Raw genomic sequence first — 288,358 nt, forward strand, 5'->3', positions numbered from 1 at the left:
GCAACCACACAGCCGGGTCGGTAGCCTTCCTTGTCCTCACCCTTTCTGGACCATCAGAGCTGCCCCAGGGACTGAGTCTGGTGGCCTGGCTGGAGGACCAGCTGTGCTGTGCGCCCCAGAGCAGCCACGGCCACAAGGCGGCGCTGCTCCCTCGGCCCTCCTCTCCAGTGGCCTGGGCTCACTGGCATCCAAAGCACCAGGTCCCGCAGTGTTCCCTGGACTGGGACTGAATTTCCATCTGTCTTCAGCTGCCAAGTGTTGTTCAGACTCAGGAATTCAGCTGTGGAAAATGGGCCTCTCTGAGTGCATACTGATAAATAAAAATAAGGCAGGTTGTAGACTCATGGACAATCCACCCCTACAAAACTGCCCCATACCCAGAGGCCCTCGTGTTTGCCCAGCGCTCTCAGTAGGGTGATCCTGTGTCAACAAAGAAGGCTAGAGTCAGAGGGACATGGGGTTGTGGTGAGGGTTTTATTTTCTTCTTCTTTTTTTAATTTAGAAAACATAAACAAGAAAACCTTATTCAGAAGCACATAGGAAGCCTGCAGGGCAGTGTGTTAAGCATTTGACTGTTAACTTAAGGCTGCAAGTTCAAACCCACCAACTGCTCTGGGCGAGGATGATGGAGCAGTTTGCTATAGATTCAGTAACTGGATGAATGGTCAGTCTATAGATTCAGTAACTGGATGAATGGTTTATTGGGGGTATGGGGCGGGGAAGGTTGGGGCGCTAGTAACAAGGAGTGCAAAAAGAAGAAAATTCCTGAAATAGATTGTGATGATTGTACACCTCTTCTGAATCGGACTGAACTCTTGGACTGCATGCGGTGTGAATGATGTGCAGACAAAGCTTTTAAAAAGACTTCCAGCTTCGGAGGGCTGGGGGAACTACGGCTGGTCAGATTATGAACACGACGAACCAAAGAAGGTAGTTACCTTCTGTCACTAAAGAGCCACCCGCCTGGTCCTAGTGCACTGTGGCATGTCCCAGGACAGTCAGCTGAGATCCAGAGAGGAGGAGCGACGTCTTGAGGACACACAGCTTCTTTCAATGGTTTTAAACCTCGAGGTCCCCCAAAGCGGGTTTCTCCACTGAGAATGAAAGGTCCCATTTCTCTACAAGACGTCCCCTGTCTTCTCCGACGGTGGTGGCAAGCTCAGGGCTGCTTGGAGCCCTTGGGGGATCTTTCCATCTTTCTTCCTTACATGTTGGGGACTGGGCATAAAAGCTGACATGCTGTAGCCCACTGAATAGGCAAATAAATGACTATAATGTAGACACCTTAGCAGCCACACTGTGTTCCTGAGATAAGCAACTAAAGTCCTGCACATGCTGATGCCATTTCCGTGACCCCCGAGGAGACCCTTGAGAGATGTCTTGAGAGGACGTAATAAGGTTTGTGGCACACAGGGATCACCTAGGGGGCTGGGGACATGCCAGCATCCTGGACAGCCATCCTCGGGGAAGAGGCCATCTGGAAACAGGGTGGGTTGTGTGCAGCATCCTCACTGTGCGGAATGACTCCTTTGGAGAATATTTTCTGTTTGCCTGCTAAGGGTGTCACTGCACGAGGTCCCCAGGGTGGGTGGGATATTTGGCCATGCGGTAGCATATTTACTGATAGACTCTTCTGGACTTTGGTAAAGCAAGCAGAGGGACCGCGAGATCTTGAACAGGGCTGGTTCATAATCTGGGTACAGACTAAGGGAGACGACAATTAGCAATTCAATCAGCAATGATACACTAAACCCTGATGAGCCCTGAATCCCCTCCTGGAGGAAGGGCTGTGTGCTGGTAAGGATTTACAAAACCTGAGGAAATCTTTATTATTATTAAAAGATCATTGTATTGGGGGCTCTTACAGCTCCTATAACAATCCACACATCCATTGTATCAGGCATATTTGTACATATGTTGCCATAATTCTTTTCTAAATATTTGCTTTCCATTTGAGCCCTTGGTATCAGCTCCTCCTTTTTCCCTCCCTCCTCCCACCCAGGTGACCCCTTGATAAGTAATAAATTATTATTTTCATACCTTACACCCACCGCTGTCTTCCTTCCCAAGCAGTTTCTGTTGTTTGTCCCCCATGGCTGGTGGGGGTGGGGGTGGCTTATGTGTAGATCATTGTGATCAGTTCCCCTTTCCTCCCTACCTTCCCCCTACCTTCCTGGTATCACGATCAGCTTGCTGAGAGTCGGACTCGGCTTGGGGGCAGTGGGTTTGGCTTGTGAGTTGAATGTGTCCTGGGGTTTTGCATTGTGGAGAGAGAGAGAGCGAGCTGGCCCTGGTGGCACCTTTTCTCTGTCGGGCAAGTGACGGGTGGACTGCTACCTGCATTGCTGCAAAGGCACCAGCGGTTCCAAGGGAGAATGGGGAGACTGCTCTCCTAAAGGTGTATCACCCAAGAACCATCCATAGGAGTTGACTCGCTGACAGTGAGTAATGGACAGAGATGGACTCCTGGTGGCTCCAGGGTCACTAAGCAATGATCAGGGTTGAAACCACTAAACTGCTCCCTGGGAGAAAGACCGTGGGAGCCTGGACAAAGCTACCAGACAGGTTTGCCGCTGTGGCGCCTGGGGTCACTGTGAGTCAGGCGCCTCACGGTGACTGTCGGCGGAGAGCAGCAGGTGCTGGGGCATAGCGAGGTCGGTATGTCTGGCTCCAGAAACTATGGAATGGCGTATAGTTGCCAGCAGCTTCTGCTCAGAGACAGGAGTCTGGGGTGAGAGGGGGGGCTAAGGCAGAGGCACAGAACCTGGGGTCTGGCATCTATCTCCTTCCCAGGTACCAGGAGCCCAGACCCACCACCTCAGCTTCCCTGCCCTCCCACCGAGTTTCCACCAAGCCTGTCTGACTTCTCTGCCACCTGAACTCTGCCCAAGGCGCCCTTATCTGCTGCTCTCACTCCTCGGGCACATCCTGGAATCCAGGGCTGTCCGATGGAAACAGCAAGCAAACTAGGGGTCACACCACTCTGCCCCATTGTTAGCTGCCTTTGCATGATTCCAAGTTACCACTTCACACTGCAGAATAGAACTGCTTCGGGGGGTTCCAAGAATTTGATTTTTCACAACCAGATCCCCAGGCCTTGTCTCCAAGGTGCCTGTGGGTGAATTTGAACCACCCAGCTCCCGATTAACATTCAGGCCCTGAATCATTGGCAGCAAAATGTTCTGGTAGTCCTGTTTGAAAACGAGCAAGAAGGCCCCGTCAATACACTTTAATGACATATTTTATTCGACCCAAACAGCAAGAACAGGCTTCCTGCCATTGGGTTGGCTCTACAGGACAGGTCAGAACTGGCCTTGCGGGTTTCTAAGCGTATATCTCTGCAGGAGTAGACTGTCTGGACGTCCAGAATATTAACGTTTTCGTGTGCGACAATAGAAGGTTACTGTGATCTAGTTTAAGATACTAGGCCATGGGAAATCGGTGTGTCTTTTATGCTCGCCGCACAACTCAGCACAGACTGACCCCACGGTCAGGACACACTTCCCACGAGAGCACAGCGCGCAAACGCAGCTGCAGGTCCCTGCCACCCGGCCAGCTCCAATTCAGGCGGGGTTCTCAGGCTGGAAGTAAGTCCTTCCCGCCGAGCAGCCAGTGGGTGAGAATGACCAAGCTTGCTGTCACCAGCCCGACGCTTACCCAACAGTCCCACCAAGGCTGAAAAAAACGATCTTTCCACAGCGCACCACGTCTTTTTATTCCCCCTCTTATCTCACTTCCATATGGCATTTAAAAACAGGCATTTGTATATCTCTTGAACACAGAGGGCTCTCCAGACAGGAGGAACAGGGAAAGAATTCATCATTAAGCTCCATGGTTCTCAACCTATGGGTCACGACCCCTTTGGGGGTCAAATGACCCTTTCACAGGGGTCGCCTAAGACCATATTTCCGATGGTCTTAGGAACCGAGACACTGCTCCTCTATCTGTCTCTAGGCGGGCCTGCCCACATGCAGATAAGCCCACGTACGGGGTCACCACAACAGGAGGAACTGTATTAAAGGGTCACGGCATTAGGAAGGTTGAGAACCGCTGATTTCAACTGGTTGAAGATGACTCCCCATGGAATGGCAGCTAACGACCTCAGGGGGGAGCTAGAGAAACATTTAGGGAACTAGCCTGATGTCAAAGAGAAGCTCACTTGAAGGACACTTCCTTTGGTGCCGGGCTGACAGTACATCACAGTGTCCCTGGCCTGGGAATGCTAACTGCCACTAAATGTTTGAACACACACGCACATTTCCCAGGCCTCGGGGTGGCCAGGAGACCAGGAAAGGCGTCCCCTGCCCTGTCAGTGACTGTGGACAGTTCACACCGTCTCTGGTGTTAAAAAGCGACAGAAACGATGGCGACGTGACCACACAGCCGTTCTCAATAGGCTGGAACTTGATTGCAAGATACGTTCATTCCAGAACTGCCACCACCACCACACCCCACCGCTCCCAGTCTCCCAGCTGACCTCTGAGATGGGCTAGAACTGACCCTGGGGGTTTCCAAGACGGTAGCTCTCTCTGGGAGTAGAAAACCTCATCTTTCTCCCAAGGAGCAGCTGGTGGTATTGGAACTGCTGACCTTGTTGTTAGCAGCCCAACGTGCAGCCCCGTGTGTCACCAGGGTTCCTGTTACAGCTCAGCCACATTAGAAACCCGTGCTAAAGATGTTTGTACTCATACCCCAACACAGACTATGGGAAGTCTAAGATCATTGCTTTTATTTGGGGGAGGCACTGGGGGGTGCCATGAAGATTTTAGGGGTAGCCTGAAGCTCACCTCTCCGAGCTTACTCTCCCAACCTACCTGCCTCGTGACATCCCCACTCCTGGCGAGGGTCTCACTCCAGGGGAGAGGCAGGAGCAGGGGGGAGGCTGGAGCCCACATGCCTGTGTTCCGCTGAGCCAAGATGGAACACGAGCTCAATTGACTCATTTATTCCACACCAACGGGGTGCCAGGCCTTCTGCTAAGTGCCACCCTGGAGGAGATTAATTAGGTGCTCCAGACCAGCATACTTTCACATACCTGAGTCTGAACGACCTGCAGTAACCTGCCTCAGGGACCACATCCAGCCCGTTTGCTTTCTATTACCGTCCTATTTCAGACCTCCCCTCGCCTCGGACTGGAGCTCAGCACTGTTTCCCAGCTCCGCCCTTGAGCATATGCTGTTCTCTGTACGCATCCTGCCTCCTTTATCTGGTTTCTGGGACCCTCTACAATGGTCTATTGCTTTGATTTGTCACCAGTTCTCCCCGCACCCCTCAATTGGCCCAGGCACCGGAACCGATCCAGGACCTTTTGTGGTCGCTGCTGGCAGAAAGGAAGCTCAGAAAATGCCTCGGGTCTCTTTTTCCTTTTACTCAGTCACGCCTCTCTCACTTGGGCTAGGCTACACCTAGCCCTCCCCTCTCCTCACCAGGTCGAACTTACAACACTCTCCATACTCCCCCCCCCGCCCCCCGCTAGCCACGCCACACCACTGGCCACCCCAGCAGTCAGGGGAATAGTTTCCAGAGGCCCTGGACCAATAGTTTGTCTGGGGGGGTGACAAGAGCTGTGTTTCACAGCTCCCCTCTGCAAGAGATGCTCATGCTGCAAGACGCTAAGGCCTGAGGCCCCCTGGCCAGGAAGATGCTGCTGCTGGTTTCTGCTGCAGCCTGTGCCGCCCAGGCAGGCCCAGAGGGGCCTCTGCCTATTGCATTTTCAAAGCCAGATCTTGCACAGGGATTAAGCAAAGAGATCCCTCTCCCCTGCCAAGTCCTTGCCACAGGTCTGTGGGGAGAAAGTGAGAGGTTAACCAGTTGCCCTCATGTGGATTCTGACTCAGGAGGACCTCGCATGTATCAAAGCAGAACTCTTTGCTGCAGGCTGGTCATGGCTGATTTTGCTAAAGAGGGTCACCAGGACGTGCTTCTGAGGTGCCTCTGCATGGGTTCAAACTGCCAGCCTTTCTGTTCGTGAGTGACTGCACACTTCATCATTTGCATCACCAAACTCAAAACCAAACTCACGGCCATCGAGTCAATTCAAACTCATAGCAACCCTGTCAGGCAGAGTAGAACAGCCCTTGTCAGTTTCTGAGACTACAATTTTTACAGCAGTAGAAAACCTTCTTTCTGCCAGGGAGCGGCTGGTGGTTTTGAACTGCTGGCCTTGTGGTCAGCAACCCAACTCGTAGCCACTACTCCACCGGGGCTCCGTTTGCATCACCAGGGACCCCATAAAAGTGACACCCACCGCTGTTGGGTCCATGTTGGCAGCCATGTCAGACCGAGCGGAACGGCTCTTTAGAGTTTATGAGCCTGTGGACCTTATACGTGAACAGGCAGCCTCATCTTCCTCCCTAGGAGTGCCTGGTGGGTCAGAACTGCCCACCTTGTGGTTTGCAACTCCGCTCAATGCCCACAGTGCCACCAGGGCTCCAGAGAAAGTGGTGGAGGGACACCATGCTCATGGTTCCCTACCGTTCTGCCAGTCCTGGGAGTCTTCTGCTCAGAACAAGAATCATGTGCACATTCCATCGGGATTCCGATGCGAGTCCTGTCGCAGGAAGCGAACTAGTGAGAGGCAGGAGACTCTCAGGGGTGGGACTGAAGAACAGATGAGCACGGCCACGGTCGGGTTTGTTCTGTGAACTTGCCATGACCCAGCTGTGCTGGCAGCATTGTGCAGATCAAAGGTTTGCCTTTGTAAGCAGAAAGAGCTGCCTGTCCCAAGACTCTTGGTGAGCCTCCGTGGGCTAGGCAAAACACTGACCCTGCCTTCCCGGGAGCCCCAGCTGAGCTTACACAAAGAAGCTCTGTTCCCTGCAACTCCACCAGAGCTTTGTTGGCTGGGCCTACTAATGATGTTGATGGTGATACTATTATAATCGCTGGTGCTCGTTGATGCTCACTGCCCGCCAGGCAGTTTGCTGCGGGCTTTGAGGAACTCTTTCTTGTAAGACTTAGACAGTCCCACGGGATGGATGAAGTGACCGTCTCGCTTTCAGAGCTGAGGGGAATGGGGCCAGAGGAGGGGAGCTGGGAGTGCAGCAATGCTAGAAGCGGACACATGTCTTGCTGGCCCCAGGGCCCTCCATCTTCCCCGGGGAAGGGCTCAGCTTCCCCGCCGGGATTTGCTTTTGGAAAGGCAGGTTTTCATTTTTTAAACCAAGAAAGAATTATTTTTTTCAATGAGAAAATGAAGCTTTAGAGTGATAGATTGGCTTCTCCACAACTCGAGTGTAGAGTGTCGGGAAACCAGGATTGGGGCACAGTGCGCTGGAGAACGAGGCGGCTTCGTATTCCCCTAAAGAGTTACAGTCTCAGAGCCCCACAGGGGCATTCCCCCTGCTGTCCCATTGGGCCCTGTGGGTCGCATCGGCTCAGAGGAGTGACTTTGAGGACATCGTAGGCGGGATTCCGCTCTCAGGTGGCCCATTGTCCCAGGTGCACACACACAGCCCTTCAGGGCCCTCCAGAGGACCTTTTGAGTAACTGTCCTTTGGACATTATTGTGCACTTATATGGAAAGTCTTGATATGCTGGCCATGACGGTTAGAATCAGAATCATAACTCAAATGCAGACATGTCTAGCCTTTAGGCAAACCTTCTTCCTCCTCCTCCATCAGCTCCCAACCATATCCCAGGGGAAGCAAGGGTTTCGGACTCTGCTGCTATTATTTTGTAGACTGGGAAGAGGATAGTGGATCAGGAACCAGGCTTTTTGCTGAGGCTGAATGATGATCACATCCTTGGCAGGTAGCTACCTTGGCAGGTAGTTGTCCTGGAGGACCTGGGTCACAGCTTTGCCGGGGCCCCATGTCCTACCTCCTGGATCAGCATTACCAATGGTGGGACCTAGGGCGACTGTGTGATCGAGCTTCACAGGTGAGGCTATGATGAAGTCACTGAAAGCTGCTTGGAAGAAGAAAGAAACACAGCCTTCTTCCCTAAACCAAAAGACCAAGCTCACTGCCATCGAGTTGACCCTGACTTACATGCTGTGTTAGTCTGGGTAGACTAGAGAAACAAATTCATAAACATGCATAAGAATGAGGTTTATATTCAAGAGCAGTTGAATATTGAGAAAATATCCCAGCCCAGTCCAGATCAAGTCCATAAGTCCAATATTAGCTCATATATCCAATACCAGTCTATACATTCCTCTTCAGACTCACAAAACACATGCAATGGCACCGAATGCAGGAAGATCACCGGCCAGTGGGTGTGAAGTCTTGTGGATCCAGTGATGATGTAAGCACCCGATGCTGGCAGGGCTCTCCACGTGGCTTCTCCAGCTCCAGAGGTCAAGGTCTAATAGCACTATGTGTCTTGTCAGTAGAGCGTCTCTCAGGCAATGAGCAGAGAGAGTTTTCCGCCTCCAAGGAATTCCCAGAATCTTCAGAGGAAGGCCACGCCCACACAGAGGATTTATTGGCTATACAATGCTTGACAGGCTAGACTCCACCCCTTCACTCATAATCCTCTCAAATTGACAACTGATTATATAGCTACCACACACGCTTGGGTAGAAACACATCTTCACCTAGTCTTCCTCCAGACTTACCTAAAGACACCGGGTCTTTGCTTCTCCTCGTTTGGCCCAGCTGCCACCACTATGTTCTCTTCTGGAACTGCCCTCCGTTTCAGACACATGTGTCAGAGTGCACAAAGCACATGGGCCCATCTGCTAAAAAGAACCAAGACAGCCAGGCGTGTGGCTCGGCACGCCTGCACTGTGCTCCAGGGGTGAGGGCCAGGAATATGGTCCGCTGGGTCTCTTTTGTTCTTCCGCCCACGGAAACTTGGCACATTCAGCGTATGTTTTGGATATTCGGTGGCTGTTGGACATGGAAACCCTGGACCCATGTGAACACTCTTTCCGAAGGCAGATGGAGTTTCCATTCAGAACAATCTTGGCTCCCATCTCTTTGGAACAAGTGCGAGTTATAGGCAGGACCGGAGAAGACACAATGAAGAGGGTGGCGGACACTGTGGACCTGGAGCGGGTTGACCCAGGGTGAATGGAGCTCCTGCTTGACTGCTCTCTGCTACACATGACCTGGACCCTCTGGCTCGAACTCACGGTCTCAGAGAGGGGAAAGCTCCTCTCACGCAAACTGCGTTGCAGAGAGACGGTGTCCAAGTTGAAGCTGTCTGATAGCCAATATCCAAAAGCCTCGTTCATGCCAAAAGGGAACCACAGGAGAAGAATGTACACTAACAGCTCCCAAGGTTAAGGGAGGTGGGGGAGGGGGCGGTGTTGCAGCTGGGTCTCAGGAAGTGTCACGATAAGGCCAGAGCCAAGAACCAGAAAGACATCATGAAATGAAGTAGCTACTGTCTTCCCGCCACTCCTTCTCTCAATCCCACGGCTCTCACCTCTCGGAGCGTCTGTTCGCTCCTTGTGTTAGTCCAGGTGGACTAGAGAAACATATCCAGGGAGACTAATATGTGTATAAGAAAGAGCTTTATAACCCAGTCTAGTCCAGATCAAGTCCATAAATCTGATATTAGCACATATGTCCAATACCAATCTATAAAGTCCTCTTCAGACTCACAAAGCACATGCAATGGCGCCGAATGCAGGAAGATCACCGGCCAGTGGGTGGAAAGTCTTGTGGACCCAGTGGCAGAAGTATTTCTGTGCTGGCAGGGTGCTCCCAGGCTCTAGTGTCGCTCCATGTGTCTTGTCCACAGCAATGTCTCGCAGGGAGTGAGTCTGTGTCCCGCCTCCAACAAGCTAGCTACATCCTGAGAGCCTCCAGATGAGGTCATCAAGCTGCGACATGATGGGCAGGATAAACTCCACCCCTTTACTCGTAAGTCTCAAACTGACAACAGATTATGTAACTACCACACTCCTTTTCTCCCCCTGCTCTTCCTCTTCTTTCTGTCTCTGTCGCTTTGCTGGCTTTTGTCCTCAAGCCGCCGAATGTTACTTCCAGCCTCAAACTCCCAGGACAAGCCTGCCAGGCCCAGGGCTCGTCAGGGGTCTACATGTGGCTCTTCTCTTGGGAAAGGAGAGGGGATCGGGCGCCTAGTGCTGCATGGCCTCCCTCACCTACCACCGCCATTGGGCCAACGGTCGACACTCTCCATATGCCTTCAGAGAAGACTCTTGCAATTATGTTTGTCACCCTCTCTTCCCATAGTGACCAGTTTCTCTTGATCTTGTCCTTCATCTTGTCCATTTGCCTCTACTGCTTCGTGGCACGGTGAACTCTTCGAGGGCGGGAACTCCAGCCCCAGCACACCTGACCCACTCAGCAAGTCCTTACTGAGCGCAGCTCTATCCCACTGCAAGTGGCTTGTATTTCAGCAGGGAGGGCAGAGTCTAGCCAACCTTGCACACGCGTTACCTCTGATCCCAACACTCCACAGTCTTTTCCCAAGTGAGGTCTGTTTTCGACGAAAGGGAGAAGGAAATGGGCAACAAGCCCTCCTGTGGCTAATTAAAGACCTGCAGTGGCACACTGGGGCCATCGCTGGACTGTAATTGCAGGGTGGGCGGTTCAAAGCCACCTTGTGGGTTTTCTCTGTGAGAGCAAAATGAGATGCGGCCTTCAACTCCCATCAAGGCTGTGGGGGGATCAGAGAGTTGGTAGGCAGGCAGGTGGCTGCCTGTGGTCATCATATCATTCTATGTCAACTTGACGAAGAATGGAAGTGTAGGGGTGGTGTCCACCCTGTTGATCATGACTCCTTGATGGTGGACAGGTCTGAGACCCTGGGGACTACTCTCCCTCTCCCTGGCCACCCTGAGAGCTGCTGGAGCGCAGCCACGTGGCCACTGACCCTGGATCCACAGGACTCTGCACCCACCAGCCTGTGATCTCCCTGCATTCTGCACCGTGGCGTGCGGCTGTGTGAGTCTGAGGAGGGACTCCGGGACTGGTGTTCTGGGCGTGTGGACTTAAGCTGGACAGGGCTGCCACCCTTTCTTGGTACATAACTACTTCGTGATCTGAAGGAAGCTCTTTCCCTCACAGCTGTGAGTGTCGCTGGATTTGTTTCTCTAGTCGGCCCAGCCTACCACACGGCCCTCATGACCAGTTTAAGTTTAAAAATACACATACCAAAACGCAATGTATTATTTCATCTAGTTCGTACTTACATCAGAATAATAAAAGAAGTACACAAACTAGATCATGTTATAAGAAAGGGTTTTTGAGTCTTAATGAAAAAATATTAAAGAATACCTGACAAAAAACAATCAAACTTGTATTTAAGAGATTTTCGTATTGCTTCTTGATTGGGGTCCTCATTTGCAGTATTCTCCTCTTTCATCTGAGCCTCGTGGGCGGTGTGATTTATCCTTCACCGTCTTTCCACTGTGGGGCCAGGATCCCGGTCCTCTGCAGGTAGGCCAGGTAGACAACACTCAGAGTGTTTCTAGCGGGCAACGTCTCTTCTCTGAACATCCTGTGTTCATCTTTGAAAAACCCCTTTCTGCTTCTGCTGAACTGACAGCAATGGTTCTGGCAACATTTTTAGCTCTTTGAACACTTTCAGGGATTACATAATTCACGCATGGGAATTTGGGGCATAACATAAAGCTGAGGAAAAATCCCCTCCTGCTTGTTTGACACCTTGTCTCTTTATGTGCTATGTTTGCTTACTGAGGTGACAGAGGCACGGGAATAAAAATGTAGCATTTCATCAAAAATATAATGGGCTTTATGAAATGAATAAATATGTAAAGCCTAATTCCAGCTAACATTTTATACTCGTGGATGGAAAGGACATTACTACAGGTACTTAGACTTCGCTGGTGTGCAGGTGAATGTAAATAAAACAGTAAGGAAGGTAAATTTGTGGTTTCCATATTGGGCTGCTTCCAGAGAATCCTGGTTACAAGCACCGTTTAACAAGTGGTTCGCCAGATTCAACAAAAATTAGGTTATCGGTTCTACCAAATGGGTGGGAACTGGCTATCTAGCTATCATTAGGGCCCTGGTGGTGTAGTGGTTATGCGTTGGGCTGTAATCCACATGGTCACCAGTTCGAAACCACCAGCAGCTCTGAGTGAGAAAGACGGTGGTACTGGTTACACTCTCTAGTTCTGCATTAGTTTCTTCCTAGTGGCAAGATGGGGTACCTGGGACCCTGTTCTAGTTAGTCCTTGCATGGATGGGCTCAACTGCTCTATGATGTCACCAAACATGTGGGGACCAGAGCAGGAAATGTTGGGTGTTGGGGACTTCCCCTGGAGTCTGAGAGTTGAATAAACGTGACTAGCCTCACATCTTGGTGGTGAGTCGGAGAGTTCTGCAGAGAAAGGCATTTGTGAAGAGGCGATTTAAGAGGCTGAGCTTTTAAGCTGCCGCACCCAGAGTGCTTCCAGATGGACCATGTTCTTGCTTGCTGGATTGAAGCTGATTGCCTAACTTCTCAGGGTCTGCCGACCTTCCCTTAGAAATGGGGCAGTGACCCCTCTGTGTCAGCCTGGATTAACAAGAGAAACAAATTCATGGAGACTCATATGTGTAAGAGAGAACTATATATCAAAAAGCAATTGTACATTAGGAAAACATTCCAGCCCAGTCCAGATCAAGTCTATAAGTCTGATATTACCCCATATATTAATACTAGTCCATAAATTCCTCTTTAGACTCACGCAGCCATGCAATGACGCTGAATTCAGGAAGATCACAGGGTAGTGGGTGGGAAGTCTTGTGGATCCAGTGGTGGCGGAAGCATCGCAGCGCTGGGATGGGTCTCCACATGGCTCCTGCAGCTCCAGGGCTCTGGCTCCATCAGTGTAGCTCCATGTGGTTTGTCATCAGGAATATGAAGCAGAGAGTCTAACAGAGAATGTGGGTCTGGTCTCCAGTGAGTTATTTATCTCTGCAGCACATCCAAATGAGGCTATCAAGCTGCAACATTATTGACAGGCTAAACTCCACCGCTTCACTCTTAATAGTCTCAAGTTGACACCAGATTATGTAACTACCACACCCTCCTTTGTAGAGTTGTTTTGAATACCGTTTCTCCCTGATTGACATGCTGCCATGGGCTAAGGCTGTGAACACATCAAGGTGGCCGGCGTCTTCAAACACATCTCCCAGGTGACCATCAGCAGTTGCGGCACAGGAGTCACACATCTCCCACTCCCTTGTCTGTTCTGGTACCTCCCAGACAGGGCGGCAGCAGCCCAGCGTGGCTGTTACAGGTGAAGGCCCTAGAACCAGGTACCTGCGTAGCCCAGTACAGCTGTGTGGCCTTGAGAGCCGTTCCTCGTTTGTAAAATGAACATTAAGGTACTAGTATGAACTTTAGAGGATTGTTTGAGGATCAAGTGAGCCCGTCTGGGCCCAGCCACACAAAGTAAGTGCTGAGTCATGCTAGCTATTGATAGTTAAGTTTAGTGTGGCAGTTAGATGGTTTTATGTCAACTTGAAGCTGTATGAAAGCAGAGGTGGAATCCAACCTGCCAGTCAGACCACATCCAGAGGATGGCCTTCTGATCAGGAGGAGCCTGGGAACCTCCCACTCCCTTTGCCCTTTTGACTTCCTGCTTGCTGGGACTCTGCCTCTGACCTGGGGGCTGCCAGTGCCTTGCCATGTTTCCACCAACCTTGGAGCCACAGGGCTCTGCACCCACTGCCTGTGGCTTTCCTGCATTTTATGTCAGTGCATGTGGCTTCATGAGTCTGAAGAGGGATTTATGGACGAGTTTGGACTTATGGGCTTGAGTTGGATTGGGCTGGGATGCCTTCTTCATATGTAATTACTTCTTTATTTAAAGTTCTTTCTTATACATAGATGAGTGTCACTGGATTTATTTCTCTAGGAAACCTGTCCCAACACAATTAGTATAGCCATTTCTCAGGAAACAAGTGTAGATAGCTAAGCATTGGACTGCTAAACGCAAGGTCAGTAGTTCAAACCCACCCACCACTCCATGGGAGAGTGATGAGGCTGTCTGCTCCTGTAAAGTTTTACCATCTTACAAACACCAGGTAGGGTGACTATGGGCCGCAGCGGGCACCGTGGCGGCAGTTTGAAGTGCACATCATGCATAGCTGAGGCCCTGGGGGGACGCGGTGAGGAAACTCATCTGTGCCTTGCAGGAGCTCCTAAGCATCTGGAGAGAATGGGAGTCAGGACTGAGACATGGGAGGGCATGAGAGGGCTGAGACTCAGTCCTGAAAGGCAGGGAGGAGTTAGCCCAGCTAAGGAGAGGAAGACAGTAGATAAGAGGAGGAAGAACCATCAGAAAACACTCATTTATTTAGAAAACCGATGTGAATCAATTCTGCCTTAATTAGATTGTTGAAACACTATATGAGTGTCCTTGTTCTAAGAATTGGGGGGACCGATGTAAACGCAACCAAGTCCCTGCTGTCGTCATGTTGCTAGTATTAGCTGCGGTGGCCCAGAGGAGTAGATCACCAGGTCTCTCTTCTTCTTCTGTCTTAAGTCTGGCAGCTCCATGGAAACACACAGAAGCATCCACGGACAGAGTTGTGCACAAAGCACATTGCCAGGAAGGTCAAGAATCTTACCATGGAACCACCAACGCCTCTCTCCGCACGATGACAGCTAACGCTTTGTAATATGCCACCTATTACGACTGGTCCCACATCTGGGGAAACCGGCACACAAGCAAAGCTGGTGATGAGCAGGTTGGGCAAAGCAGTAGTGCGAAGCCCCAAAGCAGTTGATCTGGCTGCTGGTGTGGCCCTAAGCACTGTGTCTGCCATGCCACCTTCATGCCACGGTCAGGGAGCTTGGGGCATCCTCCTCATCCCCTCAGTGAGCTAGCTACCCGTGGGTCGTCTGGGCTGGCCCAAAAGAACTGAGTGGCCCATGGAGACAATTCATTCGGGCCAGGTTGAAGCGCGGGATTGCATCCCGCAGGGCTGCACTCTGGGGAAGGGCCGAGACAGTAAGGGACAGACGAGGCCCCTCAGTGGCTGTTACCAGAACGGAGTCCAGCGACGCCGGTGACCTGGGATGCTGCGGGTCGGCCGCGGTGGGGGTGGGGTGCGGATGGGGGGGGGGGGGGTTGGCAGAGAAAGGGACTGCTTCCTGTAGAGTTTATCTCGGAGGCAGAAGAGGCCGGCTCCCGCCAGGAGGTCCCCGGCGCCGGCTGGCCAATGACGGCGCCCTGGGCCGGGTCCCCGCCCATGGGGCGGAGACCGAGCAGGCCAGCGGGCGAGGCACGAGCTCCCCGGGTACCAGCGCCGCCGCATCAGCGCCCGGCTCTCCCCACGCACGGCCCCGCGCGACTCCTCACCCGCCCATCACTGCGTCCCAGCTCCCTCAGCTCGGCGGGGGCGGCCTCCCGGCGAGGGCACGACAGGTCCGGCCTGGCACGCAGCAGGGTCCAGCCGGGGTGGGTGGGTGAGGGGCGCAGCTGGGGTGGCGATAGCTCAGCTCGGTCTGGCCTGGGTGGGTGAGGGGCGGGCGCTGGACTCGGCTCAGGTTCGGGGACAGAGTGGGGGGTGTAGGTTAGGAAGGGGGGAAGGGAGGCAGCCCTATGAAGGGCCTGGGGCAGAACTGAGGTGCGTGTGGGAGCCCGAGCTCTAGATCGGGGCTCTAGAGTAGACTAGGCTTGAACCTGGAACGGAACAGGGGGTGCGCAGGGCCTGTTAGCCAGAGAGCTGAGCTGTGTTCTTGGGGTCAGGGAGCCCGCAACATTGGGGTCAGGGAGCAGAGCAGGATAGGGGTGCAGGGCATGGGGGTGCGGGACTGGAGTGGGCGGAGGGCTGGAATGTGTCTGGGCAGGGACTTGATCTTTCCGGCTTGGGGGTGGGTGCTGGGTGAGGGGGCCTGAGGGACGGGCCGAGGTGGCTGGGCACGTGCTAACGGCACCTGGGGACACGCAGGAGACACCCGGGGACACCCAGGCGACGTGCGGAGCAGCGATGTCCAGCCTCGGAGGCACCCTGCTGTGTCTGCTGCTGGCTGCGGTGGTTCCCACAGCTCCCGCGCCAGCTTCCACGACTGCGACTGTGACCGCTGCCCCTGGTGAATCCCGCCCAGCGCTCAGCTACCCGCAGGAGGAGGCCACCCTCAACGAGATGTTCCGTGAGGTGGAGGAGCTGATGGAGGACACCCAGCACAAGCTGCGCAGCGCCGTGGAAGAGGTAGGTGCACCCTGGACAGCGCAGGTCTGGGGGAGGAGGCACTGGAAGGTGGTAGTGCTGCCCACCCCACCAGGAGCCAACCCTAGGGGAATCCCAGGTCCAGTCACATTCTGCCTTCCTACCAAAGGATTGGATCTGAGCCTGTCCCCCCTGTGTCTCTCCACCCGCACTTTCTCATGGACAGCCAAGGACATCACCTGCCTACAGACTCCCACCGTCTCTGCAGTTGTGTGCCAATTCCTGCCAGGGATTGGTTGCCCCTTTTGCAAGTGGGTGCTTGCCAAGCCCTTGGTATTCCAGCACTGTGGCTCAGCGAGAGAGGCTGAAGAAGTGCCCAAGTCTGCAAGTTCTAGCTTGTCCCTTAGGCTTTGGGTTAGTGGCACCTTCCCAAGATGCAGTGCCCATGTCGTTCACTGGCAGTGAGATGCACAACCTTACGCTTGGCTGGATGTCTCCTCTGTGGTGGAGCTTTTCTCACAAAGGATGGAAGTGAAATCCTTCATCCCAGCAGGAAATACAGCAAGGAAGCAAGGAGGAGGGGCTCCTATAGGGTCATCCCTACACCAAGTGGACTTTGGAGTGCCACCTGGGTTTAAGGCCCTCCTCTGTGCCATCTTGGCACAAGTGTAGGCGTCTGGCATGTGATAGGTGTGAAATACATCCAGGGTCAGAAACATCACTCTATGGAGCCGTCTCTCATGTCAGAGCAGGCTGCTCACCATTGTCACCTTTGTGGAAGCAGACTGCCAGACCTTTCCGCAGCGGTGCTGTTGGGTGGGTGGGTTGAAGTTCCAACCTGTTCAACATACAGCAGGCATTCTGAACATGTAAGGAACATGTACTGGGTTACGCATCCGACTGCTGACGGCAGGGTCGGCTGTAGGAAACCACCAGCTGCTCCTCTGGGAAAAGATGAATGTTTGCTCCCAGAAAGATTTACAGCCTGGGAAACCCACAGTGGGCTGCTTTACTCTGCCCTAGAGGGCTGCTATGAGTCAGAATCAACTCAATGGCAGTGAATTCGGTGTGGACTTTATCGTTGGATCTTTCTATCATCTCTCACCAAGGATGTGGGGGCAGGCGGTACCACTGGCCCAGGCCTCCCACCTTGGTGTGGGAGCGGTCCCTGGTGCCTGGGTGAGTGGGCTCAGTCCCTCTGGAGAGGCGCTAGTCATTCCAGGGAAGTCAGGCTTCTCCACAGCGCTGCAGCTTCCAGCCTGGGAGCCCGTTTGGCCAAGAGTGCCTTGGGCAAAGCCTTAAATGCTGGCTTCTGTCCACCAAGGGAAGGTAGCTCGCTCCTGCCAACCCTTTGCAGTTTTAGGCTATCTGCTCCCCACACGCCAGCCCCCAAGAATCAACCTGATGGAATTTTCAGTGAAGTGGACACTAGATTAGGAATGCAGGGACACAGACAGTGTGCCTTAGACACTGGGCAGCCTCCTGGGCTTTGTGTCCTGGGATAGGAAAGAGTTATGGCCTTGAACAATCCAGGAGTAAGAGGCGTCAGATAGTCCCCAATATCCCTTCATCCTGCAGCTTCAAATGAAGTTGAGCTCGGGACACCTCTGCTTCTGGGGAAGATCATCTCCTTTCCTGTCTGGCATCCTGAACCTGCCCTCCTGCCTGTGGATTCCCAGGGAGACTAACCAGGTCACCACCTGGTGTTTGCACCCTGGGAAAGTGGGCCTCGGTGTGCAGAAAGCTCGCAGGGTGGTCCTCTGATGCTGGCTCCTGACTCCAGGAGGTGAGGCCCTCAAGGGCCTTGTCAGTTTATGGCTGAGAGCAGTCTGGGCTCCAGTGAGACCTTGGAGGTGTGCTTTCTCCACGACCTCATGTCAGTGGGTAACAGCCTCCAACACCCTGCTTCCAAGCTCCCATTGACAGGAAACGAGGTGCTTAACCAATCTTTTGGGGGGATGCCATTTAATCCACTGCAGGGACCAGTCTTCATTTCACTTCAGCTCGGCCACCTATGAACAGTAGGACTTGAGGCCTGAGACAGAGAAAATGTCTCTCTTTGGGTCAAAGGGAAAATTTAACAAGAGGTGCAGGGTAAGCAAGGTACTTGACTGTAGAACCTGGAGTTAAATGGGTCTCCTACCAGGAGATCCCTCCTAAGAGGGTAAGGCTTCTGGGAGATGGTTGGTTTTCCAGAAAGAAAAGCGATCGCTACCATCTTGCTCATACTTGGAGTATGAGCACTGTGTTCCTCCAGTGTCTGGCAGCGAGCAGAGTCACAGTAGAGACCGTCATCCCACAGAAGAGACATGGTTTGCAAAGAGCTGGGCCAGATGCATTCATTGTTGACCTCGTTGCATCATGCTTCTTCTCAAGCTGCTTCCTGGCATTTTAAATATTCCAGCTGACTCAAGTTGGTGATGTCTCTTAAGGGAAAGGCAGACGGACTTGGAGGGCCATTGCTGGGAGAAGCAAATCTTCGGATGGCTTCAAGACAAGGTCTTCCCGTTTTCCTGCTTGATTCTTCTTCCCGCGACAGATGAACGTGTTTGCAGGGCTCGATCTCCCCATGTCTCCTGCCCTTGCAGCCACATCTGTAACCGACCGATTTTCGAATGTTCTCGATGCTTCCCCAATTTCCAACAACCCCAAAACCAAGCTTGGTTTTCTCTCCAATTTTTAAAAATTTTTTATTATTATGACCCCTTCCACTGCAGAGAGATCCAACCAAGCACCCTACTGTTTTCAGCAGTGTTCCCTCTCCCCCCTCCCCTAGGAGCGACTCAGACTGCTCCGGGCTTCAGTTTGTCTTGCTTGTGGCAGTAATCGGTGTGGTTGAAGTTTCCATTGCCAACTGCCGTTTGCCGTTGCGGTGCCATTAAAGAACGCTGAGCTCATTCTGCTGAAGTAGCCACGCGCTGAGCCAGGGTGGGGGAAGTCGTGGAAAAGCAGCCTCTCCCCAGCACACAGCATCCTCCAGCTTCGCTAACTTTTCATTTACAGCATTGGAAAGTCAAATGGGAGGGTTTGAAGGCCAGTTAGAATTTTAAAAGATATTAAAACTGTCCCTTCTCCTCCAGGGCCCATCCTCTCTCCTCTCTTCCCACTGGAGCTTTTCCGTCACTGACGATGCCAGAAACTCTTCCCTTACAAAGAAAAGCTCTTGTCTCCTTTCTGAATTCTGCTCCATTTGATTGGCCCTTTGTTGGCTGGCTGTTCTTTCCACTACCCCTCACTCACTCTGGCAAGTGCACTTCCATTTCCCTCCCCATTGCGGCTGGCGCCATCCAGTCGATTTCAACTCTTGGTGACTGAGTCCTGTGACAGTAGAGCACATCCTTCCCTACCCCCCCCCCCCCCCCCGCTGCCGCAGCCCTGCCCCCAGGTTCTCTGGGCTGTCATCTCCATGGGAACAGACCACTGGATCTTTCTCCCATGCAGCTGCTGGGTGTGGGGGTGGGAGGGCAAGCCACCAACCTGTGGGCAGCCGCTGAGCACTTAACTGTGTGCCACCAGGACTCCTTGCTTTTCAAAAGAGCAATGTTGTGAAAACAACCATGTGTCACGGCCCACCCTCACTTGTGGATTCCGTATTTGCAAGTGTGCTGAAATTTATGTGTGACCCCCCAATTAATACTTCTGTGCTCCTTAGTGGGTGTGCCAAAGCGGTATCGATATGTGGGACCCCATGTTTGAGAAATTCATTTTGATAGTTCTGGGAATGGACCCAGGCATTTATCAATTTAAAAAAAATGTGGAAGGCTAACTCCGATCATGCCTTCCTGGTTGAGAACCAGGCTTTCAGAGCCCCTGGTTTATTAGATCTGCCCATTGGCCCCTCTCCCCTCTTCACCATCCATCACGCTGCCCTCTGCCCATCACGGACCCTTCCCTGGAGCCCAGCAGATGCCCACAGGACACACCAGTCTTGTCTAAGCCACCACAGCTCTGCTTGTCCTACCTGAAATAACTTCTGCACACCCCGCTGCTGCCCAAATCCCAGCATCCTTTGAGACTAGCCGAGCCATGCCTCCACGTCCTCCCACCGTTCTTGCTCCGTGGAACCTCTGACTTATTTCTAGAGACTGTACCACAAGGCAGCTCATAATCACATGATAACTCGCTTCTCCGTGCCTTTCATGATGAAAAACTTCAATTGCTTAGGGACGGAGTCATCTTTGGGAAGGGCCTGTGATTTGGAGTCAGACTGACCTGAAATCTAATCCAAGCAGTGTGATAGGAGGGATCCCTGGTGGCATAGCAGGTTACGTGTTGGGCTGCTAACCACAAGGCCAGGAGTTCAGAACCACTAGCCACTCTGCTGGAGAAAGATGAGGTTTTGTACTCCCTTAAAGAATTCCAGTCTGCGTTGTACAACACTACTGCCCTGTGTTGTGGGTGGATATGAGTCAGAATTGACTCCATGGCAGTCAGGTGTGTGTGTGTGTGTGTGTGTGTGTGTGCTTCATTTGCACAGTATGATGGCCTTAGAATCCTCTACTTCTCTCTGCTTCATGTTCTTCATATGAAAAATGAGAATCAGGAACCTTCCTCCCAGAGTTACTATGAATATTCAAGAGCCCAATGTCCTAGTTCAGCAGATGCTCCAAACCCGGAGGGGGGGGAGGGTGTTATATTATTATTGTAAAATCACCGATGACCTTCCAAGCATCCCACCATTCACCTCAGAGTCACACATGCAAGTGGGCCGACAGCAGTCCCTGGCAAGTTTCGGGTGATTTGGCTTTGTGTTGGTGATGGCCACCGCTTCCTGAGCCACTGCCCCTGCGAGACTAGAGCAGCGCTTCTGTGCTGCACACACTCATGAGAGCTCTTTCTCTCTGTCCACTCAGGCTGCCAGATCCGGTTGGGGAGAACAGGAGAGAGGGGCCCATATGGGGAAGAGAGTCCAATGGATTTGTTTCATGGGAAATTTTTTTTTGAGGATTTAGGACTAAAAATAGCTCTGAGTCAAAGATAACCAGAGATGGCAGTATTGAAAAATCGCCAGCTACCAACTGGAACATGGATGGGTTGTGTTGTCTAATGCCTGGCCTTCAGGGCTGGGGCAATGAATCCAGACCAGGATGTTGGGTTCAATAAGGAAAGGGACTGATATACAAGGGGGCATCAAAGAGTTGTTTGTGGGGAAATACCATGGCCTTTTAATTCCAATTATCTGTGAACTTTTCGAAGCCCCCTCACTTCTGGTATAGAGTTGTGGAGGTTCATAGGACTGGACTTGAGGACAGTAATTTCAGAAACCTGATGCCTGAGAAGGACATGTGGCCCTGGGAACCAGTCTGCTGATGGCTCCAGGGGCCCCTCAGCAGGGCGTGAGGGGGTAAAAGAGATACTTCTGGGGCCCTAACTACAAGGGGCAAGAGGTTATCTTAGTTTGGGCTCTCAAGTCTCACCAGGCCCCGAAATGGAGATCTAAGACCAAATTGTTTATTTGACCGATGCTCCCAGGAAACACTAGGAAAATGAGATGGGCTACAAGGAGAAAGGCAACCAGAGGCCTGAAAATTAGCCAACAAGCTGCCAAACCCACTGGCACCCGGACAGTCTTACTCATCGTGACCCTCTCCAGGGTTCCCGAGACTGTCGATCTTTACAGGGGCAGACAGCCTCGCCTTTCTCCCTTGGGAACAACTGGTGGCCTGAACTGGAAACTTTTCTGTCGGCTGTCAATGCTTTCCTGACAGTGCCACCTACCACTCACGTACCCCAGGGACTAGGTAATACCATTGGGCTGCTAACTGCAAGCCTCCTTCATTAGTGGGCAATTTAGGGCTTGATTAGGAGCTTTGGGGGCACTGCAGGTTAAGGACTGTGCTGCTAGGTGTCAGCTTGGCGGTTCAAACTCACCAGCCACTGCACAGAAGAACGTTGAGGCTGTCTGCTTCCATGAGGATTTACCATCTTGGAAAACCACACTAGCAGTTCTGTCGAGTTTTTTATGTTGGGATCAACTCTGTGGCAGTGGGCTTGATTTTTGGCTTTAGGACTTAATTCCACTGGGGCCCTTGGAAAGAAGCTGCAGGTCCTGTCTGCCCTAGACCTGTCCTGCTGAGAGCAGAGGATGATGGGGTGGCCTGCCCCAGCTCCCCACCCCCCATGGTTGAGGATCATTCCCAGGTGGGTCACTCTCCATCACAGGTGGAGCACGCATCAGAGAAGGTGTTCAGAGAGGCCAAGCAGGCTTTTTTCACGTAAGGGAAGGGAATGCAGGTAGGCTGCAGAACAGAGGTCAAGTACTTTGCTGACTGAAAGGTAGGCCGTTCAAACCACCAGCTGCTTCTGGGGAAAACAGTGTAGTCTAGTACAGATCAAACGAAACCAAACGAAAAACCAACTCACTACCATTGAGTCAATGCCCTCTTGACTCATAGAGACCCTGCAAGGACAGGGTAGAACTGCCCCGTGGATTTCCAGAACTATAGCTCTTGACGGGAATAGAAAGCCTCATCTTTCTCCCAAGGAATGGCTGGTGGTTTCAAACTGCTGACCTTACAGTGAGTAGCTTAATGCACAACCACTATGCCACCAGGACCCCTCCGTACAGATAACAGGCTAAGAAATCCCATGGGACAGCTATAGTGTCTCCTGTGGAGTCTATTTGAGTTGGGTATTCTGAATATATGTAAGAACAGTTAGTGCAATGTCTTAGTCATATCCCCTCTCTAGCACACACCCCCAAATAAGCTGCGGTTGGGTCAATTATGACTCATAGTGACCCTGCGTAGGGTTTTTGAAGCTGTAAATATTCCTGGGAGCAGACAGCCTCATCTTTCTCCCTTGGAGTGATTGGTGGGTTTGAACTCCGGTTAGCCGTCCAACGCTTCCCCAGCAGCAGCACCAGGAAGCCTTATTCCTAGCAAGTACGTCATTACCAGTAGTCCACGTTATTCGTGATTGCAGAAGAGGAAAAGAAAGGTTGTTGGGTTTGTGGCTCTTGTTGATTTTCTAATGGACCCTGGTCTGTAATGACACAGCAGTGTTTGACTCATCGCATCGTTGATCTAACAGATGGAGGCAGAAGAAGCTGCTTCTAAGATGTCATCAGAGGCGAACCTGGAACACTTACCTCCCAGCTACCACAACGTGAGCAACACAGACACCAGGGTGGGAAACACCACTGTCCACGTGCACCGGGAAATCCACAAGGTGAGGGCAGGCTCAGCCAGCTGCCTCTGCTTTCTCTGGCTTCCTTCCGGTCCCCGTTGAGAACTCAGGCTGTGTTTGTCTGCTTGGTCTGTCAGACAAATGCACAAAGGAGGTTGGTCAAGCACAAACTAAAAGCCAGAGTGAGCTAAGGGAAGAGCTATGTATCAGGCACCTAAGTGGCTTTTGCATTTAAGCAACATCTTGAACTCCAGGCTTCTTGCCGGTTCAAGTGCAGGGGGCTGTTCGGGTGGGGAGTTATGTGACTGGAATGAAGGCGTGTGAGCAAGCGAGTGTCTAGAGCAGCGGTTCTCAACCTGTGGGCCGCGACCCTTTGGAAGTTGAACGACCTTTTCCACAGTAACTGAGACACCGCTCCTCCAGGCAGGTCCACCCATATGAAGATACGCCCACTTACGAGTACCTGGCGTGAAGACTGTTACCCATGCTACACCATGCTTCAAGACAAAATTTCATTTATTTATCATTAGAAATAAATATTTCACAATCTACAATGACATATTGTTTTTGTGGTTAATCATGTTTTCATGATGCTCAATTTGTAGCAATGGAAATACATCTTGCATATCAGATATTTACGTGACAATTCATAACAGTAGCAAAATGACAGTGATGAAGTAGCAATGAAAATAATGTTCTGGTTGGAGGTCAGCACCACATGGGGAACTGTATGAAAGGGTTTCGGCATTAGGAAGGTTGAGAACCGCTGGTCTGGAGGGGGAGACGTTTCCAGGATTGAATCTGAGGCCGACTCTGTCTCCTGGTTGTTTGTGTGTCTTTCGGTGGGGATTGAAGGAGTGGGGACATGGGTGAACAGGTCTCGCTGTTTTCTTCAGGAGAAGCTCACGCGTGGTTTGCCCTGTCCTCAGAAAGGGAAACTGCTCTGGCTGCCAGTCAACCCTCATTGGTTTGCTGGTTAGCTGTTCCCCGTTCGATAGAAGAGTCTCTTTTCACCTACCACACGTCTTTGTCTGAGTCCAACACATCGCATGAGTGGGTCTCCTCCTAATCTGACTTCCCAAAGAAAGTCAAGAAGGATGGAGTGTTTGTGCCACCCCACCCCCTGCTGCCCTGGAGGTGGGGGGCAGGGACTTGAGTCACTAGATGTTGGGAGGACTCTGAGAGCAAGCACACTGTGCACACTTGGCCTTCTGAGAGACAAGCTCCCTGGAGGAGGTGGGGTCACTGTCAGCAGCTGCAGAGTTGACTCTCTCGGGGAAACAGCAGGGAATCGACCTTTGATCTCGGCTCCTCTTCTCTGTGAGACTCACAGCAGCTTGCACAAAAGCGCCCAGGTCGTTATTGGGTTGCTAGGTGTCAGGCACTGGGCTGCTGCTCGCCACCAGCCTGCGAGGAAGGCTCTGGGAGCATGTCTTATCACCGCACTGAGGGATAGCTGCTCAGAAACGGGGGTGGGGGGGGTGGGGGGGAATGACGGGCGGGGGGGGGGGGGAGGGACAGATGTTCCTCAGAAATGGGGCTGGGGGGCAGATGTTCCCGGCTCAGGAATTGAAAAGGACTGAAGTTGCTCAGGGGAAATGCCCAGCATCCCTCTGTTTCACCTCTCCTATCCCTTTTCTACGATAGGTAACCAACAACCGGACAGGACAGGCAGTCTTCTCAGAGACCGTCATTACATCCGTGGGCAATGAAGAAGGCAAGAGGAACCACGTGAGTCATGACACGGCCCCATGCCCCTACCCTCCTGGCCCAGGACACACACACACACACACACACACACACACACACACACACACGTTCAGCCTGCTGAAGGTGACCCAAACTGCAAACTGTGGGCAGGAGGTGGCTGGCTCTGAAGCGTCTCTTCTGCCTTGTTTCTACCATAACGTCCCACATTTCTGACCAGACTGGTAATAGCTAGACCTCCATGCTCTTCTGCCTTGGAGACAACCGAAAAATCCAGTTGTTATTTCCATGACCCCAGCATAGTTTTGGAAGGAGAACAAATAAATACCAGGTGTGTGGCTAGAGATGAGACCCCCTGCTCACGTGGCCCCCACAGCCTCTCTGCCCAGGCCTGGTCCGGCAGTGTGGAAGCAAGATCATGCTCAGGAGCCCAGTAATTGAAAAGGAGGGCGGTGTCCCTCCCACATAGGGCTGTTCTTCCTTCTTCTGGCCACCGGTTCTCTGCTGTTTGGTCCAAAGGCAGGAAGGTTTGTGTCGAGCCAGCGAGGCCTGCAGGTGGAAGGGGCACTGCCTTAGAGGAAGCCAATCCATGGAACAAGCGAGGGGATGAGTCCCTTGCTGAGGCTCTCGGAGCCCTGGGCTGGGGCCGCCTTTATTCAGACAGGAGCCCCCTTTCAGAGCAGCCAGCGTACAAAGGCTGGCTTGCCTTCAGAGGTCTATGAAGGGTGGGATTTTGTCACCACAACCCCATGTCATCACTGTCATTTAAACAATTTGTACAGTTGGATCTGAGCTATGTCCCATAGGGTGGAAAGCACATAGAGGGGGACTTGCCATGCAAAAGGACAACAAGCCGTAAAATCCCACCAACAGTGGCTGCATTTTCAGGATTTGAGATTCCCAGGTGAATGCAATTAAAAACAACCACCCAGCACCCCATAGTTTTCTTTCTTCAAATGCTGGTATGTGGATTAATATGCATGGTAACCCAAGAAGGCTCGGGGGAATTCACAGACAGTAACACTATATGCCTGTCTAGAACTGTTAGTGTAGTCTGTGCCAGGGCTTGGTCTGTTTTTACATTCAAATGGGAGACGGGGAAAGGACTGGGCGGGGAAAGGACTGGGCGGCTTGCTCTTCCCCCTAAGCTTGTCACCCATAAGGATGTGGCCTGATGTCTCAGTGGGAAGGCTTTTGTGCTGGGGGTTGGGGGGTGCCTCAGCCTGCCCCCCTTCACAGTCCATGGGCAAGCTGACTGATGTGTTGCTTTTGTGCGGGAGGGGAGGGAGAGAGGGAGAGCCATTATGTGTGCATGGACAATGTTCCCTTTTGAGCTCTGTCCCCAACAGGACAGCTCTGGCCCAATTAGCCAAGGCACCCTTTGGAAGGGACACATCCGCTCCTTCGTGGCCCCCATCCATGAAGCTGAGCGCTCCCCGCTGGTGTGGTCTTTCTACTTTGACCCTAGAGCAGGGCAGGGGAGAGTGGGTCCCTGTTTCCCCCAGCACTGACCGCATTTGGACTGACGAGTCCAGTCACTCCTCTACAGGCTCAGTCTACAGATGTCACCACCCCAAATGTCCAGGTAGCAGAGATTGGAGTAACCCAGCAACTTCCCTGCCCTCCTAAAAAGAATGATCCCAGTGGGCCGTGCCCTTAGACTGTGCCATTCTTCTCAAGTGTGAGATCCAGCGCCTTTGCAGTGGTGAGAAGGCTTGCCTTTTGTTTGTGGGGGAGCCTGGAGGAGGGGGATGCCAGACTCTGGCTGAGCCTCTGAAAGGTTGTTCTTGTCCTGGGGAGCAGTCTGCCTCTGGTCAACTCAACCCCAGAGAGGTCAAACCGAGAATCTGAGAGGAGGAAGTGGACTGAAGGACCTCTTTTTCCATTAGGGCCTCAAGTTCTATACACACACACACTTAATCCAGCACAGACTAAAGACAGGCAGGTGTGGACACACACACACACACACACACACACTTAATCCATCACAGACTAAAGACAGGCAGGTGTGGTCTGTGTTTTCTTCCCGAGTGCTGCCTTCTTATGTTAAACAAAAACAAAGGAACGCCACAAAACAAAACCCACCGCAATCAAGTCCATTCACGCCCACAGCGGACCGGACAGGACAGAGTCCATCTGCTCCCTAGGGTTTCTGTGAAGCTGGACAGCCTCGCCTTTCTTCGGTATAGTGTCCGGTGACTTCGAACTTCTGAGTTTATTTGCAGTCCATTGTGCAGCCCACCACCCCACCTGGGTTCCCTGTTGCTGATGTTGGCGCCTGTCTGGTTCATGGAATTTCAGAAGGAACTGTGATAAAGAGGCATTCAGGGATTATTTTCATGGATGCGCCCCAGGGGCAGGGGTACTGTCCCTCCCCGATGCCCTTCTTCCTGGGGGTCTTGCAGGCTTGAGGGCAGCTGCAGGGGCCTTGGAGCCCTAGCCCTTCTGTGGCCCCTGTGGAGCTGGAGCAAGTCTGAACCAGAAGGGAAGCCAGCATGGGTTCCCCCGCCCTGCCCCTTGCAAACTCCATCCTCAGTGATCCGTTGTCCTCATTTATCAACTGAGGCCACCATCCCTGTTTCCCACAATTGGATGGGACTCCGTTACAGCAAAGTTTATTAAGATCCTTTATTATCAGAGTCATTATTGTTGAAAAGTGATTGTGCTGGTTTCTAATTAGATATCCTCCCCCTCCCCCCCACTGGCATCCAGCAAAGAGAAAGGAATTTCACTGGGAGCTTAACACCCTTCCCTCCCCCCTCTCCTCCCCCACACACCCAGCCTTCTTCCCCAAAAGTTTTTCTGCCTTGGACTCATTTTGTGCTCCACACCCTGCCAACCCCCCTGAGTGTTTTGCCAGAAGGTATGCATTCCGACAGTCAAGGTTGACTCATCCTGCTGTTTTGGGGCTCCTGTGTCTGGGTGTGACAGGTTGGGTGTTGAGCTATAGACAGAGAACGGGATGAACCGTAATGAACCTCAAGGGGAGTGGGTGGTGACCAGGTGTTGACAGGTTCCAGACTGGAACCCCAGGGTGTACACAGGCTTAACAGAAAAGAACCTGGAGCTCCATAGGCCACGGGGTAGGCTTGTGCCATGAAGAAGATCCATTGCTGAAGAAGTCTTCCAGCCAGCCCTGGTGGCACAATGATTAAAGTGACCTTCCTGGAATATATCGAGGGGGGGACAACCTGGGGGAAAACCTTTGAGTCCCACAGTCTAGCAAGGTGGGTAGGTATATGATGTAACAAATGCAAACCAAGAAAAGCCTTGGGTCAGGGTCACTCCTCGTGACCGTGTGGGTCGGAGCAGAACTGACCCATGGAATCCCCAAACCTGTCATCTTTACTGAAGCAGAGGCGACATCTTTCTCCCACGGGTGCCTGGTGGATTTGAACTGCAGACCTTTGGGTTAGCAAAGGTTACCAGCCATGTGCGTCAGCATTGCACCACCGGGGATCCTTGTAGTCAATATAAATAGCTTAGCCCTTAAATTGAGCTCATCCGTTTCCCATTCCAGAGATGAGCACCAGCTGTCCCCAAGCAGATTAGGAAGGTGTGAAGTTCTTGCAGGATCGGTGAGCTCACAGTGTTAATGTGAGACTCTTGCTGAGCTGTGAGTCACAGGGGAATAGGTGATGGTGACATGCCTCCCCCTCTCCCTTCCCCTTCTCCCCCTCCATCACCAACCCCCCCCTCCCCGCCACGGTCTCCATCAACACCCAAGCCAATGTCAGTATACCTGCTGGTAGGGGCATGTTGGTTCAAATTGTAGCTCCGAGTGGCAGGTTCAATTTTTTTTGCCTTTTGGACACGTTCTTTAACTGTTCTGAGCCTGGGCTTCCCTGTATGTAAAACGGGATTAATGAAAGAACCTGCCACATTGGGCGGTGAGGCGAATGTTAAATAAAATCACCCAGGTGAAGTCAGCTCTGTGGAGCCTGGAACATGAGAGCAGGCCGTCCGTAACGTCAGACGTTCTTGCTTGCCCTCAGTCCAGAGCGACCAGAATCCCCAGGCTTACCAACTTCCCTCCTTGATTCGCACATTCAGTCAGTACTTGCAGTCTGCCAGAGAGATGCCCATGGAAACAGGCCCTAAAACCAAAGTCAGGTGAATAGCAAAAAAAAAAAATAATAATAGTAACCCCACCCCACAAAAGCCCTTCAGACCCACTGCCATGGAATTGGTGCTGACTCGTGAAGTTCTTCGGTGTTACAGAGCGGGACTGCTGGGTAGAGCTTTCTTGGCTGTAATCCTTATGGAAAGGGATGGCCAGGCCTTTCTTCTGTGGCATGACAGGGTAGGCTCAGCCAGCCTTTCAGGGTAGTAGCCAAGAGCAAGCTGTTAGTACCACCCGAGGTAGTACTGAGCCCCCAAATAAGCAAACAGAATAAGGTTCCACAATTCCTAAGACAGAGACTGAGCCCCCAAATAAGCAAACAGAATAAGGTTCCACAATTCCTAAGACAGAGGCTGTACCGGGCAAGTGTTATGTTGGTGGAGATCTGGGGGCCAGGGAAGCCTAGGGTGAGAGATGATGTGTCACGTGGCTCTCACGTTCCCACTTATTTTATAAGCAGCCCAGGCTCTAATTGCCCTTTTGTGCCAGCCTATGTTTCAAGGACAGCCTGAAAGGGAGAGTAGCTCCCTCCATCCGCCCTCCCCGCCGCAATTTGCTTGCAATCCCTTATCAAAGATCTGAGTTCTCTAAGCTTAAGCTCCCCAGCTGTGCCCAAGCCCACTGCACATGCAGCGTCTACCTGGACCCCTGGCACTACCCCCGTGGGGTTTGGGAGGGGCCATCCAGTCAATGTTGACTTCTAGGGAGCCCATAGGACAGGGAGAACTGCCCCCATAGGTTTCCGGGGCTGTAACTCTTTTCGGGAGCAGAAAACATCATCTGTATCCCTCAGAGTCATTGGTGGTTTCAAACTGCTGACCTTGTGGGCAGCAGCCCAACTCGTAACCCACTATGCCACCAGGGTTCCCTTAATTGGCACTTAGGCTTTTAAAATGTCATTACAAACCTATCTGTGACCAAATCCGATGGCAATCAATGGCTGGATGGTATTTGATGATTGGAGTATGAAGGAAAAACACTCTTTCAGTAAACTGATGAGTTCTGTTTACTGAGCGACAATAAAGTAAATATGCCACAATCAATCCTGAGGCTCGAATAAAGTTGTATTTCGTAGTTAAAATCTGTTTCGAAAAAATGTGCACTGTTCGCTTTCTCTCTCAGGTTACATACACCTCATTGTGTTTTCAGAAGCCCGAGTGTTGGCTGGTGTAACAGCCGGGTCAATGAATTATCTTGGGGGCAATTTCATGGGCTCTTACCAGGTCATGGTCACATTATCTGAGTACCACAAGTCTGTTTTGGGAATTGATTTTCTTCCCCCCTATAAAAACTTAAATAGATGAAAGAGAGAGCGAGAGAGCATGTGTGTCCATTGCCCTTCCTTGCCCTTTCTCATCAGTTGAAAAACTCAGCAAAGCTCCTCAGTCCTTTTGTTTTTAAATTATATCTAGAACCACACAGTATTTCCAGTTTTCCCTTACTTAGTCACCAGGGCTCACATCCTTCCAAGTCTGCCTGCGTCAGATACAGTATTCCAGATGCAAGCTATAGAGCTAACTGAGCATGGACCAGGAGCCTTCAAAAACCATACGATTGAACTATCGGATACAAAAGTCGGTGGTCTGAAATGTAAACCCTCACCTAATTTACAATCTTTTTAAAAGGTTTTTTTTTTCAAAGTGCATGGGAAAATCCCATTATCTCTTAATTCCAGTTTGCCTGCACTCTTTGTGATGCCTGTTTGCCTACTTGACCCCGTGGCTTGGCATACAAAGCCCATCCCGATCCCCCAGGTATCTCTTGGGGGTGCCTCCATCAGAGCATCGCCCATTGGTGCCTGATGAATGCTCGGGAATAATGAATAACCATGTGACAATAATAGGAATGACGAAGATGAAGGTCTCACGGCCACTGAGTCGATTCCAACTCGTAGTTAGCACTGAAGGACAGGACAGAAATGCTCATTGGGGTTTCCAAGGCGGTAAATCTTTGTAGGGAAGAAAGCCTCATCTTTCTCCCTCGGAATGACTGGTAGGTTTGAACTGCTAACTTTGTGATAACCTTCTTCTACATTATCAGGGCTCCTTGTCGATTAAGCTGAGGTGGCATTTATGAGGTCCACGTGGTGTGGCAGCTCTGTGCTCAGACCAGACCGAATCCCCTCACACAATCCACATAACCACCATTCAAGGAAGTGACCTGTGTCTACCCGAACTTACAAATAAAAGGGGAGGAGTCTCTGTGTGCACAAATGGTTTAGCACTGACCTGACTATACATGGAAAGGTGGTTCAGACCCACCCAGAGGTGCCTAGAAAATAAGGCCTGGCTACCTGTTTCTGAAAGGGTACATTCTTGGAAGAGATGATATCTTTATTCCTGGCAGAGGGCAGGCTTGCTTGTAGTCTGTGATAAAGATGTGGGTTCTCTAACTCGGAGTTCCCCCGTTGTGCCCAAGCCCACTGCACATGCGGCATTGGCCTGGACCAGCCCCCTCGTTGCCTTGTGGGATTGGGGTGGAAGCGAGGCAAGGGGGACTGACATAAGCATGGCCTGTGCTACTCTGAACATGTAGGGCCACCCTGAGTCACAATCAACAGCAACTCCTATTAACAAGTGAAGATCAGTGTTTCCCAAAGTGTTTCCCACGACTGCCCCCGGGGGACTCTTAGACAATCCAGGGGCAAGGGCTGCACAAGCAGATACCTACACTTTATCCTGGATCATGGGCTATAGTACAAAAGTCTTCCTTTGCCAGGGGGACGCTGAGTAATTTGTTTCTCTCTTTTTCTCTGAAAAGGGGCAGTGGGTCAAATAAGTTTCTAGAAGAAGTAATAGAAACTCAGAGAAGTTACCCAACTGAGCTGATAGGTGATTGAGTCTGTTCAAAAGGGAATTAAAAAAATGACTCGGGTCAGATGGATTCCAAAATTCCTGTTCTTCTTCTTCTTCTTTTTTTTAACTTTCACAGCAGTTACTATTTATTATGTGTTATTATTAGCAGCAGCATGTGGTGACATTTTAGGCTCCAAATCCACAGAACTATATCCTAGATCATGGGTATTCCAAATGGTAGGAGAGAGAAAAGAGAAATGCTGCTGTCTGGTGTCACATGAGAGTGTTAAACAATATAAAATGAGAAATTTGACAATTTTGTTCTAGATAATGAATATTTACTCAGCCCTTTCCCTCGGGTTACAGCATTGACCCTGGGACTTTTCTACAGATGTAGTGATCTGCCACCAAGAATATTGCTAGGACATGCGGAAGAATCAATCTGACTCTTTAAGCTGTGTGAAATCTGCGCATTTTTATAGGCTCAATGGCAGAATGTCATATTTCATGGATTTCATCGGTGTGGACCCTATGAAACCCGACTGAGCGAAGTCAATACTTAATATGATGTGGCTTTAGTCCCAACCAGAAGTGCCTCTGTACATATAAATTAACTTCTGGGTTTTCTTTCTTTTTTAAAAAATCTTTTTATTGGGGCTCATAAGGCTCTTATCACAGTCTGCACATACATCAATTGAGCAAAGCACCCTTATACATTCATTGCACTCGTCATTCTCATAATTCACCTTCCGCTTGGGTTCCTGGAATCAGCTCGGTTTCCCATTTTTCCCCCTTCCCCCTCCCTCCCCGATCCCACCCCTGGTCCCTTGATAGTTTATAAATAATTATTATATCTTATCTTACACTCCCCGGCATCTCCCCTCACCTGCCTCCCCATTTCCCATCTCCCAGAGAGAAGGTTACACATAGATCTCTGAGATCGGTTCTCCCTTTCTACACCCCCTTCCCTCCTGGTGTCACCACTCCCACCGCTGGTGTTGAGGGGTTCATCTGTCCTAGATTCCCTGTGCCTCCAGATCCCCACTGCACCGCTGTACATCCTCTGGTATAACCAGGTCCGCAAGGCAAGGTAGAATTGGGGTCATGATGATTGGGAGGGGAGGAAGTGTTCAGGAACTAGAGGAAGGTTTTGAGTTTCATTGTTGCTACACTGAACCCTGAGTGGCCCATCTCCTCCACACTACCCCTCTGGAAGGGGTGTCCAGCTGTCTACAGATGGGCATTGGGTCCCCATCACGCACTCCCCCTCTTTCACGGTGATGTGATTCTCACCACCACCCCACCTTTGTTGTTGGAGACCTGGTCTCCTCTGCCCTTCACGGTCACCTATGTTGGTGTGCTGCTTCCGTGTGGGCTTGGTTGCTTCTGGGCTAGATGGCCGCTTGTTTGCTTTCAAGCCTTTTAGTCCCCAGACGCTATATCTCTCAGTAGCCGGGCATCATCAGCCTTCTTCACCACACTTGCTTATGCACACTTTCGTCTTCAGCGATTATGTGAGGAAGGTGATCACACAATGATTGTTTTTGTTCCTTTGTGTCTGCTACATGGTCCATTCAACACCTTGTATTCACTTAGGCCATGTGCTTCTTCTCTGTGGGCTTATTTGCTTCTGAGCTGGATGGCCGCTTATTTGCCTTCAAGCCTTTAAGACCCCAGACGCTATATATTTTTGATAGCCGGGCACCATCAGCTTTCTTCACCACGTTTGCTTACACACACGTCTGTCTTCAGTGTTCATGTCGGGAAGATGGGTATCCTGCAATGACTGTTTAGCAGGGCGAGGTGCTATTGTATTGGGGGATTATGCATGAGGAGGCCCAATGTCCATCTGCTACCCTACTACTGAACCTATAAATATATGCATATAAGTCTATTGCCCCCTTAATCATAAATATATTTACACATGTACATGTCTGTATTTAGGCTTCTCTGTATGCACTTTGCCTCCTACTCTTTTCCTCTATTTCCTTTCGCTTTCCTCCCGTCCATCACCATGTTTAGCCTTCATTCTGGTTTCAGTAGTTCCTCTCAGTTACCTTGCTCTTGGTCACTCCCTACCAGTCCTTCCCTCCCCTGTCCCTTTGGGTCTCCCTCCTCTGGTTTTGAACCACTCGCTGTTCCCCTGTCCCTGTGTTGGACGACACCTCCTCCCTTCCCCTACCTCCCACGCTCTCATGTCCCTCCAGGACTGTTGGTCCTGTTGTTTTCTTCTCTCATTATTTGTCCAGCCTATCTTGTCTAGGTGGACCTGCTGACATAGTAATATGTGCATACAAATGCATATGACTTTGACTGCGCCCAAGTGGCACATAAGAACATGGCTTTGACAGAAGCAACATCGACACGCTGATAAGCAGAAAAGCCACTAACATACAAAATTTACAAGGTAAAAAACAAAACAAATTAAAAAAGACAAAACAAAAAGATAGCAAATATTAAAAGAAAAATTGCTAGTAGTTCAAGGTCAGTTCGTTGGCCTTTAGGAGTGTTTTCTAGGTGTAGCTTGTGAGGCGCCACGTCCTGGCCCGGAAGACCATCCTTTATACTCCCTCAGGATCCCTTTGCTCTGCTTCCTCCTCTGCTCCATTGCACGCCCCCAGTGTTTGCCTCAGTGTGGCGGGGTCAGCTCAGTCGCACATCCCCCACTGTGTCTCAGGTGCTGTCCCGTGTAGGGCCATGTGTTGGTGCAGGATGTCACATCTCATAGTGTGGCCAGCTGAATGGTCCTCTCTGTATGAAGGGCCCTTCTAGCTGGTCTATCGACCTTGGGCTTGGTGGACCCAGGTGTACTCCACTATGTCCTTTCTCCTTCTTTTGTTTCAGCTTCCTTCTGGATGTGGTGTGGTGGGTCAGTTCCTTTCCCACTCCAGATGATCTATTTTTGTTTTCTGTGGTATTCCCTTCGAGTGTGGGAGTCGGCCTAATTCTGGTTTGGGTCAGTGTGTCGTCCAGCCTCTTTGCGTAGACCTCTGTACTTTGCGTTGCCCTCCTTGTTTGGTGTGTCGTGTTGGGGTCCGTATGCATGTTCCAGATCGGTGGGGACACAACCGATACTCTCCCCGGGTGGGTTAGTACCCTGTTCACCCCCCACCATACCATCCATTCGGATTCTCCCCCTCACGGTTCTCCCTCTCCCTGCCCCACTACTCCTTCTTTATGCTGGGCTCTCATGTACCTCCCTAAGTGTGGCCTGCCCTCCCTCCAATTATCTGTGCTTCCTCCTGTTTATTGTGGGATGGATGTTTATTCTTCTATTTCTGTCATGCTGATTGTACTTACCTCAGGGGACTCATGTTGTACCTGTCCCTTTGGGTCTGGCTTACCTCGCTTAACATAATTCCTTCCAGCTCTTCCCATGAAAAAACTTGTTTCATGTGCTCATCGGTGCTTTTCAGTGCTGCATAATACTCCATTGTGTGTATGTGCCAAAGTTTGCTAATCCACTCATCTATCGATGGAAACTTAGGCTGTTTCCAAGTCTTTGCTATTGTGAATTGTGCCGGAATAAACATTGGAGTGCATATGACTGGTTGTGTTTTATTTGCTGCTTCAACCGGGTATATGCCCAGGAGAGGGATGGCTGGGTCATAAGGTAGATCAATTTCCATTTTCTTTAGGTATCGCCAGATTGCTTTCCACAGTGGCTGTACAAATCTGCACGACCACCAGCAGTGGAGGAGGGTTCCTACTTCACCACAGCCCCTCCAACACTTGTTGCTCTCTGATTTACTGATCTGGGCTAGCCTCAGGGGTGTTAGGTGGTATCTCATGGTTGTTTTGATTTGCATTTCTCTTATGGCAAGGGACTTCGAGCACTTTCTCATATGTTTATTGGCCATATTGATCTCCTCTCTAGTGAAAGTTCTTCTCAATTCTTTTGCCCACTTCCTTAGGGGGTTAACTGTTTTCCTCTTTTTGCAGGTCACGATGGTGTTGTAGATTTTAGTAATGAGCCCTTTGTCTGATGTGTCATTACTAAAAATCTTCTCCCAGTCTGTGGGTTGCCTTGTCACCCTCTTGGCGAAGTCTTTCGAGGTGCACAGGTGTTTTATTCTTAGTAGATCCCATTTGTCGATTTCCAGTTCACCTGTGTGTGCCAAAACTCCTGTTCTTAATGCCACCTGATTTGGGAACTAGGGGACTCAAAGGTCCAGGCTGAGGCGGTGGAAGACCTGGTCCCAGCTGCCCATGGGCCAGGCAGCACCCTTCTTGACCACAGCTTCTGTATTTTCTTGTGGGCCAGCTTCTCTGTGGGTGCCTCTGAGGTACGACAGACACCCTGACAGGAAGTCCGCCTCCCTAGCGTTTGACCAACACGCTGCAACCCCCGAGGTGTGGGCACATAAAGGCTCAGGCAGAAGCTTCGAGATCTCATCTCTAGGATCCAAGGAGTGATTTTCCTGACCCTCCATTGTCAGGATGGCCATCCCACCCCACCTGTCTGCCATGGTCTCCTCAAGAATTCCCTGAGCTCGCAGGGCCTGCTCCCTTTCCTGCCAGACTCTCCAGGCTCCTGAGGGGCCCAGGTGGGGCCTCCCACTCGGTCTGGGCAGATGTTGAGTGGTGCTTTTGAAAAAATTCTCACCAGTGGGGAGGGTGGCTGGGGGACCATGCCACCAGAGGTCTTGTTTGTGCCCTCTCCTTTGACTGACCAGCTCTAGATCAGGGTCAGAGGCAGGGGAGGTGGAAGAGAACCGGGTCAGGACTGTGTGTGTGTGTAGAAAACCAGACTAAACTCTTGGTGTCACATCACTGCCAACTCCTGGTGACAGAGTAGATCTCTCTGCGGAGAGTATGCCATGAAGCAGGTTGCCAGGCCTCTCTTGTGAGGCACCTGCAGATGAATTTGAACTGCTGGCCTTTTGGTAGATTCAGAGCTGAACTGCTGCCCCCACCCCACCCCACCCACCCAAGGACTCGGGGAAGGCGGGGCAGGGTAGAGAGAGCCGTGTGGATGCTCACAGAATTCACCATCACATACCAGACCCGGTGGTGGGGCTGACCTTCCCAACTTGGCAGGAAACCGATTCTCTTGATTGTATCCCCAGGAGGAGAAGCGGTGGATGGGGACTGAGTCATCTAAATGTTTATCCAGATCCGCATTGTCCGTCTAGACCCGCTGCCGGGTGTGGCTCTCTCCTCCACCTCTCAGAGGAGAGAGAAAGAATCAGTTAAGCTCTAAGGGCCTCCTTTCTAGTGGGGAGCGGCCCTGTGGCAAGTGAGCTCCTGTCCACTGCCAGCCACCTCGCGCGTGCAGGACAGGACGGCTCTGTGGGGCGTTCATGGCTGTGACCTCTGCAGAGCCCATCACCAGGCCTCACTTCTAAGCCCCAGGAGCCTTCTGGTCCAGTGCTTCCCCGCCAGCACCGCTCATAGGAGGGACACGGGCAGGTGGAAGAGCACCAGGCACAGAAGTAGCCCAGGGGGACCTGCTGTGCCGGGAACAGATTGCCTCCCGGGCCTGTGTCTGCCTACCTCTGAGGGGAGGATTGGTGAGACCCGGAAGGGTGCGTCTGAAGCAGGAGACCAGGGATGCAAAGCACATGGCACTGACGGGCCCCCCAGAGAGGCCCCACCGGCCATTCATGCTCAGTCCATGTAACGTCCCTGGTCTGGACGTTAAAGCCCTGGACCCCTTGGGGCTCGGAAGTGGAAATCTCCCGCAGTGGGCTGAGATCAACCCATCACCATGCTTATCTGGAGGGACTCCAGTGATGTAGTGGTGATGCCTTGGCCTTATCACTGCAGGGTCAGCAGTTCAAGACTGCCAGGCGCCACTAGGGAGAAAGACGGGGCTTGGGAATCCCCAAAAGAGTCGCCATTTCAGAAACCCCCAGGCAGTTCTAGCCTGTCCCATCGGGTCGCTATGAACCGGCCTTGACTGGATGACTGTGGGTTTGGTTTTGGAATGCTTCTTTTGTCGTAAGGTTGCTGTCACTTTAAGCTGGACTGAGGTCGTCCCTGAAAGGTGATGTGGCTCAGGGGTTAGACTCCACCGCTGAAAAACTGCCGCCTCCCTGCATAAGGATGACACACCGATTTGTGAGGCGTTCCATATTTTTCATTTAGTTGCCCAATAATTTTTCTCATATTAAAAATGTAGAGAAAAACCATTATCTGTAAAGTCAGGTCTTGTGTGGAAGACTGAGCCAAAGCAGTATTTCCGCGCCACACACTTACCAATGGCAGAAGTCCCCGGGCCTGCAGAGCAGTGGCTGGCGCGCGGGCTGCTGAGCCACGCTGCACAGGAGAGATGCCGGGCTCTGCGCCATGAAGATGCCCAGCTTCAGAAACCACAGGGGGCAGTCCGCCTTGTCCCACGGAGCCACCGTGCGGCAGAGTGGACTGGCTTGATGGCTGGGAGCTTTTGCATTGTAGAGACACTCCCAGGAGCCCATGGCACTGTGGGTGAGCACCCCACGGCCAACAGAAAGTAGTGGTTCAGACCCGCTGGGTGCTCAATAGAAGAACGACACAGCACCTTACTTGCATAAAGATTTACAGCCTGGAAACCCTGGGGGTGCAGTTCTTCTCTGATCAGCAACAAGAATGCCGCACAGTGGTTACTGACCATTCCTTCTGTGTGTTCCACCTGGCTGTGGGAGGGAAGGTGACAGGTTCAAGTTCACCCCAAGGTGCCTCAGAAGCAAGGCCTGGTGAACTACTTGTGGAAAATGCACCCTTGGGATCCCTGTGCGGCACACTCTCCCACTGCATTGCCCTGAGTCTGGGGCAATGCCAAGGCAAACTATGCCACATGAGACAGAGGCTTGGCACCAGACAGTGGTCATTAGTTGGGAAGGGACTGTCTTCCAAACCCATCTGCTCCAGGCCAACCTTCTCGTGTGACAGATGAGAAAATAAAGTCAGGGCAGGGGGTGGGGAGGTGGCGACTTCACTCCAAATGGCACTCCTGTTGAGAGCTGAGAGCCCCTTTCCCGGTCAATCAGGTAGACACAGAGTGTCTTGGTCCCTGCTTGCAGGAGAGACTGCTCCTTCTTTGTGTGACCTCTTTGGAGATTCATGACAGGAAGCACGAGCTGTCTGATTCTGAACCTTCCTGTGGAGAGCACGTGTCCAACCCAGGGAGCAAGTCAAAGTCCGTGAAGCGCAGCGGGAAGGAGCAGTGAGCTGAAGACAAGACCGAGGGAGGGGGGCGCTTGGTCTGCGGTGGGTCGCCTTTGCACCCCTGGGGCCTCGTGTGTACATGCTTGGTGCGCAGGGTGGGTGAATGGGTGCAATGGTTGAAAGCTGGGTGACCAAGGAGTAAGTGGGGGAACAGAAGCAGAAATAAAAGCCCTTATAGTCTAGACTCAGCAAAGAGTTACACGTGTGTAGATGGGGTTATTTGCTTGGGCAATGGTCCTTTTCTCAGCTCTTTCATTCATCTCTGTTACCGAACACCTACTGCTGGTCAGGCTACAGAACAAGGGTTTTTATCTGGTTTATATGCTCATCCTTACAAGCAAATGGTGGCAGGAGTCCTGGTGGCACAGTGGTGAAGCATTCAGGTGCTGACCGGAAGGTTTGTGGCTCCGACCCACCAGCCACTCCGCAGGACGGAGATGTGGCAGTGGGCTTTTGCCAACACTCACGGCCTTGGCAGTCCTGTGGGCATATCGGCTCTGTCCCATAGCACCCCTGTGAGTTGGGATTGGCTCAGTGGCCAAGGGCGTGGTTTCTTAGGTTTTTGTTTTTCCTCGTTTTGGTCATTTGTTTGGAGAATTCCATGAAGTTGTTATTATTTTGCAGACGAGAACACTGGGGTTTGGAGAAGTTAAAATATGGGAATTGGAATAGGAACCAGATGGTAAATGTTGTCCATTTCAATGAAAGGATCTAGATTGCTGACCGATTAAGAAAGTCATGGAAGTTTACAGCTAACCAGGGAGTCAGGGTTCAGACTCCCGCCCCCCAGCTGCTCCCCAGGAGAAAGAGGAGGCTGACCGCTGCTGTAAAGATCCAGACCCAGGAACCCACCGGGCAGTTCTACTCTGTCCTTCGGGGTCTCTGGGTTGGCATGGACTCGATGGCATTGAGCTTGGTTTGGGATCCTGGGGAAATAGCTTGTCATTTATGTCGAGTCACTGCCCAAAAAGCCTCCCCATCCACCTGCCTCATGTACAACATGAAAAACCAGAACTCACAAAAGTACAACTCTGTGGACATCAGCATGGGGCTCTTCCCCTCCTGGGGCTGGCAGAGTCCCTTAGGTGGCTGGGGCTGGGGGCGGTGTTAGAGGAGAGGGTTAGGGAAAGGCAGGCTCTCACACCCACTTTCCCTTTGCGCTGGCTGTTGACGGGGTGGGCTCCCATTAAGAACTAGCCATGGGCTTGGGACCCAAAGGCCAGCTCCACCTTGCCCTCTAGGGAGGATCACGAGGAGTAGGCATCGCCTTGATGGCAGTGGGTTTGGTGTTGCTTTGGTTGACTGGGTACCAGTGTCTGCCACTGAAGAGGGACATTCTGAACCAGCGTTCTAAGTGGGGAACACACCCCTGTGTCTGCGGAGGTTGGTCATTGGCATCCTAAAGTGATGTGGACAATACAGTAACAGCACCAGCAGCCTGCATGTTCCATGTCCTCACCCTTGGCCTCCCAGAAAAGGAAGCAGGTACAAAGGCCCCCTGCCTCCTGAGCTGCAGCCGGGGAGGAAGGCTGCCTGGGTTTGCAGGGGGGAGGAAGCCTGCTTTTGAGGTCAGTGGCTGCCAGGCGGCTAGAGGGGGACAGAGGCAGGCTCCACCTGTCTCAGGCAGGGGAGAAGCAGGGCTTGGGCTCAGCCCCACAAGCACTTGGGTCCCGCCCCAGCACTCTTCCTTTTCCCGATGCTAACAAACAAGCAAATCAAACTCGCTACCATGGAGTCAATTCTGACTTACCACCATCCTATAGGACCAAGTAGATGTGTCCCTCTCGGTTTTCCAGGCCATAATCTTTACTGAAGCAGAGAGCCTCCTCTTTCTCCCATAGAGCATCTGGTGGATTTGAACTGTTGATCTTGTAGTTAGCAGCCCAACTCATAATGCACTCCCCTACCAGGGCACCTGATTGTTTCCAGGGCCCTGGCTCTAACCCTTCTCCCCACTGCAGTGTCCGCAGGAACCTCCTTCCCTTTGGAACCGAAAGGCGGAATCAAAGGCTAGTTGTGTTGGTCTCTGGCAGGGCTGTTCCTCCCCTCTCCCCCGCCCCCTCCTTCCGGGCGATTTGGGGTGTGAAAGGCAACTAACCCTCACTGTGCTGCAGGCACTATTTGGGACCTGTTTCCTATCAGCTAATTAACCTTTACCAAACTCTCCCAAAACGCTAGCCCACTTTAACCCCTTCACGGCCCAAGTATGTTCCTCTTTGCCTCTTGTTGATACTGCCCGTGTCCATTCATGAACGGCATGCTGAATCAAGGGGCTTTTCTGAATTTTTGTTCTGGATCCTGGACGTTGCTTCCTGCTATATCGGCCTCTTGGGGAGGGCAGGAAAGGTGGGCTAGACTTGTGAGAGGCTCTGGACTCGGGGTCAGCATCATGTGGATTTGGTAGCTACAGACAATATGGTGCCTGCAAATGTGGCCTTGGCATGACTACGGCATCGCTCTGTGAAAGGCAACTTCCAAATAATGCCCCAACCCCTGCCGTCGGGACCCTGCAGGATGGAGGAGAGCAGCCCCAAGGTTTCTGAGGCTGCACATCCTTATGGAAGCGGACCGTCTCTTGCTCACCCTCCCGTGGAGAAGCTGAACTTCACACCTCCCGGGTGACAGCTCGACTCCCAGCCCACTGCCCGCCTGGGTTCCTGACCCAATGTCCAGGAATGCTGCAATATACTTAGGGGACTTTGCTCCCCATAAAAAAATAAATCCAAAAGAAGACAAACATTTTTCAAAAAAAAGAATCCCGCCTGCAGGCCACATCACTTCATCCAAGACCCTGTGATTTGCAGCAGCACCAACAGCAATACAGGTGCCTGCCGACAGCTGCAGGCAGAGGGGGAGGGGGAGGGGGGCGGACACAGCTTCCCAGTAACCACAGAGGAGAGCACTCAGGTCCTGCAGGTCATGAAGGGGTTAAAGCACAGAGGGTAAGGGATTTGTGAAGCCACACAGCTAGCATGTGGCAGAGTTGAGATTTGGGAGCAAGTCTACCACCGGCCCCCACCCCAAAGTCTCTACAACACTACCTTGAAAAAGGGCAAATAGGAAGACCACTAATTGTTATTGGGCACCTGATACATGCCATTATATGTGGGTCCTCTTCCCACCCTTAGCCTTCCATAGCAGCGTCATCCATTAGGTTTATTGCTCCCATTTTACAGATGAGAACATTGAGACCCAACAACGCTGAATGACTCACCCAAGCTTCGACAGCAGGAATTGAGAGAGGAAGCCCGCAGTGGAGGGTGTGGTTCTTTCTGTGGTCCTTGGCCTGGCGAGCTAGTGCAGTCCCTCCAGAGCAAGGGAGCTGTGGGAGCCCTTGGTGCCAAGGCACACAGCCGTCCACGAGGATGATGGCCCCAGGGCTTCTGTGACAGGAGACCAGCGTGTGCCTAGACCACCTTCCCTTAGACCGAAGCTTTCCCTGTCCCCGTCATCATCCCGTAAAGGAGAAGCAAAGTAAGACGGGCCTCTAGCAAGCAAAATGAGGCCAAGCCCTCTGTTTTTCCACGGCTGAAACCTATTACAGCTTTCCCAAGGCTTGGTAACGTAACTGGTTCAACTTGAGAAATTTAAAAATTCCAGAAGCTCCCTTTGGAGGCCTTTCACTGTGGAAGAATGTTGTGGCTGGCGTGGGGGTTCTGGTGGTGAACAAATGCCAGGGCAGGAAAGGGGCCAGGCTGAAGGGTTTGGAAGAAGCTCACTAGAGGTCCAGGGTGAAGGCCTGGGGAAGCGTCTTCACCGAGGACAACAGTTTTGTTTTGCTTTGTGTTGCTCTCTTCGTCTCTCTGTTTGGTTTTATTTGGGGAAGAAAGTGTTTTATTATGGCAAATCCGTTTTCCATCCAAGAATCCATACGCATTTTGTTTCACGTCACTGACTGCAATCCACACAAGGTAACAGCACTCACTCATCCCACTTCCTCCCTGGGCTTCTTGTCTCCATTGATTCTTCTTGTCTTGTCCCTTCTGCCTTCTGGACTTTATCTCCGGGCAAATGCTGTTCTTGTTCCAGTAGCCATCATTGGAAAAGTGGTTTTTAGAAGGGGTGACAGACTGCACGATTCTTCCTGCATCACGATTCTCACAAAGTTACCTCGGGCCCTCCCTCCCGTCTCAAAGATAGGCAACAGAGCCCAGGGCTCTCAGCGGTACCTGACTGACAGTGACCACAGTCATCCTGCCCCAAGTGCTTCGTCAAGTCTGACTGGGGGGGGGGGGGGGGAATCAGAGCAGGTCCACACAGTCCTTATGTAGACTCAGAGCAAGCAAAGCCTGGAAGCCTGACCATGTAGCAAGCGAAAGGGATTGTCATGACTTTGTTGGGAGCAGGGCTTGGTTTGAGCCTGTCCGTAATGCTGTCCGCGGCTACTTCCTTCAAGCAGCGCAGCCTATTCCTTCTTGGTCGTTTGCTCTGGGTCTGGAAGCTCCAGGGAAACTTGTCACTCTGGGTGCTCCTGTAGGCGTTTGAGATACGGGTGACACAGCTTCCAGCCTCCCAGCAACACACAAGCCACGCCGGTGCGGCAAAGTGACAGACAACTCAAATCCTCACCACTGGACCAGTAGGGAACCTCATGGTAAATGGAGAAGTGACTGGAATTGCAAGACTTTCATCATTCAGACCCACCATCAGTGCTCACGGAGCAGCAGTCAAGAGAGCGAAGGCCGCATTGCCTTGGATAAATCTGCTGCAAAGCATTGGAAAGCAAGGAGGTCGCTCTGAGGACTGAGGAGTGCCTGGCCTGAGCCGTAGTACTTTCAAGGGCCTCGTCTGCACGTGGAGAAGTCGAAGCCTCTGTATCGTGGTGCTGGCGAAGAACATGGGAAGCGCCACGCACCGCCAAAAGCGCCAACCAACCCATCTGTCTCGGCAGAAGTGTTCCTTAGAGCCAAGGATGGAGACCTCGTCTCACCTACTTTGGACTTATTGTCAGGAGAGCCCAGCCTGGACAAGGCCATCCTGCTTGGTGAACGAGAGGAGCCATGGGGAAGAAGAGGGCCCTTGACAAGGTGGCTGGACACAGTGGCTGCAACAATGGGCTCGAACGTGTGAACAAGTGGGAGGCTGGCGCAGGACCAGGTGGTGTGTCGGTCACTTGTACAGAGGATTGCAACAAGTCAGAATGGACTTAATGGCACATAACAGCAACAAGGGTTGGTTCCGTCATTTCAAAGTAAGGGCAAGTTGACGTAGCATTAAAGGGCAAGTATGCATAGTCTGTAAGTCAGACGTGCCTTTTGCGGGGACTGCCTGTGTTTTCTTACCGGTGCAGCAGGTACCTCCAAACAGCGTTCATGCCATTGGATCCTACTCTTCCGTGTGTTCCCCAGGAATCACATACAATGCTGCGTCTCACAATATTTTGACAACTGTGCTGCAGGGCAATGGTTTTCCTTTGTAACCACGTGCATGTTACTCTCTGCCTCTGAGAGCGGTATTCTGAGAGGGAAGCCACACATTTCCCCAACTGCTAACGGCATCCAGAGGAGACACGCACACACACACACACATACACACACACACACACACACCATCAAAGCAATGCTGGGCCCCCTGGAGCAAGCCAAAGAGCCTCTAGCCCTAACCACCATGCCCGAATGCCACCCCTGGAGATGGAGGCACAGGGCCTGAACTGGCCAGGAGGCTGCAGGGTCCCGAGACAGGTTCCCACCTCCCAAGCGTGGCCCCAGAGGTGGAAGCTGACTCCAGTCCATCTAAGTGGGCATCGTGGAGTCTGGGGCCATGACCCAGTGGCTGCAAGCTTGCTTTACCTTCAGCCGCCCTGCTGGGAGAAGTCCCCATCCCCTGGGACGGATTTTCCAGGCATCCCAGGGGTTCCGTTGACATCTTCACAGCCGTGAGTTGAGCTCAGACCACTGGGAAGCCAAAGAACAGTGTCCTTCTAGATCATGTCACCAAGGTCTCCGGAGGCCACCCTCTGAGCTCTGGGCTTCAGAGCTGAGTCCCTTCCATGCGGGGGGTGGGCGTAGGGAGGCTCTGCACCTGCATGAGGCCCCGAGGACACCTCCGCGTGCCCCTCTCTGCACTCAGTGGGGTTCTCAGCCAGCCCCCACCTGAGCTGGGCCCTCTGCATGGGGAGACAGGGGCAGCAAAATGGGCCCACCATGCCCACGGCCACTTTGTGTGGACTGGTTATGCGCCTGCGAAGCCAGACTGGCAGAGGCAGGCACCCCTGGATTAGGTCTCACTGGGGGCTGTGAGAGTTTCAGGGCACACTCTGCGGGTTCAGCCACTTTGCCAGCCCCAAGTCCCTGGGGCTTCAGTCCGGATGCCTGGGCTCCGCCTACCACCCTGGCATTTGGAAGGGCGTGGGCCTGCAGCTAGCACCACTGGCAGTATGGCGTGCCGGGAGCCAGACATGTGGAGCCCCAGCTCTCTGACTGCTTGTTCTGGAACCCCCAATCACTCCATCTCAGAAACCTCCACCAGCTCAGGGCCTCTCAGGCCCGCAGGTGCCGCCCCAGCCTGGCAGGCAGAGGTGAGCTGGCTGGAGCGATGTCTTGGTTGCAATTCCACGTATTACAGAGAAGAGCGGCTCTATGGGGCGGGGAGCAGATGGAGGGACTCTCGGGGTGCTTGGTAGCAGGGTGGTTGAGGACACTGGCTATAAGCAAAAGGTCACGCGCACACACACACGCACATGCACATACACCAGCCCTGGTGGCGCAGTGGTGACACGCTAGGCTGTGATCTGCATGGTCGGTCGGTCGACGGGCTTGGTTTTTACTCCTGGAAATAGTTACCGTCTCCGAGACCCACAGGGGGCGGGGGTGTCATGATGAGTCGGTCTTGGCGCCATGGTGTGAGTCTGGTGTGTTTTGAGAGCTGCTCTCTCCGGGAGAGAGAGAGAGCGAGAGAGCGACAGCAGCCTGCTTTTGTTATGATTTCTTGCTGTTATGGGTTGTGAGGTGCCGGGGAGTCCGATCTGACCCGTCCCTGGACAGGCCACTGCCCAGCCCTCACACTCGCTCTTAGGATTGAGCCCCCCAATGCCCTGGGCCCCGAGGGGCAGCTCTACTGTCCTCCCGGCTCAGCATGTGTGTGAGTGGGCCCTGCGACTTCGGCCTGCATTGGGCTTACTCTTCATGCGGGCCGGTCCCCAATCCTTGGTTTTTGGGTGTTGCTGGGTTGAGTCCCCATCGCCAACCCTTTAGGTTTGGGAACCAGTCCAAACCCATTTGTGCCAAAGAAGATAAGACTGAGGGCCTGGTCGTCAGCCTCTCTGCAGCCAAATGATTGCTGTTGTGTGAGAAACCAGCTCCTCAAAGACGCTATCTCCGGAGCCTGTGGACATCGAGGGTACTTGGGGAAAGTCCAGGCATAGTGTCATGGAAACGATTGTGGAAATTCCCCACAAGCTTTTAAAGCCCCCAGTACGTAGAGGCATGCCTCGCACATTCATGACCTTCCTCCGGAGGCAAAGTGAAAACAATCGTCAGGGATTTAGACTGACTCAGCTCTCTGACTCATGGGAAGAGTAAACAAGAAACCAAGGGAGTAAACATGGAGAAACCCTACTCCCCCCCTCCCCCATCCCACACACGCACCAGCAGCAGACGCATCCTGGACTTGCGATCCATTCAGCTGTGTCATTGCTCTAAAGTTCTAGCAGAACTCCCACCCTACCTCTGACCCTCCTCTTCACCGCACCCATTGTTCTTGGCTTTGAATGAATGAAGGGGCCCTAAGGTTACTCATGTGGCTAGTCCCAGGCTTAGCCAGGCGCCAGGGGGTACTGTGACTAATCTTGTTCAGCTCTTGGTCTGAAAGAAGACAATTTCTCCCGGGCTGTATCAGCCACAGGGCGCCTTAGGGGAGCGGTACAAAGGGGTGGCTATCCCAGGAGGCCCTCCTGGGGAGAGGGGCATGCCGTCCTTTCAGCTTCCTCCTACCCTTGGTGGAGACGAGGCCCACAATTGGGCACACAAGGCTCTGGCCTGAAGCACCAGTGAGCATGGGTTACCCTGGCTGCTGACTGGACGGGGCGCACCTCAAAGAGACAATCTGGTTGTAGACACTTGCAGTCCTCTCGACCTAAGTCATGGTTCCCAGTGTGAGGCTCGGCAAGTCTCACGGATGCCTATAGGTCCTCAGAGCCCCAAAGTATCAATCCAACCATCCCTACTGTTGGGGGGGTGGGGGGGTGTTTGTCCTGAGGGCACCGTACCACCAAGGAGAGGCACTAGGCCTCATCTCGGAGGAGACAGGGCCCTTAATGGTGGTTGAGTTGTTGCCGGCAGACAAGGGAGGTACGGGCATTCTACAAGCGCCGACCACGTTCTGGGACTTGGGGTTCCTGGAGAGGGCAGTCTGGAAGTCGTGTAGGCAAGCAGGTGGGCACCGACCACTGTGCCCTGTAGTGTGGGGTCCCAGGGCCTAGCAAGCAAAGAAGGTGGAAAGGCCAGTGCCCAGTGGCATGGCCTCAGCGTGACAGTCTCACAGGGACTCACGACCTTGGTGATTCTTCTAGAATCAAGGGCCCCCGAGCCCTGCCGATCCAGCCTGCTGTCAACTAAACCCAGACCCTCCTGGGGTGTAAACCCCGATCCTACTGGGGTGTAAACCCCAAGCCGGGCTCTTCATTTGCATGGGTGGGAGCGCCGTTTCCTGGTCACAGGACCGTTGAGACCCATTCTGGGATGCCTCTTGCTGGCACGTATGGTTGAGGGCTGTTCCCTGGGTGTCCTACCACTGCCTGGTGGAGCCAGAGCCAAGAGTTCTCCGCTGACAGGACCTCAAGTCCCCTCTCCTGCCCCTGGTCACTGGGGACACCCCTGCACTCTTGCCACAAGATTTCACTATGCTAGTGCCCGGATGCAGTCCGACCCTCCCCAGGGCCTGGCAGGCCGCCTGTCTGCTCCCGTTATCGTGGACTGACCCAGTGCAGCCTGCATTGTTCCAGAAGGCCCTGCGGCTGGAGCGGTTTTCCAAGCACGGATCATCCAGGACTTGCATAATCAGATGTGTGTCTTGGAAAACAATGCGGGCTGCAGTGTGGAAGGTGGTGGAGGGGGAGAGGGGCCCAGGCTCGGGACCAGCCTCTTGGCTCCCACATGATTGAGGGGTGACCTCAGCAGGCATGAGGTGTGTGGGGGGGGAGGAGGCTTTGTGTGGCCAACAGTCCCTTCTGGCTCTCATGTCAGATTCTGACAGTAAGTCCTAAACCACGGGGCGGGCATGTCCCCAGCTCCCCACCCTGAGTAGGAGGGAAGACCAACCTCTCAAGAGGGCAGATTTTCAAGGAGTGACGCCGCCCTGCTCCTCGTGGGGCCTCGGCATCTTCTCCTGGGATTCAGTTCCTGGGAACCAGGTGCTTCTCTTCCTGAGCCACTTGTGGGGAACACAGAGCATCCTGGCGTGGGCCCAGGACAGGCACCGGCAGAGAGGCTGCTCCTGAGAAGGCCTCCATTTTCCTCACGGAGGGGCGACAGCCAGAGCTTGTGAGAATGGGCTGTCTGGGGCCTCTCACTTTCACCATTTCAGTGGGAAGTTACAGCTTTTGTCGTGTTGGGGTTCTGCTCGCCTCCCCTTCTATCGTTATGTTACCTGCTCCGCAAGGCTCCCCCTCAGAGGATAGGATGGGCCCAGAACAAGGCCAGGTGCAAGGTAGCCCTGGAACAGGCTGTTGACTCCCCGTTCAGTCTCACCTGGGCTAAGAACTGGCACAGACTCCCTCGGAGTCACTGGCGGGTTTGAACCACCAACCTGCGGTTAAGAGTCCAACGTTTATCCACCTGAGCAGCCATGTGGTGGGGAGGGGTGGAGACTGGGTCCCCTCCTCTCTTTGTCAGGCGCCCCTGCCAGGCTCATGCTGGCTTGCATGGCAGGTGCTTCCTGCACAGGGCACATTACCTGTGGATGAGGCGGCTCTGAAGGACAGACCCAGGCACGGCCCTGGGACTGCACCCCTGATATCTGTCTGTGGAGTGGGGAGTGGGGGCTGTGCAGAGCCAGGGACCCTAAAGGGAAGGGTGGGAGGGGCGCTCCCTTGGCTCCTGCCTCAGGCTGGGTGACAGGCATCCTATTGGGTTGGTTAGCCATGGCTCAGGAACATGAAGTTTCCTTTGGAATTCAATGCGGGTTGGCGCTCTCCAGAGGACAGCAGCTCAGGCTAAAATAATGTGTTGGACATTTCTGTAAGCTGGGGCTGGCCGTCTCTGTGGGTTGGCAGCCGGATGAGATCTCTGGAACGGGAGCAATCTTGTCTCTGGAACACACCCTGTGGGGTACAGAGGGCTTCCCAGAAAGAGGGGCGTGCCTGAGCCTGGAGGACATGGAGTGGGGAGTTCTCCTTTTCCTGCCCCCGTGCTGAGTCCAGCCAGGGGCATTCCCCTTTCCTGGGGTACAGGCTCCTAGGAGACCGGGCAGCTGCAGCGCCTGCCCCTGGAAGCCTGCCCCTGGAAATGGCAGTTCTGCAGAGTGATGGTAGTCAACATGGAAACCAGAGCTTCTGGCTCCTGCCTGGCTTTTTCCACAGGGCCATGTCAGCATTGGGGGTGGGGCCAGAACTCTGGGTGAGGTTGGGGGCCTGCCCCCTATGGAGTCAGCTGGAAGTTTCCAGTGAGGCATCCAGGAGGGGGCAGGGGCTGCCGCGCGTGGCACGTGTGCATTTGACAGGATCCTGTAACTCGCTTGATTTAAAAAAGTCACAAGAGGGCAAGTCTGACTTGGAAATCCCATTGCATCAGGGGAGGCTGCCTGCTCTGCCCCCTGTGGACCATCGGTTCCAACTCCCACTCCCAACCCCCAGGGTTGGTGGACGTTGCTCTCATGCACAGCTGAAGGGGGCAGTCTCCGATCTCCCAGTAACCCCGAGCCCCCTCCTGCTGGTCCGAGGCTCAGGCCCTGCCCACCACTCAGGCGTGCAGGGACTGGCCCCGCAGTCCACTGCTGGAGCCGGGAATGCCTGCCCACCCAATCGTGCCCTACCCCCACCCATACACACAGGTGACCATCCATAGACAACCCACTGTACCAAACCCCAACTAGACAGAGCTAAGGGTGACATAATGAGCCTCGACTCCGTCTGGAATCTTTCTTGGAACCTTTTGGATCAACACCCCGAAGGCTTGTCCCGCCCCCTGCTTCACCTCCAGCCCCCTTGTCACCACCCAGCAGGGTCATGCTTCAGGCTCAGAAGTAGACATGACCTTTGATAGCAAGTCCCCAGATAGAAGAGCTGTGAGCCCCCTGCTTGTTGTTGGTGGTGGTGGGGTGTTTGAGGCGATGGGGTGCAGGGAAGAGTGCTTGCGGGGAGGGCCTGACAGATGAAGGATTAAGTCTTGGCTGTTTGTCCATCAGTGCAACCGTGGGCTCTGAGCCTCGGTTTTCTCCTCTGCAGAGTGGGGATTGGTTGAGGGTTCGACTGGTCCCCCTTTTCTTCTGTGATACCTGTGTGTGCATGGGGGGAATGTGCAGTTGGTGGCAGTACACCATGCTGGGGGGACGTGCAGTTGGTGGCTGTACACCCTGCTGGGGGGACGTGCAGTTGGTGGCAGTACACCATGCTGGGGGGACGTGCAGTTGGTGGCTGTATACCCTGCTGGGGGGACGTGCAGTTAGTGGCTGTACACCCTGCTGGGGGATGTGCAGTTGGTGGCTGTACACCCTGCTGGGGGGATGTGCAGTTGGTGGCTGTACACCCTGCTGGGGGGATGTGCAGTTGGTGGCTGTACACCCTGCTGGGGGGACGTGCAGTTAGTGGCTGTACACCCTGCTGGGGGATGTGCAGTTGGTGGCTGTACACCCTGCTGGGGGGATGTGCAATTGGTGGCTGTACAGCCATGCTGGGGGGATGTGCAGTTGGTGGCTGTACACCCTGCTGGGGGGATGTGCAGTTGGTGGCTGTACACCATGCTGGGGGACGTGCAGTTGGTGGCTGTGCACCCTGCTGGGGGAATGTGCAGTTGGTGGCTGTACACCCTGCTGGGGGGATATGCAGTTGATGGCTGTACACCCTGCTGGGGGGATGTGCAGTTGGTGGCTGTACACCATGCTGGGGGACGTGCAGTTGGTGGCTGTGCACCCTGCTGGGGGAATGTGCAGTTGGTGGCTGTACAGCCATGCTGGGGGGATGTGCAGTTGGTGGCTGTACACCCTGCTGGGGGGACGTGCAGTTGGTGGCTGCAGGGGCCAGAGAGAACCCTAGGGTATGTGGTGGACGCAGCAGGCTCTTGTGTCCACTCGGCCCTCTGCTCCCAGGTGCAGTGTGCAAAGTCCTCACAGGGAAGGCCCAGGAGAGACCCCCAGCCTCGGAGAGGTGGTCTGTTCCCTTGGGCCTCATGGGAATGCCCAGGATGACTTTGGGGTGTGGGACCCTGAGGTGCGGAGAGCTGAGGCTCACGAAGGAGCCCGGCCTGGAGGTGTCTGGGAAGGCCTCGCAGGGCTGTGTGTCGGCTTTTCCCCGCAGAGCCTCCTTGCTCTGAGCAACTGGGGTCTGAAAAGCAGGGTCAGAGGACAGGATGGAGCCGCAGCCATTTTCCACAAGTCCTGATGGCATCTGAGCACCAGGGGCGTTTCCAGGCCCAGCACCTCTGCCAAATCTGTTCCTTGTCAGCCCCACCTCTGCTGGCATGTGAGCCCGAGGGCTGAGAGACAGTCCTGCCGCCCTGCTCCCTGGCCAGCTCGCTAAATATAGCTCCCTCTCCCAGACTGCCAGGAGGCCTGCTCGGAATGGCCTCAGTTCCCCTTGCCAAGAGCCAGATGCTCGTCAGACTCCACCATCAGCATGGGACAGCCGGGAGTGGCTGGGACTGAGAGGAGCCCAGTGAGCCCAGGCAGTTGGCTTCTGTCATTGGACCGGAGTGACGATTCCATGTGGGGGAAGGCTAGCCCCCCACAACTGATCGCAGGTTCAATAGGCGCAATTGTGCGGTTAAATATATATATATATATATATATATGTAATAAAGTCATAGAAAATAAGGAGAGATAGAAAAGTGATTGAAACAATGGAGTCATATTTCATAGTAGCATGCTCACCTTAGCCCCACTTGGTGGTCCACGTGGAGATGGGAGACAAGAGGGCAGGAGAGAGGGGAGGGGAAGGAGGGCAAGGGGAGAAGGGACAGGGGAGCGAGGACCGGACCGGTGGGAGTGGGAGGAGGAGAGAGGACAGGGGAATGAGAGAGCTCTTTATTTCTAACCAAGGCTTGTATACCTTTTGGGGGTGTACAAGCCCCTAATTACAGGTAAGGACATAAGTCACAGGAAGGGGTTGTATTATAGGTAATATAGTAATGGGAGGGGGATGATCTAGGGGTGTACATGCAATAAGAAGGGCAGGGATTGGGAGACACACATGTGACAAGATGGGTCATCTTAGATTCAGAATGGCAGGCTAACTTTGGGTGTCACTGAGCAGGTTTGACCTGTTCTCTGGCTTTCCACTGAAACTGTATCAGTAGGGTGTGAACCCCACCTACAGTGGACCAGACAGATGACTGAAAGTCTTCAGGGAGAAGTAATCCATGGTCCTGAACAGCAGAGAGTGGCCGCAGGTAGGGCCAGACAGTAAGTAGTCTGAAGGTTGAATGCATCTGACCCCCCACCATGTGCTGGCAAATGGCCTCTAATGTTTGGCATATCTTTGGGGGAGACAAAGCTGGGGAAAAGTCTTTTTATATCCCACAGTCCCAGATGCCTGGGCCCATGAATTTCTGCCTCCTGGCCCTAAGGATGGGAGGCGGGCCCTGCCAAGCCAGGACTGAGGGAATGGAGCCTGGTCGGTGCTCAGAAGGAGAGGCATGGTGGCCGCCCTAGCACCATCTGGAAAGTCCAACCCACTGACCTGGAGTCTCAACTCTACTGTGGACCATCTGGGTGTGGCTGGGCAGGTCCTTTGCCCTAAGTCTCAGCCTCCACCCTCACTGTGTTGAGGACAGTAAGGAGTTACAGTCTTGGAAACCCACAGAGCCAGTCCTGTCCTGTCCTGCGGGGGTGCTGAGCTTCAGAATGGACTCAAGGGCAGGGAGTGAGGTCTCAGTGCCCACACACTAATAGGCAGCAGGCCGGGTACTGGGATCAGGGCTGGCCATGCAGCAGGGCCATGCAGAGGACACCTTGAACCAAGCAACAGGTTCTTTGGCCCTGCAGGGTTAGTCCGGGAACACCCAGACCTGGACCAGTGACAATAGCCACTTCCTAGTGATGCCTGCGCCACCCTCCCCCCCCTTCCCTGCAGACTCCTAGCTTTCCACAGCACATGTGGGATCCAGTGTTTCTCAGTTCACAAGGCAGAAGGGGTGCAGCCCTGCCCACCCAGGCCTTTGGGGCGGGGCTTTGAACTGGTTCTGTCATGGGTGACGAAAAGAAACTTGAATTGGTCAAAGGTGGGCTGGTCGACAGGGGAGAGACTACTCAACATCCTGCTAGAAACTTAATCTCCCTCTTAGAGACCAAGTGCGCGTGTGGTTGCATAGCAACCAGATCTCTTGCCTGACCACAGGGACATAGCTGCCCGGCTTGGAGACAGCAGCTGACCACACTGCCTTGAAGGCGTGTCTCACTCCATAGACCTGGTCTTCTCAGGCTCTGGGTCCCTGAAACACCTCCTGTGAATATCCCATTCTGGGGCTATTGTGCTAAGTGACCTAGATCTTTTTCAAATTATTATTATTGTTAAAAGATCATTTTATTGGGGGCCCTTTCAACTCTTAACAATCCACACATCAATTGTGTTTTTTTTTGTTTGTGTTTTTAGAATAAACACCTTTAATACACGTGCTAGGATGGGAAGATTTATTTCCCTTTTCGAGCATTGATTTTCCTCAGGTAAAACCCCAGCTCCTTCCCCTCTAGCATGTAGCTGTCTGCTCGGCCACCCGGACCTGGCCGTGAAGCGATACAGGCCAGCAGCTTGCCCTGCTGAACTGCTCCTCCAGAAGACTGCTGATGTTTGCGTTCATCGTATTTCTTCCAAATTTTCTTTGATCACTTCTTTTTTAGTATCTCCTCCTCTTCAGGAGCCAGCTTAGCCCCCTTTTTCCGGCCCAGGGGCAGTGCAGAGTGGGACTCGTACCACTGGCAGGTACCGTGTGCTGTCCATGAGCAGGATGCAGTGCGTCTTGGTGCGGACCAGCTCATTGTTGGGTGCGTTGTAGACAGCATTAATGATTCTTGTTTTGTGGGTACAACACTGGAGCCCCGGGAGAAGTTCCCCACGTCCAGGGCCCTGTACTTCTTGTTGCCTCCTCTCACACAAACCGTGTGGATGCGGTGGGGGCCGATCTTAGTGTTGGCAGCCGGGCGCCCCAGTTCATACTTCGGCTTCTTGTGGTAGGGCTTTCTCTTGCCCCTGGTTTTGCGGCGCTTGTGCCAGCTGTCCCGAGAGATGCCCCTGTGTCATGGCTGCAGCCCTAAGAGAAACTCACCCATCGCTCGGCGCTGGCTGGAAAGAGGCCCAGACATCAATCATATTAAGCATGTTTGTACATATGTTGCCATCATTCTTCTCTAGACGTTTTCTTGCTATTGAGCCCTTGGTATGGGCTCCTCTTTTTTCTCCCCTCCCCCTCCCACCCTCGTGACCCCTTGATAGACTATAAATGATTATTATCTTCATCTCTCACACTGACCGCTGTCTCCCTTCCCCTATGATTTCTGTTGTTCTGCCCTCTGGAGCGGGGTGTGTGGTTGGTTATGTGTTGATCATTGCACTCAGTCCCCCTTCCCCCTACCCTCCTGGTCTTGCTGCTCCCATACCTGTTCCTGGATTTCATGAGCCTCCAGCTCTTATCTCTTATCTGTACCTGTGTACACAGGTGACCTCCATCTTAAACATCTGGGCCTGTTCCCGTTTGGCCGCATCAGCCATGATGGGACCAGCTCGAACCTGCTTGAAGCCCCACTTGCTGGGCCTCGATCCCCATGGTACTCAGGATGGAGCGCTCCCGCCATTCCACCCCCAACCCCCCCCCCCCCCCCCGCAGGACCTGCACTGGGACACACTGCAGTGCCTGAGAGGAGACATTCTCAGTGCCTGGCTAAGGCGCAGCTCCAGAGCCCACTGCGCTCATGGGCACATGAGGTTGGGGGAGAGTCCACTCTACCCTGCACCAGCCAGAGTATCTGTGGGAGCCACTAAGCCTCTCTGAGCCTGTGTCCAGGTGGCAGCACCCACGGTCCTCAAGGACAGAGGAGACGTGCCCCCTGGGTTTGGGTTTCCGGGGCTCTAACTCTAAATGAGAGTAGAAAGCCTGGTCTTTCTCTCACAGGATGGTGTGTGGGATATAAAGGGGCTTTTACCCCCAGGTTGTCTATCCCAAATATCTGCCAAAACTAAGACGCTGCTTGCTACACATGGTAAAGGACTGTACACTTGCCAGGAATGTGAAGTTGAGAAAGATTTTATTGAGGCAGGGAAAGAACTCCCAGGAGCAAAGGAAGAGAAGGGATAGGGACGGGGGCATCTTGAGCCCCCCAGGTGGGTTCCGAGACCCAATGAGTTAGGTCAGGGAAATTGTGCCTGGCAGTGAGGCAGTGGGACACATATAGGACTTGAGCCCAGGACGTATGTGCTGGTGAGGGAAAGAAAGATCTTCTGGTGCTGCATTTGCAGGGTCTGAGTCACGATGTGGTCTGTGAGTTAATCCTCCCGAACACTGAGGGAAGGGCTGTACAGACCCAGCCCGGAGAGATAAGATCCATGGGATACTGGAGGCAGGGACTGCACAGTCCAGTTCTGGCCTTGAGAGGTAATGGGGGTGGGGTCGGAAAGAGGCCACACAATCCAGCAGGCTATCTTTTGGAAGAGCTGGGGGAAGCGGCTGCATGGCCCCTACCTGACCCGAACACATAGACCCAGTGAAAGTGGTTTTTGATCCCAGCTGTGGGATACAAAAGGGTTTTCCCCAGGTTGTCTCCCCGAAATATCTGCCAAACCTAAGATGCTGCTTGCTACACATGGTAAAGGACTGCACACTTGGAGGTCAAGGTCAGCGGTTATTCTCCCTGGGGGTTCTCAGCCCACTAGAGCCATCAGACTGTATAGTCTGCCCCACCCTAAGTAGGGCCCACTCCCTTCTGATAAGGATAGTAGATTGTTTCCCTGAAGGAGAGCCCAGAGAGAAGGTCTAGCCCACTCAAGGATGATCAAGATAGGCTGCCATCTTGAGTCTAGGGCCCACCCATCTTGTCACATGTGTACCCATAGCCCCTCCCCTTCCTGTTACGTGCACACCCCTAGCTCATCCCCTTCCTGTGACGCATTTATGCCTATTGTACAACCCCTTCCCGTGACTTGTGGTTACCTGGTAACGGGGCTTGCACGCCACTAAGTATATCTTGGCCTTGGTCAGAAAGAGCATATGCTCTCTCCTCCCCGCCTTTCTGCGAGGACCTGGCTGCTGAAATCATGGCTGTCCCATATCTGACTCCTTTATTTCACTCTTCCTATCTTCCATGACTTTACTATGACTTCTATATTTTATAACTGTACAATTGCTCCTACAGACCCCCATGGAGGTTAGAAACTGGTCTACTCTAACACCCAAACGTTTGCTAACTGCAAGGTTGGTGGGTCAAATCCACCAGCCGATCCAGGAGAAAGAAGGGAACAAGCGCGGAGGCCTGGCATAGTGTTTCAACAAGTCAAATCCTGGATGGCACGCGTGTGGGTTTTGGGGTTTGCTGCTTGGGGAGTCAGTGAAACCTCTACCACCCGTCAGGGTAGGGAGTGGCTGCTCCTTCATCTTCTGCCCTGGCTCCCCTGCCTTAAAGCTGCTGCCCTGGGCCTGCTGACTTGAAGCTCCTCTGGCCTCAGGGATGGGCAGATAACTTCACTTCTCCTTCCCTGCCTCCTGCGTCCCCTCCTGTGGGCAGAGCTGGAAGCCAGGAGGAGATACCTAGGCTGGCATGGGCTGGACTCCTTATGTCAAAGCTGGCCACTGCCTTTACTTCATGGCCAGGATAAAGGAAGCCTGCCTGGGCCGCGACCCCAGGCTGTCTATGCTAACTTAACAGGCTGACGGCCCTGCCCGGCAGTGGATACCTGCTGGGCACAGACTCCAGCCTTTCCTGGGCAGCCTGGGCACCGCATTAGCACTTTGAGTTAAATCTAGTCCACGCAGACTAGCTCTTGAGTAAGTCTACATATTCCTGGCCTGGATGTGTACAACGTGTGGACCTGGGAGAGTTTGATGGCGTGGAAGCCAGGCCTTGCTCTGGGCCCCAGTAAGATGTGCTAGCAGTGAGTCTGTCTTTGAGGATGGTGTCTATGCAGGACTCAGCAGCGAGGGGTGTCTGTCCCTGAGCCTGTGGGGTCAAAGAGAGGGGCGGGTAAGGACAGGCACTTCCCTGCCAGGGCATCCCATGATCACCTATAGACCTAAGGGTCTACCCTTGGGATGGAAGCAGGGGCCTGAAGTCACCCAGCCTCTCCTCCCACCCCCAGGAATGCATCATTGATGAGGACTGTGGGCTGGGCAAGTACTGCCAGTTTGCCAGCTTCCAGTACACCTGCCAGCCGTGCCGGGACCAGCAGGCAGTGAGTATGCCCAGGGGCCCGGAAAGGGAAGGGGTGCTCAGCCTTGTAGCCTGCTATGGGTGTCACCAGGTCCACTGTGGGGAGAGCCTCTTGGTGAGGGTGAGCCCCTGATGGAACTGGAGGGCTGAGTCACTTCAGAGTTTGGGCCCACGGGACCATCTGGAGGCTGTCTGCCACCCTGCCCGCTGGCAATCCATGATCAAGTGCCCAGCAGATTGGGGAGGGGGATGGAGTAGAGAGCAGAGGTCTCCTGCCCATTTCTCTTAGAGAGACCCTTCTAAGTGATAATAGCTAGAGACACCTGGGCAGCCAGAGTCAAGGGGCCAGCCCTTCTCCAATTTCTGCCTTCCCCAGCTCCCAAGTCCACCCAATACCTGCAACTTTTCGAAAAGGTATGTTACGTGGCCAAGCTCCAGTCAACCCTCATAGCTTCCACAATGACTGGGAGCTTTGTAGGATCTGCTTCCTCCTCTTCGGGCTGGGCAGAAGACGCACTGGTAGGGCAGTGGGTTAAACATTGAGCTGCTTACTGCAAGGTCGGTGGTTCAAAGCCGCCTTGAGAAAAGATGGGGATATAGGCTCTTGTAAAGACTTACTGCCTTAGAAACCCGAGAGAGCACTTTCGCTCTGTCCTGTAAGGTTGCCAAGGAGCCTGATGAGTTGGGCTGTGATCCAAATGGTTGGCAGTTCAAAGCCACCAGCCTCTCCCGGGGAGAAAGATGGGCTTTCTATTCCTGTAAACAGTTACAGTCTCAGAAACCCACAGGGGCAGTTCTACTCTGCCCTCTAGGGTCACCATGAGTCGGAATTGACTCTGGCAGTGAGTATGGTTTGGGTCTACAGGGCTGCTAGCAGGTCCTAATGGGTTACACACTGGGCTGCTCACCGCAAGGTGAGCAGTTCTAAACCACCAGCAGGAGCAAGGCAAGGCTTTCCACTCTGGTATGGGAAAACACAGGGGCAGTTCTGCTCTGTCCAGTGAGTTTGGGTTGGAATTTTTGGGATGCTGAGTCAGCTGACTTGGTGGAGGCGGGTGGGACCCTGGGAGGACATGGGCTAGACCACTTAATGGGAAAGAGGGCCCTGGGCCGTCAGCCAGTCCCCCACCCCCTCACCCCCTTCTGCTTCTCCCCTCTGCGCAGCTCTGCACCCGGGACAGCGAGTGCTGTGGAAGCCAGCTGTGCGTCTGGGGTCACTGCTCCACAGCGGCCACCAGAGGTGGCAATGGGACCATCTGCGACAACCAGAGGGACTGCCAGTCTGGACTGTGCTGCGCCTTCCACAGAGGTGGGTAGGTGCCCTGTCCCAAGACATGGGCTCCTGTCTGCAAACCCCCTCCTGGGTGGAGGTGGGGAGGGAGTGAGGGAGGGAGGGCGACAAGGTCACTGTTTTTGCCATTGCATTGAACCCATCTCAGCGACCTATGGTGTAGAGATACCTGCAGCACACCTGAGCCCAGGGCAGGCAGGAACGCCCCTTGGTGGGAAGGTGGGGGCTGTGGGGGAGTGGGGGCGCTGTGCTCCTTTTCCTGTGCTGCTCGCTTACTGTTCCGCCCACCTTCCCAGGTGAGGGCTGGCCAGGCTCTCTCCCCCTTCCTCCTGTGTTTCTGAAGACTTCCTGGGTTCCCTCAATATCTCCCCAGTCCTGCCCACCCCTCAGCTTCCTCCAGGAAGATGAGTGGGGCTGGAGCTGCCCTGCAGGAACCCCTGTATCTTCCACTTTAGTCAATCTGTCGGAGGCCTCTCATGAGCCCTCAGGGTCCCATCTTTTCCTACCTTCCCACCGCTTCTCTGTTCACACCACCACCATGGTCCCTCAAGCAGACCACCCCCCCAGACCTTGAGTACCTGGGTTCCTCACCTTACCTTTTTCAGTCTTCTGTGGCCTCACAGCCCGCCCCCGCCCCTCCTCTTCCAGGCAGCCCTCCCTGACTGCTCTGGCCTCCCAGCTGGCTCCCTCGGGAGCTGCTGCTGCTCCTATGTCCTCATGTCCCACCTCTACGAGCCCAGTCCTCAGGGTGGCAGTGGGGCGTGGAGGGTTCACCCCATCCCTGCCCCTCCCCTTGGTGCTGGCTCATGGAGAGCCATCCTGGTCCCAGGCCTGTTATTTCCTGTGTGCACACCGCTGACCGTGGAGGGCGAGCTGTGTCATGACCCCACCAGCCGGATGCTGGACCTCATCAGCTGGGAGCTGGAGCCCTATGGAGCGCTGGACAGATGCCCGTGTGCCACGGGGCTGCTCTGCCAGCCCCACAGGTGAGGCCCCACCCGCCGCCCTTCTCTAGGTGGCACCAGCACCCCTGAGGTGGCTTCTTGTGGGCTCAGGGGCTAAAGCAGGATTTGCCTGGGGAAGTGCATGTGTTCGGAGCAAGTTGAATTCAGGTGTCGCTGGGGTTAGCAGGCTGGAGTGTAGGACTGGGCAGGAAGGCGTGAGACACACCTAGCCCGTGGCTCAAGCTGAGAGGGGACTGTGGATGGCCCATGGCGAGTCAAAGGGGGAAAGAGCCCAGGCCATCCGCTTTGAAGGCCAAGCAGAGGCTGGAGCAGGCAGAGGGTTCCGAGGAGAGGGGGGAGGGAAACCAGCACAAGGGCTTCAATCACACTCACAGGGACCAAGAGAAGGTCCAGCGGTGAGCGCACAGCCCACTGGTCCCCCAGGAGCTCTCCCCACCATTCTATCATAGCAGAACCCAGAAGGCTGGGCAGGGACCTCCTCCCAACCCTGCTCCCTGTCCAGCGGCCCCTGTGGCAGGCAGGGCCCCTCCCTGCTGTTGGGGCTGCCTCCTGCTCAGAGGCCTAGATGGGCCAGGAGCTCCAAGGGGCATGGGGATGCTGCAAACCCTCCGACCCCAGGGTCCCCAGGGCCTGCTTCTGGCACGGGAGTCCGACATAGTCCATTGCAGGGAGCCAGGTCCACAGCCACAGGGTGAGGGCGCCTTCTTCAGCCAGCCCTTTTTGAGGTCAGGTATTGACGGATGTCACAATTGTTCCTGGGACATGCCAGAGGCGGCCCTGTGGGAGGAGCCCCAGGAGCCCTGCAGGCAAAGGACTCCAGGCCTGGGCCTCCTGCCCCGCTTGGTCCCTGTGGGAAGCTGTGGCCTTCCCATGAACTACAGCTGTCTCTACCCAGCCACAGCCTCGTGTACACGTGTAAGCCAGAGTTTGGTGAGAGCAGCGAGGAAAGCGAGGAGAGCCTGCTGCTCAAAGAGGCCCTGGTTGGGGACGCCGCCGACGAGGGCTTCATCCAGGAGGTGCGCAGGGAGCTTGAGAGCCTCGTGGAGGACCTGTCCGAGGAGCTGGAGGCCGTGGGGCTCGAGCCCAAGGATGGAGACGAGATCTAGAGCCAGCTCTGTCCCGGGAGCCCATGTGCAATAGAAATAGCTAACTTATTTCTCCCAGCTGTGTCTTCTCGGGTGGACCGACAGGCTTCTTCCCGTTTCCTCTTTGCCAATTATTTTCTGTCTGGCTTGGGATGTTTGCCTAGGTCCCATGGGATGCTGTACATATGTCACCCACCCGCACCCCGATGATGCCACCATTGCCACTGTCCTGCTAGAGGGCAGGGTGGGAGGACTGGGCTTCTACAGTGGCTGCCAGATGGTTGGCACCTGCTCTTGTGTGCCTACCGAAAGCCGCGGGAGGGAGGACGCGGTGGACTCTCCCCACACCGGGTTGTTGAGGACGTGCTGACTCCTGCATGGGTGCCTTGCTTTGTGAACACAAACCTGGCAGAAATGCAGCAGGTGGCATGTTCCTGCTGTGCTTTGTTCGGGCATCACCACTGCTGCTCCGCTTCCTCTGCGCTCCATGCCCCCATCCAGTTAAGACAGCTCCCTGGGCTCCTACACCATGGCCCAATGCGTTCTCCTGTCCGTGGTCGAGGTCTGGGGATAGGGCGCCATCCTCATTGGCCAGGGGTCTGGGAGGCTCAGACACCTTGTCTCTTGTCCACAACCCACAGCTTGTGGAGACCAGGGCAGGGTCTCCCAGGGTGTGACCCCAAGTCCAGGACTCCCCTCCTGCACGCCAGCCTCTGTGGCAACGCCAGTTCACCCTAAATGAGGCAGGAGGGAAGTTTTGAGGCTTATCTGGATGATACACAAGGTGACCCATTCCTGTGAGATTGGATGCCTACGACGCCCATCGGGAAACCCTGTCCTGAAGAGTCCCTAGGAATTGGCACCGACTTGGTGGCAGTGAGCTTGCTTGGCTTCTTGGTTAGACACAGACAGCAGTGTTCTCAGCAGTGGGAGCGGCGGGCCCTCGTTGTAGATGAATGGTGCTGGCAGCCCCGGTGGCTGTTGTGCTTCTTAGGTTATTCACGTGGGAGGAGCAAGATTGGAGAACCTGCATTGGCTACCTTGTCAGGAGCCAGTGGAAAGTTAGGATGACAAATGTGCAGAACTGCTTAGCCACCAACCCCCAGGAGGCCAGCCACGCCGTGCGACTCCCTGCAACCTGCAACCCGGCTGCACTGTCCGACCGCCGCCCCACCACCGGCCTCACGCCTCCGTACAGAGCTTGACGTTACAGTGTCACACGGCTGTCTAAGCATGCTTTCTTTTGAGCTTTAACTTATGTACAAGCACATGTGTTGCACTTAGAAGTCAAGCATAAATCACTTCAACTGCTCCTGTGGTTCTTGGACTTTTTATTTTGACTTTGAGTAAACATAAAACCTTTGCAAACAGGAAAAAGAGAATGACCGGCATTGGGGGGAGGGGGGCAACACCATTTTTTCCCTCTTTTCTCCAAATAAGTAAAATTTCCAGATGGAAACACACTGTTTTTAGAGTTCAATGATCCTGAAAGGATGAACTTTTTTTTTTTTTTGGGAGGGGGGAGCCTTCTTTAATCAAATGCATGCCCAGGAAGACCGTAAAGGGCAATAATCCCACAGCCATGCTAAACTCCACTGCCATGGTGCTCAGCCTTCCTGACGCCGCGATCCTTTCATACAGTTCATGTGATCCCCCAACCATAAAATTATTTTCACTGTTACTTCATAACCAATTTTGCTACTGTTATGAATTGGGCGACCTGTGTGAAAGAGTCATTCGACCCCCAAGGGGGTCGCGACCCACAGATTGAGAACCACTCCTCTGCTGGCTTTTACTTGGCATGAGGCTCCCTGAGCAGTTTCTCCTTTTACCCGAGAAGACATGGGGTCCAGGAGGAGGATGGGCAAGAGCTGGAAGGCTGACCAGCGGCATCTGGTCAGTGCATGAAAGATGGACAACTTTGAAAAGTTCCTTCTTGTCACTGAGCCTGAACACAGAACATCCACCAATCCCAGGGTCTCCATGTGCAAGAAGTGCTTCTCCTGAGATCTTCAAGCTGTGCAGCCATCCCACCCCTTTCCTAAGCTAAGCGCCCCTCCCTCTGTGCCCACGCACTCACTGCCCCCCGACTTTCTGCCTGAACTTGCTCCTTGCTGGGAGCAGTTGGAGCCCGGCAGATGTGACAAGAGCTGTAAGGCCGCAGACATGCCCTGCCAGTTACCAAAAGGCCGCTTGATTTTTCAGACGTTGGGTTAATTTTTGCTTCAGGTTTAAAGATGGTCATGCGGCAATCGTTGCAGGGGTCCATCCAGGCTCCACAGCTCCAGAAGACCTAGATTTCATGGGAATTTGGAATCCGGTCCTGATTGTCTCCCCCTTAATCAGGAATCTTTAGAATTCCCATCGACACATTCCGTACTGGCGGCAGGGCACCCTCTGGTCCTTCTGTTCTCAGGCGGTTGTTCCTGGAGGTCTCCATTGCCCCCCCCCCCCAATCCTGACTCTCCTCTGCTGCCATAAAATGCTGAAGCGATGGGGTCAGTTAACTGGGGTTTCTGCTTATCAAATGAAACTTTACACCACCCCAAATCCAAACACCTGGGCCAAGCCACCTCCCTGTTTTTTTCATTCACTTAACAAGGATTTATAGCGGGCCTGTTCAGAGCCAGGCATTGGCATCCGCTCTGGCCATGAGAACCTTTCTCAGAAACACCCCTGCCCTCAGAGCACTCCCGGTCACACGGTGCAGGCGCAGTCATGCCAAGCCAACCCAGTACAAACAGAATGCAGTGTGTGTGTGGGGGGGATGGTCTCAAAGGAACACAGGGCTACGGGGTGCTGGCATGGTAACTGGCTCTTGGAGGACAGGAGTTTATCAGGAGACCAGGGGTACAGGGAAAGGCATTCTGGGTCCTAAAGGGAAGGAGAGAGGGAATCGGGAGAGAACATAGGGGAGAAAGGGCAGTTGGTTTGTCAAGATTTACAGCCTTAGAGACTCGATGGGGCGGGCTTACATTGCCCAATAGGGCCACTGAGTCAGAATCGACCTAATGACAGTGCTCTTCCGGTTTGGGGAGGCACATTCAGTTGAGGGAAGTGTTCAGAGAAGAGGCTAACAATGACTTCATCCAGTAAAAATGTGGCGAGCGCCTAACTGTGGTGTCCGGCTAAGTACCCGGCAGGCAATGGTGAGGAACAAAGCTAGGTCCTTCCCGCAGAGAACTTACCTTACCCAGGTTCAATCTTAGCCCCTAGCCAGAGACAAAGGAACATCGGAGAGGCACTGCAGAACACGTGGCTGAAGTCCACATGGAGCAGCTGCTTCCTACCTCTTTGCTCTCCACTCCGAAGAACTGCGTTGAGTTACGCTTCGAAGTGGAGTCTGGTATTTCACCTTGCTGGGCTGTTTCCCTTCTCCAGACCCAGAATTCCACAGCACCTCCTCTCCCACTACAGGCTGGGAAGGCCAGACACTTGCTTCCCCAGCCTGCCTCCCAGCCCCGAGGGCTACATGACCCAGTTCTGGCTGGGAAGTAAGGGGAAGACTGCCAAGAAGTCTCTGGAAACTTTCTCCGCCTGAAAGAGGCAGACACGAAGGAAGCCCCTTCCCTGCGGCCCGGCCCTTGTTTTTGCCTTCGAGGACAGGAATCTTACAAGGTGCGGGGCAGGTACAGCCTGTCAAGTTGGCAACAGGAAGATGTATTGGTTTCCTATAGCTGCTGTCACCAGAAACGTGGAAATAGAAAAGCTTAACCCCTTGCTACTGGATTGCAATTCCGTAGGTTGGAAGTCAAACAAGGATTCCATCAGACTAAAATCAAGAGTCAGCAGGGGTAGGTTCCTGTCTGGATACTCCAGGGAGAATCCATGTCCTTCCTTCTAGTTTTGAGATTCAGATTCACTGCCTGGTGCAATTGTGTGCCACCTCCCCCACCCCCCCAAACTAGGCACCCCCTTCTCAGGCTGGCATCTGTCCCTTTACAGCTGGGACGGGTTCAGAGTTTAACGGCCCACTGGTGGTTAATCGGCCCACTGGTGGTTAATTGGGATCCCTTTCCCATGTCCAGGTCCTTAGTATACCTGCAAGGACCCTTTTGTAAAGTCAATAGTCATGGATCTGGGAATTAGGATGGCCACCTTTGGAGGGCCATTGTTCTGCCTACATGGAAGGATAAGAATCTAGGTCCTTGATGACTTCGAAGAGGAAAACAATCCTGGTATCAACCCTATCTCGGCTCCTTTTCAAAAGAAACCCACCATGACCATAAAGCCACCATGTCTTTCTGTCTTTGGAGCTAAACATTCCTAACCGGTTCAGAAGCAATCTGTGAGAGGACCAGCCCAAGGGAGAACAGTGCACAGCTCTATCCAGCCCAGTCCACCAAGATTCCCATCCTCCAACGGAGCGGGCTGCAAAGGGACCGTCCATGTGTGTAGCACAGGCTCCAAGTTGGTTCCTAAACCCCGTGCACAGCCTGCCATTGAATGCACAGAAAGAGGCCCGCACTGGGTCCCAAATGATTCCTGCTGAGTTTCCCAGCCTTCCCTATGCCTGCTGCTAAGTTCTGTACTGGACATCAACACTTCCCACCCCGCCCCAGCCAGGCCAGGGAGGATCCTGCCCTATTCAATGGGCTCTTTAGACTTAGACCACAAGTTGGAAGGGAAGCAGGACACAAGGGTGAGTGGGCGAGGAGTGCAGGGGCTGATGTGGGGTGAGGAGTGTGGGGAAAGGGGTATTAAATCTTGCTATGGCATTTAGACCCCCTTCCACATAGCTAAGAAAATGCTACTGAAACCACCTCTCCATCACTGGACCAGGGTTCCAAGGGTACCGTGCGATTACTCCCCCTGAAAGCAGCATCAGCGCTGCCACCTCACACAGAAAAACCAGGAGGTGGGATGGGGTGCTGGAAAATCACTTGGGAAGCTGTAGCGTTTGGGATATGGATATTGCCCTGTCTTACCTGTCATGTTAGGAGCTCCGGTGGCATAGTGGTTGCATGTTGGGCTGCAACCGACAAGGTCAGCAGTTTGAAACCACTAGCAGCTCCTCAGGAGAAAGCCGGGCTTTCAACTCCGGTAGCGAGTTAGTCTCAGGAACTAACTGGCAGTGCTACCCTGTCCTGTATGTCGTCTTAATGGACATCAACTCGCTGGCGGGGAGTTTGGTTTGGGTTGCCCGTTATGCTCCCGTGACTGAAGCTACAAGAATTCTCTCAAGGCTGTAGAGTGGCCAGTGGGGAAAGGACCACACCTCTGAGTCCCGACTGGCTCCTGCAAGGCAGAGATGTGCTCTGGCAGTACCCCTGTCCTCATCGAGAAAAGCATGTAGACAAACTTGGTGGCCGAAGGCTTGCTGGGACGGCATGTGACAAAGTGGGCCACATGTAGGAGGCATGTGGTGTTTCTGCCAGTGAGAAATTCAGCCAAGGATACCAGGGGCCATCGGGGCTTGCTGGGTCGTAGTGGCAGGGCCTGTGGGGCAATCTACTTTGGTCTACAATGGTCACCAGGTGAAAGGGAAGTAGTCACCACTACCACGCCAGTCACTCTTTCGCCTTCTCCTCATTTCTTATACCATTGATAGGACTGGTGGTGGAGGAGGAGGCAGGGAGAGCCAGAGAACCTGAGCCACACAACTAACTGGCCCTGTGGGGAGTTTGGAATGAAATGACTGTGCTCAGTCTATCGTCAGGGTGACAGGACGGCACCGAGTGCTTGACGAGTCCCCATTCCCCCGTAGGGAACTGCACTTGACAATACCTGGCATTTAGGGTGGAAAAGACTGCTGCATGTTTACATCTTAATCAGGTTGGTAACTCTTTTTAGGAAGAGTTACTTAAAGCATTATTTTAAAACACTCCAAATTAAATGTACCTTCTGGGGAGGGGTGCTTGGGAGCACAGAAAACAAAAGGAAGGGGGAGCTTGGTCTCCACCTGTATGACAGGTTTGAAGGGCCCAGTAATAATTCACTGACTGGTGAATTCCATGTTATCAGGTAAGCATCGACCAGCTACCTGCAAGATTGGTGATTCCAATCCACCAGTCTCTTGGAGGGAGAAAGACAAGGCTATCTGTTCCTATAGATTCCCAAAGCCTCCGAAACTTTATATGGGGTCGTTATGAACTGGAATTGACCCCGCGACAATGGGTCTGATCTGGGGTTAAGCCATCAGAGGACCACCTTCTCTAGTATAGACTAGCTGGAGGGGGGCGGTCACAAGCAGGAACACTTTTCTAGCCACCCCACCATGGCCCCTAGGGAGTACGGCACTCTTTCCTAGTCATGAGTGGCTTCATGCATGTGCAATGTTGTCAAGCACTCGAGTTCTGAGTCGTTTGGAAACGAACACTGCAGCTAGCCAAATGATCACACCCCACCTCTTCCCCACATAAGCAATCTTGAAGTGTAGCCAGCCGATTTCTGGTGCACTAATCTAGCCATAAATGCCTCTGATAATCCGAGACAGATTTACTAAACTCCACGGAAAATGACACACACCATTTTGCATTTGATTCCAGAACTACTGGTCTTCTTATAAAGCTTGTTGCAAGCACACCAGTGACCAAAAATCCTGGGATTTTCAAAAATTACACATTTCTTTAGCTGGAATAGTTTTATTTAGCAAAAAGTTGCTATTTCAGATCATCTTCTATTCCATGTATGCTGCAGTATAATTTGCACAGTACAAGTGTAAAAGCAGTTGGTTAGCGCCTCGATACTGAACACACACACAAAATTCAGAGGAAGAACTACAGCTTCCAGTAGAAAAGGAGACATTTAAATACTAGTCCATGAACCAGAATAAAAGACTTTATTGTATCCCGTACATTCATAGGTCACTTCCAGGCTTAGTCCAACACTGGTGCTGCGCCCTGATTTCCTCTAGATCAGCATTGTCCGACCATCGCCCTCTCCTGCTCTTGGCCTACAGAGTCAAACACCATGTGTAACAGTGCTGCAGAAAACCAAGTCATTCCGTTCGACTCTTTTCTCACAAACACAAGTTCATGCTCCCTTTCTCAGAATCGTGAAGTACATCGCAGAAGAAATTACACCATAGAACTCACCTTTACCATTTGTATCTTGACAACTAGCTCTTACCAAAAGTCCCTTTGTGTTGAGGCAAGGCCCCTCAACAAACAAGTCCTGCAGGCCAGGTACACCTGGTATGGCCCAGAAACCAGTTTTCGCTCCTCTGGCCAGTGTACGCCCCTCGCTGGAGAGCACCTTTATTGGACATGCAGGGGGCTTGGTTCTCACAGGGGTACGTGGTGGGCACAAGGCCATCTGCCTCACAGTAGGCGCTCTTCAAACCCACCGGGGTCAGGACTCTGTGCCCGTGGCCTGCCTGCACCTTGAGATGGGAAACCAGGCCCACTGCCCCGTGCTCCAGTGGACCTGCCCTCTTGGCTTATCGATGCCCCCTTGTTTTTGTGATGCTATGCAGGTAGCCTCTCCACAACGCGTCTTTGCTGAGTCTCATCACTCCCTCACCTGACACACGAAGCACACAGCCTTGTGATTTCACCCCTCCAGGGCCTGGAAAGCAAAAGGCTTTTTAAACGGGGCCTCCTCTTCCTCGACTTGGACTTTGTAATATGCTGGCAATTAGAAGCAGCAATTCAAAAGAGAACACACAAACAAATATAAATACAAGCGGAGGGCAGAAGGCACAGAAAGGGCACGAGGGGAATTTCACCATTTTACTGGCAGAGGACCACCGCGACACCAAATCAAACCAAAACGCTTAATTGTTGGCAAGCCGGGCTCCTCTGCTAGGCAGGGAGCCAGGCGCTGTGAGCGGAAAGCCCATGTCTCAAGAAAGCAGGCCTCTATCAGAACCACGCAGCTGTTCTGTTACATCAGAAAACCCAACTGATGCGACAGACAGTTCCTCACAACTGCCTGGAGCTTTCCTCCGAGACCACCACCAAGCCCCCCGTGCTAGCTCGGAAGAGTCCCTCAGGCAAATCTAGCAGACTGCTACGTATTTCACAGGGAATAAAAACTGGCAGAAAAATACCTTAGAAAAATCCCCTCCCCTCCCCTCCCCACCTCCCATGGATTCCATGAGACTTTAAGACAGGATAGGATTCTCAGAGCCAATATATGCTAGTACTATTTTCTAATTATATCTTTCTGGGAAGGATAAGAATTTGATTTTGACATACTGACAGGTTCTCCAACAGGTAAACAGCAGTATCCTTTCATTTCTATTATGGGAACTTTACGATAAATATACCATTTATAGAAATGAGCCGCTATTCAATACATGTCACAAAAGGCCAGAGTGAAAGGAAACACATCTATCTTTAACCCGGATTCCCCAGCCACAGATGTTTACTGACTAAAACAACACAACAGAGTCGACAAATGTTTCATTGGCATGTTCATTGTTGTAAACAGCATCTGGCATGAAAAAGTTTTACCAAAACCTTTTTTTATTGATTTTTATAAATTAGATGGCATTTCCAAAATGTACGGAGTGGTGTTCACTGACGAGTTTTATTTAGCAAAGCAGAAGCTTGCTGACTCTAGAAGACTTTGCAGTGAGGCCAGGTGATGGCCAGAGTCTGCGCCCAGCCTGCTCAGTCCACCTGTTACTCGCACAGTGCCAGGGCGTTTCCCTAGAGTTCGACTGCATGTAACTACGCATCAACCCCAAAACTTCAAGTGGACTTACAAAAGCACTAGAAGATTCAAACTTGAAGAAGTAACTCTTCAGAAATAAATGTACAAAAATGAGAAGGGGGGAAAAAAGTTGAAATCACTGAACAGAAAACCTCATTCACAAGGGCAAATACAATCTTACGGACCCAGCACGGAGAAGCCTCTCTGAGGGTTACATTTACACAGACTGCTATACTTTTCACTGTACACAGAGGTGCATCATGAAGGTAGAAAGAGGAACCAGGGGAAAATAGTTCAACTGCAATTAGGATAACTCAAGAGGATCAATTTTATTTACATGCTGAATGAAGGCGTGAAATGTATTCTCTACATCCATAACTTAAGTACAATCCATTACAATTACAATACTGCAGCAACCTGAGCTGCCGTCTGCTGGGTGTGGTCCACGGGAGGCATTCTGATGTGCTAGAATAATGTTCTTAACACTGCCCCAAAGCAAAACAAACCAAACCCACCCCATAGCTTCATAATTCCTTACTGGGTTACCGCTAGCTCTGAGAATTCCTTTCTTCGGCCCCTAATTTTGCGTCTTTCCAAGAGTCAGCACGCGTTGTACTTAGTTACGAGTTGTTAATGAGGTAATGTGTGTGTCCGTGAAAGAAACAGATCGGGCATCATTCACGGCCTTTGCACAGCTTTATTATTGAGCTACGAGCATCCTGGGTGAGGCTAGTTTTACTAGCTGCTAGGTGCACGCTTGTCCACAATAAAAGAAGTTGACTCGTCCCGTTCACTCCCCCTTTGCTAGTTGCAGGTTTTGCCTTGTTATTATTATAATTTTTTTTGCACATCCCTTTTCACTTTACAGTACATTTGACTATAGTGCACAACATGATTCCAAGTTGAAACAGTGGCCCACTGGGCACTGAGCTTCTGATTGGTGAAGAGCAGTCCAATCAGTGCTGGTGTCACTGGGTTACCCCTAACCATGTCCGGCCAGAATGGCACTACACAACCGTAGTGAACCATCGCATCCCAACCACGCCCCAGGGAGCACAGTCAGTCTTGAGCTGGCTCTCTATTGGGCGCGCCATCCAGATAGATCTTGAGTGCTTTCTCCTTACGAGGGGAGTACGTTACGCGATGCCCAGTCTTCTGGAGCCGACTGCTTTCCTTTTTCATCAGTTCATTTCTCTGCTCATCTGTCAATTCCATCAATTCTTCTGTTTTGTCCCTATGTGTAAAAAACATCGATCACATGAGGCCAGAATAGCCACCTGCCGCTATCAATCGATGCTTCAGTGCCATCATGTCCCCCAGCAAGATCATGAAATTGGACCGTCATGACTAAAGTTAAATCATCTCACCCATTAGAATGCTTCAAATTTCTAATGTGTTTAATAGATTAGCATAGCATCCATTTCTAAAAACATCAGAGGAACCTCCATGTTACCAGTGGTACTAACGACGATCATTTACTGAGCAACTATTGCATGGCAGTAACCGTGCCAGTTATGTCTTGCATTCTTGTGAAATCCTGCCAAGTACACGGCCCTTTCTCTATTTCACAGAGGAGGCGTTAAGTAAATGGCCGAGCTTCAATGGAGCCCGGGTCAGCCACACTCCGCTCCAAGGACGATTCCCTTTTCTCTGTGGCTGTGTTGTCAAATAGAGTCATAGACCACGGGTACCGACTGCTCCAAAATGAGATGGGATGGAAGTGTTACAAACCCAAAACATCACACTCATTGCGGTCAAGCTAATTCCCACTCATAATGACATTCTAGCCAAACAACAAACAAACAAGCTCATGCACCGCCTTTGAGCTGAAGCCGACTCACGGTGGCCCTATTACGCAAGGCAGAGCTGCTCCTGTGGGTGTCCAAGACTGGAACTCTTTACAGGAGTAGAAAGCCCCATCTTTCTCTGAGAAGCGACTGGTGATTTCAAACTGCTGGACTTGCAGTTAGTAGCCCTACTCCAAGCAACTATGACAAAACTGCTCCAAGACATGACTAAGGATGTGAATCTTCATGGAAATACACTGCCCCATCTTTTCTCCCTTGGCGGGGCTGGTGGGTGTGAACTGCCTCACTTTCAGTTGCTGGCTGCCTCTGTTTTACCCACTGGGCCACCAGGGCTCCTTTGTGTAAAAGAAATGCCACATCTCAAAGGCTTGGTACTGATGCACAAGAATGTAAATGGATCGTTAATGATTTTAAAATATTGATTATATGCTGTAACGATAAGGTTTGGGTGTACTGGGTGGAATAAAATATATTAATATTACTTTGACCTACTTCTCACTTTTTAAAAAAGTGGTTACAAGAAAATTTCAAAGTACATGCGTAGCTCACTTTGCGTTTCTACTGGTCAGTGGTTGTATCATGTCAACAAGAGTAGAGATGTTTATGGGAAACAAGCTATGGATGCACACCAACAATGTTCTATCATTAGAATCAACATAAACATCGTGACTATTACCTATAAAATATGACGGCACCATCATCACAGATATAGAGAGGCCAGACATTCAGGGTAGAAACTTTAGGATTCCAGTCCAGGTCCTGATGAATATCCAGAACAGAAACATCGCAGGGAAATGTTCCTCTGCCCTTCGGGGACAAGAACAAGGAAGTCATCAGCGCAGACTGCTAGAGAAGTCCACAGAGCATCAGAACAGGCCTCAAGTGCTCTCAGGGCTTACCTTGGCAAATTCAATATCTTCCAAAGGAATTCCACTGATTTCACTAAGCTGTAAACAAAAAAATTGGCTATTAATTTATTTAAAATAAACTTCCTCGAACATTTATTTTCCGTTTCCCTCACACAGAAACAGATTGACCACCCCCCAAGTTTTATGAACATATAATTCCCATACATTTCGGCGGTTTAAACATAGTACAAAGAGTTGCACAATCACCACCACAATCAATTTTAGAACCTTTTCTTCATTCTGTACTCATTATTAGCTCCCCACTTCTTCCTAACCTGCCCCACCACAACCCTAAGTGACTACTGATGCAATTACTATCTCTATAGACTTACTCGAAATAGCTTACTTCTTTCTCCAAAAAGTAGTATGTGATGTTAAAGTGTACAAGAAAAAAGCTGGAAGTGGAATTATCTCCTACCCATCCCCACTGCGCACAGAACTGTCTTAGAAATAGAAACTTATTGTATTCTTTCAACTGTATACACAATCTAAATATATAACTTCACAATATATAAAAGCACATTGATAAAATCTTTATAACAATTTTATATAGCCTAGACATGAAAAAAAAGAATACCAAAGACCCTTCTCTTCCATAGCTGTATAATTTCATTTTCTATGATGGAGTATTAAGGTGTTCCCCAGTTATAAAGAATGCTATGCACTAAACAAGGAGGTTTTAAAAAGTTTGTGTAAAAATGGAAATAAAAGATAATTGAATTTTCCACAAACTTTTTGAAGTCCTTTAGTACTTCCATAAATACTCGTACCTATCTTCAAATATTCCTATACAGTACAGTAACTTCCTAGATGTGGCGTTGAACCTCTGAAAGGTGGATAACTAACGTCAGACTGATCCCTGAAATAATGTGATGAAAGGTACACGAAACCCAACCACCTGCTTTCTTTAGATCGCCACAATACTAAGCATTTATTTTCTAAATCTTTGCAGCGTGACAGTGAAATAATAGCATAGTTTTAATTTGTCCTTGTAGAAATTGCCATTTCGTGCTCTTTGTCAAGTTATAAAATTAGGCAGTTAATCTTATTAATGTAGTTGCTGCTTACAAATTATGGATACTTTGTTTCTAATGCTCACACATCTTTTTTCTCCAGAATTAACAAAATCACTGTGATACTTCTGTCTTCTGCTGGTGGCGTAGTGGTTGCACAATGGGGTAACTGCAAGGTCAGCAGTTCAAAACCACCAGCAGTTCCTCGGGAGAAAGATGAGGCTTTCTACTCCCATAAAGAATTACAGCCTTGGAAATCCCCGGGGGCAGGTCTACCCAGACCTGGAGGGTGACTACAAGTCAGAATTGATTCGACAGCAATGAGTTTAGTTTCGATTTGGTCTCGTGCCTGAAAGGAAGACAATAAATTCCTATTTGTTTATATGATTTTTTATAAATTTCATCCACTCAGAATTTACTTTTGTATTTGGTGTGAAATGGACAAAGGGGTAGCCAATCATGCCAGTTCTGCTGACTGGATTCACGCTTTCCCCAGACAACACTCTAATTTCTACCTTTAAAGCACAAAACCCCATATGCACAGATCTTCCATTCAATTCTATTTCATTTGGATTTTTTAGACATAAAGAAATTTACTCTAGTCATCATGAATTCTAACTTCTCATAAAAAATTAACCTAACATATCCAGAGTTGATCCATTCCTGAGTGACTGTAACGTTTCAAAGCATCAAGTGCTCTAAGAGACAAGTGGAATGTAGCAATACATTCCTTAATAGTGTTGGGTTCTCACTTCCGATACCATCACTTCAGAAACACGAGGGAAAATGTATGCAAGTAAAATCACATTGCTCTGGGGTTCATATTCATACACACAGGGCTTTATTCCAAACAAAATGTGTCTAAGCATGTCTGTGATCAATGGATGGCTGCAGACAAGTTCTCTCACTAACACACCAGTCTTAGTTTCACTGGACCCCTGGTAGTGTAGTGGCTACACACTGGGCTGAGATCTGCACAACTGGCAGGTTGAAACCAGCAGCAGCTCTGTGGGAGAACGACTGGGCGTTCTACTCCTCCAAACAGGCACAGGTTTGGAAACCCACAGTGGGTCACTATGAGTCGGAGCCTCGATGCCAGTGAGTTTGGTTTGTTTTTTTTCCCCTTTAGTTTCATTAGGGTCTCTTCTAAAAAAAAAAAAAAGGTCCAATCAAAAGAGTGGTTTTTGACAGGCTCTCTCTGGGCTAGTCAAGGAACAAAGTTAACTCAGAAGGTTCTGGCAGTTGCTTGTTGAACTCCTGGAGGTGTAATCAGTGTGGAATACATGCATGTTGAGTCTATATGAAAACTAGTGAGTGTCAGAAATGAAACAGAAAGTGTACAGATTGAGTAAACGGAGAAGGAATGGCACTGGCCAAGCTGACCCACAGTCACATGGTGTGCTACACTGGGAGCGGCACACTGACGAGGCCAGCATGCCGTGCAGTGCTGTAAGACCCATCTAGCCTACAGTGCCACGCGGTCAATGACAAAATAATGGCCATAACCTTACAAGGAACAGTCGTTTCTATGACTATTATTCAAATGTATGCACCAATCATTAAAGTCACCGATGTGAAAATGAAGGTTTTTACCAACTCCTGGAATCTGAAATTGATCAAACATGCTATCAGGATGCATTGATAACTATCGGTGATTAGAATACGGAAGTTGGAAATCAGGGCGCTAGCAGACAGAAATGACTTGGGAGACCACATGGTAGAATTTTGCCAAGCCAGTGAATTATTCATCACAAATACCTGTTTCCACAACATGAATGGCAATTATACATGTGGCTCTGACCAGAAGAAATGGACAGAAATCAAACTGACTACTTCTGTGAAAAGAAACAGTGCAGACCCAACCGAGTCAGAATAAGGCTGGGGTGGATTCCAGAACAGGCCATGAATCACGCAGAGAAATTCATGTTAAAACTCAAGAAAACGAACATACAAGTTCCCAAAAGTGAAATCACAACTTTGCTTTAAAAGGGGGCTTCAAAAAAATCCATTGAGAAAATTCCAATTTGATTCTGTTCCCCATGAAATTCCTCACATCTCACCTGGATTTAGAGATCGTCTCATGGACTAGACTTGATGAATAGACAGAACATGACGACCAGGGTTCTGCAATGCCATCAAAGACATCGAATGTAAAGAAAGGGAAAGGTCATTACAAAGAAAGGAAAGAAAAAAAGGACCAAAACAGATATCAAAATAACCTCTTAAACATAAAATAACTAAAGGCAAAAGAAAAATGATGCCAAAGACAGAAACACAAGATTTCAAGGGTGGCTTGAGAAGATGTGGAAATTATCAAATATTTTCATTAATATCACATTGAAGTAAAATTTGCCAAGTTAATGAAAACATAGTTATGTCAGTACATCAAGAGGCAAGTGCCAGAAACTCAAGTTGGATTTAGAAGACGAGCTGGAACTAGGGACATCAATGCTAGCATCAGGTGGATCGTAGCTGAAAGCATGCTGATACCAGAAAGAGGCTGACTTGGGTTTCATTAACTATGCAGAGGCATTTGACTATATGATCATAACAAATTATCAAACACACTGTGAAGAATGGGCACTCCAGACCTGTACATAGACCACAGGGATACCGTGGAGCTTAAAACCAGAAAAGGTATGCATTACGATTATAACCTTTCACTATACTTAATTGTATGATTATTATGAGGAAATAATCCAAGAAGCTGGACTATATGAAGAATATGGTATCAGGATTAGAGGAAGAATCATTAACAAACAACTCTGTCTTGGAAGAAGTACAACCAGAATTCTCTTAGATGTGTGGATGGCAAGACTACCTGTCCTGGAAGGTAAAGAGTAAGAACAAAGAGAGGCAGCTCCTCCATGAAGTTATCTGATAGAGTGGTTGCAAAGATGGGTTCAAACAGCTATGACTGTAAGGAGGCACAGGACCAGACAGACGGGAAGATCACAGGGGCTCATCATGAAGTTTTAAGAAAATGGAAAGTCGCAATGGTGAGAAAAGGGAAAGTTATGCAAAGGAATTTCTCCTCCCGTTATGACTATGGTATGTACTTACCGTATATACTCGTGTATAAGCTGAGTTTTACAGCACAAAAATGTGCTGAAAAACTGGGGTTCGGCTTATACATGGGTCAGTGGTACCCCAGCGAGGTATAACATCTCACTGGCTACCCGTCCCTCGAGGTAACAGGACGAGCACCCGTTAACTCGCGGGTGATTACTGTTCCTCCGCTGTTCATTCAAAGTCCCGCTGGCACTGCAGGGTTTTGAATGTTTGTTTACTCACATCTAACCAATCAGAGCCGTCCTATGACGTGGATGGCTCCAATTCACTGAAGCACCCATAGTGATTCACTTACGCTGGCAGCTGAACTGGTAAGGATGTGTCTGTGGCTGCGCTCTGTCTCTCCCCTCTGGTCTCTGTGTTAAATCACATCCTGCATCCCCTGCCTGCACGGACTCCGCCCCCCTGCCCCGCTAATACGAAAGTTCTTTTTCAAAGTCTTGTTATTTTATATTAGAAATGGATATTCTTGAGCCAAAACAAAAACACCAGTCATATGAGGCTGGTTTCAAAATGAAGGTTGTGTCAAGAGTGGAAGAGAGCAATAACAGTATCGCAAGTAGGGAATTCTGTGTTGATGAAAAGCAAGTGAGGGAGTGGCAGGAAATGAAGGCTGACTTGGAACAGATTCCAAAAGCTCATCCTGGCTTAACGTCTTTTTATGGGGCTCTAGAGAGTGAATTGCATAAATGGGTTATGGAGCGTTGTCAAAATGGTTACTGCGTAACATGCATGGGAATCTGCATACGTGCTCTACAAATGGCTAAGGATGACAAATATAAAGCACCAGGCATTGACAAATTTGCTGCATCAGCAGGATGGTGTACCTGCTTCATGAATAGGTTTGGCCTACTATGTTTGAGACAAAGAACAAAGATTTCCCAGAAACTGCCTCAAGACCTTGAAGAAAAAATGTCATTCTAGTCATTAATTATAAAACAAAAGGAGGATTTAAAATTATGACCTGGCAGATATTGGGAATATGGATGAAACTGCCATGACTTTTGATCTTCCAAGCAACAGGACTGTGGAGAGTTTAGGCGAAAAAACCATTTTTCTCAAAACCACAGGAAACGAAAAAAAAAACAAACTACTTTACAGTTGTTCTATCATGTTTGCCTAATGGAACTAAGCTGTGTCCTGTCATTATTTTTAAGAGAAAGACCTTGCCTAAAAAGATCAATTTCCCACCAAGAATTACTGTGCGTGCACATGTTAAAGGCTGGATGGACGAAGACGGAACAAAAAAATGGCTGGAAGAAATGTGAAACCGACGACCAGGAGCAGCCTTAAAGAAAAAGCCATCGTTACTTGTTTGGGATATGTTCAGAACCCACCTATCGGATGACATAAAAAAAATTGGCAAAATCTAGTAAAGTTACTTCAGCCATTATTCCAGGTGAGCTTACATCTGTACTGCAGCCTCTGGATGTATCTTTGAATAAGCCTTTTAAAGACCGTGTGCGAAGGATGTGGCATGAACGGATGTCATCTGGTCACGCCCGACTAACAAAAGGAGGAACTCTCATGAAGCCTGACAGAGTTAATAGCAAAGTGGGCTCGAGATGCATGGGAAGACATTCCAGAAGACATGGTGCGACGTGCCTTCCAGAAATGTAGTATTAGTAATGCTATGGATGGCAGTGAAGACTGCGCTTTGTATGAAAATGACAGCAGTGATGGTGACGACAGCGATCTCAGTGAGGACAGCGTCTATGATGACCTCACACCAGCTGAAGCTCTGCATTGGGATAGGGATGATGATGAGGAACCCAATTTTGAAGGATTTTAACTCTTTACATTTTAGCTTGGTTGCTGATTTGAGTTCAGAGAATAGTAATCTTAAGGTATCATTGTTGATACCTTATTGTTTTTGTTGAACCTATTTTCCACCTACTGTACTGGTTTACTAATGTCAAATGACTTGTGCTTTTATTTAGGTTTTTAATTTAAAATAAATCTTTAAATAATTACCCCACTGATGTCTCAAGTTTTAGTAATTTTATTTTAATTTGTTTTGATTATTGAAATTCACCGAAAGCTTCTGCATTTCCCACCCTAGGCTTATACTCAAGTCAATCAGTTTTTCTGGTTTCCCAGGTAATAATTAGGTACCTCCTCTTATACTTGGGTCGGCTTATATTCGAGAATACATGGTACTTATTCTTCAAGGTTAGCGAGGCTGCCCTGTGAGAATTTCATTGGGACGTCTTACCTCATCCACTCTCCAGCCCTATCCTGCCCATTCCAACTACTTTTTATTTCCCAAACCAAAGTACACACAAAAGGAATATGAGTTGATTTCCTTGAGGAAGCCAAGGTTGCCATTGTGAAGTGGCATGTTTCAAATCATTCAGAATTCTTCAGCGAAGAGCTACAGAGATGAAAACATTGCCTACGTGGCCCTAGATGGAAGATATGTTAAGAATCAGTAGCTTCTGATACCAAGGGCTCAATAGAAAGTAAAGGAGTAAAATAGAATGAAGGCAATATATGTATAAACATGCCTGATGCAATCGATACATTGATTATAACAAGAATTGTAAGCGTCCCCAACAAAATGACCTTTTAATAATAATAAAAATCCAATGGCTTTTTATTTTGATAATTTTGCTTCACCAAGGCTTTTAAGATTCAATGGCAATACTTTTTGATTTATCTTGTTATTTTAGCTCGTTTTGTTTAAAATGAGTTTACCTTTTCACGCAATTCATCAACACAACTGCTTTCCAGCACAACTTCCTGGAAGGGATCCAGCCTCATCTCTGAAGGCCTCCACCGCCTGGACAGAACTGCCAGCTGTGACATGGACTTCATCTTCTCTACCCCTAAGGACATGCAAGATTGGGCCGTCATCTTGTTTTCTCCAAAGGTTCTCAATTTGACTTTACCTACAGTGCCCAGCTAAACAAAAAGCTTCAGTGCAAGTGCTATTCTTATTTTTTCCCCCAAGAGATTAACTTGTATATTTTTCCAAATGAATAAATCGTGAAAAACATGATTCCAATGTGAGGGTGTTAATGCGCATAAATGGTGACTTAGAAAAGAAAAAAGCCCTCTATTTATAAAAAATAAATCTGAGTTTCAAATCCCCAAGATTCCTGAGAGGAAATTAATAGAATAGAGCAGCAAAAGCCATCTCATACCAGGAGGGTAGGGGTAAAGTTGGGAGAGGAGGGGAAGAAAAGGGCACGGGGCCTGCAACAATTGATATACAAATTATCCCCACCAACCCTAGAAGGACAAACAACAGAAACCACAGTGGAAGGGAGACAGTGGATGGTTTAAGATATGAAAGTAATTTATAACTTATCAAGGGGTCATGGGGGTGGGGTGGAAAGAAGGACGATTTGATACCAAGGGTTCAAATAGAAAGCAAATGTTTAAAAAATGATGGCAACATATGTACAAGTATGCTTAATACAACTGATGTATGGATTGCTGTAAGAGCCCCCAATAAAATGATCTTAAAAAAATTTTTGAATTTCCATGGAGACTATACAGTTCAAGTTTCTCCACATGAAACTCTTGAGTAATATTGCATATGAAGATTCATTTGTGACAAAATAATGCACTGGTAATTAACTTTAAATCTGCTTACAATATGACGCTTGAAACTTTGTGATTAAATTATACTATCTTTTAATCCCATTTTCTCACATTTTTGAAGCTCCCTCATATACTGGTATGTGTATGGCACTGGTTTCCATATATGCTCACTGAAAAATTTACATTTAAATCAGAAAGCTAAAATAATAATAATAAATCAGAAAAAAATCAGAAAGCTTTGTACTGAGCCAGTTCAGTATCTGTGGTAATCCATAAATGTTACACTTCAATCTGAAACACATCCCACCATATTGATTTCTTGGGAGAATGAGAGTCAATTACATCATTTACAACTTACAGTGTCACACCGTATGGACATAATGTGCAATCATGCTAATTTTGGCTTCATTTAGTTAATTTGGAAAGATATTTATTGCGCTTCTTGCCACTTAGAAATCTGGGGAATCTTTGGAGAGCAGCCATCCCCAGACCCACTATATTTGTTGCTCTGTTTTTAAAGCAGATTTTTATCATCCAGCTTAGAGGGCACTCAGGTTGGGGACTTGAAACATTGCTTATCTCCACATTTACCTACTGTCTGATCTTCCATCTGGGGATGGATAAGCTAGGGCTAGGCATTCCTGTGGTCATTCCCAGCAGTGTGAACTGCGGGTGACTGGGGTGCATTGTGTGTGGAGATTTAGCATTAATGTTTGTGTTGTTCCTCGTCAGTGCGATTGGGAAAATTCAAGAGGACGAGAACTATGGCTCACGGCTTCCCCATAGCCCACCACTAGCAGGGTGGGCTTCCCAGTATGAATTGTCTGGTGTTGGGTAAGGGAGAAGCTGTGTGTGAAGGCTCTCCCAGTGTCTGCACTCCTATGGCTTCTCTTCTGTGGGAACCCTCTGGTGGTGAGTGAGGTGGGTGCTCTGCCTGAAGGGCTTCCCACAATTCTGACATTCAGGAGGCTTTCCCCCAGGTGTGTGTTTTCATGCTGGCTGAGTGATGAGCTGTGACGGAAGGATTTCCCACATTCATTGCATCCATAGGGCTTTTCCTTGGTGTGAAGCCTCTGGTGTTCTATAAGAAGGGAGCTCTGGCTGAAGGCTCTGCCACATTCATACATTCATAGGGCTTCTCTCCTGTGTGGATCCTCTGATGCTGGGTGATGGGGCGAGCTGGCTAAAGGCTCTACCACATTCATTACATTCATAGGGCTTTTCTCCAGCATGGATCTGCTGATGTTTAGATAAAGATGAACTGTGGCTGAAGGCCTTGCTGCAAATTTAAAAGGCAGGCAAAAAGGAAACGAAGCATCCAATGACGTTTTGAGAATGAACCATTTACTCTCTTCCATCCAGTTTCAGCAGGCTATCCTTCAACCAATAGTCCCAATTCCATTCCCTTCTGAGTCCTATTTGACATTGCTCTATCAATTACGCTCTTCTTTGGATCGCCAATCTTTGCTTCTCTGCTGACTCCCAATTCACAATCTAAAATTACAATCAAATCAACTTCACTTTGTCCTCTTTTCCCACTCAAGCTATCATCAAACCAGTTTTCCAATTGATTTTGAGTCATGGGCACCCCCTGAACACATGAACTCTGTTCATTGATTCCCTACACTGGTTCTTCAAAATCAGCTCAATTGTCACCTCTCCCTCTGGTGTGCTGATGCTCTCTTGTGTAGTGATTTGGTTCCTCAGATACCTATGGATAAACTTCAGACTTACAAGTTTCTCCCACTAGACTACATGTGCCAGGAGGACATTCACTGCCACTAATTTTCATAGCATAAGTCTGGTAAATTGCAGGTCAAGAAATATTTCTTCCCTTTAATTACAAGCCTCACTCGACTATTTGCTGCTAAAATATACACTAAAATGAGACTGACACAGGCATCCATGATCAAGTAATGTTTCCTAGCTTATATATACTAGTCTCTACTTAATTCTTCCTCAACCGGGTGACTTTGATGTCCTTCATGAGCTCTTCCAGGCCTGCTCAGTGATCTTGTCTAAGGGCCTCAGCTACTTGGTGAAGAATCAGCATGGGGAACACTTGCCTACACAATGCCCGACACTGTTCTGGAAGCCCCTGGTCTCTCCAGTCAGGTCTTCAACCATTTAAATTTAAACTGAATCGGACCTGAAGTAGCCTTGGGGAGGTGTTAGCATTACAAAACTAGTTATTGACCTTGACGTTGTTTCTCAAAAACCAACCCTGTCACTGCAACATCACCTTCTTCTAAAAAAAAAAAAGGACATTTAAAACATTCTACCCATGAACCTTAAACCTGGGAAGTATGACAAATAAAAATGCTCTGTTCTGTCCACATTCTCAACATCTCTTGACAAATTATCAATACCACAGCTAGGGGAGGGTGGGGGAAAGAAAATAAGTCATAAAACAAGTTGACAAAACAATAAGCATGGCTAAGAAATTATTAGCAGAATCTCCTGTAAGAAATACTAAAAATCTAACTTTGAAATTATAAGTTCTAAGGAGAAATTACAGTTTTCAAAATTATAGAAAAGAAAAAATATTCAAAAGGAGACCAGAAACTAGAGAAAGAGAAACCTGGAAGACACTCGAGGTACTCTAAAAAATAACTGGCATCAGGTGGTTAAGAACCAATGAAAACAATCTCAGGGAGGGCCAAGGGCAGAAATCATACCAGTCTATAACAATGATTTCTCGATGCTTAATGAAATACAAACATTTTAAGTATTCAATTCCTGGTAACTCATTATTTTATTCTAAAAGGAAAAGTACAGGCTTCTCCTAGTTTAAGAAGATTCTAATCTGGTATTTCCCCCTTAAAATATTGACAATACCATCAAGGACTTCAAGGAAGACCTCCCAGTTGCTGGAAATATTGATATCCTCTTCATAAATATGATAATCCAAAAAGACAGTGCCAGGATTCTTCCATGTTTTCTTCCTTAGACGAAACCTACAAACATGATTATTTCAAACTGTTAAGCGATTTTTAACAACTTAAAAAACTTGCGCTGACATGATGCCAAGGAAAAATGAACTATGTTCAAATACTTAAGTCAGATAAGTGGTTATTCGTTTAAATAGACTCGGGGGAAACGTACCTAATGCACCCAATACTTCAAATGCAGTATCTCCCAGTCCAATGGCAAGTGGACATCTAAAGCCAGTGTTTAAGACTTGCAATGCTTCCAGTTTCAGACACTCATGCTGATCTATATTCCTTCACTACACAAATTCCCTTCAAATCCCCCAGAATGCTGATTTTTGCCTTACCTGTCGATACTGAGCTCCAGACCGCATTGCTCCCTGAGTTGAGGAATTAATTCCTCTTTTGAATGCCGGACAGTCATTCCTTTAGCAAACACAGCATCTAGCAGAAATTTGCATGGCTACAAATATAAGCATAAACAGTTAGTACTGACTACATCGTAAAACAAGAAAGTGCGACGTGATCATGAAGCGCCTGTGTCTCCGGATCTTGATCCCAGGTGCACATCCTGGCTCCATGCCTCACTAGCTGTGCCATCTTGGGCAAGTTTACTTACTTGGTGCCTCAATTTTCTCATCTATAAATTCGGACAGTAGCTTTACTAGGCATTGTGAAGATTAGGTATTGCATTCTTTATTTCCTTTGAATAGAATGACAATTTTGAAAGTAAAAAGAACCACGTATATGGAGAAACTGAGAGAAATGCATATTCATTCTCCTAAGACACTGTCTTAAAAGCAGCACAGTATTCAGACACAGCACACTTAGAAGAAACATGTTAAGTCGAAATGATTGCAGTAAGTTATAGTAAGTTATACTTAAGAGATATGATGGATCACCCCCACCCCCATTTTGTCTTGACCTTTTGTGAAAATGGTATTCCGTGTTTACTCTGTGACTTTTCACCCGTGTCAAGGAACATTTGTATGTCTGATCTCCCGTGTTGGAACAGACGTGGACAGCATCTGACAATAGCAAGCATGCACGAGCAACGTCTAGCACACAGTGAATGAAAGAAACGCAGAAACTACCAATGTACTCTACAGGTCAATAGTTATCTACCTGACCATTGTGAGTATGGAACCAATCATTCTGACAAGGCATGCACAACTGCTGCTGTTAGGTAGTAGTTAGGTGTTATTGAGTTGATTCTGACCCATTGCAGCTGAGATGTAGTCAATTAATATGGCCCTTCTCGCCATAGTTCCTCATGTGAGGTATCGGAGATCTGGACACTGGGCCTGTAGCTACTGGAAAGGCACTCTGCAATGCTAATCAACGTGAAGGTGGGATTCAATCCCCACATTAGTAGAGGGTCTGAACCAAGTTACACCCTTTGTTTCTTTAGGGGGATGGTCAGTGAAAGACACGAGCCACAACTCAAAGGCATTCCTGTGTGAAAGAGCCATCTCTGACACAGGACAATCACAAGAGCATGTTTGAGATCTCTGTCTGAAGTGGCAGAGGTCGAGACTAGAGGCCAAGGCAAAGAAACCAAGAGATAGAACAAAGGAGCAATGTTAAGATTAAGGGACTGTGAGGCTAAGTGAAAGAGGCTTCCCGGTCCAAGGCAGAGACCAAGGGAGTACATGGCTAGAGACTGAGGAACAGAGAGACTTGTCTGCTGGCTGAGAACTGTATGACTGTATCCTTACTGTTGATTCATCCTGACTTTTGGTAACTAACCTGTCAATCTGTCTCCCTCAACCTCCCAAATCTTGCAATTTCTGTGTGGTCATTGCAGAGATGGAGAGGGGGCTTGGGAGAAACAACTGGTGTCAGAATAGGTGAGGAGGAAGTGTGGAGGCATGTCTGACGCCTGCCTGGTGGCGATAGGGAAGCTGCAGGAGGTGGAGCACAAGCCTTCTCTGTGCCATTTTTTCAGTGATCCCATGTCCAAAAGGACAAAACATTGCCCTGACCTGAGCCACCCTCCAACTGTGTCCGCTGTGGCAGCCATGGTGTCAACCCCCTTGTCGAGGGCCTTCCTCTTTTTCACTGCTCCTCCGCTTTCAGACACCGGTCTATCTGACACACACACACACACACACACACACACAAGAATGGACCCTCTGTGCATCCCAGCATTTGTATTGTAGCAACACTTTAGAGCTGGGAAGTGACAAACAGTGGCCCACAGGCAGATTTCAGTCCACTGCCTGTTTAGTAAATCAAATTTGACTGGACAAGAGCCACCCTTTAATTTACGGAAGGAGCTCTGGTTTTGTTGTGGGTACATGCTGGCCTGCTAACTGCAAGGACAGCAGCTGGAAACCTCCAACTGCCCGTCAGGGGAAAGGTGAGGCTTCCTACTCCTGTTGAGAGTTGCAGTCTCAGAAAGCCCCAGGGGCAGGGGCAGTTCTCCTGTCCTAGAGGGGCACTATGAGTCAGAATCAACTCGATGGCAGTGAGTGAGCGAGCGAGCTTCTGGACCAGCTACACAAACGTCTGTGCTTCAAGAGCACGGTGTGAACTGTTGCCACAGAAATTATAGGGCCCGCAAAACTACAATGCTCGCTTGGAAACTGCTGAACAGTGAGAAAGGAAGTCAAAACAAACGATTGCTAACAAAATCTCTTCACCGTGTGCTTTTAATAATGACGAAACCTAAGCTTACATTGTGCTACTTACCTCTTGCTCATTGACCAAGAGCTGGTACACCTTAACTCTGTATTCTCCTCTCTTCAGTGCTCGCCCCAGTCTAATGGTAATCTGCAATTGACAACAGTTCTCGGCTTAGACGTGCGACCCCAACAGAAGGAAGACACAGGCCACTCTCACCCTGTGTCTACAGCTTTGTGTTTCAAACTCTCTAGCTCTCTGCCAGCAAGCAGGTCTCTTACCACTAGTACCTGGGGCAGTCAGTGACACCCAGTCAACAGTTAGCTTGTTTCTTAGCGGAATCAAGCAAAACACACAACCCAAGAAAATGGTTCCTTTCAGGGTATCCGTTTCACCTTACTAGAAAATAGTGCAAGATGTTCTCAGATCTATCACTTGAAAGTTTACAATCATTCAAAGATGATCTTAATCAACCTTATTGTCATCTGAAAAGGATGAAAGTGTCTCATTCAGCCGGACGCTCTCAAACTCTTGATTGCTGGCATAGACGCGGAAGACCTTGAAGTGAGAGGACAGCACCCCCACAAAGGGCTCCAACTGTTGTTTGAAAGCAGCCAGCGTAATTCTTTTATCCACCTGCACCATTAACCCTAAGCAAAGAAAAACAGAAAACCAGAAGCAGCAATTGAGAGAGCCCATTTAAAGCACCAATAAAACAGATAGTATAGCATACATTCATTTGACTTGTAGCTGACTCACTGAATGATTCGAAGACATAATATATAAAAGGTATAATCTGACAGCTTTAAATCTACAGAAATATTTAAGTGCCTTCCCGCTCCTGGATTCAAGATCACACTTCCAAAAATGCATAGAATTCCTTCAAAGGAGAATGTTAGCCAGCAGTAACGATACCTTCTCTGGCTGGAATCCACGGGCTTCCTCGAGGGCCTCACTCACTAGCTAAGGCTGGGCGGGGAGGGAGGAGCGTGCTCCCCTGTCTTCGTCCTTCATTAGGAAACAGGACACCAAGACCTACCCTTCAGCGTGACGGCGTGGAGCCACGGAGGGAACACATTGATTATCTCGGTGCCAGGCGCATAGAACTGCCTCAAATTTGCTAACGCATCTCGTTCGAAATTTCAATGAAAAGCTTCAAGACCAGCAGACTGACATGTGTTTTGTCATGCAGTTAGATCAAAATAGAAGTTATTTCCTGAAGGATCCAAAATGCCCCGCCCCCGCCCTCTTCACGGCTTACAGGAAAGCATTCTTGGCATTCTAATAGGATTACCTTTGATGAACTGTTCTAAAAAAATGTTGACTTCAGACTTTGTCCCGGATTTGATAAAACACATCTGAAGATTCTTCTGGAATGTTTCTATTGACCATGCCAGTCTCTCTTTTCTGACTGATCGAGTCAGATATCGCTCTATGATCTGACTCAGAGAGTCAGATATCGCTTACACGATAGAGTAGAACTGCCCCTGTGGGTTTTCTGAGACTGGAAATCTCTCCGGAAATAGAAAACTTCGTCTTTCTCCCATGGAGTGGTTGGTGGTTTTTGACTGCTGACCATGTGGGCAGCAGGCCAACTCACCCACTGCACCACCACACTCATCTAATAACTTAATGTTCACTCGAGGCTTATTGTAGAAAATGGCAAGAACGAATAGGGAAAAAAATGCAAAAAGGGTGATGGAATCTGTTTACTATCTGCCCTTTGTGGCAAATTTTAAAACTTGCAATGTCTCGTGTAAACCTCACAAATTTTAACTCTCCAGTGATTGACAAAGCACGCCTCTATCTATGGTAGTCAGCAAAGAGCAACTTGACGTTTCTATCGAGGGCACTGAGAGTGCGCTTTCTTCTTTTCTTTTATGCATGGGACTCAGGTAGCAACTCAAATTGTACCGAGGTGTTTCCAGGCAAATACATTACCCCTTCTATTTCATTATTGTACCTGCTCTGCTTATCGCCATGGTCATGTGTCTTCAGAAAACAAAAAATCACTTTCAAAGAAATGTCTATACTCACTCTCTGAAACCATTCCTACCATGATAGCAGATTATACGTACTGGAAGTGCATCAATCATCTGTACTGTAGACAGCTCAGGAGTCCTGGTTGCTGTCGTGTTTACACATCGGACGCTAATCATAAGGTCACCAATTCGAAACCACCCCCTACTCCCAGGGAGAAAGACAGGGCTTTCTACTTCCGTAACGAGTTACATCCTTGGAAACTCACAGGGGCAGTTCAACTCCGTCCACACCAGTAGTAGTGAGTCAGAATCAACTCAGTGACAGTGAATTAGGTTTTGGTTGATACACAGTATGTCACTTCATGTGTCAAACTGCTTACCTATTGCACCTTGCCGTTTCATCACCCTGCCTGATGTTATTTTATTACCCATCATGCACGGTGTCCCAGGAGCCTACTTTCAACTCCCCAAGCAGCTGTGCAGTGCCAGTGTTAGTGCAACCCATCCTAGTCCTCTCTCTAAACCAGTACCCTAACGTGAAAAGCATTTGTCGGGGCTTTTACAAGTCTTTAAATGTCTAAACAAATTATAGCAAACGGCTTCTCTTCAAGGTTTGCGATCTCAATGAATGTTAGGAAATTAACCCAGTATGCATTTCCAAAAAGGCTAAACGGAACAGCAATTTCCATTTTAGAGACTCCACACACTCTTCTAGATGAGAGATAAGCTGCTCCAGTCTGTATTTTCCGTCTCTCCACTGAAGGTTGAGACCATTTGAGCACAGAACTCTGAAGGCCGCTCACAGCATTTTCCAGCCTTTTCTCGAGGAGCTGCTGTTAAGCTCTCCAGCAGCCCAGGGAGGGCTGAGAAGGATGGGAAAGCAGAGTGAGCCTCAGCAAACAAGGAGGAGGAGCAGGAGTGACAGCAGCGAAGGGGCGGTGAGCCGACAGGACACTGGAGCTTCCCGTGAGAGCCACAGCCACCAACAGCAGCGACCTCCCACAATTGTTAACAAGAGTCCTGGCGAGGCAGCGGTTAAAGTGCTTGGCCGCTGCAGGAAAAGTTGGTGACTTGGAAATATCAGCTTCTGCTTGGAGAAATGCATGGCAGTCTGCTTAGAAAGCTTTGCAGTCCTGGAAACCCCACGGGGCAGCTCTACCCTGCCACCCAGGGCACTATGTGTCAGAGACGGCTTGACAGCTGCAGGTTCGGTTGTTCATTTAAGAGAACTAAATGATAATAATACACGTTACCAAGATTTTCACAGTAAAAGTTCGATATAAAGCATTGTTATGATAATAGGATTTCTGTTTTTATTTTGGACAGCCAACCTGTACTTTCTCCCTAGAATTTCTATGATTTTTGCATAGATGTCGTGATCCCCGTGCTACTTAGACCTATTTAGATCTAGTATATTAAAAACACAAATTTATGCTTCTTTATACTGATTTCATAATTCCTACTATTTCTTTTTTCAAAAGACAGATTTTTCAGATTCTGAGCACCATCGCACTTGTGTGTCTCCTCTCCTTGAGGTCTATTCCTAACCACCTCTCCTTCTTCATAGCTACAAATGGGCTGACATCTAGTGTGGACTCAAGCAAGGCTGATTGGATGGATGGACAGAGAGGAGTGGGGCGAGAGGGAACTAGTGGCCTGAAATTCTAGCAGCGCTCCCCACTACTCACTGGCTAGAGATGGACGTTGGGGCAAGTCACTCATCCTCTATGAGCTTCAGTTTTCTTCTTTGTCAAATGATAGCAATATTTGCTATGTTCATTTCAGAGAAGCTTCAGTGAGAACACTAAACTCTAAATATGTTTTGAAAACTATTTCCCACTTAAACTTGAGGAGAATTTAATATCTTGAATTTGAGTGGCCTAATTTGTTTGGCTAGTTTCAGTCTGAGATGATAAAAATTCGTGTATAATTTTAAGTGCCATACAATACTGCTATTGTTTTCATTGTGGATTGTCTAGTAAACTCAAAATTAACGGGCTTACTTTAAGGTCTCTTCCCTCTTCCTGAGGCTATGCGACTTTAAATTTCTAGTTTGTATGGAACTTCGAAATGTCAAGTTGGAAAGAAAGAGCAACAAAAACGCCTTTTCTTTCCCCAAGTTCCTCGGCAAGGGAAGGACGTTCTTCAGACTGTGGCGAAAGAGCTGCTATATGTTTTGGGGGTTGGAGGGGAGGGAGGAGATAGACAAACAAAAAATGTTTCTGGGCACCAAACATCAAATTGGCAGAAGGGTTGAGGTTTTTAAATTAGCATATAGTTTTGCTTTTTAAATAAGCTATCCCTAATTTTTAAGTTCAGTACTTTATCATATTTTTCTCTAGTACTATCAACTTTTAAAAAGATTGCTCCTCTCTCCAGATTTCTGGTATAACTATTGTCAGATAGATCTCCAGTTTGACAATTTAAATCTAGCAACATTGTGCACTACACACCAAACATGAACACAAAAGGAACGGAGAATAATCTTATAATCCAGGCACCTATGAAAGGTTTTAGAACTAAGTACATAATACTTAGCCGATTCGTTCTGTAACTGAAACTTTAAATGGACTAAGAGAAAAATCAAAGCTACTTCAAAAGTGCCCTTTTCCTCGCAGTACATACATTTATGTCCTTCCCCAGAACCTTCATCGGTAGCATAGGGCTCTGCTTTGAAATACATGTACTGCGTTTCTCCCCGACTCTTGCCGCTCTCATCGTATTCACTGTCCGTCCCAGAGTCTTCTTCTGCAGTGTCCCATGTCTCTTTTTTCCCTTCGTTTGCTTTAGTTCTTCTACTACTAGTGATACCATGCGAGTCAAGTCCATTAGCCAATGGGATCTGCGCGTTATCTGCATTGCACAGAGTATCGCTGCTGTGACTGGAGCTAAGAATATCACTGTCTACCGAACTTGTACTCCTGTCATTATTCACATCTGAGTCTGAGCGCTCTTCAGACTGGAAATTTTCTGGATCAGAAGTCTGAATGTGCTGCTCAAGTTCTCTAGGATCCACTGACGCCGACGAGTCTCTCTCGTTGAGAGGTGACTCGATGTTTTCAAAGTCACTTGTCTCGGTGCTCTTGCTGCTGTCCCCGTTGTCTCCATCTTGCTGCTGCTGCAACGACAAGCTTTTGAGTCTCTCAGTGCTTTCTTCTAAGACGGCTTCCACGGACTTCAGGCTGCCCACGGGGCCTTTCACTCCTTCACACTCGCCATCCACGTTGCCAGAATCACCCCCAGCTTTCTGGCAGGCTGTCCTTTTGGAGTAAGATCCTGGGGATTGTTCAGGTAGCAAAACAAATAATCGGATTGTATTGGCATGCCGATCCAAGAGTTTCCATAAATGAGAGTCTGTAAAGGCCATCTGGTAGTCCAAAGTCTCGGAACTTTCAACAAACACCTAAACAATAAGTCAGAGTTAGATCATTACTTTTAGTGATCTTTTTCATATTCATCCTAAGAACAATCAACATCAACTGAAGTGATAAAATCTGGATTAATTAAAATTTAAAAATTCTTAAACAAAGCATGCATACATACTTTGGAAACAAAATATTAAATCACTGAAATTTATCATGAAACAGTGCTTAAAAAAAAAACACCCCAAAGATGGTGGGCTTGAACTACTGATCTTGGTTAGCAGCCAGGCTCTATTAACCACTGTGTCAGCAGGGCTCCTAGAAGTGGGTGACAAACATACGCGGGTGCTTTAACAACTCCATGGAAAAATTCATTTATTCTGAATTCCATTTTTTCACAAAGGTTCTAAATCCCCCTTGTAGATTAAACAGGCGACAACTGTAGAAGCTGAGTGATAATTTTAGAAATGTGGGGGCTCACTACACTATTCTCACTACTTTTTAATCTAGTTGTAAATTTCCATAATAAAAAGCTTTAAAAATATTAAGTGCAAATATTCATAAATTTGGCAACATCAATAGCATGTTTGGTTCAGCATTATAAAATATAATATCGTACTCATGTAATCAATGTTTCAAACTGGACGACCAGATTACCATTTGTGAAAAAAATGTAGTCAGATACCCATCACACTCTACCCACGCTAAAACAAAATTCTATTTTAGTGTTACTTTCACTACCCACACACAAAAGCATTAGAACAAAATATACATATTAGCATTAATAGAAGAATACTAAGAAATATTAATTACAAAAATTAGACCACTAAGATGAAAATAAGAGTAGAAAAGCTGGTGTGATGGGTAGGCTTATTGTGCCAACCTGGCCAATAGGACCATGTGGGATTAATCAGGTCACAGTTTGATTGGAGGGCAAAGAGATAAATGGCTCTGCAAGGCCCGCCCCCCTCGCTCTGTTTCTGGTGTTCAGAGTTTGCTGAAGGGTGCTGCTGCTGTAGCTAGTTCTCTACTCAACCTGTGAGCTACACTACCTGTGGGCCAGGCCAATCCGTGGATCTTGTAGTTAGAGCAGGAGGCTCCTTTGAGAGCTGTTTTGCCATGCTGCTGGTACGCACATTGCTTGAATTTGAGGCTGGTGGATCCTGTCGTCATGCATTGCTCCCATCTGGGCCTGCTTCGTTAAGCTCCCGAGCTACTGACTGTTGGTGACCCACCCTGCTGCTTGCTGCTGTGGGCAGACTGCTTGCCTTGCCTGAGTAAGTACTCCACTGTCTGCTTCCTTGACCTTGGACCTGGCAGTCCACGTGAATTGAAGGACTTCCGGTACATTAACTGCTCCATGGAAGTGAGTTGAACTGAACCCTCTGTACTGCTGTGTGGACTAATTAGCTGATTGTTCCTTCTCGCTGTATAGACCTATCCTCTTAATATACGTAAAATCATAAGTGTCTTGATTTTGTTTCTCTAGAGAACCCTGCCTAACGCAGGTGATAAATCAAAAGTGCCAAATTTGATGCAACTTATTTAGGCGAATCAACAACATTAGGAACAAACAGAATGAAAAATCACTGATGGTAGAATATATGATACGAAGAGATGAAACAAAATGATCAATGTGAACGATACCCTCTTTACCAGAGAGGTAAATAAGCAAGCAAAGGGAATGCTGTTGGTGAATCCACTGTATTTTCTCTAGACTAGGCATGCCTCTGACTGTCCCCATCAAGTTCTGTCTTATGAGAAAAGCTCAAATATGAACAAAATTCAGCGGACACTGTGGGAGTGGTAGGAATAATCTAGAGCTTGTAAAACAGTGTAGGGAGAAGGGGAAGAACACTCCATGTGACTGGTAGTGCATGAACAAAAGAAAAGAAGGGAACAAGCAAGACTGACTTAGAGGCAGAAAGAAACCTGAGTCAACTGGCTACTGTGTTTGAGAGTTTGGTACACATTTAAATTTACACACAGCTGTTCACAAAGCACCACCTTTCTGGCTTGCTCAGAGGTATGCATGTTACCTGAGGTCCTCTGCACCTGTAGGCCAGGCTTCATATCCGAGCCAGGGCTCTGAACCAGCTCAGCCCACTTCAACAGCCTGGCGGACAGTTTGCACTTCTCCTGCAGCTTTAGGGAGTCAGAACCTGCAGTCTACCAAGGGCCTCAGATGTTTCTACGTGGACATAAGACTCACCTGGTGGTCTCTAAGAGTCATCTGAGGGCTTTGTTAAAATGTAGATTCTAATTCAATGCATCTTCCATGGATGAGTCACACTCCAATCCATGGCAGTGAGTTTGGTTTTCCTTGGAAAGATTATGTCTCAGCAGGGGGTTGAACCCACCGTGAACTGGTTCAAAACCCTGGTCTGAATGGAATTTCATTCACCACAGCAACAGAGAAACCAGTAATTAAAAATTTAAAGAACACACCTTGTTACTTCTGAAAAAGCCTTCAGCTTTCAGAGTTTTACTGGGCACACTGAGAAGACGCAAATCATTGTAGCAGCGTTCCAGCACGATCCTCATGGTTTCAGCAGGTAAATGGATAGCCTGACAACAAAAGCAATTTGACAATAAAGAATTCTTTCAAGCGTATTTGTTTGGCTCGGATAAAGGACACCACAAGATACTGCTGATAAATAGCAGAGAAAGTATGAACAGAACCTAAGCAAAAATGCTAAGTTCCATCCATTAACTATGATGCAGACTAGGAGAACAAGTCTCTTGGAAGTGTGACCTCTCAAATAATTTTAAAGCCTGCATGGTGATATGATCCCAAAATGAACTGAAAAACTATCAGGTTAACTTCTTGGCTTCTGATGTGTCTTCAGCACTGTAAGGTGAATACTTTTACGAGGTCAATTTTCTTCCACTTAAAAGGAGAATATCAAACTATCAAGTAAAATTTAAAGTTATTTTTTAAATGCTACATCTCTGATTTTTTTGAACACATGAAATGAGCAAATACTATATATTTTGACATGATTTGTTTACTAATATCAATTCTTAATTCTCAGTCTGCTGAGACCTTCAAATCTATTTAATGGCACAGTATTTTGGCATCTATTACATTCTGTAGGGGCCCTGGCAAGGTGGTGGTTACGTGCTGGCTACGCTCCGCATGGTCAGCGGTAGCTCCGTGGGAGAGGCTGAGCGGTCTACTCCCCGAAAGAGTCCCAGTCTAGGAGACCCACCGGGGGTCCGTCTGAGTCAGCACTGAATCCACGGCAATGAGAGGAGAGAGATTATTTTCTTTAGCTATCCTTTTTCCAACCAAGTTTTTTGTTTCCTTAGGAAGAGACTATTAGAGGTTTCTTTTACATTTCATCTTTCTTTTCAAACTCTAGATTAAAGCTAACATTTTTTATCTTGATTTTACATGATCTTATTTATAGATTTTGCACTTGTATTTTTAAAAAGTGGTTACGTGTTGGGCACTAACTGCAGAGCCATCAGTGGCGCCGCAGGACAAAGACTAGGCTTTCAACTCCTGTGAAGAATTAGTCTCAGAAACCCACAGGGGCAATTCTACCCTGACCTACAGGGTCGCTATGAATTAGAATGGATACAATGGCAGTGAGTTTGGTTTGTCTACATTTATTTATGAACAACTTATTTATAAAATATGGCAACAACATGATCACTTTCTTAGCTATTATTGTTTTGGCAAAAAAAATGTTAGAAGTCATTTTTTAAACGCTGGCCTCATTAAATATAATTATCATTACTATCACCGTCAACTTTTATAGTGCTTACAATTTTTCTTACCCTCAGGGCACTGATTTCCTTTTATTAAAATTCACACCAACCTTGTAAAGAAGGTACTTAAAAGCTCCAAATAAGTCAGATAAAAGACCAGACTCTATTAGATGAAGGAGACTAGAAATTGGACTAACCTTTATGGCTTGCAATTATTGAGCAAGCTGCATTATGATAACCAATACTTCTTAACCTAAGGTTCAGAGATGCTGTAGAATTTTGCTTATGCTCCTGTACGTTAGGACATCTGTGGCTTCTACAAAGTTACAGAGTACAGGATCCTGGGAAGGGCAATATATAATTTCTCTGGAATGCACTAGTCCTTTTGCCCAAGTAAATCTGAATATTTTCATCAAGTCCTATAGAGTCTACTTATTTAATGGCCCTCACAGTCTATTCCTTCTTGTCATTTACATTCATATGCAATATTAATAATTCATCCGGATTATTTCAGTAGCTTCCTCATCTATATTCCTGACTCTTCCAGTCTAGTGTTGATGAACAGGCCACTCTACAGCAGGGCTCCAATCATACTATTGGTTTACTTAAAAACAGAAAGGAACAAATCTGCTTCCCAGTGCTTGTACTTCACAGCACACAAGCCTCTTTGTGCTTTGTTTTAAGTCCTCCGTGAAATACCAAATTTACATTCCCACTTCCCAAAGCAGTTTACAACGAGCCAAATAAATACTGTTGCTGTGTGTATGCTTCACACTTTCTTACCGCTCTACGTAAGTGGACCTTTTTATTCTATCTCACATACCCGTCTTTCCTAATGATAACGTTTGGTTCCTTGCAGTAGAGCCTGGGCTGTATTCATAACTATCCCGTAGAGCTTTGGCAAATAGCAGGCACTCAAAATTATCTACTGACCAATTTTAAAACTTACCTTTGAAATAAGTTGTTTGAATTCTGTAATTGTCTGATTTAAGTAAGCTCGAACAGTTATAGGAACTGCTACCGATTCAGCCTTTAGGTCAACAACATGCACTTTCACCATCACTTCTGTCACATTGGAAGGCAAAAAACACAATTGGGGGTTATGAAAAGAAATTCTTCACATGAGCAATGGAGTCTTAAATATTTCTAATAAATGGCAAAATAATATTTATTTCTGTACTCTTGTAAAGAATTTTAGTCTTAGAAACTCATGGGCAGTTCTACCTTGTTCTACAGGGTCGCTGGGAGTTGGCACTGACTCAGTGGTGGTGAGTTGGGCTTTTGGGGCTTAACCTGGAGCAACCAAAGGAGAGCCGAGAATAAAGGGAGGATATGGAAAACTTTGGCTAACTGGATCATGAACAATTGCCTCCTTTGCCATGAGACCAGGAAAACTGGATGGAACCTAGCTGCTATTACTGAACAATTTGATCAAAGAGCCTAGAAAAGAATTCTGGCCACAGGAAAAATGCAGAAGAGAAATTCACATCATCATGGAATCTAACTTCCTGGAGTCGTGAAACGATTGCTCTGTGATAAACCTGCAAACCGTGAACCAAAAATATCCCCTCAATATTTCTTAAAACTAAATAATAGTGTAGTCTAACTAGCAAAAACGGTGTCTCAAGCATTATGCTCTTTTAAAAACTCTCTTTATGGAATATCCAAGCAAGATCCACAGCCAATGCTTATGGAACAGCAGTTAAAAGAGGCGACAATGCCCGGCATTGAGTAAGTCTGCTGCACAAGACCTCATTCGTGCTGAAATGCCAGGAGTTTACTTTGAGAAGTAAGATGTGCCACAGCAGGTTTTTTTTTTTACATGACTAAATCATTTTATTGGGGGCTCTTAGAGCTCTTATAACAATTCATACATCAATTATACCAAGCACATATGTTGCCATCATAATGTTCACATTTTCTTTCTGCTTGAGCCCTTGATGTCAGCTGTTTTTTAGCCCACTCCCTCTCTTACTCTCCCACCCTCGTGGACCCCTGAAAACTATGAATTATTATTTTCATATTTTACACCACCCATCCACTGTCTCCATTCACCTATGTTTCTGTTGTCCGTCTCCTGAGCTTGGGATGGAGGTGGTAAAAGACGTCGATCATTATAGTTGGTTCCCCGTTTTTTTTCCCACACCTTCCCCTTACCCTCATGGTATTCTTCCTCACATTTCTGTTCCCGGGGGTTTAGCTGTCCTGGATTCCGTGTGACAAGAGCTCTTATCTGTACCCGTGTACAAGCTCCGGTCTAACTGGATTGGTAAGGAGGAACTGGGGTCATGATAGTGGAGAGGAGGAAGCATTTAGGAACTAGAGGAATGTTGTGTGTTCCGTCAGCGCTGTGCTGCACCCTGGGCGTCTCAGTCTTTCCTGGTGACCCTTTTGCGAGGGGATGTTCAATCTCATATGCATGTGAGAGTTGGACACTGAATAAGGCAGACTTAAAAACTGTCCAGGCATTTGAATTATGATGCTGTCCAAGTAACATGGACTGCCAAAAGAATAAACAGATCTGTCTTGGAAGATGTATATAGCCAGAATGCTCCTTCTTAGAAGCAAGGACGGTGAGACTTCACCTCGTGTACGTTGGACAAGTTACTGAGAGACCAGTCACGGGAAGGTCAGCATACTTGACAAAGTAAAGGGGCAGCTAAAAGGGGGAGACTCAGCAGATGGCCTGACAGCCAGCCACTGCAGACAGAAGGACAATTTGAGGATTATGCAGGACCGGGCTGTGCATCAGTCTGTTGCAGGCAGGGTCGCTGTTAGTCAAAACCAACTAGACAGCACCCAACAGCACAACCTTATGGCATCCAAGTAACAACAGCCACTTTGCAGATTAGAGCGCAACCTTAGGGCGCAGTATGTTTATGTTAATGAGGGAAGACTAACTCATAAAAGGGTCAGAATGAATGTACAATGTCACTAAATGGTAGTAACAGTTGCATTGCTGTGTATTTTGTTGTGTATATTCTCAACAAGAACAAAAATAATTTTTAATTGTTTTTCCTTGTAAAACTTGAACTACTACAAGGCTCACATATTAAATATATTCTCCAAAGTTCTAAAATGTAGAAAAAAGTCAAAACGAAATAAATATATATAATTAGAGACCATGAAACAGATACTAAAGGGAGCAAGGCACTCCTACTTGAAGACTGTAATCCCAGAGTTGTGTTGCTCATCCTTTTTTAAAAATTCTCAGTGTAGAACTCTTTGCAAGTAGTCTAAAACTTACTTTCACTTTAAAAAAACCTAATTTCAAACGTGTTGACAACTAATTCCCAATTTTTCCAAGTTTATGCAAATTAGAAACTGTCTTATGAAAGTTTTATATTCAACACAACTAAAAAAATCATAAAATTCCTCACCTCCAGGTTTGTAAGACTGGAAAACCTGATCAGGCTTTCTTGTCTCCAGTAGCAGATCAAACATGTATGTTGACTTGACTCCACCTAGTAGAAGTCCCATTGGCGTATCTTCTTCTCCTTCATATGATCTTTCTAGATAATCATGAAACTCATCATACTTAACAAGACGACAGCAATCCAAGGGTAGGATCTCTTCTAAATCCATCATCTAAAAGAAATTCCCCAGCAAAATGCAAAAAACAGTAAGTTTAGTCTGTTGTCTAACTATCTGTAGGTCTAATCAAAGCTCAAAGTCATGAACATCAAAGACATGACTCGCATACTTACACGACTTAAATGACCATGTTTCTCTATCCCCAAATCATATAATTATTAAGCTCCGACATGTTTCAAAGTCATTAAAGTCTTTCAGAAAGCTAACATCCAAATTTGCTCTTAGCCTCTGTCGAGTCTGAATTGTAAATCAGGGCTGGGGAACGTCCGACGCACAGCCGTAAAAGGTCCAGAACATCATCGGTCCCAGCTAACATCACATGCCTTACCAAGGCAAAGCAGTACGCTTACTTACAACATGTCCGAGCAAATACAGTAGGCTAAAATACATTGCTGGTAATTCTGTATGGGCTGCAAATGATGTTCTAAATATCCAAATGACCCTTCGCAGAAGAAAGGTTCCTTAACCCTGCTTTAAATGGACTCAAAAAGCAAAAGTATTATAAGCTACTGTTCTATAACCACTAACAGTGTCAACCTCAGGGTAAAACAACCATCTAGAATATACATCTATTGGAATACGGACAGGACCTGCTGGCACTTGTATAGCTAGTAACTGTTTTTGTAAGTACAACAGTCACTTTAAAGTCAATACCAAAGTCAGACTTTCTGGAGTCTCTCAACTGCTACCCCATATTTGAGAGGCCGTGTCCTTTGATAGTAACTTCCTATACTACCAGGTGCAGGAGGTCCTTTCGTAAACTTTCTCCAAGCCCATAGCAATAGATGATGCACATCTTGAGTGGGAAATGGAACCCCTTAGAGAAACGTAGCAAGATTTCTTGGAAGTATTCCGCCTCTTTAATGTTTGCAATGATGATTTTACAGAAAAACTCGCGAGCCTTCGTGTGTCCCATTGATTGTCCTCTTCCCCCTCAGAAGGGAAGGAGCTCATCTGCTTGTTTTCCTTTTCTATTTTTTAAACTCTGTATTTGTGGACTTTCACTTTCTATTTCCAAGATCACTTTTTTCTTCTAGCAGTAAATATTGGTGGGATATGAACTTTACTGTTATACTGATATACTCCACTGAGCACAGAAGTTTTGTTATTAGAAGTTTTCTTCATTTTAGTTGAATTAGTTTCACTATATTGTTAGGTTGATGCTCATAGTCCTCTACCAAGTTTAAAGGACTGGCTGGGGGCCTGGAGGTCTGGGAGACGCTACAATGAGAGAAACCCAGAATCTGTTCATTTATTCATATACCCAGGCAATTTTGATTCTTCTATGTACCGGGCATGATACGAAGTACTAGAGATGCAATGGTGAGCAAGACCAGAATAGTGCTTACAGTCTGGTGAGGGTCAGGGACATTTAATTAAAAGATACAATTAAATGTAATTTTCAATATCGGTAAGTCCTATGCAGGACCAGTATATAATGCAAGCATTTCTCAACCTAGTTTTTCAAATGCCTATTTCTTGGCTCCACTTCAGAAATTCTGACTCATCTGTTGGAAATATTTTTTTAAGTAAAAGTATGCTTCTGGTACAGGTTGTTTTAGGCTACACTGGAAGAACAATGTCAACTATCTTGTGTGCTATTTCTAATTCTCATTGTTTCCCTCTATAATTGTAAATGAAATAAGTACAAGTATAATTTTTTTCTCTAGGTGATTACTTGTAATTTCAGTCAAATCTTAATGTTTAAATAGAAAGGGCCAAAAAAATAGGTCAAGCACTAGAGATGACTTTCAGATTCTGTTAGGGATTCCTGCCCTTCCTATGTGCCTTTCAAACCTCTACTGACTTCAAGAGTCTTGAAACTAAAAGCAAATTTCTTCTATTTCTACAGAGCTTCCCATTTAATCTTCCGCCACTCTACCTGTATGCAGAACAACGGATGAGAGAGCTTACAATGCATGAGGGATCTTTAAAAATGGAAAAATTTCAACAAAGTTTTTGAAACTCCCTCATGCACATGAAGTTCCCTCTTTCCACTCCTTTGAACATGCATCCACTTCCTCATCCCAGAGCTGCACACATGCTGTTCTCTTTCTTTGGGATGTTCTTTCTTAACTTTTGCACGTGTCTCCTTTCCATGTTTCAAGTCTCAGAATATGTTATCCCAGGAATCTACTGGGTGACTTTATACTACACCTACGCAATAACTGCAAATTTTGGTGTTTAAATGTTTTATGTCCATTTCTTAAATGAACTGATAAGTTCCATGAGGTTAGTGACTATGTCCTGCTCACTCTTTAATACCTAGTGCCTGATGTAATAGGCACCCCGTAAACATTTGCTAACTGAATGGAAAGAACAAACTATTGCTCCTAGTTCTAGGCTCTAAAGCATTTCACTGCCCTTCAGGGTATGATAGAGTATGTGTGCAGGGTGAGGCACAAACTCTCTTTTAAACGACATGTTAGTCAACAAGCTATCACAGTTACTGTGAGCGCTTATATCACTATCAACTAGTGGAGTCTGAATACTTTCATCTGAGGGATCAATAATTAAATGCTAACAGTGCAACTAAACATACCTTATAAGCCATTTCTACTGCTTCTTTTAAGGTCTTATCCTTATGAACCTCCAATTTATTTTCCATCATTACTTGTTTCACAGGATGCAAACAGAATAGTTTTATCTACAAAATGTAAAACAGTATCAGTAACAGCAGGTCAAGAGTCAAATGTTAATTCCTTGGTAGTTAAAATTTTATTTTCTTATTATCAAAATATTATACAACTCCCCCCCAAAATATTATACATTCTTACAGCAACAATATTATACATTTTACAGCAAAAACTCATTGTCTTTCATGGCTGTTTTGTAACTAGTAACTGGTAGTGAATATGACTCATACCCTAGAAACATCAAAAGTATTAACTTTAAAAATGGTTTCTTTATACACATATAATCTTGATTTATGTAGTCACTCCACAGCTGATGCACATTAAGGTTGTTTCTCATTTCCTCCCCAGTTTGGAAAATATTGTGATGAATATCCCTGGGGCCCAAATCATGATATTATCTGTGATTATTTCATTAGATAATTATTTATATAAGATGAATTATATAAGCAAATACAAATCTAGGGCTTTTAACAAATACAATTTCTGTCCAGAAAGGTTTTACCACGATATTCTTCTAGTAAGAGAATATGAGAGTACCCACCTCACTGAATCCTCACCAGCACCAACTACATCAATACAGGCTACTGGTTTTCATGAATAAGATTTTAAAAACTTACCGTAGTTAATATTGTTGTTACACTGCTTAATGATGATGAGGATATAACTGCCCACAGAATTAATCCAATGGGTTTCGTTAGGAAAATCATACTTAAGCATGCTTATCTTCAATAGCCCGTTTTCATTAAGAGTAAAATTATGGAATCTAACCTTGCATGTATTGCGCTCAATTTCGCGTTGCCTCTTTTCTTGTTCTTCCAACTCTCTCTCTTTTTGCACCAGATTTTTAATATGTTCTGGGTATTCATCCACTTCTAAAAATTCTATTAATAAGAACAGGGTAAGACAGTACTATGGATAGAATTGTTTGCTCCCAGAATGTTTTATACATCCTCAACTCTATACCTTTGGGAATGGGTTGTCTAAATTATGTTAATAAGGTAGGGATTATCTTTTGAAGTAGAAAACTTGAATAAGCAAGATAGGAAGCAGAGATGAGGGAAGAGAGATGTCAAGCCACATGAAGACTGCGTGTGAACAGATGCTCAGAAGAGACAAAGACCTTTTTCCTAAACCAACCGAGAAAGCTTTCCCTTAGAGCGGACACCTAAATTCAGACGTCTAGACCCCTAAGCTGGGAGAAAGTAAAACTTGTTAAAGACATTCATTTGTAGCGTGTGTTAAAGCAGCACTGGATAACTGAGACAAATGTGTTGACAACACTGAGCTCCTTTTATTCATTCTCTTCTACTGGGCTCCCACGGCCACACTTCTATTGCAGTTCTCATCAAAATGGAGCTCAGCCACCTCATTCTCGCAAGTTGCAGGAAGTGCTTTTCTCAGGTCTCGTGTTTTTATAAGTTATGTATTATTCTGAAATGGCTCTTGGATCCAGAATATCTCTAGTATGTAGATTAAAATTTCCGACTTCAAATTCGGCCATCATCATTTAATTGTGACTAGTCAAGTTACCTAACTTCTGTACACATAGGTTTCTTCTCCTACAACAAGCCATTACCTGGACTGGAATAATTTTTAAAGAATCAATAACACTCTTGCTGCAGTTTCTGCAAGAGATGCAATTTTACAATGGTTATTTTTATTCACTATACTATTATATGGACTGCGTTTTCAAGAACCCTTTCAGCTGCCTTCAGCATGAAGTTGGCAAAGTCACCAACAAATCTACAGTCTTTTTAGGTTGCACCTCCATTCTATGTAATGTCAGAATTCATTTAAATAAAGAGAAACTGATGATCATTTCCAAGGCTACTTGTAAAACAACCAGTGACAGCAAAACAGCACACACACAAACTGATTTCACACACACCCTCAAATGTATATAATTTTCACTAGTTTGCTTAGTCACTACCACTTCATACATAAGTGAAAGTATAGACCAGGGGTCCTCAAATTTTTTAAACAGAGGGCCAGTTCATTGTCCCTCAGATCCGTTGGAGGGCCGGACGGTAGTTAAAAAAAAACAAACCTATGAACAAATCCCTATGCACACTGCACATATCTTATTTTAAAGTTAAAAACCAATTGGGGCAGAAACACCCAACGGGTTGGATCAATGTCCTCGGGCTGTAGTTTGAGGACGCCTGGAGACAATATGAAGTCATGACTATTTTATTAGGCATGACAATATTTATTTGGCAAGAGGAAGATTTATATCGCAAACATCACACCTCTTTGGAAAGTAACAGAAATTAATTCTTGGAAATAAAATATTCTGTATCATATAGCGCCCTCTGGTGTTTCATCACAAAACTAACCTGAGAGTGGGGGCATTAAGCCTGGTGGTGTTCCAACATTCTGGGAAGGCCAAGAGCTACACACACATTAAGTGTACTTGGCTCAGCTTCCAAGTAACTATTACTTGGGAAAAACCACTCGTTGGGAATACAATTTACTTACAATGCACAAAAGCATTGTAATGCCAAAAATACATTTACTCACCGCAACAGTAAATTTTAAGCAGAACAAGCATGATGAGATAAAAGACAGTGGGTTTATTACTTTGATAAAAACCACAAAAGGAACGTGAATAAAAATGCCACCCTGGTTATGTGTTTATATGTATATCCACAAGGCTCACATCCCTCCCAAATCTATTTGCAATTCTGCTTGAGTCAGAGAGTTTAGCAAGAAAAAGGAGAAGCTATAATTGTTCAAAGCAATAGTAATAATAGATAATAAAGCCACACAACTAAACACAGTAATTTCTTGGATTCTTAATACAATTAAAGTGTAAGAAGAAAAGGATGCTAGATTCATAAAACTTTATTTGCTTTCTAAGCAAATAGGCAGAGATATTTAACTCAAGTGGTAAGTCAGGAGATTAGTTCACAAAGGGTCCTCATCCAAATATTTAAATAATAAAATTCCAAAATGCTTGTAATTTTAAATAATAACTAACAGTAAATTACTATAATATACCAGACTTTGTGCTAAATGCTTAAAGTGTCATTTAATTTAATCTTTTATCAGAAACCTATGAAGCATTATTACTATTATTCCCACTGTACAGATGAGAAGAGCAGGCCTGAGAAAAACTAAATCGCCTCATCTTAGATGCACAGCTGGGGAGCTACGACTGCCACAGGTCTGGAAGCAGCCTCACTATACAACATTGCATCTAATATAATCCCACTGAAATAAACATTGAGTTTATTTAACACAGAGTAAACGTTATTTACTTCTCAGTGTATTAAAAAAAGAATTTAACTACTACTTTCCAAATCTTTTTACTACTGAGCAGGAATTATTTCATAAAAGTCTTTGAAAAGGCTTTTATCATTTAAAAGTGGGTTATGTGGGCTTGCAAAACTTGGCAGAAGAATTGAGATTACAAACATTAAAATCAAATAACAAAGTGTTAACCTACTTGCATTTCTTGCTGGGTCTTTCAGTCTATATATCAGCATATATGCATTTGTGGAGCTAGGAAAAATATAAAAATTATTAACAAGGACATAAAGCAGACTGTACAGATTCCATTTTGGCCCCAATTCCAACTACGTGGACAGCCGTCCCTACCCCCAGAAGAATGTACTTCAGAGGACAGCACTGAAACTACAGCTCAAGGAGAGGGACATGTCTGATCAGAGCACACGGGAACAAATGAAGGGGGAGGTAGAGGGAGTGGAGCACATCCTGGTCCACCAGGCCTGGAGGACAACATCCCTGCTCAGTGCAGCCAATCCTCACAGAGACATGACAACCGTCACTGACCCATAGCCCTACAGGGGACAACACTGGAAACACACTGTGGGAATTGCGCCTGGTCTGACCCCACCACACCGAGACAAAACACTAAGGGTGTGCAACAGAACAGCAAGGGGAGCAGAGCAAGGAAGTTCCGAGGGGATACCAAAAGTAGACTTTGGGGCTTGGGCATGGCACCCCATCAGACTCGACTGGAAAAAACTCCTAAAGGTCAACAAACAGACCTTGAACTATCTACAGGCTTTTCTTTTTTTAAATCATTGTTTTTTGTTGTTGTTCATTTTTTTCTTTTATTGCTTTGTTTTGCTCTGTCTTGTTTTTTTTTTTTTTGAGTGTATATTATCTCTGCAGGTCTATCTATATAAGATAATCTGGAGAAACTATCTGGAGAAGACAATGGGACTGATGGTTGGGGGGAGGGGGCAGGGGGACATGGGAGAGGAGGAGGTGGGGTAAAGGAAGTAGTGTAACCAACCCAGGGACAAGGGAATAACAAGTGATCCAAAATCAATGGTGAGGAGGGTGTAGGAGGCCTGGTAGGGCTTGATCATGAGCAATGTAACCGATAGGAATTACTGAAACCCAAATGAAGGCTGAGCATGATAGTGGGACAAGAGGAAAGTCACAGGAAATAGAGGAAAGAACTAGGTGGCAAAGGGCATTTAGAAAGGTCTAAATACAGACATGTACATATGCAAATAAATTTATATATGACGATGGGGAAATAAACCTATGTACATATATTTATAGGTTTAGTATTAAGGTAGCATATGGACATTGGGCCTCTACTCAAGTACTCTCTCAATGCAAGAACACTTTGTTCTATTAAACTGGCATTCCATGATGCTCACCTTCCTGACACGATCACTGAAGACAAAGCGGGTGCATAAGCAAATGTGGTAAAGAAAGCTGATGGTGTCTAGCTATCAAAAGAGATAGCGTCTGGGGTCTTAAAGGCAAACAAGTGGCCCCCTAGATGAGAAGCAACAAAGCCCACATGGAAGAAGCACACCAGCCTGTGTGATCACGAGGTGTCAAAGGGATCAGGTATCGGGCATCAAAAAACCGTATCATTGTGAAGGAGGGGGAGTGCAGAATGGAGACCCAATGCCCATCTGTAGACAATTGGACATGCCCTCACAGAGGGGTCACAGGGAAGAGATGAGCCAGCCAGGGTGCAGTATAGTACCGACACAACTTCCCTCTAGCTCTTTGGTGCTTCCTTCACCCTACTACCATGACCTCAATGCTACCTTACAAATCGGATTAGACCAGAGCATGCATGCACACTGCTACAGATGAGAACCCACAACACAGGGATCTCTTCAGGACCAGTGGTGAGAGTGGTGATACTGGGAGAGGGGAGGTAAGGTGGGGTAGAAAGGGAACCAATTACAAGGGTCTACATATAACCTCTCCCTGGGGGACAGACAACAGACAAGTGGGTGAAGGGAGACATCGGACAGTGTAGGACAGGCTGATTTGGGCCCTGGGGCCATAGAGTTTGTTGACCTCAAGGTACCAGTGATAGTCAAAGCTGTTGAGAAGTTACCATGAATTTTAACTTAAACCCAGCCGAGGGTTTTCTCACTGTCCCACCAGTGCACCTTCACTTATAAACACCACACAATTAGGAAATGACTTACCTTGCAAAAGCACTGGAATAGTATCCTCTGCTCCCGGATGACCCACCATGTGTCTTCTTAATGTCTTCTTGTGTTATCTAAAAAGTCATCACATTATTTCCTCTTTGGAAAATTGGTAACACTATCATTCTATTAATGTTAATATGTAGCCCATTCTTCAACTCTCAAGAGGCAAGTGATACATATTTTCAAGATGCATCTTTCCAGATACTCAGTTATAAAACAGAATCATCATCAGTGACTGCTACTGTAAGCTAGCCCCAGGGCGCCTATGAAGGCGCACACATGTATACATGAAGGTTCAGGGCAAGAGGAAACCTTGTATTCTATCTCTAGGCACAGAGCCCAAGTCCAAACCAAAGATACAATATCTAGAAATAAAAGCAGGACATTTACCGAGACCAAAAATGAAAGACTGATTTCCCCAATTTTTAATAGGCCCTGCGGTTGGTAAGAAACAGTCCTGCTCATATCTTGCAGGGCAATAATCTTTAAAATGGACTCTCCTTACCCTGCTGACATGTTGATCATTGAAGCTGTACCACTGATCATCACTGAATGACTTTATGCAAGCATAGTAATGACCACCAGCTGCACTCCCCGAATGAACCATGACAGAGAAGAGCTCATAGATCAGGGAATTCTAGGGGGAAAAATAAAAGTAACTCAGAGAAGAGAAAAAACACATTATCAAAACTTCTCTTTTTATATTTCCTATTCTTTGTCAACACACAGTGAGGAAACACAGTATTTGTCATTTCAAACTCCTTAAATTAAAACTAAAGAACAAATCACCAAATAATTGTGCACAGTACAAGCTCGGAGTCATACACATCTCATTTAGTACATTTCTTCACATTCTTGAGTTACCAAAACTCATTTGACATCGAATTAATCGACTCACAGAGACTCCACAGAACAGGGAATAACTATCGTTTTTGGTTTCTAAGGTTGTCAATATTTCCCAGAGCAGACAGCCTCATTTTATTCCCACAGAGGACTCGAAGTGCTGACCTTGGGGCTAGCAGCCTAAGTCCTAAACCATCAGGGCTCCTTTCTGTAAACATGCCGTGTTTTTATACAAACAATTCACTACATGTGCCTGATTTTTACCATACCACCAGTCCGAAGGTATTTTCATAAATGCTCTCAGCCTGCACTTCTCAACCTGTGGGTTGTGACCCCTTTGGGGGTCAAATGACCCTTTTACAGGGGTCTCCCAATTCATAACAGTAGCAAAATCACAGTTATGAAGTAGCAACAAAAATAATTTTATGGTTGAGGGTCAGAACATGAGGAACTGTATTAAAGGATCACAGGATTAGGAAGGTTGAGAACCACCGCTCTCTAAGTTAATTTTTCCTATCTCTTTAAGATTATGAAATTTTAGAAATTGCTAGTAAGTGCAAACTGCTCTACTATATAACACCAAAATAATATCTCAAGTAGCATATTGTGTTTTATTCAAACGAGATTCCTTCTTTTTCTTTTCCAACAGACGTAAGGGATATAATAATTATTTGGAAAATCAAATGTATGTATATAGTACCTGTAATATAGTAATTAACTGATGTGAAGTCTCTTTCATAAAGAGTGCATCCAGGATTAACGATACCACTAATTGCATTAAAACAGTTTCTTAGGAATTTCCTGTTCTTCAAACAAATCCTCACCATTTGGAACTGAAGTCTATTTTAAGCGTACTTCAAAAACTTGTAGGGGAAAGCCAGAATAAAGTGCTTTGTAAAAAATAAGTGATTTTCAAAGACGACCTTACCAAATTCAAACATGACAAAGGGAAAAGTATCAAAGCCTAAATTACAAATATCCACTTTGTAGAAGGCTAAGCACATCAAAACTCTAAAAAGAAATTGAGGATACTGGCAACTTAGCAGACCAGTAAGTGCCAGTGTGGGTTAGGTGTTGGGTACTACCCACCAGGTGAGTGGTTTACAAGAACTTCAAGGGAACAGGATAGGCTGTTTGTGCCCATTACAGGTGAAATCTCAGAAACCCTGTATCAGGTTGCTCCAGGTCAGAATTGACTCAATGACAGTGGGTTTGGTTTTGGAATTTAATCACAAAGAGGACAGAGCGTGAGATAGAAATAAAATTGATAGCAAGAGTATAAAAAGGGAGTATGACATGAAAGCAAGCTTTCTTTTATTTGGTTTTCTACAAGAACTAGAGTTTCTCTTTATCTTTCGCTTAAGAAAAACAAACAAACAAACAAACAAACAAACAAAACTACCAAAAACGTGAGCACTGTTACCTAAAGCTTCCCACACATTTTAGTCTGTCTAGGAAATTATGTCTACTATTATAGATCAAATGATAAAATTTTAGAACAAATTCTAAGTGGGTGATAATTTCAATATGCTGGTTCCTATTTTATTCCTAAAACTAAAATTAATTACAGTGATGATTAAGAAGTTTTCAGAATTTACTGATAATCCAGAATTTGTTTTGAAGCAAGCTATGAAATATGGTAACTCCTTGTGTTTAAATGTAGTAAATATGTAGTTTAATATCATACATGGTTTATTATCAAAGTTATTTCATACATCAAATCTTAAAGGATCTTCTGTGTAAGAATGAAGAAAAAGGCCAGAACATTCTTTCAAAAATCTGCGATCAGTGGACAAAATGATAAGACTGAATACTATGAATAATAAGTTATGCAACAAACCTTCCGATAAAAATGGGACAAGCCTACTGATCAACAACTATACTATTTTTAAAGTTCTATCATAATTATCATAGCCAAAGGGAATATTTTTCCTGGAAAAATTTTGACCACAGTAAGGAAGAAATAATACCAAGTCTCCATAATCTCTTCCAGAAAACAGAAGCAGGGAAAGCACTTCCTAACTAATGAAGCCAGCATTATCTTAACATCAAAACCATTTGAAAGACACCCTGAGAGAGAAAAACTGAAGACTATTTTCTCTAATATGAAACAAAAATCCTCAGTAAAAACATTAGCATATCAAAGACAACGATGTATGAAGAGAATTATAGACCAGAATCAAGTTGGCTTAAAAAGAAAATTAAGTTTTAAATAGAACTTCTTAGTACTCATCACAATAGCTATAGCAATCATACAACAGTTTAAGGATTACTGTCTATACTTGTGTATAAGCCAAGTTTTTCAAGCACATTTTTAACGTAGTTTTTGTGGTAAAATTAGGTGGCTCGGCTGATATTTGGGTCGGCTTATACTCAAGCACTTTATTCACCCAAAAAAGTGCACACAATCCCACATGAACAAAGGGGTACCTTTTCAAGGCCGGGTTTGGAAATCTTCTCGGTCCCACTGTTGCTTTCCAGGCAGATGCCTTCATCCACACCGTCGTCATTGGAGAAGTCATTGCTCATCTGATCGCTGTGACAACTGCCTTCATTTTCTGCCCCACTGTCAGTGCAACTTTCAGTCTGAGGAGACTTCTTAATAAAACATAAGCATCTTAAAATTATAAGGCAAATAAAGATAAAATACCATCGAAACTTTCTGTTGGCTAACTTTCCCCTATAATCCAACGAAAATCTTACTGAAAGTATTTAAGCCGACATTTTCCCTTTAAAAAGATCTTAAGCAAAAGAAAACTAATAAGAACTCAGTCGATTTTATAAGGATATTTTATATCCTTGAAATTCTAACTCAACAAGCAGTAATTTGGACTTTTATTAAACCTGATTTTATAGTTGCAAAGTGATACAATTAATGCTGCTCAGCAAAATCCACAAAAACCAGAGACCCAATATGAACTTGTGTTGTCTTCAAATCACAAAAGATTATCATCTATTTTCTTGTCCAAAAAAGTTCCACCCAGTCTATTAGTGAGCTAGGTGTTAGAGATCATTTGGGTGGGGGTAGGGGAAGGATAAGACTATCCTCAAGATTTTTATATTCTAATGTCACAATAGCGAATCATATTTCCCCATGGTTTTACAGTTTAAATCATTGTAACAGCAACGACATTTTAAGAATTGTATTACATAGATACTCCAAATATCACCCTCCCCAGCTCCCCGTTCTTTTAAACATAATATAAGGGAGGCAACAAATTGAGGATACTTCTTTGAGATGCAGGGTCTCAATATGCATGGTCACTGTATACGAGTTCTCGAATAATTAAACAGTATGCACCAAGTGCCATTTTTTTTGCAAGTACTAATCATTGTATAGGAAATGTTTCCCAATGTAGGTAGATGATGCCGTTCCCCCCCTAGAGGGGAGGGGCGTACTAGAATGATCCACAGGAGCTGCACAAGCAAATATCTACAATTTATCCTGGATTATGGGGTGGTGCGTAAATTTTTTTCCTGAAAAAAGTAAGTCTGGGAAGTTACGATATAGAACGTGTCTAAAGTACAGTCTTATCTCTCAAACAGCATTGTTCAAGAAAGAAAAAAAATGGAAGAGGAAAACACTTTAGTTTTCCACACTAACTCAATAGAAATAATTCCTCAAATCTTCTTCAACAAATCCAGAACATGCTATCAACCGAAGAACTGGATCTAAGACTTTATAAAAATAGTGTCAAACTTTGTGTCTATGTTTTCTTCACTTGGAAAAGATTTTTATTTATTAGAAAAACACATTAGGAATATGCAGAAGAATGCTCTGCTATTGATCTCTATCTCAAAGTTCCCCAAGGATTATGTCTCCTTTGAAAGTTCAGTTAAGTCTGAGATTTTCTAACTGAAAATCTTGATATTTTACTTTAAACATACGTGAGATATTACTTTCAATTAAACCTTTCATTAAAAAAAATCACATGATCACAGCTACCATTTTTGGTGAATAACTACTTTAAATGGGACTCTCTTCTTATCAGAGAAGAAAACTGAGGCTCAGAGAGGCTACATGAATCACCTAAAACTCTAGAAATACAGGAGTAGGCTTTGAACCACATCTAGGTAGGCTTAAAACATGTGCTCTATTCCACATTGACTCTTGGTACTAAGCATACAAAATAGAACTTGAAAAATGTTTTGAACTATTTCGGAGTTCCTTGAAAATCTATTTTTGTATTTACAGTACGGCATTCCAACTAAAAACAAAACAAAACAAAATCACTGTATGGTAGTTTTGAAAATAAATGTCACTCTGTAATGGCTATGCAAAATGATTGCAGATAATCCACATAATGAAATCCCAAGAACTTCCTTAAGAATAAAGTAAGACATTGATCTTGTACTCTATACAGACAAGAGCCTGCTACCGATGCCAAGTTACCCTAAAATGGATTACTGAAAACTATAACACAAGACAGATGTTTACCTCATCTTCAGCATCAATGAATGTACTCATATCCAGCTCCTCAGGAAAGGTCATCCGATCATTCAATTTAATCCTATGCATAGTCGTATAATCAAAATCAAATCTTTTCAACTGTAGAGTAAGCAGATAAGGAAAATGCAAAAACCGAAGGCCCTATATCAAAAAAGAAAGAACCCCCTATTAAACACCGCACATTAGCTTAGAAAAGGAAGGACGGGCATATATGGGATCTACCTTTCGTGCGTCGCATTTCTTCTTACACCGTTCACAAAAATACTGATTTGGGCCATCCAGGATCTCTGGCTGAATAAATGCATGCAATGCTTCTTCCTAGTTAGAAGGAAAAATGGTTTTATAACTAAAAAATATTTTGATCTTAATGACAGAGCCCTAAATCTAAAAACAGTGCAGTTTCATAAATATCTGTAAGTAGAATGGATAGAAAAGCAGGACCTCAAAAGGCACTGGTGGCAGGAAGGGGAGACAGCAAAATGAGGTGGCTTCAGAAAGTCCGTGGAAAAATTCCACTATCTTTTCATTCCATTTCCCCATGATTTTTCTGTATATTTATCAAAATATTACTACCAAAAACACCAGAAAAATTACTTTTATTTTATCAAGCACATCAAGCATTATTTTAAAAGCTAACTTGATACAGATCAGTTTATTTTTACATCTAATTTTACATGGAGATATTTGATTAAATAATTTAACAAAAATACCTGTACTTTAAGATTACAAATTCTACCATTCTTAGCAAAACAGTTCATCTTCATGGAGATGGAAGCATTTTAAAACTATACAGGAAGTAAGCGTGACCACTAAAGAGTTCATTCTATCAATATACTTCATAATTATCCCTCATCTCTGAATTTAGGGTCAATAATCCACCACCTGACTACTTTACAAAGACTGGCAAACATGAAGTAACCATCTCACTGAACATCAGACACTGGTCCATTTGAAAATAGAGAAGCAGAGTTCCTAGTGTGTTCACCTAGCAAAACATGATTTCTCCATACAGCAAGAGACAAAAGGAAAAATGTGCATATTATTAAGAAATCGAGGACGTAAAGTTCACATTTTTGAACTGATGGAAAACCTAATGAAAAACAGAATGCAAAGAATGTTGTAAACAAGGCACAGTTTTAGCAAATGAAAAAACAAACAAAAACTCTTCACTGTGAATTGGATGAAGGTTTACAGAGCAGCTCAGCTTCAACAATTCACACACTCTTTCTTACCCTTCCTGCTCAGATTGTTTCCTGGGACAAATGCAGCCATCATGATCCCAAGCTGCTGATTATTCTAAGCAGGGAGTGGCGCCCTAGTGTGATCATTCACCTGTCCATTATTTGGCTGAAAATTGAGCCAAGGGGATGATCTGATGACAAGAGATTTCAGGGTTTCCACAAGTGTCTGTCCACTAAGTTCATTCTGAGTTTTGTTCCACATTGCTCTCCCACTTTATCCTGTCCTAATGTGATCCCGTGTGGGGGTCAGTTCTAATGTGAAGAGTTGGGAATGATAGTCGGCACCATCTGTTCTTCTAGTCTCTGTCAGGGTCATCGAAGCTGAGGTTCGAATGGTCTCTCAGTCCACTGGACTAACTGTATATCCATTCATCTTTGACTTGCTTTCCTCCAGCTGGAGAGAGCCCAATAGCTATATACCTTTTATGGCTATTCACAGTCTTAAAGACTCCAACCACACTCATCAAAGTAGGATTAGTACACTAGTGGACTATTATATCCATTTTATGACAATGGTCATAAAATTCATCTTTAATGTTTTATCACTGAATTTTTACAGTTTAAGCTAAATTTAATTCATATAACATATAAGATTGTATACTTCATCTCAAATTTCATTTGGTATCATCACTTTACTCATGATTAGTAGAAATACTAATAATATTCATTACATAAAAAATGTAATCATTAATATAAGCACAGTAGCTTCAAATATTTTTTCTTTTGCTACACACAGAACAAGTTGTTCCTCAAAAAATAAATAAAAGACTCCTAACCTAGGCAAATGAACTTAATTTCAAAATAGCTGGCAAAGCTTTTAACATTACTACCCATGTATTTTTTTATATATAGTTCACTTTACAACAAGGCAAATAATACAAAAGACACAGGAAATACCCAGGAGGGGAGTGAGAATACCACATAGCTAAGCTTTGTCTTTTTCACAAGACAGCATTTTAGTGAAGGTCAGAGGAAAAGGACACTTGGAAAACACTTCTCTCACTTACACAGACCAGACTTACTGGTCTGATAAAGACTACTGGAATCCCTTGGAACTCAACCTAGGCAACAGCTTTTAGCCAAACAAGAGCACAGTAATATCAGGGAGGAATGTACTCCTAGGAACATACATTACCCACGTTTGATCAAAGAGCAGCACTTAGCCAAAAACTAAGCTCAGAAAGCAGGAAGGGGTAGAAGAGGAGGAGGAATGAAAATGGGGAACCCAGAAACAAGGGGGAAAGAATTCCGTTACATTAGGCGAGTACAACCACTGTCACAAAGTAAAACATACACTGATTAGTTCAATTAACTTTCACCCTAACTAAAAAGGTTTAAAACATTTTTTTCATATATCCCAATTTAAAACTGAAAATGGAAACCTCTATTAAAACATAATAGAGAAAAATGTTTTTAAGAAGTCAGCTTCAGGCATGAAATGAAATTGGGCTTTGTGGATTTGTGCTGGGATTACACCAAATATATGTATATACATTTATTAAAAAGGGATGAGAAAATTATGCCATTTAAATTTTAATTTCAATTTATTGGCACTAAAGGAAGATATGTATGCATATGAGTCTCCAATTATATTTCACATCTAGGGCTATTTTAAAAATAATATAAATCAGAAAAAAATTATAAGAGCAAAGAACACCCAGATAATTATTCAGATTCAACTTAAATTTTGCTAATTTTACTTGGCAATCCTCCCTCCCTTTATACATAAAACACACAAAATGTATTTTTTCTGTACTATCTGAGAATAGACTTACACATTATACTTTATCTCTTAATACTTCAATGTGGTATTTTAGATTAAGTATATTCTTATATAAATACCACAGCTATCAAATCTAGAAAGTTCTTTACCTTGATAGAGTACTTTCGTCACTCCATATTCCAATTCTCTCAACTGTCCAAGGAATGTCTTTTGTAACCTATCTTTCCTCAGCAGCACAGACTCCCTGGGACTGTCTCCTAAGGTTCCTTTGATCTGGAGCAGTTCCTCAGGCTTTCTTTTTGCCTTCTAGGACACTGGGGTTTTGGGGTTTTTTGGGGGTGGGGGAACGGGGGACACACACACATACTGCCACTGAGTTCATTCTCACTTGTTATAGGTTTCCAAGACTATAAACCTTTAAGGGGACAGACAGCCTTATATTTCTCCCATAGAGCATCTGGTGGGTTTGAACTACCAGCCTTACAGGTTAGTGGCCCAATCCACAGCACCACCAGGGCCCCTTTTGTGAATAGCCAAATTCACTGCCACTGAGTCCATTTTAATTCACAGTAGCCCTACATAGGCTTTCTGAAAAGGGAAATCTTCACAGAAGCAGACCACCTCATCTTTCTCCTGCAGAGCAGCTGGTAAGGTTTGTGTCAATGCTTCAGGAACAACTGGGAATAGAAACTAGGTATTTTATAGATGTTTCTCATGATTTGAATCAGGTTCTATATTATTGCTTGTACTGTCTGGCTTGCAAATTTTAAATGATATCTTTTATTTCCCATTTACTAGCTATATACTAACTAGCCAGTGACCTTACTCTATTTTCCCTTTCTAATTTTTAAAAGTGAAGTACTTCGCATTTTTTCTAACATTGAAAATGTTATGCTATTTTTCTACTCATGTGCTTACCTGTACTTCACTCCTGCTGGTTTTAAGATTTTCTCCTGTACTTTGACTTCAGCATTTTCACTGTGTATCTGCTTGTGAGGCTCTCTGTATTTAACTTAATAGATTGTTCAATTTCCTATATGTAAATTATTGCTTATCAATATATCTGGGAAGTTTTGTCAACATTTCTCAATTTTTTTCTATTTTCCTTCTGCTTCCATTGTACATAGGTTAGTACATTAAATACTGTCCCACCTTAGTCTGACTCTTCGTTTTCTTGCCAGTTCAAATCTACTGCTGACCCAGCACTCACTGGTGAGCTTTTTATTTCAGTTATTATGGTGTGAAGTTCCACTTAATTTTTCCCTCTTTGAAGCAACACTGTCACCATACTTTTCATTCCTTTAATCAAACTCTCCCTTAAGTTTGTAAACATATTTATCATGGCTACTTGGGAATCTCTTCCTGTTAGAGCCATTATCAGTTCACGTTAACAGGCAATTTTTGTTCCTTGTTTTGGTGGGTGCTTGTTTTTTCCAGTTAGTGGGTCATACTTTATTTTTTAAATACCTTGTAATAGGACTGTCTTACACTTTCTCTTATCACACCAAGCTGTGAAACTAATTGCCAGCTCATTGCTCTATTTTTCATAATTCTTTTGGGCAAACAAGGTTATCCTATAGCTTAATTTTAGCTTCTTTAACATGTCTGCAGGATAACTATAAAAAGATAATTATAAGCTGATTATAAAAATCAGTCTTAATTCACCCATCCAATCAACAAATCAATTATGTAATTAATGGGATGGTGTGTATTTACAATTTTATACAAATGAAGTTGTGTTGAACAACTACAATGTATAAAACTATGTATCTTGAGTACACATACAAAAAGAGTATGACCAAAAAAACCCAGAAAAATTACAAACACTATATTATTATTAAGACTAGAAACCTTGCATTGTGTGCCATGAGCTTTCCTTGGGTATCCTATTCATGTATCATACTTCTAAACTACCTTGGATTGACTATGGTTGTTTTTATTATTTCAAAACAAGGATAAGAGTTTACTTTGTAGAGATTTACTACCCCGCAAACATTGTTTATCCAGACTAATTTTCAGAGTTCAGCACAGAACGTAAGAAAATTATTAGGTCCTTTGTTCTCCAAATCGAAAACACAGTTAAAGCTTGGCAGTTTCTCAAAAAGTTAAACACAGAATTACCTTTATTTTTCAATTCCCTGACGAGTGGATTACAACTCAGTAACCTAGGTTTATACCAAAAACAGTACATAAAAACAGGCACACAGATACAGGTAGATGTATGTTCACAGTAGCACTACTCACAATAAGGAGTAGAGAAAAAAGTAAATATTCATTAATGGGCAAACAGAAGAAAAATTATACAATGGTATATTACTCAGTCATAAGAGAAAGTACCAAAAAAGCTGAGTTTTTTCAGCACATTTTTAATGCAGTTTTGTGGTAAAATTAGGTGCCTTAGGTACTCGGGTCGGATTATACTCGAGTATACATGGTACAACTCCACCTCTCAGTTAACCATGTGGGTTAGGTTCCAAAGACTAAGGTAGTTATGCAAAAATGGAGGATGGGTTTACCCTGATTATAGAATATACTTTTCTTTTCCAGGTAATTTTCTTTAAAGTTTACTTTATCTGATACTAATATAACCACCACTGGGGTCTTTTAATATTTACATATTTTATCATTTTCTACCCTTTTACTTTCACTGCTTATAACAATATTCCTTAAGTGTTTTTCTTGTAATAGCACAGAGGGCTAATATTTGAAAATCTTTTAGGCTGATCTGATGTTTAAATAGCGTATTTACAGCATTTAAATTAATGCAATTGTTAATGATAGGGCTTACAGCTAACATTTTGTTGGGTTGTTGCTTGTTTCTTGCCTTTCTATGGGCTACTTGAACATTACTTTGAGTTCCATTTTATCCAGCGTTTTCAAGGGTATCTCTTTGTAATGCCTGCTTTAAGTGGTCTATTATAAGCATAATTGGTGTGGTCATTTACTAGTTTAAAGTAAAATATCGAAACTTTGTTTTCATAAATGTAAGGTTTGCAGCCATCCTGCATCAAGCCAGTCTACTGGCGCCATGTTTCTCATGGGGCAGCTCATCTCCTCTCTCTGTGTGGGTTGTGTTTTGATAGTTCTCACAATGTTTCAAACTTTTTCATGTTATTGCACACTCAACAGACTACATTATAGTGTCATCGTGACTTTATATGTACTAGGGAGCCCAAACCATCACATGACTCATTTTATTATGGCATTTGCTTTAGGTGGTGGCCCGACACTAAGACTGCATTATTTCCAACAGTATGCCTCTAATATAATTTTCTTAAATAATTCTTCTACATATAATTGGAACTCTATTAGTTGCCATTATAATTTTGGTCCAACTAGCAAACATAGTTTCAGAAACTTGAAGGGCAAAGGAAAGCCTACTGGTTTGTATTAATCCATACTTTTGCTTCCATATTCTTTTTTTCCTTCCTGGTGTTCCTAGATACTTTCCCTTTTTCATTTCCGTCTGTTTAAAGAACTTTTAGCTAGCTTTTTTAGGGTTAAGATCTATTGGTGACAAAAATCTCTGGATTTTCCCTCATCAAGAATGTCTTCATTTCCTCTCCATTTCTGATGAGTATTTCCACAAGATACAGAACTCTGGGTTGACACTTCTAAAGACAGGTCTGGCACAGTTTCTGATGAAAAATCTATTAACAAGAAATCCAAGTGTCCTTTCTCCTACAAACACACACACACACAACCCCACTCTGTGCTGCTTTTAAGTCATGATCATAGCCTTTGCTTTTCAAAGTTTGGCTATAATTAGACTTGTAGAGTTCCTTGGGCTTATCTAATGTTCAGCTCATGGGAAACTCTCAGAAATTATTTCTTTGCGTATTTTTCCAGTCCCGCCCTCTTTCAACTCATCTAACAGGACAATGACATATATTACAGTTTTTGTTATAATCTGACCAAGTCCTGAGGACATTTTCTCTCTTTCTATTTTCTCCCTATTTAAATTGGGAACTGGTTAGCTTCAAGTTCATGAATTCTTTCCTCTGTCTCTTCAATTCTGTCCATTCTATTAAGCCTGTATGCTGAATTTATTGTTTTGACTAATGGTACTTTTTAGGCCTAAAATTTCCATTTGGTTCTACTTTGTAGCTGATAGTTCTTTGCTGAGACTTTCTGTTTTAATCTTTTTCTCAAGTGGGTTTGGAAATGTTCAAGTACTTTCATGATGGGGACTTACAATATTTGTCAGGTAATTCTAATATCACATCTTGGTGTCTGTATCTGCCTCATTATTCATCATGCCACGGACTCCACCAGCACCATGGAGGGAGGGGAGCTGAACTCATCCCTAATGAGAGATGCTAAGCGCCCCGACTCTACTTCCATGCCTCTGAGGTTAAGAGCATGTTGTTACTGTGAGTGGGAGCATAAATCCAGCTTCCCATGCGGTCCCACTAACAATAAACCAGGGAGGGGATGCCAGGAGGTTTCTCACTCCCTGGCAAGATGCAAGTCCCAATTCCCTTCTCTGAAATAATGCAATGGGGAAGCTTTACTGCCTTGTTACATCCTCACCAGAGTTTTAGCCTCGACCCCCACCTGGCCTTTCTTTGTTGCTGTGGTTTGGGGTCGGGCCAGTTATTTTTTTGCTGCTTATGGAGTCTCAATCAAAGGGAATGCTGTCTAGACATTTTCTGAATTGGTGGGTTGCTGCTTTCCTAGTCCTTTGGCTAGAGAGAGCAGGCTTCTTAAAGGGCCTTTTTAGTCAGCGCCATTTCGTGGTAGTTCATTTCTTCAGTTCAAATTTGAGCTAGATGAGGTACAAAGAATGCCCAAAGAACACAAATTGGCTCATTTCTTGGGTTCTGAATTCTATAGTCTCTATGCCTTCTTCCTTCCACCTTTCCAAATCTTCTAGTGGTTATTATATATAATGTTCTGAATTTTCAGTTGTTTTAACAGAAGATAAAGAGTACATCTACTCCATCTTTTTACTAATTACTTCCTGGCCTCCACTGACACCCTGGTGTGAGGGGAGGTGGACTCAATCACCACTACTGAGAGGTTCTAAAAGCCCAGTCTCTGCGGGGTGCCTCTGGCATATCTCTAATGAGGAGGAAAAGGCACACCTTGCTACTCTTGGGAGATGGCAAAAGCCCAGGCTTCCCATGTGGTCCCACGAAGAGTAACCTAGAGCGTAGAAGTGAGGAGGTCTCCATTTTTAAAAATGGCTCCCACTATGTCCCACAAATAAATTCTAGGGAAAAAGAGGATGTTGTCTCTGGTACAGATTTTCTTTTTTTATATAATGCTTACTATTTGGATTAATTTGGACTACATCTCCAACCAAAAGCACTATATGACAAGGTAAGTCACGCAAGAATGTCCAAATCCCATTGAATCATTGTGAGACTTAAGAGACAGCGTCTGAATATGACACGTACATTTTTTGACTTTCATAAATACAAATTTCACATTTTCTATTCATAACTTTAAAACAATCATTAAACTAGATTTACTTAGGGAGCAAAAACCTTTCTTTTTTATAATTTCTTTCCAAAGGCACTACGTGAAACCGTGCAACCAAACACAATTATAGAATTTTTATAACACATCATGTGACAATTCAGTAAGTTGTCATATGTGACAATAAACAGGTAAATACACATAATATCCAATAACAGAATAAAAGTATCTTAATAAAAAATGGCCTAGAATAGTATCTGCCACAGGTTAAACACCTAATAAACATGCTACATAATGATTATATCTATGAGATGACTAAAATTTTACCAAGGAGCAGAATAGTACTTTATTTTCCTTGGTTAACATTACACATGTATGACTGTAATTATTCTTTAATTTTAAGTTAGCAAACAAAAATTATATTCTGTTTCTATTTGCCACTTGAATGTGTTTAGAGATTTCACTCTCATAATATATTCTTAAACATGCCTGGCAATAAGCAGATTCAAGGTTATTTTGATTGTGAAATTAAGAGATGTTGGTTCTATCCAGACTGGGTCTAATCAGTGAACCAAGAATGTTATAATAGCCTAATAAATCATTAAGAACAAAGTTCAATTAAAGAAGTGTTTTTAAGCTGATAATTCTTTAAAATAACAAAATAATATAAACCAACAGGAAATTATAACATGTATTTGAGTATTCACAGTCCTAACAACATCTACCTCAAGGATACAAGTGTTAATTTATCAAAGTAAGATGTTCCTTAAATCACCTTAATATCATTCAGAGCTTCCTAAAATATATCCCTTAGAAACTTAATATTCCTTGAGATATAAAGAAATGTGCCACAGGAAAAGGAAGTAGGATGGTAAACACAGTAAAACAAGTTTCTCCATAACAGTTATCTTCTCAAGGCATTAAAAACATATACATGTACAGTAAACATTCAAGACAGGTTTAGAGTCACAGAACCCCATATTTATTTAGTCAAATATACCTTCCTTGCAACAGCTATAAAGATCTTTTGAGACTAGTATTCAATAGCCCGGGAAAAACACAATGGTAGGAGACCCCTTAAATATTGATTCTCTACTTGTCCAGGAAAAATGACAAAATTTAAAAATTAAATTATAGTTATAATACCTTAAAAATAATTAAATAGATAAATGTTATAAAAAACACCTTTAAAAAAATAATTGGCCTCTCATTGCACCACAGTGCAAAATTTGGCTCTCATAAAAAAATCGTAACAAATTTTACAGTGACAACTTAGGTGAGTGGAAATTCCAATTATATTTTAATTTTAAATATTATTCTCAAGTTAATTTATCTCACAATGGAGAAAACTACTCCAGAAATTAGATGTTTCAGATTAAAGTTAAAACAAACAGACCTTTATGCCTTAACAAAACTTCACACATAGATGTCTACAACTGGATATCTGATTAACTTTATGAGATACACATATCCATAATATTGCAACTTAATAAATTGATCTCATAGGCTTCAATGTTCTGGGTGTGTTTGTGGGCAGATATATACAATAAGTAAAAACTATGTAAATCTACTAGTAAAACTAGAAAAAATAAGTTGAAAAAACATTACAAATCCAGGATTAAGGACCAGTATTTATATTTTAAACGACAATTTTTTAATAATGGCCACACTTTTTTTAACCAATTCACATTGATAGTAAATTAATTTAAAAACACAGAACATAAACAAAATACACAATGGCAAACAGTGATATAGAATTAATTTTATATGCTACATGATAATTTCTATGGACTAAGAAATGGAAATTTTAAGTTTTTAATTAATAAAATAATGGAAGTCACTTACCTCTAACTAAAGTTCTCTGAAGGTAGTATCCTCCTTAGAACTCCTATCTTGGGTAGTTTTACCTGCTGTAATTTCCCTCAGGAGATTCCAGCAAAGTCTAAGAAGTTTTAAGCTCCCTTCGAAAAGTCCTATTAGTGCATGTGTGTTATAAACCTGCTCACCTACTGCTTCACAGCTGTCATTTCCAATTCCCACAAAACCACAACCACCACATGCGCATCAATGGAGGATGCTACCTTTGGAGAATTACATTTAGAAATGTGACTTTTCACTTCTCCAAATGGTGTCCTCCAGAGTGTTCCACTCCTGTTTATAATGCGCTAAAAGTAGTGGTGGTAAATCAGCATGCAAAGAAGCAAACGACTAAGATTTAATGAAGTGATTACACTGGTCAAATATGCCAACAGAAGAGGCCAACCTGGCAACAGAAATAAGCTTCCTCAACATTAAAAACAACAACAAAAAACCTAGACTGAAATACATGAGAAAAAGCTTTGGAAAATTACTGCTTAATAGACAAAATTTAAAAATTGGTCTATATCATTTGGAACGATCACATTTTTTCCTAGTATATTTTGCTAAACAAAAGCAGTATTTAAAAATTTGTTAGAAACTATCTGTTAATAATTTATTGAACATTTCTTAGTGTTACTTCTAGTTCAAATTACACAAATACTCTAAACAGTAAGATGAAATTCTACTTTCTCTAGAGGTCTTCTTTTGTCACTCTGTTCCCCTGGCATATAATAGATTTAAATGCATAGTTCTGAGTACTGCGCTTTTAAATATCAGCCTTACGCTGTCTATTAGCTCTCCTTTTGAATTTACATAAAATTGTAATAAAAAGCTATCCATCAGCAACTCACAGGGGATGACAAGAGAAGTAATGAAGGATCTTAGATAATCCTCCGATTAGATTTTTCATATATAAACTGATGTTTAAATTTTCATCTTCAAATTAACTGTGCTAATACAATGTGCACATTTTAAATTAAAACTAAAGAACAAGGATCCCCTTCTAAAAAGGTGGCCACATTTAATCATAAAAATCAGATGTACTTTTTCTAACTTTAAAAGTGCATAGACCAACGCAATCCCCTAGAAAACAAAATGTACTTTCCAATGCAAAAAAAAAGGGCAAAAGAGAACACAAAATAGAGTGCATATCAGTTTTAAAAGCCTACTAATCACCTTTGAGAAGGATAAAATATGGAGTCATGAGGCAGTACATTTGCATTCATTTTTCCTCTTATACATGCACTATTAGAACTCATTAAAGGGTCAGAAAATCTTCTAGACTTGCTAATTTTAATGCAGGAATGACTAACAACCCAAGAAGGCGTATCTAGGATGATACTTACCTTAAAATAGATTATACCACTGTGCTATTATGTATTCTGTGTAGGGATACACAAGCAGTCAGCTGAAAGGTACACACCACACTAGCAAATGCTTGGCTGGACCCATAAGGTCGGATGACCAATGGAATATCAAGATATGTGTCGATTCTCCAGCCCTCATAACCACATTCCAGACATCTCACGTAGTCCTTTAACTTGCCTTGATATAGTTCATTTATAAGATCAGCCTAAAAGTAAGAATAGTTATAGTTTTAAAAATTCACATTTTAAAATATATGAAAACACAACAACGTATGCCTTTTAGAATAGGTTTCATAAAAGGATAATTTTAACATTAAAATTTTAGAACATTTTAAAGCAGATTTACCTTATAACTCAATTTTTAAAAATCGAGATATGGCAAAAGTATTTTTAATAAAGTTGGATTAACACTGAGTTAAGAGCCAATGTGTAAAAATTAACTATTTTGATTCTTTATACTTCTAAAAACATGAGCTATTAAAACAAGCCTTACTGAAAATCAGCTACCAACTTTTTACACTACTACATCCCATTAATTTTACATGAGGACAGAATATATACTACCACATACTTTTAAGCACGCTGACAATTATAATTTATAACTCTAAATTTGCTTATGATCATTTTCACAATTACATGTTAGTAGCATCTTTGAACTCGAGGTGCAAATAAAACTTTAAATTACAATAATAAATATAACACAATTTTGAGGAGAAATATGTATATACATTAAATATAAAAGGTAAGGGGAAAAGAATCATTAAACCCACCTTCCTCACCTAAAGAACGGATTCTCTGAACTAGTCACCAAACTTAGCCAACTTGGACTCTTCTGGTTCAAAGAAGGGTTAAGTAAGGAACCTGTGTGTGAATATTTTGTCTCAAGATTCTTGTACCAAACCTTGAGAACTAAGTATGCCTCAGCTGATGTTAACAGAAGTGTTGACAACAAAGGAAGATGTAACAAGGAACGGGAACGTCATACCTACAAAGAAACAACCCCCAACACCAGCTCTAGTACTTTAGTACAGTCCCAAAGGCCTAGACAGAGAAAGGTGGTCACTAGGGGAACTTACCATTTAAGAGGGAAATTAGAGTTTATGTCTTTTATCAATTTATATATTTTTAACAGCTAGGACTTAAAAATGTTTAGACTATGATCCACCTTCTCTATTCTAATACTTATTATTTATTTAATACAGCCTTCTTCCTTCACCTGTTCTGGTCCTATCTGATTACATTTTCTGAACCTAGAAGGGCATTTCAAAGGAATTCAAACCAGTGTTTCTTCAGTACTCAACTCATTTCCTCCCCACCTTCTTCCTCTTTTATCCCTGTGATCTTCCACCACTACAGCCAAGATAAGCCCTTCTCTGAACTGTGCCCCATCCAGTTTAAACTTCTTCCTCATGCCAGTGATATGCCTAATTTTTACCCTACTTTTATTCTTTCTTCTGCTACATAAGAAAAGAGTCAAATAATGAGGATTTTTAAGTGTTAAGAGTATCTGACTATAGTTGGTCAAAATGAGAAAAGTGCCTAATGACCCGACTTTATGTGTTACAGATTTTAAGAGAGACAACTTCATAATGAATGTGTAAAAGCCATCCCAACAAACTGAAACTCCTAATTATAGAGCTTTTGGGGGTGTACTGAGGCCTTTACTGAATCACACAGCCCAATTTCCTTACATGAGAAGTAAAGAAATTATGGTCTAGGGTGGTTTGCTGATGATTTTTATGACCCAAACAACTAATGAAATGATAGCCTACTATTTCTAATTCTTTATTCAGTAATGTAACCAGGTTAATGCCCAAGTTTTAAAACATTTAAATATCAGTAACTTTAAGGTTAGTGAAGGATTTATTTGCAAATCCTAATAGACCCTGGCCTACCTCACCTTTAGAAAGGAGAATTACCTGTTCTGTTTGTTTCCATTTCTGCTCCAATGCGTCGAACATGACTCTGCACAATTCCTGAACATCATGCTGCTGCCACGCTAGTTCAAGATAAAATTTATTTAAAAATAACAACTATAACGTAGTAAAAATTGTTTACATGTAAACTGGCAGACACTTGGCCAAGTCTACACAAAACAATTCTAAATGTACACAAAATATACAATACAAACATGATATGGCTTTCACAAAGAAAAGAATCAACAGAGCTCAGCATTTTGTAAACAGCATATGCTTTATGGGAGTATGATATTTGCTGCTTTAATTATTCTTCACTGTAGTTACGAATGCTATGAAAACTGAGGCAATAACATATTTTAAGTATCTAATAAAAATACACTATGCCCAAAGTTATTTTATAAGTTTGATTTATCCAACATTTACCCCATGAAGTTTAAATTTTTTAATACAAGTGATTTTTAAATCCCAGCAAAAAGCAATGAAAAGATGTAGTTAATGACATCGTCAGCATGCAATAAGTATATTATACTGATTATATAAGTATAATTATAATATACATTATTTCTAAACTTCTTTGATTAGAAATACTTATTATAAGAGAATTCATACCCTCACTACTATCCCATCCAAAGCTCCTTGTAACATCAGTCGTTTCAATTGCTCTCTTTTTGCTGGTTTGTAACAAAACAAAAAGCCTCTGAAGTTGGTATGGGATACTTGTCACTGGATCTTCTTCAGATTCTTCAAATTCCCACCTATTAAAATAAAATTTGTGGAGATTTATAAAATGCTTAAATTTTTAATGCATAATTAATAACAAAAGCACAATATGTCTATCTCAGGTGGCTACCAAGAGTTTGTACATAAATAGAAGCTCTAAACATCTAGCAAAATATTCATTTTTCTCTAAGTTATATACAGAAGGAATTTTAACTTTATACAGAAAGGACATAAAGGAGCAGCAATCTCATTCTCAAGAATGAAACACAAGCACATTAAGAGTAAACACTGATCAACACACAACCACACGAACCCTTCCATCCAGGGGGAGAACAATGGAAACCATGGGAGAAGGGAGACAGTGGTTGGTATGTGAGATGAAATAATTTATAATCAAGGGATATTTAAAAAAAAATCTATCAAGGGGTCATGACGGTGGGCGAGGCACAGGGGGGGAAAAAGAGGAGCTGATACCAAGGGCTCAAGAGAAAGTAACTGTCTAGGAAAGAATAATAGCAACATATGTACAAACATATATGCCTGATACAATTGATGTATGGATTATAATACGCACTGTATGAGCTCTCAATAAAATGATTTTAATAAAAGAGTAATCATTGAAACTGCATCTAGAGTTCTAATTATTAATTCAGCCAAAAAACACAGGTAAAGTTAGTGAACAAATAATAGTTTTCAACAAATATCTTGAATGCATAATGAGTAAGATGCAAAAAGGAGAACAATGGAATACAAAAGAGAGATTGAATGAATTAATCAACTGCAATGTGTGCATTTTGATTGGATGTGGATTTTAACTAATAATTTTTTAAAAAGAGGTAACAGGAAAGCTTATTACTCCGCTCAGATAGCATTTACATTATCATGCTTCTAAATAATTAGGTAGGGCTATAGATTTTATAGTAAAATGAATACTGATCTCAAGTTGATAATTTTTCAAAGTTGAGTAATGGTACCAGTACAAAGGGATTCAAATTCTAGTTCTATATTTTGTATTGTTTGAAATTTTTAATAAAAGATTTAAAAAAGGAAATATAAAAATAATCTAGATTATTAATTTTCTCTCAAAATTCATTGCTCTAGGAACTGCCTCAATAACAAATAAATTCCCAACTTAAGATTTCATTTAAAACAGAAAAAGATCAGGAGACGTAAGTTGGAAGCATACATATCCAAAATTCTTAAGGTAGTTTTACATTCAATAAATAAAGCCTCAGTAACAGCATACTGAGGACAATACTAACAATTCCCTTTATCTTAAGTGGGTAATAAGCCTACTGTCACCAGCCAACTCCAACTCATAGCAACCTGAGAGAACAAAGGAGAAGTGGCCTTTTGGGTTCCCAAGACTGTAACTCTTTACAGGAATAGATAGTCTCATCTTTCTTCTCCCGAGCAGCTGATAGTTTCAAACTGCTAACCTTGCGTTTGAAGTCCAACCCCTAACCATTATGCCAACAGGTCCCTTAAGTGAGCAAAAAGGGTATTCTGGAGTTTCTCCCCATTGGTTTAACTGAAATTAAGGAACGCTCTTGATTCTTAGGCTTTGTTTTCCCACCTGCTATAAAGTTCATTAAATTCTCACAGTTTCCAAGGCATTTGACCCTCCTTTTGACCTAATGGAGCCCTGGTGGTACAGTGCTTATGTGCTGGACTGTGATCCATGTGGTCAGCAGTTCACAATTACCAGCAGCTCTAAGGGAGGAAGTCTGGGCTTCCTACTCCCATAAACAGTCAGAGCAGTGGGTCTCAACCTTCCTAATGCCAAGACACTTTCATACAGTTCCTCATGTTGTGGTGACCCACAACTATAAAATAACTTTTTGTTGCTACTTCGTAACTGTAATTTTGCTGTTATGAATTGCAATGTAAATATCTGATATGCAGGATGCATTTTCATAGTTATAAATAGAACATAATGAAAGCATAGTAATGAATCACAAAAATAATAAGTAATTATATATTGTGAAGTATTTATTTTTAATGACAAATAAATGAAATTTAGTCTTAAAGCATGGTGTAGCATGGCTAACAGTCTTCACGCCAGGTACTTGTATGTGGGTGTATCTGCATGTGGGCAGACAAGCTTGCAGATGGATAGAGGAGTGGTGTCTCAGCTCCTAAGACCATCAGAAATATGTTTTCCAATGATCTACGGTGACCCCTGTGAAAAGGGTCATTTGACCCCAAAAGGTTGAGAACCACTGAGTTACAGTATTGGAAACCCCAAAGGGGGTTACTATGAGTCATCATTAACTCGATGGTAGTGAGTGTGATTTTGTTCTTTGACCAAATAATTCTAATTCCCCTTCTCAATCACTGTACTCCAATCCCAATTTCTTTTGTTCACCTTAGCACTCGCTCTTCTGCTCTTGATGCTCTTTCCCTACATCTGCAAAGCCCTGACTCCGAAAGTCTATTCTTCTGACATTTCTTTAGAGAGATCCCCAAACCATACATGTAAACCAGTGGTTCTCAGTCTTCCAATTGCTGTGACCCTTGAATACAGCTCCTCATGTGGTCACCCCCCAACCATAAAATTATTTTTGTTGCTACTTCATAACTGTAATTTTGCTGCTGTTATAAATCAGGTGACCCCTGTGGAAAGGTCGTTCACACGCCCCCCCCACCCCCCAATGGGCTCATGACCCACAGGTTGAGAACTGCTGATCTTAAAGTGACTGCACTTAAACTCCTGAAAGTTATTCTTTCTGCACGGAGGCTGCTGTGAAGTTCACAGAAACTCACGGCCAGCTTCTATATACGAGAATGAAACTCAATCTGGACCTGGGCTACCTTCATAATCACTAGTAAGGCTCCATGCTGTGGCTCTGATGTCAACCTATTGCAATGAGTTTCTCTTGTTTACAATGACACTGTCTGCTCCCATAAAGATGTACAGCCTTGGGAACTAACTCTAGGGAGATCTATGAGATACTATGATTTAGAATCAATTCCATGGCCATGGGTTTTCTACTCTGCCAACAATGTTACCCAATTCTAGAGACATGTCCAAAAAAGCAAATCTAAGTCTTACCAACCCTCTTCTAAGGCACATTTCCCGTTATGTTCAATATTCATCAACAAGCCTATGTGAAATGAACTTATTTATTTAGGCTTACCTACGAAGTTATAAGGGGAAGTTGGTCTTATTTATAACTGCAGTCCCTGTGCCTAAGAGAGTACCTGAAAGAGTCAATGTTTAATAGCCCTGTCTAACTTTTTGCTCTATTCCACTGTGCAGTAAGATTTACAGACCATGTTCAGGGTATTGGTTAAAAAGCTACTGGGATACACATCCCTCACCCTGGACTTATCACTCAGCCCTATTTTTGAGGGAAGGCTCCAGGCTGCATTTACTAACCTCACTCTTAGTACTCTGACAAAAATTCCTGTTAGGCTGATCTCCCAGAGCATCCTGGGTCAAATTAAACTTACTATGATCGGTCATAGTATGACAAGGAACCTGGGTAACACAATTGTTAAGAACTCAATTGCAAACTGAAAGGTCAGCAGTTTGAACCCACCCGACCAGTGGTTCTGCAGAAGAAAAACACCTGGTGATTGGCTCCTTTAAAGATTACAGCCGAGGAAACCTGAGAGACAGTTTGACTCCGTTATGTTACATCACTACTTGACTCCTGACCTTTTGGTTAGCAGCTGAACTCTTAATCACTAAACTACAGGGCTCCTAAATAAGCACTACTGGGTATCAAATACTAGCAGAATGACAAAAATGCCAACTTTTATAAGCAAATTCAGATGATGAGCTTGTACACGAATGTAATAGTAACATCATGTTGCTTGAGTGACACAACCAATAATACTCAATGTTTCAACGGCTTGGAATTTGAATGCATATTTACCATAATTTCAAAGATGCTGCTCAAAAACAACACATGGCAGGGACTGAATGGGAAGATCAGCTTGCTCACACTTTTAAAACAATTTTAAAAAATAATGAAGGGGCAACTGAGTAACACATACCAAAGGGACTCTGTAGAAATCAGCCCAGGAGAGTTACTGCTGAATCACAGGAGGAATATCATAAAGATAAGTAGGCACAGATCCACAAGGTTTTGAGGGGTTGGGGGCTTTGGGCTGACCACAGTAGAGGCCAACTCGGGTTTGACCTTAGCCCTTAGCCCAGCCACTGTCTCAGCCAGAGCCAGGACCATTTGGAGCCCGCACAGGGGCTTAATTCCAACAAAGCCTCGGTTTGACACTGGCTCCCGGCAGGGACTAAACCCTTGCTGCCCTGTGAACAGGGCTGAGGGCTCAGCTATATTGTTCCTTTTGTTTCCCTCTCTGCTCTCTATCCCCCAACAGTCTCAGCAAGCTTAGTTGTTGTTTTTTTCCGTTCCTTTTGATCTCTTCCCTGTTCTCTCATACACCACTGCTGACCTCCAGACCACTCCCCCTTAGCCTAGGGCATTTATGCCTGCCCCAACCCAGTTAGGTGAGCTCCACCCTGTTCAGTGTAGCTCAGGTTGGGGAAAGGCCTGCGGACCTCCACCAGGGGATACTATGCCCAGCTTACCAGGGAATTCCTGCCTGTGTTGCTGGGGGAGCTCCTACTTTTCTTCTGTTGTCCTACATGACTGAGGGAACTTCCTCCCGCCTACCTTAGTGCTTCACACGGCCTAAGGCAGCTCGGCCAACTCTCCCCCAAACATTCCAAGCTGCTGCAGAAACCTCTGCCCAACCTCCACAGTGCTCTACCTGGCTAGAACAATTCTGACCACCATTCGTGGTGTTCTACACTAAAGCACGCAACACACCAGCCTTCTGGGACACTCCCCTGAGAAGAAAACCACAGGAGGATAAAGTGGTAGGCTAACTCCACAGTGAAATTCGAATAAGCATTCTTACAAGTCTCCCAGAGAAAGTCAGTGCTCTTCGACTCCCTGGGAAATGGCACCTGCCCCCTCTAAAACAATGCAACACAAACAGCCATCAGCCTCAGAGATCTCAACAAAAAAACAGAACAAAAGGCAATGGCAGAAGATGGCCTGAACATATGCATGTCTTCTATGACATGCATAGAAGAAGCAAACATTGAGCTGCCACAGAAAGAAATTTTCAAAACGCTGCTTAGAGTCATACAGGATATGAGGGAAACAATACAGAAAAAAGAAAAGATGATACAGGAGATAAAGTCAATACACCAAAGGGAAATAAAAGAACTTAGGAAGGAGATAACAAAAAGTAGTAGCAGACTCACGGACCTCGAAAATCGACTGGAGGAAGCAGAGAACCACACTAGTGACTTGGAGGACAGCCAAGCAGACCTTAACAAATGCGAACAAAAATCTAATAAGATCATCAGAGAAGCTGACGAAACCTAATAACTATGTCTCATGCTATAAAGAGGAAGAACAGAATTAATGGATTATCAATCTGCAACAATTCTTGGAGGAAAACTTCCCCAGATTAATGAACAAAAACCAGGCAACCATTCAGGAGGCTGAAAGAACATCAGCTAGACGGAATCCCAAGAAGAAGTCACCAAGGCGCATAATAGTTAAACTATCCAACTTTGAGGAAAAGGAGAAAATCATGAAAGCAGCTAGGGAAAAAACAAGCAATCACATGTAAAGGTTCCCAAATAAGAATATGCTCAGACCTATGAGCAGAAGCTATGAAGAGGAGGAGAGAGTGAAGTAACATATTCCAAAAATTGAAGGAAAACAACGCAAACCCAAGAATACTCTACCCAGCCAGTTTATCGATCAAGATAGATGGAAAAATCTCAAATAATACATTAGAAGAAACCCAGGCCAACAAATGATCCTTGCTGACCCAATATGGGCATAAGAACAACGCTCACCAAGCATAAATAAGAGACTGGCTCATAGAATAACCTCACCCAGAGGGCAACAAAGAGAAAAAGACCCCAAGATATCATTGAGATGTCAAGAATGATACACACGTACACACACGCATAACACACTAATAAAAAAGGAAGGTAGGAAAATACCCAACACAAAAGGTAAAAGATGACATCAGAGTCAGCAGATGGACATAAAAATTCTGAAATATCAATGGCCTGACTCAGGCATTAAAAAACTGAGGCTAGCAGACTGGCTTAGAAAAGAATCCATCAATCTGCTCCCTACAGGAGACACATTTCAATATTGCAGACAAAAATAGGATGAGAATCAAAGGCTGGAGAAAGGCATACCAAGCAAACAGCAATTCAAAGAAAGCAAGGTTGCAATCCTAATCTTGGATAAAACTTATTTCAAAGTGCAAACCATAAAAAGAAATAAGGAGGAAAACTATATAATGTTCAAGGGAACAGTAGACAAAGAACCACTAAGCATTGTAAACATATATTCCCGGAATGAGAGACCTGCTGAATACATCAACCAAAAACTCCAAAAGATGAAAAACGAAATCAAAGCCTCAACAATTATAGCGGGTGACTTCAATACATTGCTCTCTGAGAAAGATAGATGACAGGTAAAGAAACTCAACAAGGAAGCTAGCGATATATATACTAAAATTAGACAAATTGACCTGAATACATAGCTTTTCATCGAAAAAAAAAAAATCACCTTCCGTTCAAGCCCAGTTGGCACATATTTGAAGAGAAACCACACACTATGACACAACGCAAATCTACATAAATTTAAGCACATTGCTATCATGCATATCTATCTCTCTGACCACTGTACATTAAGGCTGGAAATCAACAAAAGAAATGAAGAGAGACTCATAATTGATATGCTGGCACAAAATTTACAACACCTAGAAGGATAATCCCACTAATAGCAAAAGAAAAGAAATAATAAAAATCAGGGCTGAGATTCAGGAGAGGGAAAATAAGAAACTATGGAAAAAAATAATGCTGTTAAAAGTTGGCTCTTTGAAAGGATACACAGAATCGACAGACCTAACCAAAGAAAGGAGGGGACATATTGCAATAGCAAGAATGAGAGATGCAAGAGGGGATATTACAACAGACCCTAATGAAATCAAAAGGATAATTACACAGTACTATGAAGGATTGTACTCCAATGAATTCAACAACTTGGAAGACATGGACAAATTCTTGGAAAAACAATCCCTCCATAGATTGTCCCCAAAGGAAGTCAAGAATATCAACAGACCCAAAGCAATAGAAAAAATAGACAGTTATCAAGGGATTATCAACAAAAAATCCCCTAGACCAGATGGCTTCACGAGAATTCTACCAGGCATTTAGGGAAGAAATAACACCAATCCTACACAACTCTTCCAGAACACAGAAAAGGATGGCAGACTCCTGAACTCCTTCTATGAACCTAGTGTAACTCTGGTACCAAAACCAGACAAGTATTTCCCAAAAATCAAGACCTACAGACCAATATCACTAATGAACATCGATGCAAACGTTCTTTAAAAAAAAATACTGGCCAATAGAATATAAAAGTATATAAAACAAATAATTTACCATGACGGAGTGGGATTCATACCAGGGATTCAGGGATGGTTCAAACATACGAAAGACCATTAGTATCATTCACCATATTGACATGAAAAACTGTAAGAATCACATAATATCGATAGATGCAGAAAAAGCATTCGACAGCATCCAACACCAAATCCTGTTTAATACACTTGAGAAGATAGGAAGGGAAGGAAAATTCCTCAACACAATACAAGCTATATATGAAAAAATGAACAGCCAATGTGGTAGTCAATGGGGAAAAGACTAAGACAATCCCACTGAAATAAGGGGACCAGAGAAGGATGTGCTTATCCCCTCTCTTATTTAATATCATGCTAGAGGTTTTAGCTAACAGCATAAGGCAAAGAAAAGACATCAAAGGTATTCTCCTGGGGAAGGAAGAGGTGAAAATATCATTATTTGCAGATGTTATGATTTTATACATGGAAAATCCCAAAAGCTCCACAAGGGGTGTGCTAGAAGCAATAAAGGAGTTTGGCAGAGTGGCAGGATACAAGATCAACAAAAAGAAGTCCATCGGACTGCTATACACATCGGATAAGACCAACACATGGCATAAGACCACAGAAAAAGAGATAAAAAAGGTGGTACCCTCCACAATAGCCAAACACAAATGGAAATATCTAGGGATATACCTGACTAAAAGAAAAAAGATTTATTTGAGGAAAACTACAGAACACTATTACAAGAAACCAAGAGTGAGCTCAACTAATGGAAGAATATCCCATGCTCGTGTAATAGAAGACTCAATATACTAAAGGTGTGAATTCCTCCCAAGGCACCATATAAGTTTAATGCTATCCTGATACAATTACCCTCATCTTTCTTCAAAGAAATGGAAAAACTGATTCCCAACTTCATTTGGAGAGGGAAGAAGCCCAGAATTAGCAGAGAACTCCTCAAGAAGGAGGACACAATGGGAGGGCTTGCTTTACCTGACTTTAGCACATACTATACAGCCAGAGTTTTCAAGACCACATGGTACTGGTACAATGACAGATGCTCAGACCAATGGAAAAGAACTGAAAACACAAAAATAAAACCATCACCATATAGATCTTTGATAAGGACCCAAAAAATATAAACTGGGAAACAGATGCCCTCTTTAACAAGTGGTGTGGGAAAAAATGGATATCTACCTGGAGAAAAATTAAGCAAGACCCTTATCTCACCCTATGCACAAGAATAAACTCAAGGTGAATCACAGACAGTGAAGTTAAACCCCAAAGTATTAGGGCCATCAATGAGGGCATTGGGACCAACTTGAGAACTTTGGCGCAAGGAATACATAGGCTATCAGAAATACGGAAGGACACAAACGCAGAGGTGCCACAAATTGACAAATGGGATATACTGAAGATAAAACACCTGTGTACATAGAAAGAATTCACTCAAGTACTCCCTCAATGCAAGAATACTTCGTTCTATTACACTGGCATTCCATGATGTTCACCTTCCCAACACAATCGCTGAAGACAAAGAGGGTAAATAAGCAAATGTGGTGAAGAAAGCTGATGGTGGCTGGCTATCAAAAGATATACCAACAAAGCCCACATGGAAGAAGCACGCCAGACCGCATGATTACGAGGTGCCAAAAGGATCCGTTATCAGGCATCAAAGAACAAAAAAATCATATCATTGTGTGTCACCTCTCTGATACAATGGCTGAAGACAAATGGGTGTATAAGCAAATGTGGCAAAGAAAGCTAATGGTGCCCACTATCGAAAGATATAGTGCCCAGTGTCTTATAGGCTTGAAGGTAAACCAGCAGCCATCTAGTTTGGAAGCAACAAAGCCCACATGGAAGAAGCACACCAACCTGTGTGATCACAAGGTGTCTAAGGGATCAGGGTTCAGTTATCATCAGAAAAATCATATCATTGTGAATGAAGGGGAATGCGGAGTGGAGACCCAAAGCCCATCTGTAAGCAGTTGGACATGCCCTTACAGAAGGGTCATGGGGAGGAGAAAAGCCTGTCTGATGAAACATACAACTTTTCTCTAGATCCTAAATGCCCCCTCCCCACTATCATGATCCCAATTCTACCTTAGAAATCTGGCTAGACCAGAGTATGTACACTGGTACAGATAGGAACTGGAAACATAGGGAATCCAGGACGGATGATCCCTTCAGACCAGTCGGGAGAGTGGCGCAACTGGAAGGGTGGAGGGAGGGTGGGGTGGAAAGAGGGAACGGATTACCAGGATCTACATATAACCTTCTCCCTCGGGAACGGACAATAGAAAAGTGGGTGAAGGGAGACATCGGACAGTGCAAGATGTGACAAAATAATAATTTATATATTATCAAGGGCTCATGAGGAAGGGGAGAGCAGGGAGGGAGGGGGAAACATTAGGAGCCGACACCAGGGGCTTAAGTGGAGAGCAAATGCTTTGAAAATGATGAGGGCAATGAATGTATGTATAAATGTTCTTTACACAACTGATGTATCAACTGTGATAAGAGTTGTATTAGCCCCTAATAAAATGATTAACAAAAAAGAAAAAAAAATGGATGAGAATGATGAGGGCAACAAATGTACAAATGTGCCTGACACAATGTATGTATGTATGTATGTATGTATGTATGTATGTATGTATGGATTGTGACAATAGTTGTAGGAGCCCCCAATAAAATTATTTAGAAAAAAAACGGAGTTATATATTTTAAAGAACATAAACTCAAAGCAAAATTGTAGTAAATGTATAATAAGAGTCTCCTTAGGCTCTATTTATAGATTTCCTCTAGAATGCATTTAATGGTATCAGATACATACACAGTACTTTAAGAAACAAACACATACACACATAAAACAAGTTGTATTATATTTTCAGTAGAAACAAAGTTTACAAAAGCTACGAGTTACGGATACTTAGTATAATAATAACTCTAAATGTACACCTCATTACCGTATATACTCAAGTATAGCCGACCCAAATACCAGTTGAGGCACCCAATTTTACCACAAAAACTGCATTAAAAATATGCTGAAAAGCTCGGCTTATGCGTATATATGGCATTTTTCCCTTTTGCTGGTCATGTCTGATTTCCTCTTCCCATAAAAATTTCACATGCTGGTTTCTTATAAGATAGTCAATTGAAAGTATGTCTGAGGAGTGAGAAATGTCCCACACATTGCAAATGAATACAAAGAAGGCAAAACAAGTTGTATTCAGTTTCAAAAAGTATCTTTCACTCTTAAACCAATTGTATTTAAAACACTCTTTTGAATACTCACTTATATAATGCATTCCTAAATTCAGGAGTCATAAATAGTGTTTGCAAAAGGCTATTCAAATAGCAAGTCATTGCTTGATTTACTAAGCCAACATATCCTTTAAAAAGAAAACACAAACATACATAAATCAGCAGTGAGAGTAAAAATAAGCAAATAAAAATATAAGAATTTACTACATAATAATGATTGCTTAACTTTACTCATTTAGGAAGCATTTCACTTTAGCACTACATAAAACTAACTTTCTGTTCTCATTATGTATACTATATAGACCTTGTTTCTCAGACATTTTATCTTTTGAAGTCAGAAGGATACAGGGTATATATACATAAAAAAATACACATAAATTTTATTTGGCTAAAGTAATTCTTTCCCTAGTATAAAAAGAATATTTGTTCTCCACATCTAAAAATTGTGTATTAAAATAGAAATGTATAAACTAATTCATTTATATATAATACACTCCCAAAGTAGAATGATTGTACTAAGTCAGTTACCCCGTTAATAGGCCTTATCAATCACTATCTATTAAGAATTAACAACACAAGAAGATAAATTCATTATATGCAAATTTCCCAAAGGGGAGACTATCTTAAGCCATTAAGTCTGATTCTATTGAGCCAGCATGCTATTCTACAGTCTGAAGAGGATTCGGGGATGGAGAGAAGTGATGAAAGTAAAGAAGTTGAAGCGTACATGAACTATAACAATAACACTATACCTTACCCGTTTCTGATTTATTCAAAATAGATGAATAGGAGTAGCTTTGGCTAACATAATCGCTGGTAGAGCACACAGAACCTTCTCTTGGAAGAGGACCTATAAAGCGGTCATGAATATTGTCATCCACGGCACTGGAATCCTCCTAAAACACAGCACAACCAGGATTACTGTCACCACCACTGCACTCCAAGGACGGTATGCCCTTACATCTTCCATAGGAAGGTTTGAAAGATGCTGGCTGGTGTTTCCTTCTAAAAATTTTACTTTGTCAATTCTCTTTTGGTGGCAGTTATATTATCTATCAACTTGTGAAGGGCTGAAGTCTAACCTGTCAATCAGGTCATAGCCAATGACGCCTGTGGGCACGGGCTTCTCCTGAAGATTCAAGAAACTCCTGTCTTCCTCCCTGGAGGCAGGACTCATATACTCTCTTTGCTTCGTATTCCTGTTGACAAGCCAGATGGAGCTATGGTGATGGCAGACAGAGCCTTAGAGTTGGAGGAGCCATGTGGAGACCCTCACCAGCGCCAAGATGCTTCCACCGCCACTAGAGCCACAAGAGTTTCCACCCACTGGCCTGTCATCTTCCACTGGCATGTGATCTTCCTGTATTCAGCATCATTGCATATGTTGCATGAGTCTGAAGAGGAATTTACAGATGGTATCGGACATATGGGCTAATTTCAGACTATGGACTTAATCTAGACTGGGCTGGGATGATTTCTTAATATATTATTTCTCTTTGATATGAAGCTCTCTTACATATATATGAGTGTCTCTGGATTTGTTTCTCTAGTCTACCCTGACTAACACACTTTCAAATTTTCTCTTAACATGAGAAAGACTTTTGGTAGAAATAAATCAGAAGTTTCCCTATGAACTACTTGATGACAGGTCTACTCTGTATACTCACATCATTCAAGACAGGTAGGCCTGACAGGAGGAGATATTTGTTCATTGTTAGAAAAGGGATGTAGGTTTCCTGTTTCCAACCAAGAAACTTCCTATTCATGAATAACAAGTAAAAAGGATTCAAGCTGCTGCTGAGCTGGTTCCAATTCATGACAATCCTACACAGCTCAGAAACACAACAGTCCCGAGCCATCTTCCTCAGAATTGTTGACCATTGTGTACCTTGAGCCCCTCCAAACTAGAGACCCATCTTCCAGCACTACCTTGGATAGCATTTTGTTGTGATACATAGTTGTCATCAGCTAGATAGGCTTATGGTGGAAACTCTGCTAAAACCCATTTAGCATTGGTGACCCTACTGGTATTTGAAATCCTGATGCCATAGTTTCCTACATCATAGCAACCCCCAAGTTACCCTGGGAAGACAATCTGAGAGACAGGTAGTGGGTAAAAGGATTTAAGAGACATAAAAGAAAAGTAAATAAGACAAAAATGGAAAGTAATCACAATGCATTCAAATGCATAAACCTCTATTATGTGAATTAAGAGTTTTGTAAATTAATAGCTAATTGACATTTCAATGTCACAAATTTATTCAAAATCTTCTGCTATCATAAAAGTAAATGAGATTAAGGAAAGTCGGAGAACATATCTGGTATCCCTTCAGTATAGAAACAGTGTTTAATCAGTGTTTATTGCTCCAGTGGGCATTCTTATTTGTCATAGACTTTTAAAATAATTATCACTAGAATAATTTCAACTGAGGAAGCTTGCCCTGTGGAGAACAGTTTTGAAAAGGTTCGTGTTTAACCTGCAAACCCTGAGGCACAGCCGACCAAGTTTGTCATTACAGTATGCTTTTATGCTATATTTGTAATCATCAGATAAGAGTCAACTGAGTTTTGCATTCTACAGGACTTTTAAAAGCTTGTACTTGTTCACCCCTTCAAAACTTAAAATTTGCTAGAGAAATGCCTTCAATATGAAGCTTAAACTAGTTCAGATGATCTCAAATACTACTAGACTGGACTAGACTGGAATGAGTATCACCAGTAAAAATGTATGGCTCTTCAAAAAGATAAAGGTTTTTTTCTTCAAAAAGGTAGAACATAGCCATTCCATTCCTTGAAATGCCTAAAAGAACTAACAGGCATTCAAACCAGTATCTGTACAGAAATGTTCCTAACCGCATTATTCATAACAGCCAATAAATATAAACTACTTCACTGGTGATCAACCAATAAATGGACAAAGAAAATATGGCCGAAATATATACAAGATCCTGTCAGCCCAAAAAAGGAATAAAACACTGATTGATGCATTGCACAATGAGATAGTTAAAGTTTATTCTGCCAACCTGGCTGATAAACATGTGTGGGGTTAACTGAAGGGCGGACAGATAAATGGCTTGGTGAGCCTCGCCTTTCTAGTTCTCGGGTCTTTTGCTTTGTGATGGTCGGACCAGGGTGCAGCTGTCTCAGCCAGTTCCCTGATTCAGCTCACAAGGCTCACTTCCTGCAAGACTTCCCTGAGGAGAAGCCACATGGCTCTACCCCGATGCAGCCCTGGGTGCTGGAGCACCTGTGTGGAGACCCCTGCCAGCGCTGAGATGCTTACACATTCAATGATTCGGTTTTCCTCTTGCAGTCGGCGTCACTGCGTGTGTTTTGTGAGATGGAGGAGGACTTTGTGGATTGGTGTTGGACATATGGGTTAATGTTGGACTTGTGGGTTTGGGCAGCACTGGGTTGGGATGTTTTCTTGATGTGCACTTAACCTTTATATAAAAGTCTCTTATAAATGAGTTTCTGTGGATTTGTTTCTCTAAAGTACCCAGACTAACACATACAAGGTAGATGAACTTTGAACACATGATTCCATGTGAAAGTCATACACAAAATGTCATACACTCCATGATACCAATTATATCAAACCACAATATAAAAATTCAGAGACCTAAACCAGATTAGAGTTTGACAGTGGTAAGGAGGAGCAGGGAATGGAGAATGACTGCTAATGGGTACTGGCTTTCAGTGTGGGGTTCTGCAGTTAGATGGTGGTTATGCATGCAGATCTGCGAATATACTAAAGACACTAAATTATGTACTTTAAAAAGCATATATTTTACAATATGCAAACTGTTACTAATTAAAATTAAATACTTAAAATTGAAAGAAGACATATGCACAACGACACCATTTCTTTACCAATCATTGTTCTAGATTTCCAAATTCTTCATTACTTTTCAGTAGCTTTCTTCAGGATGGCCAGATCTGGTAGTCTTGTTTCCTTCCTACCCCCTTACCCTGCTTTTCATATTCAGCACCTCCTTCCTCTTTCCAAGAAATAAGTATAAATGTGTCTTAATAATCAGTCCGTGTTGTTTAGTCCCCGCCCCTCCCGCCTTTATCTTGCACAGCTCTCATCTTTTTGACCTAAAGCACTGCTTCTGCTAGGACCACTGAGTCTTCAATCCTGCCCTCTCTCTAGCCCAGGGGCAGCTGTCTATAGTTTCACTTGATTGTCTCATCACTTCTAACGCATAGTATTAAAAATTAACTTCCCTAAAAATGAATCCATTGTGTGACTACTAATTCTAGTTTCCAGCATCATCATCCTAGAGCTTATTAACAATAGTTACTTACTTATAATTCCCTTTATCCAAGGTCTCTTATTTTAATCCACTCTGAATATCGTAACACACCATGCTTTCTTTCCCACTTCATTTTGCTTGCTATTCTCTATTGGTTAATTTACTTTCCATTTTATTTAAGTTCAGCCCATTTTTCAAGGCTCAGCTAAAACTTCTTACGAAGCTTCTTCCTTGATTCTGTACCTACCAGAGATCTCCACATTTGAATCCCTCCAGAAATGTGTGTACGGAAGGAGTCCTGGTGGCTCTGTATTTAAGTGTTTGGCTGCCAATGAAACAGTCGGCAGTGTGAACCCATTTTCTGCACAGGGGAAAGAAGTGACCATGTGCTGCCATGACCACCAATGGCCTTGGAAAATATATGAGGTAATTCGACTGTCCTACATGGTCACTATGAACCAAAATCAACTCAACACCTGTGGGTTTGGCTTGGTGGCTTTATTAATGTGGTACTTTACGTATGCCTGGAATCACACAGTGGTACAAACTGGGAATATACTTGGTTATTAGTGAAAGGGTTCAAGTTCAAGTCCTCCTAACAGTACCTTGAGAGAAAGGCATAGTGATCCACTTCTGAAAAAAATTAGTTATTGAAAAATCCTAGGGAGTACAGTTCAACTGTGAGACATGTGGCATTGTCATGAGTCACAATTAACTCAATGACAACTGATTTAGTTGGTTATTTTTAAAAATAAACTTTAAATTATTTATTTTCATTTAAATTATTTGAGAAATAATTTAAACTATTTCCATAGGTTTGTACCATCACCCAAACATCATAAAACCTTTTTATGTCTGAAGCCATATTATGTATAATTTAGAAGCCCAAGTAACTAATAATGTGATTGTACAAAACAAGAATTCAATAAACTTTATGTGAATGTAACGTGATGTAGGCTAAGAATAAAGTTTCACCCAGTAACTATTTTTACCTCTGATGAGTGCTAATTCAATGACTATAACCAAGATTTATCAAAATCTGCTGCTTCATCTTATCTTTTGGAAAGTAGTACAGTACAATTAAGGAAATCTAAGGCTAAATCTCATATTCTGAATACCATTAGTAAGAGTTTCTTTGGGCACACATGCCCTGCTTTATTTAAAATGCAATTTCTGAATGCAGGATACGCAAAAATCAGCACCAGAATATATACCAAAATGGTGCTGCAGTAAACCCCCTTAACTGTATTAATACAGTTAATAAACCAAAATAAAAGAGAGAAAAATAATATTCTATTACATTTTGTAATGTCTGTGTTACAAGCCACATTTCTCCTTCTTCTTTTGGAAAACTGCATTCTCAACTAGTAGGTGAGCATGCACACAAATGATAAATACACAACTTTCTAAATAGCTTACCAACAGTATTTGAGGTTGTTCACCGTCTTTATCTGTCAAGTGCAGAAAGTTCTTCTTTCCTGCCTCAAAACTAGCATCAAGAAGAGACTTCTCACTGGTGTGATCCAAAGGCGGCTATGGGTATAAAACAAAATATATTAGGTTATGAGAAAGTATTTATTGTAATAGAAAAGGCAAGTCTAAATAGACATATTTGTATATTTACTGGGCTCAAATAGTATTTTTAAAAATGATTCCCATGAACCTCTGTTGAAGTGGACTTATATCTAAGTAACTTCTCTACTAATAAACTTTGAATTACCAAATAATACATTAAACAACACAAAACTCAGACAAAAAAAGACACCTTCAGAAGGCCCTCTTAAGGAAAAACCTACACAAGTAAATGATACTGAGTTCCAGTCCACTGAATGGACCAAGAAGACCCCAATAAAATGATCGGTCCTAAAAATGACACATCTAAGAATCTCTAACTCTTTAATCTGGAAGCCCATTTCAAAGTTTTCATTCTAATCCATTGTAGCTGGTGAACAGGAGACAAGGCTTTGAACATCCCATTCCCTTCTCAACTACACTCACTGCTACCACTGGGGAAATGCGGGCACAGGGAAGGCTACAGCCACGGAAACGTGTGAGTTTCAGAATAAAGTCAAAGGAATTTGTGTTAGCTTTTATCAAGGAGGAAACATCACTCAACACACACACACACACACACACACACACACACACACACACACACACACACAGAAATCACCTAGCGATAACCTCTATTACAGTGGGGTATATATCCTGCTTTTTTCTTTCTCTATATATTCTTTCTTCTTTTTCAAAATCCAGAACATAGCTTAGTTATGATGTCATATCTATGTAAAACATAATAGCATAATATTGCTATAATATGCTATTATAAGATGTTATTATTGACATAATAGCATAACAGTCACTTTTTACATGAATGAAAAAACTGACAGCCTGGCAATTTACCAATTTTAAGACAAGTAAATATTAATCAAAAGCAGACAAAGGGGGGAGAAGAGGAATTCAAGTACAGATTTGCACAGTCTTCTCATTATAGTAGTTATTTTTTGCTTTTATTATATCAGAAAGCCTTCCAGGATTTCATTAACAAGAGAAAGAATTATTAGTTGTTTTAGGGAAGCTGCTTAAGTAGAGAAAAGCTTTACCATATCAGCAGTACTGATGCCGTTTCCCCACACCAAATCAAAAGTTCCATTTATGTAGCCTACTTTGTTGGCCACATCTTCAAAGAGCTTTCTGAGTGGAGTAGAAGCTGGTAAATTTAAAGTGATCCGCTCATTCACTGTCTTTGAATTAGTAGTATCTTGTATTATACATAAGACTCTAGGTTCTTCAGCAGCATTTTCTATCTGAAATCAAAATGGAAAAAGAGAATATTATTTATCTTTAAAAAGAAAGAAAATCAGTAGCCATAAAATGTTATGACTAAATGTAATAAATCTAACAAAATGCTCATTCTGTTCTATGTGCCAGTACTTAAGGAGCCCTGGCAACCTGGTGGGTCATGCACATGGCTGCTAACCACAAGGCTAGCAGTTTGAAACCACCTGCTGCTCTACAGGAGTAAGATGAGGTTTTCAACCCCAGTAAAGACTTATCATTGCTGAAATCTACAGAAGGTCTCTATGAGTCGGAATTGACTCCCTAACAATGAGTCTGGTTTGCTTTGGTGAAAGTATTTGTGTGTCTTACCTCTGGAAACATACTCTACTGCAGTGGTTCTCCACCTTCCTAACGCCGTAACCCTTCAATACAGGTCCTCATGTTGTGGTGATCCCCAACCATAACATTATTTCCGTTGCTACTTCATAACTGTTATTTTGCTACTGTTATGAATTGGGTGACCTCTGTGAAAAGGTTGTTCGACCCCCAAAGGGGTCGTGACCCACAGGTTGAGAACTGCTGCTCTAATGTGTTTTAGAAACACCGTATTGATTAATTTGGGGAAAACTTGCAGGTGTATTTCAGAATCAACAGTCCTCCTTAGTATTTGGTTTCACCTTTTAAGGTGTTAAGTAAATGATCAACAAGCCATGAAGAAATACACTTGAGCTATTTTAAATTAAAAATAACTATTTTCTTTTTAAAATGTGTCATTATTATGCTAGCACTAGAAAAATGAGTACTTCTGGATCTTTTGTGGGGAAAACAAACAAACAACAAAAAAGGGAGCTGTACAGAAATTCAGGTGAGAATTGTCTCGAGATTGCAAAATCTATACCTGGGAAACCCAGGGGCATGAGACCTACTTGACATTACTCAGATGCCCCAAATCTCATGTACCAATGTGTTGGAGATGACAAGTTTATCCCAACAGATAGACCAAAAGTAATGGGAGAAAAAGCAAGGGGAAAATGTGTTCTACTGAAGAGAGTAGAGTTGGTATCACACATCTCCCTTTCCTCTTAATCCAGTGCAAAATCAGTAGTTGTCAGAACAAAAGACTTTTAAAAGGTAGACTTTTCTAAGATAAACTCCATCCTTAAGCTGGTGGGAACACAACAGCTAAACTTCTATTTCTGCCTGAGATAATTCGGTTTCCAATTCAATGAGTACCACCATCATCTACCCAGAGCTGAGTGTCTCCCTTGTCTTCTCTACCACACATAGCCGCCAACTTCTATCAAGTCTATCTTCTGCGTATCTCTTCAGCGTTTCAACCTGCGGCAATCAGAATCTGTCACCAATAACTTCCTGGGTAGTTTTCTTTCCTCCACCTGTATCTTGTTTAGATCCATGGCAGTACTTCTAAAATGCACATCTCATTACATAGTCCTTTGCTTTCCTTCAAAGACAAGTGTAGTAGTCATTAACCCAGGGACCTTCTCGCCATCCCCATAATAGACTATCCTAGAAAAGTGATCGCGCTAACTTTTACCATGCACAGAATTTTTGCTCCTTCTTTTCTTTCACAACATCAGCTCTAACTTTTAATTGTTCTTACATAACCCACTGTGGACGTTATATAATCTGTTGTCAATTTGGGAGGATTAAGAGTGAAAGGGGGGAGTTTATAGCCTGTCAATCAGATCGCAGTTCGATAACCTCATTTGGAGGAGTTAATGAAATAAATAACACTGGAGGTGGGACACTCACTCACTCCCTGCAAGACATTTCTGATGAGAAGCCACTTGAAGCTACAAGACTTTCCACCTACTGGCCTATGATCTTTTGGCATACAGCAACAGCCATTGCATGTGTTGTGTGAATTGGAAGAGGAATTAATTTATAGACTGGTATCAGACTTATGGACTTGATTTGGATTGGGCTGGGATGTTTTCTCAATATTCAATAGCTTTTGTATATAAAGCTCTGTCTTATACACATATGAGCATCTATGAATTTGTTTCTCTAGTCTACCCTAACACTCATTTTTAATTTTAAATAAGTATCACTGATTAGAGTTAAGATAAGATAGCCACAAGTGTGTTTATCAAGGCAATCCAATTAGCATTTGTGAGCATCATATATAACTTTAAGTTCACAAGACATAATTTTGTTAATCCAATGAATTTACAACAGAAACACATTGATATAAAACAGTGTAAAATTTAAAATGTATTGGTTAGCACATATCTGAGGAGCCCTGGGGGGTGCAGTGGTTATGCACTGGGCTGCAATTCACATGTTGGTAGTTCGAAACCACCAGTATCTCCATGGGAGCAAGACTGGGCTTTCTATTCCTGTCAATAGTTACAGTCTCAGGAACTCAGGGTGTCGCTATGAGTCAGCAATGACTCAATGGCTGTGAGGGAGCACAATATTTTACACTGATTGAAGTATCAGTGAAGAAATCAGATGGTGCTCAGCTATTAGAAAGAACAGTGTTATCTTAAAGACCTGTCTTCAAACAAGCAGTCATCCAAGCCATCAGCTAAGTGCACAGAGAAGAAACACACCAGCCTGTGTGATCAAAGGATTGCAAAGAATAAAATCCAAATCTGAAAGAGGGAACAATATTACAGTTTAAATTCTGAATATCTGGTTTACAGAAGACTATGACATAAAAGCCCAAAAACTCATTTTCAGGGTCCCCACATGGATTAAGCCTCCGGAGAAACTCCTCTGACCATAGACCAGAAATGTCTATGGTCCTGATAGCCTAGCTATTAGAGTGTATTAGAAACTGGATTATTACAGATGCAGTTAGATCACATGTACCACCTTATCATTTATTCTCCTTTTGGCTCATTTAAAATTTGTTCCATATTTTCTGCATTCTTTTTCAGTTGAAGTTTTCTGTATTATTTTGTCATTTTTGGTGGAGTGTCTTTAATTTTTTATTTTTGCTAAGTTTGTTTTTCTGTATATGAAATCCAGAATAAGTAAATCTATAGGAAGAGTAACTAGACTAATTAATTTAAAACCCTGTTTTACAATAAAAGAGTGAGTAACTCAAAACATTAAACAACAAAAAGGTCTCTTTTATAGTTTGGATAGTATACTTGGTAGAAACAGGGTAAGTCTGAATGATTCAATCTTTCCAGACCTAAAATACTAAAAGCTTTAGATGGGTTGTAATCGATGACTTGAGGTAGATAACCTCAGAATGCAGAAAACAAAGTGGTGGTGACACAGTATGAAACGCTGGTGAGTCCTGTGTCATCCTCATACTCACTGCCATGTTTGAGCTCACTGAACCACTGTATTAGTCTATCGCAATGAGGGTCTTACTCTGTAATACTAACCTTCCACCACGCAGGATGGTCTTATGTAGGAACTGACTCTTCCTGAAAAATCCAAAATACATGAGACAAGGTCTCACCATCTTGGCTTCTTAGGAGCATTCCGGCTGCATTGGTTCTTCTGGCAGACTACAGCATATTCAGTATTCTAGTGCAATGCCATAATTCAAATGAACCAGTTCTTCTTTGGTCTCCTTTGTCTATTGTTTTGCAAGCATATGAGGCACAATTTCATGTGTGCCTTTTATCTTTCTAGAGATAATCTTTTTCTGTGATGTGCATGTATATTTTCAAATTAAAAATAGATTATTGGAACTCTATAATCTCTGAACCCTGAAACAACTTAATATTTTGATCTTTTTCCTGTTTATTATTATACATGCACAATTAAAAAAATAAACACTGGATTTTAAAAATAGCGATGCATCGCAATGTTTTCTCATTTAGAAATGCAACCTTTCCCCATCAAACTTTCCCAGTTCAATTAAACGATCGAATGGCATTTTATTAGAGATAAGTAATTTGTGTAATTGCTTTCATCTTAATGACTCAGACTAGATATTACTACACTTTAGAAATAACTCTGTGATGAGCCCCAAAATAAAGTTTTATGCACTTTTCTGTGTCCTTACAATTCCTGGGTTAATTACATTTTACTCTTGAATTCAGCTCTAGGATAATTTAGCACACAAAAATGTTCTGTTCTTTTAAAAATCTCCAAGCTAGTCACCTATAAATTCTATTACTTTATTCAACTACTTAATGAATCATTCTTAGTTCTGCTGTAATTTAATATGTTGTTATTATCCAGGGGTGGAATCTGAATTTTGAGACCACTACTGTTAATGAAAAATCACACTGAAAGGAACTTTCTCGTCTCTCTTCTTCCTCATTTGGGAACCTGTCACAAAAATATTGTGGGGGCAATAGTAAATTTTTTAATTCTTTGGTATGATCATTGCATAAACACATGAAATACACTAATGATTTTGTAACAGCTTCTCAGGCCAAAAAAAAAAACCGCCTCTGCCATATATTAAGTTAAATATATATATATTTAGAAAACAAATTGAAATATAAGAAAATATTTCTTATGAGTTATAAAAATAGGACAGGAAGTACAGGAGTAGAAATAGGAGCTGGATTAAAATGACTGAAAATTCTTTACTTTTTCTGTTTTTCCTTTTCCTCTTCCCTTGAATCTAGCCTGGTAACAGGGCTAATTTGTACCAGGAGAGTGTGAGTGAAGTAGTATTATATAACTTGGGCTTCTAATTGTCCGTCTTAGAAGCCAGCTACCAGTTAACAAGTCCAGTTACACTGAGACCACTGTTTGTAAGGAATCCCTAACAATCCATGCAGAGAGTGGCTACTTTGTGGAGCAATGAGAAAGCTAAATAATTGAGAAAAGCTTTCTTGGACATTCCATCTATGCCCAGTTACAATGCGAATGGAACCAGGTACAGAGTCCCAATGATACCACGTAAAGTATTTGCCAATTGAGCCCTGCCCAAATTCTCAGAATAGCAAATGAATAAAGTATTGTTTTAAGTCAGTAAATTTTGCAGTAGTTGGTTACACGCCAACATAATAAAAGTACAACTCTGACAAGTCAGTCAGGGTGCAGGGTAGCAATGATGATACATCCAACTTTCCTCTAGTTCCTAAATACTTCCTCTCCCCCACCCTTACCCCCACTATCACGACCCCAATTCTGCCTTACAAACCCAGCTAGACCAGAGGATGTACACTGGTACAGATAGGAACTGGAAACACAGGGAAGCCAGGGCAGATGATCCCTTCAGGACCAGTGGTGAAAGTGATGATACCGGGAGGGTGATTACAAGGATCTACATATAGCCTCCTCCCTGAGGGATAGACAATAGAAAAGTGTGTGAAGGGGACAGGGCAAGATATAACAAAATAATTTATAAACTATCCAGGGTTCGTGAGGGAGAGGGGAGCGGGGAGGGAGGAGAAAAATGAGCTGATACCAAGGGCTCAAGTAGAAAGCAAATGCTTTGAGAATGATGAGGGCAACAAATGTACAAATGTGCTTGACACAATGGATGGATGGATGGATTGTGATAAGAGTTGCACAAGCCCCCAATAAAATGATTTAAGAATAAATAAAATATTGATGTAAATAAAAAAGAAAGTTTTTTTAAAAAGTACAGTTCTATACATTTAAACATATGCAAGTCCGACTGGGGCAGGGATGAGGTTGTCCGTTTAAGAACCACATCTAACTTGAAGGAGAAGCATCTGGAGATACGCCATGAGCTGAGGAAAGGAGTAGAATTTGAGTCAAGCATAGCTTATTGTGAACTTTAGGTAAAGCAGTGAAAAGGTTTAGGAAAGCATAAAGCATGTTCCATTTAGGAAAGCATGTACTATATCCTAGATAAGCTATGAAAAGGTCACAAAGCTTTCTAAAATAAAATCTGATCAAGTACCATTCTAAAACTGTTTAGTTGATAACTCAGACTAATACTACACTGACAAGTGAAGTGTCAACATGTCTACATACGAGCCCAACCACGCTTACTGCCATCGAGTGGGTTTCTGAGCCTGCCAGGCTTTACAGGGAGCAGACAGCCTCCTCTTTCTCCTGAGGGCAACTGTGGGCTGTAACTACTGACCTTGCGATTAGCAGCCAATGTGTAACCCATTATGCCACCATGGCTCCTTGTATTTATAGTATAGAAATATTAATTTGTATATATTTGTACTTAATATTATATATACTAAAATTGTTCTATATTTTTCTAGGCTCATTGCAAAAGTAATTTTTTTACTTCTCATCTTATCGGTACTCTAAAGAAAAACTCAAAACGAAGTGCATAATTGGTGAGACTGCTCAAATAATGCCTCTCTCTATCATTGAAATGGTTCTGACTCAGAAGCCCTACAGTCAAAGTAGGGTTTCTAGCACTGCAACCTTTGCTGAAGCAGACTGCCTTTCCTTTCTCTAAAGGAGAGGCTTGAAAACGCTAAGCCCTGACCTTTCCGTTAGCACACAGGCACTTAACCACTGCACCAGCAGAGCTCCTTGACCATATCCCTAGGATGCAGAAGTCAACTGAATGTCCAAATTCCAAACTATGTTTTAGACTTTCCTGAGAAAAAATTTAGGATTAAAGATGAACCCTTAGGAATAAATCTCTTTACCTCTAAATTTAAGTCAACTCATTTTCTCTCAACTTTCTTTCATGACATAGTAATAAGATTATGATTATGAACTAAACCAATGGTTCTCAACCTGTGGGTCGTGACCCTTTTTTTGGGGGGGATGGGGATTGTCAAACAACCCTTTCACAGGGGTTGCCCAATTCATCCCAGTAGCAAAATTACAGTTATGGAGTAGCAACAAAAATTATTTTTATGGTTGGGTGGGTCACCACCACATGAGAAACTATATTAAAGGGTCACGGCATTAGGACGGTTGAGAACCATTGAACCAAACAAAATAGAAGTCATTTATAAGCTCAGAAGCATTAGACCATTTCCCTGCTGGGTATTCACAGTCTGCGGTGAAGCTTTGGCTAATCAAAAGGGCAGCAATTCAAACCCACACAGGAGAGAGATGCGGCAGTCTGTTTCCACAAAGATTTACAGATTCACAGCCTTGGAAACCCAGGAGAACGGTTCTACACTGTCCTACAGGGTGGCCATGAATCTACATTGATTCAATAGCACTGTATTTTATAATTTCATACTCAGATTAAAATGCAGAATTGATGGTGTGAATATTTTGCTGACTAAAATTTACAAAACTTACTAGCCATATTCAGACTGTGTGTTTTAACTCAACGATTGGCATTCCTGGAGAGGGGTGGAGGAGGGAGGTGGAAGGGGATTATAACATATTAAAAGGGGGGGGGAAACTATGATTTTCTCCCTTCAATTTTAATGTTTATAGGGTCTTTTTCTAAAATGCCGCATGCAACAGGCCTAATGGGGAAAATAAAGTAAGTTACAGGAGACAAGCTGGGGGAAAACAGAGAGCTAAAAGGGCCTGAGGAAAATGAGATACAAGTAAATGTTAGAACGACATGCTACATGTGAAGTTTATATTCATAATGCACACATGCTGTCAAAAGAGTATTAATAGTTTTATCCAACTCTGCAAATAGGATTTCTGGATTTTGATTATCAAATGATTCAATTCCTAGCATTATTAGTACTTCAGAAACTGAAAATTAGGCAACTATCATAGTTAACCCCCCCCCAAAAAAGTGGTAAATCAGTTTACCTCTTCAAACACTTGTTAAAATAAGAAGGTATCAAACAAAAACTCATTCAAGATAACTTTTTATTACTAAAACAGGTAGAAATAAAATGGCCAAACAAGCTTAAAATTTAAGACATGCTTTATCACTAATTAAAAGTACTAACATGCCATTACTTGCTCTGCTGATTATCACACTAAAGCAATTACATCAGCAGTCTACCTGTAAAAATTTCTTCTTCATTTCATCAAAGATATTTTGTCTGCATCTCCAAAACACATCCTATAGTATATAAGAACAAAATGAATCACAAATTATTTCTTTAAAATAAAAGGAAAGACAAAAAAAGAGAACAATTAACCTAAAGATAGTTTTGAAATAGAATCCTTATTAAAGTGTTATTATTTTATTTCTAAATTAATGTGTAACTTTTATTAACCTATGCCTCAATTATTCTTCTTAAAAAACAATTTTTAAATTGTAAATTAAACGGGCATTTACAAGTCACATAATCATTGAACTCAGCAGTTCAAACTACTAACCAGCCCCCGCCCCCCCCCTGTAGTTTACCATGCCTGACACTTTAAGTCAGGGGCCCTCAAACTACGGCCCGCGGGCCACATGCGGGTCCTCAGAGGACATTTATCCAGCCCACCGGGTGTTTTTGCCCCGTTAGTTTTTTTACTTCAAAATAAGATATGTGCAGTGTGCATAGGAATTTGTTCATAGTATTTTTTAAAACTATAGTCCGGCCCTCCAACAGGTCTGAGGGACAGTGAACTAGACTCCTGTTTAAAAAGTTTGAGGACCGACCCCTGCTTTAAGTGTTACTGACAATTTACACTACTGTTATGAAGAATAATATTTGTATGAAAAGGTTACATTTAAAGTGGTGGTGTCAGAATTGTGTGCAAATCAAATGTTCTTCGGTAAATATTTTGAGTTAAAGAAACTACAGGGAATCCAAGATATTTCTAATTTAGCTAGTTTGTACATTTGGATTTTTCACATGGGAGATATTCTTAAAATAAGGTTACTTAACATTAGTTCAACATTAGTTACTCCCCTTCTTTTAATAAAAAGTCCTTCCTTATCATAATTAGACAACTTAATAATTAAAATAATCAAGATTTAAAATAACCAATAATTAAAATAACCAAGAGTTGAATCCCTTTAAAAATCTTGGTCTTACATCATTCTATACTTCTTTTATGCATACTCCCCCTTCGGTTATCAAAAAGTAAACAACTTACATTGCTTTACAACTGCTTTTTATCATTCACAGTAAATGGAATATTATTTTACATAAATGAGAAAAATACACATGACTTGTTTTTACAGCAGAAATACATTGTAATATCAGTACATAAAGTTTTTGAGAAGCAGTTCTAAAATTATCCCTATAGCAATTGTTATCAATTTAAAATACATCTTACTAGAGCCCTCACCATCATTGCATTATTTTATCGTATATATTATTATTCACCTCTGGCCAAATAGAATCATTTTATATCCAACCTGTGGGTTCCAACCCCTTTGGGGGTCGAACAACCCTTTCATAGGGGTTGCCTGATTCAAAACAGTAACAAAATTACAGTTATGAAGCAGCAACAAAACAATTTTCTGGTTGGGGGCATCACCACAACATGAGGAACTGTATTAAGGGTCGAGGCATTAGGAAGGTTGAGAACCACTGCACTATACAGACAGCTTGTAATTGACTTGCCTAATGTCCTCCCTGGTAAAGCAATGGTTAAACATTCAGCAGCTATCAAAATGCTAGTAGTTTTCTCTAAGAGAGAAAAGATCTGAATCTGCTTCCGTAAACTAGGAAACCCTATGCGGCTTCATCATATATAACCACTATGAATGGGAATTGACTGGATAGCCATAACAGAACCAACAATCTAATAATGGGCATTTAAAATACCAGCTGACAAGTCAGGTCTAACTCATGACAACACCATGTGTGTCAGGAGACCAGTGCTTCAATGGGGTTTCAATGGTTGACTTTTTTGAAGATCATCAAGTTTTGCTTAAATAGTAAGTCTGGGTAGATGCAGATCATCAACAGTCATAGGCTTTAACTGCAGTACCCAGGGACCAGATCTAAAACATTTCCAAAACACAACCAAACACTGCCATCAAGTTAACTGACTCATAGTGACCTTATAAGGCAAAGTACCACTCTTTCAAATGCTCACTATAGCTAATATGCATCTTACATAAATTTTACCTTAAGAAAGTCTATTTCAACAATCATTAGATCAATGGGTGTGCACTTATCTTTATGATTTTTGATGCACGATGCAAAAAGACTGACTCCCACAAATAAGAAATGGACTACAACTATACTATCTAGTCACGTGGAAAGGTTATGTGTAGATGTCCAACCACAGCCCAATGAGATTCTAGCTGACAACCAAGATACCCCACCACACATGTGAGTTTGGATGGTTCTAGTTCCCAGACGTTGAACAGTCCCAGCTGAAACGTAACAAAACAGAAATACTTAGTCCCAGCCCAGCCTTACTCCAACTGCAAATCTCTGGGCAAAATTAATGTTTAGTTGTTTTAAGTCATTAAGTTTTGGCTTACTTAAAGCAAAAAATACGTGTTACAATTCGGTTCTCAATAAAGTTGCCCTTTCATCTTCCTATTTAAAATGCTAATTTATTGTAAAATTATCTCAAGACGCTTCTTTTCCCCTTCATTCTTCAGTTTTTCTACAGCACTTACAGCTATCTAAATCACAGAGACGTAAATAAGGACTGGCGCTGGCACTTGTAAACAATACCTTATACGCAAAGAGTCTTCGCAGATATGATTTAAACATTTTGAGATGAGGAGATTATAGTGGATTACCCTGATGTTCTAGCCCTAAATGCCATCACCAGTCCCCATAAAAAAGAAGCAGACACACACCAGAGAAGATGCTGGCCTTTAGGATTGCAGTGATAGGTGACAAGCCAAGGAATGCTGCCAGCCACGAGAAGACAATGAAAAAGGTAAGGAACAGATTTTCCCCTAGAGCCTGTGGAGGAAAAGTAGGTCTGCTAACCCTTTGACTTCAGCCAAGAGATGCCGGAAATCTCACTTATGGCCTCCCAAACCGTGAGAGAATAAATTCCTGTTGTTTAAACCACCAAATTTGTGTTAATTTGTTACAATAGCCACAGGACAGAAATACAGAAAATTAGAGAGAAGAGAAAGAACGAAGTGACAGGGGAAACCATAAAAGTACAAAATAGTACTAATTAAAATAGGTATAAATGTCTGACCTACTAAGATGACAAACACTACAAGGCTGTACTTTACAAGGAGCTGGAGTTTAGTAGAGACTAAAGTGCTGCTAGAGTGGCCGGCAAGTCCATTCAGATTGGGGCGACCCTATGTATGACAGAGTAGAACTGTGCTTGCGCTACAGGGTTTTCCAGGCTTTAATCTTTTGGCTTAAAAATTAGGCCTGACTTTGAAGACACATAAGAATGGGTTCAAACCACAAACCTTTCAATTAATACTCAAGTGCTTTACTTTGTGCCCCCTACCCCACCCCACCCCCCGCCAGGAATACAGTGAGATGTTGTTTACTAGACACTAAAAGATAATAAATGCTAAAAAGGCTAAAGAATGTGTGAAAACTAGCCAAAAGAAACCAGTTACAGCTCCTTGGGACTAAATAAAGCTATAGGGATGAAAAAGGTTACTAGAAAGAAGTTCATAAAGAGTCCATTTTTCAGAGATTTAGCAATTTTTTTTAGATTTAGCAATTTTAAACATGTATGCATCAACTATAATACTTCCAATATACAAAGCAAATATCGATAGAGCACTGAACACACAAATGTACAACCAAGCCTACCTTTAAAAATGCTGTAAGTTATTCACTGATGACGCAAAATATCCATTATGTACAACAAGGTGTGATGGTTAGGCTTTGACTAGGTCAGGAATCAGGATTCTCAATTGTTTGGCAGTTAAGGCCTTGTAATTCCTCATGGGGTTATCTAATAAATGTAATCAAGTCCATAAGAGGATCGGCTATAAGCAAACCGATCAGTTGTAAGAAGATTAAGGTGGAATGCAATCCCTTTTTCAAGTCATGGCCCTGTTGCAATCAAAAGGAAGCATCTTTGGAGTTGTGGCCTGACTCCTACATACACAGACACTATGGAGAAGGTTAGTTTGTTTCTTGCTGAGTCTGAATCTTACATCTGGCTCATCCATCTCCAGTTCTTTGGATTTTAACTAAGGCTTGCCATATTGCCGACCAATCCTGGGAGCCACCGGCTGACCATCGTTCACCCACCTCTGCATCCACCAGCCTGTGGTCTGCCTGCTTCATCTTCCTGGTTCATCAACTCCTATAGCTACAAAATTTAGAGGAAGCTTCCAGCTTAACATCTGACCCATAAACTTAAACCAACTGGACTTACACGTCTCTAATTGTAGGTCACTTTCTTGATATACATTTTTCTTTATATGTATGTATATATACACACAGATAAATACACACACACATTCTCTCTCTCTCTCTCTCTCTCTCTCTCTGCTGGTTTTGCTTCTTTAGAGAACCCAGCCCAATACACAAAGAGACTTCAGTAAGCTTGTGGAAAAATGGAATTAAAAAAATGAGATTTATCCATGAACTTTTTAAAGCCCTAAGAAATAATGTTAACCTCAAAGCATATCCTACAGTATCATTTTTAAAAGACTTTATTAGAGAGGGGAGAGAAGAGAAATATACAGAAATAATGTAAAAACAACATCAAAATGTTAACATTTTTGTCTTTGAGGAAAAGAATTAGAGGTGATGTTATTTGAAGAATTTAAATGTAAGTAAGAAACCTGACAACTTTAGCTAACTTACATAAACTAATATTTTTAAAGTGTGTGTCCTATTTCCACTCTCCCAACCAAGAAAGACTTGTGAAAAACAATTATAAGAAAGAAAAAAAAGAATTTGCCTAGGGGCACAGTACACATGAGAAAGATTTGGGTAGTGTTCACGGGCAGAGATGTGCCAGGTCTGCAGTCAGAAACCACCAGCTGCTCCTCAGGAGAAAGAAGGTGCTTCTTCCTGCCATAAATAGGGAGAGAAGCTCATCACCAGGGCAGTTCTAGCACCCTGTTCTAACGGGCCATGATGCTTTGGCATCGACTCAATGGCAATGAGGTTTTTTTTGTTTGACACTCTCAGTAAGGGACTCTGGTGGTGCAGTTAAGTGATCAGCTGCAAACTGAACGTCTGGCAGCTTGAACACGCCTAGCAGCTCCATGGCAGAAAGAGCTGGTGATCTGCTACCATAAAGATTTTTGTTGTTGGGTGACACTGAATTACTTGTAGCTTACAGTAACCCTCTGTACAACAGAGAGAAACACTGCAACACTGCCTGCTCCTGCGCTCTCCACACCGTCATCGCGATGCTGTAGCCCACGAGTGCAGCCACTGTATCTATCAATCCCTTTCAGTGACGGTCTTCTGCATTATTGCTGACTGCTAGACTGCAGCCTAGAAAACTCTCAAAACAAACTCCAGGAGAGCTAACAACACATCCACTTTTAGTATGTGCAGACTGAGTAATATGGCTACCAAAACCAAACGGAACAGCACAATTAAGGTCTTAAATAATATTGACAAGTACACAGAGCCTGGACAATTTGGGGAAAGTGTATAACAGTGAAAGGAACTGAGCCTTTGGATATCAAATCAAGCTCCTTATTTACAAATGAAGAAAAAGAAATCCAGAAGCCTTAAGTGACTTGCCCAAGAGCACATTAGAACACAGGCCTCCTAAGTAATACATCCAGGCACCAAAACTGGAGTGAGTTTCCTCTCACATCTATCCTAATACTCCTCATTCCATTTAAAAGTTGTTTTACGAACGCAATGGGTAACCCATTAATAATACACTGTAGGTATCTAAACTTAGACACTCTAAACAGCTACTCCCAAGAGATGAAATAGGATGTCCTTTACTATTTCTGTTATCTTTATTTTTGATCTGGGTTTCTATGTCCTCTGTGAGTAGGCTGTTGTTGACAAGCAGTGACTCAGCTTGTGATACAACTTACTTGTTTATGTCCTGAACTTCTGACTGTATTATTATTAAATCAAAGGAGATTGTCTGTGTTATATGCTACCATGCTTGTATTCTAAAATAAGGATAATTAGAAAAGTTAAAAATTAAAGTTTTATAATACTTTGAACATGAAATCATATTGGCCCCCTCTGATGCCCTGATTCCTACTTATAGTGAGCCTACAAAACTGGAAAGGACATGTAAACATCATTTAAAAGTGTGTATTTCATTTCCTACTGGAGAGGACCATAGTACAAAAAAAAGTAGAGGCAGAAACTCCACGATAGAATTCTTAAGTTAAAGCAGCGGTTCTCAACCTGTGGGTCACGATCCCTTTGGGGGGGAGGGGGTGTCGAACGACCCTTTCACAGGGGTCCCCTGATTTGTAACAGTAGCAAAATTGTAGTTATGAAGTAGCAACAAAAATAATCTTATGGTTGGGGGGTCAACACAACATGAGGAACTGTATGAAAGGGCCGAGGCATTAGGAAGGTTGAGAACCACGGGGTTAAATGGTCATTTTTCTGTAAGCTGTGTAGTTGGAGGCAAACCACTTGAATTATCTTGATTCCCAGGGTCCGCAAAGGGAATACACATACTCCTCCCAGCTTAACAACCATTTCATTATTTGAAATTTCACCTTTATAACAATACTACAAAAATCTACTATTGAACACTAGGCACATTATGATGTATCCCTGGCAGTAATGTGTACAAAGGTGATGGGTCAACTTGGCTAGATGATGATTCCTAGTGGTTTGGCAATTGCGTTTTAGGATGTAACTTGGCATTTGTGTAATGATACAACTTGGCAGTTATGTGGTGATGCAGTCATCTTCCATTTTGTAACCTACACTAATGGCATCTTCTAATTCCACTCAAGGCCAATTTTCAATTAACATCCTGGTTTTTGGAACCTAACCGTGTGAGGCATAGATACATTCTAGTTACAAAGTTATCAAGAAAAGTGACAATAGAATTTCTTGAAAATTCTTTCCAAATTATAAATATTCTGTAAATTATAAAGCACATGAAAAATAAGGTGTTTTTAAAGAATTAAGGCTTATATTTAATTGATTTAAGAGAAAATTGTTACTACTAATAAAATTTCTATTATAACTTGGAATATTTAAAGTTTTTAAAGATTGTTTTGAGAAGAAACTCATCAGAAGAGAAAAACCCACAAAGTTCTTTCATTTGCTGACTGCAGAGTCCCCAAAGTTTAAAACCTACATCACAAAAAGCTTATTTAGATTTAAGCTGGTCCAACTCCCTTATCATTTGATAGATGGTGTGGTGGGACTTGAGGGAGCACAAAAGGTTAATTGAGGAAGGAAATGTCTATTCCAGAATCTGTGCCAAAATTAGAGCCAGTATAATTTTATTTATCACAATGACAAGATTTCTTTATGTAAATCATAAATTCATGTCCTCTCTTTATTCCTCTCTTTTATCAGGACCTAGAAAATATAATACTTGTTCAAATTATGTGTTAGATTAGGTGTAATAAAAACCGGGGTGGTCTCAAGCACATGCAAAATGTTCCGTGTAATTATTCATTATGGAAATGCATATTAAAACCACAAAGAGATATTACCACATACTTACTCAAACCAAAACCAAACAAGCTGCCATCAAGTCCATACTGACTCACAGCGACTCTATAGGACAAGTAAGAAGTGCCCTTGTGAATTTCTGACACTAAACTCTAAGGGAGTAGAAAGTCCAGTCTTTCTCCTGAGGAGCACTGTTGGTGGTTTCAAACTGCCGGCCTTTCAGTTAGCAGCCCAATATGTAACCACCATACCACCAAGGCTCCCCTACTTACTCACTAGAATAGCTAAAAAACAAAGGCAGTAAATAGACAGCTATTATCAAATACCAGCAAAAGCACAGAGTAACTGCAATGCTCATACAGTGCCGATGGGAATGCGAAATGATACCGTCGTATTAGAAAAGGGTTTGGTAGTTTCTTGCAAAGTTAAACATATAATTATCATGCTATCACATGCTCTTGAGTAGATGTTGATTTGGACTCACAGTGATCCTACAGGACAGAGTATAAAAGTCACATAGAGTTTTGTAGGCTGTAATCTTTAGGGGAACTGATGACTTGGTCTTTTCTTCAACAGGGCAGCTGGTGGGTTCGAACCACAGACCTTTCAGTTAGCAGCCAAGTGGATAATCATTGAACAATCAGGGCTCTTTATAAATACAATCCCACTCCAGGATACCCGCCCAAAGAAATGAAAATATACGCCCACCCAAATCCAGTGTACAAATATTTACAGCAGCTTTAGTCATCAGCACAAAAAACTCGCAGCAGCAGCCCAAATGTCCATCAACTGATAAATGAATATACAAATGGTGACACTCAGCCAAAAAATAGGGGAAAGACCACTGATACAGGTACCACCATATGGATAAATCTCAAAAGTGTGAAGCTAATTGAAAGAAGCTACACTTAGAAGGCAATGAGAATGGCAAATGGCTCTGTGGTGGTCAGTTAATGGGGCAGGAAGAAGAGCTAACTATAAGGGTATGCAAGAAATTTTAGGTACAGAGTACAAGAAGTAGGCATTAGTAACATTTTATAGGCTGGTTTAAATTGAATATTAAAATCAATCATTTTTTTTCCTTTTTTATTTACATTTTATTAGGGGCTCATACAACTCTTATCACAATCCATACATATACATATACATACATCAATTGTATAAAGCACATCCGTACATCCTTTGCCCTAATCATTTTCTTTCTTTTTTTCTTTTTTTAAATCTTTTTATTGGGGCTAAAATCAATCATTTTTAAGCATCTAAAACACAGAGTGCTCAGGTGCTAACCTCAGCTAATGCTAACCGCAGTGGCTCTGAGTGTGCAAAGAACAGGCAATTTACCTCCACGAAGATTTCCGCAGAAAACCCTACAGGACAGCTATATGGGATTGCTATGAGTCCGTGTCAAACTTGAACGAACCTAACATTTAGGGCAGTTCTGTTTTACCAAAAAGGGTCACTGTGAATCAGAATTCAACTCCACATCAGATGGCTGAATTTTTTGTTTTTGTTAATAAAGAACATATTTCTGGTTCTACTCAGTCTGACAGGGTGGCTATGAGCCAGAATAGATTCAACAGCAGTGGGCTTATTTTGTCTTGTTTTAATAAAAACTATGGTAATTGAAATAAAAAGAACATTAAAAATGGTAAGAGGAAAGATTATTTGCTTATGAAATGGAAGAAATGTACAAACGTTTATGATAGTTTATATTTACTTAAGCACTAGGCACCTCTTAGGATACATATATATGTCAATATAAACAATAACTACACACAGAAATAACCACAGGCGTACACTGAAGGAGAAAGGCGGAGCTTTCTGTCCAGTAAATAGTTAGTCTTGGAAACTCAGGGGGGGTTGCTATGAGCAGTCATCAACTCGATGGCAGTGCATTTGTGTCTTTTAGTGCACCGGTTAACATCCATTATGTTCTGTGAAACAGGAAGTATGTGATTGAGACATTGTGCAAACACGTAATGTGTTAGTCCAGGTAGACTAAGAGAAACAAATTCATGGACACTCATATGTACATAAGAAAAAGCTTTATATAAAAGAGCAAATGTATACTGAGAAACACCCCAGCCCAGTGCAGATCAAGTCTATAAGTCCAGTATTAGCCCATATGTCCAATACTAGTCCATAAATTCCTCTTTAGACTCATGCAGCCATGCAATAATGCTGACTGCAGGAAGACAGGTCACAGGCCAGTGGGTGGAAAGTCTTGTAGATCCAGTGGTGGTGGAAGGATCTCAACACCGGCATGGGTCTCCACGTGGATCCTCCAGCTCCGGGGCTCTGGCTCCATCAGTGTGTCTCCATGTGGCTTGTCAACAGGAATGTCAAACAGTGTCTCCCACCTCCAGGGAGGAAGATCGGAGTTCCCAGAATCATCAGGAGGTGGTCATGCCCACACAGAGGCATTATTGGCTGTGACTTGACTGACAGGCTAGACTTCACCCACTTTACAAGTTGACATGAGATTATATAACTACCACATCCTATTAACACCTAATAGGAGCCAGCTCCAAATAGTGCCCGCTACTGCCACTACTTGATACTGGTGCTGCTAGTGGAGGACAAAGGAAGTAGTGGCAGAGGTGGTGACACAGGAGGGCTGTACTTACAGTGAAAGGAACCCAGTGGGGAGGGAGTAGGGCCTGCTCACCCCTTCCACTATACTATGTGTGGGTGCATCAGGCACTGCCAGGCCACCAGCCATTGGCTGCAATATTGGGTGTGATAATAAAGAGCGAGTTGTTTTCCCTTGAAGAATAAAAATATCTATGGGACCAAGGACATATACATTGGTCATTGCATGTTGGGATGCACACCTGCATTTGCTTTCTCATGTAATCTGAGACTGGATTACAATCAACAGCTCCTTTTGATTAAAAATTAAAGCCTTAATTTTATTTGAAGCATTGGGACTATCGTCAGGCAGATTTTATAAATCTCTTAATTAAAAATATTCCTTGTGGTATTCTCAGTCACTGAGGCTGCTGCTACCACCCGCCATCACTCACCAACGCCAATGCGGCCTCAGGCTCACTGAGCTTCAGTCAGAATGATGGCGGAATAAAGAGTTCTTTATCCTACACCTATACGGCTGCCCACACTGCCAACCACTCGGGACAACTACTACAAAAGCCATTCACATAAATGTGCTGTGCTGAAAGGGTAAAGAAACCACGTTATAAGCTTTCAACTGCTACTCTCCATAGAAATCAAGTTATCAGAAGTCCACTCGACTTCACACTTGCAAGCTCCCTTCCAGCATCAGGTATAGAAACGGCTCAATACTTCCAAACAGATCTTAATTACCAGAATGGAACCGATGGTGTTCTATCTGGAGGCAGGCAAGGCCTATCTACTTATCCTACTAGGAAAATGTGTAGCTATAATGCTAAGGGGTAGCCAGATGGCACAAGTCACGTATGAATATGCTTGCTATCTATCACAATCGGAAGCAGTTCATTAAATGTATGTCACTGCAAACAAATGAGGACAAAGTGAGATTTTATTAAAAATTTCCCCATTTTTAGTATTTTTGAATATCCTTTATTATCTTTTCGGTGAATGTTTACCCAGCAAATTAGCTGACAAATTCAATTTATACGCAGGTTATTCCATGACACAGGTTTGTTATCCCCATAGCCAGCAGCAGCTCTCTAGTTCCAACCTGCCTTTCCAGTTCTCCCCACACCCCATCCCTGCTTTCCTTCTTGCCCTCTCATCTTTGCTTTTGAGCAAAGGTTGCCCATTTGGTCTCATGTTCACAGTTGGTTTTTCTAAGAAGTATATTCCTCGTGGGCCTTATTATTAATTTTACAGGCCAATCGAATACTTGACTAAAAGGTTCCTTCTGTGAGTGGCTTCAGTTCCCAATTAAAAGGTTATTTTGCTTTGACAGTCTTGGGGCTCCTCCACTCTCTATCAGTCCAGTAAGTCTGGTTTTATATGAATTTTTATACGAATTTGAGGTTTGTTCTCCCGTTTTGTTTTACCCGTTCTTTTTGTAAAAAAAAAAAATCACTTTATTGGGGGGTTTTACAGCTCTTATCACAATCCATACATCCATCCATTGTACATATGTTGCCATCATTTTCAAAACATTTCCTTTCTACTTGAGCCCTTAGTATCAGCTCATTTCCCCTCTCTCATGAACCATTGACAATTTATCAGGTTTTTTTTCGTGTCTTACACCAACTGCTGTCTCCCTTCACCCACTTTTCTGTGTCCTTCCTCCTGGGAGGGGATTATATGTAGATCATTGTGTTTGGTTCTCCCTTTCTTCCCCCACCTTCCCCTTACCCTCCCAGTATTGCTACTCGCATTAATGGTCCTGAGGGGTTTTTCGTCCAGGATTCCGTGCTTTGAGCGTTATCTGTACGTACCAGCGTAGATGCTCTTTTCTAGCTGGATTTGTAAGGTAGAATTGGGGACATGACAGTGGGTGGGAAGGAAGCATTAAGGAACTAGAGGAAAGTTGTATGCTTTATTGGTGCTATACTGCACTCTGACTGGCTCGGCTCGTCCTGTGATCCTTCTGTAAAGGGGGGATGTCCAATTTTTTACAGATGGACTTTGGGTCTCCACTCCGCCCTCCCCCTCATTCACATTGAAATGATATTTTGTTCTGGGTCTTTGATGCCTGATCCCAATGACACCTCATGATCACACAGGATGGTGTGCTTCTTCTATGTGGATTATGTTGCTTTTCAGCTAGATGGCCGCTTGTTTATCTTCAAGCCTTTAAGGCCCCAGACGCTGTATCTTTTGATAGCTGGGCACCAACAGCTACCTTCACCACATTTGCTTCTGTACTCATTTTGTCTTCAGCAATCCAGCCAGAAAAGTGAGCACCACAGAATGCCAAGGTATTAGAACAAAGTGTTCTTGCATTGAGGGAGCAGTACTTGATTTAGAGACCCAATGTTTGTCTGCTACCTTAATACTTAACATATAAATATGTGTACATAGATTTCCTTATCATTATATGTAAACATATTTACATATGTACATGCCTGTATTTATACCTCTATAAACATCGTTTGCCTCCTATTTCTTTCCTTTTATTTCCTCTTGTCCACTATCATGTTCAGCTTTCATTTCGGTTTCAGTAATTCTTCTTGGCTACAATGCCCTTGATCAAGCCCTAGCAGGCATCCAATGCCTCCTCGACATCAATTTTAGATCACTTGTTGTTCCCTTGTCCTTGGTCTTGTTGACACTCCCCTTCCTTTCCCCAGCCTCCTCATCTCCAGTGTCTCTCCACCATTATTTTCCCTTCAGGATTGTTTAACCTGCCTATCTTATCTAGATAGACATGCAGAGACGATAATAAGCACAAAACCAAGACAGAGCAAAACAACAAAAGCACACAAAACAACAACAAACAATGACATAAAAAAGAAAAGCCTATAAATTGTTTGTTGACCTTTAAGAGTGTATCTAGTGGAGTCTGATGGAGTGCCACACCCTGGCCCCAAAGTCTATTTTTCGTATTCCCTAGGGACTTCATTGCTTTGCTCCCTTTGTTGCTGTTGCACACCCGTAGTGTTTTGCCCCAGATGGGCAGTGTTTTGCCTTTCTAACTGGGATCTTCTATGAGGAGCATCAAAAAACTCATTAAAAATTTTCATTATCTTTTAATTCCAGTTCTCCATGACCTTTCCCTAGTGTACCTAGAAAGGGGATTGCTGGATCAGATGGTATCTCTAACTTTTTGAGAAAGTGCCTTACGATTTTCTAGTGGTTTTAATATTTCACAATCTCTTCAGTAGTATATAACAATTCTAATCTGACAATTTTGACAGCATTTGTTGTTTACTGGTTGGTTTGTCTGTGTGTATGTTTTGCTTCTTTGATCAGTATTCTGCAGGGGTGAAATTGGGTCTCATTATAGTTTTGATTTGCTATTTTCTGATGGCTGATAAGCAGGTACATCTCTTGTGTTCACTATCCAACTGAAAGTCTTCCTTGGTGAAGTATCTGTCCATGTCCTTTGCCCATTTTATGACTGTTTGTCTTTTTGTTATTGAGGTGTTGAAATTTTCTGTTGTGGACTGCTGGACAGGTCACTGCCATTTTTTTTTGGCCTGTCTGTAGGTTCTCTTTTCACTCTTTGACAACTACTTCATTTTTAGGAGCCTCTGATTATCTAGTTTATAGTATTTTTTTAGGCATCTTTAGTTATGTTTCAAAGTAATTCTGTGCCATAAATTAGGATCCCTAATCTGATCCCTGTGTTATCTACTGAGAACTTTATGGTGTTAGTATTTTTTACTAATAAGAGGACATAAAGCATTATTGCAAGTAAAAATGTATTAATGAACAATTTTAAGCAATTAAGCATTATAAAAACTATAAGTATACTTGTTTAGGTTTCTCTGGAAAAAACTAACTCTTGCACCCAGTTTACACACTAAATATTGAAATTCCTTATAGACACTCAAAACCTTTAGACATAGCCTGCCAGAATAATCCCCTATCCTTCAATCCCAGACATCGCATTTATCTTCAGTAAACTTTGGGGACTTCATAAAACGCATTACAAACTTTCATGTTCCAATGATGTTTCTACCTGGCAGTCAAGTTATCCTTTGTGTCCTAGATCAAATGTTGCATTCTCCCAGAACTCTCCGTTAGAGGACCATCCAGATAAGGCCCGTGAAAACATCCATACCAGCTAACATCACACCTCACCAAAGAAAAGCAGTCCAGACATCACAATAGAGATGAGTTAATTAAATGTTTGACCAGGATGGCCCAAGAATGGTGTTATAAATATCCAAATGGCCCCTGGCAATAAAAAGGTTCCCGACCCCTGCTCTAGAGAAGCTGCCTATTACCTCTTACATGGTCTCACTTTATTTCCATATTATATCTGTCTTGCTATATCTGTTTCTTCCATTAGACTTGACTAGCATCTAAACGAACCATGTTTGTTAATCATCTTTGAATCTCTGATTCTTAGAAATTACACTCAATGCTTAAATCAGTGAGTCACAGCCCCCCCCCGGGGGGGGATGGGGGAATAATCCAGGAGGGCTGCAAAAGCAGATTATCTATGTTTTATCCTAGATTATGGGCTATAGTACGAAAGTTTCTCATTGCCAGGGTTTGCTGATTTTTTCTTCTTCCCTGAAAAGGGAGGAGGTAGGCCAAATAAGTTTGGGAACCTTTAGCTTCAATGAATGAATCCTACGAGTAAAATCACTTACTTATGATTAAATTAAAAATAAATAAGTATTTAAAACAAGGATATGTATAATGAAAACAATGTTTGGCTATACTAGAATATTCATTTAAATCACAGAGTTAATGGTTTTCTCAAACTAGCCCCACAATCTTACCAACAATATTAGAGTCACTGTAGTTAATACTTATATTCTAGAACAGCGGTTCTCACCTTGTGGGTATAACCTCTTTGGGGGTCGAACGCCCCTTTCACAAGGTTGCCCAATTCGTTAACAGTAGCAAAATTACAGTGATGAAGTACCAACAAAACAATTTTATGGTTGAGGGGATCACCACATGAGGAACTGTATTAAAGGGTTTCAGCATTAGGAAGGTTGAAAATCACTGTTCTAGACCTTTCTTAATTTATATTACTTAGCCCTTAATTTTTCTCTTCTAGAAATCCATTATATTTATTTAATATAAGCATGTTACACTAATACTTGAAAGATTCTACAATTCAGAGCATCAAAGCTAAAGGGGATGACTTCTGTGCATATCAGCTGTAGATTTTTGGAACATCTGATTTATCAAACACATCAAGTTTTCTCAGAAATAAACTATACCCACTCCTCACATTTACTAACATGGTTAGGTTCCAAAGACCATGCCATTAGCAAAACCTGGCATTAAGCAAAAATAGGAGAATGACAACATTAAATCATTACATAATTACCAAATTACATCATCAAAATGTCAAATTTTATCACAACAAAACTATTAAATTTCATCATTGCCTAATTGCGAAATTACTGAGAAGTGTGACCCGGCCAAGCTGACACTTTTCACCACCAGAGCTACTGTTACTCTTTCCTCACAGCTTGGCAAATGTTATTGCTAGACATCCATCGCTAATTCAAAAACAAAATGTCCTATCACCAGATAATCATTAAGTACAGGGTAGGGTTATTCTTAACACTGATTCTGCTTTAAATCAATAGGAATATGCCTTAACTGATCATATTAGATGCTGCTCAGTCAGCTCTGATGCATCGTGACCCTATGCATAACAATATGAAACACTGCCCTGTCGGGTACCACTCTCATCTTAGGTTCTAAAATGAGCCCATTGCTGCAGCCACTGTGCTAATCCATCTCACTGTGGGTCCTTCTTTTTCTGTTGATCTCTACTTTACCAAGTAGGATGACTTTCTCCATGGTCTGGGCTCTCCTGATAATGTGTGTAAAGAATATGATGAAGTCTCACTACCCTTGCTTCTAAGTTCAGCACTGTGGCTGTACTTGCTGCAAAACATATTGGTTCTTTCTTCTGGCAGATCATGATACATTCAATATTCCTTGTCAAGCCCATAATTCAAAGGTATCAATTCTTCTTCAATTTTCTTAATCCATTGTTCAGTTTTTCCTTGCATATGAGGTGATTGAAAATACTAAGACTTGATTCAGACACACCTTACTCCTCAAAGTAACATTTTATCCTTTAAAACAACAAAACATTTTAAAGATGTCTTTGTAGCAGATCTGCCCAGTGCCATACATGGTTCGATTTGTTGGTTTTGTTTTCTTTAAAAAAAAATCATTTTATTGGGGGTTCATACAACTCGTATCACAATCATTTGTGTGAAGCACATTTGTACATTTGCTGCCATCATCCTCAAAATATTTGCCTTCTTCTTGAGCCCTTGGTTAACAGCTCATTTTCCCCTCCATCCACGTTCCCCTCTTCATGAACCCTTGATAATTTATAAATTATTATTTTGTCTTATCTTGCACTGTCTGACGTCTCCCTTCAACCACTTTTCTGTTGTCCGTCCCCCAAGGAGGAGGTTATATGTAGATCCTTGTAATCGGTTCCCCCTTTTTACCCCACCTTTCTTCCACCCTCCTGGTATCGTCCCTCTCACCACTGGTCCTGAAAGGATCATTTGTCCTGGATTCCCTGTGTTTCTGGTTCCTATCTGTACCAGTGTACATCCTCTGGTCTAGCAGGATTTGTAAGGTAGAATTGGGATCATGATGAGGTTGGGGGGAGGAAGCGCTTAGAAACTAGAGGAAAGTTGTATGTTTCGTCATTGCTAAACTGCACCTTGACTGGCTCTTTTCCTCCCCACAACTCTTCTGTAAGGGGATGTCCAATTGCCTACATATGGGCTTTGGGTCTCCACTCCGCACTCTCCCTTATTCACAATGATATGATTTTTTTGTTCTTTGATTCCTGGTTCCTCATCCCTTCGACACCTCGTGGTCACACAGGCTGGTGTGCTTCTTCCATGTGGACTTTGTTGCTTCTGAGGTAGACAGCCGCTTGTTTATCTTCAAGTCTTTAAGACCCCAGACACTGTATCTTTTGATAACCAGGCACCATCAGCTTTCTTCACCACATTTGCTTATGCATCCATTTGTCTTCAGCGATCATGTCAGGAAGGTGAGCATCCTGGAATGCCAGTTTAATAGAACAAAGTGTTCTTGCATTGAGGGACTATGAAGTATAATCTTCACTGAAAACTACAGTCCTTGATCTTCATCAGTAAGTATTTCAAGTACCCTTTCAATGAGTAAAGTTTGTGTCACTGGCATACTGCAGACAGTCAATGAGTCTTCCTCCAATCGTAATGTGATATTCTTCATTAAATAGATTTCTTGGACTCAGCATTTAGATTGAATAAGATGATATAAGGGAATATGTTAAGCTCAACAGTAACTTAGGAGCTATCCTATGAACATTAAAATATTTGAATGGGCTATAATTTGACTAAATAATTATTAAAAGATTTAAGAATATATCTTATCATCATTTCACCAAATATACAAAAGGTTTTAAAATGTTCATGGAAAAATATTTTAAAATGAAATTTTCCCACAAACTTTTTGAAGCCCCCTTAAATTTACTACACCTCAATGTACAGTAGCCCATTGGGCTGGCCTTGGCCCTAGGGAAGATACATGGATCATAGTAATCACATTAAGGAATGAAGTCAAGTAACAGGAATAAAACACCCAACCCACTGCTGCTGAGTCAGTGCTAACTCACAGTAACTTTCTCTGACAGCAGAACTGCACCAGAGGGTTTCTAAAGCTGTCATTTTTATAGCCGTCAACTGCCCACTCTTTCTCCCATGGAATAGCAAGTGGGTTCAAATCTCTGACCATTTGGATAGTAGCACTTAACAGCTGTACTAACCAGGGTTCCTTAATGGTATTAGTAATCATCACTAATATTTATCGAGTTTTTACGTGTGCAGCACATAATTCGTTTATTGTATCAAACCACCCCTATTTAACTAAGGTTAACTAACCTTAGTTAACTAACTAACTTGCCCCAGATGACACAGTTAATTTGAGTACATGCATTCTGGTTAAATTGTCCTAACTTTCAGGAGCCTCTAATCTAAAAATAGTATGAACACAAAAAAACATAATAAAGGACAAGAAGATTTCAAATGTCAAGAGTGACAGTACGATAGGATCTCAGGATTAGGAAATTATAATCCAGATGAGAGAGAATCAGGAAAGCTTTCATGAAAAAGGTTAAGTTCGCCAGATTTTAATTGCACATTTTAAAGAATATCAAAATACAATGCATTTATTTCAGTAATTTTCATAAAAATAATAGTCTGAATAGTGGCTTCTACTAACGACTGTTTTGTGTAAACAAAAATGTTCATATTCAAGACTTTCTTTATGAATGGTTCAATTTAGTCTCCACAAGCTAAAGAATAGAGCAATGATTACTACTCCCACACATGCAAACAAAGTGGGCGGAGGTATGCAGTAGGGCAGTGAGGGTTCATTAGGTTCACTCACACTACATCTATGTCCATCATGGAGACCCTATAGACAGAGTAGAACTGTTCTTATGGGTTTCCAAATCTGAAAATTTCTACAGGGCTAGAAAGTCTCATCTTTCTCCTCCAGACAAGCTGGTGGTTTCAAACTGCTGACCTTGTGGTTAGCACCTAAACTTGTAACCTAGTACATCACTAGAGCTCCCTATGCCCATCCCTTCTTATAGTAGACCAAAAGAAAAGTTAGATTTGAATAAATATACTCTCCTTCAAGAATACTGGTATGAAAGAACAGGCACATATAGAGTTATTTTGCCAAAAACTTTTTACAATGGAAAATAGAAAATACCTGCACAAAATGTGCGATAACATCTGGAAAGAACTATCATTGATAATATGCACATGCACACATATGTATATTTATATATCTACCCTCAGGCCTGCACCTCTGCTTATCATGGCACCTAAATATGATACCTGAACTGAAGAAGGTCACTCTGTTTTCAAGGCAGGTACTTTCTGGAAATTTTTTTTAGCATTTAAATATACATATTAATGACTTGTTTGGGGTAATCCCTATTTTTATAGTCCTCACCCCCCTCCGCCCAAAATTTCGCCATTATATCAGGCCACTCTGTAGTCATAATTTGCCATTGTCCCCTCCAACTCATGGTGACTGCCTGCATAATAGAACAAAAATTGGCTGTCCTGTTCATCCTCACAATTGTTGCAGGTGTAAGCCCACTGGTGTAACTGCAGTATCCATCTATGTTACTGGGGGTTTCCTTTGTGTCTCGTGACCTTCTACAGTATTAAATCGTTTCTAGACAATTGGTTTTTCTTGATGATATATTCAAAGAACGTAGGACACAGTCTCACCATCCTCATTTCTAAGATAATTCTGTTTGTACTTCCTCTAAGACTCATCTATTCATTCTTCTAGCAGTTCATGGTATGTATACTGAATATTGTTCACCAACACAAAATAAATGTATCCTATTTTCTTCCATCTTCCTTTTTCACTGTCCAGCTTTCACAAGCATATGATGCAAATAAAAAGACCCTAATGTACATTTTATCAAAGGGACATCTTTATAACACTTTAAAGAGGTCTTCTGCAGATTTTCCCAGTGTAAAATGTCATTTGATTTCTTGACTACTGCTTCTGTGAGTATTGACTGTTGATCCATGTACAATGGAACCCTTGACAACTTTTCAACATTTGTTATGAATATCCTGACACCCCACTCCCCCGCCGGCCCCATTCTAGTTTGGCAAGAAATTACAGTGGTTAAGAGCTCAAATATTAAGGAAAGTTAATGATTGTGAGGCAGCAGGCACTCCCTTGGAGAAAGACGTGGCAGTCTACTTCCGTATACCATACAGCCTTGGAAACCCGATTGAGCGGTTCTACTGTCCTACAGGTGACTATGAGTTATACTCAACAGGACAACGCTGAGTCTGGGAACTGTGACACAAAGGTTTGTGTAACCAATAACTTAAAACACAAAGAAATGAAATGAGGTAGGAATGCTAACAAAGTACTTTTTTACAAAGTAAATCATTTTACTGGGGGCTCTCACAGCTCTTATAACAATCCACACATCAACTGTATCAAGCACATTTGTATATAAGTTGCCATCATCATTTTCAAAACATTTCTGTTTGAGCTTTTGGTATCAGCTCTTCTTTTTTCCCTCCCTCCTCTACCCTTCCACCCTCATGGCCCCTTTGGTAAATTATACATTATTATTATTTTCATATCTTACACGGTCCACTTTCTCCCTTCACCCACATTTCTGTTGTTTAGCCCCCTGGGGTGGGGAGTGTCATACACTGATCCTTGCAATCGGTTCTTCCTAAGAAAATACTTTTCATATGAGAGCAAACTGCATTCATCTAAAAACGTTTTAAAGAAATTAAATACTTCCTATTATTTACTCAGAAAAATGACATTTAAGTGACACGTGTAAGTATATAGTATATCTAGGGAATAGCAATTAATATAGCCAAAAGTAGCTGAAACAAAGTTAGGAATTTCTGGTTAAAGTTGGTAGCCTGAGTTCCAGTAAAAACCTCTAAGCATATGAAAACCCCAGAAATGCAATTTTGAGAAGCAGATTAAGTATTAATGGCTTAGTATACCTTGAGAAGGGCAGGTCCAAAGTTGAACTAGAGGAAACCCCATAAAAGTCTGGTTTATATTATATCCCATCCCCTTAAAAAAATACCTTAACTCTTTGGAGAATTGGTTGATCCTAGAGCAGGAACATTTTAAAGAAAATAAAAAGCAAAAACAAGCTCCCAAAGGCTCAGGAATGGCAGTTTGAGACAGCGTGGGAGTGACTGGAGAGCCTAAATGAGAACTGTGTGTGAAGCAGTTACAACAGCTAAAGCTCCTCTGCTGTGCTTCTCCTTCCTGGAAAGCATGAAACAAAGTAAGTATGAGATGAGAGTGCACCAGGCACCACTGAGGGGCCGGGGGAGGGGTGTCACCAAATGGAAAACAAGGGCCTTAAGTGAAAGTGTACCTGCACACTTGATAAAACCCATACCCAATTCTACTCAGCTTCCAAACTTGCCTACTCCAGGCAGAAGACAGAAGAGTTTTCTCCAGGAAATCAATCTAGCACAAAGTAAAGACCAAATCACTTGAAGTTTGTAAGGAAATTACCCTCCAGGGACTAACATAATCAATCACCAATTGGTAGAGAGCTTCTATTTAGCTTTTTGGGGTATCTCTTAGAAATAAGCATAAACTTCCGGAAACTATCACCTGGCTTCTAAGGAAAATCCTGAATACATGACAAAGCCCAACACAAACACACACACACACACAAAAAGAAATTTTGGAGGAAACTGAGAATATAAAGAGAAGAAAACGATCAGTAATTCTGAGATATAAGAAAAGGTATTTTCTCCATAAATGAAAACCAGATATAATTATAAAAATTATTCAGAGAAAAAAAGTGCTTAGAAATTATAAATATGATAGAAATAAAACCTTCATAGAAAGTGTGGCAAAAAGTTATGAAAATTCTCCCACAAAGCAGAACTAAAAGACACGGAAAATAGAATAATTAAGAAATCACGTCTCAGAATTAATGAAATAAATTCCACTTTATCCTAAACCAGCTGAATGGATAAAAATAGACCTATATTAAAAACCCATATTACAGGAATTTCAGAACTCTAAGAACAAAGATTTGAGAAACTTCCAGATAGGAAAAGGGAATCGTTTCAGAAAACTGGAAATGAATCTCTTAAGCATTTGACGTTTCAGCATCAACACTGAAAAGTAGAAATGAAGCAATGCCTTACAACTCTGAGAAAACAATTTCTGAGCCAGAATTCTCCACCCAGTTATCATACACATACCCAGGGGTTCCAAATACTCTTACCAGAGAAAACTGGTGGCGCCTCTAACATGCTAACAGAAAAGCTAAGACACCAGGCTTTGCCAAAAAATTCACTGCCACTGAGTCGATGCCCCTTCATAGGGACCAAGACAGGGTAGAACTGCCCCTGTGGGTTTCTGAGACTGTAACTTTTTATGGGAGCAAAAAGCCCCATGTTTCTCTGGAGAAGCAGCTGGTGTTTTTGAACTACTAACTTGGCAAATAGCAACACAACGCATACCCGTGATGTCACCAGGGCTCCTGTACAAAGCTGCAAGGAAGGTGTAAATGTCAAGGTCCAGACGACACTAGGCCTGAAGCTCTGGGGGAAAGTTCCTTAGGAAATTAAAATTGGTAGGTGTGAACACAACATGAGAGGGTTTAGACACTTTGGTGGAAAGCTTGAGATACACAAGTTTTCTCAACAGTAGCACTATTGACATTCTGGACCACATTTTATCTTTGCTGTGAGGAGCTGTCCCATGCACTTTAGGGTGCTGAGCAGTATCCTTGGCCTCTCCCCTCCAGAGATGCCAGTGGCACTCTCATCTTTGACCCCAGTTATGACCATCAAAAACATCTCTAGAAATTGTCAAAACTGCCCCCAGTTGAGAACTACTTGGCTATGTTTAATGATCTATCAGCTGTCATCAAGTTGATTCCAACCCATGTGTGTCTGAGTAGAACTGTGTTCTCTCTAGGATTTTCAATGGCTGGTTTTTCAGAGGTAGATCACCAGCCCTTTCTTCTGAAGTGCTGAACTCAAACTACCCATTCTTTTAGCAGGAACATGTTAATCATATATACCACCTAAAGACTTTGGAAACTAAGCAAATAAATATGAATCAATCAATTAAGTAATAACTCTAGGATCATTCAAATTTAAGAAAAAGGCTCACAAATACCAAAACAAGAGTGATTACCCATTGCAGCCCATTTCCTCAACTAATTTAGTTATGAGAAAGAAAATTAATGATTAATTTGATAGTTTTCACAATAAATATTAATCTTATAAAATAGGCAGTAAAGATTAACCAAAGTTGCTACTTGTTCTGGAAACTCTCAATTTCAATGATCCCTGTATAGTTGTGAGGTTGTTGAGAAGTTCAAATGAGAGAGCATTCATATAATATTAACTAGTATACATTAAATGCTCAATACATACTGCCAAAACCCAGGTCAGGTGAAAGTAGTATCTATTACATGAAAATAAGGGGGATAGGGGCAAAGCAGAGAGCAAACTCACTGATATATGGAACTTAAATTTATTCCTACTTTCCCTTCATTTTTCCATATATCATTCTAAATTTATTTACTCCATGATTCTAACTTTAAGTGCTGCAATGAAAATATTATTCTTAAAGTACCAGTAAATATGTACTTTATATTTAATTACACTATAATGCTACTTGAGGAAATAATGGCATTTTTCTACTCTAAATTTCCCCAAAAGACAAAGTGCAGTAATGTATGCAGTGCATAATTAACAAACATTAATGTCACAAATGTTTAGAAGAAAACAGAATTTTTTAAAGCGGCAATTAAAAATTTGAATGGTATTAAAAGAGGTTTCAGAGGTCAATGTTATGATCCAACAATTCTGGGTGAAAAAGTGAGGTAAAAAGTCTTGCTGCACACCACAGTAAACATTTTATGCTCTTTTCTAGATATAATGATTGGTGTTAGTTTGGGTGGATTAGAGAAACAAATTCATAGGCACTCATGTGTATAAGAAAGAGCTTTACACACAAGGGCAACTGAATATTGAGAAAACATCCCAGCCCAGTCCAGATCAAGTCCTTCAGTCCGATATTAGCCCATAAGTCTGATACTAGTCTGAATTCCTTTTCAGACTCACACAACACATTAATGATGCCAAATGTAGGAAGAGCACATCCAGTGGATGGGAAGTCTTGTGGATCCAGTGGCATTGTAAGTATCTCAGAGCTGGCAGGGGTCACCAGGTGTCTGCAGGAATGTCTCCCAGGGAGTAATGTTGTCCTGCCTCCAATGAGCGATTTACCTCCAGGGTGCTTCCAAAAGAGGTCATCAAATTGCAACCTGACTGACAGGCTAAACCCACCCTCCTCTACACTCTTAAGTTTCAAATTGGCAATCATTATGTAACTACCACACAATCTAAGAGAAATGCTAAAACAAAAAATGTGGATTGTACCCAAAAGAAAGCATCTGAGAAAAAGTTTAAGACCTGGGGCTGGTTAGGCAGAACAGAGAAGGTTTGGCATTCTGCCATCCTGCTCCATCTTCAACTATGAAAAAAAAGATATGTCCTTTGGGAAATGGCTTAAAGACTTCTGTGTTGGTCAGAGGCAGTTAGTTATTAATGATCTGAGGTCCCTGGAGGGGCACAAACAGTTTGAACTAGATGTCATAAGGTTGGCAATTTGAAGCCACCAGCAGCTCCTGAGGAGAAAAATAGGGCTTTCTAGTCCCTTAAAGAGTTACACAGTGTGGGAAGTTCACAGGGGCAGCTCTACCCTGACCTGTATGGCTTGCTGAGTAAGCATGGACTCTGTGGCAATGAAATGAGATGAGTAATCTGAAGCTTAGCCGTTGGAAGCCATTCACTAGTGCTGTAGAAGAAAGGCCTGGCCATCTATTTCTATAAAATGACAGCCACTACACACTTTCCAGAGTATAGTTTGACATGAGGAGTTGGAATCCATTCAATAGCAACAGGTCTTGATTTGTTGTTTTAATGGAGACCCCGACTTCCCTCAACTCAAAAACTTAAAATAATAAACTTCCTCTAAGATAAGTTTGTTTCCAGAGATTAGTCGTGAAGGGATTCAGGAAAGATTTGAAAACAGTCTGCCAATGATGCTGTGGAAAACATATCAGCAGAGGATCATTGGTCAGAACACTTCAAGGTTCCTTACAACCTTGTAACCACATCAACAAATATTTCTTGAATTTCTGCTCCAGGAAGGGCACTGGTTCTGGACCTATGATACATACAAAACTCAAGGAGAGGGCAAGAAACAGAGGCTTCATAACAAATATAAGTTTATTCTCATATTACACTTTGAGATAACAATAAATGTTGCAAATCACTTTATTAATTGCCAAATTACTTGTACATGGTGTTTCAAAGAGGGAGAAAATCCTAAGGTTAAAATCATCTGACAGGCTTTTTTAGAGTAAAGGAGATTGATAAGAGACTTATGGAAAACATACAGGAAGATTCTTAACAAGTGCAGAGGAGGGAAGAGGGGCCAGCACAAACAGAAGTGAAACGACTTTAAGAGAAAGCGCTGTCTGGCTGCATTCAAGACTTGTTTCATGCGGGAAGTGGGGGACAAGCTAGAAGGGCAGGTCATGGCCAGAGTCTACCAGGCCTTGAATACCACGCTAAGCAATTTCACATTGATCTCAAACAATAGGTAGGCAATGTTGGGGTAATGAATGGCAGGATCAAAGCTGGATTTCTGGATAAAGAATTAGAAAAAGAGCAGCAACAGTTTGCTTCCTTCCTGAAAGAGTTTTAATAGTAGTGAGTCAATTATTTTGCTCTCCTCTGAATCCCCTGGGCTTTTCTATATCTTTCCTCTCCAACTCTCTGTGGATGTGCCCATCCTGTCCATTTACAAACCAGTCTTTTTGTAAGACTGGTTTCCTAAGCTCTCAGCCACCATTTCTCTCAGTCTCCTCTCACTCTTTTCTTTCTCCTTGATTTGATCACAATGCATGAGAGAAGAGATAGAATAGTCCAGAGATTCCTCAGGAGTATAGAACAAATGCAGAGAAGATACATTATTTCACACGCCTGGCTGTAAGCATGAAACTAAGAGGCAAGAATTCCACATTTGAAAACTCAAACCCTTTGCTATCACGTCTCTTCAGACTCACAATGACCCAATAGAACAGAACAGCCCACAGGGTTTCCAACGCTGCAACCTCCAAGGAAGCCGACTGCCCATCTTTCCCATGTGCAAAAGGTGGTGGGTTCAAACTGCAGGACTTTCTGTTGGTAGGAAGAGCTTAGCCGCCACCATGCCACCACGGCTCCCTCAGTCCATGTTTGCAGAGTAGCAAAACAGGTGCAAATGCACAGAGAAGTTGGGGACTTTGCCCAGAGTTAGTTCATCACTCACTCACTCACTCACTCACTCACTCACTCACAGGGATCCTATGGGGCAGGATAACACTGCCCCAGTGAGTTTTCCGAGACCTTAACGCTTTACAAGAATAGAAAGCTGGTCTTCTTCCCATGGCGCTGGCTGGTGATTTCAAACTGCAGACCTTGAGGTTAGCTGCCCAATGCATAACCACCGCACCACCAGGGCTCCCAGGAATTCATACTGCTAATAAAGATTACCATATTAAAAAAATCATTTTATTGGTGGCTCTTACAGCTCTTAACACAATCCATACATCCATCCACTGGGTCATCAAGCACATTTGTACATATGTTGCCATTATCCTTTTCAAAACATTTTCTTCCTACTTGAGCCCTTGGTATCAGCTCCTCATTACCTTATTTCTTACAAATCCAAATCAAGGTCAGATTCCAAAGTCTTTGTTATTTCTACCATACGAGGTGCATGGGTAGCAATTTGGCATTCAAAGATAATGGAAGTTTTCCGTGAACTTTTGGAAGCCTTCTTAAATTGTGATGAAAAAACACAGTGTTTTACTCCCTGTAGCATCGCACGGGTGTTGCACACATTCTCACATTTATTCCCCACACTCTGTAAGACATATTACTACGAGATGTTAGGTATGTAACTAAAAAGAACCGAAATGTGAAGAGAGGTCAGTCTGACAATCTTTCCACTATATTCAATGCCATCGAGTCAACTCCAACTGACAGTAGACTCCATAGGAGAAGAGGAGAGCTGACCCTGTGGGTTTCTGAGACTAGATCTTTCCGGGAGTAGAAAAGCCCCAGCTTTCTCCGAAAGAGCCACCGGTCATCTCCAACTGCCGACGGTGTGGTGAGCAGTCCAATGCATCACCAACCCACCCCTCCTAACCCACCCCTCCTCCAGAGCTCCTTTCCAGGGCCAGCAGCAAGCAAACCGTTTCTGTACAGAGGTGGCCAGTAAACATTTGGACTGTGTAGACCTACAGGTCTCTGGAGCAATCAGTCAATTCTGCTTTTGTAAGCCATGGCCTCAAGTTGATTCTGGTTCAGTCCTCAGCGGGTTTCTGAAGCCGTAAATCTTTATGGGAGTAGACAGCATAGTATTTTTCCCGCGGAGCCACTAGTGTGTTTGAACTGTTGACCTTGTGGTTAAGCAGACCAACACAAATGGGCATGGTTGTGATCCAATAAAACTTTATCTATGAATAGTGAAATGTGAATTCTGTATAACTTTCATGTGTCATCAAATATTTTTCTTTTGCCTTTTCCCCCATTTGAAAATGTAGTTCATTTTTAGCTTATAAACTGAGAGAGTAGGTTCACGGGATCACAGTTTAACAATCTTGCACTATACTAACCTGCCTTCTTCAGTAGTCCTAAGTACTTCTATCCTAGAGTTTCAGAGACCCAAATTTATCACCTAACAACTAGCCATAAAACATTTGTGCACGCATGTCATCTAAATCTAGTAGGGATCAAAGGTTCCCTATACAAAGGTCCTCAAAAAACTCTAGCTTGTTGATAATAAGCTATTAAAATGGACACAAGTATTTTAAATTTAAACATTTTAAAACTAAAACTACTCTAATAAATACACTTAAGTGCTACAAACCATTCTAATAGAGCAGTGGTTCTCAGCCTTCCTAATGCCGCAACCCTTTAATATAATTCCTAATGTTGTGGTGATTCCCCCCAACCATAAAATTATTTTCATTGCTACTTCATAACTGTCATTTTGCTACTGTTATGAATTGGGTGACCCCTGTGAAAGGGTTGTTTGATCCCCAAGGGGGTTGCGACCCACAGGTTGCGAACTGCTGTTATAGAGCCCCCAGATTATATGGTGATTTTGTAAAACTGTAACAGGGAATCTAAGTTCTAGTCCTAATCCTGCCACTTATTATTATGTGACCCTAAACAAGTCATTTTAAACCCTCCGATCTAATTTCCTCTCTGTAAAATGAAGGGGCTTAATTTACTAGTGCTTCTATGTTTTAAAAGGCCCAGTCAGGTAATAACAAAGACCACACTAAAGTGATGATTTTAAAGAGAAAGGTCCTTATTAAATAAATGCATATAGGATGAACAAATACAAAAAAGACCAGAGAAGTATAAGATCATGGTATGCTTTTAATTGAAAAAAAAAAGTAACCAAATGCTATAAAAAAAAACTTAAGGAAGAGGAGGGTGGGAGGGAGGGAGGGAGGAGAGAGGGAGGGAAGGAAGGAAAGAAGGAACAAACCGGATGAAGGAACAAGTAAATTTGACCATTTAAGAGGTGAACTTCAGGGACCATTCCCAGTGATCCAGAAGCACAAATGAGGAGTCCAAGTGATCCAAGTATGGAAGTGGAAGCAATCACTTGGATGGCTTGCTTGAGAATGGCCATCAAAGAAGAAAGAACAAGTCTGCTCGTGGAAGACACCAAGGACCTCAAGTGACAGTGTAGATATTAGCGTACAGTGTACGCTCCCAGGAAACCATGAGAGGAACCAAGGAGAAGACTTAAAAGTTGGGGCAAGCTTTTAGTCTTGAGTAAGGAGTTAATCTTTAAAAAGAGGTATTTAATCTTCAAACTTCCAAAAGGTAAATTCAGCACTGTAGTGTCAGGAATAGATATATACACAAACAGACACACCATCATTTCTACAAATCAAAATATGAGGGAATTAAATAGAATGTTCTGTTATCTTAAAGTAGAATTACACTTATTTTTTCTAATGGTTAAAATATTAAGACTAACTCTGCTGTTTATAAAGAATGAGAACTAGAAACAGCTAGTCCTAGAAGAGTTTGTACCTTTAGTAAAGCATCTATGACTCCCTTCTGTGTATAATAGTTATTTATGTAGTGAAATACCTAGTCCTTCATTGGAGACTAAGGGATCCCAACTTTCCCTTTCCAATACCAATTAAAATTCACCTAGTTATAAATACCCAATTAATGACGTTTGTTGAATAAATACTGCCACATAATTGTCCTTTCAAAAAACTGTCTGAGCAAACAATTATCACTGTCCCTGACAAAGCTGAAAAGTTTTTATGCCAATAATATCACTTTTGCATAATGTCAGTTTGCCTAGGTAGCAAACAATTACCACATTTTTCACCTTGTATAAATTAGTTATAACCCCCCAAAATATATGCTGCAAATCCTAACACCCAAGGCTGCACATTGAATCCCACTTGGGACTGGACTGTCTTGGTTAGCCTGTGGGACATGGCTTGAGTCCCTTTCTTTTGAGATATTGAGACTAAACAAGCAAGGCAGCATAGGAGAGATGGGCTAAGAGAGATGCCAAGGCAGACACTCAGAGATCTCCAAGGAACTAAGAAGCAGATGCTGAAACACAAGGTCCTTCTTCTCCCAGAACCACCAGAGAAAGCCTTCCTCCGCTAACACTGAATTCTGTAAGAAAATACACTTGTTTGGTAAAGCCACCCGTGTGTGATACGTCTGGTGCAAGAAGCACTGGATAAACAGCACAACAACTAAAAATGTGAAGGCTTAAGAACGTTTAGGGATCACAAGTAATACCAAGGTCCTACATAGCTCATTTCAATCTGCCACGTCCCCTATACAGACAGAACTCCAAAGCATTAGTCCGATGATCAGCCAGTTAAAAATACACATTTGAATACGTGTAGATATTTATAAAGTCAACAGAGATACTATTAATATGTTGAAATTTACTGGCCAGGGCTGCATCCTACTGTTCAGGAGAAGCCAAGACGCCCTGGCGTCTCACATCACTTGCTTTTAAGAATTTAAGAAGTCACCTCTCTTGGCATAACCCGACCCGTCGATAAAAGGTGGCTCGGGCTGGCCATATGGCAACGTTCATCCATCGCTGAACTTGACCTAACACTGGGGCTTACGACTTGGCCAAGCTCTCCGGTAGGCCCCATCCGGGCAGGCCGGGAGTCCGACCAAGTAACAGGAGTTCCAAAAAAGTGCTCCCAGTTCACTCTGCCCTCCCACGGCCCCAAGTCGGTGTAGGTTTCACCAGCCCGGAAAGCCACACGGAGCCCCTGTCAACACGAGCCGCAGCCCGTCACCCAGGGGTGCCCATTCAGCAACGGCTCCACAATTTCCCCCTCGAACCCATCTCGCTGGGCCCCGCACGTTAAACAAACACGGAAAAGGCCACCTGTTCGTCCCGAGCCCCAATTCTCTTCCAGCCCTAGCCCGGGGCTGCCTGCTCTGTCCAGCCGCGCAACGCCCTGGAGGGAGGTCCCAGTCCTACCGGCCCCCCAGGTCCAATTCGGTCCCAACAGACCGCCGCACCCTCCGCACAGCCTTCACCCCACCCTCGCCCACACCCCCTCCCGCCCAGCCCTCCGTCCAATTCGCACGCGAGCCGGCCTCGCGCGGCCTCGGGCGGCCGCAGGCCTCGGGCCTGGCCTCCGCCGCCGGCCCCTCACCTCTTTCGGGACCAGTTGGTTCTCCTCGCCGGGCCCCATGGTTCAGGCTCGGGCCGCTCCTCTCCGCCCTGCCGAGGGGAAGGGGGAGGATGGCGGCGGCCCTCTCCCTCAGGAGAGAACAGAGGCAGCCGCCATCCTGGCCACCGCCCGCGCTCCGGCAACCGCGGAGGCCTCGGCCTGGGCCTCAGACACCAGAGCGCAGACACCGACCCACGGCTCCGCCAGCTCCGCCGCCGCCGCCGCCGCCGCCGGCCCCTCCCCCAGCCCGCTGCAATCAATGGAAAAATGGCGGCGGCTGCTCTCGCGAGAATTCGGCCCGCCGGGCCCCGAGCCCGGCACCTGGAGGCCGCGGCGTCCCGGCCGTTGTCCCTCGGCCGCCTCTAATGACTCAGCCGCGCCGGGGGCACCCTCGGGCTGGCGGCCCGGCCAAAGCGCTCGGCTCGGCCGCGGAAAGCTTGAATGGCCGGGCTCCCTCTGCCGGCGGGAACGGGCAGGCCCGCGAGCCCCGCGCACCGGGGGAAGCGCGGCCGGAGCCGGGGCCCTGCTCGCACCTCCGAGGCTTGGCCCCGCCGCGCGGGAGCGCGCCCACCGCGCCCTCTCGCACGCCGCCGCCGCCGCCTCCCCGTGGGAGCCGGGCCTCCGGGGTCCCCGGCCTCCGGCGGGGCGCCGTGCGTGTGCGTGTGCTTCTCCCCCTTCCCTCCCCGCCTGCTAGCGGCCCGGCGCGGACACCTCAGGGCCCATCGCGGGCGGAGGCCACCGTCCTCGCCCCTGCGATCCCGGGGCACGGCTCCCGAGCCCGTTCGGCAGGTGCCCCGTGCGCTGCCCAGCCTCGTACCAGTCCTTTCCCCGGAGGTGCAAGTGGGACGCGGAGAGCCCTCGGAGCCGGGCTCCCGAGCGCTTGCACCCAGGATCGGTTCAAAAGTTCCTTAGAGCACTTTCATCTCCGGCAGCGAGCATTTGGCAGCCGTCATTTTTCCAAACTCGCTCATAAAGACGTGCCATCCTTCCTGGATGGGACGATCTTACAGCAGCGTGCCCAGATAACACATCCCTGCCGCGCGCCCAACGAGCAGTGTTCACTACCTGAACCTGTGCTCTCGGTGATTTTTTGTTTTCATTTTTGAAACAATGTAAACAAATCTGTACTTTTTTTTTTAAGTCACTTTATTAGGGGCTTATTCAACTCTTTTTACAATCCGTACATACATCATTTGTGTCCAGCACATTTGTACATATGTTGCCATCATCATTCTCAAAACGCCTCCTCTCCACCTGAGCTCAACACAGTTTACCAATAGTCAGTAACTTGCATACGGTTCTGCAGTGTAGGGCGCTATGAAACATCTTAAAATGGCCAAAGAAACGTGTTTTAGATGATTAAGTACATTTTTATTTTGGGGGATCCGAGTGGGTTTTTATAAAGGACGGGAGTTCCAGGTTTCAGTCTCAAAGGAGTACGTGCCGGACGCACTGTAACTGCGCCGGGGCTGACAGCGGGAACTTCGTGGACTGCACACCCACCTATGGGAGCCAGGCCGGAGAGAGCGACCGCAGCGCGGCCCAGCAGGCACAGGGCTGGCGCCGAAGGGGAAGAAGGGCTCATGTCGTTATTTTTATCTTAATGTTTTTTTATTCTTATTACGCCTACTAAAAACATTTAGTAGAAGTAGTATAATTGACCAGATTTCATTGGTTATAAAAAATCTTTTATACTTTGTGAAAATTAATGTCTGATTCAACCTTCAAGTTATTTCTGTACTTGGTTCTAATGGCTGTCAAAAGCTGAGAAATGTACTTTACAAAAACGTGTGCATCCTAATGGAAAAAGTGCACTTTTGAGGGCTCTTGCTAATGCAAGTACCCATTTTTACCAGTGTCATCTAGCAACTCTGCAAAGATTCTGTTGAAATGCAACTCATATCTTCATATCTTTCCTGATAGCAACCAGAAGCTGTTAGCTGTTGAATTGTAATATTTTTAACAAATGAATTCAACACTCTTTGAGATGCTTTACTTGGAAGATTTTAAAAGATAGTTTGGAAATTCTATAAGTTGAAGTGTAAACGTATACATTTTATAGGATACTCATCTTGTCTGTATTTACCATTTTCAGATCATCGTGGGCTTTCTTCGCCTGTGAATTCCTTTCAAGGTCGTTCTCTTCACTTCTGAGTGTTTCACACCCAAGGTGAAGGCCCTCACCGGCCTCAGTCTGATCTCAGCCCCTGGTAGCGTGCGTACTTCATATTTACATTAAAATCACATAATAAAGGAATATGCCCCTATCTCCACTTTCATGGTGTCTTCCGCAGTCCTTAAAACCGTGACTTCCATAGAGCTCATGCTACAAGTGTCGTATCAACCCACACCTTTGTTGCTTCTACTTGCATTGTTATTTCCAAATTTTCTTTCCAGAAATACTTTTTACCCACTTCCATTTTAAGAAGGGTTGGGTTAGTGAAACCATAACATAATTGGTAAAGCCAACTGAACACAGAAAAACTGTAATAAATTGCAACATACGAAAGAAAAGAAACCGAGGGGACCACAGAGTTATTCACATTGAAGAACTTCCACTTTTTGCCCAGGAAAGGTGGCATCATCCTGTTGCTCTAGTCATCAACTATTGGGCAGCTTACAAAAACAACAAAATGAAAGTTTTCGGTGTTTCCCATAGTGCTCATTAGGAAGACAGGATTCTCTACTCCCATGAAGAGTTACAGGCTAGGAAACTCAAAAGGGAGTCCCTGTCCTAAAGGACCACTGTAAGGTGGCATCCACTCAATGGCAGGGAGTTTGGTTGGGATTTTGGTATGATGACGTTTGCTACTGTAGTAAGTGTAACTGATATTCATCACGAGACTATAAATGTATTATAAAATGCATTTTATAATTGTGAAAATAAAGTTGCACAATGATTATGTTTCATTAAGCTTAAAAGGATTAGAGTCACTGCCATAGGGCCTTGGAACTATACTGGCAGGTTTAGAGGTCATTCATTGACACTTTCTGTATGTAAGACTTCTCTGAACCTCAGTTTTCTCAACTAGAAAATAGGGGAAATAAACATCAGCATTTACCAACTTAACGTTGGAAGTTTTGTGCATAAAAGTTCATGATAGTATTTCCTTGGTGTGCTAAAGTAGAAATCAGCTGATCTATCAGAGACGTTGGAGATGGAATAGCTAAGTGAATAAAAGAATAAGCTGAAAATATACTCAAATTTGAATCCCATCTCTGAATAATTATATGGCATTCCTTGGATGTGGTCTTTGGGAGGTGCCATCAATTCAATTCCAACTCTTAGTGACCTATGTCCAGGTCCTGGGCCATGCTCACAGTCATTCGTAGCCTAGAGCCCATTGTTCGTATGTCATAGACACTGGCTCAATCCATTTTATTAGGGCCCTTCACCTTTTCTGCTGTGAAATAACAATGAGCTGGATTGACACTGTGGCTGGAATATTCCACTCTATGGCACCTAATAAGTCTTTCTCCAGGGACTGGCATCTCCTGACAACATGTCCAAAATATGTGAGATGTTGTCTCGCCATACTTGTCTCACCATACCTGGGGGTTGCGACCCCTTTGGGGGTTGAACGACCCTTGCACAGAAGTCACCCGATTCATCACAGTAGCAAAATGACAGTGATGAAGTAGCCATGAAAATCATTTTCTGGTTGGGGGGTCACCGCAACACGCGGAACTGTGTTACAGGGCTGTATCATTAGGAAGGTTGAGAACCACTGTTCTGAGGAGTATTCTGGTCCAGCTTCTTCCAAGACAGATTTGTTGGTCCTTTTGGCAGCCCATGGGACTCTCAATACGTTTTTTCCAGCATCACAATTCAAATGCATGAATTCTATCAGGCTCTGGAAAATACTGTGGTGTGGGTCCCGTGCACCTTAGTCCTCAAAGTAACTTCCTTCCTTTTCAATACGTTACAGAGGTCTTGTGCAGCAGATTTACCCAATGCAACTCGTTTTTTTAAAAATGTACTTTATTTAGACCCCACACAACACGAAATTAGGAGTCAAAAGTCTTTCTGTTAATTATAGTGAAAATCAGACATTTATACAGCTTTCTTCTTGATTTTGGATTTTAAATAATAAGATAAAATTAATGGACATACACGAAATTAAGAAAATAATTTTATTTGAATACATAAAAATAAAATACCTAGGAATAAATTTAACTGATGAGCTAAAAGACTTAGTCACTGCAAATTGTAAAATGCTGCTGAAAAAAATTAAAGAGGCCCAAATAAATGTTAAAGCATTCTGTGTTCATGGATGGGAAGGCATACCATTACTTAAAAAAAAAAAGTTGTCATTGAGTCAACTCTGACGCTCAGTGATCTCTTGTGTGCCAGGTAGAAACGTCTTCCATAGGGTGTTCGATGGTTGACTTTAAAGTCTTTCATCCTCTCTCAGAAGTAGGGCACTCGGCCTTCTTTTTTTTTTTTTTTTTTTCTCAAAGGGGCTTCTGAGTGGACTAGAACTCTGACTTTAGTTAGCAGCCAAGTGCTTATCTATTTGCACCACCCAAGGACTATGCACATCCAACCAGATGGCCATAAAAAGGAAAATCACAAATGTGAATGAGTATGTGAAGAAAATGCAAACCTCGGGCTCCCGCTGGTGCTAATACAAATAATGCAGCTGCTGTCGAAATCGTTTTGCACGGTATCAAGAAGTTAAACATAGCACCGCCATAGGACCCAGCAGGGCCACTCCAAGTAGACAGTCAAAGAACTGAGAGCAGAGACTTACACAGATGCCATGTATCAACCAAGCTAAAAGGTAAGAACAATTCAAGTGTCCATCAACAGATATACGGATAAATAAATGCCAAGGAAGATTAGTCAGTCATAAAAGGAATCAAGTCCTGAGATGCTACAATATGGTTGGCTCATGGAAATAGTATGCTGTGGTAGTTACATAATTGTTTATCAATTTGAGAGGATTAAGAGTGAAGCGGTGGAGTCAATCGGGTCATAGCCAACGAGGCCTCTGTGTTGGCATGGCCTTCTTCTGAGGATTCTGGGAACTCTGGTATACTTCCTTGGAGGCAGCAGACACACACTCACTTTCTGCTCACTCCCAGGGAGACATTGCAGCTGACAAGACACATGGAACTATGCCTTGGAGGTGAGAAGCCATCTGCCAGTGCTCAGATGCTTACACTGCCACTGGATCCACAAGACTTCCCACCCACTGGCCTGTGATCTTCCTGTATTCAGCATCCTTGCATGTGTTTTGTGAGTCTGAAAAGGAATTTATAGATTGCTATCAGACATTTGGGCTATTATCAGACTTAGGGACATGATCTCAATAGGACGTGTTCTCAATATTCAATTGCTCGTGTATATAACGCTCATTCCTATACACATATGAGTGTCCATGAATTTGTTTCTCTAGTCTACCTAGACTAACACATATGCTAAGTGAAAGAAATCAAACACACAGAGACAGATAGGACTGGTTATATGAAATACCAAGAAAAGGCAAATATAGAGACAGAAAATAAATTAGAGGTTACCATATAGGCTGGAAGGAGGACAGAATGGGAAGTTCTTTTTTCTTTCTTTCTTTTCTTTAACATTTTTATTGACACCTAATCCACAGATCATACAATTCAATAGGGAAGTTTTTCCTTAATGGGTGTAGAAGTTTCTGTTTGGGGTGATGACAAAGTGTGAAAATAGATGATGGAAAGAGTTGTACAACATTGTGAAGATAATTCATATCACTCAATTGTATACTTTAAAGCAGTACATTTTATTTTATATATATCTATTGAGTTCCAAATTGATTAAAAGTGCTTTTCTATACCAGACAGTGTTCAGCTACTTTATGTATTTTATTTAATTCAGTTCTCACAAGGTTATGAGTAAGTATTGTGAGTATCTCTATCTTATAAGTGGGGAATCATTGGGCACTCAGCACACTGTCTGGAATATACTAAGCACTCACTGCAATTATGCCTCCATTAGCCTGAACTATGAGGCCTTGGCAGCGCTCACTGCGCCCAACATGTACTGTCGTTAGCTGCCATTCAGTTGGCATTGGCCCGTGGCGAGGCAAATCTGTGCACATCAGAACAAAACGCTGTCCCCATAATTGGTGGACTTTTGTGATGGTCAGTTTTCCTTACCTGACTTTTGGGAGAAGATCAATAGTCTCTCTTCCCTAATCTGCCTCCCAGCTCCAACGGAACACTTAGCATCATGGCAACGCACACGCCTTCCCTGCTAGGCAGGTGCTGGGCACTGGTCAAAATGGAACCCAGGTCTCTTGCTCGAAAGGCAAGAATTCTACCCCTGAGCTCGCCATACTCCTCTGCCATTCAGGAGGTACTTAAAAATATATGTTGAATAGACAAATAAATACATTATTCACTTAGTTAATACATCTTGCCAAACATCCAGCAGCTGTACTTTGATACAGCTCAGTTGTTGTTCTCCTTTTTTTACTTATAGATAAAAATGATTTAAATCGTGCTTCTTTTTGCAAAGTGAACATGAAAAGAATTCCAACTATTATTGATGAAATTGAAGGAAAGCAATTAAGGAAGTGGTGGTCCTACCTGGGAAATCGCCCTCTGATTAAGTTAAAGTTGAGAAGTCAAGTTAAGCAACAGTTTATATTTATTATGGAACAAAATCATTATTAATTAGGAAACAAGCAGACAAAATTTGGAGAACTATCAATTTATGGTTTTACTGCTGTTTAACAAAAAGTGATCAGTTGAATCGAAAACTAGTGGACATTGAAAATAACTTTTAGTATAAAGATAAAAATAGGAGACATAGTTCTCATGACAATATATTCCATTAGAAACCTAGGAACATGTACAAATGCACGTATTTTTATGAAGCAATATTGTGAGGTCATTAATGGGGCTTTGAACTCATGGACAACAAAGAAAGATTACTCCAAGGATCTCTATAGTATTTTCCATTACTTAAAAGAAGAGGGAAGTCTTTGCCACACACTTTTTGCTGAGTTGAAGACGTTCATAACACAAATAGATTTATAAGTCAACAAAATTTACAAATATATATCCCACCAAGAGAAAAAGCCTTGACAAATATGTTAAAGGAAGAGACACATTTATCAGCACTCACAGCAACACATGCCAAATTAACCATGATTCATGCTAGCCCTTCTAGGGTTGTTGAAAACACCAGACATGTAAGATTCAAGAATAAGGACAACTGGAACACAATTGATTTAGAACCATGGTGTCACTCGTTTTTAAATGGTTTCTTAAAATCCTTGCAATATTTGGTATTTGAAGCGGGCTCATGAGCTGTGCCTTGAGAATACCAGGAGTTGCTTATGATAATTATACCGTAGAATGGTGAGGATTAGAAATAACACATGTATCAAAGAGCTCATTGCATGTTGAGTGAATTCTCAATCTAGGTGGCCCTATAAGCTAGAGTAGACCTGCCCCTTGGGCTTGCCAAGGCTATAATCTTGACGGAAGCAGACTGCTTTCTCCTGTGGAGCAGCTGATGGCTTTGAAGTGCCAGCCTTGCCATTAACAGCCAGCCCTAATCCACTGGGGCAACAGAGTCCTAGTGAGCGTGGCATTATACATAGAGGCGTAGTTGAAAATAACACTTGCCTGAAACAAATACACTATTCCCCCCCCTCCAGCAGAAATATAAAAAACGAATGGTAATTTAACATTTTCAACTTTTATGTAGCAAAATGGTAATGTAAAGTTTAAAATATCAGCTAGAAATGGACAGTTTCCTTAATAGAAAAATGCTTGTAAACAATCATGAAAGCTGAACAACTCAACAGAAGAAAGCTTAGAGATAAATTGGTACTTTATTTTTTAAAATTGCCAACAAACACCTTAAAAGCTACTCATTGCTAAAGAACTTCAAATGAAAACAGCAAAATGCCTTTTCACGCTTAGGTTAGCAAGTCTCATGGGTAAAAAAGAATTTCATTTAAATTTGGTGGAATATATAATGAATGCCAACTTTTTTTTAAGGCAATTGGGCAATATATATAAAAGTTTCAAAAGTACACATCTTTTGACATGGTAACTCTATTTCAAAAATTATCCGACAGGGCAAGTGTACAAAGATCATAGGTGTAAAGATTTTTGACTCTAGCATTGTCATGACCCACAACTGAAAACAATCGACCACTATCTCAACAAAACAAAATCAGATCTATTACTGTAGAGATGACTCCAACTCATGGTGGCTTTAGGTGTCACAGAACAGAGCTGCTGTGATGTTTACTTCCGGAGTACACTTGGATGGGTTTGAACCATCAACCATTAGGTTAGTAGATGTGTGCTATAGAGTTGACGCCAAGTCAGAGCATCCACATGTAACAGAATAGAAGTGCTCTCTAGGGTGTCCTAGGCTGTTGGATGGACAGAGGGATCTTGATAGCTTATTTCAAGGTCAGTTGCTGGGAGAAAGATGTGGCAGCCTGCTTACTTAAAGATTTACAGCCTTGGAAATCTTGGTTGTCCCCCCCCTCCTCCCCCCCCCCCCCACACACGTTGTTTGAAATGAACTTGTTTGTCACTAAAAACTTCAAGTTCATTTCCGTTTTACTTTTCCTCCCTTTTTCTTTAAGCCCCTCAGACCAATGTTTAGGTGGGAAGCCTAAGGGAGTGGAGCTGGGGGGTTCTTTTTGTTTGTAAATCAAGGAGTCCATCTCAGCAAATGGAATCGGCGACAATGTCCTGTTAAATCCACCACAAATGTAGTTCTCTTTCTTTTCGTTTTTCCTTGCTACCATGATCCCTCCTCTTTAGTACCCCAGCCCACCCCTCTCTCTATTCCCGCCCCACCATCCCAGGCCTCCTCAAAGAGTTAACTTTCGGTGTAAAAACCATGTTTGTTTTTCCTGATAGTAATGGTGTTACTTAAATATATATCTTTGCAAGATTGACTAAATGTGCTCAGCATAAGATTCTCTAGTTTTGTCCATATCTTGCAGTGTTTAAGACAGTTGTCATGGTTTTAGTTGATGTATAATATTCCATCTGTCTGAATGTACTAGAGCGTGTGTTACATTCCTCTATAATTGGAGTTTTTGATTGTTTCCCTGCTTTTGCTATTATGGAAACTGCTGCAATAAACATATATGGATATACCTGTTTGTGTTATATTCTTGGTTTATTTAGGGTATAGACCCAAGAAAGAGATTGCCGGATCATAAAGTACTTGTATTTACATTTGTGTAGGGAAGGGCTACACCAATTTCTACAGTGGTTGAACAAGTCTATAGTCTCAACAGCAATATAAATGCATTCCCATCTCCCCACATCTTCTCAAGCATTTATTATCTTCTGTTTTATTGAATTTTGCCAAAATTGTCTGGGAGAGGAGGTATCTCATTGTTGCTTTAATTTGTATTTCTCTTATTGCTAATGAACGATAACATTTCTTCATGTTTTTGCCGCTTAAGATGTCATCTATGGTAAGTTGTCTATTCATATCTTATGTGCATTTTTTGTTTTTTTCTTATGAAGATGGAGTTTTCCATCATTTTTGGAGATTAGTCTTTATGTGATGTATCATTACTAAATCCCCCCCCCCCATCTGTGGGTTCTCTTTTAACTCGTTTGATGAAGTCTTTTTATGTGCTTAATGTTGTATTTTTAGCAGGTCCCAGTCCTTAATTTTGTCTTCTATAGTGTGGATATTTTTCATTATGTTCGGTAGTGTGCTTATGCTTTGTCTGTAAGTTTTTACCTATTTTTTCAGTGATGGTCTTTATGGTTGTGTGGTTTATATTTAAGTCTTTGACCCATCTTGCATTGCCTTTTGTACATGGTGTGAGGTAGGGGTCCTGTTTCATTCTTTTTCAGGTGAATATCCAGTTTTTCCAGTCCCATTTGTTGAAAACACTATCTCTTCTTCACTTACTGCGTTTTAGTCCTTTATCAAAGATTAGGTGTCTATAGGTACTTGATTGTATTTCTGGATTCTCTATTCTAATCTATCGGTCTTCATGCCCACCGTCAATCTCATGGAATGCTTCTACTCTGTCCTGTGGGGCTTCTGTGAGTCAAAATAGACTCTACCACAGTGATTTGGGGCTTTGGTTTTGAATCTTTATGGGAGTAGGTTGCTAAGTCTCCTTTGGGATCAAAGGTAGGTTAGAACTACCAATCATTTGATTAGTTGCTAAATGCTCAACCATTGTGTCACTGGGCCCCCCTCTTTCAGGGGTATCAATTATAGATTTAACAGCAAACTTTACCACCACCACAACAATAATGCATGTAAGAGAGGCAGTGAGGTAGAATTCTTGCCTTCCATGAAAGAGGCTAGAGTTCATTCCTAACCAACGTAACTCGTGTGCAGCCATGGCCTTGTCGGTCAGTGGAGGCTGGTGTGTTGCTGTGATGTTGAACAGGCCTCAGAGGAGCTGCCAGACTAAGATCATTCTACTTCCAAAATGTAGTCCATGAAAACCTGATATATCACAATGGTCCAATCCAGAATGAGTTTCTGGTTGGCACAGACTAGGCAGAGTTTTCTTTCCTACTTTATTTTCTTTTATAATAATTTTTTTCTTTTTTTGTTGTTGTTGAGGATATACATGGTGGAATATATACCAATTCCATTAATCTGGGCACATAATTTGGTGACATTTTAAATATTTTAAATAATATATGTATATTATTAAAAGATCATTCTATTGGGAGTTCTTACAACAATCCATACATCAATTGTATCAGCATATTTGTACATATGTTGCCATCATTATTTTCTAAGCATTTACTTTCTATTTGAGCCATTGGTATTAGTTCCTCTTTTTTCCATTTTTTGCCACAATTAAAAAAATAATAATTACAAAAATAGCAATGAGAAGAAGGAAATGTTCTAAATTTCTAAAATTCTAAATGTTCTAAAATTGATTGTGGTAATGATTGCACGACTCTTCTTGATCTGACTGAACTATTGAATTGTTTGATATGTGGATGATGTGCCAATAAAACTGTAAAAAAAACCAAAACCTCTAACGAAACAAATGAATAAAATAGAGGATTTTCAAAAAAGAGCCAAAAGCAAACCATCCTGAGAGGCATTGCCCTCGGGTTTTGTCTGGGCTGTACTGGGTAGAGGAGCCCTGCTGGTGTAGTGGGTTTGCACTGGCTGCTGATCACAAGGTCAACAGTTTGAGCATTCCCCTGCTGCTCCCAGGGGGAAGGAGGAGGCTCTTCTACAGATGTGCAGCCTTGGAAACCCCACATGGAGCAGTTCTCTCTTCCTGTGAGCCAGAACCAGCTGCATTGCAGTGAGCATTCCCTGAAGTCTTCTTAAAGCCAAAAAACTACCTTATTTTAATAAAGTAGCTATAATAATAGTAATAAATATGATAGATGCTCAATATTTGAGAATGTTTTTATGGTCTCTAACTGCCTGTTTTGTATCCTAAAGGAGCCCTGATGGTGTAGTAAGTTAGGTGTTCGGGTGCCAGCTGCAAGGTTAGTAGTTTGAAACCACCAGCCACTCCTTAGGGGAAAGATTAGGCTTTCTTTTCCTCCAACAGTTAACAGTTTCATAAACTCACAGGGGCAGTTCTACCCTGGCCTACGGTCACCATGAGTCAGAATCCACTCGATGGCAGTGAGTTTTTGGAGTTGAGTTTTGTTTCCTAGGGGGTTTGTTTTGTTTTTTAATGAGCGATATCTAATAACCATGACCAATGATGTGGAGTACTTACTATTAACAAGATCCGATATTTTAAAAACATATTTACCTTACTCACAAAAACATTCTAAGTTGGGTACCAATTATTATCTTCATTTTACAGACAAGGAAACAGGAATAGAGATGGTCACAAGGTCACAGGCTAAGAAATAGTTGAGCCAGGATTTGAACCGAAGTAATTTTCACCCAAAGATTCAAATGATAGGTAAACCCATGTTGCTTCTATAGATGTTACTTTTTGGTTTTCTGGATGACTAGGTCTGTGGCACGGGAACCATGGAGGTGCAATGATTTTGGTTGCTAACCAAAATGTTGCTGCTTGGAACCCCCAGCAGCTCAGAAGAAGAATAGATCTGGTGCTCTGTGCCTGGAAGGATTCCCACCTCCCACCACTGCCATCCAGTCCAATGCAGACCGTCCCTATTGGAACGAGTAGAACTGGCCCTATGTGGTTAGAAGCCTGACACTTCACACACAGCACCACAGCTTATTGGGGACCTGTGATGCTGTTCTATTCTGTGTCATAAGGTCGCTATGAGTCATAATCAACTCAGAACACAAGTTCAGTGAAATCTGGGAGAGCCAGAACTCCATGGGACCATGTTGATTTCCCCAACCTCGCATGCTGCCCGCAATAGATAGGGTGCAGCCTTAACTGCTTCTCTCTCTCTCTCTCCATCCTGGAAAACATGGGACCTTTCTTCCTTTTGACACATGTCCATCTGCGTAGGCTCCAGCTTAGCAGGTTTTACTGCATAACCTGTTGTCAGTAGAAGACAGCAATGATTAATTATGTTTATTCTTTAACTGAATTGGGTAACTCTTTCAAAGTCTCTGGGATTTTAAAAGAATTTTTTTTTCAGCAAAGGGGCTTTGCTCTTTGGCCCTTTGCATTTTACACACTGCTCTTGCCATCATTTGGTGCTTTTTATTAGACTAAATGATTCTTCTTATCATTTTCTGGAGGGTTAGCTCCTTGACCCTTGTACTCGCTCTTTTCTAGGAGATTAGCAATCTCTCTTTGGGTAGAACCTATACATGTATAAAAAGTCAGTTGTGCAAACAGAACAAGGGAATGCTGCATGGCTTAAAATCAGGAAAGGTGGGCATAAGGGTTGTCAGGGTTGTATCCTCTTGCCGCATTGTTCAATCTGTATGCTGAGCAAATAATCAGAAAAGCTGGCTTATATGAAGAGGAATGTGGCATCAGGACTGGAGGAAGGCTTATTAACAAACTGTGATATGCAGATGACACAAGCCAACTCAATGTATAAAAGACCAGAAACTGGACCAATGAATAACAACTGGACCAATGAATAACATCAGAGAAAAGATTGAAGTGTCAAGGATTTAATCTTGCTTGAATCCACAATCAAAGCTCATGGAAGCCACAGTCAAGAGATCAAAGAACATATTTCCCTGGGTAAATCTGCTTCATAAAACCTCTTTAAAGTATTGAAAAGCAAAGCTGCTTCTTTGAGGACTAAGGTGCACCTGACCCAAGCCCTGGTATTAACAATGGCCTCATATACATGTGAAAGTTAGACATTGAATAAGGAAGACCAAAGAAGAATGGATGCATTTGAATTGTGGTCCTGGGGCAGACTATTGAAAGTACCAAGACATCGACTAACAGAACCAACTCATCTGTCTTTGAAGGACTATGGTCAGTGTACTCCTTAGAAGCAAGGATGGGGAGAGTTTGGCTCGTGTACCTTGGATATGTTGTCAGGAATGACCAGATCCTGGAGAAGGGCATCAGGCATGGTAAATTAGAAAGGCAGTGAAAAATAAGCTTCGCAAGAAGATGAATTGACCCAGTGGTTACAGCAATGGACTCAAACATAAGTACAATTTTGAGGTGGGTGCAGGACTGGGAAGTATGTTGCTCTGTTGTGTGTAGGGTCACTATGAGTTGGAACTGACTCGATGGCACCTGCTCAATGGCACCTGTTAGGCAGGGTTCAAAACCAGGACTCTTGTGATTTTATATATAGATAAATGTAGATATAGATAGATAGAATTTTACAGCACAAAGGGATATAGCAAAAAAAAATTTTTTTAAACAAAGGAATATAGCAACTAATCCGTCCACACAGAACGACAGAGTTCAACTCACGTCTGTGGAGCAGTTAATATACAGGAAGTCCTTCAACTCAGGAGGGCTGTTGGGTCCAAGGTCAAGGAAGTCAATAGCTGAGTCTTCCCTCAGGCAAGGCAGGCAGTCTGCCCACAGGCAGCAAACAGCAGGGAGGGTCATCAGCAGTCAGCAGCTCAGGACCTTAGCGAAGCAAGCCCAGTAGGACATTGAAATCAAGCAATGCAAGACAACAGGATCTGCCAACCTCAAGCTCAAGCAATGTGTACACTAGCAGCATGCTGAAGCAGGTCTCGAAGGAACCTCAAGCTCTAGCAACACGATCCATGCATGTTGTCTGTCCCACAGGTAATGTAGCTCACGAGCCAAAGCAGAGAATGGGCTAAAGCAGCCACAGCCTGGTCCAATCACCAGAGAGCAAGAGAGAGAGGAGTGGCTCAGAGCCACTTATCTCTTTGACCTTCAATCAAATTGTGACCTTATTAATCCCACATGTTCCTATTGGCTAGGTTGGCACAATAAACCTACCTATCACAGCACCTAAAAATAATCTGGCATTGCTGTTAAGACTTGGTCAGATATAGCTTTGCTAGCATGGCCACCCATTTCCTCCTTTTCTCTTGAACCACATATGCTGAATAAAATTTTGCTTTTCCTCACTATTATAAGTTGAGGATGATTTTCCCCTCGGACAGTGCCAATTAGAAGAAGCTGAACCAAAGTAGCAAGAGAAGAGACAGATGGGTGACAGTGATCCAACACTGCCATATTGAATTTTTCCAAGCAGCATAAATAGCAGCCTATCACACAGACATACCCTTGTGGCTGGCCTGAGAAAGGTAGGCCCCTCCCCTGCTCTCTACACTCTCTGAGTGACCACAAGCATGGCCAGCCCCCACCTTCATTCGGTCAGCAGCTGAAACAATGCTTACCAGGACAGCCCCTGCTCTGTCTGAGGTTGAACCTAAAGCCTTGTGGATTGGGATCCTGATGCACCATCCTGAATCTGGAGGTGAATGCACTCAACCTCATTAGGTCAGCAAAATACCCGGCTCGGGCTTCCTGGGCAACCAGGGAAGGGCAGGCGAGAATTTCTTCCTTAACCAGTCAGCTTGCCTCAGCCACCCTCTGGGCCTGAAAGAGTTTCTCCCTGGAACAAGCACAGTGACCTCAGCCACTTCTGAGCCAGCATGAACTATTTCCGGAGCAGGCGACCTGACTCCAGCCATGATTTAAGCTGTCAGGAACTCCATCTCGGATTGACATCTCTTGCTTTCACCCCTGACTTGAGCCCTCTCCACGAGCCCCTTGGCTCACTGAGAGTGATGAGCCATACAGGGACCCTGTGACCCAAAGTTTTCTCCTCTCAGGAGCCTGTCCCTGCCTAAGTTTTTCTTTCTTTTTTTCTCTTCATTTGCTTTTATCTTTTCTTTCTCTACTGTAATTTTTCCTCTAGTGCTCTTTTCTTTCCTCCATTTTTAATTTTTTCCTTTAAAGTTCCATTTTCCTTTCCCCATACCAGATTTACCTGTAGTTTTTCTTTTTATTTGTTTTTATTTTCATTCCTTAATTGCTTTTTACTGCTGTCATTTTTCTACCTTCCCCACTTATTTTTTGACCCATTTCCCCACCTCCTTCCTTTTTCTCTTGTTTCATCGATGGGTGACATCACACCAATAGCTCCTGCAAACCCACCTGGTGAATGAAGGTCACTACCTGCTCCAGGACCATTGATTTTTGATAGACAACAGCCAAATCCTCAACTGTGCTACAGGCACATCAAGTACAGAACACTCATGTTCTCTATCTCTCTTACCAGGAGACAGGTGGTGAATACCTAAGAACACCTCAACATACCGCGATCATTCAATACAATGTAATGACATAATATCCTGGAGACAGCAGACCATTTCCGTTCATACATAGAAGCAAGTCTCAGTGGCTCAAACAAGTGGCCAAAATACAGATAAAGATATTTCTAAGGAAGAATTGCCTAATAACTAAATTGCCTAATAATTAAAAATAGTTCAGAACTTCAGCAATTGTCTCATTAACTTTCCTGTAGGCAGACTTTAAGTTTCTAATGCTATCACCATTACAGATTTTTGTCAATAATCTACATTTATTGAATCCCTTCTGTGTTGTGTACTGTTTTTTATAAAGAACTATAAATTCTTAGCCAGACTCAATGTCTCATCTGATTTATCTGCAAAGACATCAAAATTTATTATGCATGTGAACACCACAATCATATAAGGCTCTTTGGAAGATGAAATATATAAAAGTTAAAAAGTAGACCATAAAAGTTGGGGAGAAAATGTGATTAAAAGCACCAAAACTGAGCAAGGATATTTTATCATAATAAGTTAATTTCTATTAACTACCTCGAAGGCATTTGACATTGTGATAGATGTTTTGGAGCATGTAACGTCAGTGTGATGACGGTTTCTTGCATAATTTAATAAAGGGGATAAAAAATGATAGTTCATGGAAGAGTTTTATGCCTGTAAGTGTATTCTGAAATTGAACAAATATTTATTAAGTCTTCTATGACAAGATATGTTGCCAGAAAGTGTCGGATAGCTGAAGAAGAATGGTCTCTTCTCAGGGAGCTCGCCATCTCCGTAGAACAGCACTGTCTGAGGTATGGATTACCAAGGTCTCAGGGCTCACAGCTTGCTGAGCAGAGCTCACGCTAGACTGAAGCCTCCCCGGACTCTTTGGGGTCATCTGTATGCCTTGCTCTCCTTGAATAATCAGCGTGGCAGTCCAAACAAACAAATATAACAAAAAGATCTGCCGGGAGTATGTATGAAGTTCTAGTTGTACAGATCGTGTCCCCTAATGGTAATAGATCCTCAGATAATAGGTTAGATGTTTTACAGTGAGAAATAAAGGGCCTCCACCAAGACTTGTCCAAATCTGAGTTCATACAAGGAGCCTGGTGGCATGATGGTTATGTGTTGGGCTGCTAATCACAAGGTTAGCAGTTTGAAACCATCAGCTCGTCCACAGGAGAAACCAAGGGCTTTCTACTCTCATAAAGAGTTGCAGCCTCACAAACCCGCCAACGGAGTTCTACTCTGTCTTAGGGGGCCGATGGAAATAAGTTTGAGTTTTGAGTTCATACACCCAACTCAATTCACCAAGACTGAACTGAGTGCTGTGACTGACAATCCCCATAGCTACCGATGGGAGAGGCTATTTCTGGGAGGAAGACACTGTGAGCGACTTCATCGAAGACTTTAAGTGTTATATAAAGGACGTAGACACTTTATTGTTAGTAGAGATCAATCAATCAATTTTGCTGTTATATTTTCCCTAGCCAACAATACTTGTGTATGAAGTAAAAAAAAAGTCTGAGAACTATTTGTCACCTACAGTCTCCGCTGCCCCCACAAACAGCCACAATGAATATTTTGGGGTACAGCTTTTGAATACCTGTAACAAGTGTTTCGTTCTCAGTGAATCTCTAGGGCAGTAGTTTCTCAAACTTTTTGTTTGGAAGTCCTTTGGGTAAAAGGGATTGTACCACTAATACATGGTGATTAATTTCTTTTAATATGCAATATATATCCTACTGTCATTGACTAGTATACCAAAGCACAGGAAACAACTTAGGGCAAAGTTCTTTATTTCTTTTAATCATTTTATTAGGGAGCTCATACAGCTCTTATCACAATCCATACATCCATCCATCCATTGTGTCAAGCACATTTGTACATTTGTTGCCATCATCATTCTCAGAACATTTTCCTTTAGGGCAAAGTTCTTAATTCAGAAAGAAAGTAAGTATAAATCCATATTTCAAACATCATCATGGTAATTTCCTGTAAATTTGTTTCCTATTGTGAAAAATGCTGTCTATACCCCATACCATCTCATTCTTATTGGTAACTGGCAGGTCTGTATAAACCTCCAACTAGGAACATACCCTGATTGGTTTCCAGAGGGAGAACTGGGGCCGGCTGCCTTAGGCCATATTAGGTTATCAATGGGTTATTGCCGAATGCTCAAGAAATCCAATCTGTACCCACGTCAGCAAGAGCAAGGCTATATTAGTCAATAAAAGTGGGTGCCCCAGTCTCAGAAGATGAGACAGGCCCCCGCTCCCAGTAACTGACCAGCATTACATTCGCTAGTGTTTTAGTTCCTCCCCAGTTACTTTTGGCTGAGTTCTATGGGTGAACAATATTTCCAGGATGTGCCTGCTTCCCTAATTTCAAGATGCTACCTCTGGAGTGGTGGATTCCCCACACCTTCATTCATCCCATCCGCACAAAGCCTGGGTTCTGGGTCCCAGTGACGATCACAGCTGCCAGCAACGTGTGCTCTTGCTACTTAGGAATTTCTTGGCCTTTTGTTCCTTTATTGCTGAAGATGGACCAATTTGGGTTTTAGTTCTTACACTATCATGCTTATCAAACTTGAAAAATTGCCATGACTTTTGTAGTTGAGCTTCGATTGTAAAGCACTGGTTTGATCAAGGGTATGTTTTACATTGGGAACTAACTCCATTCTGAGTCTTGACGTAAATTCCAACTCCATTGAGTTCACCGTCCAGGTAGCAGCTTTGCCGTCTGGCACCGTGTGTTTGAAAGCGGATGACATCAGAAAAGTACATTGAGCCCAAACGGAAAGCCAAATTCAGTGTCAGCAGGCCAGTGCTCACTCACAGGGACCCCATGGAAAGAGTGGAATGACTCCTGTGTGTTTCTGAGGTTGTAGGTCATTACTAGAGCAGAAAGCCTCAGTCTTCTTCCACTGAGGGGCTGATGGGTTCAAATTGCTGACCTTGTAGTTAGAAGCCCAGGGTACATCCCATTTCGCCACCTGGTGAGCCCAGGAAGGGACACCTTTATCCTCAGACTTGCACAGTGAATGAGGGACTTGCCTGGAAAGGCATCCTTAATGATTTACTGAGAGTAGCTGAATAGTATCTAAAAGTTGTGATCCTACTGGCTATGACTCAGGGCCACATAGTCCTAAATCATACTTAAACCACCACATCATCGGGTGGTCAAAGGCTTAGAACCACTCCTGTAAGCATTTACAATCTGCAATCATGTGCACCTCCAAGAGTGGTGCATTCACCCACTGACAATCATGATTTACTTGTCTTCCATTGTCTATCACCAGCCCCAAGGCTGTGGATTTGCTGGACTCTATTTTGATCTCCTTCTGTTGATTTCTCTTGTCCTGGTCCTTTCTAAGGCTGACTAAAGGAGTCTCTAGCACAGCCTCTGCAGCCCAAAGGGACACGTTCTATTCTCTTATAGGTGCACTATGAATTGGAATTGGCTCAATGATAGTGAATTTGGTTGGTTTGGCTTATAGAATAGGCTTGAATTGGGGATCACTTTTCTGCTAGAACACCGTTAGCCTCCTAGGATATCTGATAGAAATATGAGGATATGATAGAAATATGAGGCTATCTGATAGAAATCCTCCCATTGTGCCGGGAGGAGAAATGTCCACTCTCATTTTCTTGTTTTCTCAGGCTTATACCCATATCAGAGTTTGGGGAAGAGCGCTGACTCTTGAGCCAGACCGGCTGGGTTTAATTACAGCTCTAGCACTAACTAGCAGCTTGCTTAAACTCTCCCTGCCCCTGGTCCCCTCACTGCTGAAATGGGAACATGGATAATACCATCTTCACAGGGTTTTTGTGAGAGTTCAATGAATGAACAGAGATGAAGCACATTGCCTGGTGCAGAGTCCATCCCACTCTTTATTATTGTGGGCATTGTTGTTTGTAGGAATCTTTGAAAACTGCCCTGGTTTCAGAGTGGGTTATGCTGTCGATTGCTAAGTGCAAGGCTAGCAGGTCAAAACTACCACCACTCAGCAAGAAGAGGAAGATGAGGCTGTTACTCCTTTAAAGATTCAGTTTCAGGTCGCTACGAGTGAGTATTGACTCAGTGGTAGTGAGTTTGAGTGTTCAAATGCACCAATTGTTCTTTGGTCTTCCTTATTCTATGTCCAACTTTCACATGCACATGAGGCAGTTGAAAACACCAAGGTTTGGATCAGGTGTGCCTTCGTCCTCAAAGGAACATCCTTGCTTTTCAGTACTCTAAAGAGGTCTTGTGCAGCAGATTGACCTCATGCAATGCCTCGTTGGAACTCTCGTTTGCTGTTTCTATGAGCATTGGTGGTGGATACAAGAAATGTGAAATCCTGGACAACTTCTACCTTTTCTAGGTTTTTCATGATGTTACCCACTGGTCCGGTGGTGGGAATTTGCACTCCAGTCCTGATGCCACATTCTTCTTCATGCAAGCCAGGTGTTTTTTTTTTAATTTGTATTATTTTCTCAGCGTACAGATTGAATAAGCACGGCAAGAGGATACAACCCTGATTCACATCTTACCTGATTTTCAAACACACAGTATTCCCTTGCTCTGTTCACACAACTGCCTCTCTACCCATGTACAAATTCTGTGTGAGCACAATCACGTCTTCTGGAATTCCTACTCTTCTCAAAGTTACCCATAGTTTCTTATGACCCACCCAGTCAGATGCCTTGGCATAGTCGATGAAACACAAGCAAACATCTTTTCTGGTATTTTCTGTGTCGGCCACGATGTATCTGACACAGCAATGATATTGCTTGTACCACATCCTCTTCTGTTTGGGGCCTGACCCCCTGGAGGCTCCTAGTTGATGTACTGCTATAACCGTTGTTGGATGATCTTTGGCAAACGAGAGGAAAGGGATGAATTGGAGAGTGCACGCCACCCAGTGCATGTTCACCTGTCGGGCGAGGAGAGCTGTCTAATTCCTCTCCTCTGACCGCTGGTTTAGGGCATGACTCTGTCTTAATACTAGCAGTGAGCATCAGAGGTCAAACACAATTAAAAGTACTTCATGTAGTGACCTAATCCTCACGGCAATCCTATAAGATCACCACTATCATTGTCTTCATTCTGCAAATCAAAAAGATTGAGGCATACTGAGGTTGAGTGGTTTGCCGCATGTCATAGATCAGTGGTTCGAAACCTTCCTAATGCCGCCACCCTTTCATACAGTTCCTCATGTGGTGGGGAGCCCAACCATGAAATTGTTTTTGTTGCTATTTCATAACTGTTGTTTTGCTACTGTTATGAATTGGGCCACCCCTGTGAAAGGGTCACTTGACCCCCACAGGAGTCGCGACCCCAAAGGTTGATAACTGCGGTCATCGAGGCTTTTAGTGCATACCCTTCCCTGCGTCGGCGCTTTCAGGCCGAGCGTCCCATGTTGGAGGATCGCTGTCCTACTTGCCTACAGTTGGGTGGTCTTGTGGTGCATGGTTGGAAATCTCGGAGCAGAGTTCATACATCACTCTGATCACCTTCTCTTGTGGAGGATTTAACTGGTGGTACGAGACCCTCAAGTGCTCAAATGCAGCTCCTACACAGCTACAATATACGAGAGTTTCCCTCGCGTGAGATCCCAGAGTGGTTATGTGGACCACAGCTCCCTTCCTCTCATGGCGAGCAATAAACCATGATGTTTTGAGCAGCTGAGATTTGGGTTTTGATCTGTTACCATGGTTGATGTAACTTCTCCTGACAAAATAAACAGCATTGGAACGCTAGTAAATGGTCAAGAGGAGATTTAGACCCCAGCAGTCTGGCTCTCAAGCTCTTTGGGGTCTAATCAATAAAGCACTTGGCAACTAACTGAAAGGTTTGACTTTACCCAGAGGTACCAAGGAAGAAAGACCCGGTGGTCTACTGAAAGATCACAGCCATTGAAAGTGCTATGGAGTGAAATATTACTCAGAAACCCGTGAGGTAACTAATAGTTTGAATAGAATGGTAACGGGTTTGATGTTTAGAAGTGATTATTAACGAACCCAAGCCAAATTCACTGCCATCGAGTCAATTCTGACACACGGAGACCCAGTAGGGTAGGTTAGAACTGCGTCTGTGAGTTTCTGAGACGATGCATTTTAACAAAGCCCCATCTTTTTCCCCTGTGAGATGGCTGGTGGTTTTGAACTGCTGACCTTGCGATTAGCTGCCCAGCCAGCACACCCACCAGCAGGGCTCCTTGATTAACCAAAGGGATAGCTAAATGGAAGAGGCTTTTGCTATTCACTCAGGATTAGCAATCAAAATTCAACTTTGGCCAGAATTGAATGTTTTCCTTTTTCCCAGAATGCCATCCTGCTTTCATCTTAAAACATTGGTCAATCTTAATATTTCTAGTGAGATGAATATATATGATCACCACAATGTTTATCTTGACCAATTGTCTTTTTTTTCTTATTTATTTATTTTAACCCATTATCTTTTGAAACTATTTGGTTAAATTAGAGATTTCAGATCTCATTAAACTTGAAATATTTTGGTTGTTCTGATTGTATCAATTTCAACCCAGTGTATTTAAAATGAAACTATTAATGAAATGAGACTTTAATCATAATTAGAATCTTCAAAAGTTATAACAAATGACACTGTGAATTTTATAATAAAAGACAGTTCTCCATGGAGGTGCTTTTGTGTTCATTTCCAAGATTTTCAACAAATATAACAGAACATTTGAACAGTTCAGAAAATAAAAAATGTAGAGTAAAAGTGAGTTATGTTTCAACTGCTTTCATTTTTACATTATACTTAAAATTTTTATATATCATTATAATCAGAATATGTCTTGAAAAAAAGCTGACTATGAGGGGGCTTCAAAAGGTTGGTAGAAAATGGAGTGGAATGATGATGGACTTTTAAATTTAATTGATTAATTAATTAAAAATCATTTTATTGGGGCTTGTACAACTCTTATCACAATCCATCCATACATCCATTGTGTCAAGCACATTTGTATATTTGTTGCCATCATCATTCTCAAAACATTTACTTTCTACTTCAGCTCTTGGTATCAGCTTCTCATATTGCCCCTCATGAACCCTTGATAATTTATAAATTATTATTATTTTGTCATGTCTTACAATGTCCGACGTCTCCCTTCACCCACTTCTCCGCTGTCCATCCCCCAGGGAGGGGGTTATATGTAGATCATTGTAATTGGTTTCCCCTTTCCACCCCACCCTCCCTCCATCCTCCTGGTATCGCCACTCTCACCACTGGTCCTGAGGGGTTCATCTATCCTGGATTCTCTGTGTTTCCAGTTCCTATCTGTACCAGTGTACATCCTCTGGTCTAGCCAGGTTTGTAAGGTAGAATTGGGTTCATGATAGTGGCTGGGGGAGGAAGCATTTAAGAACTAGAGGAGAGTTGCATGTTTCATCTATTTATGTTTTATAATGGACCTTTTCCACCAACTTTTTGAAGTCCTTGGTAGAACAGCACAGGAGCCTTGTGATGCCTTGGTTAAAGCACCATGGTCAAAGTGTCCAGGTGCCAACCAAAAGTTTGGTAGTTCAATCCCACCAGCTGCTTCATGAGAAAAAGATGTGGCAGTTGACCTACATAAATATCTGCAGCCTTAGGAGTCCTATGGCTAATTTTACTCTGTCCTATGGGACTGCTATGAGCCAGAATTTTAAAAACAGCACTCATATTTTTCAGTTTCCTAAAACTACAGTAGATTATTCTATAATCCAAACACTATATTTTATGTAATAATCTCTTATTCTTAGACATATATGTAGATGCTCCTTACCTCCCCTTTTATTTACTTTTTAATAAATAAGCTCAAATGAATAGATTTACCACATAAATTATTAAAGAAACCCTACAACTTTATGACATGTCTTTGTGGAGGTGTCAGATTGGCTGTGAAGGGTTTTTTTTTTTTGGGGGGTAACTCATACAAAGCAAGAAATCAAACCCACTGCCACCAGTCAATTTTGATGCATTGTGACCCTATGTAGCAGGGGTCCTCAAACTATGGCCCATGGGCCACATGTGGCCCGCCGAGGACATTTATCCGGCCCGCCGGGTGTTTTTGCTCCTCCTTTTTTATTTCAAAATAAGATATGTGCAGTGTGCATAGGAATTTGTTCATAGTTTTTTTTTAAACAACTATTGTCCAGCCCTTCAACAGGTTTGGGGGACAGAGAACTGGCCCCCTGCTTAACACGTTTGAGGACCACTGCTTATAGGGTTTCCAAGGTTTACAACTATTTATGAGAGCAGGTGGACTCACCTTTCTCCTGAGGAGCACCTGATAATTTTGAACTGCCAACTTTGCTGTTAGCAGTCCAGTGTTGACTCAACAGTGCTACCAGGGCTTTGGTGGGAGTTGGTAAAATTCCACAAAATCAAACTCACTGCCAGGCCAGTAGAGGCCACCTTATTGTGAACCTATAGGACAGGGTAGAACTGCCCGGTAGGGCTTTGACACAGTAACTTTTAAAAAAATAATTGGCATTTTATTGGTTGTTTTGAGATCAATACGGAGACAGTATGAACAATTTGTACACAATTCTTTTTTTTTCTTTCACAATTATTAATGCACGGACCGAAATCCTAAAATGGCATGTAGATAGAATGCTTTTCTAAATTCCCGTGACTTTCCAGCTTTAAATTTGGAGGCAAATTTTTTTAAAAGAGGTTATTTAGAACCACTCTTTTTCAATGTTGATCAGCTGTTACCTCTTAAGAGCCACTCATCCCTACTTTAATGTCACAACACGACACACTCAGATGTTCAGCTCATCACAGCGCACAACAAAGTTATCCGGGAAACTGGACTGTTGTGACCAAAGGCATCACACTTCTGACCAGAAAGTCATAACGGATTGGTTTCAGCCACAATTCTACTAAAAAATCCAACGTGGAAACAAAAATTTAAATGTTCAAGTCATACAAATGCACGACAGTGACTCCAAACTGCCAGTAAGTGTGTTTTGTATTCAGGTGACAAAAACTCCCCCTGAGAGACAGTCAAATCTTCCCACGAGTCAACATTCCATATTTTCTGGTTGTACTAAAAATAAACACCTACTAAATGATTTCATGTCTTATAAAAACAACACAGTTACACTAAAAAAATGGGATGAAGTGGGATTTCCTCCTTGAAAGTGTTTCCAGAGCGACCTGACAGCCTGCCCTCTGCGTTGTACAAGAAGGGAGATAGAGGGCCCACTGATGTGACGTGGGAAACAGCCAGCCTCGGCTGCCTTTCTCCTGCTTCATCAGAGGGTGGACTCTCGTGTTTCCGGCAGGTAAACCTTTAGTTTCTTGGTTCGCGACTTCAGCCTGTTTCCCTTTGGCTTGCCCTTTTGGGTCTGAAGATTTATCCTATCCTTCTTGGCTTCTTCTCTCTGTTTGCAGGAGCAGGTTTCGCTGAGAACCCCTCCGATCTCCTGGGCTCCCCCTTCACCGAGCTGACCTTCCTTCCTTTGCCAGATGCTGGGGGGACAGTGGGACATGTAGAACTTGCTCGGCGCTGGCTTGCCTGGCCGCTGCCGTTTTGCACGCCCCTCCAGCGCAGCTACCATTCGGTGGAGGCCTGAGACTAACTCTTTACTGAGTGGACAGCTTATCTTTGCCCTGCTGAGCAGTGGGTGGTTCCTAACTGCTGCCCTTGTGGTTAGTAGCCCCATGTGTACCTCACTATACCACCAGGGCTGCTTTGGTAGTTGATAGGATTGGTTAAAAAATAACCCCTCCAAATCAGCCCCTCACCATCCTACCCCACTTCAAGGTCCCCCCACCAAACAATCAGAAGAACCTAATTAGACCAGTGGTTCTCAACTTTCCTAATGCCATGACCCTTTAATACAATTCCTCATGTGGTGGTGACCCCCCCAACCATAAAATTATTTTTGTTGCTACTTCATAACTGTCATTTTGCTACTATTATGAATCAGGCCATCCCTGTGAAAGGGTGGTTCAACCCCCAAAGGGGTCGCGACCCTCAGGTTGAGAACCGAAGAACTAGACGGTTCTGTTGTTCACATAGGCCTCTGGGCGGTGCAAATGGCTGCCACCTAATAATTAGAGATGTGAACCCACCCCATAGCCTAGGAGTCCCACAGAAGAAAGGATTGGCAAGCCAGTCCCTAAAGATTACAGCTACCTCTGCACCACTTTGGTCACTGTATTGCAATCGACTCCATTGCAATGTTGTGCTTGCTTTTGTTTTGTTTTCTTCTTGAACAGGTGACGTGGAGCCAGAGCCAGACCAAGTTTTCCTGCCACCTGATTGTACACTTTGTTCTCATAGCTGAAGGGTGACAGGATGGGTCCCATCCTAAGTTACATCAAAGCACCCCGAAGGCGTGCCAGGTGCAATGGCCCCCGGGGTCAGAGCATGATGAAAGCCTTTGAGGTTTCTAAGATTCAGGGGTTGTTTTCCCGGAAGGCCTGGACATCTCCTTCCTGACGTGCTGGTTTATCAGTTCCCCTCTGGGCTTTACCATCAGGACATTCCCATTTCACAAGGTACTCACAGTGGCTCTTATTGTTCAAAGAGCTGTCCCCTTTCCTTTCACTTGCTCATTAATGGATTTTGTTGTCCGCCCAGGAAAAAGGAGCTCCAGCAATCACCAGCTCTGGGCTTGTATGTACCACAGACGATGCGGTTGTTCATGGGGACATATTGCATTTAATAACAACAGCAAAGAAACAGGGGCTGAACAATGCTTCCTTCTTACAGGGACTTGACATTCCCCCCTTGTAATATATATATTGTTCAGTGTCTCAGACTTTTAAAACATTCCTTCCAACATTGAAGCAACTTGAAGGACTGATTCAATTTTATTGAACTAAAAACATTCATCTTCCTTGAGTAAGAAACCAGTATGAATATAATCAATTCACCAGGAGTGAGGCTAGAGCTCAGTTAACTTGCAAGGCCCTAGGAATACTGAATCATAGTGAAAAGAATGCCTTAACCATGCCTGCAGTGGTTAGAATTTAATGCAACATTAACGGTGAAGTATGGCTCTTCTAATGGTCTCTGCGCCTGCTTTGTGCAAGCCAAGGCAAGATTTATGCTACAAACAGGACTCTGTGTTCATGGAAATATGCGGCTTTGTTTTTACATATCCCCAGCACATGAAAAGGCCGTTTGCTCTGTTTTATGTTGTCCGTGTATTTATTGGTTTGTAATAATGATCGTGACCTCCAGAGGCTGGACATTTGCTGGGAGCTAATGAGGTGTCGTGCTTAGAGGCCTGCATCTTCACACGAAGGCCATTAATCAGCCCACCAGCCCTTAACTGATGGGCTAGACCGTCCGTCTTCCATCAGTCATGTTGACTCTGACTCCAGGCCTCCAGGCCACAGCAAGAGTTTCTGAATGTCTGCGCTGTGAAGCTGCTTCCCTGACAGCCACGGCACACTGCTAAGTACACCATGTAAGCCAATGTCAGAAACTTGGCCCTGCAGAGGACGCGACTTTTAGGGTATTCACTCTTCTACGGCCTGGAACCTGTGCCTCTACATTCAAAAGATCAGAATGCGGGGGCATGTCTTCATTTGCTCTCCACTTCAGTCATAGGCCAAGCAGCACTAAAAATATTTCAAAAATACTTTCATATACATGGATCCTATTTGCTGGGAACTTGTGTTGTGAATTCTGTGCCTTACCCAAAGATGCTGAACCCCTAACGCTTGAACCTGTGAAAGTGATCTTGTATGGAAATGGGGTTTCCTCTTGTAACTAGTTAAGTGAAGTAGAGTCATACTAGAGGACGGTGGGTCCTAAATCCAGCCTCCCCACTTTTAATCTTCTTCTTAAAAATAGTTTATTATGCGTTCAATAGAGGTTTACATAGCATAATCCTACTCTACAATTTATACACGAGTTGTTCAATGGCATTGGGGGCATTCTTCACCATGTGTAAACATTCTCATTACCCGCATTGATCCTTTCTTGGTGGGGGGGGGGGCGCTACAGATACAGAGAGATACATATCTCAAGGGGGACACCATGTAAGGCAGAAGGCAGACGCATGCACAAGCAGACAAACATGGCCAGTAGTCCACAAAAACCAGGAGAGGGGCCTGCAGAAGGGATCAATGTGCTAAGACCCTGATGTTGACTTTTAGTCTCCAGCCTGTGAGAAAGGAAATTCCTGGCCTTTAAAGGCACCCTGTTGGTGGGGGTGTGTCATGGCTGCCCCAGGAAACTAAGGCAATGGGCTTTGGTAGGAATTTAGAAACTAGGGTAGATTTTGAAAACAGGAAAAAAGCACAAATGGGCTTGCTTGGTTTCCTAAGGCTCTGCTATAATGACAAAATGACATAATGACATAATGACAAGGGAATGGGCTTAAAGAACAAAATCATATTCTCTCTGTCTCACCGTTTCAGAGGTTAGAAGTCCAACTTCAAGGTGTCGCTTGGGCTGGGTTCTCTGTGTATCAGTTCTGGGATAAGATCCTCGTGTTCTACAGCTTCTGTCCAAACCCAATTCACAGCCATGGAGTCGACTCCCCTCATAAAGACCCTAAAGGACAGGGTAGAACTGCCCCAGGGGGTTTCCAACAGTGCAACCGTTTACAGGAGTAGAAACCCTTGCCTTCTCCAGAGGAGCATCTGGTGGTTTTGAACTGCTGACCTTGTGGTTAGCAGCCCAATTTAGAACCCCCTTCACCATCGGGCCTCCTCAAGCAGTTTCTGTAGCCTGGAGTATTTCTTGGCTTGTAGACAGAACCTCACAGGGTGTCTGTATGCCTATTTCATTCTTTTTATTAGACACTATGCAGAAGGGATTATTAGAGTTAGGATTCATTTTTCAACAATGTTGCCTTGTTAACATAAAAGAAAATTCTTTTAGGAGACACAGAGGTTACAGTTTCAATGTAACTTTTTGTGGAGGCAAGGCGCAACTTAATCTCTAGCAGAACTCATCATTCTACTGTCTGCTTACACCTATATTCTGATGAAGTGAGTTCTAGAGCAGGCTCTTTCTTCCGACCATGGCACCGTCTCTTCTCTCTCCATGGAAGGTCTCTATTGTGAGACTAATTAGAAACCCAGATGCTTTCCCTTGAAGCAAACCTCAGGGTGCGGTTGAGAGCTCTTATCCTCTGAGTTGTTTCTGTAGCACGCTGACCACTTCCTTCCTGTGGAACTGCTCCCTCATTTATGCGGCAACCGTGTGCACGGCACCTACGACGCACCAGCACGTTCTCTTGAATTGGCGTCCGTGTTATCTTTCTTTCTCAGCTCTCACGTCTTCGTCCACTAGGCCTGTTCTGTTTCTTCCTCTTTGGAGTTACCTGGACTCTCTTTCAGTCCAGTATGCTAGGATGGGCTCTCGAGAGAAGCAAAACCAGTGATGTTTATGCATATGTAAAGAAAGAAATTCATATCACGAAAGTGGCTCACACAGTTGTAGAAGCAGGTCGTCAGTCTGGTTCAAGTCTGTGGGACAGATGTCAATCTGGAGACTTTTCCTGACTCCTAAAGCTGCGGGGGCTATGGAACTAGGAAGCAGGCTGATGGATGCAGAAGCAGATGAATCCATGGTCAGTAACTCTCCTGGCTTCCAGGGTTGGAAGACCATATGGTAGGCCATTGGCTCAAATCTAAAGAACCAGAAGTAAAAGGACAAGTTGTAGGATCTAGACCAGCAAGAAGGGAGGAGATTTCCCACAACATTGTGTTAGACAGGGTTCTCTAGAGAAACAAAACCAGGACTCTTATGATTAGATGGATGGATAGATAGATAGACAGACAGAGCGCAAAAGAATGTAACAGCTAATTAGCCCACACAGAAGTACAGAGGGCTCAGTTCAACTCACTTCTGTGGTACAGTTAATATACTAGAAGACCTTCAACTCATGAGGGCTGCTGGGTCCAAGGTCAAGGAAGTGTGGGATATAAAAAGACTTTTCCCCAGCTTCTTTCCCCCACATATATGTCATGCCTAGGACACTGTTTGCAACTAATGGGAAATGATTGTCAAGTTCCCTCCCTGAAGACCTCAGTCATCCAGAGCAAGCAGACCCTATTGTCTGTCCCACCATAGGTGAGGCTCACTCCCTGCTGTTAGGACAGAGAATTGCTTCCCCTAAAAGCTTAGAATAAAGCAAGTCTCCAGGTCTAGGACAATCAAGGTTAGGCTGCCATCATGAGTCTAGGATCCTCCTATCTTGTCACATGCATATCCTTCATCCCTCCTCTTTCTGTAGCGTGTACTTCTCTAGATTGTCCCCCTCCTGTTACTGTATTATCTATAGTACTGTCTCTTCCTGTGATGTAAAGACATACATTAGGGGGCTTGCATGCCTCCCCAAAGATAAATAAGCCTTGGTTAGAAATCAATCTCTCTCTCCTCCCCTCTCCTCTGCCCATTGTGTGCGGACCTGTCTGGTGAAATCATGGCTGTCTAGGCGGTGAGCATGCTACCATGAAATGTGTCTGATGCCTTTATTTGACCTTATCTTCTATCTCTCTTATTCTCTATGACTTTACTGTAACATTTATATATCATAATCCTACAATTGTGCTTACTGGACCCATGGTAGTGTGAGGGGCTGGTTTCCCCCACAAGGAAGCAGCCAGCTGAATCTTCCATAGAGCAATGCAGGCAGTCCAGCCACAGGCAGCAAACAGCAGGGCAGGTTACCAATAGTCAGCCAGATGACAGGAGCCGACAGTCCCAAGCTCAAGTGATATATACACCAGCAGTGTGGCGAAGAAGGTCTCAAAAGATACTCAAGCTTTAGTAACATGATCCATGGGCTGGGTGTCCCACAGGTAGTGTAGGTTACAAGTTGAGGCAGAGAACTAGCTAAGGCAGCCACACGCTGATCTGATCACCAGAGAGCAAGAGGAGAGAGGCAGGGCTTGCCAAGCCGTTTACCTCTTTGCCCTCCAATCGAACTGCGCCCTCACTAATCCCACATATTCCTATTGGCCAGGTTGGCACAATAAACTTACCTGTCACAAACATCTACTGAAATATATTAAATAGGCCACAGCCCCGGGGAAACCTCACCAAGGCTGGAACTGTAGGAAGGGCTTGCCTCCCACTCTAGTTTCCCAACAACTGCTTGGCTGTTCACAGCGGATCCCAAGAAGAGGTTGTTTACATCATGTCAAGTTGCATCAGAGGGAAGGCCTCAACTGTTAAGCTGCGGAGAATACTGGCCCAGCCAAGTTGACGTCAAACCTAATAATCTCAGCCAGCTTCTTCGCCTCTCGAGTTTTAAAAGTAGTATATGGAGGTATACTTTACACACCACAGAACTAATCCATTGTAGGCGAGCTGCGGCTGTAAGTGGTAGCTGACTGGATGCCAACGTGCTTGATTGATGCAGTTAGGTAAGTTGGAATGACTGTGCAGTTTTTCCATCACCATCCCAATGAAATTTGGGAACCTTGTCTTCACTCTAAAGGTTCCTTCTTGCCATATCTCCAGCCCCTGGCAACCACCAGTCTATCATCCAGCCTTTCCCCTCCTCCCAAGGCCTCCTAGCCTGCCAACGTGCTTCTCAACCTTGCTCTAGACTCTCTGCATCCTCTTGCTCCCTACACAGAGTTTTTCTGCCTTCAACCTAAGCTTGGGAAATGACAAGGTGCCTGTGGGTTGGATCATCCAATCAGGGACTATTCTAGATAAATCAAACTCACTGTCATTGAGTCATTCTGTCTCACAGTGATGACTCCTCACACACACCCATGCTACCCCTGTGGGAAGTAGAAAGTCCAGTCTTTTGTCTATGGAGCTGCTGGTGCTTTTGAACTGCAGACCATGTGGACCACAGCCCAACACATAACCACTACTCCACCAGGGCTCCTATTTTTGATATACATGTAACAGTTAAAGTGAATCATCTTCTATACAGGTGATAATGGTGAGTGGCTCAGTGGCATGTAGGCATCCTGGGATATACTGGTACTCTTGGGCCAGTGCTCCTCATGTGCAGCCACAAACTATTTATCAGTGAAGGCTTGCATCCTGCTATAATGCTGAACAGGTTTCAGTGGGGTTTCCAGGTTAAGGCCTAAGATGTACTAGGAATAAAGGGCTGGGAATTCCCTACCATCAATCAGCCAGTGAAAACCCTATGAACCAAGATGATTCACTCTGCATTGCCAAACAGTTATGGGAATGGCACAGGGCCAGATAGCATTTTGTTCTGTTGTGCACAGAAGCGAAAAACAGCAGCCACGTTTCCTGGTGCCCAGAGGAAGGTAACTGATGAACAACCTAGGCTGCTGGTGGAAACACTTGAGATTCCAGTCCTCTCAGAGAGACTCCTTAGAAGAAACAATGAACTCCCCCCAGATAAGCTGTTGGAAATGCTGTGGAGGTTGGTTCTACTCTGATCCACTGGGGATTGACCTGATTCCAGCTGGACAACAGGAGCTGGCATCTTCAATGCCAAGAGTGGTGGGCGTTTTGTTCTCAGGAAATTTCTTCATTAGAACATTAAGTGGGAAGAGATACAGCCAAATCTACTCCCAGGCTATTTCTTTAAATTCTCAGAAAGTAGTTAGATTTTTTACAATGTCCTCCTTTGGAAGGGGTCTGAACCAGGAACCAAGCCAGACACGATGTTGTCCCTACAGCTCCTTTATGATCTCAAATGAGTCAGTTAACTTTGTGGACTTTCCTCAACTTGACACCTGTAAAGTGAATGACATTCAAGTCTATATGATCCATGAGTCTGTATGAGGCAGTCTGGAACAGCAGAACAAACCATAGGTTAGTCCAAGTGTATCTTCAATCATAGGGTGATAGTTGCAAACTATGGTCCACTCACTAGCAAACAGTCACTAATGCACAAACATGCGTATATTGCCCAACCTGCTCAGGATTTTGTCGGAGATAAAAGACATTCGAAAGCCTTCAAGTTGGAAAATGAATTCTAGATGTGTAATATTAGGGCATATAGGGCCATTATGGTCAGAATCGCTCAATGGGAGTAGGTTTGGCTTTTGGGTTGGAGCAGAGGAAGGAGTAGGAGTGGTTTTGAGGAGGAGGGAGCCCCGTAGAGTGGGAAGAAGGGGTGAATGTGGAAGCGCCAGGCTAGAGTGGTGGTAGTGGGGTGTGGGTGGAACCAGCCATGCTAGCATGGGAAACACATATGCATTTTAAGGAACAGACCGGAATGTTGTTGTGGAACTAGGTCAACTGAATGTACTTCACCTCATGCCAGTCCCTCTAAAGTGGGCAACGGATATAAGCCGACCTTGCCAAAAAAAAAAGACTGTAGCTCACATAGGGCTGGGGCATGAAGGGAAGACAACAGTCTTGAATTCTTTCAGGGTGGAAGCCATATCTTGATTTGTTTTTCTCCAAAAATCTCTAGCAGAGAAGCTTGTCCATAACAGAATCTGCTTTGTGTCTTTCAAAATTTAACTCCAAAAGCACGTAATGAAAATTATGATCAAGCAGACCCCCTGTGGCGAGGGGTTGGTGGGATGGAACACTGGTAAGAGCAACAGCAGCACCAACGAGGTCCCTTTCCAGTGCCTTCAGGTCCATGAACAGCAGACACGGGCTTTCATTGCCTCTGTAAACCAGTACTGAGACCTTTGCTGCGGGTGACACCTTGGAAGAAGGACTTGTGGAACTGCAACATGGCCAGAAAGAATGACCATAAGGCTCAAAAACAAAACAAGCCTTCAAACTGTAGTATGGAGCTGATTCTGGCTAGTGACCCCACAGGACAGGCAGAGTGTGACTGCCATTGTAGGGTTCTGAGACTGGAAATCATTTTAAAAAGTACTTTTACTAGGGGCTCTTACATCTCTTATCATAATCCATACATTTCTCCAGTGTGTCAAGCACGTTTGCACATATTCCGCTATCAGCATTTTCAAAGAATTCTCTTCCCACTTGAGCCCCTGATATCAGCTCCCCATTTCCTACCCCCTTTCTCCCCAGCCCCGTCCACATCAAGGAAACTTGATAAGTTATAGATTTTTTTTCCATATCTTACATCATCCTCCGTCACCCCTCACCCACTTTTCCATTGTTCGTCCCCCTGAGAGGGGATTATAGGTGGATCCTTGTGATCGATCCCCCCTTTATCCCTCCACCATCCATGCCCCCCCTCCCATTCACCTTGGGTACGGTTTCATTTTGGGTCTTAAATGCCTGATACCTGATCCCATCGACACCTTATGATCACATAGGCTGGCATGCTTCCTCCCTGTGGATCCTGTTTTCTCTGAGCTAGATGGGTGCTGGTTTATCTTCAAGCCTTTAAGACCCCCGATGCTACATCCTTGGATAGCCCAGCACCATCAGTCTTCCTCATGACACTTGCCTATGCACCCATCCTGACTCCAGCGAGATCATGTCAGGAAGGTGAGCATCACAGAATGGCAGATTGTTAGAACAAAGTGTGCTTGTGTTGAGGGAATACTTGAGTTGAGACCCAACGTCCATCTGCAACCTTAATTCTTAACATATAGATGGGAGTCCATAGTTCTATTCCCTTTTTTATATGTGTATATACAGCCTGTATTTAGGCCTCTGCAAATGTTCTTTGTCTCTTAGTTCTTTCCTCTATTTCCTTTTTACTTCCCTCTTGTCCCACCATCATTTTTGGCCTTCTTTCAGGTTTACTAATTCCTTGTTGCTAAGTTGCCCTTGATTAAGCCCCACGAGGCATCCTACGACCTTCCTTCCATTGATTTTATTTCACTTGTTATTCCCTTGTCCCTGGGTTGGTTCCCCCCACCAACTTCCTTTATCCCACCTCCCCGTCTCCCATATCCCCCCAGAACCATTGGTCCTGTTCTTTTCATGTCCAAACTATTTATCTCTCCTATCTTATCTACATAGACACGCAGTTACATTAATAAGTGCAAAAGCCAGGCAAAGCCAAATAGAACAATAAAGGAAGTCAAAACCAACAAAACAATAACAACAGCAGCAGAAAGCATGAACAAAATAACAATAACAAAAAGAAAGCCACTGACAAAAGTGGAAAAGCCTATAAATCGCTCAAGGTCTGTGAGTTACTTTATTGTGCCAGTCTGGCCGATAAACACAAGTGAGGTTAATTGAAGGGCGGACGGATAAATGGCTCGGTGAGCCTTGCCTTTCTACTTCTCGGGTCTCTTGCTTTGTGATGGTTGCACCAGGGTGCAGCTGCCTTAGCAGTTCCCTGCTTCAGTTTTCAAAGCTGGCTTCCTGCAAGATATCCCCAAGGAGAAGCCACATGGACTATCCCGATGCAGCCCTGGGTGCTGGAGCATCTGTTAGGAGACCCCTGCCAGCGCTGAGATGCTTACACATTCACTGACTTCGCTTTCCTCCTGCAGTCAGTGTCATTGCGTCTGTTTTGTGAGATAGAGGAGGACTTTGTGGATTGGTGTTGGACATATGGTTAATGTTGGACTGTGGGCTTGGGCAGCCCTGGGTTGGGATGTTTTCTTGATGCTCACTTAACCTTTACATAAAACACTCTTACACATTAGTTTCTGTGGATTTGTTTCTCCAAAGTACCCAGACTAATACAGTCTGCTGGCATTTATGAATATTTTCCAGTTGAGTCTGATAGGGTGCCACACTCTGTCTCCAGAGTCTATTTTTGGTATTCCCCGGGGGTTTCATCACTCTGCTCCCCCTGCTGCTCAGCTGCATGCCCTCAGTGCCTCACCCCAGCGTGATGGGACCAGACTGTGCACTATTCCGGCACTGTCTCCAGTGCTGTCCCCATCATGGGTCAGTGAGGGACGCCATGTCCTGTGGTGGGGCCAGCCCTATGGTCCTCCCCATGTGTTGTCTGCTCGGAGCAGGAACATTGTCCTTGGGGCTTGGTGGTCAGGATGTCCTCTTCTCCTGCTCCATCCCTTTGCGTTTCTCCCATGTACTCTAATCCAAATGCTTCCCTCTCCCCAAGCTGTGGCCCCAGTGCTGTGCCCTGAAGTGCATTCTTCTGAGGGGCAGGGAGGGGTGGTATCCACAGAGTCAGGATTGGGACTGGCCTTGCAGACCTCTCTTTATTGGTTCCCAGGTACATACTGGTATGTTGTATTCATGTCTTGGCACATCGGTTGAAGCCTGGTCTCTCTCTTCATCTCCTGTGAAGATATAAACAATACACCACCCCCCGGGTGGATTACTGCCCTGCTTCCCCCTACCCATGTCTTTTCCCCCCTCTTTCTTTCCCCTCTTATTTAGTTGGCTGCCATATGTATCCCTGGATTGGGTTTGGCCCCTGCCATAGTTACTGGACCTCACCCCAGGGATGTAGCTTTTCCCTTCTGACCCCCCCCCCCCTTTTTAAAGCTTACCTCAGTGGACTCATGTTGTACTTGTCCTTTTGTGCTTGACTTACTTCAACTGTCATCATTTCCTCCAGTTCTTCCCATGTGGCAATGTGCTTCATGCGTTCATTGCATTTTAGGGACGCATAGCACTCCACTGCATGTACCAGTTTTTTGATCCATATGTCTGTTGATGAAAATTTGGGTTGTTTCCAACTCCTTGCAATTGTGAACTGTGCCACGATGAACATTGGAGCACAGATGTCTGGCCGTGGTTTGTTTCTTACCTCTTCTGGGTATATGCCCAGTAGGGGGATTGCTCCATCCGTTTTTGATATCACCATATCAGTTTCCATAATGGCCATTCATACGTACAGGTCCACTAGCAGTGGAAAAGAGTTCTTATCTTCCCACAGCCCCTCCAACACTTGTTAGTTTCGGACTTTTTGAATTGGGCTATCTTTGAGGGTGTTCGGTGGTATCTCATAGTTGTTTGAATTTGCATTTCTCTTATGGCTAATGATCAGGAACATTTTCTCATATGTTTATTGGCCATTCGGATTTTTGCCCTAGTGAAACTTCTGTTCAGGTCCTTTGCCCATCTCCTCAGTGGGCAGTTAGGTTTTCTCTTATTATAAGCTTGCAAAGTATTGTAGATTTTAGTAATAAGGCCTTTGTCTGATGTGTCATTGCTAAAGATGTCTTCCCAGTCGGTGGGCTCTCTTATTACTGTCTTGGTGAGTTCTTTCAATGTACACAGGTGATTTATCTTCAGTATATCCCAATTATCAATTTGTGACTCCTCTGTATTTGTTTCCTTCCCTATTTCTGATAGCCTATATATTCCCTGCACCAAGGTTCTCGGGTTTGTTCCAAATACCTCATTAATGACCCTAATATGTTGAGGTTTTACCTCAAGGTCTGTGATCCACCTTGAGTTTATTCTTGTGCATGGAGTGAGGTAAGGGTCTTGTTTTTCTGAACATAGATATCCATTTTTTCTAGCACCACTTATTGAAGATGGCATCTGCTTTCCATTTGATATTTTTTTGGCCCTTATCAAAAATCAGTTGTCTGTATGCTGATGTTTTTTATTTCTGAGTCTTCAGCTCTTTTCCATTGGTCTGAAGATCTGTCGTTATACCAGTACCCCCACTATTTTGACCACTGTGATCATATAATATTTGCTAAAGTCAGGTAGAGCAAGCGCTCCCATTTTGTCCCGCTTCTTGAGGAGTTCTCTGCTAATTCTGGGCTTCTTCCCTCTCCATATGATATTGGTAATCAGTTTTTCCAATTCTTTGAAGAAGGATGATGGTATTCGTATTGGGATAGCATTAAACTTATATAGTGGCCTGGGTAGAACTGACATCTTTACTATATTGAGTCTTCCAATTCATTAGCATGGGATATTCTTCCATTTGTTGAGGTTACTCTTGGTTTCTTATAATAGTGTTCTATAGTTTTCCTCGTACAAATCTTTTTTTTTTTAGTCAGGTATATCCCTAGATATTTCAATTTATGCTTGGCTATTGTAAATGGCACCACCTTTTAAATGGTCTCTTCTGTGATCTTGTCTGATGTGTATAGCAGTCTGATATACTTCAGTTTGTTGATCTTGTATCCTGCCACTCTACCATATTCCTCTATCACTTCCAACACTCCACTAGTGGAGTTTCAGGGATTTTAGATGTATAAAATTGTATCATCTGGGAATAATGATAGTTTTGCCTCTTCCATCCCCAGACGAATATCTTTGATGTCTTTTCTTTGTCTTAGGTTGTTACCTATGACCTCCAGTACGATGTTAAATAGGAGTGGGGACAAGGGGTGTCCTTGTCTGGTCCCCTTTTTCAGTGGAATTGTATTTGTCTTTTCTTCATTGACTACCACATTTGGTGTTGGTTCTTCATATATAGCTTGTGTAATACTGAGGAACTTTCCTTCTACTCCTAAATTCTTGAATGTCTTAAACAGGACTTGGTGTTGGACATGGTTGAATGCTTTTTCCGCATCTATAGATATTATCATATGGCTCTTATAATTTTTCCTGTCAATGTGATGAGTAATACTCATGGTCTTTCATATGTTGAACCATCCCTGCATCCCTGGTATGAATCCTACATGGTCATGGTGAATTATTCATTTTGTATGCTTTTGTATTCTATTGGCCAGTATTTTGTTCAGGATTTTCGCATCGATGTTTATTAGGAATCTTGGTCTGTGGTTCTCAATTCGTGTGGGATCCCTGTCTGCTTTAGTTATCAGAGTTATACCAGCGTCATAGAAAGAGTTTGGGAGTTTTCTGTCTTTTTCTATGTTCTGGAAGAGTTTGTTTAGGATTTGTGTCAGTTTTTCCCTGAATACTTGGTAGAATTTCCTATGAAGCCATCTGTCCTGGGGGATTATTTTGGTTGCTCTAGGCAGAGGGTAGGGGTCTAGAAACCAGCAGTGGTATCTGGAAGGAAAGAGAGGGAGTGGAGAGAATCAGAAAAGAAAGAAAGAAGGAGAGAAAAAATTAGAAGGAACAGGAAAGACAAAAAAGAAGGGGAAAAACACAACTGTGTTCACTAAGATTGACTGTGGTAGGAAAAAGAGAAGAAAAAAGAAAAAAATAAAGAGTAAAGAGGTAACGGATCCTGATCATCTAAACGTGGGTCAGGAATGCTTTAAGCCCTGCCCCAAGGTGGCAGGTTGGTGTGCCCTTTTATTGCAGGGTCCCACCGGTGATGGGTGGAATTGCCCTAGTTGGCAAGATCACCGTAGAGGTCCGACGGAGGTTTCCTCAGCAGTCGGAGCACTGCCGAGGGCTGTCACAGCTGCCTTGTGTGGTGTGCAGCACTCCCACAGAGGGCAGCCTGGAGTTCCCCCTGCTGTTTGGGTTGAGTTGCACTTCTGGGAAGTGGCCCAGAAGCCAGCAGTGGCGTATGAAGGAAAGAGAGGGAGAGAAGATGAAAAAGATAGAAAGAGAAGACAAAAGAAAGAAAAAGAGAAAAAAACAAACAAAATGAGTCGAGCTGAGACTGACTGTGGTGGGAAAGATAGAAGAGTAAGACAATAAAGGAGAAGCAAAATGTAAAGGTGAAACTGAGGAACAGGGAGGAAGACGGACAGGACAGGACAATGGAGAGCAGAAACAGAAATAGCTTTATTCGGCGCGGGAAGCTCCCAGACGAGGTTCCAAGGCGTAGGCCAACAAGCCAGGGAAGTCGTGCTCAGCAGCTTGGAGCGAGGGTTATAAAGGGGTGGTGAGGAATCTAGGGCAATTAGCCTATGGCGTGTGGAAACCAGGAGAATTGCTGGTGTACTCCTTGCTGCTTTCTTCGAGCCAGTAACATCTGGTTTTACTGGTTATCTTATCTGGCACCGGCTGCTGCCGACCTTGGGGATGTGCAGGGAAGCTCGTGCAGGGCCCGGACCTGCTTCAGCTTCGTCCAAACAGGGGCTGCCTAGTTCAGACCCGACCCAAACATTCAAAATTACTTAATATTGGAAATGGGACGACGTTTTCTGTCTTAACTATTTCCTGCGGAAGAAGGGGATCAAGAGTTGGAAGGTTTGGGGCCTGGCCGGTCGACAGTGGACTGTAAGGGTGAAGAAGCAGGTTGGAAATATTTTTCATGCGTTCCTGCAAGATTCTAAACACACAAAGAGCTTAAAGCAAAAGTACACAGATTATTATCAGAGGTCCGATGAGGGGCATAACCCAGGCCGTGGCAGGACTTTGAATCTATGAGAAGCTGGTGGTGCTCCACTGACAAAAAAGAATAGTAACTAAGGAGATAACTGAGGCTTGACTGCCTGACCGTGGGGCTGGAGGAGTTTCCACCCGGCCTCAATGTAGTGGACTGGTGTGCCTGCTTGGTGTAGGGTCCCACACATGCCGGGCGGAATTACCCTTGAAGGCAAGATCACAGCAGAGGCCAGGCAGCGGTTTCCAATTCTGTGTTGAGCACTTGAGTTCACCGGTATAGCGGCCTTGTGCTGCATGGAGCACTGCAGGGGGGTAGAGGGGACCCCCGTGAAGGGCCCCAGGACAGGCAGGACCTCCCCAGCTGTGTGAAGGACCACTCAGAGGGGAGCTGGGCTTGCTGTCCTCGCTTTTGCCAGGACTGCTGATGCCCTAATAGCTCAGGGTTTTTCCCCTGGCCAGGTGGAATTGAATTAAGTGATTCTGAAACTGAGGCTTGCTCCCAGGGGTCTTTGTTATGTTGATAGTTTCTGGGTTCCTTTATTTTTGGTTTCTGGGTTCTATAGCTAACTTCTGGCATTCCTTTTGGAGGGCTCCCTTATTACGCTAACATATGTTAAAAGACTTATTCTACCAGTTGCCTTTGAGTAAAACAATAAGCCTGGGATTTGCAGTTTTTACTGAGAAAATGTTTTTTCTCACTTTTTTATCTTGAGCTTATGGGCTCCCTGATTTGGGAGCTGTCTCCCAGAGGAGGAGATCCAGCTTATCACGAAGGTTGTTTTCTTCTCCGGCAAGTGGAACTGAATTCGCCCCTGGACCATGACGATCCGCTGATGTTCTGCAACACCACGACCTGACTCAGGTAAATTTCCTTACTTCTCTTCAATTGCTCCAAATCTATGGCTACCTGCTGACCCCAATCCCCAGGCTATGAGCTCAAGGCAGCTTACAGCATGGGGAGCTCTGGTGCGGGGTCCTGTGACTAGCTGTCAGAGGTTCTCCTCGTGACTGGGATTCTGTTCCCTTTAGGGCATCACCCTGGGGAAATTGCTACCTGCTGCCAAAGTAGGGCACAGGTAGCTCCTCAGCTGGAGCCCAGGAACCTAGAGTGATTTAGTGCATTTTCAGTTTGCTTTGTGAGTGGAAATAAAACAAGTGGGGTTCAGGACAGACCCTAATACCCTGATTCTAATTTCAGGATTCCGCCTCCCAGTCTCCTTCACCTTAACCTCCCAATGTTCTGGTCTGGCAGCAGAAACTTTGGGCAGGTGAATCTAACTAGATGCTATCTTCCGTCTCTGACCAGAAATCTTTATGGAAGTAGAAAGCCTCATCTTTCTCCGGCATCCAGGCTGGTGGTTTCGAACTGCTGACCTTGCCTTTAGCAATCCAAGGCATGATCACTATGTCACTGGGCTCCTTCCAACATGGCTTCCCAAACCAATTCACTGCCATCAGGTCAAGCCCGACTCAGAGAAGTCTATAAATCCCATCAAAGGTGGCGTCCTTGGGCACATTTTAACTGCACTCCGTGGGAGATGAGAGCTGCTTTCAAACAAGGGCTGGTTTTTTACTTCTCAAGTGAAGGGAAACTGTAGGGTGTTCATTTGGGTTAGCATGATGGAGAATTTTTTATTTTATTTGGTTGTTTCACAGTAATTTTATTCACAAATAATTTATGTATCATGTCACCCAATAGTTCAACCATTCAATCATATCACAGAGAATTGTACAATCGTCACATTATTTTTAGAGTATTCCAATCCCCCATGATTAAATCGGCCCCCATGATTAAATCGGCCCCCATGATTAAGACACTTCATGCAGTCACATGCTCCCTTCCCCTTCCCGTTTTCATGAATTACTCCCCAAATCACTTCCCCTCCCGCTCTCCCCTTATCCCCCTGTATGTCCTACATCCCTGTGTATCCATTATTATCATTAGGCATGCACACCTCCTGGAGAACCTTTTAATGTGAACAGTCTAGAAGTGCACGGGCTGCCCCAGGAGGTCTTGATTTATAACCTGAGGAAGTGTTTTCTCAGAGGTCGGGCTCCACATGTGGGAAGTATTGTAGGAGAATTGCTGCAAATTAAAAAAAAAAAAAGGAAAATTAAAAAGACCTTTCATGTTACTTCCAGGCTTCTTCTGATCCTGGGACTTAAATGCTGGGTAGGGATACCTGACTTCTACTTCCTCACATGGAAGATCACTTCTTGTTGCCCAGGCCAGCACAGGGGCAGTGCGTGGTTGGTGGGGAGGGGGCATCTAGAGAGGTATAACTAGGAGTGTGGTAGATTAGCTGAGAAAAGAGACTGAGAAAGAGACATTCTTCAGGAAGTTTACCTCAGACTGATCAGCTTTTTTCTTTTACCTAGATTCAGGTGTTTCCCTTTGTGTAGAGAGATGCCCTGTGACTTTGGGAATATGCCACTTGATAGTGTTTTCTCTCTGCTTTCTAGCAGCCCCTTTTGGTAAAGCACAGTGTGTTTACCTGGGCCACCCCTCAAGAGTCAGAAAGAGTGGCCTTAAAGATGAAATGACCAGCAGTTTAAATGAACCGCTGGCAGCCAGACTGCCATCCTACCCTGCTCTTGTGACCAGTGGACATAAGTTGGATTCAAATACCGGATTGGATGAGCTTTCCTTGCTGTGTCTTTCCCTTTGGTTTTGTCAGGTGTATTTGATTTTGTGTTAATTGGAGCCGAGCTTCCTAGGCTGCATTTTGTTGTTTGTTTTTTTTTTGAGAACATAATGTAATGTTCTAAAAACAGAGCTATCCTGCCTCCAACCACTGCCTAATGGTCCAGACATATTTCCCTCAATTTGCATTATAGCTGTATCTGGCACACTGCACAGCATCCTTTTTCATTTATTAGTATGAGATGTGGAAGCATTTTGAAAGCAAACACGCTATACAAATGTAAATTACTATTCTAGGGAATATGCAGCTCTTGGGGGAGACTTTATGTGGATATTTATTAGTGGATATTTATTTATATGTGGATATTTATTATTTAACTGCTGAGCCTCGTTTTTTGGGTATGGCTTTTATGGTATGTACTTAGATGGATACCCAAACTCCACTGGCATTGAGTTGATTCTGACTCATCGTGATCCTGCAGGACAGAGCGGAACAAGGCTTTTCAGGCTGCAGTCCTTATTCAAAGAAGATCGCCACATCTTTCCTACGTGAAGGAGCTGGTGGACTTCAATAGCCGGCCTTTTGTTTGGCAACCGACTATTCTAACCAGTGCACCACCAGGTTGCTATTGAATGAACACAGCTGTTTTTGTAACTCGGCACCTTTACTTTCTGATGGCTTGATGGGACCATAGTTTCAACGTGGCTTTGCTCCTAGACGCACTACCCATAGATCAAGTTTCCTCACGGGCGTCCTTGTCAGAACATTGCTTAACATTCTGATACACTTTGTTCAGTGGAAACATTCTCTTCTGCAAACTTTGCCAAGTTGGCAACACACATACCCACACCCCCACACACAAATGAAGTCACAGTCTGTACTTTGTTGGGGAACATGGGCCCAGGAAAGTAACCATTTGCAAGTGAAGTGCATCCAGTCACTGAAACTTCTGAAACGTCACTAGACAAATCCCATACAACTCGTATCACAGAGGAATTATTCTAAAACCTGTACGACCAAAACTAAACAACAAAACAAACCCGCTGCCATCAAGCCTGTGCACGGTTTCTGAGACTGTAAATCTTTCTGGGAGAGGAGAGCGTCATCTTTTCCCTGCGCTGCAGCTGGTCTTTCCACAGTTAGCCCAAACCCAGACCAAATTCAGGGCAGTCAAGGTGATGCAAACTTATAGCAACCTTTATAGGACTGCGTAGAACTGCCCTGGGAGTTTCCGAGACCGCAATTATCAGAATAGAAAGTCCCATCTTTCTCCCAACCAATCAGCAGCCCAAGGCTCATTTCACAGCGCTCTGTGGATTCTGACCCCACGTGTGTTGGAATATAACTGTGCTTCACTGGGGTTCCAGTGGCTGGCTTTTCAGACGCTGAGCCTCTGATTCCAAAAGGCTGCTATGTGAACTTGAGACAATGTTTCCATTAATAGGCAGAGTGACTTAACTCTTTGCATTTCCCCCAAATCTGAGGAGGAATTGATTCCAAACTAAAAAACCACATTGCCATCAAGTCGATTAGATAACAGGCCCTCGGACGGGGCAGAACTGCTCCTTTTGTGTTTCTGAGACTTCGCATCTTTAGAGGAGTCAACAGTCTTATCTTTCTCCCATGGAGCAGCTGATGGATTCGAACCAGTGACCTTGTGTTTAGCAGCTCAGTATATAACCCACGATGCCACCAGAGCCCCTGAACTGATACAAGGACTCCAATAGAAGTGCAAGACTTGCTTTTCAATATGACCCCTTGCAAGGACCTAGATCTTTCTGTCCCCAACTGAACCCCTTGAGGAATAAGCGTAGATAACATCTAGTGGAAGACTGTGTGCAACGAGTGACTACATGAGTGCTGAATACATGGGTTGATTGGGTTTGTTATGGTCTGTATTATTTTAAGTATCAGTTGCAACCGAAGGATCCCTGCTGGCACAATGGTTAAGGGCACAGCTGTTAGCTGAAAGGATGGCAGTTGAAGCCACCCAGGTGCTCGAGAGGAGAAAGATCTGGTGATAGGCCCCTAGGAAGATTACTCAAGAAAACCCCATCGGGCAGGCCTGCCTGTCCCCTGGGATGGCTATGAATTGGAATGGACTCAGTGGCACCCCAAAAGGCCCACAGCAGCAGTTGCAACCAAATGAACATCACTTTGAAACCTCTGATGACTATAAGACAAAGTTCAGAAAGAGCCATCATTAAAAAAAAAAAGAAAGTAAAGAAGATAAGACAGAAAAGCTACGGAACATGGAAGACGCCCATGGATTATCAATACATGCCTTGGCTCTGCAAGGAAAATGAATAAACTCATTGTTGATGAATTGATTCCAACTCACGGAGACTGGAGGACAGAGTAACCTACCTACCCTGTAATCTCCATGGAAGCAGGCAGTCACCTCTTTCTCTAGTGGAGTGGCTGGTGGGTTTGACCTGCCAACATTTTGGTTGGCATCTAAGCCCTTAGCTATCACGCCACCAGGGCTCCTTACAGTAAATGAATACTTTGCTGTATATTCAGGAAACCTGAGTTGGTTGGGGCGGGGGTGGGGGAACCCAAATCAAATTAAAAAACCCTCAAGCATTTCCAATGCTTTGTCTTGTAAACTAAGTCCCAGGGTGGCACAGCCACTTAAGTTCCTGGTTGGTGGTTTGGTTGGAAGCTTACCCAGAGACAACTTGGAAGAAAGGCCTGCTGATCGACTGCCCAACGGAAGACCTCCTGAGCACTGTCCTCCCTGCAGTAGATGACATTCATCAAGCCTCTTTTTGTGTGTCTTAGCTCTTCTAGATGGTAGATGAGAGGGAAGGAAAAACTCCCAAGTTTTAGTCAAGACGCATCGTGGATACAACTACTGGGTTTTAAAACGTCTGCTTCTGTCCATCAAAGTCAGATACAGCAAAGCCCAAAGGGCTAAGTATATGCACATGCTGCTTCTTAGGAGTTATACTGAGATGAATCAGCAAACACCAGGTAGCCAGCATTTTCAGAGATGACACTTTCGATAAAGGTCTGGACATGGTTTCATCTGGTTTTGATAAAGGGATTCGTAAAGCAGATGAAGGCATGCAAAAGGGCATGTGTTTGTCCTGGTCTCAGGAGTTGCCATCCTTGGAATAAACAGCTGTCCAAGGAGCACAGAGCCTCCTTTGTCATCCAATCCATCTGCGCTGGAAAGGAAAACATGTAACTCTGAAGATGAATTTTGGTTAGAGAGCTTGAGAGATAAGAGGGCTTTGCAGACAGCCCCACTACGTACTCAAAAACAAATGAACAAACAAAACCAAAAAGGCAGAAGTTTTGATCTTTTAAGCAAAAAAAAATTTTTTTTTATCTTTTAAAAGACTTTTCCCTCTAACTTAGAACTATTTTCCTGGATTTATCCCCAGCAACAATGGTAGCTATTTATCTTTAGCACCAAAACAAAAACAAAACCAAAAACAAAAAACCCCAAACAAAACTCAAACCAAACCAAACCAAACCAAAAACAGTCCCACCAGCATGGCGACCTGTGGGGAGCCTGCAGGACGAGTGGAATTGCCCAGAGGGTTGCCAAGCCTGTCAGCTAATGGCAGCAGACGGCACCAGCTTTCTGCACAACTCTGGGTGAGTTCACATTGCCAAGCTTTTTGGTCCGCAGCCTAGCACTTAACAATGAGGCGCCAGGGATCTTCTACCGAGAAACATGTCGGGAATGGAAATGGCAAAAGGTGCTAGCATTTCAGTGACTCTGAGCAAGCTGGGGAGAGTGGTTCCAGCAGCGCAGCAGTGCAGGAGGACTGCCCTCTCACTGAGAGACCCTTCAGGCCCTTGAGGAGAATCGAAGCCAAGGGAGTACATGAGCGGGGCAACTCAAAGATGCGTTTACCTCTCCACCGATAGTTCTCTCTTTGCTTTTCAGAAAGGGAGCAGTGGATGAGTCAGTCTGCGAATGAGTTGGGTTCAAAGAAGCAGTCACGACGCTGAGACGCTGAGCGTGTATTCTGTAACATGCTGACTCTTGGTGAGGGAATTCCTGGGACTTCTAAACTCGTTTGGGGGACTCTGAGCCTGATGGAAGACACTGATGACACAGGTGTAATAATGATGGTCTTTAAAGATGATAAAAAAAGATAACCAACCAACCAAATAAACAAACAAACACTCAGTTCCATGAAGTAGATCCTATGATGGCATCATGGATATTAGAGTAAAACTGTGCTCCACAGTCTGACTTAGTCCAGATGCTCTATTGATGTCTGGTTAGCATCACAGCGGCTAACTGGTAGGTAGGTAGGTAGGTAGGTAGGTAGGTAGGTAGGTAGGTAGGTAGGTAGGTAGGTGCCTTAGCTAGGAACCCAGCTGAGCCTCTCATCTGGAAGGCGCACATTCTATGGCTGAAGCACAGCCAAGGAAATAGTGCATGATGCTCATCCTCTTCTTGACACAATCGCATTACGCAGTGGAGAAAGTTATCAGTGTAGGGAGGTCGGAGGTCCCAGGTCAAGACAAAGCGGCGCTTCATTTGGGGTCAGATGGCCTGGGTGGGCTTGGAGGTGTGGCTTTCTCTGGAGTACTTTTGCATGGAAGTCGAAGGGAAGAGGAGTTAGGAGAGAACCTAGGGCCTTGCCTGCACCCAGGATGGCGTCACTGTCTTGGATTGTTCATGGACCCCAGCTTGGGTCTCTAGCAATATGGAAAACATAAAGTAACAGTGCTGAACAACAATACCACACGTGGGTCATGAAGGCCAGAAAAGGATCCTCTCTACTGCAGTAGGTAGGCCTCACATGTAGGAGCACTGCCAGGCCAGCTCCGGTTACCTCAGCTAATCTGCTTGGTCATTGGGAGTCGTGTTGCTTCGGAGACTACTCTTGGCACTAGCATTTCTGGACACAGAACAAAGGGACCACTGCCAATGGGGTTCCTTGTTCGCTCAGGGCCTTCTCAATGTCTTATGACTTATAGCTGTTCCCGTCCCTACTGAGGTTGAGTCACTTCTGACTCCTATTGATCCTAGAGGACAGAGTAGAATTGTTTCCTAGGGTTTCCAAAACAGTAAATCTTTAAAGGAGCCGACAGCTTCATCTTTCTCCTGCAGAGTGACTCGTGGGTTCTAACTGCTGACCTTGAAGTACGCAGCCCAACCCTTAACAAAGGACACTACCAGGGTTCATTTTGTTCCTCCTGAAATTAACCAAACTATGTAAATCAGCAGGACAAAACCAATGGCCATAGTGCCCATTCTAGCTGGGAGACCCTTTAAGACAAAGGCGAGCTGCTCCCAAGGGTCCCCAAGGCTGTACATCTTTATGGGGGGAGTCAGCCTCCTCTCTCTCTTGCACAGAGGCTATGTTCAAGGGGTTAACCCACTATGTCACTAGGGCTCCGCTGTTCCCCTTTGTTGTATTGGTTGTTAGGTGCCTTCGAGTTGAGTCGTAGTGACTGTATACACAACAGAAGAAAACACTACCTGGTCCTACACCATCCTCACAATTGTTCTAATGTTTGAGCTCATTTCTGCAGCCACTGTGCCAGTCCATCTTATTGGGGGCCTTCCTCTTTTTCATTGCCTTTCTACTTTATCAGTATAAGATATCCTTCTCGAGGAACTGGTCTCTCGTAATACTTCCAAAGCATGTAAGATGAAGTCTTGCCATCCTTGCCTCCAAGGAGCAGCCTGTCTCTACTTTTCTAATACAGATTAGATTGTCCTTTAGGTAGTTCGTGGTAATTTCAATATTCTTCTCCAGCATCATAATTCAAATGCATCAAGTTTTTAGCCTTCTTTATTCAATGTCCAATTTTCACATGCATATGAAGCCACTGGAAAGATCATGGCTTGGGTCAGTTGCATCTTAGTCCTCAAAGTAACTTGCTTTTCAACACTTTCAAGAGGTCTTGTGCAGCAAATTTACTTACCCAATCAAAGCAAGGCAGTTTCAAATCTTTTGACTGCTGCTTCCATGAGCATTTATTATGGATGCAAGTAAGAACAACAATTTCAAGTTTTTCTCTGCTTATCATGATATTACTCATTGGCCCAGTTGTGAGGATTCTGGTCTTTATATTGAGTTATAATCCATACTGAAGGCTGCAATCTTTGATCTTCATCAGTAAGTGCTTCAAGTCCTCCTCACTTTTAGCGAGCAAGGCTGTGTCATCTGCATATTGAAAGCTGTTAGTAATCCTTCCTCAATCCTGATACCACATTCTTCTTCATAGAACACAGTTTTTCTCATTATTTTCTTAGCATACTGATTGAATATGCATGAGAGGATCCAACCCTGATGTACACTTTTTATGATATTAAATCATGCACTATTCCCTTGTTGTCTTCACACAATTGCCTCTTGAGCTGTATACAATCTCCACATGAGCACAATGAAGTATTCTGGAGTGCCCATTCTTCACAAGGCTATCCAAAGTGTGTTATGATCTGCAAAGTCGAATGCTTTCACATACTCTATAAAACACAAGTAAATATCTTTCTATAAGGTCATTAAAAAGACAGGACAGAAAGAAAACATCAAACTGGATGTCAGCAGAGACTCTGAAACTTGCTGTGAATCATAGGCTAGCTAAAACAAATGAAAGAAAGCACGAAATAAAGGAGCTGAATAGAAAATGGCAAAGGACAGCGCAACTATTATAATGAAATGTGCAAGGACCTAGAATTAGAAACCAAAAGGAAGAGCATGCTCCACATGTCTGAAACTGAAATAACTCAAGAAAAATTTCAAGCCTCAAATCGCAGTTTTGAAAGATTCTATCATATTGAATGATGTAGGGAGAATCAAGAGAAATGGAAGGAATGCATGGAGTGACTGTGCCCCAAACAAGTAGTCAACAGTCAACCATTTCAGGAAGTAGCATACAAGCAAGAACCAAGTTGCTGCAGAAATAAGTTCAAACTGCACTGAAGGAATCAGCCAGAGACAAGGCTTCAGAAATTGATGGAACACCCACTGAAATGTTGCCACAAGCTGATGCAGCACTGGAAGCACTCACTCATCTGTGCCGGGAAATTTGGAAGACAGCTACTTGGCCAAGTGATTGGAAGATATGCATATTTTTGCCAATTCAAAAAAAAAAGTGATCTAACAGGAATGCTCAAACTATAGAAAGACATCATTGATATCACACACAAGTACATTTTTACTTAAGATCATCCAACAATGGCTGCAATAGCACATTGACAGGGACCTGATGGAAGTTCAAGGTGGATTCAGAAGAGAACATGGAATGAGGGCTACCATTGCTCATGTCAGATGGGTCTTGGTTCCCAGCTGAGAATACCAGAAAGATATTTACTTGTGATTCATTTACATTACAAAGGCATTCAACTGTGTGGACCATAATAAAATGGATAGTCCTGAGAAGAATGGGAATTCTTCCACCTGTCATTGTGCTCATATGGAACTTGGACTCGAATCAAGAGGCAGTTTCAAACCATACTGTATGGTTTAAAAACAAGCAAGGTGTGAGTCAGGGTTGTATCCTTTCACCATACTTCTTTCAGCTGTATGCTGAGCAAAACATCAGAGAAGCTGGATTATATGAAGAAGAGTGTGGCATTGGGTTTGGAGGAAGTCTTATTAACAGCCTGCCGTATACAGATCACACAACCTTGCTAGCTGAAAGTGAGGAGGAATTGAAACACTTGTTGATGAAGATCAAGGATTATAGCCTTCAGTGTGGATTACAACTCAATGTAAGGAAGACCAAAATCATTACAATTGGACCAATAGGTAACATAATGGTTGCTACCAATAGGTAACAGGTTACTTATTTATGTTACCAATAGGTAATATAAATGTAACATCAGTGAAAACCAATGGAAAAATGTTGAAAGTTGTCAAGGATCTTTGTCTTACTTGGATCCACAAGAAATGCTCATAGAAGCAGCAGTCAAGAGATCAAAAGATACATTGCATTAGGTAGATCTGCTGCGCAATACTCCTTTAGAGTATTGAAGAGCACGGGTGTTTCTTTGAGGACTAAGGCTCACCTGAATATCTCTGGCATTCTTCATTGCATCATGTGCATGTGAAAATTGGACATTGAGTAAGGAAGCCTGTAGAAGAATGGGTGTATCTGAATTGTGGTGCTGGAGAAGAATATTGAAAGTACCATGGACTGCTTAAAGAGCAAACGGATCTTTATTGGAAGAGGTAACAAGCCAGAGTGCTCCTTAGAGGCAAGGATGACAAGACGTTTTCTTAAATAGTTGGGGAATATTGTCAGGAGAGAGCAGTCCCTGGAGAAGGACTACGTATTTGGTGAAGTGGAGGGGCAGCAAAAAAAGAGGAAGGCCCTCAATGAGATGGAGTGACACCTTGGCTACATCAGCGGGCTCAGGCATACGAATAATTGTGTGGATGGTGCAGGAAGGTACAGTGTTTTGTTCTGTTGTGCTTAGGGTTGCTATAGATCAGAGCCAACTTGTTGGCACCTGACGACAACAACAACAGACATCTTTCTGGTACTTTCTGCTGTCAGACTAGATCTGTCTGACAACAGCACTAATATCCCTCGTTCCACATTCTCTTCTGATTCCAGGCTGACCCTCTGGCAACTCCTAGTCAAGGTACTGCTGCAGACTTTGTTGGATGATCTTCAGCAAACTTTTATTTGCACATGTTATAAATGATATGCTGAGAGTGTTCTTCCCTTTTGTTTTTCTAATTCTGGGTCTTTTCATATAATATTTTACTTTGACTTCTAGAGCTGCTCTTTGAAAAATTCTGCTCAGGTCTTTGACTTCATCATTTCTTCCATTTGCCTTAGCTACTCTATGATTAATAATTCCAGAGACTCTTCTGAGATCTACTTTGATTTTTTTCTTTCTTTCTAATGACCTTTTATTTTCTTCATGAATGATGTTCTTGATGCCTTCCCACAGCTCATCAGTTCTGTCATTAATGTTGAATGCATCAAATCTGTTCTTGAGATGGTCTTGACATTCAGGTAGGATATCGTCAGTGTCAGATTTTGGGTCTTGTAGATTGTTTTAATTTTCCAGCTTCAACCTGAATTTACCTATGAGCAATTGATGGTCTCTTCCACAGTTGGACCATGGTTTCAGTGGCTGATATGGAGCTTCTTCATCATTTTTTCCCATAGATGTAGTCAATTTGCTTTCTGTGAATTTCCATGTGGAGATGTCCATGTATATATTTACTACTTGTGCTGTTTGAAAAAGATATTTGTGATGAATGAGTCGTTAATCTTGAAAAATAATATGCGACCTCCACATTAATTTCTGTCACGCAGATCACATTTTCCAACTACTGTTTCTTCTTCTTTATTTCTAACTTTTGTGTTCCAACCCAACAATTATCAATGAATTTTTCTTGCATCTTTGATCAATTTCAAACTGAAGACATTGAATTCTTTAGTTTCTGTATCACTAGCTTTAGTGATTAGGGTTTACATTTGAATAATGGTTGTATTGATTAGATTTCCTTGAATGCGATTAGATATGATGCCAACACAGACTGCATTGGAATTCCGGATGGGTCTCGAGATGTCTTTTTTGACGGTGAGTGCTTACGCCAACCCTCTTGAATGTGTCATTCCTGGCAAAATAAACGGTATGATCTTCTGATTCAAAATCATCAATGGCAGTCCATTCCAACTCACTAATGCCTAGAATATTGATCTTTGTGCTTCATTTTTGACATCTTCCAATTTTCCTACTTCATGCATTCCAAGTTCAGATTTTTAATTGATGTTTGCAGCTGTTTCTTCTCATGTTTAGTCATGTCTCACCAACAAATGAAGGTTCCGAAGGCTTTACTCCTTCCTGTTTGCTCTTCTCTGTTCACATCATTCAGGTCAACTTTACTTTCAGAAGGCAGATCTTCCTCAGTCATATTCTGAATGTCTTTTGACCTGAAGTCACTGTCTCTGACAATGCTCTGCTTCGATTTACCAGGTTTTCAGTATCTGACAATGTTTTTGTGCTTTTTATAAGGTTTTTCAGTAGTCAATTCCCAAGAAGTGGATAGCCTATTCTTTCTTCATAGTCTGTTCTTTGCCTGGAAGTTCTACGGAAACTTGTTTTACTGTGGGTGAGCCAGCTGGTATTTGAAATACCACTGACGTAGCTTCCAGCATCGCAGCAACACACAAGGCACCACAGTCTGACAAACTGAGAGACAGTGGTGACTGTTCCCCCTTAAGCACCTGAAATTCTACTTTCTTACTCTACTCTTATCCTGCCTCTCTTATCCTAGCCTGCTCCTCCCACCAGACTGTTCTTTATCTACAGAGTTCTCTGGTCCTTGTTTCCCTGTGTGTCCCCATCTGTAAGCTCTGCATGGGAAGCTCTTTCTTCTTTCTGCGTTGTGCATTGTCTGAACCATTCTGTTAACACTCTGGATTCTCTCCTTCGCTCTCCTTCTCCGGAACTTGCCCGTGAGCACACTAGCCTGGATGAGTGGAACTCTTCCTTCTCTGCCCCGGCCTTGCAGACGCTGCTGTGGAAGAAAGCCACAATACTTCCCAGGCGGCACTGCCACAGCTTCTGGGTCCCGTTGGGTCTGTCGTTAGCATCCCCCCTCTCTGGAGATCCATGTTCTCGTCTCAGCAATCACTACTCTCTCAAGTCTATTGTCCCCACTCATCCTCGACACACATTTTTCCTTCTTCACCTCATTTCTCTCATTGGCCTGCTGTAATTGGATTTTGCCTCCACCATTCCCCTGCGGTCTCTTCCAATGTGCATCAATAATGTCCACCTTGTAAAATCGATGGCCATGTTCTAGTATAACCTGACCTCTCAGATGCATTTGACCCAATTGGCTCCTGCCTTTACTTATCAACTAGGACACTGAACATGCTCTTGGGCTTCTTCCCAATTCACTGGCTGTTCAGTCTTAATCTCTTTCCTAGCTCTTCTCTCTCCCAGCTTCCTCCTGAGTTCAAAATGATACAGTGTCTCAGAGTTCAGCTTTTAGCCTCTTCTCTGCTCTTCTTCTTCACCAAGGTATCGCACTCATCTGGTCCTATGGTTTTACGTGCCTATATTTATAGGCTGCTGGCTCTAAAATGAACATTTCAACCATAGCCTCTCACCGCAATGTCAGACTTGTATTCCATCTGCCTGCTTCACACATCCCCCTTAATGACTAGTAGGTACCTCAAACCCCACATATCTGAAACCAAGTACTTGATTCTTCTCCCCCCCCCCCAAATTGATCTTCCTTTTGTCTTCCCTGCCTTGGTTGTGCAAGCCCCCAAACTCGGGTGATCCTAGATTTTTCTCTTGCTCTCCATATTGAAGCAATCCAAAGAGAGTCTCATTCCACTTACTTGTCTTTGAGCGACCACCATGTCTCAGGGAACAACTACAAAAGCCACCCCGTGCCCACCCTTGCCCCACTCGTGTTCCCCGTATGGAAACCAGAGTGATCACCGAAAAATCTCACTCATTGCCTTAGAGTTGATTCTAACTCAAAGCGACCCTATATTGCTTAGCAACTTAAATGAGGTCACACTCTTGATTAAAACACGCAATGTAAAGTGGACAGCACCACCCTCCCCCCAAGAAGAATTCACTTCAGAGGACAGCACTGCTGCTATAACTCAAGAAGAGGGGAAGAGGGACTGGTCTGGTCAGAGCACACAGGAGTCAACGAGGGGCCTAGGGGAAAAAAAGAAAAGAGTGATGCACGTCCTGGCTCACCAAGCCCTGAGGACAATGTTCCTGCTCAGAAAAGCAATGCACAGAGATGACCAGAGGGCAGGCCCCACCGTGGGACACAGTGTTCCTCATTGACCCATAGCACCATTGGGGACAACACTAGAGACACACTGTGGGAATTGTGCCTGCCATGAGCTCACAGTGCTGAAGCCAGCCCCTGAGGACATGCAGCAGAGCAGGGGGGAAGCAGAGCAATGAAGTTCCCAGGGATAGAGGAGGTATCAGGGCATGGCACCCCATCAGACTTGACTGGAAAGCAAAGGTGTATGTGTACTGTTGTTGTAGTAGCTATTATTTTACTTTCTGTTGGTGCTTCATGCTACTCATTCTTGTGATAATACATAGCATGTCTACCTGGAAGGGATAGGTGGAATAAACAAGTCAGAAGAGAGAACAACGGGATGACAGTTCTGGGGGGACATGGGGGTAGGGGTGGTGGGGGAAAGAAAGGAAGAGGGTGTTAACAAACCCAGGGACAAGGGAATACCAAGTGATCCAACATCAGTCTCAAGGAAGGTGTGGGAGGTCTGGCAGGGCTGGATCAAGGGCGATGTAACCGAGAGGAATTCCTAAAACCCAAATGAAGGCAGAACATGATAGTGGGACAAGAGAAAGGCACAAAGAAACAGAGGAAAGAACAAGAGGCAAAGGGTAGTCATAGAGATTTAAATACAGACATAAAGATGTAAATGTATTTATATACGATTAGGGGGGAACAGATCTATGTACATATACTTATAGGTTTAGTATTAAGGAAACGGATGGACAGTGGGCCCCTGATCAAGTACTCCCTCAACACAAGAACACTTTGTTCTAACAATTCGACAGTCTGAGATGCTCACCTGCCTGGCACAATTGCTGATGACAATGGGTGCACAGGCAAATGTGGCAAAGTAAGTTGATGGTGCCCAGCTACCAAAAGATATAGCACCTGAAGTCGTTGAAGACAATGAGTGCACAAGAAAATGTGGTGAAGAAAGCTGATAGTGCCCAGCTACCAAAATATATAGCATCTGAAGTCTTAAAGACCTGACGATAAACAAGCAGCCATGTAGCTGAGAGACAACAAAATCCACATGAAAGAAGCACACCGGCGGGTCCCGACTAGATCGCTGAGGACAAAGTGGGTGCATAAGCAAAAGTTGCAAACAAAACTGATGGTGCCTGGCTATCAAATGATATATAGCATCAGGGGTCTTAAAGGCTTGAAGACAATCGGGTAGCCATCTAACTAAGAAACAACAAAGCCCACAAGGAAGAAGCACACCAGCCTACCTTGACGTGAATGCTGAAGACAAAGCGGGCACAGGGGCAAGTGTGGTGAAGAAAGCTGATGGTGCCCAGTTGTCAAAATATATAGAATCTGGGGCCCCATAGACTGGGAGATAAACAAGGGGGCATCTTACTCAAAAACAACAAAGCCCACATGGAAAATGCACACCAGCCTGTGAGATAACAAGGCATCGAAGGGATCAGGTATCAGGAATCAAAGACAAAAAAAAAAGATAGCATTGTGAATGAGGGGGAATACAGAGTGGGGACCCAGGGCCCATCTGGGGGAAATTGGACATCCCCACATAACCGATTGGACCGGGAGATGTACACTGGCATGGATAGGAACTGGAAATACGTGGAATCCAGAATAGATGAGCCTCTCAGGAACAGTGGTGAGAGTGGTGATATCGGGAAGGTGGGGGAGGGTGAGGGAGAAATGGGAAACAGATGACAAGGTCTACATGTAACCTCCTCCCTGGAGGATGGACAGGGAGAACTGGGTGAGGAAGATGTCGGATGGTGTAAGATATGATAAAATAATAATTATTTATAAATTATCAGGGGTTCAGGGGGAGCGGCAGCGGGGAGGGAGGAGAAAATGAAGAGCTGATGCCAGGGGCTCAGGTGGAGAGTGGGTGTTTTGAGAATGATGATGGCAACATATGTACAAGTGTGCTTTTCACAAATGATGTATGTACGGGTTGTAAAAAGAGTTGTATGAGTCCCTAATAAAATGATTTTAAAAAAAGAAAAGGTCAATGAATGAGTGTAAAAATCAAAGCCCTGAAATATAGATTGCTGTAAAAAAAACATGCAATGTAGTAGTCAATTATTTAATATGGCTCCTCTAGTCAGAGTCTTTCTTACTTCCATCAAATGACCTTTGTTTTCCTAATGGGGTAGGTAAAGGTGGAGGGAGAAGATCCTGATCAGATTATGCGATTCAATTGTGAGTTCCTCCTGAGTATGAAAGGATTGATCTCAGAAGCAGGAAAGGGGACCTAGTAGCAAGAGAGAAGAGTCGGGAGTGGAGCACATCCTTTGGACCCTGAGATCCCTGCACAGGAGCCATTCTTGGTCCAGGAGACAGCTTTGACATTGGAGGAGTGGCAGAGGAGCAGCTACAGTGGAACCAGGACCCAGGGCAGGAGCCTGGCCTGGGGAGTGGGGTGCCTCTGACTGAAGCCGAGTGTCTTCTGGTAGAGGCTTCTAGCCCAGTGCCCTGCTCTTTGTTAGCACGCCTAGAAGAACTTTGTAACATTGCCAGAGCAAGGCAGAGGCCAGATCACCAGGCTGAGGGCCAGAGAGAGGTCTGCATGTGGGCACTCTGGAGAAGAAACTGTTCTGACCAAACAACTGTATCCTGAGCATTTCCCACCCGCGTTGTAACCTGCTACCTCCCTAAGAAGCCCCATAGTTACGAGGATTGTCGTGAGTTCTGTGTGGCCATTACAGTGGACTGTAGAACCCAGATGAGATGGAGAAGGAGCGGTGGAAGGGATAGTTGGCATCAGATAGGGTTAAAAAGAATGGAAGGTGGAGCCGTTTCTGACTTCGGCCTTGTGCCAATCAACCTTGAGAGCCAGATATGCTCCCGTACTCTGCCTTCTCAAAACGACTAGCTTCTCATGACACTTCAAATAAAACAGAAATCCCTTAGAGTTCCTTGCAAAGCCCTGATGAAGTGCGCAGTGCTCACCTCCTTGATCTCTCTTGGGCTCTTCTCGCTCTTTCTCATTCTTTCCCAGCTTCACTGTCTTGCTTTGGATCCTTCCCCTCCAAGAAGCCACTTTCCCCTCTGCATTTTCATGTGGCCTTTCATCCATTAAAACAGGTGGGCAGCCCTGGAGGTCAGAGCAGAACTGCCCCATATGTTTCCCAAGGCAGGTCTCTCTCCTGCAGAGAGTGGGTGTGTCTGATGTACTGAGCTTCCTAATAACAATCAAGCACTTTAACCTCTGTGTCTCCAGGGTCCCTTTCTTGTGGTCTTAGCAAACTCAAATGGCACGTCCTCACAGAGAACTTAGCCATTATATCATCTTATTCTTCACTGTATGCATAAGACTTCTATTGGATAATACTAAAAAAATAATTTTATTGGGGCTCATACAACTCTTATCACATCCATTGTGTCAAGCACATTTGGACATTGCCATCATCATTATAAAAACATTTACTTTCTACTAGAGCCCTTGGTGTCAGCTCTTCATTTTTCCCCTCCCTCTCTCACCTCATGAACCCTTGATAATTTATAAATTATTATTATTTTGTCATATCTTACACTGTCTGACGTCTCCCTTCACCCACTTTTCTGTTGTCCATCCTCCCAGGAGGGTGTTATATGTAGATCCTTGTGATCAGTTCTACCTTTCTAATCCACCTGTATTGGATAATATTCTTTTAAAAAATCATTTTATTGGGGCTCATACAACTCTTATCACAATCCATACATATGGATAATGTTCTTATTAGGGTATTGTCTGTCCCAATGAGAACATGATCAGAAATGTTGTTAGTTAGTTCATTCCTGTATGTGCTTCAAAAATTGGTACACAATACTGAGGGGCCATTGACACGATAATTGGATGTGTGCATCTGCATATTAGAGAGTAGGTTGGAGGAGCCAGTACCTGAAAGTTCATACAATTCTTCACTAAGACCTATTGGTTTTATCTTCTGAGCATATATTCCAACAGGGCTCCTACATCATCAAAGAGACAAAGACACTAAGCTATTATCTCTTTCAACCAATTTCCAATGGGTTTCTCTGCTTTGTTTTGTCCTCTTCAATTGATCCTCAACCATGGTGTCAACCTTGCTTTTTCTCATCTCTGTTGTCTCTACCTTTGTTTTCTATCCTGCCTTGATATACCTGTCACTTAGTTGCTGTGTGACCTTGGAGCATTAATTTTTGGTCCCATAATCTCCTATTTCTAGTAATCATAATCTCCCTACCCCCCACCCAACCCCCCAGAGCAGCATGAGGATCAAAATTATATACATTCAAAAAATAAAGTACAACACCAGGTATACAGCAGGTGCTCAACAAATTTACCTTAAATATCCCCAGTAATATTAATACGTACAACAACCTACTATCCACTGCTAGTGATAACATCTCAGACTGATAGAGATAAACAACCCCTGCTGTCAAGTTGATTCTTACTCTTAGCAACCCTATCTAGGATTCTAAGACTGTCCATCTTCATGGAGCAGATCACCTCATCTAGCTCCCTCAGCACCAAGGGTGGGTTTGAACAGCTGACTTTCTGGTTCGCAATCCAACATGTACCTAACATCACCACCAGGGCTCCCATATTAACAACAGTCACCCTAGGTGGCAATCTAGTGCTGTCCCTGTAGGACTTTAGATGGTTTCTTGACCTTCCTGCCTTGTGAGCAAATATCAGTCTGGTTAAAATTCAAACCATCCAGCTCTGATCTCTGTTGCTGAGCGTCTCAGGGATGAGGGAGCAGCAACATCCCATTCCTCATCCTGCCAGGAAAGCTTGAGACTGTCGTCACTCCCAGCTCAGGTGTCTCCAATGAGCAGGAATAAAGCAAGCACTTATTACCCTCCCAAACCTCGAACCTGTGTCCTGGTTGTGGACTGAGGTTCAAGGTCAGCTGAGATTGCTCAGCAGTCCGTAGGTTGGGATTGAGAATGACAACGTTGATGATGTGTTTTAGTAAGAATGATGGCCTTGCTGACAACCAGGCTCCCGGACATGCTGGAGCCCCCCCTGGTCATGGCCAGTGGGAGGATGCCCATAACAACTGTGAATACAGGGTGGATCCCTAAGTATTGCTACAGGATCACAGACACTTTTAATAAACCAACACAAATATCAAAACGGGAAACTATTGTTTCTTGTTACATCTTCCATCTAGATCTATATATTTCTGAAAGCAATGTTTCCATCTCAGTCACTATTTCCCCCCACACTCCATTGTACTCTCCAATTGATACCATGTCAAAATGGTTGCTTGGGCATCCTCGAGGGACTCAAAGTGCGTTCCTTTGAAGTGTTCTTTAAGTTTGGGGTGCAAAAAGAAATCTACAGGCATGGATGTAGGATGTTGAGGAATTCTTGTAGGACCCCCTTGTTTCCTGCCAAGAATGAGGAGGGGCATTGTTGCGAGGGAAAATCTCCTCAGGCACTCTGCCTGCCTTTTCCTCACCAATGCAGTTTTCAGTCTTCTTAAAATTTCTTTCTAATAAGCTCCCCTGATTGACACATGCACTTAGAGAAAATCTATCAGTCTTACCTCTTCGTGACCCCCCAGAGAAGTCACCAGAACCTTCTGAGCTGAACTTTGTCTTGAATTTAACGAGCCCAGAAGAACCCTCAGAATCCACTAAAAGAAAAGATAATGGAATTTTTCAGTGAACTTTTTGAAGCTTTTCTTATTACTGAGAGATGCCTGCACCCGTGTGCTATCGCAGAGACATGCTTAAACGAGCTTTGTCTGGAAGACATGTGTGCATCTGAATTGAGATACTTTTTTGACTCACCCTCGTCCACCCTGTCAATGTATAGTGACAATAGTTATCATCTCAATGGGATTGAAGTATATCATTGCATCTTAGGGACCATGAGCTGAAGGATAATGGTGTTTTCTACCTCCCAGGGTGGGAGGGGAATGATGAGGAAAGGGTCTGGCTCCAGTAGGATGGGTAGGAACAAGAAGCAGGATCCTGTGCAAAATGACAATCTTAGGCCAAATTTTCATGAGATGGGCCAAGTAGTGAGGCTGATGATTTGAATCTACTCTCACAATGTATGTGCTTTGAGTCCGGAAACTTCAAATAGTCTAAAAGTTAAGGTAGGCTAATGCATTTACTAAAAGATGTTAAAATGAAGCCAACAAAAATGTATTGAGCACCTTCCAGATGGTAGATACTGTGTTAAGTGACAGCGAAACTAAGATTAAATTAGTCACGGATCCTACCCTTCCCAAACTCAACTTGGTGGGAGACAAAAGACCCACCACCCACAACAGAAACAGAAGGTGGAAAGTGGTAGCAGTTCAAGACAAGGGCATAAAAATGCAAAGTGAATTCAGGGGAAGACAATACCTCTAATAGCTAGTAAAAGATATATGAGGGGGCACCCCCAAAAATGGATTATTATTTTTTTCAAAGCTATGTATTTAAACTTATTTTTACAAAACAACCTTATCACTTTCAAAGTACTTTTCATTACACATAATACATTTGTCAAATCTGCGATTCCATTCTTGGAAACATTTTTCAAACTCATCTGTTTGGATGACTGACAGCACCTCCCTCCTTTTTAATTTTTTCCTTTACCTCTTCTACATTGTCAAATCACTGTCCTTTCATGTCTCTCTTCATTTGTGGAACCACAAAGAAGTCATATGGTCAGTTGAGTAAGGTGCATGGGGCAAGGGAGGCATGTTGTCCACCCCCAACCTCCCCAAACTGGTGCACTGAGATGGCTGTGTTAGCAGGTGCATTGTTGTGGTGGCAAAACCAGTCCCCCTTTTGCCACAAATCTGGCCTTTTTGGTTGCACACTGTTATGCGATCTTTTCAGAACCTCTAAATAGACACTTGACTAACAGCCTGGCCTGGCAGAATGAACTCCAAATGCACTATCCCCCTTGCATCAGTGAAACAAATGAACATCGGTTTGGGGGGAGTAAACCCTCATGTAGTATACTTTTTATTTTGAAAAATTTGGTGATAATATATACAGGACATACCATTCAATGACTTCTATAGTCCAGTGACATTGATTATATTCCCTAAGATATGCAAACTTCCTCCAAACCGTTCCACCACCATTGACTTAGACCCACTGCCCGTAAGCGTCTTATCCACCCTTTCGGTTTGCTGTTGTCTACGCATTCTCACGCCGGTCATTCTGCATCAGGTGCAGCGCTCAAGGTAGACATGGCTGATCTATTGTTGTCATTGGTTCCATCAAGTTGATTTTGAATCATAGCCGCCCCATGGGATGGAGTAGAACTAGTCTATAGTTCTTAAGGAAGCAGGCCACCCCTTCTTTCTCCCACAGCATGGCTGGGTGGATTTGAACTGCCAAACTTTTGGTTAACAGGTAGGCACTTAACTATTTTACCACCAGGGCTCCTTATTTTATTTGTTAAGATGAAGTGTCTTGGGCTTTTTTGGCTTAGAGAAGACAATGGGATATACTCCCTGCCACCGAGTCCATTTTGACTTATAAGGACCCACTAGGACAGAGCAGACCTACCTTTGTGGGTTTCTGAGGTCAGACATCCTTATGGAGCAGAAAGCCTTATCTCTCTCACTGTACTGTTTAAGGTAATTTGGGAGATAAATTGGAGGGGTCATCCAGTCTAATGGCTCCAAAAAGCCTGGCTTCTGTTCACTGACATTTAGAGCATGAAGCATTTGAAATGAATTTAAAGGATTCGAGATTCAGAAGGCATGCCAAAAGGAATCGTGGCATGTTGGTAGAAGTTTGTTTGGCACATGAAGGAAATTGTATAGACAGATTGGGTATATCCTGGAAAACAACAACAACAACCCCCAAACCCACAAAACCTACTGCCACTGAGTCAATGCTGACTCATAGTGAATCTATGTAGGGATTCTGTGGCTGTAAATCTTTACAGGAAACTATAGTCTCATCTTTTCCCCTCATAGCAGTTGATGGGTTTGAACCACTGACCTTAAGGCTAGCAGTACAGCAGTGCCACTGTAGGGCCACCAGAGCTCCTTGGATAGGTCCTAGAAGGCCCTAAATGAGTACGAGGTTTGGACTTTATTCTTTAGGCAGTGGGCATCACAACAAGAGGACAACACAGTGAGTCAAGTGTTTTGGGAGGAGCTGGCAGTAGGGTGTCCGATGGATGGAGGAAGGAAAGATGGCATATGGATAGGCTTTAGGAGACTATTGTGATAGTTTAGGTAAGAGGAATGGAGAGGAAAGGGTGCTTTGTAATAAAATTAATCTGGCAAGTGAGTACACAAAAGGGCAAGGACAGAGTGAAATAAAGATGCCAGGAAGGTTCTGCACTTAGGTGGCTTACAGGAAACCAGCAGCGCATAAAGATGACAAAGCCTAATTGGAAGGAAAGGGGAGTGGTTCGATTTTGGACAACAGGAATATGAAGTATCTATAGGATGTTCCTGGGTGCACAAAGAGGCTGCACTTGTCTACTCACTCCAAGGTTGCCAGATCAAACCCTCCCAGCTGCACCTCAGAAGAAACACCCAATAATCTGCTTCCAGAAAGCGTGTGGCCAAGAAAACCCTACAGTGCCATCCTACTCTGTCACATATGGGGTTGCCAAGAGCCAGCGTCAACTTGACAGCAGCAGCTTTTGATTTTGTTTCATTTTGAAAAGAGATTTCCAGGTGGAAAGTCAGGCTTGAGGAATGAACGTGAAATGGCTCTGGAGAGTACAGGCTCATCTGCATTGAGGAGAAAACAAAGCAGTGGGTCTTCAGGTAAGATTTCCTAGAGAGAGGAAGGAAAATCTATTCACTCTGGATAAAGGAAAAAAGAGAGACTGAACAAAGTAGCTAAGTGATCTGGGGCTAGAGAGACCGGAGTTTGAGCCCTAGCCCTGCCATGTATTATTTGTGCGACGTTGGGAATGTTATCTACTCTCTCTAAACCTCAGTTTCCTTACCTATAAAATAGGGAAGAAAATGCTATTTTTCTGAGAGGGTGTGATAAAGATGAAATAAGATAATATATGCTTGGAAATTTGTCTGAAATGGAAATCCTCCATAAAAGCCACCTATTTCAAAACACATTACCACCAATAATGGAAACGACTGGGGAGTCCGGGTAGAAGGTTGAGGAGGAAAAGTCAGAGAAGAAGATGGATGGCAGCAGGAGAGGATCAATGAAGTCCAATTTGCAGAGTTAGGAGAGAGAGGCCAGGATTTGGTGGCCACAGTCACAGCGGAGGTGAGGCATTAGGGTGGGTGAGCACAGTGAGGGAACGTGCCATTAGATCCGGGAAGGGAAGGTGATCTTTGGAAAAGTACTTTCAGCAGAGCTCAGGTCAGGCACAGGGCAAGAGAAGCAAAAGAGTGGAATTTAGAGATGGAAGGAAGAGACATTGAATTATGTTGGTCATGAGAGGAGAGAAAATATTTGCAAAGAAAACAAAGCTAAACGGATGGGTGGCCAATATTTTATGCACATGTCCTGCCAGGCCTAACACTTAAAAAAATTTTTTTTGGCATGAATTAAATGGAGAATGGGTTTAATTCTGCTCTTTGCTCATGAAAAAAATTGCTAAAGAATTGAGAGCAAGGGAGAAAGAGAAAGAAATGGAATGAATGCAATCAACTATAGAAATCCATATCAGAAGGATTTCTTTCTCTATGCCAGGGAACATTTGCTTTCAGAATTTCTTTAAAAAAATTTTTTTCCAGAGAAAATATGTAGCTTAGAATGAAGAATATTTCCATTGAGAAAAAGCTTTAAATATAGCAATAATCTTAATTAAATAGTCTTTCATATTCAGAAGGGAACAGAATTATAAATGTACATACAATTTTCAACCATATGTTCTTTTTAATGATGTTAATATATCTCTAGAGATAATAGTCAAGCTTTTTCCTAATTAGGTAGTATTTTATTAAACTGAATGAAATATGTTAGTTTGAATACCATTTTAAGAATTAAATAACATTTACAGTCTCAGATAGAGAGCACTTTTGCCTTTTTCCTTCCATGGAAAATATTAACCCCAACCCCACTGAAGTTTAGACAATTCCAACTCATATTGACCTTATTGTTCCATTGGGTTGGACGCAGACTGCCTCATTGTTCTCTTGTAGAGGGGCTGATGTGTTAAAACCACCAATCTTTCAGTTAGTGGTACAACACTTAGCCCACTGTGTCACTAGACTATCTTATGGAAAATGTTGGTGCCAATCAAAAATCAGTCTTAGGATGAAAGAAACAATGAATCTCCTTGTTAGTGAAGGTAATTAAAATTCTCTAAGATTTTACCAAGCATATACACTCACTCCTGACTTACTGGCAAAGTTAGGCTCCAAAGACCAGGTTGTTAGGTGAAAATTAGCAGTATTTGAAAATGGAGAAGGAACACATCAGATCACAAATAGAGAATGACTACATCATTACATAGCCACAAAAATTATATCATTACATAACTGCCACACCACTGAGGAGAGGCATGGCCCAGTCAAGTTTACACATGGTCTTAATCATCACACATTATATATCCCCCAAATAGAATAACCAGAAGTTAAAAATGTGACCTCCTCCCTGGGGGACGGACAACAGAAAAGGGGGTGAAGGGAGATGCCGGATAGGGCAAGATATGACAAAATAATAATCTATAAATTATCAAGGGCTCATGAGGGAGGTGGGAGGGGAAAATAGGACCTGATGCAAAGGGCTTAAGTGGAGAGCAAATGCTTTGAAAATGATGAGGGCAATGAATGTACAGATGTGCTTTATACAATTGATGTATGTATATGTATGGATTGTGCTAAGAGTTGTATGAGCCCCTAAAAAATGTTTTTTAAAAAAAGAAAAGAAATGTGAGTGTACCAATTACCATGTAGATATTAATAAAAACTCTCTGTCATCAAGTAGATGCCAACTCATAGTGACCTTATAAGACAGGGTATAACTTCCCTGTGAGTTTTTGAGACGGCAACTGTTTATTGGAGTAGAAAGCCCCGTCTTACTCCTGAGGAGCAGCTAGTGGTTTGGAACTGCTAATATTGCAGATTGAAGTCCAACGCTTAACCACTAGCCACCAGGACTCCTATACAGATATTGGAAAGGTGGTAAAACAAAACAAAACAAACCTATGGTTGAAGAAGACCCTGGGACCAAGTGGATTTAGTTGAGTTTTATCTGCTTTTTAACAAAAATTATTTCAAGTATCATATAAATTATTAGGATTGCAGCCTTCAGTATGCATTACAATTTAATGTAAAGACCAAAACCTTCACAATTGGGTCAGTAGGTAACATCCTGATACATAGAGGAAAGATGGAAATTATAAGGATTTTGTGTTGCTTGGATCCACAGTCAATACTCATAGGAGCAGCAGTCAGGAGACCAAAGGACGCATTGCATTGGGTACATTTACTAGACGAGACATCTGTAAAGTGTTGAAAAACAGGGAGGTCACTTTGAGGATTAATATGCTATTTAAATTGCCTCATATGCAATTTGGATATGAAAGTTGGATATTGACTAAGGAAGAATGAAGAAGAATCGATGCATTTGAATTGCGGTGCAGGCAAAGAATATTGGAAGTACCATGGACTGCTAAAAGGACAAACCGATCTGTCTTGGAAGAAGTATGACCAGATGCTCCTTAGAGGCAAGGATGGCGAGACTTCGCCTTACGTACTTAGGGCATGTTGTCAGGAGAGACCAGTCCCTGGAGAAGGACGCCATGCTGGGTAAAGTAGAGTGGCAAGAGAAAGGCCCGCAATGAGATGAATTGACACCTTGCTGCAGCAATGAGCTCAAGAGTGGGAATAATGGTGGTGACAGTGCGGAACCTGGCAGGTTCTGCTCTGTCGTACATAGGGTCGGTATGGGTTGGAGCCGACTTGGTGGCACCTAACAACATCATGAACTATTAGCGTAGTAGACAATAATTGGAGATATAGACACATCTCCAATTGCAAAATTTCACATATGTCATATGTAAAATAGACATATGAATGGAGATGCAAAATTCTAAATTAGATATAGCAAATAGTTTCCAGGAATGTATCCAATGAACAGTAAAATAATTAGTTTATTTCAAGAAAGTAAATATAATTCAATATTAGGAAGTCTATCAACATAATCCATTAGTCAAAGGGGGAAAAACAAATTAATGTGTCAATTTAAAGGGCATCTGACTAACTTCAGCAACCATTTCCACTAAAAACTCTCAGTAAAATAAGTGATTTGCCAAAATTAACAACAAAAATAATAATTAGTGTTAAAATAATATGACTACTTCTACTAAAATTAAGAGCTGTAAAAGAATGCTTTCTCTTGCCATTATTACTGAACATTGTCTTGGAGGTTCTTGCAATTATAATAAAAACTTAAATAGCTAATAAAAGTCCAGGAGAGAGGAGAAAAATAATCCTTTTTTTTTAAATGGTCAGATGATTACATATGTGGAGAAATCCAAGAAGGTGTAGTATACATCTCCTGGTGTTAATAAAATACTTTGCTTAAAAATAGAAATTTTAACAAGTGTTCAGGTAGTGACATCAAAGATATAAAATAGGAAGACATTTAACAAGAAATGCACAGGACTTATATGTAGAAAATGAAATCTTATAGGAGGACATAAACAATATATACACAAGTAGAAATACCATGTTTTTAGATGGGTAGACAATATTAAAGACTACCATCCCTATCATAAATTTAATGTAATTTTCATTAGACTCCCAGGGGCTGTGGGAGAATAGATTTGGTAAAAATATCTTCAATTTTGTACAGAAGAACAAGTGCCCAAAGATGGCCCAGAAAAGGATGCTCAAAAGACTAGTGAGGGAAGCTTTGCGTTACCATACGTCTGAACATGCCGTAAATTACATGTTGTATTAGCCTAGGGATAGATAGGCATATCAATAGAACCGAAGAAAGCTTCATGAATAGACACTGGGTATCTAAGCATCTTCCACCAACCTGGAGGTCAGTGGTGTGAACACCGCCAGTGGTGCCATCGAAGTGGTCTTGTTGAGTATTGTAGCCAAGACAGCCCTATGAATTGGTTCTACTCTGTAACACGTGGGATTGCTGTGAGTTGAAATTGACCCGACGGTAATGGCTTTTCTTTTATTATTAGAAAATTGATAGTTCAGCTAAGTGGGAAAATGATGTATTCTGTAATATCTGGTCCTGGTATTCCAATTGCTCGCTATCCACTTGGAAGGGAAGTTCATAAAATTACAGACAGATTGAAAAACGCAAAATAGAAAATTAAGCAATACTATCTTGCAATAAAATCTGCTAGACAAACTACATTCCTAGATTTTCTAAGCAAGGGGGTGGTGGGACAAGAAGACCCTTTTAACTTTAAGTGGATCATATTATATAAAAATCCACACTCTTGTGTAGCCCATATGTCATAAGCAAAGTCAGTAAACATGTGATCCTTTGGGAAGAAATATCTGTAGTGCAGAAGATAGGCATAAAATTTGTAATCTAAACATACCAGGAACTCTTGCAAACAAAAGACAAATTTCTTGTTAGTTACTATTGAGTTGGCTCTGGTTCTTGGTGACCTTAAGTATAAAAGAACAAAATGTTGCCTGGTCCTATAATCATCCTTATGATCATCGGTAAATGAATGACCCAAAGTAAATGAAAACAAACAAACAAACAAAAAACCAACCTCCCAACATAAACCAGTTACTGTTAAGTCAAGTCTGACTCATGGTGAGCCCATATATGGCAGTGTTCTATACTGGGGTTTTCATGGCTGTGACCTTTCAGAAGCAGATTGCCTGGCTTTTCTTCTGAGGCACCTCTGAGTGGATTTTGAACTGCTAAACTCTTGGCTAGTAGTCAAGCGCCTCTAGGGACTCCTGAAGAGAAACTGAAACCATTCCCTTCGAGTTGACTCCCACACATAGTGAACTCGTTGGTCAGAGTAGAACTACCCTATAGAATTTCCAAGGCCATGAATCACCTTATGCAGGCTGCCACATCGTTTTTCCTGAAAAGCAGCCAAGTACTTAACTTTTTTGAAAAACAACAACTTTTCATTGTGAATTGGACGTGGGTTTGCAAAGTACATCTATTTTCCACTCGATGACTCATACACATTTGATTTCGTGTCATTGATATGACACATGGATGTGGGGCTTTCACTGCCATCCATAGCCTTCTGCAAACTGGGTGTTCAGAGTTTAAGCTCTACTACTGTTGTCTCCTCTGGATTTGGATTTTATTATTTACAATCCTTGGATCTCACAGGCTGGTGTGCTTCTTCCATGTTGTGCTAGTTGATGCCTCACTTAGATGGCTTCATATATTCTGAAATGAATTCACTTAGGATTAGTATCAACTCTTCTATAAATGCTTGGTAGAATTCTCTAGTAAAACCATTTGGTCCTGGATTTTTTGGTGTTGGGGATTTTTTAATCACCAGATATATTTTTTCTTGTTATAGGTTGGTTGAGGTTTTCCACATGTGTGCTAATTTAGGTAGGTAATGTTTTTCCAGAAATTTATCTATTTCTTCTATGTTTAAAAATTTGGTTGTTGGATCTTAAAGGCTTGAAGATAAACAAATGACCATCTAGCTGAGAAGCAACACAGCCCACCTGTAAGAAACACACTAGCCTGTGTGATCATGAGGTGTCTATAGGATCAGGTATCAGGCATCAAAGGCCAAGAACAAAAAAATTATATCATTGTGAATGAGAAGGAGTGCAGAGTAGAGACTCAAAGTCCATCTGTAGGCAATTGTACATCCCTTTAGAGAAGAGTCATAGGGAGTAGATGAGCCAGTCAGTGTGCAGTATAGCACTGATAAAACATACAAATTTACTGTTGTTCTTTAATGCTTCCTGCCCCCACTATCATGACCCCAATTCTACCTTAAAAATCCGGCAGGATGAGAGCATGTACACTGGTACAGAAAGGAACTGAAAACACAGGGCATCCAGGAGAGAGAAACCCCTCAGAACTAGTGGTGAGAGTGGTGATACTGGGAGGGTAGAGGGAAGGTGGGGTAGAAAGGGGAACTGATTACAAGGATCTACTTATAAACCCTTCCCTCGGGGATGGACAACAGAAAAGTGAACGAAGTGAGGCATTGATCAGTGTAAGACATGACAAAGTAATAGTAATTGATAAATTATCAAGGATTCATGAGGGAGGGAGGGGGGAAATAAGGAGCTGATACCAAGGGCTCAAGCAGAAAGAAATGTTTTGAGAATGAGGATGGCAACAAATGTACAAATGTGCTTGAAACAATGGATGGATGAATGGATTGTGATAAGATTTGTATGAGCCCCCCAATAAACTGATTTAAAAAATTTGTTAGAACACAATTGTTCGTAATACCGTGTGGTTATCTTTTATATTTAGGTTGGTTCTGTTGTGATGTCACCAGTTCCACAAATTATTCATAACATTAGCTTTTTTTCTTTCCTTTGTTAGGTTTGCCAATGGCTTATTGATTTTGTTAATCCTTTCTAAGAACCAATATCTTGATTTTTTAAGTAGTTATTTTATTTTCTGATTCATTTATTTCTGCTCAAATCTTTATTACTTCAGATGGTTGATTATTCTAAGGTATGCATACCTATCTAGCATTATTGCTCACTGTATAGATTTGTCCATTGTTTGGCTTAAAATTGAATCCTGGGAGTCAGTGTAGCTCTAGGTCTGAAGGTGACTAAAGGCTGTGTTCGTGGGGGTTCCACTAATATCTGTCTGCTAGTAAGCCTAGCATTTTTTATGTTTTTGATTATTGTTCCACATTTTTGTCCCATTCTATTTGGGACCTTTTAATGTGATGCCTTTCAGAACATTCGTTATTTGTAATTGGTCACTATCTAGTTCTTCTCATCTCAGGTTTATGTTTGCATGCTCACTAGTCCATTGGGCTAATGGTTTCCTTGTGTTTTCTATTTTCTTCACCTTCTCTGCTCTGGATAGAAAGACAGATCATGAATCATAGATGGCTACTCATAACCTTTTAAGATACTAGCTGCTACTAATGACAGTAGGATGGAAAGTACTATCTTTGTAGACTATGTCAATTGACCTTGCTGTACCCTGAGACGATGATCCTGGACCCACTGTCTCAGAGATTCATTTCCTCAAGGTGTTTGGCTGTGGCTAAGAAGTTGACCTCCAACAGGGCTCCTTAAAGACAAGTTATGTTGGACAGAAAAACCCCTCAGGACCAATAATGAGAGTAGTGATACCAGGAGGGTGAGGGGAAGGTGTGGGGAGGAAGGGGGAACTGATCACAATGATCTACATATAATCTCCTCCCTGGGGAACGGACAACAGAAGAGGGGGTGAAGAGAGACATTGGACAGTGTAAGACACGAAAAAATGATACAAATTTATAAATTTTTAAGGGTTCATGAGGGAGGGAAGGTGGGGCAGGGAGGGGAAAAACGAGGAGCTGACATCAAGGGCTCAAATAGAAAGAAAATGTTTTGAGAATGATGATGGCAACCAATGTACAAATGTGCTTGACATAATGGATGGATGTATGGATTGTGATAAGAGCTGTATGAGCCCCAAATAAAATGATTTAAAAACAAAGACAAGTTATGCACTACAAAGTGACCAAATCATTACAATAGGCATTTTTTAAAATAGCAAATCCAGTTTCTAACAAATATATAAAAAGATACTGAAATTCAAAGTTGTAGGATGCAGATTAAAGTAACAATGAGATCAACGGATTAATTCTTACTTCTAATAACCACAACAAACCCCACTGACATTCTGACTCATAGTTCCCTATATAGTGTCTTTAAGACAGTAAGTCATTGAGAGCAGCAGCTTCATCTTCCTTTGGAGAAATGACTGGTGTATTTGAATCATCAATCTTTCATTCAGTAGCCCAACACCTGACCTACAATATCGCCAGCATTCCTACCTCTGTAGACTGATGGAAAAAACAAAAGCAGTACCTGTTGACTGCTGGTAGGATGTAGAGAAAAGGGTTTTGTATGCTTTGCTGAAGGAAATGTGAGCTATTTCAGTCTGTTTAGAAAGCAACACCTTTCAAAGCTAAAAATATATCTTCCCTTCAACCTACAAGTACCTCTTATGGACTTTCTTTTATAAAAATGAGTGCACAAGAATGCAAATAAGTTCTGATTCAAAGGGATTTATGTAAGATATTGTTCAGTGAGACAAGCAAGATGTCTGAAAATACATAAAATGGAATTCAATTTTTATAGAACAATTTCAGTTTTAATGTGAATGTATGAGATTTTGTGAATACGTGCCTCTGTGAGATTTAATGTCACTCGCTCTTCTAACCATCCTCTTTCTTATTCCCACCAAATGACCAGAAAACCTTTGGGTTTGGGTAAGAGAAGATGGGGGAAGACACTGATAGTATTTGGTCTTGAGTGACTGTTGATAGAGTTAAATATGATTGTCATCCTACAGGGTATGAAGTGAGTCATTTCAGTATCAGGGGAAATCTTACTACAGCAAAAGACAAGAGTCATCAGTGGAGCATGTCCTTGGAAGCCTGTGTTTGGGTTGAGTTTTCTAGAGAAGTAAAAATAGTGACACTCATATATATGTAAGAAAGAATTTTATATCAAGAAAGAATTTTACATCAAGTAAGTAACCCAGCCTGGTCCAACTCAAGGCTATGGGTTCAATGCTAGCCAGGCCCCACTTCAGACTCATGCAGCTTCCAGGATGAAGCAGAAAAGGGAAGCCAGAAGCTTGGAGATCCCAGGCTGTGGATGCAAGTCATGTGGATCCAAGGACTGAAGGAAAATGGCAGGATGCTGACAATTCCTAGGGACACAGTGGCAAACCCTGGAGCACGATGCAGAATCCAAGCAAGCAAGAAACCAGAGAAGTGCAAGAGAGAGAGAGAGACGTTCTTATTGTTTCTCCTATAAGAAGGCCACGTTTCCAAGGATTGAGCATTTGAACTACCGCCCCACCTCTATTTGTTACCTTCAAGTTGATATAAAATGTAACCATCACAGATCTCCAGATCTGTGTGCATTGAAAAACTCCTTGGTCCAGGAGATCGCCTTGACACCAGAGAGAAGCAGAACCATGAGCCAGATCATGAGTCAGGGTGCTGGGCTGCGCAGCCCACAGAACAAATAAGGCTGAGTGCTCCTGGCTGGCGTGTGGAGGCACCTGGTAGAACGGGGTTCACAGAGCTAGAGCTGTGCACCTGTGGGCTAAGGCTTATGTTGGAATAGCAAGATAACTTGAAAAAGGTTATCTTGTATGAATTATTGTATCCAGCATATTTGTATCCCATTAGCTTCCTTGATAAGCCTATAATTGTGAGTATTGTCTGTGAGTTCTGCATGGTTATTGCGATGCATTATCAAGCCCCGCTGAAAAGTTGACAGTGCTATGGGACGGACAGTGGTGTATGGACTGGTAGGGTGGGCATGTCAGAACTTAGCTTCAAGGGAATTGGCCTTAGGCAGTTGAGGCTGATGAGGGTGGTTATCCTTCCTGTCTTGTGCAGTTAGAGGAAGTCAGATGTCATCCTCATATTATTTCTTTTTTACAGATACATGTTATGTTATTGATGTGGGTTTCCGTGGTATTGAGAGGAGAGAAGATTGGTAAAAGCTAATATAATTTCTTGAATAATTTTTCCAAGTCAAAATTTTAATTTACTAAAATTCATTTTTCAAGGGCCCATTCTTTCCCATACCCCTTGTGTTGGGGACAAAATATCAATGAGCAGTTTTCCAGTTCTAGCTCGATGGATTTGAACTTTTACTATTGTGAGCTTTTTTCCTTAGCTATTAGTTTTAACAGTCCAACTCTCCTGGGTCAAATGATGAGATAAAACAATGTAAAAGATTAGAAGGACATTCCTTTCGTTTATCAATCTTTTAGCTCAATTTTTGTTGTTTTCAACATTACAAAAAAGATTTGTATAGGCTATTTCTGCAAGCTGTGTTATGAATTGGATGAGTGGTGAATGTATATTTCCTGGCACAGCGAACAGAGCAAATGAATAATAATGAAGGCGTAAGGTCTGAATGCACAATGGAATGAAAAAAATCTGTCAAAATAAAAAAATATGTTCTTTTGTGCCTGGCCACAGATTGAGTGTTTGGCAATGATTAATTTGAAAATGTAAACCATTCCTTTAATCAGTCCTTCTAATCTATTGCTCCATCTCACTCGGTACCAGGTGCTGTGGTGGGGATTGGGATTATAACAATGTGAGTAGAACTGGGGTCAGTGGCCACCAAAGAAACCTGACCCAGTGAGCAATTGAGGCGGGGGCTCAGTGAATGACAATAGAGAGTGGCAGGGAGTGTGTCAAACTGCAGAGGGCATGCTCAGGCTAAAGAGGACAGCTGGTACCTAACTCTAGCTCATTGCTGTCAGGAAGAAATATGGGCCATGTATTGCCATATCTTTCAATTTCTCAACAAGCTGGGATATGACATTTTTCGGTGAAATTTGATATTTAAATGTTGGTAGATACTTTGAATTTTATTAAACATAGTGTGGGCCAACATCGTATCGTTTCAATAAAACATGCCTAAAGGCTGCACACTTGTTTGGGGCATCTGGTGCCAGTCAGGCCCTGGCTGTCCTCATGTTTCCAAGGCCTTGCTTACCTTAAAGTTTAAAGAACATTCAGAAAAGGTCATCGTTGGTGTGGGAAGACTCATCTGCCAGGGGGAATCAGGATAGAGGGTCAGCTCTAAGATCAGATTAATTGTTCCAGCCCTGAAAGATGGAGATGAAGAGCATTGTGCTGGGGTGCAATTTGCCTAATTGCAACCCTTATAAAACAAATTTCTATGGAACTGATTCTGACTAACAGTGACCCCATATGTACCACAATAGATTTTTTGGGAAATAGATCACCAGGCCTTTTTTGTTGAGGCGTCTTTGGGTAGCCTTGAACCTTCAACCTTGCCGTCAGCAGCTGACTGTGCTGTCTGTACCACCTGGAGCACCTCTTCTATTCTTGTGGTGCGCTGGGGAGTCATCAGGATTCTGTAGGACGGAGGGAGACAGTTCATAGAGTTTCCTAGGTGGTGACCTTTGTGGGAGTTGCTTGCCAGATCTTATCTCACACAGAGCCACTGGCAGGTTTGAACTGCTCACCTTTCAGAAATCCAGCGAACCTTTACCTTTGACTTGCCAGGTTCTGTGCCCATCCTTATGAAAACCTAACCAAACCCAAGACTATTGAGTCAATTAGCCACTGTGCCATCAGGGCTTCTTCATAGCCTTTATAAAAATGCAAAAATCCATGGCTGTCAAATTGATTCCAACTCAGTGACCTTATAGGACAAAGTAGAACTGTCCCTAGATTGTCTAAGGCTGGCCTTTATGGAAGCTGACTGCCACACCCTTATCCCATAGACACAGGGGTTGGCGGGTCTGAATCTCCCACCTCTTGGTTATAAATGATGCACTTAAAACACTGCACCCCAAGCTCCATTGGCATGTCTTACAACCCCCCACGCAGGCATTCCTGGATTGTTTCTAACGTCAGGACAGCTCCTCCTTATCCCTTATGTTATATAAATTGGTCCTCACGTTGAACCAGTTGAACCATCCCAATTTTTTTATCACGATCACTTTCATTACATGTGCAGCTTTTAAATCATTGAAAAAAATACCTTTGATTTTTTTTTTCTTGCACTAAAGTAAGGCTGAAAGAGTCCTGGTGGAGTAGTGGATTATGCATTGGGCTGCTAGTGGCAGGTCTGCAGTTCTAAGCTACCAGCTGCTCTGAGGGAGAATGGCAAGATTTTCTGTTCCCACACAAATCTACAATCTCAAAACCCAAAGGGGCAGTTCTGTTCTGTCCTAAGGGCCGCTATGAGGGGAATCAACTGGACAGCAGTAGATTTTGAAGCGAGACTTAATAAGAGCATTAAGAACGTGTTCTGACCCACCTAAGAATTCCACATAGAGAATTAACAGCATGCCCTTTGTTTGGAGGCATCCTTTTAGTGTAGCAAAGAACTCGGGGTGGGGGGCACAGTGGCGACAAGTTGTATTGCTAATTGCAAGGTCAACAGTCAGAAGCTACCTGCCACTCCATGGGAGAGAGACAGGGCTGTCAACACAAAAGAATTATAGCCTTGGAAACCCATAAGGGCAGTTTGACCCTGTCCTGTAGGGTCCGAACCACCACAGTGTCATTCTCTCAGATCCAAGTCCCTAGACCACTGTTCTGTGGGGTCAGTACCCCCAGAGAATAGTTCTGTCAGGTCATAACTCCTAGAACATAGTTTTGTTATGTCTGATCTGCTAAAGCATGGTTCTGGCATGGCCGAACACCATTTTTGTTTTGTTTTAAAATAAATTTGTTAGGGGCTGATACAACTCTTATCACAATCCATGCATTCATCAATTGTGTAAAGCACATTTGTACAAGCATTGTCGTCATCGTTCTCAAAACATTTGCTCTCCACTTAAGCCCCTGGCAGCAGCTCATCATTCCCTCCTCCCTCCCTGCTCACCCTCCCTCATGAGCCCTTGATAATTTATAGGTTATTATTTTGTCATATCTTGCACTATCCGCCGTTTCCCGTCACCCACTTTTCTGTTGTCCGTTCTCCAGGGAGGAGGTTATATGTAGATCTTTGTAATAGGTTCCCCCTTTCCAACCCACACTCCACTCTCACCACTGGTCCTGAAGGGATCATCCGCCCTGGATTCCCTGTGTTTCCAGTTCCTATCTGTACCAGTGTATATCCTCTGGTCTAGCCAGATTTGTAAGGTAGAATTGGGATCATGATAGTGGGTGGGGAGGAAGCATTTAGGAACTAGAGGAAAGTTGTATGTTTCATCATTGCTATATCGCACCCTGACTGGCTCGTCTCCTCCCCGAGACCTTTCTGTAAGGGGATATCCAGTGGCCCACAAATGGGCTCTGTGTATCCACTCTGCACTCTCCACTTCATTCACAATGATATGATTTTCTGTTCTGATGACGCCTGATAACTGATCCCTTCGACACCTGTGATTTCACAGGCTGGTGTGCTTTTTCCATGTGGGCTTTGTTGCTTCTGAGCTAGATGACCGTTTGTTTACCTTCAAGCCTTTAAGACCCCAGATGCTATGTCTTTTGATGGCTGGGCACCATCAGCTTTCTTCACCACAGTTGCTTATGCACCCATTTGTCTTCAGCGATCCTATAAGGGGGGTCAGCACGCAATTATATGATCGTGCAGGCTGGTGTGCTTCTTCCATGTGGGTTTTGTTACTTCTGAGCTAGATGGCCGCTTGTTTACCTTCAAGCCTTTAAGACCCTAGACATTATATCTTTTGATAGCCAGTCTTCATCAGCTTTCTTAACAACATTTGCTTATTCACCTGCTTTGTCTTCAGTGATCATGTCGGGAAGGTGAGCATCATAGAATGCCAATTTAATAGAACAAAGTATTCTTGCATTGAGGGAGTACTTGAGTGGAGGCCCAATGTCCATCTGCTACTTAGTATTAAGATACTAAATCTATAAATATATCCACCTAGGTTTATTTCCCCATCCTCATATATAAATATATTTACATATGCACATGCCTTTATTTAGAACTCTATAAACACTCTTTGCCTCCTAGCTCTTTCCTCTATTTCCTTTGACTTTCCTCTTGTCCCACTATCATGCTCAGCCTTCATTTGGGTTTCAGTAATTCCTCTTGATTACATGTGGGAAACATAAAGATTTCTCCCAAGTCCTCTCCCCCAAATATGTTAGACTTAGGACACTGCTTGCAGCTCATGATAAAATTATTTCCTTTGAGGCAATCAGCTACCAGACTGCTGTCTCCCCCCACCTCAGGGTGGGTCTGCTCCCTGCTGCTGGGGACAATGGACTACTTCTCCTTGAGGCTTGTGATCATTAGCTTGGTCCCTGTAGGTAGGGTTTACACCTTACTGATAATGGTGCTTATGGAGATCCAGAGAACAGATAAAACCCACTGTAGCACATCGAAGTTAAGCTGCCATCCTGACTCTAGGATCCACCCATCTTGTCACATGTATACCCCCAATGCCTCCTCTTCTTGTTGTGTGTGTGTGTGTTCCTGGATGTCCCCCTATCGTTGCTGTATGACCTATGGTGCATCCCGTTCCTGTGATGTATGTCTTTATCTGTAATTAGTGGGCTTGCATGCCCCCGCAAAGGTATATAGGCCTGAGTTAGCAATAGAGAGCTCGCTCTCTGGGCTCCTCCCTTGACCTCTCATCGGCTCCGCCTCTCCTCTCCCATACTCGCTCCCCTATTCCCTTTCCCCTTGCCTTCCTTCTCTTCCCCCTCTCTCCACGTAAACCACCAAGTGGGGCTGAGGTGAGCATGCTACCATAAAATGTGTCTGACTCTGTTATTTCAATATCTCTTCCATCTCCCGTGTTCTCGATGACTTTAATATATTATTTATATATCTCAACCATACAATTGTGCCTATCAAACCTGTGGTTAGTGGTGGGGGGCTGGCAACCCCCTCCAACCACAGTTACATTACCCTTGATCACACCCTACCAAGCCTCCTACATCCTCCTCACCACCGATTTGGATCACTTGTTGTTCCCTTGTCCCTGGGTTTGTTAACACCACTACCTTTCCCCCACCTTACCCTCTCCCATGTTCTCCCAGAACTGCTAGTCCTGTTGTTTTCTCCTCCAGATCGTTTATCCAACCTATCTTGTTTAGATAGACCTGCGGAGATAACATGCACAAAAACAAGACAGAGCAAAACCAAGCAACAAAATAAAACATAACACCATCACCAAACCAATAACAAAAAACCAAAACAGAACACAAGAAAGAAAAGCTTACAGTTAGTTCAAGGATTTGTTGGCCTTTAGGAGTGGTTTCCAGTCAAGTCTGTTGGGGCACCAAGCCCTGGCCCCAAAGTCCATTTTTGGTATTCCCTGGGGCCTTCATTGCTCTGTTACCTAGCTGTTCTGTTTCACACCCTTAGTGTTTTGCCTCGGTGTGTTGGGATCAGATCAGGTGGAGTTCCCACACTGCATCTCCAGTGTTGTTACCTGTAGGGCTATGTCAGTGAGGGATGTCGTGTCTCATAGTGGGGCCGGCCATGTGGTCTTCTCTATGCTCTAAGCAGGAATATCGTCATCAAGGTTTGGTGGGTCAGGATGTGCTCCACTCTCTCTTCCTCCCCCTTGATTTGCTCCCGTGTGCTCTGATCAGACATGTCCCTCTCCCGGAGCTTCAGATTCAGTGCTGACCTCTGAAATAAATTCTTCTGGGGGGAGGGGCAGGTGTCCATGTAGTTGGGTTGGGGCTGACCCTTCAGACTTCTCCACTGGATCTCTATTCCACGCTGGCATGTTGCATTTACATCTTGGATCACTGGGTTGAAGTCTGGTCCCTCTTCCCTTGTGTGGATATACACAATACCCTCCCCTTGGGTGGGTTAATGCCCTGTGCCCCCGCTACCTATTTCTTTTTTAATGTTTCTCCTTTTCCTACTTCCTTTTTAGTTGGCTACCATATGTATCCCTGGATTTGGTCTGGCCCCTGACATACTACCTGGTTCTCACCCCAGGAATATTTGTATACAGTAGCTTTTTCCCTATGCCCCTTTTGAATTTTTTTCAAGCTCACCTCAGTGGACTCATGTTGTACTTCTCCTTCTGTGCTTGACTTACTTTACTTAGCATGATTTCCTCTGGTTCTTCCCATGAAGCAATATGCTTCATACCATTCATCACTGCTTTTTAGCCATGTGTAGTACACCATTGTATGTATGTACCACAGTTTTTAATCCACTCGTCAGTTGATGGAAATTTGGGTTTTGTCCAACTCCTTGCAATGGTGAACTGTGCTGCAATGAACATTGGAGCACAGATGTCTGGCCTTGGTTTGTTACTTGCCACTTCTGGGCATATACCCAGTAGGGGGATTGCTGGGTCATATGGTAACTTGATTTCCATCTGTTTTAGATATTGCCAGATTGATTTCCATAGTGGCTGTACATACTTACAGGTCCATAAACAGTTGATGAGAGTTCCTGTCTCCCCACAGCCCCTTCAACACTTGTTGCTTTCTGATTTTTTTGAATGCGCTATCTTTGAGGGTGTTAGATGGTACCTCATTGTTGTTTTAATTTGCATTTCTCTTATGGCTAAAGATCATGAACATTTTCTCATATGTTTGTTGGCTATTCAGATTTCTGCCCCTGCGAAACTTCTGTTCAGGTCTGTTGTCCACCTCCTCAGTGGGCAATTAGTTTTTTTCTTTATGGAAGCTAGCAGTGTATTTCAGATTTTAGTAATAAGGCCTTTGTCTGATGTGTCATTGCTAAAGATGTTTTACCAGTCTGTGGACTCTCTTATTACTCTTTCAGTGAATGAATTCTTTCGATGTACACTGGTGTTTTATCTTCAGTAGATCCCATTTGTCAATTTGTGCCTCTTCTGTGTTTGTGTCCTTCCGTATTTCTGATAGCCTGTGTATTCCCTGTGCAAAGTTCTCAAGCTGGTCCCAATTCCCTCATTGATGGCCCTAATAGTATGGGGTTTTACTTCAAGGTCTGTGATACACCTTGAGTTTATTCTTGTGCATGGACTTAGATAAGGGTCTTGGTTCATTTTTCTTCAGATAAATATCCATTTTTCCCCCAGCACAATTTGTTAAAGAGGGCATGTGCTTTCCATTGGATATTTTTTGGGCCCTTATCAAAGATCAGTTGTCTGTATGCCGATGATTGTATTACTGTGTTTTCAGTTCTTTTCCATTGGTCTGAGTATCTGTCATTGTACCAGTACCATGCAGTTTTGACAACTGTGGCTATATAGTATGTGCTAAAGTCAGGTAAAGCAAGCCCTCCCACTGTACCCTTCTTCTTGGAGAGTTCTCTGCTAATTCTGGGCTTCTTCCTCTCCATTTGAAGTTGATAATCAGTTTTTCCATTTCTTTGAAGAAAGATGAGGGTAATTATATTGGGATTGCATTAAACTTATATAGTGCCTTAGGCAGAACCGATATCTTTACTATATTGAGTCTTCCATGGAATATTCTTCCATTTGTTGAGGTCACTCTTGATTTCTTGTAATAGTGTTCTGTAGTTTTCCTCATATCGATTTTTTGTTCTTTTAGTCAGGTAAATCCCTAGATATTTCAATTTGTGTTTGGCTATTGTGAAGGGTAACACATTTTTTATGTCCTCTTCTGTGGTCTTATCCGATGTATATGGCAGTCTGATGGACTTCTGTTTGTTGATCTTATATCCTGCCACTCTATCAAACTCCTCTATTGTTTCCAGTATTCCCCTTGATGAGTTTTGGGGATTTTTCACATATAAAATCATATCACCTGCAAATAATGATAATTTAACCTCTTCCTTCCCCAGACGAATACATTTGATATCTCTTCTTTGCCTTATGCTGTTAGCTAAAACCTCCAGCATGATATTAAATAAGAGTGGGGATGAGGGGCATGCTTGTCTGGTCCCCCTTTTCAGTGGGATTGTGTTAGTCTTTTCTCCATTGACTAAGACATTGGCTGTTGGTTTTTCATATGTAGCTTGCATTGTCTTGAGGAATTTTCCTTCCATTCCTATCTTCTCAAGTGTCTTAAACAGGAATTGGTGTTAGATGTTACTGAATATTTTTTCCACATCTATCAATATTAACCCATGGCTCTTTTAGTTTTTCATGTCAATATGGTAAATTATACTAATGGTCTTTCGTATGTTGAACCATCCCTACATCTGTGGCATGAATCCCACGTGGTCATGGTGAATTATTGGTTTTATATACATTTGTATTTTATTTGCCAATATTTTGTTAAGGATTTTTGTATCAATATTCATTAGGGATATTGGTCTGTAGTTCTTGATTATTGTGGGATCCTTGCCCAGTTTTGGTATCAGAGTCATACTAGCTTCATAGGAGGAGTTCTGGAGTTTTCAATTTTTAAAATATTTTCTGGAAGAGTTTGTGTAGGATTGGTGTTAGTTCCTCCCTAAATGCTTGGTAGAGTTCTCCAGTGCAGCCATCTGGTTCAGGGGCTTTTTTGTTGGTAATCTCTTGATAACCTTGTCTATTTCTTCTATTGCTATGGAGCTGTTGAGATTCTTGACATCCATTGGGGACAATCTGGGAGGGATTGTTTTTCTAAGAATTTGTCCTTGTCTTCCAAGTCATTGAATTCATTAGAGTACAATCCTTAGTACTGTGTAATTATCCCTTAGATTTAATTAGGGTCTGTTGTAATGTTCCTTCTTTCATCCTCAATCTTGCTATTGAAATTTGTTCCCTCCTTTCTTTGGTTAGGTTTGCCAGAGGTCTGTTGATTCTGTTTATCCTTCCAAAAAACCAACTTTTAGCAGCATTAATTTTCCCCCACAGTTTTCTTATTTTACCTCTCCTGAATCTCAGCTCTGGTTTTTAGTATTTCTTTTCTTTTGCTATTAGAAAGATTGTACTCCTGACTCTCTACTTGTTGTAAATTTTGTGCCAGCATACCTATCATGAGTCTCTCTTCCTTTCTCAGGTGTGTGTGTATTACTATGAATCTTCCTCTGATAACTGCCTTTGCTGCGTCTCATAAGTTTTGGTACATCGTGTTCTCATTCTCATTGATTTCTAGAAATTTCCTAATTTCATCTCTGATCTGTGCCAGTACACACTCCTTTTGCGATAGTTATTCATCCTCCAATTATTTGCTCTTGTTTTCTTCATCTTTCTTTTGTTGATATCCAGCCTTATGGCACAGTGGTCAGAAAGAGGTCTGTATGATATTAATGAGCTTAAATTTATGTAGATTTGCCTTATGCCCCAGCATGTGGTCTATTTTAAAATATGTGCCATATGGGGTTGAAAGAATGTGAATTTATTGTATTTGGATGAAAAGCTCTGTAAATATCAGGTCAAACTGTCTAATTGTAATGCTTAGATCTCTAGCCTCCTTGTTGAGTTTAGTTTCCTGTGATCTGTCTTTCCTAGAGAGCAGTGTCTTGAAGTCACCCACTATAATTGTTGAGGCTGTGATTTAGTGTTTCTTCTTTTGGAGTGTTTGGTTGACATATTCAGCGGGTTTCTTATTCAGGGGATATATGTTTACAATGCATATCGATTTTGTGTCTACCATTCCTGTGAGCATTATATAGTGACCCTCCTTATCTCTTTTTATGGTTTCCACTTTGAGGGCAATTTTATCCGAGATTAGGATCGCAATCCCTTCTTTTTTCTGAATTGCTGTTTCCTTGGTATGCTTTTCTCCAGCTTTTGATTCTCAGCCTATTTTTGTCTGTGGCCTTGAGCTGTGTCACCTGTAGGCAGCAGATTGCTGGGTTGTGTTTTCTAAGCCTGTCTACTAGCCTCAATCTTTTAGTGCCTGAGTTCAGGCCATTGATATTCAGGGTTATATCTCCATATGCAGACTCTGTGATTTCATCTTATACCTTTTGTGTTGGGTGTTTTCCTACCTTCCTTTCGTATTAGTTTGTTGTGCATGTGTGTGTTTGTGTGTCATTCTTGACTTCTTTCTATCTTTAAGCCAATGCTATCTTGAGGTCTGTTTTCTCTTTGTTGCCCTCTGGGTGAAGTTGTTCTATGTGGCAGTCTCTTATTTATGCTTGGTGAGTGTTGTTCTTCTGCCCATACTGGGTCATCAAGGATATTTTGTAGGGCTGGGTTTCTTCTAACATATTCTTTGAGGTTTTCCTTGTCTGGAAAGACTCTTACTTCTCCATCTATCTTGATCGATAATTTGGTTGGGTAACGTATTCTTGGATTTGCGTTGTTTTCCTTCAATTTTTGGAATATGTTACTGCTCTTCTTCATAGTTTCGGCTGATAGGTCTGAGCATATTCTTATTTGGGAGCCTTTATATGGGATTGCTTCTGTTGGGTCCAAACTCCCAGCATCGTTCTTTCAGATCCAACCCCACACACCATCCTTCTGTTGGGCTCAAAGCTGCAGAGCATCTTTCTATCTGGTTCAAACTGGCAGAGCTCAGATCTCTTGGTTTCCAATCCCCAAGCAACATTCTACTGGGTCAACCATCCAAAGAATTGTTCCGTTGGTTCCAACGGGCATGCGCCTCCAGAGCCTGGTCCTGTCGGGACAGACCCCCCGCCCCCAAGAGCAGAGTTCTGTTGGGACAAAATCCTCACAACATCGGTCTGTCGGGTCAAAACCTGTAGTGCATCATTCTGTTTGGCTGGAACCCCAAGAGCATTGTTCTGATCTAGCATCAAGTAATTGGCTGTGAAGCATGTTACAATTTATTTTAAATCATTTCATTGGGGGGTTCTTATAGATATTATAAAATACATTAATAAATTATATCAAGTGAACTTGTACATATGTTGCCAACATCATTTTCAAAACATCTTTCTACTTGAGTTCTTTGATATCAGTTCCTCCCTTTTCCCTTCCTACCCCACTCTCCCACCTCCATGAACTCTTAATAAATTTTATGTATTTCATATCTTTCACCATCTACTGTATCTGTTCACCCACATTTCTGTTATTCATCCCCCTCGGGTGTGTGTGTTATACATCCATCATTGCTATCAGTTCTCCTTTGTGCCTCCCCAGCCCTCACCACCCCGACCTCCCCCGCCCAGTTCTCCTCATGGTTCACGTAACTGCTGTTACTATTCCTGAGGGGTTTATCTGTCCTGGGATCTGTTTGTCGTAAAACACTTATCTTTACCAGTGTATATGCTCCAGTCTAGCAGGCTTTGTGAGGTAGAATTGGGATCATGATAGTGGATGAGGCAGCATTAAAGAACTAGAGGAATGTTGTGTGTTTTGTCGATGCTATACTGTACCCTTCTTTGTGACCCTTCTTTGAAGGAATGTCCAATTGTCTACAGATGGGCTTTGGGTCCCTACACTGATTCCCCTCATTCTCATCAATATAATTGTTTGTTTTAGATCTTCTAATACCTGATCTCGTTGATACTCATGATCACACAGGCTGGTGTGCTTCTACCATGTGGGTTTTGTTGCTTCTCTGCTAGATGGCGTCTTGCTTAACTTCAAGCCATTAAGACCCCAGATGCTATATCTTTTAATAGCTGGGCACCATCAGCTTTCTTAACCACATTTGCTTATGCACTCATTTTGTCTTCAGTGATCATGTCAGGAAGTTGAGTATCTTTTGTTACTAGAACAAAGTGTTCTTGTGTTGAGGGAAGATTTAAGTAGAGGCCCAGAGTTCATCTGCTACCTTAATACTTTTAACATACAAACATGTACATAGACCAATATCCCTGTCTTTATATATTGATTTATTTACATATATACATATCTGTATTTATACCTCTATATTTAGCTTTTACCTCCTAGTTCTTTCCTCTATTTCCTTTCCTCCTGCCCCACTATCATGTTTACCCTTTGTTTGGCTCTCAGTTAGTTCCTCTCGGCTACATTTCAGTTGATCAAATACAAATACCACCAGGCATCCTACACCCTCTTCATCATCAATTTTAGATCCGTTGTTCCCCTTGTCCCTGAGTTTGTTAGCTCACCATTCTCTTTTCCCGCTTGTTTCTCTCCCTTGCCGTGCTAGAACCATTGGTCCCATTGGTTTCTCCTCTGTCTCCCTCTCTCTCTATAAAGCCTATATATTGTGCTAGGTCTATATGCTGACTTTTTTGAATGTCCCCCAACCAGGTCTGGTGGGGTCCCAAGCACAGCCCACCAAGTCCAAAATCTATTTTGGGGGTTTCTCAGGGACTTCTTGACTTTACACCCCTCATTGCTCTGTTGTGTTCCCTTCTTGATTTGCCCCCCTGTGGGGGTGGGGGGAGGTCATCAGACTGGACACACTTTCTGCACTGTGTCTGCAGTGTTTTCCCCTGCAGAGCTGTGGGCCATTGAGGGTACATCAGGTCCTGTGCTGGGGCTAGCCCGGTGTCCTGTCTGTACATTGGTTGCTCAGAGCAGGAATGTCATCCTCCAAGCTTAGTGGACGAGGATAAGGGCTCTCTCTCCCTCTCTGTGCTTCCCTCTTAGTTTGCTCCCATATGGACGGGTTAGATTAGCCACTATCCCCAGCCTGTATCTTCAGTTCTGTCCTCTTTAGTACATTTTTCTAGGGAGGGGGCTCATCTGGTTCAGATCTTGCCCACAGTCCTCTCTGTTAATGTGCTGCTCTGTGTGTTGCCCTATGGCTTGGTGCACTAGAGTGAGGTCTGGTCTCATTCTCCCTTTCCTGTGAAGACATAGACAGTACCTCCCTGTGGGTGGATTAATGCCCCGTACCCCATTGCCATCATTCCCACCTTCTTCTGTGGTCCTTAAAGACATGGGAGGGATGGGAAAGATGTCTTTCAACCCCCATGTTGTCTGCATCTGCTTATACTTAAAAAATTTTTTTTTAAAAAAAACGTTTTAGTTGGATACAATATGCATTCCTGGGTTATGTCTAACCCCTGCCAGAATGGTGTCTGGCCCTCAACCCAGAAATTATGCATGAAGTAGCTTTTCTTCTATGCTCATTATGCTTTATGGACTTACCTCAGTGGATTCATTTTGTGCTTGTTCTTTGGTGATGGCTAACTTGGCTTAGCATAATTTCTTTCAACACCTCCCAGGAGACGATATGCATCATGAGTTCATCACTGCTTTTCAGGGATGCGTAGTACTCCACTGTATGCATATACCACAGTTATTTTAATCCATTCAATTGATGGAAATTTAGGTTGTTTCCATTCTTTGTGATTGTGAATTGTGCCACGATGAACATTGGAGTGCACATGTCTGGTCATGGTTGTTTTCCCTGCTTCTTCTGGGTTTATGCCCACGAGGGGGATTGCTGGGTCCTATGATAGCTCGATTTCCATTTGTTTTAGGCATCGCCATATTGCTTTCCAAAGTGGTTGTATGTGCCTACAGGACCACCAGCAATGGAGTTCCTGTTTCACCACACCACCTCTGATTTTTAAAATTGGGCTATCTTTGGATATGTCAGGTGGTATCTCATAGTTTTTTAAAATTTGCATTCCCTAATGGCTAATAATGGGAACATTTTTCTTATATGCTTATTGGCCATTTGAGTTTGCGCCCTTGTGAAACTTCTGTTCAGGTCTTTTGTCCATTTCCTCAGTGGGCTATTTGCTTTTTTCTTATTGTAGGCTAGCAGAGTATTGTAGATTTTAGTAATAAATCCTTTGTCTGATGTGTCCTTGCTGAAGATGTTTTCACAGTCTGTGGGCTCTCTTATTACTCTCTTGGTGAAGTCTTTTGGTGTACACAGGTGTTTTAGCTTCAGTATATCCCACTTTTCAGTTTGTACTTCCACTGTGTGTGTGTCCTTTCTTATTTCCAATAGCCTATGTATTCCCTGACCCAGGGTTCTGAGGTTATGTCAATTCCCTCCTTAATGCCTCTAATAGTATGGGATTTTTCCCTCAAGGTCTGTGATCTACCTTGAATTTACTCTTGTGATAGAGTGAGGTAAGGATCTTCCTTAATTTTTCTGAAGGTATATAGCCATTCCACGACCCCCCCAACCCTCAGCATCACTTATTGAAAAGGGTGTCCATTTCCCATTTCATATTTTTTGGATCCTTATTGAAGATCAGTTGTTTGTATGCTGATGATTTTATTTCTATTTTGTTGTTGCTGTTGTTCTTTTCCATTCATCTGAGTATCTGTCATTATGCCAGTGACACACTGTTTTAACCACTGTGGTCATATAATAAGTGTTAAAGTCAGATAAACAAGCCCTCCAACTTTGTCCTTCTTCTTGAGGAGTTCTCGGCTAATTCTGGGGTTCTTTCATCTCCATATGAAGTTGGTTGTCAAATTTTCCAGTTCTTTGAAGAAAGATGCTAGTATTTGTATCAGGAGAGTATTGGACTTATATAATATCTTGGGTAGGATTGATATCATTACTATTTTGAGTCTTCTGATCCATGAGCATGGAATATTCTTCCATTTGTGTGGAAGTCACTTTTGGTTTCTTGTGGTGCTATTCTGTAGTTTTCCTCATACAAATATTTAGGGTTTTTGATTAGGTATGTCCCTAGATAGTTCAATTTGTGCTTGGTTATTGTGAAGGGAATTACCTTCTTGATCTCATCTTCTGTGATCTTGTCCAGTGTATATAGCAATCCAAATAGATTTCTGTTTGCTGGTCTTCTTTCCTTCCACTCTTCCTCTGTTGCTTCCAGTACTCCTCTTGTAGAGTTTTGGGGTTTTCATAGAATCATGCCATCTGCAAATAATGATAGTTTCACCTCTTCTTTCCCTAGATAAATACCTTTAATGTCTTTCCTTTGTCTTATGTTGATACTAGGTCCTCCTGTACAATGTTGAATAGAAGTTGGGATAAGGGGCATCCTTGTCTGGTCCACTTTTTCAGTGGGATTGTGTTAATCTCTTCTCCAATGACAATAACACTGGCTGTTGGTTTTTCATCTATCACTTGTATAATATTGAGGAATATTCCTTCCCTTCCTATCTTCTTAAGTGTCTTAAATAGGAATGGGTGTTGCATGTTGCTGAATGATTTTTCTGAATCTATTGATATAATCATGTGGTTCTTATTCTTTTTCTTGCCAATGTGGTGAATAATGTGAATGGACTTTTAGATGTTGAACCATCCCTCCATCCCTGGAATGAGTCCCACTTGGTCATGATAAATTATTTGTTTTATATACTTATGCATTATACTGACCAGAATTTTGTTGAGGATTTTTTTCATCGATGTTCATTAGAGATATTGGTCTGTAGTTTTAATTCTAGCTTCATAGAAAGATTTCGGAAGTTTTTTGCTGTTCTTTTTTATGCCTTAGAAGAGTTTGTGTAGAATTGGTGCCAGCTCTTCCCTGAATGTTCGGGAGAATTCTCCCGTGAAGCCATCTGGTCCGGGGCTTATTTTTAGTTGATAGTCCCTTGATAAACATATCTATTTCATATATAGCTATGAGTCTGTTGAGGTTCTTGATGTCTATCTGGGAAAATCTATGGAGGGATTGTTTTTCCAAGTATTTTTCCATGTCTTCCAAGGTGTTGGATTCATTGGAGTACAGACCCCAATAGTACTGTGTAATTTGTCTTTTATTTTCATTAGGTTTTTTTTTTGCCCCTGTTTCATCCCTCATTCTGGGATGTTTGCTTTCCCTTATTTCATCACTCATAGATGTTTGCTTTTTTCTTTCTTTGGATAGGTTTTGCCAATGGTCTATTGATTCTGTTGATCCAAAGAACCATCTTTTTACTACATTAATTTTTTTTGTATCATTTCTTTTTCACCCAATTTTATCTCTGCCCTGATTTTTATTAGTTCTTTTCTTTTGCTATTAGAAGGATTATTCTGTTGACTCTGTTCTAATTGCTGGAGGTTTTGTGACAGTGTAGCAATCATAAGTCTCTTCTTTTATTCATATGTTAATTTATCGCTACCAAACTTCCTCTGATAACTGTTTTTGCTGCGTCCCAAAGGTTTTGGTATATTGTATTCTCATTCCCATTGGTTTCTAAAACCTTCCTAATGTCATCTCTAATCTGGGCCAGAACCCACTCATTTTGCAGAAGCGAGTTATTCAATCTCCAATTGTTTACCCTTGTTTTCTTGATTGTCCTTTTTATTGATTTCCAATCTTATGGTGAATGTTAATTTTTTTATTTGGATGGAGAGCATTAAAAATGTCTATCAGGTTAAGTTGCTTAATAATAGAGTTTCTTTCCCAAAGATCAAGCTTATTTCCCAATGTTCTATTTCTCAGAGAATGGTGTATTAAAGTCACCTACAATAGTGGTTGAACCTGTGATTTCTTTTTCATCTGTTTAAAAGTTTGATTAATGAATTGTCTGGATTTCTCATTGGGCACATATGTATTTATTGTGGACTCATGGATTCTTGCTCTATTGATCCTTTGAGCATTATATAATGCCCACCCTTATCAATAGTCATGGCTTGCACTTTTGGATAAATTTTGTCAGAGATCAGGATTGTAACCTCTTCTTTCATGGAATTGCCATTTGCTTGGTATATATATATTTTCCAGACTTTAATTCTCAGCCTATGTTTTTCTGCAAGCCTGAGATGTGTCTCTTGTAGACAACAGATGGATGGATTATGTCTTTTAAGCCAGTCTGCAAGTCCTTTTAATGGGTGAGTTCAAGCCATCTGTGGATTCTGTGATGTCATCAAGTACCTTTTGTGTTGGTTGCTTTCCTACTGTGGCAGTTACATAATCTGTCAACTTGATCAAAGGGGTGGAGTTTAACCTGTCAGTCAGGTCATAAACAATGAGGCCTCTAAGTGGGCACAACCTTCTCCTGAGGATGCTGGGAACTCCTGTCTTCCTCTGTGGAGGTGGGATACACACACTCTCTGCTTTGTCTTCCTGCTGACAAGACACATGGAGCCATGCTGAGTTCATCCAGAGCCCTAGAGCTAGAGGAGCCAGGTGGAGACCCACACCAGTGCTGAGATGCTTTCACCATCACTAGATCCCCAAGACTTTCCACCTTGTCATCTTCCTGAATTCAGCATCATTGCATGTGTTGCATGGGTCTGAAGTGGAATTTATAGACTGGTATTAGACATATGGGTTAATCTTGGATTTATGGACTTGATCTGGACTTTGCCTGGATGTAATCCTAACATACAATTACTCTTTATTTACACATGTATGAATGTCTCTGGATTTGTTTCTCTAGTCAACCCAGACAAATGCACATCCCTTCCTCCTTATCATTGTGTTGTGTGTCTGTAGGGGGATTCATTCTTGCCTTCTTTTCGCCATTGAGCCAATGGTATCTTGCGGGGTCAGTGTGTTGACATTTGGGTGGATTTATTCTCTGTAGTGTTCTCCCTGTTGTGCTCTGTGCATGTTGTTCTGACCACATTGAGTCGGTAAGACTTTTTGTAGAGCTGGGTTTCTTTTAATGAATTCTTTGAGTTTTTCTTTGTCCTGGAAGACTCTTACTTCTCTGTCTACTTTGATAGATAGTTTGGTGGATAGATAGAGTATTCTTGGGTTGGCATTGCTCTTTCAACTTTTGGAAGATGGTACTCCATTCTCTCCTTTTCTTCATAGTATCTGCAGATAGGTTTGAGCATATTTGTATCTGAGTACCTTTATAAGTGAGTGTCTCCCCCCTGCCCCAAGCCCGGTCTTATGTTTTTCTCCTTTTCCTCAACGTTGCATACCTTAACTATTATATGCCTTGGTAAATCTTTCCTGGGGTTCAGCGTAGTTGGTGTCCTCCCAACTTCCTGGATGGTTGCTTGATTCTCATTCATTAAGTTGGGGAAGTTTTCTTCCAGGAATTGCTTCACTAGTTTTGCAACTGACTTATTCATTGTGTCCTGTTCTTGTTGTCCAATTATTCTGTTTCCCTTCATAGCACTGGACATTGTTCTCAAGTTTTCTTCAGCATCTTTGATTATATTGTTTTCTCTGTTTGTTGAAGTCTGCCTGGTTATCCTCGAGGTCACTTGTACGGTTCTCTGCTTCTTCTAGTCTGCTGGTGAGGTCTGTTATCTTGTTATTTGCTCTATTACTTCATCCCTCTACTCTTGTATTTCTCTTTGGTGTGTGTAGTTTATCTCCTCTGTAGTTTCATCCTTACCCTATATTGCTTATGCCATATCCTGTATTACTCCAAGCAGCATTCTGAAGATTTTTTTCTGTGTCATATCAACGTCTGCTTCTTCTACGAATGTCATTAGGTTGAAGACATCTTCCAACATTGCATCTTTTCTCCTGCTTTTTTGTGAGGTTGTTGAGGCAAGTTGCTGTCTGCGAGTCATTTTGGAGGAGCTGGGTGATATTTTCTCAGGAGTCAAAGAGCCCTGGGCTTTCTCTTTCAGAGGTTGGTATGGATGCTTCTGCAGACTGCCTGTAGTCAATGGCACTGGGGGATAGGCAACTACTTTATCTTACTGGGGTTTCACTCTCTCCATAGCCACTTGGGATTACCTTATTTTGGAGGGCAAGTTGGATGGCCCTCTCAGGAAATGTGCTGGACGGTTGTGGGCTGCTAGGATGGTGCTGTCTAGGCCTACTGGATGAGGAGCCTCAGGACCTTGGTAGCTAGTGGTGGGTTTAGGCTAGTGTTGGTAGGCAGCCTTCAGGGCCGGACCAGGGCAGGATGGAAGGGCAGTGGTGGGTCCAGTCTGGGGTGACAAGTGGGCTGCAGGTTGAGGTGAGGGCACAAGACCAGGGATGGCCTAGCTGGGGAAGTTCCATGGGGGAGCCGTGGGATAGTTGGCAGCCCAGTGAGTGTGTGTGTGTGTTGCTGGGACAGTTCTGCTGGGGAGCTGCAGGTCTGGGGAGGCCCAGTGGGTGAGCCGCAGGGCTGGGATGGACGTGCTAGAAGAGCATGTGAGGAAGGTGACCCAATTCTGGCCATGGCATCAGGAGCTGCTGTCAGATTCTGTGAAAGGATCTGACCACAGCATTAAGCATTGGGGGAGGATGATGAGGGGCTTATGTAGGAGTCATTCATGGATGGTTAGTGGGCTCCGACTACAGCGGCATGGGCCCTGCCAGGTGGTAAGTATGGCTCCTTGGGAGGCTGGGTAGGGAGGTTCTCCGTGGTGGGAAGTGGGTGGCGGGCAGTCTCTAGCTGCGGCTGCTAGGTCTGCAAGAGGGCAGCAGAAGTGTACCGGGGAAAGCACGAGGCCGCTGGAGGTGACGGGAGGAGCTGCGTGCAGATGGCGGGAAGGTGCTGTGTGCTGTGGGGAAGTTATTGGTGGATGGCGGGAAGGTACTGGGCATGCTGGGGAAAACCATGAGTGACCGCAGTGATGTGTGAGATCAAACCATGGCTGCCAGAGTTCCCATTGTGTGTTGTCGGGCACTGGGCATGGCGTCCATGCCTCTGCTAAGTGACTGGTAGCTGGCCACTGCTGGGCACATAGTCGCTTGGGCGGTCGGCCCTGAGGAGCCCTTGCATCAGGCCGCAGGTCTCCCATGTATAAGAAAGGTGGGGAAAAGTCAAATTTCCAGGTTGAGGAAGAGCTCCAGGTTGTCATGGGAGTTAATGGTTAGAACCGGACTCCCATTTGGCCTCCCAATCCCCAGAATCATTGATCACGTGGAGCCCCAATGCAAGCTGCTTACCTGGGCGCCAACATGCTTGAGGTCCCCCTTTTTTCTGGTTCAGTTTTGAAGTAGCTGCATGGGAATGTCGACGTTCCAGCAGGTGGCGGCATTAGAACAGAAATTGTGTGCTAGGCTCACCAATATTTTCAAGTCTTCTCTTTTTATTTGTCTGGTCACACCGGCAACAATTTTAGAGGGAATAATTTTATTTGCGTTTCATTTCCTAGTTTATGCTGTTGTTGTTAAGTGACTTGAGTCTGTTCTGACTCAAAACAACACAAGGATACGCCTAAGCCCCCTGCCGCATCTGCAAATAGTTTTATTTGTGCTCATGGTTGCAACCTGTCTGTCAACCCATCACATCGAAGATCTGCCTCTTTTTGGATGATCTTCTACTTTACCTTGCATGGTGTCCTTTCCCAAGGACTTTCTCCTCTGATAACAGGGCCAAAGTATGTGATAAGTGGGTGTGCAGTGTCACCACGCTTCCGTTCTGGCTGTGCATCTTCTACCAAGAGAGATTTGTTTGTTGTGGCAGTCCAGAGTAATTTGAATATTTTTCACCAACACTGTAATGCAAACGTCTCATTTCTTCTGTAAGCTTCCTTATTCTTCGCCATCCAACTTCCACTTAGAGGTGAGGCGATTCAAGACAGTATGGTTGGGGGCAGTCCCCTCTTAGTCCTCACAGTGACCTCCTTGATTTTCAACACTGTTAAGGGGTCTTGTACTTCAGATTGGCCTAATACAATGCATTGCTTGATTTCTTGACTGCTGCTTCCGTGAGATTTGATTGTGGTTCCAAGCAAAATGAAATCCTTGACAACTTTAATGTTTTCCCTGTTTATCACCCTGTTTTATTGGTCCCATTGTGGGAATATGTGATATGTGTTCCAGTTTGATAGAAATATTTGATAAGTTCTAACTCTCGGCCGAGGAGCTCTGGTGGTGCTCTCAGAGAAGCGTTGGACTGCTCATCGCCAAAAGCAGATGAGGCTGTCTGCTCCGGTTAAGATTACAGCCTCGGAAACCCTATCAAGGGTCATGGTGAGTTGGAATTGACTCGATGGCAGTGGGTTAGCTGCTTCCCAATAACTATGCTGTGCATTTTCTCAACCATCAGTTTGCTTAAGTTTTACAGCCCATGCTGAAGCAACTGTTGCACCTCATTTTAAAGTTAAATTTCAGGAGAGTAAAGAAATCTGGCTGACTGTACAGTTTATCAGAGAGCGTAAGACTAGATGTTTGCATGGGGCCACTCCTATAACTTCCAGTCTTGTGGTCATGCCACTAACTTAATTTAGGTTTAACATTTGTTCTGATGAATGTTTTTGAGAAAGGTGGACTGTGTTCCAGGGCAAAGAAAGGGGGTGGTGGTGGCGGGGGGTGGTGGCGGCACCTGTGCCAAATGCCTGCAAGCTGGTATCTGAGAGAAATGGAAAAACAAAACAAACCTCCTTCCTACTGCAAACCAAACTTCTTGGCCTTGGGTCTCCTTTTATACAAAGCAACCCTATTAGCATTCCTGAGGTGATAAATCTTTACAGAAGTGAATAGCCTCATCTTTCTCCTGTGGAGCAGCTGGTGAGTTTGAACTGACAGCCTTGTAGTTAGTTGTCCACTGCTTTCCTGACAGAGAAAGTGAAGTGCTCTTACAGAAGACACCATGTTTTTAAGAATGCATGTGGGATTTGATATGGTTCTCCTTTTCATGTGACTAGATCAGATGGCTCCTTTCTAATTTCTTCTTGTCCACCATATTGACAATGTGGTGGTTACATAATCTGGTGTCAATGTGGGACTTGAGAGGATTAAAAGTGAAGAGGTGGAGTCTAGTCTGTCAATTTGGATTATAGCCAATGAGGCCTCTGTGTGGGAATGGCTTTATCCTGAGAATCCTGGGAAATCTGGTTTTTCTTCCTCGGAGGTAGGAGAGACTCTGCTTACTCCCTGGGAGACATTACAGCTGACAAGACACATGAAACTATGCTAGTGCCTGGAGCTGGAGAAGCCACATGGACCTACTCTGATGGAACCAGACCTCTGAAGCTAGAGAAGCCACGTAGAGACCCCTGCCAGCATTGAGATGCTTACAACACCACTGGATTCAAAGATTTTCTACCAACTGGTCTGTGATCATCCTGAAATCAGTGTCATTGCATGTGTTTTGTCATTCTGAAGAGGACTTTATAGACTGGTATCAGACATATGGGTTAATATCACATTTATGGGTTTGGACTGGACTGGATTGGATGACTTCTTTATGTACAATTACCCTTTATATAAAACTCTCTCTTATGTACATATGGGCTTCTATGGATTTGTTCCTGTAGTCTACCCAGACTCACCCAGACAGCAAAGAAGTTTGTTTCTGGTGACAAATGTGAAGGGTCGCCCATCATCCCAGACATTTGTTAACTCAGGTTGTAGTATTCTTGCATAACAGATGTACCCCTTGGCTAGTTCATACTGTGTCAGCTTGTGTTTGATTAAAAATGATTAATCTCATGGTTTTGTCAAAATAGTTTAAATCGGTGAATCGATTTGCCAAATAAATTGGATCAACACACAAGTTCAGAACTTTTTTGCCACTAAGGCTATGTTGGGTAGAGAGCAGATTCAGAAGCATCCCTTGTTGGCTGCCCTGTGCTCAGAAATCACTCTGCAGGCCTCCAGTTCCTCATCTGCAGACGAGAGGTGAACTGGGTGACGAGGAAGGGTCTTTCCTACTCTGATAGTCTGCGATTTGCTTACATCCCTAAGGCTCTGCATCTCTAAAACTAACCCCCTCCCACTCAAAAGAGCTTCTGAGTGTGGACATGCACACTATCTAAGCACTGACTCCTTCAGCGGGATGAGCTCAAGTCACTGTCTAGTTGAAGGAAATCAGTTGCTGTTGAGTCAATGCTAACTCAGAGTTACTCCACCGGTGTCAGAACAGAACTGTGTTTCAAAGTCTTCTCAATGGCTGGCTTCTAAGAAGTAGGTAGGTATCCAGGATTTTCTCCTGAGGTGCCTCAGGGTAGACTTGAACCTCTAACCTTTTTTAGTAACCAACTGCATTTAACCATTTTCACCAATTATTGACTTCAGCAGCTTGTTAGGAACCAACTAAAAGGGCACTGTTATATGGTATTTAAAGAGGATGACAGCCTAGAGAGTCAAGAACACCATAGATTAGGGAGCAATGGTCAAAAGGACTAATGGACAATATGAATCACAACTTACATGATGCCAAGATCAGAAGAACTAGATGGTGCCTGGTCAGCACTGCAGACCACCCTGGGATCACAATAGAGGGTTGTAGACAGAGTAGCAGAAAATGTGGAGCAAGAAAAAAAAATTAAAATGTACAAGACAGACCAGATGTACTGGTCTGGCAGAGACTGGAGGAGGACCTGAGGACACCCAGACACCCTGCAGATCTGGAACTGAAGCATTTCCCAGAGACCAGGTGTTTTTTGTTGTTGTTTTGTTTTTGAGACCATGTTTTTTTTAAAAACCAATTTTATTGGCATGTAATTCACATAACATAAAATTCAATCATTCATCCACCTCATGTAGAGTTGTAGAGTCAACACCAAAATCAATGTTAGAACATTTTCTTCATCTTGCACTTATCGTTATTCGCTCTCCATTTCCCTCCAAGCTCCCTAGGTGGCCCCTAGGAGCCATGAATCCAGTTACTGTTTCTATAGATTTACCGAGCCTGAATTTCATACACAGAAAACGGTAACAAACAAACAATCAAAAGTAACACAAATAACAAAATAAAATAGTTAAAAACCTCAATGGAAAAAGTATAAAATATTAAAAAACTGGAACAAATTTAAAATGGATCAAAAGGGAGATCAAATGACAAGATGTTACATGTTAACCTCCCTGTCCAATGAAGTGTGCATGATAGAAAGGCGAGTCACATCCCTGGTACTCAGAAATCACGTTTAGCTCAACAAGAGACATTCTCATAAAGCAGACAGCCACACCTGTGAGGAATGTGCTCCTCAGAAACCCAGACCCACTGCCACGGAGACAATGCCCTCTCAGACTGCCCCCTAGGGCCGAGGAGGACAGTGCCCTGGGGCTTCCAAGACGAGACAGTTGCCGCAGTAGAAAGGCTCATCTTTCTCTATCGAGCAACTGTGGTTGTTCAAATGCTGACCAGTACATAACCCAGTGCACACCAGGGTTCCCTTACAACAGTGGTTCTCAACCTGTGGGTCCTGACACCTTTGGGGGTCGAACGACCCTTTCACAGGGGTCGCCCGATTCATAACAGTAGCAAAATGACAGTTAGGAAGTAGCAATGAAAATAATTTGATGGTTGGGGGGGGGTCCCCACAACATGAGGAATTCTATGTAAGGGTCACTGTATTAGGAAGGCGGCAAACCACTGCCCTAGAACCATCTATGAAATGAGATCAAAAGGACAGCATTTAACTAAAAGATACCTGACATGGTGGTGGTTGGGACACTGGGCTAAGGGTGGTGCTGAGCTAGAGGAGGCAGAGCTGGAGAAAAAGCTAACCAGAAAAATCTGGAGGAAAGGGAGCGGGAACCAGGGCAGAAATCGGGAGCGCACTGATACATTTTGAGGGGAAGGCAACCAACGTGTTGGTACAGTTTGTGTGCAAACTATCAAATATGAGCGTATCTTGCTCTGTAAATCTTCACCTAACATGAAGTTTAAAAAATAATTTTTCAAGCAAACAAATAAAATAAAATGACAAAAAGGAATGCCTCACTCTCACTGTGGTGAATGAAGGAGGCAAACATTCCGAAAGCAGCCGTCTACCCTCTGGGCTACCATGCCTGTCTGTGCCACCTCAGCAACACGCTCTTGAATTTTGTGTTTATCATCCCCACGCTGGATTTTATAGTGGTTCCACATACATATATTCCTGGACAAGTGATAGTCTAGTGGGCATGTTTTTAACCTGGGGTAAGTGAAACCATGCCATATATAATTTCTTGCCCCAACTCCCCAAAAAGCGGTAATGAAAAAAATTAAGAGCATGAGCTTAGAGTCAGACAATTCTGATGACATCCTAGCCCATCCATTCGCTATTAGTAGTACAGGGGGACTTCAAAATGTTCGCGGAAACATTCCATCACCTCAAAAAATTCTTTTGTTATTACTTGGGATTTAATACATACAATATTATATCACTCCAAATTTCAATCAGTTCAAGTAGAATTGCTCCCACCATCAGTTTCCAAACATTCTTTTTCTACATGGATTCCTTGACATCGTCTTCCTTTAGCCCCACCTCCACCACTGGGTCCCCCTCCCCCTGAGCCCCTTATTGTACTTGCTGTCCCTCTAGGCTCTCCATTATCTTTTAATTTCATTTTTCCACAAAAGTTTTGAAACTGCCTTGATAATCTTGGGCAAGTTACTGATGATCTTGGCACCTCTCTTTCTTAGCAGAGACCTCAATATTTGTTGCGGGTGTGAGAGTCAGTGTAAATGTGTTTGGCATGTGGTAGTTCCTCAATAAATGGTATTTTTTTTGTTATCTACCACCAAAGCAACATCAGTGTTTATTTCTTTATTTAAATTTGTTAAATGGGTTTATTGGCATTTCATCCACATGTCATATAACTCAATAGCTGAACCACATCAAGAAGTCATACAATCTTTACCACAATCCATTTTGGAATGTTTTCTTTTCCCCATACTCTTCGTTATTCATGTATTTCCTTTTCAATTTTGGCAAAAATATGCACAACGAAACATTCAGCATTTCCACAAGTTCTGTATGTATAATTCAGTGCCATTGATTAAACTCTTCGTGCTGGACAACCATTATTGATGTTCCTCTCCAAATTGTCCCACCATCATGAAAATGAACTCAATGCCCCTTATGCAAAAACTCTACCTCCTTCACCCATAGTAACCATAGGTCAAGTTTGCTTTTTTTCTTTCTTTTTTTTTTTAAAGTAGTTTTCTTGATATAATACTTACATATCATACAGGTCCAGAGTTAAATCACTTCTAAAAAGAGTTGTAGCTACATCATTACAATCAGCTCTAATGTTTCCTTCTCCCTCCTGGGTCCCTTGATCACTCCCAAGTTCCTCTCACCAGGCCTCTTTCTGCTCTTCCTGATAAATCACTGCATCAGTTATTGTCTCTATGCATCCACTCCTGTGCTTCCTAAACTGGGAGACCTAACACAAACAATAACAACCAAAACAAAGAAGAAAACAACAACAATAATAATATCAAGATAAAAATAAACAGTAAGAAAGAAAAAAAACACCAACAATATTTAAAAAGTCAGAGAAGAAATTTCTTTCTTGGAACGATCAAGAAATATTTGAGCATACAGCAAATTCAGGTTGGGTCAAGAGAGAGGCAAACTAATTTGTAAATTATCAAGGGTTTGTGAGGGAGGGAGGGAGGGTGGGAAAAGGAGGGGAAATGAGGAGCTGATACCAAGCGCTCAAGTAGAAAGCAACTGTTTTGAGAATGATGACGGCAACAAATGCACAAATGTGCTCGACACAATAGATGGATGTATGGATTGTGATAAGAGATGTACAAGCCCCCAATAAAATGATTTTTAAAATGCAAAAAGAGACAGAAAGAGTCAACTGACCAAGCATCATTTTATCCCACAGTTCGATTCACCATGATCAAGTTGCTCATAGTCTCTGTGTGAGGGTAAAGCTGTAGTTGAGAGTAGAGCTCTTTGAGGTCCTCACCTGTGAATAGAGGAGATGTGTCAGAGGCCCACACTGACAATGGTAACAATTTTCATGTGTAATTTTCACTGAAACTGCCAGTTGATTGCCACCTTCCTTCGCTCTGAATGTACTCCTATAAGTAGAACATCTATTAAAAAAAAAACAAACCGAAACCAAATCTTTTTCTTTTAGCTCTCTGTTCAGTGTCTCAGCTACTCTGAACACATTTAGCCAGACTTTGGAATGATATATACATAGTAATATTTATTCAGACATTTGAAACAATTCTGGAAAAAAAAGATGTGCTTATTTCCCCATTTTATACATGAGAAAGTCGAGGAACAAATATGTTAAGTAATTCACCCCAAGTTCCCACTTCTCTGAAATGCCATTTGGAGGGACTCAGACACTAACCCATCAGTTCTCCACCTTCCTAATGCTGCCACCCTTTCGTACAGTTCCTCATGTTGGGGTGGGAACCCCCAACCAAAAAATTAGTTTTGTTCCTACTTCATCACTGTCACTTGCTACTGTTATGAATCGGGCGACCCCTGTGAAAGGGTTGTTCGACCCCCAAAGGGGTCATGACCCACAGGTTGAGAACTGCTGCTCCAACCTCAGAGTTCTTGTCCTTAGTTCTCCTATTGCACCCTTAACCACTGAGCAGAGAGGCCTGGGGATGCTTGGGACTGAAAGAAGAAAAGACTACTTGGACACCTCCCAGCAGGAAAGCTTCATGTCTGTCACAGTGGCCTCCTAGTTTCTCCATCCTTATGTCACTGGAACACCCTGCGGATAAGATATCTACTGTCCAGAGATCAATGAGCACAGCTCAGGTGTTCAATCAGCCACAGCCCAGAGCTACTGCTTTCATTTTAGAGTCTCACTCTCACTGGGAACACTTTGGCATCTGCCCAAGGAATTGATGTAGAAAACTGTAGGGCAGAAGGCCATGAAGGTCAAGAACACAAGCAGGGTCCAATGGTCTGCGTTTGGGTCCCGGCTCATCTAGCTTGGGTCCTGGCTCTGTCTGCAACCAGGTGAGGGAAGTCTTGTAATTGATTCCACCTCTGCTGCCTCAGATCCTTCCTCACCTGTAAAATGGAGTAAAAAGAGCACTTGTCCCATAGGGCTATTATGAGGATTATTCACACAACTCCATTTTAAAGACAACATTTGATGAGAATTTAATGCAAGTTGATTGTTTGTAACCAAGTAGAAGGGCATCTCTTCCAGAAAATGGATTGACTGACATAAATATATATGAAGGTATACATTTATATGTAGTTGTAAATTTGTAAAATTTCTATTACTGGTTACCTATATTATAATGGAAATATATGGTTTGATATATATGTAAATTATTGTAGGAAAATTGAAAGTTGGTAAAAATATATAGGATACATAGAGGTCATGCAATAAATATTGTTGAATGAAGCAAACAATTGCGCAAGGCCAGCCACATGGTTCCTGACATTGCAGGGGGCAGGAGAGCATAGGTTGGCAGAAGGCTGCGTGGGTAATTAAGACACATTTAGGAGTTGTCCATTGTCCAATTCCCCAGTTTTGGAGGATAAGGCGAATTCTGATCCAATTCAACTTAAAAGATAGAGAAATGAAAGGCCAAGAGAAATGTCAAGAATGTGGTGGTGTTGGTGCTGCGCTATAGGAAATTGGAGGGAGAGGGCAGAACCATAGCTAATTGGACTCATTGCAAGTAGAGAATTAGAAATAAAGCCAGGAGTCAGGACAGAAGCTGGTTAGATAGAAAGACTGTTCTGTACAGAGGCTCCATTACCCACAGGATTTCTAGAGACAGATGGGGGACAGCAAGGAAAATAGCCTCTGATCACTAGGTGAGTGCAGACCGATTTTCAGGTAAATGAAGCCCACCTTCTTTGCACTAAGGGCAGGTCCTCATTGCTCGAAGGTGGGAAGTGTTGGGGCCCATGGGGATGAGGATAATTGCCGAGGGCTGTCTCTCAGGTTTAGATGTCACCAGACATGGAAACCATGCCCAAGCCCAAGCCCAAACCCAACAGGAATGGCCCCACCCATCCTGAAAATGACAAAAGAGACCTACAACATTTATTATCAACTCTTACCAGCAACTCTGAAAAACACACCATTTCTCTTTTAAAGGTGAGTTAATTTAAAGTGGAGTTGGCTGATGACTTTGGAAAGATTTGTACTAGGTTTGCCATAAAGAAGTATAAATTGTTACAATCTTTTTTAGAGGGTAATTTTCTAATATGATCAAAATTCAAGGGATGTTATTTGTGGTGCTATTTATGGCAGTGGAAATTATCTAAATGTCATCCACAAAAGACTGGCTAACTAAATAATAGTACCCCTGTAGTATGGAATAATATGCACTTACCAAATATGATTAATTATATATATCTGTACAGACATAGAAAGGCAACCCCATTATAATAAATGACAAAAATATTTTTCAGAAGAGTAGTGAGTTGGTATTGTCCTGTTGGTGTAGAAAATAAAGAACTATGTACCTTTACTCTGGAAGCTTCAGTATTGCAAGGGACAAAGCTGAAACGATACAGACTGCCTGGGCCATGCCTAGTTCTAGAGAGAGGGACTGGCAAGAGATGGGTGAGAACAGAATGGGGACCAGGAATTTCACTTTAGATTTAATAGATTCCTGTCCCATTTGCTGGTGTTGTTTTAAAAATGGACATCTGTTATATTTTAGTTTCCTTTTTTAAAAAAATTTATTGGAGGCTCTTACATCTTTTACCACAATCCATTCATCCAGTGTGTCAAGCACATTTGCACATATGCCGCCACCATCATTTTCAAAGCATTCTCTTCCCACTTGAACCCCTGATATCAGCTCCTCATTTCTTCCCCCTGCCTCCCCCACCCACCCTCCCTCACAAACCCTTGATAAGTTACAAATTAATTTTACTATATCTTACATTGTCCTCCTCGCCCTTCACCCACTTTTCCATTACTTGTCCCCCTGGGAGGGGGTTCTAGATTGATCTTTGTGATCAATTCCCCCTTTCTCCCTGTACCTCCCTTAATCCTCCTGGTATCTCCACTCTCCTTCTTGGCCCTGAAGGGGTTTATCTATCCTGGATTCCCTGTGTTGTGGGTTCTTATCTGTAGCAGTGTGCATGTGCTGGTCTAATCTGATTTGTAAGATAGAATTAAGGTCATGATTGTAGGGGGAAGGAAGCACCAAAGAGCTAAAGGAACGTTGTTTATTTCATCAGTGCTATACTGCACCCTGACTGGCTCATCTCTTCCCTGTGACCCCTCTGTGAGGGGATGTCCAATTGTCTACAGATCGGCATTGGGTCTCCACTCCGTGACTCCCCTCCCTCATTCACCTTGAGTATCCACTCTGTGACTCCCCTCCCCCATTCACCTTGAGTATAGTTTTATTTGGGGTCTTAGATGCCTGATATCTGATCCTGTCGATATCTCATGATCACACAGGCTGGTGTGCTTCTTCCATGTGTGCTTTGTTGCTTCTCAGCTAGATGGCTGCTTATTTATCTTCAAGTGTTTAAGACACCAGACACTATGTCTCTTGATAGCCAGCACCATCAGCTTTCTTCACCACATTTGCTTATTCATGCATTTTTTCCTCGGAAGTTGTGTCAGGAAGGTGAGCATCACAGAATGCTGGATTGTTAGAACAAAGTGTCCTTGTGTTGAGGGAATACTTGAGTTGAGGTCAAATGTCTATCTGCAACCTTAATTCTTAAAAAAAAATCATTTTATTGGGGGCTCATACAACTCTTTTAAAAAATCATTTTATTGAGGGCTCATGCAACTCTTCTCACAATCCATACATCCATCCATTGTGTCAAGCACATTTGTACATTCATTGCCCTCATCATTCTAAGAACATTTGCTCTCCACTTAAGCCCTTGGGATCAGCTCCTCACTTTCCCCTCTTCTTTCCTGCTTCCCCTCCCTCATGAACCCTTGATAATTTATAAATTATTATTTTGTCATATCTTACACTGTCCGATGTCTCCCTTCATCCACTTTTTTGTTGTCCACCCTCCAGGGAGGAGGTTATATGTAGATCCTTGTAATAGGTTCTCCCTTTCCACCCAAACTCCCTCCACCCTCCCAGTATCACTGCTCTTGGCACTGATCCTGAAGGGATCACCTGCCCTGGATTCCCTGTGATTCCAGTTGCTATCTGTAACAGTGCACATCCTCTGGTCTAGTCAGATTTGTAAGGTAGAATTGAGATCATGATAGTGGGGGTGGGGTAGGGAGGGAGGGAGGAAGTATTTAGGAACTAGAGAAAAGTTGGATGTTTCATTGTTGCTACACTGCACCCTGACTGGCTTGTCTCTTCCCTGTGACTCTTCTGTAAGGGGCTGTCCAGTTGCTTACAGATGGGTCTTGGGTCCCCAATCTGCACTCCCCCTCATTCATAATGATTTCATTTTTTTGTTCTTCGATGCCTGATATCTGATACCTTCAACACCTTGTTATCACACAGGCTGGTGTACATCTTCCATGTGGGTGTTGTTGCTTCTGAGTTGGATGGCCGCTTGTTTGCCTTCAAGTCTTTAAGACCCCAAATGCTATATCTTTTGATAGCCAGACACCATCAGCTTTCTTCACCACATTTGCGATCATGTCAGGAAGTGAAACCTTAATTCTTAACATCTAGATAGGAGTACATAGTTCTATTCCCCTCTTATTATACACACACACACACACACACACACGTGTGTGTGTGTGTGTGTGTGTGTGTGTGTGCATGTCTTTATTTAGGCCTCTATAAATGTCCTTTGCCTCCTGGTTCTTTCCTTTATTTCCTTTTTTCTTCCCTCTTGTCCCACCATCATGTTCAGCCTTCATTCGGGTTTAGTAATTCCTTGTTGCTACATTGTCCTTGATTGAGGCCCACTAGGCATCCTATGACATTCTTTCCATGGATTTTAGTTCACTTGTTGTTCCCTTGTCCCTGGGTTGGTCCCCCTCCATCACTTCCTTTCTCCCACCTCCCCTTCTCCTGTATCCCTCCGGAACCATTGGTCCCGTTCTTTTCATCTCCTAATTATTTATCCCACCTATCTTATCTAGAGAGACATCCAGATACATTCATAAGTGCAAAAACCAGGCAAAGCCAAATAAAACAACAAAAGAAATCAAAGCCAACAAAAAATAACAACAAAAGCAGAAAGCAAGAACAAAATAACAATAACAGAAAGAAAGCAGCTGACAAAAGTGGAAAAAGCCTATGAGTAGTTCAAGTTCTGTTTGTTGGCTTTTATGAGTGTTTTCCAGTTGAGTCTGATGGGGTGCTACACTCTGTCTCCAAAGTCTACTTTTGGTATTCCCCGGGGGTTTCATCACTCTGCTCCCCGTGCTACTCAGCTGCATGCCCTCAGTACCTCCCCAGTGTGATGGGCCAGACCGAGCGCTATTCCCGCACTGTGTCTCCAGTGCTGTCCCCCGCAGCATCATGGTTCAGTAAGGGATGCCGTGTTCCATTGTGGGGCCAGCCCTATTGTCCTCCCCATGCTCGGGCTTGGTGGAACAGGGTGCTCTCTCCTCCCTCTCTATCCCTTTGGGTTTCTCTTGTGTGCTCTAATCCCTCACGCCCCTGTCCCCAAGTTGTAGCCCCAATGCTGTCCTCTGAAGTGCATTTTTTTCTGAGGTGGGTGGGGTCCACATAGCTGGGATTGGGGCGGCACAGTAGACCTCTCTATTGGTTCCCTGGTACATGCCAGTATGTTGTATTCATGTCTTGGTACATCGGATAGAAGCCTGATCTCTTTCTCCCTCTCCTGTGGAGATATAAATAATATCCTCCCCTGGGGTGGGTAAGTGCCCTTCTCCCCCCTACCCATGTCTTTTTCTCTCTTTCTTTCCCCCTCTTACTTAGTTGGCTGCCATATGTATCCCAGGATTGGGTTTGGCCCCTACCGTAGTTGCTGGACCTCACCCCAGGTATGCATGTATATAGTAACCTTTCCCTTATGCCCTGTATTTTTTTTAAGTTTACCTCAGTAGAGTCATGTTTTACTTGTCCTTTTGTGCTTGACTTACTCCAGTAAGCATGATTTCCTCCAGTTCTTCCCATGCAGCAATTTGCTGCATGCGTTCATTGCTGCTTTTTAGGGATGCGTAGTACTCCACTGCATGTATGTACCATAGGTTCTTGTTCCATTTGTTTGTTGATGGGAATTTGATTTGTTTCCAACTCCTTGTAATTGTGCACTGTGCCGCGATGAACTTTGGAGCACAGATGTCTGGCTGTGGTTTGTTTCTTGCCTCTTCTGTGTATTTTTCTGGTAGGGAGATTGCTGGGTTGTATGGTAGCTGAATCTCCATCTGTTTTAGATATCACCAAATCAATTTCCATAGTGGCTGTACATACGTACAAATTCATCAGCAGTGGACGAGAGTTCTTGTCTCCCCACAGCCCCTCCAACACTTGTTAGTTTCTGATTTTTTGAACTGTGCTATCTTTGAGGGTGTTAGTGGTATCTCATAGTTGTTTGCATTTCTCTTATGGCTAATGATCGGGAACATTTTCTCATATGTTTGTTGGCCATTCAGATTTCTGCCCCTGTGAAACTTCTGTTCAGGTCCTTTGCCCATCTCCTCAGTGAGCAGTTAGTTTTCCTCTTATTGTAAGCTTGCAAAGTATTGTAGATTTTAGTAATAAGGTCTTTGTCTGATGTATCATTGCTAAAGATGTTTTCCCAGTCTGTGGGCTTTCTTCTTACTCTCTTGGTGAATTCTTTTGATGTACACAGATGATTTATCTTCATTTTATCCCACTTGTCTATTTGTGACTCCTTTGTATTTGTATCCTTCCCTATTTCTGATAGCCTATGAATTCCCTGTGCCAAGGTTCTCAGGTTTGTCCCAATTCCTTCATTAATGACCCTAATAGTTTGGGATTTTACCTGATGGTCTGTGATCCACCTTGAGTTTATTCTTGTGCATGGAGTGGTAAGGGTGTTTCTTCATTTTTCTGTAGTTAGATACCCATTTTATCCAGCAACACTTATTGAAGAGCACATCTGGTTCCCATTTGATATTTTTTGGGCCCTTATCAAAGATCAGTTGCCTGTATGCTGATGTTTTTATTTCTGGGTCCTCAGCTCTGTTGCTATACCAGTACCACACTCTTTTGACCACTGTGGCCGTATTATACATGCTAAAGTCAGGTAGAGCAAGCGCTCCCACTTTTGTCATTCTTCTTGAGGAGTTCTCTGCTAATTCTGGGTTTCTTCCCTCTCCATATAAAGTTGGCAATCAGTTTTTTCATTTCTTTGAAGAAAGATGAGGGTAATTGTATCAGGATAGCATTACATTTATATGGTGCCTTGGGAGGAATTCACACCTTTAGTATATTGAGTCTTCTATTACACGAGCATGGGATATTCTTCCATTTGTTGAGGTCACTCTTGGTTTCTTGTAATAGTGCTCTATAATTTTCCTTGTACAAATCTTTTGTTATTTTTTTTAGTCAGGTATATCCCCAGATATTTCACTTTGTGCTTGGCTCTGGTAAAGTGTACTACCTTGTGTGTGTGTGTTGTTGTTGTTTGGAGTGAACTTGTTTGTCACAAGACTCCAAGTCCATTTCAGTTTCACTGTCCTCCTTTTTTTTCTTTAAGCCACTCAGACCACTGTTTAGGTTTGAGGGCTAAGGAATCTGGAGGGGGGTACTACCTTTTTAATTGCCTCTTCTCTGATCTTGTCTAATGTGAATAGCAGTCCAATAGACTTCTTTTTGTTTATTTTGTATCCTGCCACTCTGCCATATTCCTCTATTGCTTCTGACACTCCACTTGCGGAGATTCGGGATTTTTGATGTGTAAAATCATATCGTCTGCGAATAATGATAATTTTGTCTCTTCCTTCCTGAGACAAATACATTTGGTGTCTTTTCTTTGTCTGATGTTGTTAGCTAGGACCTTCAGTACAATGTTAAATAGGAGTGGGGACCAGGGACATCCTTGTCTGGTCCACTTTTTCTGTGAAATTGTTTTCGTCTTTTCTCTATTTATTACCACAGTGGCTGTTGCTCTTTCAAATATAGCTTGTATAATATTGAGGATTTTCTCTTCCATTCCTATCTTCTTGAGTGTCTTAAATAGGAATGGTTGTCAGATGTTACTGAATACTTTTTCTGCATCGATCGATATTGTCATGTGGTTCTTACAGTTTTTCATGTCAATGTTGTGAATAAAACTAATGGTCTTTTGTATATTGATTCATCCCTGCAACCCTGGTCTGAATCACACTTGGTCATGGTGAATTATTTGTTTTATATGCTTTTGTATTCTATTGGC

At 43.7% G+C, this 288,358-nt stretch overlaps 2 protein-coding genes and 1 pseudogene across 6 annotated transcripts; 1 reads left to right on the forward strand and 2 right to left on the reverse strand.

Annotated features, from left to right (window-relative positions):
* The first annotated feature begins 15,145 nt into the window (after positions 1-15,145).
* Positions 15,146-70,632, forward strand: DKK3 (dickkopf Wnt signaling pathway inhibitor 3). Its single transcript, XM_075546064.1, has 8 exons — positions 15,146-15,304; positions 15,831-16,091; positions 23,082-23,219; positions 24,825-24,908; positions 57,382-57,474; positions 58,617-58,761; positions 59,573-59,729; positions 60,604-70,632. Exons 2-8 carry the CDS (start codon positions 15,870-15,872, stop codon positions 60,812-60,814), a joined length of 1,050 nt encoding a protein of 349 aa, XP_075402179.1. The 5' UTR covers positions 15,146-15,304; positions 15,831-15,869; the 3' UTR covers positions 60,815-70,632.
* Positions 53,730-54,804, reverse strand: LOC142444277 (small ribosomal subunit protein eS8-like; annotated as a pseudogene).
* USP47 (ubiquitin specific peptidase 47) lies at positions 70,072-181,737 on the reverse strand. Of its 5 annotated transcripts, none has more exons than XM_075546062.1 (28): positions 181,453-181,737; positions 143,124-143,327; positions 141,940-142,053; positions 137,019-137,157; positions 136,293-136,389; positions 125,468-125,613; positions 124,859-124,938; positions 122,996-123,145; positions 111,547-111,642; positions 111,313-111,423; positions 109,305-109,469; positions 106,537-106,668; positions 106,026-106,102; positions 104,039-104,094; positions 101,359-101,471; positions 100,497-100,601; positions 97,741-97,948; positions 95,310-95,425; positions 93,092-93,211; positions 89,907-90,684; positions 85,774-85,949; positions 85,369-85,449; positions 83,022-83,137; positions 82,583-82,701; positions 78,893-79,023; positions 72,102-72,149; positions 71,879-72,009; positions 70,072-70,628 (listed from the first exon to the last, which is right to left on the reverse strand). In XM_075546062.1, the coding sequence occupies exons 1-28, from the start codon at positions 181,489-181,491 to the stop codon at positions 70,454-70,456; spliced, it is 4,023 nt and encodes a 1,340-aa protein (XP_075402177.1). In that variant the 5' UTR covers positions 181,492-181,737; the 3' UTR covers positions 70,072-70,453. The 5 variants fall into 5 exon arrangements, with proteins under 5 accessions (XP_075402177.1, XP_075402175.1, XP_075402176.1 ...); XM_075546060.1 differs by having other exon boundaries at positions 111,313-111,465; positions 181,453-181,736; XM_075546061.1 differs by having other exon boundaries at positions 109,305-109,472; positions 181,453-181,734.
* Positions 181,738-288,358: the final 106,621 nt, after the last annotated feature.

This window comes from Tenrec ecaudatus, chromosome 4, assembly GCF_050624435.1.
Source record: "Tenrec ecaudatus isolate mTenEca1 chromosome 4, mTenEca1.hap1, whole genome shotgun sequence".
Taxonomy (NCBI): domain Eukaryota; kingdom Metazoa; phylum Chordata; class Mammalia; order Afrosoricida; family Tenrecidae; genus Tenrec; species Tenrec ecaudatus.

Bases quoted from the DNA above. Each gene is read 5' to 3' on its own strand.
- DKK3 (XM_075546064.1), top strand. From the start codon at position 15,870: ATGTCCAGCCTCGGAGGCACCCTGCTGTGTCTGCTGCTGGCTGCGGTG. The intron at 24,909-57,381 runs GTGAGTCATGAC...TCCCACCCCCAG, and splicing joins AAGAAGGCAAGAGGAACCAC to GAATGCATCATTGATGAGGA. The intron at 57,475-58,616 runs GTGAGTATGCCC...CCCTCTGCGCAG, and splicing joins CGTGCCGGGACCAGCAGGCA to CTCTGCACCCGGGACAGCGA.
- USP47 (XM_075546059.1), bottom strand. From the start codon at position 181,491: ATGGGGCCCGGCGAGGAGAACCAACTGGTCCCGAAAGAG. The intron at 83,138-85,368 runs GTAAGTAGCACA...TTATATTTGTAG, and splicing joins TCTTGGTCAATGAGCAAGAG to CCATGCAAATTTCTGCTAGA. The intron at 72,010-72,101 runs GTAAGCCCTGAG...TTGTCCCCGAAG, and splicing joins AAGATATTGAATTTGCCAAG to GGCAGAGGAACATTTCCCTG.